The 288,358-nt window shown below is 40.1% G+C and overlaps 3 protein-coding genes, 1 non-coding gene and 1 pseudogene across 8 annotated transcripts; 2 read left to right on the top strand and 3 right to left on the bottom strand.

Moving 5' to 3' along the window:
• Window positions 1–9,907: 9,907 nt before the first annotated feature.
• On the top strand, window positions 9,908–73,398 carry Scrn1 (secernin 1). Its single transcript, XM_048339605.1, has 8 exons — window positions 9,908–10,046; window positions 31,986–32,145; window positions 43,911–44,092; window positions 50,089–50,291; window positions 56,399–56,593; window positions 59,967–60,132; window positions 67,975–68,155; window positions 69,486–73,398. Exons 2-8 carry the CDS (start codon window positions 31,987–31,989, stop codon window positions 69,642–69,644), a joined length of 1,245 nt encoding a protein of 414 aa, XP_048195562.1. The 5' UTR covers window positions 9,908–10,046; window position 31,986; the 3' UTR covers window positions 69,645–73,398.
• LOC125347478 lies at window positions 48,276–48,378 on the bottom strand. The gene has a single exon (XR_007210244.1). It is a non-coding gene; the product is annotated as a small nucleolar RNA U13 (small nucleolar RNA).
• Window positions 73,399–75,684: 2,286 nt separating the features above from the next.
• Window positions 75,685–158,556, bottom strand: Wipf3 (WAS/WASL interacting protein family member 3). Of its 4 annotated transcripts, XM_048339602.1 has the most exons (11): window positions 158,402–158,551; window positions 158,356–158,370; window positions 138,100–138,280; window positions 99,965–100,097; window positions 95,760–95,897; window positions 94,196–94,966; window positions 92,055–92,204; window positions 90,658–90,759; window positions 82,245–82,321; window positions 77,099–78,062; window positions 75,685–76,888 (listed from the first exon to the last, which is right to left on the bottom strand). In XM_048339602.1, exons 3-10 carry the CDS (start codon window positions 138,220–138,222, stop codon window positions 78,039–78,041), a joined length of 1,518 nt encoding a protein of 505 aa, XP_048195559.1. In that variant the 5' UTR covers window positions 138,223–138,280; window positions 158,356–158,370; window positions 158,402–158,551; the 3' UTR covers window positions 75,685–76,888; window positions 77,099–78,038. The 4 variants fall into 4 exon arrangements, with proteins under 4 accessions (XP_048195559.1, XP_048195560.1, XP_048195558.1 ...); XM_048339603.1 differs by having other exon boundaries at window positions 158,356–158,551; XM_048339601.1 differs by having other exon boundaries at window positions 158,281–158,551.
• A 51,144-nt stretch (window positions 158,557–209,700) lies between these two features.
• LOC125345779 lies at window positions 209,701–211,011 on the top strand (annotated as a pseudogene).
• A 48,737-nt stretch (window positions 211,012–259,748) lies between these two features.
• Prr15 (proline rich 15) lies at window positions 259,749–262,309 on the bottom strand. Of its 2 annotated transcripts, none has more exons than XM_048339608.1 (2): window positions 262,221–262,309; window positions 259,749–260,570 (listed from the first exon to the last, which is right to left on the bottom strand). In XM_048339608.1, the coding sequence occupies exon 2, from the start codon at window positions 260,426–260,428 to the stop codon at window positions 260,036–260,038; it is 393 nt and encodes a 130-aa protein (XP_048195565.1). In that variant the 5' UTR covers window positions 260,429–260,570; window positions 262,221–262,309; the 3' UTR covers window positions 259,749–260,035. The 2 variants fall into 2 exon arrangements, with proteins under 2 accessions (XP_048195565.1, XP_048195566.1); XM_048339609.1 differs by having other exon boundaries at window positions 259,749–260,573; window positions 262,221–262,303.
• Window positions 262,310–288,358: the final 26,049 nt, after the last annotated feature.

A 288,358-nucleotide genomic window follows, 5' to 3' on the forward strand; every position in this document is an offset into this window, starting at 1 on the left:
GTTCAAATCCCAGGACTAGCATACACACAAAAATTAATTAAATTTAAAAAATAAAGTAGGGCATAACTATGTTTATCGCAGCACAATTTGTCATTGCTAAAACATGGAACAACCCAAATGTAGATGAGTGAATCAAGAAAATGTGGTACATATACACAATGGAATTCTATGCCTCTATCAGAAAGAATGACACTGCCCTATTCGTAAGGAAATGGATATTGTATATACATGTATTGGATGTAGGGTAGGGAAAGGGAATACCATAATTGAGAAACAAAGGATAAAAAGACAAACCAATACAACAGCAATACCTACAAAACCATATAGTGTGGAGAGGGAATGGGGAGGGGGGAGTCGGGGGAAAATGAGGGAGGAGGTAACAAGTTGGAAAAGAAATGTACTCACTGCCTTACATATGAAACTGTAACGCCTCTTTACTTTGACAGTAAAGAAAAAAAGAAACAGTAAAAGTAAAAAAAAAAAGAAAATGTCAGAGACAGTATTTTAGATTTTCTAGTCATCCCATGAAATTTATTACCTCATAATAAACCATAATAAATGGGTACATAAATGTTAGGAAAAAAGAAATAAAGTAGGGGCTGGGAATGTGGCTTAGCGGTAGAGTGCTTGCCTAGCATGCATGAATCCCTGTCTTCAATTTCTCAGCACCACATAAACAGAAAGAGCCAGAAGTGGCACTGTGGCTCAAGAGGTCGAGTGCTAGCCTTGAGCAAAGAGCTCAAACAGGGACAGCACACAATCCCAAGAGTTCAAGCCCCATGACCAAAAAAAAAAAAAAAAAAAAAAAAAATCCCCCAAACAAACCCAACAATAATCTTTAGTATATCAAAATAAACCACTTAATTCCTTCCATGATTCTCAAGCTCAGTAGGAAAAATAATTGTTAATTTTGCATGGAGAAATCTATGTATGAGGGAATTTTACCTAGAATTGAACCACAGAAATGCGGGCCAAATATGACACAATAAACTCCAAATAGACACAAGTAATTTTAACTGTGTGATCAAGACAAGTTTTCAGAGATGGGAAACATGTAGTAGGGAGAACACTCAATAACTATATTTGGCACAAAACTATGTATACATAATATTTATACAGTACACATAGAGGTTGAATATTTCTTATGTGAAATATTTTGACAAGAGATTCGTTTTTCGTTTTTGGTTTTGAACTGTGATCCTCAGATTTCAGCCTTCTGAGTAGCAAGGATTACAGGTGTGAGCTCTTGCCTGCTGGGAGATTATTTAAGGATAGCACTGTCTGTAGATTCTTTTTTTTTTTTTGTCTGTAGATTCTTGAATAAATCAGTCCTTTGTATTTTTGAACTGCTGATAAAACCTAATTAGGCAGCTGAGATCCAGCAGATTGTGATTTGAACACAGCCTGGGGAAAAAATGTCTATGAAACTCGATCTCCAAAATTACTGTCAGTAAGGAGGGCTGGAGCTCAAATGGTAGAGTAGAACAGATTGGCTCCTATCCTCCTGCTTCTGCCTCCTGACAGCTATATATGTGAATCCACCACCACCACATTCAAGTATGATTTACTTTAATACTCTTTATACATTCATAGAAACTTGAAACCAACAAATAATTCATTATAGATTACTTGCGTTTCATCACTGTAAAGAAGAACCCCCTTTTGCAGAATTTTCAGATTTCCAGCTACCACTAACCATTGTCTCTCAGAATTTTTGACATTTTCTAATTTTTAAAGCTCATTCCTTCAGGGTAAAGGCAGATAGATTATCCAGTAAATTCATTTGACAGTAAAATTATTTCTACTTTAGGTTTTTATTTTATTGTCGATACTATCTGAAATTCAAAGCTTAACCAAACATGAATTCCAAATATAAAGAACAAATCATTGTACATGTTTTCAATGTCAAACTTTCTGTGCATAAAAGTCCAAAAACCAATAATACAGGGAGTAAATGGCAAGAAATGAGAGCTAGAGCTAGGTTTGTAATTAAGTGTACAAAGCCAATAAAAAGAAAGAAAACAAAGAACAACCTGTAATTTAAAGCCTAGTGTGGTGTTCTATGCCTGTAATTCCAGCACTTGGGATGCTGAGGCAGGAGGATCACGAGTTTGGGGCTACATTATGAGACCCTGTCTCAATAAAAAAAAAAAAAATAACAAACAAAACAAAACAAGATTTTCTTTTCTGTTTTTTTTTTTTTTTTTTTTTTTTGGTTAGTAGTAGTGCTTGAACTCAGAACCTGGGTGCTTTCCCTGAATTTTTTTTGCTCAAAGCTAGCAGTCCAGCACTTTGAGTCACAGTTCCACTTGTGGTAGTTAATTGGAGGTAAGAGACTCCCAGACTTTATTGCTCAGGCTGGCTTCAGAGCTCAGCCTTCTGTGATGCTAGGATTACAGGCATGAGCCACCAGTGACTGGCTAACCAGGATTTTGTTTTTTAAAGAAAAACATGTTCATGTGTCTACATCACTCTTAGCTCTAACTTATCTACCATGAAATAAAATAGTGCCTTTTTTGGGGGGAGTGGAATAGATCCCTAAACAAAATACTCCTCTTTTTCCTATAATTATCCCTCCCCCCACAAGTGTGTGTGTGCTATCTATCTATCTATCTATCTATCTATCTATCTATCTATCTGGTAGAATTAGGCTGCAACTTCCAAGTGTGAGCACGCCACCTTTCTTTGGTTATAACAAGTTCAAGTTCTTTTGGAAATGATCTGTACAATTAGCTAAAATCAGAAAATTCATGAGGAACTCCTAAAAGTGAAGTATATATATGTATTTTTAAAGTAGAAACAAAACATATATAAACTATAGCTTATTTAAAATTAATCAGGAGCCATTCACTGAAACAACATGTTTGAATAATGGAATTCTAAAACTATCACCCAATTATAATCAATAGGATTTTAGAACTTTCATTTGCCAAAATGCAATTTATGGTGTCTAAATTATATATGCAAAGGGCTTGACTGGTCATTAAAATTCTTAAAGCTATTTTAAGATAGATTTCAACAACAATATCTTTCTGTTTTCTATACTCAATATGAGCAGTAATTCTGTAAATTGTTTTGAGGGCATTCTAAAGGTCTGTTACCATGGTAACGAGATTCAGAAAAATAACCTTCTAAACATGGTTGTCACAGAAGGAAGACAGGTGGCTGACTAATCTTGACTACTGCTTTTCTTTCTTATCTTTTCACGGCTTTCCTGTCAGCTTCTTGCTTTGATTCTCATAAGATTATTCACAAGGCAATTATGAGTCTTTCTTACCAGTAAGTAAGTGTCTCTGTCATATACCATTGCCTAATTCATTCCCATGAGATTTGGTCAATTACAAGCCTCTCCCCCTACACACATACACAAAAAGAAACACTTGGTGGAAAATACTTCTATATGTAATGTGTGAAAAGCACATTTCAGTTACATGGATATATTTCAAGCTCCTCAAAGTCAATGAGTAGGGTTACTTGGGCAATAACACTGTTTAGGAGAAAAGGCAAAAATCACATCAGTTTCTTTTAATGGTTTGGGTTTTAATATTCTTCAATTACAGCAACCTTTCATCTTATTTACATTTCTCCCATGCTAGATTAGTGTTTTTCTCTATGGATAATTTGTATGTCACCCTGAGAGCAGCAGGCCATAAATACATCTGTATGTATAGTTGGTGCTTAATATTCTCAAGGTGAATTTGACCAACAGGATGGAAAAAATATTTTTAGTTGTAGGTATGCTGAAAATATACCGATTATCTCTTGCCTTTATTCCTTTAACAACAGAAAACAAAAGATTTCTTTTCGTTGTGATTTTTTTTTTTTTAGAGTCTTGCTATGTACAATAGGCCACACTGGAACTCATGACCCACTTGCCTCAGCCTCCAGAGTTCTCATATCTGTCCAGTAATAGCTGTCCAATAACAGCTAGTTATGTATAATTCACATTTTATTTGGTGTTATAAATAGCTTAAATTTGACTTAAAGTATACTGGAGGAAAATACATGTTGGGAGAAAGACAGCCTCTTCAAGTAATGGGTCTAGCAAAATTGGCTATACACATGTATAAAACTGAAGCTAGATCCTTATATGTCACCCTGCCACAGAACCAGTTCTAAATGGATCTGTCACTGTAAGTCCAGATACCATGAAAATATTACAGGAAGAGGTAGGAGAAACACTAGGGCTCGTTGGCACAGGTCAAAACTTCCTAAGATCCAGAATCACAACAAATGAAAGAAAGACTGGACAAATGGGATTGCATCAAACTGAAGAGTTTCTGCATGACAAAGGACATAGCAAGATAAATAGAAAACCCACAGAATGGGAGAAGATTTCTACTAGGTATGTATCAGTAAAGGACCTCATATCTAAAATATACTTAGAGATAAAAAATTAACCCCCACCCAAATAAACCCTCAAAGAAACAACTACCTAATTAATAAATGGGCTAAAGACTTAAAGACTTCAGAAGAAGAAGTAAGAATGGCCAGTAGACATATGAAGAAATGCTCAACATCTCTGGCCATAAAAATGCAAATCAAAACAACATCAAGATTCCACCTCATTCCAGTTGAAATGGCTATTATCAAAAAAGCAAATAATAACAGATGGTGGTGGGGATGTGGCCAAAAGAGAATGCTACTACACTGTTGGTGGGAATGTAAACTTGTTCAACCACTCTGGAAAGCAGTATGGGGGTTTCTGAAAAGACTAAACATAGAGATCTCCTATTATCCAGCAATCCCACTTCTGGGCATTTACCCAAATGACCACAAACAAGGCAACACAAAGCTACCAGCATAACCATCCTCGCTGCAGCATTTGTTTACCATAGCCAAGATATGGAATCAATCTAGATGTCTCCTTCTCTCTCTATATCTCATATATATATATGTATATATATATATATCTCACAATACAGGAATATATAGGGATATATATGTGAATATATATATGAATTCTATACTTACATCAGAAAAAAATGATATTGTACCATTCAGAAGGAAATGAGAAAATGGAAAGACTTGGAAAAAACTGTATTAAGCAAAGTAAGCCAGACCTAAAGAAAAATAGGCTTCATGTTTCCTTCATTTTTTTGTAACTAGAATGTGCTTATAAAACTGTAAGTAAACACCCTGGATGGTAAATGACAAAACATATACTTAGACATGATAAACAGAACTCTAGAAATTCACACAGTGAGACCAAAAGAGGATATTCTTAGGAGAGGATCACAAAGGCTCAATAGCTATATGTATATTGTCATATAAAATGGTGTTTGTCAAATGAACTCCAATAAATGAAAACAAGAGGTTTTTGTTATTTTTTCTTCTTTATTGTTGTTTTTTATTTCTGCACTTTTTGTCTTCTATGTAAGTTTATCTGTTTGGGGGAGAGTAAGGGGGAGCACAGAAATGGTGGGACAAAGGGTAAACAAATGCAGCAATGATACTCACTAAACACTATGTTGACAATGAACCATACAAGTTGTGGGGGTATCACCAGATCAGGAGGGAAAAACTGGGAGAAGAGAGGAAAGGGGTGACACTGATAAAAAAGAAATGTATGTATTACCTGACATATGTAACTGCAATCCCTCTGTACATCACATTTACAATAACAATAAAGAAAAGTATACTGGAGGATATGTGTGGGCAGTATATAAGCACTAGGCAGGAAAATGTATGAGAGTCTTATTTCCAATTAACCAGGAAAAAGCCAGAAATGGAGATGTAGCTCAAGTGGTAAAGTGTCAGCCTTGAGCAAGAAAGACATGTGAGGGCAGGAGGTCTTGAGTTCAAACTGCACCAACCTCTCTCTTCCTCTCTTTCTCTCTTCTTCCCTCCCTTCTTCACTATCTCCTTCCCTTCTTCCCTTTCTCCCATCCTCCCTCTCCCCTTTCTTTCTCACAGGGTCAAACTATAGCTGACCACAGGCATATGGTTATCATATTAGCTCCATAAAAGGCTGAGATTGGGACAATTTCGTTCCAGAAAGCACCAGGTAGAAAATTGGTGAACCTCCATCCACCTCAGTGGAAGAAGCTGGCATGGTGGCCAAATTTGTGGTGATTTATTATGGCAATCATAAAATACTAATATAGATTATATTATATTTGAGGGAATGGTAAAGCAGCACTTTTGAAAGAAATTCATAGCTTTCATGAGCTTATAGTATAAAAGAAAAAAAATCTAAACTCAACCATCTAAGATTTCCTTTTAAGAAGCAAGAGACAGAAGAGTAAATTAAGCCTAAATAAATAAAAACAAGGACAAACCAAAAAAAATCACAGAAATTGAAAATTGATTCTTCAGAAAGATCAGATGAATTAATAAATATCTAGTGATTAACCCTTAAAAGAAAGACCCAAATTGCCCAGAGAAACTTAGCATAGTTGCTGTAACTAATATGGGGATAATAAATAAGTAAATTATTAACCTAATAAATTTGCCAACCTTGTTAAATAGAAAATGTTCTTCAAATGCACAGTTTATTAAAATTGACTCAAGGGGCTGGGAATATGGCCTAGTGGCGAGAGTGCTTGCCTCGTATACATGAGGCCCTGGGTTCAATTCCCCAGCACCACATACACAGAAAATGGCCAGAAGTGGCGCTGTGGCTCAAGTGGTAGAGTGCTAGCCTTGAGCAAAGAGAAGCCAGGGACAGTGCTCAGGCCCTGAGCTCAAGGCCCAGGACTGGCAAAAACAAAAACAAAAACAAAAACAAAAACAAAAAACTGACTCAAGAACAAATACATACTTAACCATGTATCAATTAGACACAGTTTATTCATATTTTAACCTTTTTATGTAAACAAAATTACATCCCAGGTGAATGGAGTTCAAATGAGGAGGAAGAAATTATATGAAGAAACAGTTTTGAAGTTCTTTGAACCCACCAAGAGAGAAGGGCTGGAACCGTAGCTCCAGTAGTAGAGCATATACCTAGCAAGCAAAAGTCCCTGAGTTCAAGTTCCAATACTACCAAACAACAACAACAGCATCAAACCTATCAAAAGTATATATTTTAGCATCTTTGGAAATGTCTTATTTTAAATTAACTAAAAATGTTTCCATTGCCAGGTGCTAGTGGCTCATACCTATAATCCTAGCTACACAGAGGCTGAGATCTAAGGATCATAGTTCCAAGCAGGAAAGTCTGTGAGACTCATTTCTTCAATTAACCATCAAAAATCAGCAAGTGGAGTTGTGGTTAAAGTAGCAGAGCACCAACCTTGAGCAAAAAACTCAGTGTCAGAGCCCAGGCCCTGAGTTCAAGCCACAAGATTGGAGTGCACATATGTTGGCACAAGTTTCCACAGTTACTTTTTCTAGATACAGATCTGATGAGCATCCCCATATGACAGCTTGTAAAAGCTGAAAGAATCACCCTGTCTTCCCCCCACACTTACTTTGCCCTAGAAAAAGAAGTCTTTGCCTATTTTTGTGGATAAAAGCAGAAAAATGGTGTATTTTAATTTTTTAGCTCTTCCATCTTTGAGCATGGTTAGGTGGAATATAAATGAGTATAAGAATTGCAGGTTATTCAAGACAATTTTTCCTTGCAAGCTAGCTTTTGGAAACCTTAGAATTGACCTTCTGCTAAACTTTATATGATTGATGGAAGCTAATGATTAAAGTTTTAATAATTATTTCTTGATGTTCTCTATGTTTTTAGACTGTTCTGTTCCCTTATCTCTATGTGTGTGGCTTGCAATGGAAGCTACATCTGCCTCTCCTATACAAAAGCTGAGACAAAATGTATTTCTGCTTCTTAACAAATATTAATAATTCCATATAGTGAACTTCTTGGTGAGGACTCTGGGTGTGCGGTGTCTCTGTGACTTTGTCTGTGAAGCACGTGGAGTCAAAGCCCTTGTGGTTGTGTGGGGACACACCCACAGGCTTCAAAGATTTCAGGAAAAACAAGTGGGTTGGCAGGTTCTCTAGGCTATGTACTTAGTTCAGAGCTGGCACCAAGAACGCTATGCAAATGTTGTCCTTTACATGAGAAGTCACAGTTCCTTGGCTGGAGTAAATGAACAATAAGGTATCTTTGTGCTCCAAAGAATCTACAAACCATTGCTCTATTCTTCTACACTAATTCCCTCAGCTTTCTCCTACTATCTGTTCACTCATGTGGAAAGCTGCAAGTATAGACACAACATTCAAAAGACCTGGAAAAAAAGTCTCCTTCCTTCCTTAGCAACCAATCTCACAGATCTCCTCCCTGGTAACGTTTACTATTGCAGGTTCTTATGTACGCTTTCAAGATAGTCTAACACATTGTAAATGAAAGTGCAAATATATGTATATTTCTTCCCACCAACTATAATACATACAATATTGTGTACCTAGCTTTTTTTTTAGTCATTCACTTAATATAGGTTAAGTCCTTCCTTTTTTCTTTATCACTGAGGAGAGAGATTGTAATCTCTGTGTAATCCAGCGTGTGTGTGTGTGTGTGTGTGTGTGTGCCAATATTGTACTTGAATTCAAGGCCTGAGTGCTGTCTTAGCTATTTCACTCAAGGCTGGTGCTCTACCACTTGAGTCACATCTCCACTTTTGGATGCTTTTTTGGAGGGTGTTAACTGACGGTAAGCATCTCACAGCCTTTTCTGCTTGTGGTGTCTTCAAACTGCAATACCCAAATGTCAGCCTCCTAGCTAGGAATACAGGTAGAAGCCACCAATGGCTGGTTTTAGGTAAGCTTTTAAAAATAAACTGGATAGCATTCTAGTTTATTGGTATTGATGAAACCTAATTTATTTTATTTTTATTTTTTGATAGTCAAGGGGTCTAGGCACTGTCCCTGAGCTTTTCTACTCAAGCCTAGCACTCTACCACTTTGAGCCACAGCTCCATTTCTGGTTTTCTGGTGGTCGATTGGAGATAAGAGTCTCACGGACTTTCCTGCCCAGGCTGGCTTTGAAGCCCGATCCTTAGATCTCAGTCTCCCAAGTAGCTAGGATTAGAGGCCTGAGCCACCAGCGCCTGTCAATAGCCTTCTTTTGATAACTTGCTTCCAGTATTTGGTAGCACAAATCATATAGCAATGGATGAACCTGTGATGATTTCATACTGTGTCATATACATCTATGGGACAAATTCTAGACAGAGAATCACTGGGTCAGTCTATAAATACACTTACTACTTTGAGAGTTATGAAAGCATGGTTTTTGCTAATCCAACAGGTGGGTTATGTTCCCTTGAATATACTAATTTGTAAGTGAGTATCTTTTCAGGAGTAGTTGCTACTACATTGATTCTCTGAGAACTATCCTTTGACATCTATTAATCTACAAAACGTAGAGTACGTTTGGGTCATAAACGAACTATCAATGACCTTGACACTATCTGTGCTAGTGTACTTGAGCACTGGCGCAACCCTCTCCTGCCCAAAGTTGCTATAAAAATTTATTAACTCCTGCATACAACTTCTGCTTTGTGTGACATTGGGAGAGTTCTTTCAGTTTTTTGGGCCACAGTGACCGAGCAGTCAGCCTAAGGTCTGTCTGACCAACAGGATCCTTTGTAAACTAGGGGCCTATGAATCAATCAATGGCACATAGTTTGCTGGGAAATCTGGCTTAGGCCCAGACAAAGCAACCAGACACTGGCCGGGGTGGGGGTGGGGGTGTGGAGTCTGGCCTCTCTCTCTTTAAAGCCTGATTCTCTCTTTTCAGAGAGTTGCAACAAAGGGGGGAGATCGGGGACAGAGGGAGACCTTCCTCCAGCCACCCGATCCTCCAGCTCCCAGACACCTTCCCTTGGCAGCGCAGCAGTCTCTGCAGCCAGGCTTGGGGAAGAGGTGGGGCGGGGCCCGCTGGGAGGCAGGGGGAGGGGCCTGCCGTCACGTGATCCCGGCCAGCTGTTGGCAGCCCAAGGTGGGGGCGGGGCGGTCAGCGGAGTCTGGGTAGCGGGAAGCGCGCACCGGCGCTCCCGTCACTGCAGCTGCAGCCCCCGATGTCGCCGCACTAACTGGACCGAGGTCACAGCATCAACGCCCCAGGGCCGATCCCGGAGCCTTCAACCCCGCAGGTGAGACGTGCACGGCCATGACAGCGAGCTCGGTGCTTTCCGCTGCAGGTTTCAACATCCACCCTCGAGGTCCTGAGTGCATTGTCGCCTCGCCTCCAGCTGTCCCTCCGCATCCACGGATAGTGCTCCCAGGGGCCAAATCCTCAGGGTTGCAGGCACAGGCCAGCTGGAGGACACGGAGGACGGTGGGGAGGTGGTCTTGATCTGGTGTGACTCAGAAATAAAGACTGCAGGGGTGTAGAATGGTGACATCCCACCCCAGGGCGCAGGCTTCGCAGCCTAGTTGGAACCTCCCCCCGCCCTCCACACCCCCAATCTCATCTCTCCCTTTACCTACCTCCCCATCTCTTCTTAATTCTTATAACTCCAGATTTCTCTTTCTCCCGTGTTTTCTTTTCCTGGCGACCAAGCTGCACTTCCTTAGAGTGTATGCCTATGCATCCTTTACCCCTCCACCGGTGGCTCCCAGGGTGATGATTTGCACGCAGTGGCTGTAGCAGAGTAAAGCATCTGCAGCCAGGGCAGATTTGCTGGGGACAGGGCTGCCTAGCCGGGGGGCTTCGACCTTGACCTGCCTCTGCCCCCCTTATCCCTCTATTCCTTCCCACCACTACCCCCACTCCCACCCAGAATCCACCGGGTCTAAGACAGCCTAACTGGTGCTGAGTCTTCTGTCTGCTTGAGGCCAACATGCCAGCTGTTGCTCCGGTCTGCACACCCAACTTGACACAACTATCCCTACTCTCAAGCCTCACCCGGAGATCTAGGGGCGATAGGCGAGGTCAGATCGGTTATTGTACTTCTGGGGTGGCTGTTCATCCCAGCTTACCATTGCCTTTCGGTTTGCTTCTCTGTGAGGACACTGTTTATCAACACCATGAAAAGCTGGAAAGGATGTTTGAGTCTTAAAGAACAAGTGATACTCTAGGGCTGAAATTGTCCACCACGCCCTTGTTACCTAAGAAAATTTGTCATTACTGTCACCCAAGCTGACCTAGTAGTAAGGTTCTGCTAAATAATATTTTTCCCTGTATAACTGCAGTTTGCCACTACATTGATTATTCTGTGCCTAGCCTTCTGGTGTGTGTGTATTTGTGTGTGTGTGTGTGTGTGTGTGTGTGTGTGTGTGTGTGTGTGTATGTGCCTGCAATAATCCACACCCAGTGGGAAAATCCATCACTTGCAGAGGAAACCTATGCTAATTCAAAATGGCAGAATATAAAATCAGGCCAGATTGAAGCTTGACAGACCACAGCCAACAGCAGCTGCCCCCTGACTTTCTAAGCATCATCTGAAGGGACTGCTCTGTCATGGGTATCTTTAGCCTGGTGCAAGTTGGAGTTGGGGGAAGAGGGGCAAAGGCATCAAGGATTACATGGGAAGTTAAAGGATTTGTAATTTTTTTCTCTCAAACTTACAAAAATCTGGTTTAAAACCTGAATGAAACTCTGATTTTAATTTGATTTTCTTTAAGCTCAATTTAAGTTGACTGTGTGGCTGCTGATGTCTGTTTGGTGCATAGCTTAGATGTTTTGTATCCATAAGGGGCTTTTAAAAGAGAGGAATATATAATGTAAATATCATACAAGAACAGTGCATGTACTAAATATAGACATCCAGGTTTCACTGGAATTGCTGAATTAGCACCATGAGCAAGCAAACACAAGCACCAAGGCATGGCAAAATTTTGAAAGATGACTCATTTTTAGTTTTTTGTTGTTGTTGTCATTTGTTCCATTTTTTTTTAGCAGCTTCCTTTCCATTTTCACTGTTGTGTTGCCAGCCATCTTGTCTTTAGGAAGTAGAAAATGCATGAGCAAGCAGATGCTTTGGGAATAATGGAAAACAGAAAGATGTGCACTAAGTTGTGTGTGGGGGGAGACAGAGAGCTAGAGTCATGCTGAGAAATCTTGTTGTCAATCACATTTTCACAGCAGGGAGGCTAAATCTAGCAGGATGAATGAAATACTAAAGCTTTATTAGCTGGCTATCAACTGGCATCTGGGGTCCAAATCCAGGTCCTGTTGATCCCTTCCTCCTAGTTCTGGTTTCCACATGCCTTTGGAAGCCTAGGGAAAATGTTACTGTTATTTTGAATAATTACTTATTTATTGTCAAAGTGATGTGCAGAGGGGTTACAGTTTCATATGTAAGGCAGTGGGTACATTTCTTGTACAATTTGTTATGTCCTCCCTCATTTTCCCCCTCCCCAGAAAATGTTACTGTTATGATGGCCAACACTTTGAGCAACAGGAAACCAAACTGTAGGACCAATTAAAAATCTTATAGGTGTTTAAGGTCAGAGACAACTCTTTCATTTCTTAATCCAAGCCCATTTTATTTAAGCTGTGTTTACCATATAGTAACATTTTCTTGTGCTGAGATTGCATCTCTTTTTACGAACCAAATCTTTAAGAGTAAACAATATCTTTCAATACAAAAATTCATTCTTTGATTTAAAAACTTACTTGCTTATGTTTGTGAAGTTATGTTTGTGAAGAACCATTAGGATATTTCCTTTAAAAAGATACTGAAGTGGGCCACATATCTTAATTGTTTAAATGACTCTAATTTTAAGAAGAAATAAAGCCCATTTTAAAATAACTGAAATTGTACTCAAGCCAGGGTTTTTCTGTAGCTTGAATCTGAATTTTCTAAGTGATGAATTGGTGACTTCAAATCTACTAAAGCTAAACTAGAAATTGTGCATAGGTTGTTGTGGTTTGGACACAGTGGTCAGCACATGGATAATCTGGAATTCTCTTTCCATAGCCAGAGTTCCACAGCCAGAGAGGAGGGAGAAGGTTGGAGGAGGCAGGGAAACGGGAGACTGACTTGAAACCATTGAGATGGATAGAAGCCAAGTATGGATAGATATTTTGAAGTGAAGACAGATGTTGCTGCCACATGTTCAGTTTTTAATAACTATTCTCATGAGATCATGAGTGTACAGATATACAAAGATATTTAATGACACATTTTTAAAACATTCATAAGGTTGAGAGTATATTTCAGTGGCAGAGCACTTGTCAAGCATGCCCCAGACCCTGGGTTCTATCCCCAGCACTGCAAGGTAGATAGATAGATAGATAATATAAACATGTGAAGCTTGTGTTTGTTGGAGAGTAAAAGATATATAAATAAGTGAAAGGTTATTTTTTTTCTTTGCCAGTCCTGGATCTCGAACTCTGGGTCTGGACACTATCGCTGGACTCCTTTTGCTCAAGGCTAGTGCTCTACCACTTGAACCACCGACCGCTTCTGGCTTTTCCTGTGATATAGTGGAGATGAGAGACTCATGGAGTTGCCTGCTTGGACTGGCTTCCAAGGGCGATTCTCAGATCTCTGCCTCCTGAGTAGCTAGGGTTACAGCAAAATTTTTTTTTCCAATCATGATAAGCAAATAGTGCTATCCAGTTCAGCAGCCAATAGCTTACTATGGTTTATCGAGCACTTGAAATGTGCCTAGTCCAGATCGAGAAAACTGAGAATGTCTTATGAATGAAAAATACAAACCAGATTTCAATACATTTCTTTTATACAAAAGAAGAATTTTAAATGTATTAGTAATTTTTTATTTTGATACTTTCTTAAAGTATTATGTTGGCTATATTTGGGTTAAATAAAAGTCACACTTTATCTTCTTAAAATGTGGCTGCTGCAAAATAAAATTGTGCCTATGACTCATGTCTGCTTCACATTAAATTTATGTTGGACAGTGTTGTTCTAGGAAGTTGTTACCAACAAATGGGCAGATATTAGTGATGCTGTATGTGAAACATATAAGGAGAAGCTTGACAAATAATAAAGGGTGATAGACGGAATGGAGAGGTACTCCAAGGAGTAAATAATTAGAGACACTCTGTAGATGGAGAAGGGGAGTACATAGCAGTCTGGGACAGTCGGGTTTTGAGCCTTTCTTTTCTTTATCTTATGGATCCATGCCTCATATATGTTGGCAAGTGCTCTACCATTGCAACTTTCTGAAGCAGAGTAAGCACACTCTATAAACCAAGACTTGAGGTGAATGGAGTAAGAGTTGGCAAGTGTTAAGGTGAGAGGACTTTAGGATGGTGAAAAGGAATACTAACATGCCTTTGCTGTAGTGCATGCTAATTTCTCTACTCTTAGGTCAGTATTTGCACATCCAAATGAGATGAAGTTATCCCAATTCAGAGTGGGCTTTGAGCTGTAAGCCAGGGATCTTGGATCCTAGCTCTGGTTGCTTCTAATTAGAAGTTTGACCTTGAACAAGTCATTCATTTTGCCTCCTTTAAAAAAAATGGATGAGCAAGAGCTAGTCACCAGTTTCACACAGTGGTTTCCAAGGGATGAGGTATAACATATTAAAAATCCCAAGAAATTACTGAATTTTTTATTGATATGTCAAAACATGGTATAGTGACATATGGTGGAACATTTAAGGATACATCTGCTTACATATGAGAGTGACAGAGACTATACATATGAAGTATGGGCATTTCCATTTAAGGACCCTTGTAGGCCTCCATTTCTCTATCTCACAATTTCCCTACAGCTGGGCAAATTGTCCAGATTGGATAGATTGGTGAAAGATTCCACTTTGAGCCTTCCTACTACCTTTTCTTTTGCATTTCCTGGAGATTGATGGTTATAAGAAGTGAGTTGTAGGCATAACACTCAAGACTTGGCCTATTTTTTTCTTTATTCCAGTGGACTGGATAGTAGGGGAATTTTGAAGGAAAATACATATGAAAGGCTAAAGTAACTTGCACAGTGATGTGAAGTGATAGGCATATCTAAAAGGTAATTTTGGGGGCTGGGGATATGGCCTAGTGGCAAGAGTGCCTGCCTCATATACATGAGGCCCTGGGTTCGATTCCCCAGCACCACATATACAGAAAATGGCCAGAAGTGGCGCTGTGGCTCAAGTGGCAGAGTGCTAGCCTTGAGCAAAAAGAAGCCAGGGACAGTGCTCAGGCCCTGAGTCCAAGCCCCAGGACTGGCCAAAAAAAAAAAAAAAAGGTAATTTTGTTTCTTGTACTTACACTTAAAGTGTGAGTAATATAAATCATGTTTAATTTATTAGCTATGTGTGGTCAGCTTACCCAGTTCCTTTCCATGTACCCTTCTCAAGACAGAAAATTATAAACCTATGATATCTTGGTTAAACTTTTATATTAAAATGTTATGTTATTTTAATTTGTAGTTCCTTTTATGTAGTTTTTGCTGTTTATAGTTGTTCTTCTGAAATTGGATTTTCTGTATTTTGAATATTTTTCCCTTGGCTTGGTCTTTTTCTTGGTAACTTATAAGACCCCTTTATATGGTAAGAAACTACCTTTTTCTTTCTTTTTAAAAATTTTTTTTATTGTCAAACTGATGTACAGAGAGGTTACAGTTTCATACGTTAGTCATTGGATACATTTCTTGTACTGTTTGATCCCTCCTCCCTCACCTTTTTCTTTTTTTGATGGTTGTTGCAAACATATTTCACAGTATGTCATTCAAAGTTTTTCCCCATAGGACGTTTTTAAGTTATTTTTATAATTAAGCCTACAATGTTTTCCTTAATAAGTTGGCTTTATTTATTCCTACTTTAAAATTGTTTATATTATAGCAACTTACTTTGGACAAGAGTGAGTTAGGGGCATGAGCCGGTTTCTTTACTCCTTCCCATCCCAGAGTTGATTATCCCAGTGTCATCTGTTTGACATACCTTTCACTTCAGCTTCAATTTGGTCATCATCATCTACTTTATTTTCTACATTGTATGGTTTATTTCATGACTCAATTTATTTTTTCATCAGATTAAACATTTTAATACTGAAACTTTATACTATAATTTAATGCCACGAAGGGATAATTTTCCTTATTTGTTTTTATTTCAAAAACATTTTGGCTAACAGTATATATCTTTTGCAAACAGATTTCAGATTTCCTTTTTTTCTTTCTTTCTTTTTTTTTTTTTTTTGTCAGTCCTGGGTCTTAAACTCGGGGCCTGAGCACTGTCCCTGGCTTCTTTTTGCTCAAGGCTAGCACTCTGCCTCTTGAACCACAGCGCCACTTTTGTCCTTTTCTATATATGTGGCGCTGAGGAATCGAACCCAGAGCTTCATGTATAGGAGGCAAGCACTCTTGCCACTAGACCATATTCCCAGCCCCTTTTCCTTTTTTTCTTACAATGCTAGAAATGGAAACATGTATTTTACCACAGAACTATACTTCCAGCTCTTAAGATCACTTTGAATATATTTTCCCCCAAAAGCTCTATTTGTAAACTGATTGCTGCCATTTTTATTCCACTGGTTAATTTAGGGAGGACAAATACTTCCATGTAACATTGAATCTTATAGCAAAGAAGGACCATTTCCTTGCCTTTCAAATAACTTCTGTTCCCATAAAATCTTACCAGTTTCCTTCATGGATTTCCTTCCTTGTGGATTTGCACGTTTCTGTATATGTCACAACCCTCAATCCTCTAGTACTTTGTGCCTTATTCTGTGAAGAATGGCAGGCATATCTTCTTCACCATCTTCTGTATCTCTTCTACTCTTAGTTATATACCTAGGCTTCTATAGAGTCTTCTTCTCAACAGCTTGTGTGTGTGTGCACACGCGCACATGCGTGTGTTCATATCAGTGTTGGGGCTTGAACTCAGGACCTGGGTGATGTCCCTTAGCTTTTTGCTCAAGATTGGTGTTCTGCCACTTGAGCCACAGTTCTACTTTCAGCTCTTTGGTAGTTAATTAGAGATAAGAGTCTCACAGACTGTACTGCCTAGGCTGGCTTTGAACCACCCTCACACCGCAGCCTCCTAAGTAACGAGAATTATGTCACTTATCAGCTCTTAAACATGGCTATAAAGTTGTCAGTGAAAGACACAGCTGAGACCCTGTGCTCCCATTCCCTTTGTACTTAGGTGCAGTTTCTGAGGTCCAGGAAGGTAAGAAGTGACATATCACCATAGTGATGTCTACCTGTACTCCCTTCCTTAAAAGCTCCCTCATCCTAGAACTGAGTCATGTCCTGAGTCAGGATGACAGAAAAAAACAGAGCTTCTGAGGAGGGGCTCACATCCCAAATCTCACATGAAGGTGGGATAATTGGATATAGTTCATTGTCTCTTTGTTCTTTTGGATTGAATGTTCAACTTGAAATTCCTTGTGCAGCTCTGTTCCCCTACAGGGTGACCAAAGCATCTTTCTGTCCATTGTTAAGATCCAGTGATTCAATTACTTTTTGACTGAGTACATGAGCAACGTTTCTTCCCAATGATAAAGACCTTTCAAGCATCTTTGAGCTCCATTTTTTCTTGGTTTGAGCATAGTGCTCATAGGATTTTAGAGGTTGACAATACATACGAGATGGACTTGGAAATCCTAACGAAAATTATATGCAGATCAAGAGCTATCCTGAGTGGCCTTGTCTTCTTTCTCAAAATGATACTTCAGTATATATTTTCTCTCACTTAGTAGTAATGCCCTAGTGACCTGTAAGAATTTCTCAAAGTGTCCTTATTAGTTACTAAAAGAATCATATTAAAGCAAAATTAATTTGACCTCACTGGAAAATAATTTCAAATGACATAACCAATTAAGTTGAAATTTAATTTCAGTTTACATATTTGCGTAATCACTTCCAATCCTTTAATTCTTCCAGGTCCTTTTCTATCTACTTATCCTACCTGTCTGTCTATGGATCTATCTGTCTATTTATTTACCCCTCTAGCCACCTATATGCCTATATGTCCTAAGTACTTATATTTATATAAATATGTATACTGTATATTTATATGCAGGCACATATTATTATATTAATATATAATATATTGGTTTTCTTTCAATAATAAAGTGGAATGGAGTTGTTAATGGTAAACACAGCAGAAAGTTCCAACATTAATGGATATTTACAAAGCATTTTATGAGACATGAAGAAATCCTACATTTTACTGCCAGCAAGATTTATACTTTATACTTTCTTCTGTGGGAAATGGACATTTAAGCTATATTTAAAAAAATTGAGTGGGAGTTAAATGGCTAACTACCATTTTAAGGACTGAGAAGGTCTTTTAAAAAATCTGTTACAGAGTAAACAGGTACAGCTCAAATCATATTACTGGAAAAGGATCAGAGTAGACAGTGGACTGCTTTGATGGGAGGAGAAGACAGATGGTGAGAATGAGAAGGTCATAATTCAAAACACCCTGCCAAATTGGTGGACACAATGGCAGCAATGACAGAAATGAGAACAGAAGGAAATGAAAGAACCCAGATATGGCTTGCTTAGTAGCTCTCAGTTATTTCCCACAGAGTATGCTTTTGGTAGCTAGCTACTGGTCTGCCTATTTTAAACACTTTTTTCCTTTATCTCCAGGACTTTTTCTTTGTTTTCTGAATAATTACTTATTCATTGTCAAAGTGATGTACAGAGAGAGAGGTTACAGTTTCATATGTAAGGCAGTGGGTACATTTCTTGTACAATTTGTTACCTCCTCCCTCATCTCCCCGCCCCCCTCCCTTCCCCCTTTCCATCTCCCCCCCACCCCGCCCCGAGTTGTTCAGTTGGTTTACACCAAATGGTTTTGTAAGTATTGCTTTTGGAGTCATTTGTCTTTTTATCCTTTGTCTCTCGATTTTGATATTCATTTTCCCTTCCCTAGTTCTAATACCATTATATACAGTATCCAGGTTATTCAGATGAAATACAGTGATAGTGCAGGGACAACCACAGGAAGGGGATACAAGAGGATCATCGTCTACTGAGGGGCATCTGGGTTGGTTCCATATTTTAGCAATGACAAACTGTGCTGTGATGAATGTTGTTGTGCTTAGTGTGGTCTTGTTTGTAATCTTTTGGGTAGATGCCCAAGAGTGGGGCTGCTGGGTCATAGGGGAGCTCTATGTTTAGCCTTCTGAGGAATCTCCATACTGCTTTCCAGAGTAGCTGAACAAGTTTACATTCCCGCCAAAATGGATTAGGGTTCCCTTTTGGCCATATCCCCTCCAGCATTTGTTGTTAGTTTTCCTGATAATGGACATTCTTACTGGGGTGAGGTGGCTCAGTATTGTTTTGATTTGCATTTCTTTTATGGCCAGTGATATAGAGCACTTGTTCATGTGCCTCTTGGCCATTCTCATTTCCTCTTCAGAGAACAGGACTTTTTTCTTTAAGAACAAGTTCAGGGAACATATTTTTCTTGACTGTATCTTTATTTTGAGTCTTCCACTTGCTATTATCTTGTTTAATCATATAACTGTACATATTTGACAACATGGCTGAGGAGCCTTAGCAGCTGTTGCACCTCCATATTGTAGTTTGGGCCTGACTGGGCCCTGAAGCTTCCTGGAATAACTGCAGAACATGTCAATGTGAAGCCTGAATAAAATTCAGTCTAAAATAATAAAGGTAGCCAGAGAGACTTCATTTGACCAGAAGTCAGTTAAAGTTAGAATGCTCTGGCCATTGTTTGCAAGACCCTTCACTGCCTTGATTGATAATTGTGCTGTGTATTGGAATATATTTCTCATAGATGTGATTAACTACTAACAAAGTTCTGTTACTAGATAAGGGCCAATAGCTTCCCCTCACCTAAGTGACAAAATTCAGACTCTAGGAATTCCAGGAAAGGTGTAAACTCCCCAAGCAACAGATCAGCAGATAAATATTTGAAGTGCCAGGTCCTCCACCAGGCAATTAAGCCCCTGACAAGTAACTGCCTCAATAAGTAACTAATGTATACATAGCAGGAGGGGGCTGAGGCCAAAAGTCCCTTGCAGCACCCCACACTAACAGTCCTGAGGTCGATAACAGGTGAAGGCTGGCACCAGATGTCTTTTGCGAACTTTGACTGTCTTGCTATTGAACGACAATGCTCCAGCTAATCCGGAATAGATAACACACTAAAGGTTAACCAATTAACCGTCTTTTTAACTGGGAATCCCCTAGACTTGCTTACTATAAAAACCCAGTGTAGGGCTGGGTATATGGCCTAGTGGCAAAGAGTGCTTGCCTCCTCTACATGAAGCCCTGGGTTCAATTAATTCCCCAGCACCACATATATAGAAAATGGCCAGAAGTGGCACTGTGGCTCAAGTGGCAGAGTGCTAGCCTTGAGCAAAAAGAAGCCAGGGACAGTGGTCAGGCCCTGAGTCCAAGCCCCAGGACTGGCAAACCCCCCCCCCCCAACCCAACTCCAAACAAAAAACCCCAGTGTAATCTGTGCTCAGTGGAATCGGCTTCTGGGTGGTCTTTTGGGGGGTGTGTGTCTTGAATTTTGGGCATTTCTTGGCCTCATTTTTGAGATGAATAGGTAGAGGGATAGAAGCCAGAATGTGGGTTTATCTGACTTTGTGTGTACATGCCTGCACAGGGGCTTGAGTTCAAGGTCTCATGCTGATTTAGCTTTGAGCCATAACTTCACTTCTGCCTTTTTGCTATTTAATTGAAAGTTAGAGCCCTACATACTTTTTTTTCTCTTTTTTGCCCCAGCTGGCTTCAAACTAAGATCCTCAGATCTCAGCCTCCTAAGTTGCTAGGATTACAGGCATGGGCAAGCAGCTCCTGGCAGCTTTTAAAAATAGCCTTAATATACCTTCTTACAGTGATAATTGTGATGGTACATAACTAACATATCATTAATACAGTGCAATTGGTATTTCTTCTTCCTTCCTCCCTTTCTCCTTTTTTTATTTTTTAGCTCAGATTCTCTAAGCATGAGTTATTAAAGGATTTACCTTGCATATATTTTAAGTGGAGATGTTTTCCAAATGGCATTTTAAAAGAGTTAGAAGAGTTCTAAGTTTTTAAAAATAGTTGAAAAACATAAAACATTGAACAATCCCAAGTCTTCTGAGTTATTATATTCAGATTTCCTATTTCTAGAGTAAAACAAAAACACCTGGGGAAAACCTAGCCTTCTGTAACTGTGGTTACGATGGAGAGGAATCCCACCCCTTTTCATGTTAATCCAGATGGTAGCCTTTACCCATTGTCATCTCAAGGATAGATAATGTGATTATTAATTCTGTTTTGAAGTCAGATAAAATTAAATAGTTTCCTTCGAAAAGAAATAGAGACACAAGAATGGCAGAAAGTTGAGACCCTTGAGAATGGTGGTGGATGTCTCCAGGGGAATTATTGTATTATTCCCTGAAAATTGCTTTGAATACCAACAGGCAGAAAAAATGAATAACACTTTTTTCATTTTGACTCATTTTATTATAAAGTCTTTTTTTCTGAATAATTACTTATTTATTGTCAAAGTGATGTACAGAGGGGTTACAGTTTCATATGTAAGGCAGTGGGTACATTTCTTGTTCAATTTGTTACCTCTTCCCTCATTTCCCTCCTCCCCCCTCCTCCCTCCACCTTTCCCTCTCCCCCTATGAGTTGTTCAGTTGGTTTACACCAAATGGTTTTGCAAGTATTGCTTTTGGAGTTGTTGTCTTTTTATCCTTTGTCTCTCGATTTTGATATTCCCTTTCACTTCCGTAGTTCTAATACAGGATATACAGTATACAGGGTACTCAGATGAGATACAGTGATAGCACGGGGACATTTTTTGAGAGACAAAGAGGTTAAGTAACCTCTACCAGTGCATCCAAATCACTTGTGTTTGTTTAAGATTTCCTTCCTGTGATCTCAGCTTGATCCTACCTCTTAGGAATCTTACATTTAACTAGCCCACCAGACCTTTCTGATGCTTGGTCAAATTTGAATAACACAGTAGGGGAGTGCCTGGTCACAATCAATTTTGCTCCCCAATCGTTTCTCTTCTTGAAGATGAAATGGAGATAGGATTCTCCTTTTTGTACTCAATAAGCATTTAGTGAGATCAGTGTCAGTGCTACATGCTGAGAAATGAAGACTGACATGAGTACTTCCTCTTGTAATATTCACAGGCTCTGAACAGGTCATCAGAGTTCTTTATTTGGCCCAGTGTCAGGTTGTGGAGGGGATTCAGAGGTACAGGCTCTGCTATGTAGAGCCTCTACCCAACTTCCTTCCTCAACTCTGGTCTATACTGTCAGGCAGAAATATGACATTGTTGTCAGCAGAGGCCACATACCTGAATTGTCTTTGAGATCCTCTAGATCTCAAAATGTTAGCTGCTGATGCAGATGTCTAAAAAGCACTATCTAGGGGGCTGGGGATATAGCCTAGTGGCAAGAGTGCCTGCCTCGGATACCCGAGGCCCTAGGTTCGATTCCCCAGCACCACATATACAGAAAACGGCCAGAAGCGGCGCTGTGGCTCAAGTGGCAGAGTGCTAGCCTTGAGCGGGAAGAAGCCAGGGACAGTGCTCAGGCCCTGAGTCCAAGGCCCAGGACTGGCCAAAAAAAAAAAAAAATAAATAATAAAAAAAAATAAAATAAAAAGCACTATCTAGGACAAACCAAACACACCTGCAGTCACACACCACCCTTCTGGGAAATGTGTCAGTTGAAAGCTGGCACACAGGAACCAGGGGTTAACTGTTAGAGACAGATATTGTCCTGAAAATTAGAGAAAGGGATGGTTAAGTAGATCTTTAAAAATATGAGATGACAATAGATAAGAGAAGCAACATTTCAAAATATGAAAGAACATTTAGAGAGTTTAAGGAAAAATACCATATTTCTAAAGGAGCAGTCTTTACCATGTATTCTGGTCTAATTCCCTCCCTCCCTCCCTCCCTCCCTCCCTCCCTCCCTCCCTCCCTCCCTCCCTCCCTCCCTCCCTCCCTCCCTCCCTCCCTCCCTCCCTCCCTTCCTTCCTTCCTTCCTTCTTTCTTTTTCTGCAAGTCCTGGGGCTTGAACTCAGGGCCTGAGCACTGTTCCTGGCTTCTTTTTCCTCAAGGCTAGCACTCTACCACTTGAGACACAGTGCCACTTCTGGCCTTTTCTATATATGTGTTGCTGAGGAATCGAAACCCAGGGCTTCATGTATGTGAGGCAAGCACTGTACCACTAGGCCATATTCCCAGCCCCCTGGTCTCATTTTCATAATCTGATGGTAATTTGGACACTTTGGAAACTTATAAAAGCATCAACTAGATATTACTCTGGCCCTGGGAAGAATGTACCATTGCTCATTGTTCCTTTCTGTGTTTGAAGTAGTGACAACACGAACCCAGGTAGGATGCAAAGCCTGCTGATTTACTAATATATCTTGCACCTGAATGACTCCTTGAAATCCCATGATATGACACTGTAGTCAGATGATAGAATCATTAAAGGATGGGCCTAGACTTCTGGGAAGAGACTAGGTGGAATCTAGCTTCTCCACCCTCTCCTTTTCCTTCTGGCCATTCAGTGAACAGCTTTGCCCACTAGAAGAGATGTTTCACCATGGGTACAAAAGCAATGATGCCAATAAACCATAGATTGGAAGTTACAAAATTGTGAGCCAAAAAAAACCCCACACCCTTTTTCTTTTTATAAGGTGAATATTTCAGTTATTTGTTTAAATGACAGAGAGGTGACTACCATGTTTATTTACTAACCTATGAGGACTTTCTTGCTCAATTAAGACATTGACTCCTAGGAGCTGGAGCTCCCTGGGTGTATGTAGAGTCATAAAGCTTTTTGCTCTGCTATACAGAACTTTCCATAAGACATGTAGGATTTTTCTTTCTTTTAGGCAGAGCTTGATGAGTCTGAGCTAATACATGTGTAATATATATATATATGTATATATATATGACTTGCCTTAGCTGCCACTTACATTCCAATTTTGAATTTCTTTCTAAATGCATCATTATTTCACACTAGTTTGACATTACACTGTAGAAAAAGTAACTCATAAATGAGTATCATTTGAGTTCAAGAGGAATGTTACTAATTTTTAAATGAATAGATCAATGGATAAAATAATTTCTTCTTAGCTCTTCTGGAAAGTGGCACTTCATAGACACTGCATTTAAGCATAATCAGTGAAGCTGGGGGGCGGGGTGGAGGATAGGAAAGACTCACTGGCAATTTGGCCTGCCCTCTTTGTGTAAGGAAAGGCTGTTTGTCACAGTTATTTGCAAGACAGTTAACAAGCCTATAGCTCTTATAGAAAGTCATTTTCTTCTTTTCAGATAACTCAAAGCTTGCTTATTCCTTGCTATAGTGACTGATGAGGGTCACTCTAGCTACATGGAGATAAAGCAGCTAGCAGTTTGGCAGTTGTGCAAAGAAAATCCCTGCCTGGGTTCAAGGCATTCATGCCTTCAATAACTCCTCACCAGACCTGAGGACAAAGCCTTTTTCTCCACACAGCTTCCTCCCTCCTTGTCTAGACATTCTGTAAACCGTTTCCTAGTTACAAGCATACAGAGCTCCAATCCCACAAGCCTGAAGGCCATTCACCAATGAGAGAGCAAGGGATGGGCTAGGTTGCTCCTTTGCAGCAAGTTCCAAGAGAATGTCTTGCTCCCAGAGGAAGTCAGAATCCTGAGGGAAGGTTTTTAGTGGTTAGAGATTGCTTTTAGGGATAAATCACCATAACAATGGTACCAGATCTGAAGCTGCTGGGTAAATGGCTGACTGACTCTTCTAACCCTATATGGATATTTATTTATTTTTTAAAACATTTTAGCTGATAATGAGAGTTTTAGACTTGTATTCCCAGCACTCAGGAGTCTGAGGCAGAAGGATCCTAAGTTGAGGCTAACTTACTTCAAAAATAAAATAAATTGTGGTACTACACATATAGTATAAAACTGATCGTGTCAGACACTCGATATGTGATATGTTTGGTAGTGTGCAGTTCACACTGATGTGCAACCAATCTCCAGAATATTTTCCTCTTACAAAATGGAAATGTTCCCATTCCCTTCTCCTGCTAAACTCTGATAAACATCATTCTAATTTTTTGTTTCTATGTGTTAGATTATGCTAAGTGCCTTATATAGGTGCAAAAATATATAGTAGAAGTTGAGCATCATTTACCAAAAATTTGAATTTTGAGCTCTTACCAGACACCGAAAGTGGACAATTCCACATCAGACATCATAAGATGGGTCGCCATTAAATACACTATAAAATTGCAGTCAGGCTCAGTGTGTGAAATACATGTGACACTGGGATGATTTCTGTTTTTATATTTGAGCCCTTCCCCTCAGTTATCTCCTCATGTGTATATGAATATTCCAAAATCGGAGCATATATTGTTATGCCCAAATCGCGAGAAGACCACCAAGAAGACCACTGAGAGCCAGATGTTCCAAAATGCAAAAGCAAGGCTTTATTCAGGTGAGTTGCAGATTGGGCCTTGTCCTACCCACCGACACAGTGGAGGTTAGGAGGAAGGCCCGGAGCTGAGATTTCACAGAGCTTATAAAGGCAAAAAACCAAAGTTACAGCAATCAGGTGTTCAAGCAAGATTAGGATATGGGTACAAATCTGATTGGCTCAGGGCTCGAGGCATTCGGGGTGGTTAGAGTTAAGCATTCCCAGGCGGTTAGAGTTAAGCAGGGAGTTTCCTGACCAGCTGGGCCCTAATAAGCTTGTCCTGCTAGCTGGGATAATTGGTGGCCTGGGTTACTCAAAGGTTTTTTTTTTTTGTTGTTGTTTTTTTTGGCCAATCCTGGGCCTTGGACTCAGGGCCTGAGCACTGTCCCTGGCTTCTTCCCACTCAAGGCTAGCACTCTGCCACCTGAGCCACAGCGCCCCTTCTGGCCGTTTTCCATATATGTGGTGCTGGGGAATCCGAACTGAGAGCTTCATGTGTAGGAGGCAAGCACTCTTGCCGCTAGGCCATATTCCCAGCCCCTCAAAGTTTAAACAGACAAAAAAACGGGGGCTGCCTGAAAATGGGGTTTACTTTAACTCTTCAATATGAAATGTGAAAAACTTCTGGTTCCAAACATTTTGGATAAGGGATTTTCAACCTGTTTTTGTATAAAGACCCAGGCTGATTTGAACTTAATGATCCTCTTGTCTTAGACTTGTGTCAGAATTATAGACATTTGCTTTCATATCAGGCTAAGACTGAGTTAGCTGAATGTGGCAAAAGTGTCTATTTGGTGAACAGATAACTGACACTTGGAAAACATACACAAGAAAGTATTCATTCTATTTTCAAGGCAATCACCCAAACATTGGGTTTACAACAGTTAAGCTTTGGAGGTTATTGCCGTGTGATGGTTGAAATTATTTTTAAATGTTAGGGGCAGAAATGTGCATCAACAGCCAATGAACTGTGAAGGAATTAATACAGAAAATGAGGCACCTAATATCAGCTCAAGACTACCCATTCAGCCCCACAGGGAGTACATGCAGAAAGTAACACAGGCTGAAACAAAATTTTCTCAAGATATTGTTTGGTAGGCTTGCAGCATACCACTGCTCATTTCACACCGTGAAACGAGCATAATTCTTTTCCTACATTGCTTTAATTGTTTGGATTTGAATCTGCTTGAAAGCCCACATAAATTATGACACATGGAATGTAATAAAACATCATTATTTAACTTAGAATATCGTCTTTAATTCATTAGAAAATATGCTGCTTACAAGAGCTGTTCACTGGTGCCTGAATATACTTTTGATATTCTGTTACGTTCTCTATTTGGTTGTCATTTCACAATTTAGAATGCATATATATTACTGAAAAAAATGATACCAGCTATATTTAGATATTCTAGCTTGCATCTTATCCTACTTTCCCATCTCTTAATATCTCTTTTCCTCCAACAGCATACAATTTAAAAATAATTTTACTTGAGAAGCCTGAGAGCATAAATATATAGTACAGATTACAAATAAATGCACTTTCCCACCAAAGGCCTTTTTGACAATGCTTGTCAGCTTAAGTATTGATGGGAGTTAGGAGTGTTTCATTAAATATAACTGTTCCTTTATTGCTAACCTGGCAAAAATCCTAATTGGCAGTTGCCACAAAATAGCCTTATTCAGTAGGCCTGCCATTTAAGTCTATTGCTTTTATGGCTTTTTCCTTGAGAGAGAGAAATGCTGTATCTTTATACAGTACTATACACAATTGTATGTATAAATTCATGCATCAAATTTATAGTTGCTTATATTAGCAATTGCCCTTAGTCTGTGAAATGCACATTTTTTTTCTAAAAATGCTTGGCTCAAGTGGCAGAGTGTTAGCCTTGAGCAAAAAGAAGCCAGGAACAGTGCTTAGGCCCTGAGTCCAAGCCCCAGGACTGGCCAAAAAAAAAAAAGTGTTTTTACTCCATAGATCACAATGACAGGGCCACAAGATACAGTCTGGACAATACTGGTAAAATTTAGAGACCCCTGGGTTCAGTTTCAGGCTTGAAGCATACTACTTCAGGCCCCACCCACCTGACATCCTCCTTCTTCAACAGCATTTGGATTATGAGATTCACATTAGGAGAAATGGAATTGGCATCCAGGGCATCACCTTTGGCTTTTGCAACAAAGAGCTTACTTAAACTAAGTGAGCTGGTGAGGTTGGCAGTTGCTTTTTAATGTGTTTACTTCAGTCTTCCGGAAGTACCCTGACTCTTCTTTGCTAATTCAATTTTTATGGATGATTGTACCTTTTGTTACTAGAATAAAAGGGGTTTTCTTTGGGAAATAGTATTACTGTCCTGCCCAATAGCTTAATAGCTACACATGGCTTCTTCAACTGTAAATTAATTAAACTTTTGAGTAAAACTGAAAATTCAGTTCTTAACCATAGCAGGTATGCTTCAATAGTTGCTTCATAGACTAGTGGTTGCCAACTGAGAGTGAACACAGGGCATTTCTATCTTGGAGAGGTTTTTTAGACAATGCTAATAATCCTGGACAGTGGAAAAGAGTTCTGCAGAGTCAGCATTGAGGATAGTAGTGTGTAGAGTTGGGACTCAGACAAAACAAATGGACAGTTAGATCAGCTAGTTTTCTTATAGTTGTGATGTACTTTGCTGGCTCATCTAGCTCTTCATTAAAAATTCTTTTTAGTACACACTGAAATTCTGTTCCTTTCTAGGATTCCCTGGTTATTCACAAAAATTCAGAGGTAGGGAAATAACAAAAAAAATCTCCCAGAGTCCTGCTTCCCCTGGATTTCTGTTGCCTGTGTTTTCATCACAGTTAAGCAATGGCCTCAACTTGTTGAATGCCCTGGCTGAAGAATAGATGTTTGTTAAAAAAAACCGAGGTTGGGCTGGAAATGTGGCCTAGTGGTAGAGTGCTTGCCTAGCATGCATGAAGCCTTGGATTCAATTCCTCAGCACCACATAAACAGAAAAAGCTGGAATTGATGCTGTGGCTCAAGAGGTAGAGTGCTAGCCTTTAGGTAAAAGAAGCCAGAGACAGTGCTCAGGCCCCAAGTTTAAGTGCCAGTACTGGCAAAAAACAACAACAACAACAAACCAACCAACCACCACCAACAAACCCTGAGGCTGGGCTCTTTAGTACATGCCCATAATGCTAGCTACTCAGAAGACTGAGATCTGAAGATCATGGTTCAAAGCCAGCCTAGGTAGGAAAGCCTATGAACTCTTATCTCCAGCTAACTACTCTCACCCCCCACCCCAATTAAAAAAAAAAGGAAATTGGAGTTGTAGCTCAAGTGGTACAGCACCTGCCTTGAGCAACAAGCAAAGGGCGCACTCGGGCCCTGAGATTTTGGTGACCAGCACACACACACACACACACACACACACACACACACACACACACACATTCCACACCCCAAAAAATGAATAACCAAAAAAAATTTCTATGGGTTTTGTTTATTTTCCATAGCTCTTTCCTTCCTTCCTTCCTTCCTTCCTTCCTTCCTTCCTTCCTTCCTTCCTTCCTTCCTTCCTTCCTTCCTTCCTTCTTTCCTTCTTTCCTTCTTTCCTCCTTTCCTTCCTTCCTCCCTCTCTCCCTCCCTCCCTCCCTTCTTTCCTTCCTTTCTTTCTTTTTCTTCCTTTCTTTCTGTGTCTTAAATTCTGGGCCAAGGCACTGCTAAACTCCTTTTTGCTCAAGGTTAGCACTCTACCACTTGATCCACAGTATCACTTCCATCTTTTTCTGAGGTTAATTGGAGAAAAGAGTCTCACAGACTTTCCTGCTCAGGCTGGCTTTGAACTGTGATCTTTAGATCTCAGCCTTCTGAGTAGATAGGACTACAGGTGTGAGCCACTGGTACTTAGACACAGATATTTCTTATAAATATAAGACCTGTGTCTGAAGTAACATGCACAGAAAAGGAGTAACATGATCACTTGCAGCCTCATCTCAAAACACTCACCCTTTTACTCTTACAATTATTACACACAGGCTCTTTATTAATTCCTTTAGTACCTACCTCCCAGGGCCTTTGAATATGCCCTATCATTTTAAAGTTAGGCATGTTTAAGTTAGGCCTGTCATCAGTGGCTCAGTTCTGTAATTCTAGCTACTTAGGAGACTGAGATCTGAAGATTTCAGTTCAAAGCCAGCCCAGCCAAGAAAGTCTGTGAGACTACTTCCAACTAACCAGCAAAAAGCCAGAAGTGGAGCTGTGGTTCATGTGGTAAAGCACTAGCTTTGAGCAAAAAAGCTCAAGGACACTGTATCTCATCTGAGTACCCTGGATACTGTATATACTGGTATTAGAACTAGGGAATATCAAAATCGAGAGACAAACGATAAAGACAAACGACTCCAAAAGCAATACTTGCAAAATCATTTGGTGTAAACCAACTGAACAACTCATGGGGGGAGAGGGGAAGGAGGAAGGATGAGGGGGGTGAGGGAGGAGGTAACAAATAGTACAAGAAATGTACCAGTAGCCTTACATATGAAACTGTAACCCCTCTGTACATAACTTTGACAATAAATAAGTAATTATTATTTTTTTAAAAAGCTCAAGGACAGTGCCCCAGCCCTGAGGTCAAGGCCGAGAACCAGCACACACACACATACAAATTTTTAAGCTGTGTTTGAGTTGAATAATTGAAGACAATGATATAAAGTTGGTTTAATAGATAATGTTTATGGTCAGCCTATAATCTGCAGATTGGAGAAGGGGTTGCTATAGTTGGGTTGGTGTGAGTACTGTCCTTAGAGAGCATTTTTTTAAAGAGGTTAAGAGATGTATTTACAAGGAAAAAAAGTACATTATTCTATAGCAAAGTGGATATGTTAGTTCTTGTGCATGTGGAGTAAATGGCAGAGTCCTTTATGGAAGCACTTCTGAAAGGGGCAGTTGTGTATCAGACTTTGAAGAATTTGACTAAAGGGAAAGGACTAAAGGACTTTCCAGCCGAGTGCAGCTGCATAGTGGTGAGAAAAGAAGAGTTGTAGGGAAAGTTAAGTTAGTAAAATATTGGAAACGGAAAAGAGAACTTGTTGAAAATCTACTCTATGTAAGTTATGGTATAGAGCAGGGACTATGTTGGTGGGCAAAGAAGATATGGTCTCTACTTTCATGTTGCTCACTCAGTCTTTTGAAGGAGAAACTATGTATTAGCAGCTGATAATAAAATAATTTCACAAAATTTCAGATTGTGATTTACTCTGAATTGGAAAGGACAGGATCCTATGAGTGTGTATATACTATAGTGATGTAAATTAGAATGACTTTTGGGCTGGTAGATAAAGCTGCAGGAGTTAAAGCCACAAGTAGTTTTGGTGTAGGGAGCAGAAAAAAAAGAATGCTCAGAAAAAATGGTAGGACATATTCAGTTAATAAAAAGCCTGTGTGTGTAATAATTGTAAGAGTAAAAGGGTGAGTGTTTTGAGATGAGGCTAGGAAAGGGACACATATTTGATCAGACTTCATTCTTATTCTAAGTGCTGTGGGCAGCCTCTGATGTATTTTAGGCAAAGATTGCATATTTAGATCGTTCTAAATAGAGGACTGTGGCTGCAATGCGAAGGATATTTTGGTGAGGAATAATATAGGTTTTGCACTAAAACCTTATACTTTATGGTTCAGGCAGAGATAATGAGTTTGGGTACAGGCTTGTGCCAACAGGGATCAAGGAAAGTGAACAATTTCCATAGAGCTTTAGGAGTTCAAATCTATAGGACTTGGTGATGTGTTGAGTGATGGAGAATCAGATGGTAAAGATGGTCCCCAGTCCCACATGTACTAGTAAAATGGATAGCTCTTTTCTAGAGAAGAATCCAGCCCAGGAGCAATTAGAGAGGCTAGTGGAAAGCCAAAAGGTGCATGAGTGTAAGTCAATGCAGAGGAGTAAAAACATTTTTATTAAAAAGGGGCCATAGTATTTTTTAGTTTATCTTTAGACTCAGTAGACCCCTACCTTAAAAATCTGTTACACAGTAGCCATACAGCTTTAGGTCCAGGGGCCTGTGTAAGTGCAGTTCTAAGAAGTGGTCAGCCCATCAGTTCTGTAGTTGATACACATGTGAATTCCACCAAGCACAAGTAAAAAAATACAGTATTCTGTGGGGTTCAAGGATAATTGAATTTGTACAAAACATGTACAGATTCTTTCCTTGTCATAATTCCCTATATAATAGAGTATATGAATGATTTACTTTGTATTAGGTATTATAAATAATCTAGAGATGGATTAGAGTATTCAGGAAGATGTGTGTAAGTTATGTACAGACACTTGCCTCTTTATATAAGAGCATCTGTGGGCTTTGATATCTGCAAGTGGTCCTGGAACCAATCTCTCACAAATACTCAAGGATGGCTGCATACTTATTTTTTCCTGTGACAGATTACTGTGTGTGTGTGTGTGTGTGTGTGTGTGGTGTGTGTGTGTGTGTGTGTGTGTGTGCACATGCATGCATACATTCTGCCTGGAACAACAACCCCCTTTCCGTTCTCCTATGTCAGGACACTTGGCTGCCTTTGCAGTCTGTTAGAAGTCTGAGTTCATTTAATCCCACAAAGTACTAAACAATATCTGGTCTCTGTGACTCTGTAATTCTATCCCATGTCTTCTACTTTCACTTGCCAGCTAGAATGGCTTTGTGAGCTGTGCACAGTTGAGTGTGCACAGAGAAGTGCTCATAATTGGGATATTTCATGTCAGGCCTGCTGTCATTCTCTTTTTAGGATGGCTGGAGCACCTCCAAGTTACTCTTTCGTGGCTTTTCCACCACGTACGAAGGATGGCCTGGTGGTATTTGGGAAGAATTCAGCTCGTCCCAGAGATGAAGTGCAGGAGGTTGTGTATTTCCCAGGTGCTGATCATGAGCCTGAAAGCAAGGTGGAGGTGAGTCAGGCATGCCAATCTGTCCACTAATTCACAGTTCCTCTCTCACCTTGCTTTTCCTCCAGCCACCTAACTTCTTTTTGGAAGCCTGCATCATTTTGAAATTGTCATGGTATTTATGCTCATTCTCATTTCCATTCAGGTGAGCTCAGAACCTTACAAATAAAGAATACATGGAAAATTCTAGTTTTAATATAATCCTTGTTTTATAATTTAGTAAAATATTTTCATAGTTCCAAAGTTAAATGTATAAAACGATAGGCTCATAGAAGTTATTCTTGTTTCCTTTCATCTATTTTACAAAAAGACCATGTTTTTGAAATTCTTCACTTAAAAATTTACATTTATTTTAATAAATTACACACACACACACACACACACACACACACACACACACGTGCTGCTTTTCTCCAAAAATGTATCAGTACTGTATTGAGCTATCTACCTACCTATCTATCTAGTTTTCTCCACATTGTTTTGATTTATATTAAACTTGTATCTTAGAGATTAAGACATACAGTATGTATTGTAGACACTAAGAATACTTCATTGCATTTTATTTCACTCTATAAATGTATCGTTGTTTAACCCTATATGCTGCTGGACATTTACCCCAGACTTTCGCTACCATAAATAATGCTGAAGTGAATAATAGCCTCATACCTGTATCACAGTGTCCATTCAGTTTTATTTGTCATGTTAAAAACTATCCATGAAGCTGGGTGCTGGTGGCTCATGCCTGTAATTCTAGCATCTCAGGAGACTGAGATCTGAGTTTTGCGGTTCAGAGTCAGCCTGGACAGAAAAGACTGTGAGACACTTATCTCCAATAAACCACTCAGAAAAAGCTGGAAGTGGCACTGTGGCTCAAGTAGTAGAGCACTAGCTTTGGGCGCAATGAGGTTCGGCACAGTGCCCAGGCCCTGAGTTCAAGCCCTAGGACTGGCAAAACATAACAAAACAAAACTATCCATGAACTGCTTTTTTTCTTAGCTTTTAATTGTTATGATAAAGATAATGTACAGAGGGGTTATAGTCACATAAGCCAAGTAAAGAGCACATTTCTTTTGGAACCATTTCACCCTTTCCCTCACTCTCTCCCAGTTACTTGTTGAGTGGTTTAAAGACATCACTTTTGTCAGTATTTCTTGATGATGGCTGAGTCACAAAGTAATTAACTAGGTAATTTTGCTTAGTGTTTTCAAATTTCCCCCGATGGGTGTTTCACTATCTTGTGTTCTCACTAGCAGTTTATGACAACACCTGTTTCTCCATATTTCTAGAGTGTGTTGTCAGACTTTCAGATAGCTATCTTATGCTGTTTTTATATTCTACTGTTTTACAAGCTTGTTTTATTGCTTGTATAGCTTGTTTGTGGTTTCTGTGTGTATGGTTATATTACTTGCAAATAGATCCTTTGTTTTTACATCTCTAATTATTTTTGTGTCTGACTATTCTGGCCTGTATCTTGGATAAAGTAGAGGTAGTGAATCTTTGCCTTTGTGTTGAAACTGAATGTGGTTCCCATTAGTGCCTCCACATTAAGTAAGTTGCTGGCTCTGGGACTGAGTTTTATCAAATTAAAAACTCTGCATGAACTATTTTGAATTTTTTTAAAATAACAACTATTCAGCAATAGTTATTAAATTTTGTTGGAGGTTTCTTTTTTCATAGATTAAGCTAATCACTCACCTTTTTCTTCTGCAAATTGAGACATGTTTACATTCATGTAATTTTGTGTTATCTTTTTCTGTTGACTTCTAGTTTTATTCCAGTATAATATGACACAATACATTGAGTTATTTCACTTTTTTTTTCCGAAATGCAAAAGCAAGGCAAGGCTTTATTTGAGCGAGCTACTCACTTTTTAAATATTTTCTAAGACTTGTTTTATGTCCTGGAATGTGTTCTATTTTGGAGAAATTTTCATGGGCTGCTGAGAAGAATGTGTACTGTGCAGCTACTAGAAGAGATTCTCTGTAGATGTCTGTCTGGGAAGTGTGGTCTATGGTGTCATGTAATTCAGAGATTCCTCTGTTGATTTGTGTTTGGATAACATATCTATTGGCAAGAATGGAGTATTGAGGTCTCTCATTATTATTGTGGTTGGTTCTATCAGTGCTGTTAAGTCCAGAAATGTTTGTTTAATAAACCTGCATGTGTTCTCATTTGGTGCATATATATTGACAATTGTAACTTTTTCTTCATAGACCATTCCCTTAATTAATATAAAATGATCTTCACCATCTCTTTTGATTGATTTTTAGTTTCAGGATCCATTTGCTTCGAAAACTTTAAACCTTTGTCTATCCTTTAACACTAAAGCATGTGTTTTTCTTTGTCACGGAGATGTGCTTCTTGTAGGCAACAAATGGTTTGGGTCTTCTTATTCCAAGTTACTATTCTATGTCTTTTGAATGATGTGTTCAAACATTAATATTGTATTTTCTCATTTTCTAGTTAGTTAATGTATCTAATCTATTCTATTTTATTTCTGTTCTGTTTACAGAAATGTAAAGAAGATTATAGAAATGCCTATGACTTCCTTACTTTTTCTTCTAATCTCGTCTTTAATCTCTCCTTCTAATCTCTTCTTGCATTAATTTGGTAGATTTTCTAAAGACTAAGAAACCAATACGGATGCAGTATTAACTAAAATCTTTAGTTTTTTCTCATTCTATGAGGTTTTACACCCATATAGGGAGATGTATCCACAATTACAGTATCATAGAGGAGACTTTTACTACTCTTAAAGTTCTCTCTGTCCCTCGTGTAGTCATTCCTTTCTCTACCTCCTTAGTTGTGATTTTTTAAAAAACTGTGTAATTGGAATTATATGGTAGGCAGCCTTTTCAGATTAATGACACCTCTCACTTAGTAATACGACATTAAATATCTTCCATGTCTTTTCCAAGCTTGCAGTTTATTTATCCATTCACCTGTTGAAGGACATCTTAATTGCACCCAAGCTTTGATAATTATGAATACAACTGATACGAGCATTTGTACCATTTGAGCATATGAGCATTTGTCTCTTTCTCCTCCTTTATTGTTTTTAATGATGGAGTTGTGTTTACAGACTATGATTCCATATCTCAGTGTCCAAGCTCCTATCTTTGGTGCATGCTTCTGAGTCTGCTCTTAAACTACCTTCTACCCTTAACTCCCCACTGTCACATTTATCTCCAAATTGTCTTTACCTTGAGTGTAGGATAGTGGGTTCTTTGCATTTAGGGGCCTATAAGCCACAATTATTATGTTGTAACTTTCATAAAAGTTACCATACAGATTGTTTTAAAACTCAGGAGTGAGTAGATCTCACAAATCCATCTATTCTTCATCCATTTCATGACTTTAGAAACACATGTTTTGAAATCTGAGAAACCGCATACTTGAGTGTTGAAATCCCAGGGACTCATTTCCTGAAAATAACCACATGCTAAAAGTTATCCTGATTACTCCCCCATCCCTCAACCCTCCTAGCTGTTCCACTCTTCCAGGAAGCCTACACTTCTACTTTGTTCACTCACCCTCTTGTTATCCTCTCACTGGTAACATCCATCCATCTTGCCTACCATAGTCAAGTTTACTCTTCTTCTTTTTTTTTTGCCTAGTTTTTAAATTTATTTATTAATTGAACACAATTTTTTTGACAAGGTGTTGTGCAAAAAGGGTACAGTTACATAGTAGGGCAGTGTGTACATTTCTTGTGATATCTTACGCCCTGAAGTTTACTCTTCTTAAGGAGCATAAAAAGTAATTGCTCACTTTCTAAAAGTACAAAGCACAGTTTTGTTCAGCTGTACAATTGGCTGACAAGAACATCTAAATTGTCTATTTTTTTTAGTCTTTCCCATATAAGTGTTTTGGGTTTTTAATGACTTATTTTTGGATTATGGGGTAGGATAGATATGTGTGATATTTCTTAATACCTCTCTGTCCTTTCTGAGGATGCTGTACTGCTGATCATCACAAAGTTCACTCGGAGAACAGTACCTCCATTGGAGATGGGGGCATGAAGGGTTGAGGAAACAGATAAATAACTCCCTGAATTATGCTGTGGTGTGTATGTGTGTGGTTTGTGAGAGCATGCCCATTCATAGCATATGTCTTATATAGTCAAACTTTCTATTAGGAAAACATTGAAGCAATATCAGAATGCTGTTCCAGAATAAACATTTTATATGATGACCAAGAAACTAGTTTTGTAAGTTTAAGGAGATAGACTCTTGATTAGCAGTATTATATTTGATAAATAATACTTTCTGAAAGTCTTTTATTATTTGGTAATATATCTCATCTCCATTTTTCCTCTCCTTGTTTTTTTTGGAAAGTAAATTTTAATTTATGTATTTTTTTCACTACATGAAGTGCTATGCAGACTCAATATTCTCTATGAGGTTATATAGTTTTTGGGCTTTGGGGCAGAGTTGTTTTTTTTTTTTTGTCAGTTGTGGGGCTTGAACTCAGGGCCTGGGCACTGTTCCTGAGCTCTTTTGCTCAAGGCTAGCACTCTAATACTTTGAGCCAAAATGTCACTTCTGGTTTTCTGGTGGTTAATTGGAGATAAGAGTCTCACAGACTTTTTTGCCCCAGCTGTCTTTGAACCACGATCTTCAGTTCTCAGCCTCCTGAGTAACTAGGATTATAGGTGTGAGCTACCAGTGCCTGGTTGGGGCAGACTTTTTTATTTTTTATTTTTTTTTTATTAATTGGACATAAATTTTTTTACAAGGTGTTGTGCAAAGAGGGTGCAGTTACATAGTAGGGCAGTGTGTACATTTCTTATGATATCTTACAACCTGTTTTTCTATCCCTTGTCTAGGTCAGGTTGGCATATATGCAATATACAATGTATCAAGAACATATACAGTATTCACAGACTTGGTCTCTACTGTCTCTCCGTCTCCCTTTGTTAACAGTCATATATCAGGGAGATCATGCCCCTTTGTTTTCTGTGTTCTAGGCTTGTCTCACTCAACATTATTTGTTCGAGTTCCGACCATTTCCCTGCAAATAACAATATTTCACCATTCCTAATCGCTATGTAGTATTCCATTGTGTATAAGTACCATATTTTTTGGATCCATTCGTCTGTGGAGGGGCATCTGGGTTGTTTCCATATTTTAGCTATTGTGAATTGTGCCGCGATAAACATGGTAGTACAAATGCCTTTTTGATATCTTGGATTTTGCTGTTTAGGATAGATGCCTAGGAGTGGTATGGCTGGGTCATAGGGTAGGTCTATATTGAGCTTTTTGAGAAACCTCCATACTGTTCTCCAAAGTGGTTGTACTAATTTGCACTCCCACCAACAATGGAGAAGGGTTCCTCTTTCCCCACAGCCCCTCCAGCATTTGTTGTTTCCTGAGTTCAGAGTATAGGCCATTCTAACTGGGGTGAGGTGGTATCTCAAGGTTGTTTTTATTTGCATTTCCTTTACTAGCAGGGATGTTGAGCATTTCCTCATATGTTTCTTTGCCATTTTTATATCTTCTCTTGTGAAGTCTCTCTTTAGCTCTTTTGCCCATTTCCTAATAGGTTTATTGGGCTTGGAGGGGCTTAGTTTTTTGAGTTCTCTGTAGATGACCGATATCAGGCCTTTGTCTGTTGCTGTGCTGGTAAATATCCTTTCCCATATCGTTGGCTGTCTTTCTATTTTGGTGGCTATGTCCTTAGCTTGGGGCAGACTTTTGGTTGATTGTTTTACTTTTCATTATCAGTGAAAATACTTAGGAGAAGCATAACAGATAGCAGTTAATGATGGCTTACTGGCATAGTTAGAAAAATTGTATGTTAAAGGCTTTGTATGTGCCATGTGGGGTATTGTCACCAGATGTAAGCTACTAGTTCTGGTGGCCAGAGAGTTCTAGTGTCATTGGAGAACGAATTCAAGGATGGACACAGGAGGATACTTAAGAAAAAGCAGGCTTAGTAATGCAAAGCAAAGCAAAAGCAAGGCAAAATATGCCCTCCATATGGGAGAGTGGGAAGTCTCTTGAAGGAGCACTGTATGGGAGATCCTAAACCTCAAGCTTTTATTGGGGTCTGCAGCCGTGGGGTGGTTAGTACTCAAAACTGGAGTACTGTTTCATATTGAGTACAGGAATTCATGGCCTTGGATGGTCATAGCAAGGCTGTTATTTTTCACTAGCTATGATGCATGCATGCCATGAGTCATTTGTGAACATCAGCAGCCAAAATGAAATTTCTTATCATTACCAAGTTCATCATTCTCACCTATGAAGTTTCCCAACATCAGCCTCCTATATCGCGCGTGTGTGTGTGTGTGTGTGTGTGTGTGTGTGTGTGTGTTTAGAAGGATGAAAGTCAATTTTACCTCTGAAAGTTACAATGGAAAAACATAGATCATTCTGTAGAGAGAGCTGAGTGGAACTCCATGGCCCCTGGACAGACTGCACACTGTCCTTCATGTCAGTCCTTTTGTTTCCTTCCCTGCAGCACAGAATGAAAGACTCTGTGAGGTGAGAAGTATTGTCTTGCCTCCGTGATAGTGTGTCTTAACAGGGGCCTTTCTCCTAGCATGTTTCTTTTTCTAATCCACTGCTGAGCTCAGGCTTCCACATTGCATACCTTTATAGATCTCTTGAAGCCTCACGGACAGGCAGTGTTTATCCGAAAGGTGGTTAAGGGCATTCCTTGCCTTCTGACCTCAATACCTTCTGTAATGTTTAGACTTATATCAACCTTAAGGTTCAGATAGCAGGCCCAACACTGCAGTAAAAAGAATTGAACCCAAATAAGCAAAGTACAAAGAAACAAACAAAAATGATGCTTCTTTTTAGGATTACAGATTTTTCTAAATAAAAGCTGTTCCTCTAAAGCATCCCATATTCCCTGCTTCTTTTCCCCACCCCCCACATTTAGCTGACTCATCAGCATACCTCACAATGATTTTTGCTGGTGGTGCCAGGCTTGTGTTCACCATTGGAGTACAGTAGAAAGGCACAATGGTTGTATTTCATTAACTGAAATGCTTATTATGTGAGTGTCTGTTCCCTTTTCACTGGGTGACATCCAGAAATAGTATGTGCTGGAATGAGGGTGGTGTAGGCGCCTGCATGAAGCTGATCTTGCTTTTCATTTTTAACCCGATCCTAGCAGACAGTAAAGGGCTGGCTCCAAAGGCTTTGTTTCTGTTTGGGAAGCCTTTTCAAGGCTTTTCCATCCTCTCATAAATTATAGCAGGTGTGCCCCTCCCATACCTTTAAAACCTCATGATTTATTAGGTAGCCCTGACACTTTAGCTACCACACAAACCATTCTTACATTGTATGTGCATTTGGTACCCAAAAGTCACATTGCTGATGGATTAGTTTTATAAAAAGCAGAGTAGGACTGGCCATGAGGTAGCAAGGCAAATTGCTCATCTCTTTATGTAGTCTATTTAAATAATTTAATAACTGAAGCTGAGGACTGATCCACTTTAGTGAAGAGCCATTACAGGTCTATTTATGTGCAGTGCATTTTCTCTTCTGCTTTTCCTTTTCTGAGAGGATTTTTTTTCATTTCTTTATTTTACAGAGGGGTTACAGTTTCATATGTAAGGCAGTGCATGCATTTCTTATCTAACTTGTTACCTCCTCTCTTGTCTCCCCCTGCCCCGCCTTCTCCTCTCCCCATTCCCCTCCTCCCATTAGTTGTACAGTTGGTTTATACCACATAGTTGTGTAATTATTGCGGTTGCATTGGTTTGTCTTTTTATCCTTTGTTTCTCGATTTTGGTATTCCCTTTCCCTTCCCTAGTTCCAATACACATATATACAATATCAGTTACAGTGATGTCAGGAGTAAAACCACAGGAAAGAAAAACAAAAGAATAAGGGCATAATTTCACATAGTATGTTGAAAATAACAACAACAATGATAAACCACTTGTTTCTTTTTTTTTTTCTTCTTCTTCTTTATTGTCAAAGTAAAGTACAGAGGGGTTACAGTTTCACATGTAAGGCAAGTACATTACTTATCCAACTTGTTACCCTCTCCCTTATTTGTCCCCCAGCTCCCCGCTCCCTGGTCCCCCCCACCATGAGTTGTATGGTTAGTTTACACCAGTTGGTTTTGTAAGTATTGGTTTTTCAATGTTTTGTATTTTATCCCTTGACTCTCATTTTTGGTATTCCCTTTCCTTGTTCCAATACACGTCTATACATTATTCGGGGTACTAAGATCAGCTACAGTAATAGCAGGAGTAAAAACCACAGGAAGGAAATACGAGAGAGCAAAAGTTACAGTTTCACTAGGTACGTTGAAATTATCTACAGCAATGATATATCATTTATTGCCATAACATGGAGTTCATTTCACTTATATCTTATGCATTCATATGGGCATTGCTACGGAGCTATTGTGCTCTTCTGCTATGTCTATCCTAGATATATACTACTTATTCCCTATGAGGGAAACCATAGGAAAACCACTTGTTTCTGTAACTTGGATTTCATTTTGCTTAGCATCATCTTATGTGTTCATATGGACATAGATATTGAGCTATTGTGATCTTCTGCTAGGACTATCCTAGGCGTGTACTAATTATTCCCAATGAGGGAAACCATAGAATCTATGTTTTTTGGAGTCTTGATTACTTCACTTAGTATGATTTTTTCCCCAAATCCTTCCATTTCCTTATGAATGGGGCAGTGTCAGTCTTTCTGATAGAAGCATAGAATTCCATTGTGTATATGTACCACATTTTCTTGATTCACTTATCTACTGAGGGCCATCTGGGTTCATTCCATATTTTAGTGATGACAAATTATGCTGCGATGAACATAGTTGTGCTGGTGGCTTTGGTGTGGTCTTGCTTGTAATCTTTTGGGTAGATGCCCAAAAGTGGGGCTGCTGTGTCGGACAGGAATTAATCCAGAAAGTTTGATTTGGGGCATGTCATTCATTCATTCATGTATTGACACAGTGAAAGATTCCATGAATTTTGGATGTATTTCATGGGTGAAACTTATGCTTTGCTCCTTTGCTTCATTAATAATGTAACAATTACTCAGGTTAGTGAATTTTATTTAGAAAAGTGATCACTTGTAGAGTTGATGTTCTAGATGGCTGGCTTTATAAAATTTAGCAAACTATGTCTGGTATAAGTTTTTCTTTGTGAGGTTTGCTTCTAAGCTGTGACTTTAAATGACTTTTTATATAATCAATTTATAGGAGACTGATGTGACCATCTTTCCCTACCCCACCCCTAATTCTAGAGGTGGCTATGATTAGCCAGACTTAAAACACCATAGAACAGGCCTAAATAGCTATCAAAGAAAAGGCTCTTATTAGGCCCAGGCTCCTATAGTCCTTAAGGAAGAATCCATAAGGGACCTGCATTTCTCTAGGGCTTCTGTGTTTTTGTCTCATTGGCTTTTGGGATTGTGCTTAGGAGAGGTTGATTTGTCCCATCTGGCTACTTGGAGATCCCTTTCTTTCCTCATCATTCTAAATTTGGCCTGAAAAATTTCAGGTTGGCTGCATCTATTTTGAACTCCCAAAAGGACCAACTGGTCTTTTATTTATTTATTTTTATTATTGTCATTCTTTTTGTGGCACTGGAATTTGAATTTAGAGCTTCACGGAAGATAGTCTACTCTACTTGAGCCATGACTCCAGCTTTTTAGACTCTGGCTATTGTGTGTGTGTGTGTGTGTGTGTGTGTGTGTGTACACACGCGCACGCTGGGGCATTGCCTGAGGGACTTGGATACTGTCCCTGATATTTTTTGCTTAAGTGTAGCACTCTACCACTCAAGCCACAGATCTGCTCTTGTTCTCTTGGTAGTTAATTGGAGATAGAGAATCATGAACTTTCCTGCTCAAGGTGACTTCAAACCATGATCCTCAGGTGCCACTGGCATCTGGTATGCTCTGGCTATTTTTGAGAATAGGATTGCCTTTTGCCCAAGTGGGGCTGTACTGTGATCTTTCTCTCTGTACTTCTTGCTATAGATGGTATGACAGGTATACACCATCACATCTAGCTTCTTTTGTTGAAATGTGATGTCAACTTTTTTTTTGCCTAGCCTTTAACTGTGACCTTCCTGATGTCATCCTCCAACAGCTAAAATTATGGGCTCTGTCCCTGAAGTCTTTTGCTCAAAACTAGCACTCTATCACTTTGATACACAGCTCCACATTTGATAAAACCTCTAGTTACTTAGATTCTTTTGAGCCTTTATTATGCTCCTTAAATTTTCATTAGCCATGTGTCCATCCATCCAACCATCAATCATCTATCCATCCAAAAAAGAGGTTTATTGATGCCTACCCTGCACCAGCCTCAGGATATGTCAGTGAACCAAACAACCAAGACATCTCTTTCCCTCATGGAACTTACATTCTAGTTGGGGAGACAGCAACAATACATGTTCAAGAATGTAGTAATTTAGAAAAGAGTAATGACATGTTAATAGGAAGTCATATGGTTGATCAGATGGAGGCACAAAATGTCAAACATATGAAACAGGCAGGCCTCAGTGACAAGTACTGAAGTCATCATGATAATTACAGTATCCTTGTGTGTCCCTCTCCTTCTTTTCCAGACAAAAGGGCAGAGACTGGCCATGCTCTTTGCACCAACAGAATTTGGCATAAAATGTCTTGAGAGTACTCAGTGCTCTATAATTGGTCAAATGGGTTGTTTCAGGCTCATAGGACATCAGAGTTATGAGGCCCCTCAGATACCCTAGTACCCCAGTCCAAATGGGGGCCATGATAAGAAGAGAGGGAAGGAAGAATGAGTACATAAGGAATGATTAACTCTGCCCCAATAGCCTCTTCTTCATTTTAACTAATTTTATTATGTTTGGGTGTCTGTGTGAGAGTTTGTGTGAAGGAAGTGTTCTAAGGTTAAAAATACTTTGGAAAAAATAATTGGCTCTAAGTCAGCTCCCTCATTTTCTAGATAAAGACACAGTGGCCTCAGGAAGATGAGATATACATGTCTAACTACAGTTCTAATAGCAATATGAAATAAAACTCTCTGAGGTTACGGCTCAAGTGGTGAGTGTGTTCCTAGCATACATGAGGACACGAGTTCAAACTCTAGTACTACCATTGAGGAGAGAGAGAGAAAGAGGAATAAGAAGTTTAATTCTCTGGGATGGCTTCTTTACTATTTACCATATCAACTTAATATGATAATCCAGAGGGACAGTCAGGAGACTACTGTGTGTCTATTGTAATGAATAGTTCAGTGTCAGTATTATCATATTATTCCCACTTTTCTACCATTATTGCAAGTGAGTTGGTTGTTTCTATATTCCAGAAAGCACTGAAGATCATTGCAGGCACAGAATACCTCCCAGTTCTAGACAATGCATTCTCCCTTTTTTCTGCTTTTGGTCAGGCTTTTATTTGAAGTTTCATTTGAAACTATAGCTCTTCAAAGATCAGAAAAATAAAAATATGAATGAATGTAGCATGAAGTTTGCAAATAAAATGAAGATCTGTGTGTGTTTGAAATGCTGATAAATCATCTGTGATTATGGTGATGACTAGTTGCAGAATGTTAGGGCAGTGGTTGGCTGAATACCTGGTTTCAGATGATTGCCCTTCGTGGAGGTGCTGTGAATAGTTTGACTTGAACCAAATAGACAGAAATTTATAATGGAAATAATTCCCAAGGCATTTCATTTTTTGGTTATGTTTGTAACTGCTATGATGGCTTACTGTAAATGCCAAAGTGGGAAGTAAGTGGCACATGTTATCGGGCATGATGATGCTTTCTTTCTTCTCTTCATATTTTAGTGCACTTACATTTCAATTGACCAAGTTCTGAGGACCCATGCTATAATGATAAGCAGACCTGCTTGGCTTTGGGGAGCAGAAATGGGAGCCAATGAACATGGAGTATGCATAGCCAATGAAGCCATCAATGCCAGAGAACCTGCTGCTGAGACTGAAGCGTTACTGGGGATGGATCTGGTCAGGTACTGTGTGATGATTCTTTGAAACAACTGCATAGAAGAGGTTGAAACTGGGAACAGGATATATTTCCTTCTAAGCCTCACATTCTGTAATACACTCCTCCTAAAGATGATATGTATTGTGCTTCTTCATAGAAATTTTGAGGTGATAAAGAATAGATTGCAGTGGAACATTCAGCATTAAAAAAAATGAAATCCTGTGATGTGCTACAATATGATGATCTTAAAAGTATACTAAGTAGAAGAAGCCAGATATAAAACTCACCTATTGTATGTTTTATTTATATGAGATACACAGAAGAAGCAAATTGATTAAGGCAGAAAGAGATTGCCTAAGGTTGGGGATGGGGTGAGGGGGAAGGAGAGTAATTCCTAATAGGTATAATGGTTACTGTTTTGGATGTTGAAAATGTCCTAAAATGGTACAACTTTTTGTATAAGTTAAACTCACCCAACGACAGTGTAAATGGTTGAACTTTATTGTATTTGAAACATACTATTTTATGAAAGAAAGGATTTAAGATGAAAAACTCTGAAAGAAAAAAGCACACAGATCACTTATTTCCTCCCCACTCTATATGTCAGTTGTCTTTTCTTCCTTTTATTTTTCTCCCAACTTCCATGTTCCAGAAAGAGCTGGGAGGAGTTAGGAGGGGCAGGGGTCTTTGTCTGTTTGCGCATTCCCATGTAATAAGCCCTGGGTACTTGCACATAAAGGGTGAACAACATCTAAAATTTGAAAGAATGACTACAGGAAATGATAAGATAGAACAAAGAAGTTTTTCTAAGTGGCTTTCTGTCTTTTTTTTCTTTTTTGGTACTGGGGATCAAACCCAGGATTTTGCACTTGCTAGGCAAGCACTTTGCCACTGAGCTACATCCCAGCTCTTCTAAATGGCTTTCTTTTGACTGAAATAATGAGATTAAATGGAATCATGCCATAATTTATTGAAGACTAAGCTGGCATTTGACAGTCTTGGTTTACAGAGTAAAAAGGCCAGGTTGCATTTCTTTTGAGCCATGTTATCTCTAGGTTTTCAACATGAGGTTTAGATGGGAATGACCTCTGAAGAACTTCCCAAGGCTAATCCTATGAGAAGGAAAAAGGGATTTTGCATTTACTTATTTACTCATTATTTCATTATCTTTTAATAGTTGAAAAAAAGAAGCTTTAACACAGTAAATTGGTTTATAAATATAATACAATGAATCAATGTCATCTGTTCCTGACATTGGTTTTTCTAAGGGGAAACTGAGTTTGCACAGGAGCCTCTGTGACTCATTGCTTCTGCCAACCTGATAAGAACACTGGGTAAACCCTTTGTTTTTATGCAGTTCTTACCTTTCCTTATTATTCTTAGTTCTTTATTTTGTTTTTGCCAATCTTGGGGCTTGAACTCAGGGCCTGAGCACTGACCCTGGCTTCTTTTTGCTCAAGGCTAGCACTCTACCACTTGCGCCACAGCACCACTTCTGGCTTTTTCTATATATGTGGTGCTGAGGAATCGAACCGAGGGCTTCATGTATGCGAGGCCAGCACTCTACCACTAGGCCATATTCGCAGCCCCTATTCCTGGTTCTTATAAATGTGGACCAGCTTTCTTAAACTGTAGACAAGAAAGAAAAAGCTGAATATTTACTACTAGGTTTGTCTTGATTCAAATAACAACATGTATAGAATGACAAAAGCTTTGAATTTATTTTTTGACAGCTCTCCCAGTCATTTTTTTTTTTTTTTTTTTTTTTTGGCCAGTCCTGGGCCTTGGACTCTGGGCCTGAGCACTGTCCCTGGCTTCTTTCCGCTCAAGGCTAGCACTCCGCCACTTGAGCCACAGCGCCGCTTCTGGCTGTTTTCTGTATATGTGGTGCTGGGGAATCGAACCTAGGGCCTCGTGTATCCGAGGCAGGCACTCTTGCCACTAGGCTATATCCGCAGCCCTCTCCCAGTCATTTTTAATCCCTATACTTAATAGTCTGAAGCAAAGAATTAGCAATGAAAAACATGATTTTTAAATCTATGACTTATAATCTTGTGTTTTGAGTTGTGATTTTTATTGTATAGGATTTATAGGACTGGCAAAAATCATTATGTTGATTTTAATTTCTAAGGGATGATGATCTAAGTCTTGAGTAATTATTAACAGTCCTTTCGCAAATATATTCTTTGTGCTAGATTCTGTGGTGACATGAAGAAACTCAAAACTCTTAAGAGATTTTATTCTGGATGCAAGGAGAAGACAGAAGATTGAGCAATGCAAACTTGAAGGACATTTTTAGATTTTTACTAGGCGAGAAATGACACATGGAGATATCACAAGTGGTACAGTGTTATAGGGTATGGCCTGCAGCAATACTATTGGATACTCAGAGATTGTCACAGGCATGTTTGAGATTCTTTGAGGAGATGTATTTGACTTGGATTTGCAGGACTGAGGAATGGAGACAAAGAAGATATATTTGACAAATAATTGGTGTTTTGATCATTAGAAAGACCCGGAATAATGACCAAATGTCAGGAGTAGATAACCAGTGACATGAAACTTAACCTCTTCTCTCTTTTGCTTTTGTTTTCATTTTGTTCTCTCTTGCTCTCTTTCTCTTTCTTGCTCAGAACTGGGATTTGAACTCAGTGTCTCACTCTTGCTCAAGAGCACTTGAGTCACATCTCCATCTCCAGTCTTATTTTTTTGCTAGTTATTTTGAAGATTAAGTGGCATGGACTTTTCTTCCTGAGACTGGCAGGTTCTTCATAATGAAATCCCATGTGTGTTCACAGTGAGTGGGGCTTTGCCATTAGTGTCTGGTTTAGGGTTTGGTCTCAGCATTCATTTAAATATGATCAGGCAAACATGTAAGATTTGAAGGGTGCATTTCATGCTAACCAATTCCTCCTGAGCTAGAAAGCCTAAGATATTAACTTCCAGGGAAGCTCTAGGTGAGATCTATGCTTTGGCTTCACAAACCAAGACTTGAATGTCGAGGTTCCAAGGCAGCCGTTCTCAAGACAAGTCTGGTGAACAAGCACCACCTAGGGACATGTTAAAAATGCAAATTCTCAGTTCCCAACCCATCACTACTGAACCTAGGTGTGTTCAGTCTGTTTAACAAGAGCAGGGTTTGCACAATGAAAGTGGAGAGCCACTGCTGGAGAGGAAAGTCTTTATGTGTTTGGCTGAACTTCTCAACTTGGGGCTCAGTATCTCCCTAGATGTCGCTTGAATGCAAAGACTGGAGGCTGTCTCTGAGCTTTTGTGTTCAAGGCTAGCACTCTACCACTTGAGCCAAGCTTCCCTTCTGGCTTTTTGTTGGTTAATTGTAGGTAAGAGTCTCACAGAAGACCAGATAGAAATGCTCATCTGAGCCAACTGAATGTCTCTTGCCAATGGTCTCAGTGTGAGGAATAGGGTAAAATCAGAATTATGTCCATAGATTGGTACTGAAGTCTTGCTGTGCATACAGAGCATCCAAGTCAGGGGCAAGTGCAAGTATTGGAAATCTCAGTGGACTGTAAGCAGGAAAAACATGGCAGGGGGTAGGGAGGGGGATAATAACTCAATAAGAACTGCAAAAGTGATGCCCCAGACTCCAAGGATGGGGCTACTGCAACTGGCTAGATAGATGTTCACTTGGTCTTAGCTTATGTTTATATGGGTCAGTTGGAGCTTTGTGATGGCCCTGGGGGGGAGGGGAGGCAGAAGGATCTACCTAGCATGTGTGTCTGAGGCATAGTGACTAGAGGCCCCCAGGTCTCTAGGAGGAGGAGGGGGAAGGAGGCCCTTCAGAGTACACAGATTCTGGTGATAAAATATTTCACAGTGTGTTTGTTTATTCAGGACCCTCAAGACTAGCATTTGCTTTTGATACTTCTTTTAGAAAAGATGTCTTTGGCAAAGGAAAAGTCTACTTTTATCCTATTTTCTATGTATGTGCATGCTGGTCCTAGGCTTGAACTCAGGGTCTGGGTGCTTGTCCCTGAACTTTTTTGCTCAAGGCTGGACCATTGGAGTCACAGCTTCTCTTCCTGCTTTTATGGTGGCTAATTGGAGTTAAGAGTCTCATGCTCTTTCTTGCCCTGGCTTGCATTGAACCATAATCCCCAGATCTCAGCCTCCTGAGTAGCTCAGATTATAGGTATGAGCCACCAGTGCCTGACAACTTCTTTCAGTTGGTTTGTTCTTTTTTTTCATGTCAGTAGATAATGTGCCAAACTTATGACAAAGTTTAAGGAAGGCCTATCTCAGACAGCAGTGCGAAAACCCAGTCATCAGGCTTATAAACCACAAAGGGATCAGATTACTCTTTTATATCTCTTCCAAGGCCTTAATGTTCAACTTTGTAAATCAAGACTTTGTAACTGAGTCTTCCAAAATGAGTTTAAATTGAGAAACGTCAAATAAATTGGTATATAATGATTTAACTATTAAATAAAAGAAAAAAAGCCTGTTACAAGAATCAGTCCATATTTTATGGTTTCATTATTTTTTTCCCCTCAGGAGGCATGACATTGGGTAAATTTCAGTAGCAATCACTTTTCAAGTTAAAAATTAATCAGGAACAAGTTTATATCATCATCTCTGTAGTTTTATTTTCCCTGCTAAGTTTCTCAATTATATCTGAATGAACAGTTGCATAAATGAACTGAGTACATCTCATGAGCCATCTTTAGTCAGATCAGTCCAAGAGGATAGTCATATGATTCTTACTTTGCCAATCACAGAATAAAGAATGGGAAAAATGACATTACTTCAGGCCATACTGCCAGCAGATACCAGAGCCAGAGGTGTGTATTTCTTTGCCACACATATCATCTCCTGAAATTTACTTTTTGTGCAAGTGGTTCCAGAGTCTAGTGCTATATGTTTTTATGTTCATTATTCCATAAACCCCATCTTTGTAGCAACACAATCACATAGGCATTTATTTTTATCAAAAGCATAAGACTGAAGTTCAAATATATTATGTGATCTATTTAAGGTCCTAGCCACAGCAGCATTCATACCCTCTTTAAGAGCTTTATTAATTGGTTGGGGCAGGTGAGATGCATGTCTCACTTCAGAGAAAATATGTGTTCTTATGAAAACTGAAGCTGTACACCACCATTTAATAGATGTAGGCTGATAGAAGGGAAATTATATTGAAAAAGGCTTGATGGTGTCTTCACTAACAGTCCATTTCTAATGAGATCTAAGGGAGAAGGACATGCACAGAAGACATTGATTGGCACTCAGATACCTTTATTATCAGTTGTCTTATGGTATTTGGGGTTTTATAACAATACTACACTATTGTTTTTAAATGAGATATTTATTGCTCATAGTTCCAGAAGATGGAAAATAAAAAAAATCCAAAATCAAAGTGTGGATCTACTTTCTGATTTATAGGTGGTGCTTTCTTCTGTGTCCACACATGGGAAGGAAAAAAGTTGCATTCTTACAAAGCACTGCTTCCATTTAAGTTTTAATCACTGCCCCCCTTCAAAGACTCCATCTCCCAATGCCACCACATTGTGTACTAGGATTTTCACATATGAATTGTAAGACAACAGAAACAGGTCAAGATACTTCCTGTAGAATGGTAGAGGGCAGAGATTTCCCACTGCTTAGATGGTAGGCAGGAGGCAGCATAGATCACAGGAAAGGGTGCTACAAAGAGCCAGAGTTGATTTGGTCATCTCCACTGAACACACAGTCAACAAACCAAAAGATGGGGCTGGTCTTCTTTTCTAGGGAAAGAGACTATTGGTTCATGATTCTGAGTGGATTTTATCTGGAAGATGAACAAATACAAGGAATATTTTCATGATTTGTAATTGGATGTATGAGAGAAATATTTTGAGTTAAAATATTGTTAACCCATTTGCGCATTGATCTGAATATTTAACATGTTTACTCACATTGGTATGCTTCTTGACTCAGCCTTGTTCCAGCCTTTGGTTGCTATAGTAATGATCGTGCAATGGTCTGAAATGATTGAGCTATACTTCTGGTTTCCTGATTTAGGCTTGGTTTAGAAAGAGGGACAACAGCTAAAGAAGCCTTAGATGTCATTGTCTCTTTGTTGGAAGAACATGGTCAAGGTGGGAATTATTATGAAGATGCAAACTCCTGCCATAGCTTCCAAAGTGCATATCTGCTTGTGGATCGTGATGAAGCCTGGGCACTGGAGACTGTAGGAAAATACTGGGCTGCAGAAAAAATCACAGGTAAGTGGGTATGGGGGAAGAGATTGTTTTTGTAATTAATTAACTTATCATTTATTGTGGTGCTGGGGTTTGATCTCAGGACTTTGCACTTGCTAGGTAAGCACTCTATTGCTTGAGCTGTGACTCCAGTCCTTTTTGCTTTAGTTATTTAATTTTTTTGTCCCCCAAACTTTCTGTGCTTAAGGCTAGTGCTCTAACCACTTGAGTCACAGCACTACTTCCAGCTTTTTCTGAGTAGTTTGTTGGAAGTAAGAGTGAGTCTCATGGATTTTACTGCCTGAGCTGGCTTCGAACCAGGATCTGGCTTTCAACCTCAGATCTTAGCTTCCTGAGTAGCTGGGATTACAGGTGTGAGCTGCTAGGGCCCAGTTTGCTCTAGTTATTTTTGAGATACAATCTTGCTTTTGTTCTGGCCAGCCTGCACTGCAATCCTCCTATTTGTGCTAGGATGACTGGTACATGCTACTATGCTCAGCTATTGATACAACACAGGTTTTAAGAACTTTTGTGCAGGATACCCTAGAACTATGATTCCTTTATCCCAGTGTCCCAAGTAGCTAGGATTACAGGAGGGAGCCGCCAGGTGTGGCTTAAGGGTGAAGAGTTTTGAGGACAGGAAAGACTGAGGGAACACTGGGTATACATATAGGGTCAGATCCAGAGGAACTTCCCCTTGCTGCTATGATAGACTCTTCTTGCTAAGGCACATCTCTCATTTCCACCATCTGTTTCCAGAGGTGAACCCAGAGTCTTCTGAGCCAGAATGTAGGGATGGGGACACTTAGGAATCACATTCCTAACATTTCATATGTTCTCTTTGTTTTCTGAGCTGGACCCAGTTCTAACTTAACAGTAGCTCCATGACTTGAATGCTGCTCTATTAAGTGCCTAATGGAGTGGTGATTCTTCCTTCCTTTATAATAATACGTTGCCAGATCCCTTCAATAGGTAGTTGCAGATCTGTAGCTGCTTGTACGCAGAGATTGGATCTGTATGAGAATCATACAGATTGCCACATGGGGCTAAGTAGGCCATTTCTCTGTGAGGTAATGGTCCTAGAAAAGCAGAGAATTTGATGATATACAAAGAAAGGATTTAAAGCTGTGTGGCCCTTGTAAAATTCTTACTTCTTAGACAATGTTAAGGAAGAAAATGTTCAAATAGGAGTGGTAGTCTTAAAGCATTTTCTCAGCACCTTCATATCCCTGATGGGATGGGATCCAGAATGGATTAAATGATTTCTTTTTTTAATTGTTATTTCAATTTTTTATTGTTATTATAAGGATATAAGTGTTACAGTTACATAAGTAAGGCAAAGAGTACATTTCTATTGGGACAGTGCCACTTGGATTAAAGGATTTCTTAGAGGACTACATCATTCTGAGAGAGAATTATCTAGTGATACACCTCTTACTTCCTTAGGGAGAGATAGAAATTACATGGTACGTGCACTGCCATTTTCCTTTCTTGTGCCCCTAGCAGACACGGCTAGTAGATTATTGCACTACCTCTTGTTGAACCTATTCCTAGTCTGTGTGTTTTTCTCAACTGTGTTTGCTATGGATTCTTATCCAATTAATCAGAAATTATATTAGGGGTAAAAGCTGTCTGCCACTTGCTTTAGGGTGATCAGAACTAATCTGCCCTGAGTGGGGAGCAGATATGTTGTAGTTATTGGGAGTCTTGTTGTTTTCTGCTCACCAAGTCCAGAGATTGTGATTGCCTGGATGCTGGGTGCTTGATACATTGAACCCTATACAGAAGAACCTAGACTGAGGTATTCTGGCTAGCCTTTCTGAAGGCTGTGTCCATCTGAGGAGAAGGTGGCTTCTGCTTATATAAGAGTGCAGAATAGGCTAGGCCATGCCATCAGCACCACAAGGGGTTTTTCCACTCTTGTGTGCCCAGCATATATTCAGCAGGGCCTGTGTCTGTTTGCCCAGACCTTACAGTATTTACAGAACAAAGGTCCCCATTGTGGGCCCCTAAGTCTGTAACCCTTTTTAATTCAAGAACATAAAACTCCCTCATACAAAACCCTCCAAAGATGAAGTCTCTCTGTTGAATGCCTCTATCAAGAGCACTAGTGGGCCAAACTTCATAGCAATCAACTTTTAAGTAGGATCTAGCACTTCAAAAGCTAATCTTTCCTTCCAAACATAGCTTTACAAATCTCTCTACACAAAATGAATGTTGTCTTTTACTAAACACTTAAATTTTTAAAAATCCTATTTCTTTTTTTCCCATTTCCTTATTGTTAAAGTGATGTACAGAAGGGTTACAGTTTCATATGTAAGAAAGTACATTTCTTATCCAACTTAGCTCCTCCCTTGTTTTCCCCCTTCCCATTTCCCTCTCCTCAATGAGTTGTATGGTTGGTTTACACCATATAGTCTTGTAATTAGTGCTGTCGCATTGGTTTGTCTTTTTATCCTTTGTCGCTCGATTTTGGTATTCTCTTTCCCTTCCCTAGTTCCAATACATGTATATACAATATCCAGGGTACTAAAATCAGTTACAGTAATATCAAGTGTAAAACCACGGGAAAGAAAGACAAAAGAATAAGGGCATAATGTCACATAGTATGTTGAAAATAACAACAATGGTAAACCACTTGTTTCTGTAACTTGGAGTTTACTTCGCTTAGCATCATCTTATGTGTTCATATGGGCATAGCTATTGAGCTACTTTAATCTTCTGCTAGGACTATTCTAGACATGTACTAATTATTCCCAATGAGGGAAACCATAGTATACATAGAAATAAAAAAATTAAATTCCTCTAAAAATACTATTTCTTATATGCATCGATTTCCTGTCCTCCGATCTCAGCAGAATGTGACTGATGGCAATAGATTTAGAGCACTGAGTCCTTCAAAGGTTGATTCTTGAAAGCAAATGTCTATTATAAGTCAGTTATCTAGGAAAATAACATCTGTGGAATGTTTACAAGAGCTTTGCCTTTTAAAAATAGCTTAGTATGGATGATGTCTAAATCACTTGTTTAGGTCCAAGCTGCTTGTTTGTATTGTTTAGTTTATAATTTTTCTTTTGTATGCCCTCTGAGGAAAAAAGACCAGTGTCCTTACGTCAGGAAAGCTTATGTTGGAGGTATAAATCAGTGCAGCTAAGCATCCTGGGAGAATTCAGCCAAACTTTGCTCCTGCCTTTAGAGACTGGGTTTCAAGCATCAGTGACTTTATTCCAGCTGGTAGTTCAGGCTCTGTCATTCATTTTTACTTGTTCTCCAATATTCTGGAAGCTTAACCATGCTCCCTAGAAGCAGCAGCTATGAACTGCCTTTTTGAGCTAACAGAGATTACTTAGTGTTTGCACTCTGGGCAGCATCTTGAAGCTTGAAGGCCAAGTTGTCTTCCAGGTTTTTGTATTGTTTGCATGTTTTAGAGAAGATGAAGTGAGCTTGCCAGCAGATGGGAAGGATCTGGCCTAACACTCAGCAAAGCAAAGTAAAGTGTATTTAAAATGAAACAATTTCTGATTCTAGATTTTTTAAATATGTTTTTTTGAGGGGGAGACACAATACTGGGGCTTGAACTCAGGGCCTAGGCATTGTTCCTTAGCTTTTTTTCCCTAAAAGTGGTGCTCTACCACTTAAGTACAAATCCACTTCCAGCTTTTTGCTGGCTAATTAGAGATAAGAGCCTCATGTACTTTCCTGGCTGGCTAGCTTTGAACCTGTTTCTCAGATCTGAGCCTATTGAGTAGCTAGGATTATAGGTATGAGCCGCTGGCGCCTGGCTTACACTTCTATTTTTGTTTGTTTGTTTGTGTTTTGGCCAGCCCTGGGCCTTGGACTCAGGGCCTGAGCACTATCCCTGGCTTCCTTTTGCTCAAGGCTAGCACTCTGCCACTTGAGCCACAGTGCCACTTCTGGCCGTTTTCTGTATATGTGGTGCTGGGGAATTGAACCCAGGGCCTCATGTATATGAGGCAAGCTCTCTTGCCACTAGGCCATATCCCCAGCCTACACTTCTATTTTTATAAGAAAAATAATATTCCTATAGCTTCTTTTCACACACACACACACACGTGTGCATGTGTGCACTTACACTTGGAGTTTGTCATATTTTTGAGTATTCTATATTGTTCTGAAACTATGTACCACTATTAACAATATATTCTAAATGTTGAAAACTGAAAAAAAGTTGAATGAAGAAGTATCTGATGTGTGTGTGTGTGTGTGTGTGTGTGTGTGTGTGTGTGTTGGTCCTGAGGCTTGAACTTGGTATAGGTGCTGGCCCTGAGCTTCTTTTGCCCAAGGCTAGTGCTCTACCACTTCAGCCATAGCTCCACCTCTAGCTTTTTTGGTGGATTAGTGGAGATAAGAGTCTCACAGAATTTCCTCCCCAGGTTGACTTTGAACCTCGATCCTCAGGTCTGACCTGCCTAAGTAGCAAAGATTACAGGTGTGAGCCACTGGTGCCTTGCTTGATTTATATTTTGAAAAGCAACATTTGTATCTTGGTGTGTGAAGTGTCCTTCTAGATGACAGAGAATCCCAGTGAGGAGGAGAAGTTTGGGGAGGCTGTAGAGCTTCTCTGTTGAGGAATTTTGCAGATTCCTAAGTCTTTAGTCAGAATGAAAGGTCTTGTGTATTTCATTGAGATAATCAATTTGAAATCAATAAGCTTTTATTATGTTCTGTCTTCTTTTTATGTTATTTTTTATTGTCAAAGTGAATACAGAGAGGTTGCAGTTTCATATGTAAGGAAATGAGTACATTTCTTATCCAACTTGTTACCTCCTCCTTAATACCCCCCTACCTTCTCCCTCCTCCTTTCCCTCTCCCCCCTCCCATGAGTTGTACAGTTGTTTACACCAAATTGTTTTGTAAGTATTGCTTTTGGAATGGTTTGTCTTTTATCCTGTGTCTCTTGATTTTGGTATTTCCTTTCCCTTCCCTAGTTCTAAAACACATATATGGAGTATCCAGGGTACTAAGATCAGATACAGTGATAGAAGGGATAAAAACCACGAGAAGGGGGCTGGGGATATAGCCTAGTGGCAAGAGTGCCTGCCTCGGATACATGAGGCCCTAGGTTCGATTCCCCAGCACCACATATACAGAAAACGGCCAGAAGCGGTGCTGTGGCTCAAGTGGCAGAGTGCTAGCCTTGAGCGGGAAGAAGCCAGGGACAGTGCTCAGGCCCTGAGTCCAAGGCCCAGGACTGGCCAAAAAACAAACAAACAAACAAACAAAAAACCACGAGAAGGGAATATGAGAAGAAAAAAAAAGAAGAAAAAAGAAAGGATACTGTTTTACATGGCATGTTGAAAATAATTACAACAATGATATACCACTTGTTTCCATAACATGGAGTTTATTTCACTTAGCATCATCTTATGTGTTCATATGGGCATAGCTATTGGGCTATTGTGTTCTTCTGCTAAGACTAACCTAAACATGTACTAATTATTCCCTATGAGGGAAACCATAGAGTCCATGTTTCTTTGGGTCTGGCTCACTTCACTTAGTATGATTTTTTTCCAAGTCCTTCCATTTCCTTACAAGTGGGGCAGTGTCATTCTTTCTAATAGAGGCATAGAATTCCATTGTGAATATGTACCACATTTTCCTGATCCACTTGTCTACTGAGGGGCATCTGGGTTGGTTCCATATTTTAGCAATGACAAATTGTGCTGTGACGAACATTGTTGTGCTGGTGGCTTTAGTGTGGTCTTGCTTGTAATCAGTAAGCCTTTTCTTTTGTAAAATGTGACAATGCCTAGCTAAGACTGGTTAAATATTTTAGGACACCTGTTATAATGAAGACCAAGGATTGTGTTTCTCTTCAAAAATTGAGTTGAGCTTGGCACTGGTGGCTCATGCCTGTAATCCTACCTATTCAGGAGGCTGAGATCTGAGGATTGACATTCAAAGCCAGCCTGGGCAGGAAACTCCTCCAATTAACTACCAAAAAAAAAAAAAAAAAAAGGCAGAAGTAGAGCTGTGGTACCAAAACAAAAAGATGTGAGCCTTTCCTGAAAAGTCAGGGTTTCATGGGAAGTATTCTCCATAAATTTCCACTTCTTGATTATGTCTTCACAAGTGCCTTTTCTGTCAACTGACTTTTATACTTTTTGCAGAGGGAGTGAGGTGTATCTGCAACCAACTTTCCCTCACTACTAAGATGGATGCGGAACACCCAGAACTCAGGGCCTATGCTCAGAGTCAAGGCTGGTGGACGGGAGAGGATGAGTTCAATTTTTCCCAGGTTTTTTCTCCAGCTGATGATCTTCCTGACTGCTGTGCAGGCAAGGATAGCTTAGAAAAACAAGAAGGTGAGTGTCTTCTTTGTGATTTTCCTTTTCATACCCTTTGTCTGGTGATTATTCTAGAGTACTAGTTTGAGTTTAGAAGGTTGAATAGATAGGTGGTATAGAGATTAGAACTTGTATATAAAGATCAACTTGTACCAGTAGTCTGTGATAAGCAGGCAGGCAGACAACCTGCATCTATTTTTATATAATTCTTTCTCCTTTGTGGTGGTTTCTTATTTCTAGTGGTATTATTTCTCCATTGGACACTAATGTCATTGTGTTACTTACAGAAATCCTTCTTATATCTTAGTACATATACAGACTTATTACCTGACTTATTATTATACTTTCCTCTTTCCCAGCCCCATTAGCCTGCTGAGTCTTGAAGGTAGACACAGCTCATATTCAGCTTAGGAATCTCTTTTATAATGCTGGGATAGTACCTTGTGTAATGAACACCTTTATTGATTTGATTTGTTGTATTGAATTATGTTCACAAACTCTCTCTCTGCCACGCAGCTACTGACTTAATCAGAATCCATATTTGGATGGATGTGTTGGCTAGATAGCTTATTATTGTGCCTGAGTGGAAATCTTTCCAAAAACCAACAATGGTCAACATTTCATTTTTACTGGTTGTGTATGTATTTTGTAAGTCAACCCTGTCATTTAAAATCTGTGTCAGCAAATGATGTCCAGCAACAGCTATTCGGGTTGTAAGCAAAATTCTGTTAAGTTTTCATCACCATGGCAAAAATATATGAAACATCAATTTTTAAGGAGGAAAAATTTATTTTGGCATGCGGTTTCAGTCCAGGGAAGTTTAGCTTTCTTGTGTCAAGGAATGTGGGAACATAGTAGATTAGGGAGGAGGAAACAGTTCTCACAGCCACCAAGAGGCAAAGAGAGAGATAGCAAGGGACCAAGGCCCCCAAATTTCCTTCAAAAGCCTATCTCCAATATCCTAACTTCCATTGAGGCCAACTTCCAAAAGGTTCCATCATCTCCCAATAGTACCACACGCTACCAAGCATTTAACACATGGGCCTTTGGGGAACATTAGATATTCAAATCATAGAGCACACTCATTCATTTCTGTGTAGTTTATGACTGCCTTTCTGCTGCTATAGTAGAACTGAGCAGGTGTAACAGAGACCTGGGAATGGGGACATAAGTCTCCATTGTTCTTTGAGTAACACAGAGTATAAGCCTAAAATATCTTCTTCTATCGGACTCTTTAAGAACAAGTTTCCTCCGTGTATACTGGTATTAGAACCAGGAAATTGGAAGGGAATACCCAAATCAAGAGACACAGGGTAAAAAAAGACAAACAACTACAAAAGCAATACTTACAAACTGTTTGGTGAAAATGAACTGAACAACTGAACAACTCATGGGGGGGAGGGGGAAGAGAAAGAGTGAGGGGGGATGGATGAATGAGGGACGAGGTAACAAACAGTACAAAAAATGTATCCAATGCCTAATATATGAAACTGTAACCTCTCTGTAATTCAGTTTGATAATAAAAAATATAAAAAAGTACAAGTTTCCTAACTAATCTAGTGTAATGCTTTGATTCTTTTGCTATAGAACTTAAATAAATAAAAGTGACTAAAATATTAGTATTTGAATGGGGAAATGTCAGTGTTTTAAGTTGAAATATATCTAGTTGATGAAAGTAATTAAATATTCATCATGAAGCATCAACTCTAAATCTGCCTAAATGTAGCTGTTAGTTTATGGAAAAGAGGATGGAACACACATTATGAAACACTGGAAGTTGCCACCTCCAAAATCTAGACTGAGAAACTGTACAGGAAAAACTCCATAAGGTGAAAGAACGAGAAACAAGAAAATATGGGCAGATATTAAAACATTTAAGAGATAACTACAACCTATTGGTGTTAGGTTCTGATTCAAATCACCACAGTAACTTAAGAGACAGTAAGGAAATTTGAATAGTGGATAGTTGAAGAAATCAAAGATACCTAATAGCTCAGATGTGAAATGATTTAAATAGAGATTGATATTCCTTGTGCTAACAAGCCTCCCTGTACGATGATGTGATATCAACTTTGTAGACACTCGTCAAAGAATGATTTTGTTGTTTGTGTGCTTTTGATGGTACTGGGGCTTGAACTTGTGCTTAGCTACACAGATGCTCCGGTACTGTAGTCACTCTACCAGCTTTGACATTGATTATTGTTTATATAGGTTCTTACTTTATACTCCAGCTGAGTTGGACTGAGATCCTAGTATTTGTGTTTCCCTCATTGCTGGGTTGACAGTTTCAAGCCACTGAGCCCAGAGGTTGGTTGAGATGGAAGTCTTGTGAACTTTTTTATTCCTAGGATGGCCTGGAACATTGATCTCCAATCTCTGCCTTCCAAGTAGCTAAGATTACAGTATTAAACTACTGTACTGGCTTGCTGTTTGTTTTTTTTACGATGAATTTTCCCATGTATCTCAGGCTAACTTTGAGCTTGAAGTTCTCCAGGCTCAGCCTCCAGTGGGTGGGGATTGCAGTTAGCAACCCACTAGGCCGAGTGGGGTAAAGAATTACAAGCAAAGGAGAACATAAATAGGACCCATTGTAGTAAAATTATTGTTTATCCATTCAACCGAACTCAGCCAATAGGTCTAAAGGCTCAGAATATACTAGAGGACTCTTGCTTTCTGTGTGTGTATTTTTCACTATAGAGAAGTTATTCTTCAAATGTTGTATTCAGGGAGCAATAGTATATGAGAGAAAGAAAGTACATTCTGTAGATTGCATGTACTTTTTAAAAGGATGTCTATTGAGTCATTGCCTTAGTAGGGGTATAGTTAAGTCCTGTACAGAGACCCCCAAATTAATATGGCTTAAAAAATGGAAGTGATGGGAGGAGGTAACAAGTTTGACAAGAACTGTACTCACTACCTTGCATATGTAACTGTAACTCCTCTGTATATCACCTTGAGAGTAAAAATTAAAAAAAATTAAAAATTAAGAAAAGAAAGTTATTTCATTCTTATATTTTTGTGTGCAGGTATCTAGACAGCTTAGGGTTGGGTTTATTCTGCCTCACTACAAGGCTCTCATTTGTGGTCCACCTGTTGGTGTCATCCAGACAATAAGAAGGGAGAAAAGTGAAGGAAAATAATGTGGATGTGACCAGCAAGTTGTATGTGCCATTTCTGATTGCCTCTCATTGGTCAAAATTTATCATATGGCCAGATGTTGTTACAAGGCGGGGCTGAGAAATATATCTTGTAGTGAGCAGTTACCTTCCCAGTTACAATTGCAGGGGGAGTTATTATTAAAAAGAGAAACAAGGAATGCATTTTGGTAAGCAGCCTGCTATCCTTGGTACATTTTCTCTTCCCATTTCTTCTGCTTCTTTTATTTTCTCAGAAAGCATCACTGTGCAGACGATGATTAACATCTTACGAGACAAAGCCAGTGGAATCTGCATAGATTCTGAAACTTTCCTTACCACCGCCAGTATAGTGTCTGTCCTGCCTCAGAAAAGAAACTCGCCATGCATTCACTATTTCACTGGGACCCCAGATCCTTCCAGGTTTGTTTAAGACAAGGTTATGAAGGTTAAAAAAAAAAAGTACATTTCCCATCTCATTTTTAGCAAGTGTTCAGTTCCTGGCTGGGTTATTCCTTTGGATAGCAAGGTCATATTTTTCAGTCTTAAAATGGGCAGTGTAGCACAAGCAGCTTTGCTTAGGTGAGGTGTTTACCTGTAATTACATAGTGTTGATCATAGTCATGGAATCCAACTATTTAAATTCATCACATGGTTGTTAAATAAATGTAACGAATGGGTCCATAATGTACAATAGTGAGGATATAAAGATGGATAAAACACAGTGAGAAAGAGAGATAAAGAAATGCCCAGGATTTACCAGAATACCAATTCCTATGAGTTATTATTGTATACAACTATCAATCTATCAATCTAGAGGCAGTATGATTCAAGCATACTATGACTTTCTTAAGGTATTGTACTTTAGGGTGTTGCTTTCTTCCTCCATGCTTCAACAAAGAAGTAATATTGCACAGATTAAGACTACAACCTCTAGTCAGACACCAGTGGCTCATGCCTATAATCCTAGCTACTTAGAAGGCTGAGATATGAGGATTGTAGTTCAAAGCCAGCTGGAGCAGGAAAGTTAATGTGACTTATCTCCAATTAAGTACCAAAACGCCGTAAGTGGAGGTGTGGCTCAAGTGGTAGAGTGCTAACTTTGAGTGAAAGCTCAGGGACATGCTCAGGCCCTGAGTTCAAGCCCCAGTACCAGGAAAAAAAAATCTCTAGAGTGAACAGCCAGGATTCTAAATCTTACCTCTGTCATCTAGTAGCTGAATAAGTTACTAGACTTCTGTAGGCTTCAGTTTCTGTAACTGTGCAGTGGGCATAACACTTGGCTCTATGTCTATATGCTTGTTGGGAGGATCAAATGATACAATACAAATACATAGTAGCTTGATCAATTGTTTATGAAAACCAGTGCTGATCTGCCAGGCAGAGGGCATCCCCTATCCCTGGCAACATCCACTACAGGTCTCATCACCAGTAGCTTACAAATGATCATCCAGTGGCTTCTAAATATGTTTGCCATTAGAATCAACTTGGAGGGGATAATTTTGAAAAATACAAATGCATTGACCCAAACATATGTATCAGAATCTGCAAAGTGGACCTTATAATCTTTCAGGTAAGTCTGTCTGATCCTCAGCATGAATAGCTCCAAAAGAATCTCTGTTCTAGCAGATTCTCTGGTAGCTTTTAGACATTCATTCTCTTAGCTGAAAACTGTTAACATTGTTGGGATGTCAGCTGTTAAAGCTTTGAATCTACTGTCAAATAATTTCATTCTTCTAGTAATCAAACTTATTCTCTTAAGGTTTCAAGAATGTAAGACTGATTGTGTCTAGCTAGGGGACTGTCTCTCTCGCTTGCTTTGTCCTTGTCTTTCTCCTCCCCCCTTCCTTCCTTCCTTCCTTCCTTCCTTCCTTCCTTCCTTCCTTCCTTCCTTCCTTCCTTCCTTCCTTCCTCCCTCCCTCCCTCTCTCCCTGCCTCCCTCTGCCTCTCCCTCCCTTCCTTCTTTCCTTCCTTTCTCTTTCATGCCTGGTGCTCTACCAAGTGAGCCACATACCTCCTCTTTCAACTTTTTGTTAATTGGAGATAAGGGTCTCTTGGATTTGTCTGCCTGAGAGGGCTTCAATCCATGATCCTCGGATCTCTGCCTCTTGAGTAGCTGTTACTTTTTATAGGCTGTGACTTTTTCTCTTTTTAGGGCTGTTTACTCTTTCTATTTTTTTTTTAATGCTGGGCCTGGCCTTGAACTCAGGGTCTGAATGCTGTCCTTGCATTTTTTTGTGCTTAGGGCTAGCACTCGGTCACTGGAGCCTCTTTTGGCCTTTTGTGCATAACTAGAGATAAGAATCACTTAGACTTTCTGGCCCTGGCTGGCTTTAAATCATGATCCTCAAATCTCAGCCACTTTGACTAGTTAGGACTATAGGCATGAGCCATGGGCACTCATTTGAAATTTTAAATTGTACATTTTTATTATTCTTAAGTAATTGTACAAAGTATTTACAACAAATCATTTTATAAGTACAATGCATCTTAGCTAAGAATCAATCCATATGCATTGTCCTCTGAGGTTATCAACATATCCTTCCAATAAGACCTGAATACTGAACACATGGTATAAACTATTCTTACATAATCATTCATCTGCTTTTCAGGCAACTGCTTTATACTGAATATTATGTTTGTTGAATATTAGAGGTGAGATGTGTGCAAGAGGTTGTACATAAGGCGATAGAAAGGAAAACTTTACAAAGCAAGGGTCTCCAAGCCCTAGGCATTATGGGAAAAATGGGAATTCTGTAGGAACAAAAAGCCAAAATTAATATTCTGGGCTGAAGAATGGTGTGTGTAAATAATGCTCAGAGGCATGAAGTAGCATGGCACAAGGTTATTACCAGTGTACACCCTCTAATTGATAAGGCTGCCAATTAGCTTCTGATCTTACTTCCTTCCTCCATCTTTCTACCCTCATAGGGTACATCTGGTAACCCTCTACAGTGAGCCTGAGCCACACAGCCATTTTCTTGGTATCATCTCATGATGACACCTTGTTGACTCCAGCTGCTTTTTCTTGGTACCCACCCTCCAGTTCCAAACCCTGGGTTCTATGGCCCTAACTTCCACCCATGTTTTACTCTACCAGATTTGGGGATACTCCTTTCCCTGGTATTCAGGCCTTTCCCTTGATGAACCTAGCTTGTCCCCTAGTGAAGAAGGCTTGGTAGGATTGTATGAGGAGTCTGCCAACCAACGGGGCTTTGAGAGTTCTGTTTTGATGCATCTGGAACAGTCTGCTAAGGGATTTGGACATTGTTGTTTATGAAGCCTTCAAGGAGTGGGGTGGAGTACACCAGATCTCCATTATCCCTGTGGTTGCCAGTACCTGCTCTGTTAGGATAAAGGCTTCATAGTACTAGCTCAATCATCTAAAAGAATTTTGTATCCCAGGCTGACATAAAGGACTTAATTCGATGATATGAATGTGTTAAGAAGTAGGCTTCTGGGCTGGGGATATAGCCTAGTGGCAAGAGTGCCTGCCTCGGATACACGAGGCCCTAGGTTCGATTCCCCAGCACCACATATACAGAAAACGGCCAGAAGCGGCGCTGTGGCTCAAGTGGCAGAGTGCTAGCCTTGAGCGGGAAGAAGCCAGGGACAGTGCTCAGGCCCTGAGTCCAAGGCCCAGGACTGGCCCAAAAAAAAAAAAAAAAGAAGTAGGCTTCTGGTATTTAAAATGGAAAATTTCAAGTAATTTTAAAAGAAAATTATTCATGGCTAAAATAATTGAGAAGACCTTGAAGAAGATTAAGTTTCTTTAGGAAGACATTATTCTTTATCTTCCATGATTAAATAGGCTTCTCTCTCAATGTGACTATAAAGCTGTCACAGGTTATTTTTCTTCCCATTCAACAGTTCAGTGTTTCTCTGTAATTGGGTATGTTCGACATTTTGTATTTTGTCAGCAGGAAGAGTAATTACCTGTTCTTAGGAGTGTTTTTTAGGTAGTGAAATTAAGAAGATCTTAGCTTGTTTCTGCTAGTGCTTAAAAAATTAGGTGTTTTTCCTATTAGGAGAATAGTTTCAGAGAAGTTTCAACCATTTTTAGCTTTGGTTATGATCAAAAAGTAGGACTGATTTACCCCTCCCAGTTGATGTTATGAACAAAGGACTTCACCTTGCCCATGCTCTGTCTCCTTCAGCACGTCACTTCCTGTGCACACACATTGCTTACAGATCTCGAAATGATTTACTCACATATCCAGGTGTTCCCTTTTCTCTCTCGTTTCTCCCTATCTCCTACTACCAGGTACCATGTAAGCTTCAGAACTGGAAGAAGATGCAAAATACAGAGTTTGAATGACTGAGGGCAAAGCAAATTCTATCCCACCAATATTATGTTGAGTCTTGTTGGTTCCTCAGTCCTCAGTATAGCAACACTAGTCATCTCCAGTAAACTGGTTTTCACCTTGGAGAAGCATTTTCTGGGAGTCAGTACTTGTTAAGGCTTTGCTAATGTGAAAAATGACCCTTCAGGGGTTGGCGAAGTGTCGTGGTGGCTTCCCCCGTTCCCTCTTTCTGCCGTGCTGGGTTCCCTTGTCCGAACCCGGTGTGGATCCGAACTTCTCGTCGCTGCCGGTGTGTGTCTTGGTCCGCACCCTGCCTTGTGTCCGTGGGGTCTCCCGCTATATGAATTCTGTGCTCCTGGCAGCCTGTCTGCCGATCGCCGGGTTCCCCTTTCCCAGCCTGACCCTGTTTGGGCCAAGGTCGGCTGGTGGGGGGAGGGTGCCCCGGTGAATCTCCGGCTCCGTGTCGGTTTTCGGTTCTTCTTTTTTGCTCCTTTTTGTTTTCCTGCGTTTCTCCACTGCTTCTGGATGCTGGTTTTGCTGGGTTCTTGATGGGGTGTTGGGTGTTGGAGTTCCCAGCTCGCTATTCAGTTGGTGTGAGTCGGGGTGCCTCCCTATTCTTTCGGCGCCATCTTTCTCCTCCTGCTAATGTGAAAAATGAGTGCATGAGAGAATACCTTAGCGTTTTAGACAGTGTGAAATGTAGGTTTTTAGAAAGTGGTAGAACCAAAGAGAGCTTTGTGTGTTTCTCTGCCAAACTCCATGTACTGTGATGTTACTGGTGATTTCAAATGGGTCACAGGTGGTGTTATATCACAACAATGGGGCAGCATCATAAATATGTTGGCTTTTTTCAGAGTTACAGTTGTCAGACCAGCACAGCATTGAGAGGCCCTTACACATATGAAAATACAAATACTCAAGATACAGGGTAGATCAACCAAAAGGGGGAAATAAAGGATAGAAAGTTCTAGGAAAATGGGGTTATGGTGAGTGGCAATGTGGTAAAGAGAGGCAAGGGACTTTGGTTCTCTCTTCCTTGCCTTTTCTCCTTTCTCCCTTCCCTCCATCTCTCACTGTCCTCCTTCTTACCTTTTCCTCCCTCTAGAATTTTATCTTCCTTTTCTTCTTCCAGTGGACTAGATTTATGAGGTTAAGTTGGACTGTCCAAGAATATACAATCTGGATAATTCCACAGATGACACCTGTTTTCCCTGGAAGATGCCTATTGGGGAAGAGGACTGTTCAACGTTTACAGCCTTTGGGGCCATCTAGGGTAGAGCCTGCATATTTGTAAGTGTAGTGGAGGGCCTGGGAAGTAGGATACCCTTATCTCCAGTTTCATTCCACATTTTTCTAGTACTGTCTCTCTGCACTCTCCACTTTTGGATTTCAAAATCTTCCCAGACATTTATATTGAGCCCTCACCCCTCAGGTTGTTCTATCCTCCAAAAGTGCTGGTTCTCTTTCTTCTCTTTTCACAGAATAGTTGTGCTCCCAACCCTGTGTGACTTTTGACAGGGTGATTAGGTGATTTTTTTGTTATAGTAAATCTTGAACTATCCACAGATGAATCACTTAGAAGGTAATCACAGGTGGGGGTGGATGTGGAGAACTGTCCCCAAAGATCTCCTCTCTAGCTCTAGCTCAGCAGACTCTCTTGGAGAGTGCCATGCTGTCGCTGGTTCTATCCAGTGCAGAGCTCCAGAACTGAGAAGGTACAGATCGAGTAGGCACAAGTCTGCAGGGCTTGCCCTCCCTGGTCCCTGTATTGCCAAAGAGCCTCTGTACCAGCCAAGGAGCCTACAAGGCCATTGCCTGATGACTACAGCAGGTTGTATCCTATCCTTTCACAAATCCTCTAGTGCTGTCTAGTCCCTCAAAACAGGGGATTTGCTATTTGAAATATGGCTGTATAATCAGAGAGCAGAAGGACTTAGAGACAGGTGGTTTGGAGGCATCTCTTTGCTAGACAGTGATGCATCTTTCTTTCTCTACTTCCTTTTCTTCCATGCCTAGTTTCTCTTCCTTTCCCTTTAGAAATCAAAATTGGTTCAGACATTTTGCAGTAGGAGGGAAAAGAAGGGTTTATTTTCCAGAAGCTGTGGGAAGTGAGTGTGTGTTCTCCCTTAGGTCCTGGGGGAAACCTTCCTTTAATGATGGCTAGCAGAAAAAAGGGCCCAACCTGGCACACCTTGCTCTCCTATATGTAAAGTACTTATACCTATCTATACCTATGCATATATGATATACAGTGCCTATACATAAGCTGCAGAGAATAGCAATGTCTCTATGCTCCCATATTTCACCAGTTTGGGGGGCTCACTACCTTTGACATTCAGGCCATATAAGTCCAGGCTTTAATTTAGCATGCTATCTTTCCTTTCTCCAGCCCTCCTTCCCATCATGGAATCAGATAATTAATTGACATGTTACTTCCAAGTACCACTGTCCACAGCAGTGCTCCTCAGATGTGGATGGTACGATTGCCTGGGGTCTTGTTAAACTGCATATCAGGATGGAGCAGAGCCTGATGTCCCCAGGAATGCTGATGCTCAAGTTCAGTGACAAAACTTGGCTTGCTAGGGTGACTGGTTTCTAGTCCTTTTCAGATCATGAAAATATTGTGAAACACTGGCAAGGGTGTTCTGGCTGCCTTAAGTTCCACATACCTCAGAGATGAGAAGGAAGTATCTCAGCTTTCTTTTAACCTTCTTGAAGCTCCTTGGAGTGTGCCAAGTTGTACCCATTGAGAAAAGAAAGAAATGTCTAAATAGAACAAATGGATCATTATACACGGTGTGTGAGGGTTTTCCTCTTTCTTGTCATTATTGCAGGCGCTGCCTGTGATATGGCTGATAACAGGTGACACTTGGATTCAGTGCTGCCTGTGCCTGCCAGGAGTGCCCTTCCTGCACCAGCACTACTTCTTCTGGATACAGAGAGGGAGGATCAGTCTCGTTCCCCAGTGGGCACCCCACTCACTCTATAGGCATAAGTCCTTTTTTGGGGAAAAGGTTGGTCTTGTGGCTTGAACTCAGGCCCTGGGCACTGTCCCTGAGCTTCTTTTGCTCAAGGCTACCACTTGAGCCACAGTGGCACTTCTAGACTTTATTTTATTTTTTGGTAGTTTATTGGAGATAAGAATCTCGTGGACTCTCCTGCCAAGGCTGGAATCCTCAGATATCTCAGCCTTCTGTGTAGCTAGTATTAGAGGAGGCATGAGCCACTGGCACTTGGCTGCATGACTCTTTTACAGTGTGTGTGTGTGTGTGTGTGTGTGTGTGTGTGTGTGTGTGTATGTGTGTTTACCCAAGTACATGTATGCATATAAGACTGCATATACCATTTCCTCTAAGCCATATCCATCCTGCCATCAGAGCTGAATCAACAAGTATGGGACTTCAGTCCCTGCTATGAGCAGCACTACCTTACTACAGCCAGACTCCATATCTCACACTTGTCCCTTTGGGGGCTTCTGGGATTCTTTGCTGCCATGCGACTTAATCTACCTTCCTTGAGTCCATGCACCCTAACACATTTTTTCAATAAGGTAGAACTTCAGAAACAAAACCACAAAAGCCTTCCTTTCCAGAAATGAGGGATGAGAATTTTTTTAAAACCTAGATAGCTATACTTGATGGCAATCCTTTAAAGAGCCTTGTCCCAGAACACTGCATGTCTAATTGCCTTACTTTATGCAACAAAAAGGATCCTTTTGTGCGGTCTTCCCAGAACAGAGAAAATCTATTTTGTTGTCTCCTTGTAAGTAGAACATGTTGCAGTTTGTACATGGATGGTAGCTACCAAAACATGCAGTTGTATCTCTCTTGGCTAGTCTCTTAGCTCCTCACTGCAAACTCCTAAGTTGGCTTAGGAAGTGTGTGCTGAATAAAAGGACAATTGCTTGTGTGTTCCTAGTCTCAAGCTCCATCTGGCTGAAGCAGCTGTCCTTTCTCTCCAGGTCCATTTTCAAGCCTTTCATCTTTGTTGACGATGTGAAACTTGTTCCCAAAGCACAGTCTCCCTGTTTCGGGGATGATGATCCTGCCAAAAAGGAGCCTCGGTTCCAGGAGAAACCAGATCGTCGGCATGAGCTGTATAAGGCCCATGAGTGGGCACGTACCGTCCTCAAAAGTGACCAGGTGAGCCTGGGGCGGCCAGGGAAGAGACTAAGTCAGCAAGAAAGGAGCAGGAGAGCAGCTGGCAAATGCCTTCCTCTCTCACTAGACCAGTCTCTCCCAGAAAGTCAGACTTCAAGACCTTTTCTAGAATGCTGATGTTCTTACTCATTATCCTGAAACCAAATAAAACAAAGACTCCAAAAGACTAAAACTGTCACTCAATGGGTCTTGTGTTGCTATCCTGGGAGAATGAGAATGCACAGGCAGAAAGTGGTGTGTGCTCAGAGATGGACTGATGAGGTTGAAGGACATACACACACACACACACACACACACACACACACACACACACACACACACGCTGGTTTGGGACTTGAGCTCAGAGTCTGGATGCTGTCCCAGAGCTTTTTTTGCTTAAGGCTATGCTCTACCATTTGAGCCATAGTTCTAATTAATGCTAGCCTTTTGGTTATTAATTAGAGATAAAGATATCACAAACTTTTTTGTCTGTGTTGGCCTGGCTGAGGTTGGAGGTTTCGAACTTTAGAAACTTTAGGACTTCATTTGAGTGAAGGCAAGCAGTAGGACGTGGCTGATGGATGGGAGAGCTTCTTCTCAGTTCTGGGCCAAATTGGGCCAATGAAAGCTTTCACTGTTGTGAACTATAAATGAATGAGTCCCGCTTGGATGATGAAGTCTTTCCATCTCAGAAAAAGTGACAGGATAGACATGTATAGTTTATTCTGTGAGCTATTTATTCCTTCAATGCATGCCTTTGGAGAATTCTCACTGTGTCTTAGTCATTGGAAGGCATCAACAAACCCTTTCTTGCTCTCTAGATTATGGTCTAGTGAGGGACACAGCCATGTAGGTCAGTTGTCACCTGAGGGAGCCTGGTGACTATGATAGGGTAATGGCATGGAACTATGGGTGTCCACAGGAAAGGTCTTCCAGCAAGGAGTGAAGATGCACACAAGCTGACGATGCACTGAGACAGGTAAGGGCCTTCCAGAATGCAGAGTCATCTGTGCAGCAATGGGCAGGAGGAATACAGTTCACCGTGGCTGATGAGGAGGGGTCTGTCTGTCAGGAGGTCAAATAAGAAAGAACTCAGTGTTATCAAGGCCTTCCCTGAGTGTACTCAGAGTCTGAATTTTTTTCTTGAAGAACAGTGGGGAGCTGTGTAAGTGTTCTGAGCAGGCCAGTGCAGTCGCCACATCCTAGAATAGTGGCAATTGTGTGGCCAAGTGGCCAGTGTGCAGGAAATCAACTGGCCCTAAGCGCTTTCAGTGTCTTCTACCACAACCTCTGCTCCTTTGCTCCCATGTAAAGCTGCTGTGTCTTTCCTTAGGAGCAGGGCCACGCACTGAGGGAGACCATGCTGGAGTTGGAAAAGCAAGGCCTGGAAGCTATGGAAGAAATCTTGCGCAGCCCTGGTACTCCAGACCCTGCTGAAATGGGGGACCTTTTCTATGACTGTGTTGACACAGAGATTAAGTTCTTTCAGTGAAGTAAGCAGCTCTTCCTTCTTCTTATTTAACACTTTGACTAAATGACCGGCAAAACAAATCTCTCCAGTGTGAGCAAAATAAAAAAGTGATGATGTAGCCTCTTGTTCTGAAGCCAGATCAAGCTGTCCCATGTGTCTCCAAACATCCTCTTTTCTGCCGCATATTTGTTCCCTTCCTTTGCTAAGTAACATGTATCTCCATTCCTTGTCATTCTGTGGCGTGATGAATAATGGATTTGAAGTTGTTCTTTCTTCTTGTATTTCAGTCACAGTAGGTACATTAGCCTCTTTCAAGGGGGCTAAAGTTCATCAAACCTGGAAAGACGGGCCTTGCAGGGCTGAGTCTGAGAGAAAAGCAAGAGCTTCTGAAATTTTAGTCTTTTCCTTGGTACTGGTTTCTTCTAGTACAAAAGGTATTTGTTAGCATAAAAGGCTTTCTGTGTGTGTCAGGGAGAACCCCCTCCCCCCTTTTCTCTTCACTGGAGCACAGGCCTGAATATGGTGCACAGTGCCCACAGGTGTGTCCTGGGGAACAAAGCCTTTGGGAGGGAACAAATGGGGTCCTTCTGCAGTTCCAGCTCCATCCCAGTGCTGAAGCCCTGAAGGACTTGTTTTCACCAGCTGTGCCCATGCCCACCAGACTTCCACATGCACCCGCTTCCACATGCACAAGAGCTCAGCATTGGTATTAGTTGGAAATGGTTCACCTTCGAGGCCTCCAAATCACCATGTTTTACCCCTAAAGGGCAACTGATTTCCCTGTGCAGCACAGAGCTGCTGCCTGGATGCAGCCTTGTTCTGGAATCACTTCCAGATCTATTTTCCATGGTCTCCTCTAGGAATCATGAAATGGCCATGTGGCATGGTTCCACCACCCACAGCTGTCACTTGGCAGCTAATAAGGGAAACAAACAAACAAACAAAAAACGCTTTTAAGTACTTAAAGTAGCTAAAATCTGAATGGTCTCTACTTTTTCAACATTATCACTCACCATCTGACTCAAAATCATTATTGCCATGCTGACTCACCATGAGAGCCTGGAAAAGCAAACAAGGAAGAGCAAGTGTGCTTAGCACTGGAAGAACCAGGGCAAGCAGGCCGACAGATGGATGAAGGAGGATTTCTCAGCAGGATGACAACTCAGCTGCAGGCCTTCTGCTCTTTTCTTGCATTCCACAGATGGGTGTGTAAAGCAGCTAATTTCCTTGGCCATCCCCCTTAATATCCTCCTATAGCACCTGCCCAGCCTGTGCCTGCAGACAGCTGCAAGCAGGCTACTGAAGTGGGCTGGAAGGAGAGTGGGGTGCTTACCTCCATCTACTGAAACTCTGGACCATTTTTAAGCTGGCTAGAGGCAGGCAAAAATGACCAATAGAAATTATGACCACCTGGTGGGAGTCTGCTGTTGGGCCTAATTATGCTTCCTTATCCATGACAGGAAACTGCACATGGAAATCCTTTATTAGTAGTCTCTAAAACAACCCAGGGTTAGTGACCTTCTAATAAAAAAAGGTAGCAGCAGTGACACATGCTGTGCAGGTAGCAACAACCCAGCCTCAGATATGAGCACTGAAGATCAGGGGTTTTACCTGAATAGCTTGGTCTTTTTTCCCCCCCTAACAATCCTCTTTCAAGAGTGATTGTAGGTGCATATAGGTATGAAATTTTTGCTCAGTAGTTTTGTAACCATAAACAGTGAGAAATGAGGACAATACTGCAGCCGTAAGTTCGCGGCCATCCATAGTGATGGCTTATTATTTCGGAGTGCTTTAGGTAGATTTCCCAGGGCTTTCCCTGTTGAATTGAGGGTCTCAGGTACAGCAGCCATGCTGTCTATAATAGCTAAGGTTGGATGACTGAGGTTTAAGGAGCATGTTGTAACCTGTTTCATCCTAATCCCACCTGCTGAGTTATTTAAAACAAATTGATACAGAACACCATTGTGAGATTCTACTGTGTGGTCCCATTTCCACTTGTGTGGGAAACATTTCATACATGACACTGTCCAGATATCTAAGGAGATTCAGAGTTTGATTAGAAGTCTTGTGAGAATAAACTATAGAATTCTTCTTTCATAACTGTAGCAAAGGTCATAGATACAATTCTAACTTCCCAGTTGTATGTCAGGAAACACAATTACTATTTCTGATGCGGGACACTGACCTTAGAAAAGCATGGCAGAGAAAGGTCAATCTCTGAGAGTTACCTTGGCTGACACTGTATATCATAACTACCATGTTTCAGTATGAACACTAGAGGGCAGAGTGGACCTCCATGACAGCCTAGCATGCTTTCTGGGCCTGAATTCTTCCATCAGGAAATGTAAGGGGTTTACATACAGTCAGACCTGACAACAGCAGTGGACAAGTTCTTAGTGCATTGGAATAAGTAGAGAAAGGCAAGAAGAGAGCTAGGGATCTGCTAATGTGGTTGCATGATCGTATGGTGACTTTATCCATCCACTTAAGAGCTGGAACTATGTTGCATTTCAAGTAGATACTTGTAGGAAGCATGTCTTTTGAAATGCTCCCTACAGATTATGCTTTGAAGAAATCTTATTACTTGGATAATTTCTTGACCAAGGATTGCTTGAAGGCAATGTGAGGAAAATAAATGTTCAGGGTGAAATACAAAAATAATGTTTAAAAGTCATTACGTGTGAATAGCTTTCTAGAATACCATTTGTGTGCTTTTTACGATGGGGTAGGGGTGCCTGTGCATGCTTTGTGCAGAAAGAAGCCATGGACATAAGGGACAGAATCCCTTCCCACCCTCCCCGCTAAAACCTGTCTAGTAGATGGGATTGACTATAGAGGAAAACAGCCTTTATGTTCAAGGGCACATATTCTACTTACAATAAATTAGCAAAACAGAAACAGTCATCTTTAGATAGAATAAGAATATAATAAAAATATGGAGATTTTTTAGTGCCCAACCATGTAAGACCCAGTGTTATTATTAGGAGTCGACTTTACAAACTAACAGGGCATGTATGTAATGATTAGATTTTAGCAGTGAAGGTCTTTTACTGCTGGGTGAGTCATTAAGTATAAAAAATAATTGTCAACTAAGCAAATTACTTTGGCTCTAATCGATGTCATCCCAACACTGGTATAGGTGACATGTAATGTGGCTAGCAATATCAAACTACTCACTGAATTCTTGACTGGAGAGCCAGCCATCTTTTGTTGGAAAAGCCTTCACCTGTGCTCTCAGCTTTAGGAGAAGGCACAGGGAGGAGACAGGAAGTAGACCCATTCTGCTGGACATGCTCAAATGGAAGGGAAGGAGTGCAGGTCAACGGTCCCAACATTACCTTATGCTTCCAGTAGGTATGGCATTTCATTCCACACAGTCATAAGTCCCAGCTCCCCTTCTGTGATGTGTGGCAAGTGTGCTTTTCCAATTGACATCGATCATTCTGAAATGTCATATGCAGAATCTTTATGGGAACATATATACATACGTAGATGTATGTATATGCAATCATGTTGTGAGAATTTAAATGTGTTAGCTGAAAAATGTTATTGGCAGGGAATAATATAAAAGAAAGTTGTTCTGTTTCCAGTATGTAGTCTTTAACAATCTTTTGTACAAATATCTACAAACAAGATAGTTTCCCTGTCTAACGCTTGCCCATGGGGTTGTATTGAAATGCATCAAACGTACAATAAAAATACTGAAATTAACATCTCTTGGCTTTTTCTACTGCGTGTCTCATGAATGAAACCAGTCATCAGTCACAACACAGAAGATGTACACAAGAATGTGTCTCGTTAACTGAAATCTAGAGAAAACTCAAACAGTTCAACAGTTTTCTTTATTATTTACCAATTTTTGGATAAACTCACTCTTTAAAACTAAACTAAAAACTATGATAATCAATTCAGACCTATCAGAATATTCACTACAAAACAACAAGACAAAATGAAAAAAAAAACCCACAAAACCATTAAGTGTTAGGATCTGGAGATGGTGGAAACCTGGAACTCCTGTGCATGGTTGGGGAGAATGTAAAGTGGTATGTCCTTTGTTTATAATCCTATGGAGGTTGCGTGAAAAATTACACATGGAACTACATATGATCCAACAATTATATGTCTAGGAATATACACAAATTAGTTGAAAACAAGAGCTGGAAATGTACTGATGCTGTCAGACCTCCTAGGACACAGTCAGAATTTGTGATTTTCTCATTGTTAGGATTTAGATATGAAGTATCCCTTAAAAGGATGATGTGTTGCATACTCTTGGGCAGCTAGTCAGTGAGAGGTGATTGGATCATGAGGGCTCCATTCTGACCAATAGATTCATTGGTTTGATTCATTACTGAATGGTCTATTGGGAGGTAAAGGAGAGTGTGGAGTGCAGAGGCTGATTATAGAAAGAGAATTGCTGAGGTCATGTCTTTGATTGGCTAGATCCTGTCCCTAGTTTCTTTCAGCTTCTGGATGCTTCAGGTAAGCAGCTCTGTTCTACCACACATTCTCTGCCATGTTGTTATGTCTCATCTCAGGCCAAAAGCAATGGCACCATCCAAGTATAGACTGAAACCTCTGAAACTATGAACTATTTTACCATCCGACCATGTCAGTGACTTTGTTGTTTATATCTTATTGTAGTAGATTATCTTGAATCCTCGTTTTTCTCTCCTACTCACACTGCCTTTTTGGTCGTTCAAGACCCAATCTGTACCTCACAAATGTGGGAAAAACCAGTCACCCCTTAGTCATATGTGAAGCAGTTAACTTTAAAGTGAATTTCTAGATAAGATTTATTTTTGGAACATTTATAGACTTTAATTGCTGCTCGGACTTTGCTATTCAGTAACAGAGCTAGTGAATATGGTCAGAGCAGTTCAGCAACATCTAAATGGAACACCTGTTTGTGACTTAGCACAAAACATACAAACTGATTGTTCCTCAGTGTATAGTGTGCCCCTGTTTCTTCCTTCCCCATGATAAGCCAGGGACACATTTTTGTCACCATTTGATAGGTGAGGAAACTGAGGCAAAACCTAAGTACTTTAATTTCCAAATTTATGAGACAAAGAAGAAATTCAGATCCATGTTTGTCTTCCAGGTTCTAGTTCTAAGGCAGCTTAAACAGTGGATGAACTTATCTCCTCTACATTAGGCTCCAGAGTCCACTTAAACATTAAGCTGGGGGGCCCTGAGTTCAAGCCTTCATACTAACATACAAACTAATAACCAGCTCTCTCTCTCTCTTTCTCTCTGTGAGTGTGTGTGTGTATGTGTGTGTGTGTGTGTGTGTGTGTATGATCCAGTTGTTTCCACTTTACACTGGAGGCTTTTTTGGAGGAATTTGCTGCATTATGAAATAGGAACTATGTGCTCTGTAGGTTGAGAGTTGTTCAGTTTCAACACAAATAAGCAGAATTTTTTTTGATTGGTCATGGGGCTTGAACTCTAGGCTTGAGCACTGCCCCTGAGCTCTTCAGCTCAAGGCTAGTGCTCTACCACTTGAGCTATGGCATCACTTCTGGTTTTCTGAGTGGCTATTGGAAATAAGAGTCTCACAGACTTTCCTGCTTGGGATGGCTTTGAACTGTGACCCTCAGATCTCAGCCTCCTGTGTAGGTAGGACTATAGCCGTGAGCCACCAGCACCTGGCTAAATAAGCAGAATTTATAAGCAATATGTTGCCTGTTCTGTAGCAATTAAGCTAATAAGTAGCTATCTACTTGTAAAGATGTAGTTGAAAAAGTTTTCTGTTCTTTTGCTTGGCTTTTCCCAGCATTCTTAAGCTAGTCAGCTCAAAGGAGTAAGGCCCCATTTCTAAAATAGTAGATTATAGCAAGCATTTTCTTTTGCTTTAGCATTCCGAGATGCCCTCCTTATCCTTAATAATGTGTGTTTTACTACTCAATTTTGATCATTACACAGTGTATATACATATACCACAACATCACACCATACCTTGTACCTATGTGCATTTGTTACATAGCAGTTTAAAAATCTAACTTAAGTCAGTACTGGTAACCACAAATGGGTTCTACAAGGAAATGGCCAGAAACACTTCCATTTATTAAAGTTTATTAGGTACAAAGAAATGAATCTACAGAGGGAGACATCAATAAATATAAAATACAGGTGAAACACAGGGAGTCACAGATGATACAAGGGAGGGATGTCAGCATGAGTTCATGGTCAAGGCTTAGGCTGTATACTCTGGAAGGAGCTCAGTGTACCAGCAGGAGCTCAGAGGGTTGTGGGGTCAGTGATGGGTCTGGAGGAGAGATGTGATGTTGGATTCCTGAGATTTCACCCTACTTGCCATATTTTGGTTTCTGCTTATTTCTTCCCTCTGTCCTCAGATAGTTTTGCTTTAATGTCTATCCCAGCAGTGCAGAACATGAACAAGGGAGGCAGTCTACCCCCAAACTGGAATTGCTATTGTGTAGAGTTGTCTTCACTGAGATGATTAAAGTGTGTATACTTATTCTATACCACTGAGAGGAAAGTGGAGTGGGTAGTGTTAGAATAAATTCTGGCCTTTTGGAGGACTTCCAGAAGCAATATAAATCAGGAACACAAAAGGCCTGTAGAAGGCCTTTCCCATTGATTTGGCTGTTACAATTTGGCCTGAGTCACCCCCACAGAGATGGAAACTTGATCCTGGCTGTTTCTCCTATCTGGGTCAAGGAAAAACTACAGCGATGTAGGACACTGCCTTAGTCCTTGTTCAGGACAACAAACAGCCAGGTGTCTGGAGTCACATTGGCTACATGCTTGTTCACCTTTCCTAGATGGCTTAGCTTGGGCCTGCTGGGCGTCAGCTGCGGGTGTGAGTGGGTTGTTCTGAGCTAGTGATTGTTCACTGCTCTCCCTCCCTGATTTCTTTTAATCTGTAGCTATTTTGAGCACAGCCCAGAGATCAGTCTGTTCCCTTCTATTTTCTCTCCTTTCTGTGTCACAGCTTCCCCACCATAATGGTTGGGGAACATTTAGGGTTAGACTGGAAATAGTCCCTTCCCTTGAGGCCCAAAGAAAGGGTGTGGTGAATAGTCCCTGCCTGAGCTGACCTTTCCCCACAGGCAGAGAAGCTTAATTCCCTGCACACTCCAACACATCCTGGGGGCCCAGCACAAGGCTGGGGGTGCTGCCAGGCCACTTTGCTTCTTCGGCTTAGAAAGGAACTCCATTTATCCTGCTATTCTTTAGGTTTCTAAAGAGTCAGATATGAGAGACACTATTTCATGAGATGTTTCCTTCTACACTTTCTTTTTTTTTTTTGGCCAGTCCTGGGCCTTGGACTCAGGGCCTGAGCACTGTCCCTGGCTTCTTCCCGCTCAAGGCTAGCACTCTGCCACTTGAGCCACAGCGCCGCTTCTGGCCGTTTTCTGTATATGTGGTGCTGGGGAATCGAACCTAGGGCCTCGTGTATCTGAGGCAGGCACTCTTGCCACTAGGCTATATCCCCAGCCCTACACTTTCTTTTTCAAGTCATATCCCATGGAAATCCTGCATTTGGGATGAAAAAATGGGGAGGGAGACTTCTGGAAGACAATCAGTAATTTACCACAATCACAGGTCATATATATTTGTTTACCTGAAAGGGAAAACAAATACTGAAATCTCATAAAGCCAAGTTTGCCAGGGTGGGACTGAGAACTTGGAGGGACAGGAGGATAGTGATGGAGACGTGGACACTAGGGGGTGTTGTAAACAGTTAAGAGCATTGGCTACTTGTACAACACTTCAGTTACAAAAAGGGGCCCTGTGGAAGGCATTGGAGGGACCAGGCCCACTCTTGCCTTTACGTTGCAATAATATTTACATTAGGCAGCAAGAAGTCATCCCTGTACTGTGAAATGGGAGTGAGACATGGCATCTCACTCGCTGGAGGCGGCGCGGCACGATTGGGGTGTGGGGGACACATTACTTCCTCTGAGCTGCATCATTTATAAGGCATTATTTGGTCTGATTTTGCAGTTGGTGTGATGAGAATATAAAGTCATGCCAATGAGAGCTTGTTGTGGATACTTATGACTTTGGGAGTACTTGTAACTAAGGATGCTCTAAAAATGGTTCATAATCTAGCAAGGGCCAGCCTGCAAGCGCATTTATAGTCACAGAATGGATACTATGGTGGTGGGGGCGCGGGAGACAAGGCTCAATGCACAAACAAAAAATGTCAAGAAGCTTTTAAAAAATGGAGAGGTGATGGTGATAGCCTATTAAAAATATGACTCAAAAGTTGTCTAAATGGCTAAATCTCATGCAAACCACATATTTACAATAAATAAGTGCTCTGGTCAGAGCCTGTATGTGGATTGAGTACAGCTAGTGATTGTTGGATTCTGACACATTTTCTTGGGGGTGCCCATCCCTGCTGCACGAAATCTGGGGACCTTGGCTTCATCCGTCTTCTCACCGGAGTGTTTTCAGAGATAGCTGTGAAAACATGGGAAGGTGTTAGTGGATAGGGTTGGAACACAGGCTAGGTGTGTGTGTGGGTGGGGAGGTGGCTGCAGCTTTTCCTCTTTCTTGCAAAGTCAGTAAGGTTGGAGACAAGGTCCCCTCATATGCAACCAATGAGCTGATTTTTATCCAGGGGATTGTGGGTAGAAAAAGAGATTAAGTGAGATAGAAAGCTGATGGTTATTTTTTTTTTTTCAAATTATGGGTTTTTCCATGTATGATCACGAGGAACCTTGATTCTACTCACCGTCAACTGTCAGCCCTTAAAACAATTTCAACAAGTGTCATTGGTCTATTTTCATGCATAAATGTAAATTACTTTGACCAATTTTATACTCTCCATTCACCATCCCTTCTAGTAGCCATCTAAGTCCCCAGGGACAGGACTTGTTTTACATTTCTGTCTTTTCCTATGTGTGTGTGTGTGTGTGTGTGTGTGTGTGTGTGTGTGTGTGTGTGTACTAAAGCTTGAACTCAGAACCTGTGTGCTGTCCCTTAGCTTTTTCTCTAAAAGCTGCAAGTTTACTACTTGAGCCACACTTCCACTTCCAGCTATTCTGTTACTTAATTGGAGGTAAGAGTTTCGTGGGGCAGTTGGGTACCAATGGCTCACATCTGTAATTCTGGCTACTCGGGAATCTGATATCTGCGGATCGCTCAAAGTCAACCTAGGAAGGAAAAATGGTAATATTCTTATCGCCAATTAATCACCAAAAAGTTGGAAGTGGAACTGACTCAAATGATAGCTCTATCACTTGCCTTGAGCAGAAAAGTTAGAGACAACACCCACTCTTGAATGTCCATGCTCTGAGTTGAAGCCCTAGGACAGGCACCAAAATCCCAGAACAAAAAAACAACACCATCCCTCCCTTCCGAAGCAGCCCCCAAGCTCCTCTCCCCCACCCCCCAAAAAAAAGAATCACATGGACTTCCCTGCCTGGGCTGTTCTTGAACCATGATCCTCAGATCCCAGCCTCCTGAATAGCTAGGATTTGAGTGTGAGCCACCAACGTTCCAGATGGTTCAGTTTCTCAAAAGTGTATATTGTTGAAAGGGATTTCACTGTAGTATTTGGCATCTTAGTTAATTTTACTGAGTTTATTGAGCTTCTTGGATGTTTGTGTTCATGCTTCTCATAAATTTTTGGAAAATTTGCAGCTACTATTTCGTCATATGTATTTTATCATATGTATTTCTACTTCTTTCCTCTCCTTTTGGAAATTCCATAAGAAATATGAATTTCTTTCTGTTTGTTTTGTTGGTGTTTCTGTCTCTACTGCTACTTCCATCTCATTGGTATTTCATTTTCTTGGCTTTTTTCATAACCTCCCTTAGTTCTTTGAACATCTTTAAGATAGTTGATATAAAGCCTTTGTTAGTTTCCATCTTTTTCAGAGATAATTTTTGTTGATGCTTTTTCCCCTTTGAATGGGTTATACTTTTCCATTTCCTTGTATGATTCATGATTTTTGGTTGAAAACTCTATATTTGAACCAAATAATGCAATAACACTGGAAAATTGGATTCTCCTCTTTTCCAGGGGTTTGCTGGGCCTTTTTGATGATCATTTTTATTTTATTCTTTGATTTTTATGGGTTATCTCTATGCCAGGAATCAGCCTGAGGTGTGAACCTGAGATCTCAGGTGTTTTCTGAGCCTGTGCCTTTCTCTGGGCCTATATAACAATCTAACGTCCCTCATATATGAAGTGACCTTCAAATAATCTCCTCTTTAATGTCTGGCTCTTACAAACAGAAACAGAAAAGAAAAATGAAGGAAAGAAAAAAATTCTCTAGATGTCCCATCAGCCAAGAAGGGAGGGGCTTGTAGCATAGGAGTCGACACAACAATGCCCCTCTGGGTTTTTTGTTTTGTTTTGTTTTTGCCAGTCTTGGGGCTTGAACTCAGAGCCTGAGCACTGTCCCTGGATTCTTTTTGCTCAAGGCTAGCACTCTACCACTTGAGCCACAGCACCACTTCTGGCTTTTTCCATATATGTGGTGCTGAGGAATCAAACCCAGGGCTTCATGTATACGAGGTGGGCACTTTCCCTCTAGGCCATATTCCCATCCCCACCTCTGGGTTTTTAGCTGTGTTTCTTGATTAGAAGTAGCTATCAGATCTCCAATGTTTCCAGTGCATTTTTTCCTGTTGCTTTTTATTTATTCATTTTTTTCATGTCAGTAATGAGTTTGAACTCATGAACTCTCCTGCTCTTGCTTGGCTTTTTCACTCAAGGATGGCACTCTAACAATTGAATCACACCTTTATTTCTGGCTTTTTGCGGGTTAATTGGAGATAAGTGTCTCATGGGCTTTTCTGCCTGTTCTGGCTTCAAACAATGATCCTCAGAGCTCAGCTTCCAGAGTAGCTAGTATTACAAGTGTGAGCCATCAGCCCCAGCTTTGTTTTTTGATATAATTTTATTAATCCCATCTTAGATTCTGTAAGCTCTACACACACTTCTCCAGAACACATGCAGAGTGGCCTGGCAAGGGGCTAAGGATAGAGAAGTAGGAGTTGTTGAAATTAATACAGTGAATTATAATTTCTTTAAGGTTCTGCTGGACAACTCGAGCTTTTAGTAGACTTCAGAAATCCAAGATTGCTCTGTCAAACAGATTTTTCCAGCACACTTATTGTTTAGATAGGGAAACAGGTTCCTGCTACCTTTTCCTCTTTCATCCTCAAAGAATACATTGTTAACAATTTTGCATATCTCTTTCCTCTCTTCCTTCTGTAGAAACACTTTGATTATACTTCCATACCCAGTTCTGAACATACAAATATCTGAGAAAGTTTAGTGCAATCCTTGGCTGGACAGTGTTTATCCACTAGAGAAAGTACTCCTTACCACAGGACTGTCCTAGCTTTCAGGAATCTAACCCATTCCTTCAAAGATCACTTTCTTTGATGTTCCATAGAGCTGTGGAATTGCTCAGAACTCAGTTTCACAACTCTGAAACAGGAGGCAGGCAGGATAGGACTGAAAATTCTTTGTAAACGTAAGGTTTACTCTTTTTTGATTAGGAAGAAATATGTGTTCTTTGTAGAGGTAAGTTCACCTTTCCTGAGTCATTCTGTGGTGCACAGGGGAAAGCAGAGGTTTCTGCTGTTTGTTCCCACTGACTGGTCCTGTTGGAAGATAATCCCTAGGGCTTTATTCTCTTCCTGGCCTCTCTCCCTGACAGCCTCTACTCCTCCATTCTCTCACAAACTGTGGCCCCAGCTATAGTTCCCTCTATGTTACTGGCAAAGGATGGGTGTGAGACACCCCAATTTCCTTTTACTCATCTCGTTTTCTTTTCTTTCAATTTGCACATATTAGTTATACTGAGAGGTTGCATTATGGTATTCTTACAGTGTACCCCATCAAAGTCTCCTTTCCCCTTTCCTTTAACCTCCCCTCCTCATATTAAAACAGTGTTATTATGTTTCAGTGTTCTATTTTCATACATGTACACATGTAGTTCACCTATGCTTATCCTCCATATCCTCCCTTTCCTTTCACACTCTTGTCTTTCTTCTGGGATCCACTCTCAAACAGAACCCGTTTTCCATTTCTGGCTGAGTATGTGTTTTCAAGGAAATCAAGGATATTAAAGACTTCATCACATACAGTGTGAGAAGTCACTTCTGCCCAGTTTAGGAAACATATTTGTTGCCTCAGGTGCAAGGACATTTCTTCAGACTCTTATTCCACAAGCACTTTCCTTCCCAGCTTTGCCAATTGCAAATTAAATCTGGCCAAAATTACTTATAGTATTGATGGAGGAAAGATCAAGAAGGCTACTAAAAGAAACCATGCATTTTACACATGAGAGGACACGGAATTACGTCACTTGAATGTCCCAGGGATTTTTTCTCAGTTTTCTCTGACCATCATAACCAGAGAAGATCTGGGATAATACAGGTGATTATTACAGAATAAGTTTAAGAGGTTCTGTATGTGATGATAATTCCGGGGAAAACCACCTTCTGCTATGGATTTTGAAATTGTGGGTGCTTCATTCTAGCTTGAAACATAGGCACACTAAATGGCTTTCCTGAGGCTAAGGAATCTAAAAAAAAATGTCAAGCTGTTAAGGACAAAGCTCTAAACATTTCTTTGCTTCCTGTAGAGAATTCTAAGCTTTATGTTCAGAGACATGTTACCTGAGAATTTCTGCCTTTGATGTCATCAGAGCTCTGCCCAGCTGCCTCAGCCTGGAGCCAGGGACCAGGTGTGCGGCCTGAGAGAAACAAAACACAATCTCAACATCTATTGGCTCAAGAGCCTGCTGTGTGTACCACTCATTCAGAAGATACCAGCAAAGGAACCCAACAACGTGAGCTCATCCACCTGACACCTTCGGGATGCTGGCCCTAGACCATGCATTTCTACTGGACTTGTATGTCACAGGCAACAGACAGAGAAGAGTCACATCCAGTCTCCCATGAGAACACAGTGAGAGGGCATGAATGCACATTAGAGCGACTGACTGACACATCCCTGATACCTGGTCACACTCATCTGACAGTCACCCATCATGAGCAAAACAAAAGATACCTCTTTGTTGGTAGACTGGGCTTCCCTTCCATTAGGGATCCAACCCACTGTCTAAGATACATTGTGCTTCCCTGTTGCACAAGTTATGTGTGAGTATATCCTCACAGTTAAGAATTCAACAAATACAGAAGATGAAAGTAAACACTCAAAATGCAGCTTCTCTGACAGTCTCTCTCCCTAATCTCAATTTCCTACCCCAGGATCATGACAACTAAAAGTCCAGGATTAATTTCTCCAGAATTTTCTTTTTGACATGGATCTGAAGCAGTGGGATGCTGCAAGACAGCTTGGAAAGGAGTGTGTTCAACAGTATCAAATCCAGAGTAGCCAAGAAACCTTGGAGCAGAGTCCTACCTGCTGCCCAACACCAAGGCAGGAACACATACCCTCCCACTAGCAATATGTTTTCTTTCTATGATTTCTGCACTCTCAGGACGTCTAATGCTTTAGAAAATATTTTATAGTCATTTATATTTAAATAGTTGACGAAGAGGTTTCAACGAAACATGTCAGTTAATGTATGCAATGCATTCTGATCAGTGTTACCCCTCCCACCATTCGCGCATCCCCTCAAGTTATGGAGTTCCATTTTCACAAATGTTCATGGAGTAGTATGTTGGTACCTGTGCACCTTTTCTCTCTCCATTAGATTTTTTTTTAATGACATGACACACTGTGTCATTAATTACTGCAGTATTTGGTGGAGAAATGCCACTATTTGTGGAAATAAGGATGAATTGTTTTACTTTAAATGAAAATACGTAGGAGTGGCATGCCACTTCACGCTCATTAGAATGGCTATGATAAAATTAAACTAAGTTTAAAAATAAACTTGGAAATAACAAGTATTGATTTGGTATGGGGAAATTGTAACCTTTGTGTAAAATATGAGAATTACTATGAAAAACAGTATTGTGGTTCCTCAAACAATTAAAAATAGTATTAACATGAAAAAAAATAGAACTATCACATGACTATCTATATGTATATCTACATATCCAAAAGAATTAAAAGCAGGGTCTGTGCCCTCATCTTCATTTTTCTCAATTGCTAAAATGTAGTAACAACTCAAATGTCCAGAAACAGAATGAGTGGATAAATGAAACATGATACATAAATGAAACATGATACATATAATGAGTATTACTCAGCCTCAAAAAGGAAAAAAAAGTGTGTGTGTGTGCCCATGAGTGCTGGGACTTGAACTCAGGGCCTTTTGCTCTTGCTTGCCTTTTTACTTCTAGACTGTCACTCTACCACTTGAGCCATACATCCACTTCTAGATTTTTGCTGATTTATTGGAGAAAAGAGTCTCATGGGTTTTTCTGCCTTGGGTGGCTTTGAACTGAGATCCTTAGATCTTAGCTTCCTGAGTAGCTAGGATTACAGGCTTGAGCCACCTGTGCTTGGATCAAAAAGGGAAGAAATTCTCATGCATTAACTTTGAGGGTATTAAGTTAAGTGAAATAATCCAGCAACGAAAAGCAAATAGTATAAGAGGTATTTAGAGTGTTCAAAAATTATAGAGACTGAAAATAAAATGGTGTTAGGCCTGGTGGCTCACATCTGTAATCCTAGCTACTCAGTAAGCTAATCAGGAGAATTTCAACTTGAGGCTAGCAGGCAAAAACGTTTTGAGACCCTATCTCAATGGAAAAATGCTGGGGTGTGACGATCATCCCAGCTACTGCAGAAAGCACAAATGGGCAGATGACTGTCCAGGCCAGCCTGGATATATAAAGCAAGACCCTATTTTAAAAATAACCAGAGCAAAAAAGGTGTGGATCAAGTGGTAAAGTTTCTGTCTAACAAATTGAAAGCTTTGAGTTCAAACCTCAGTACCACTAAAAAGGAATACAAAAACAGTAAGAACAATGGTTGCCAAGAAACAGGGGAGAGGACAATATGTTGCTATTATTTAATGGTTACAGCAATTTGAGTTTTGCAAGATGAAAAGCATTCTACCGTTTGTCTGCACAGCAGTGCAATTGTACTTCCTGGCACTGTGCATTAAAGTAATTTATAAGAGTAAATTAAGTTTTTGTGCTTTTTTTTAAAGAAAAAATAGCCATGGAAAACATGTTTGACAGCAGCTACTTTTTTCCTTTGACTATGATAAAGATGGCCAGGCTGGGAATGCAGATTATAATGTCCTGCTTACGTGTCTGTCTCTCCTTCCATCTCTCACCATAATATGACCTGCAAGGCCATGTGAGGTACTCACAAATTATAATCTCTCGTTGGGGGCAAGTATTTGATATCATGATGATTCCACTCTTTCTGCTGTCATGTTCCCAAATACTTGGGACCTATGTATTTTCCCCCAAAGATTTCCTCCCACACGGCTTCTTCTCACTTTCTTTTTATTGTGATAAACATATGCAACATAAAGCTCAGCACTAGTGACATTTACCACATTTACAATGCATCACCATCTAATACTATCCAGGTTCAAAACATTTTCATCATCTTTAAAATAGAATTCCATCCCCATTAGCAGTCAGTCCCCATTCTCTCTGGCAATCACTAACCCCTCTGTTTCTATAGAAGACTCATCTATTTTTATTATTTATTTATTCATTCACTCTTTTATTTATTTATGAGAGAAATGCAAATAAAAACAACATTGAGATTCCATCTTACCCCGGTAAGAATGTCATATATCAAGAAAACTAACAATAACAATTGTTGGAGGGGATGTGGCCAAAAGGGAACCCTACTTCATTGTTGGTGGGAATGTAAACTGGTTCAGCCACTATGGCAAGCAGTATGGAGATTCCTCAGAAGGCTAAATATAGAACTCCCCTATGACCCAGCAGCCCCACTTTTGGGTATCTATCCAAAAGACCACAAACAAATTCACAGTAAAGCCACCAGCATAACAGTGTTCATCGCAGCGCAATTTGTCATAGCTAGAATCTGGAACCAACCCAGATGCCCCTCAGTAGACGAATGGATCAGGAAAATGTGGTAGATATACACAATGGAATTTTATGCCTCTATCAGAAAGAATGACATTGCCCCATTTGTAAGGAAATGGAAGGACTTGGAAAAAATTATACTAAGTGAAGTGAGCCAGACCCAAAGAAACATGGACTCTATGGTCTCCCTTATTGGGAGTAATTAGTACAGGTTTACGCAAGTTACAGCAGAGGATCACAAGAGCCCAATAGCTATACCCTTATGAACACATAAGATGATGCTAAGTGAAATTATGGAAACAATTGTTATATCACAGTTGTAATTACTTTCAACGTACCATGTGTATCTGTAGCATCTATTATAGATGATGTTCTTGTATCACCTTCCTGTGGTTGTACCTACGCTATCTCTGTAACATTATCTGAGTATATTGGAAACCATGTATACTGGTATTAGAACTAGGAAATTGAGAGGGAATACCAAAATTGAGAGACTCAGGGTAAAAAAAGAAAAACAACTACAAAAGCAATACTTGCAAAACTGTTTGGTCTAAGTGAATGGAACACCTCATGGGGGAAAGGGAAAGGGGGTGGGGGGAGGGGGGTATGAGGGACGAGGTAACAAACAGTACAGGTAATGTATCCAATGCCTAATGTATGAAACTGTAACCTCTCTGTACATCAGTTTGATAATGAAAATTTGAAAAAAAAATAGAATTCCATCCCCATTAGCAGTCACTCCCCATTCTCCCTGGCAATCACTAACCCCTCTGTTTCTATAGAAGACTCATCTATTTTTATTGTTTATTTATTCATTCATTCTTTTATTTATTTAAGAGAGGTTGAATTGGGAATCTTTATTAGACTGACTGTGAGTGGACTCATGTCCCAAAGAACTCACAGACGATTCATCTATTTTATAAAAATGAAATCATACAGTATGCCCTTTTATATTGTTGAACCATATCCAATGGTATGATCATAACACTTTTTTAAACTGGTGCTAATACTGGGGCTTGAACTTACTGGGTGCTATCCCTTAGCTTTTTCATTTAAGGCTGGTGCTCTACCACTTGAGCCATACTTCAAAAAAACCACTTCTGGAATTTTGCTGGTTAATTGTTGTTCACTGCCTGGCCTGGCTTCAAATTATGAACTTCAGATCTCAGCCTCCTGAGTAGCCAGAATTACAGATGTGAGCCACCAGAAGCTGGCTTCATAGAACATTTAAAAAATCCATCTATCAGTTGTTTCCATCCTTTGACTATTGTGAATTTTACTGCTATGGATATCTGAACACTAGTTTAAACTTCCTTTCCTGGCTCTGTACCTGATGGATCAAACTGTAGTTGCCATCTACAATTTCCCCCCAAAGCCCATGTGTTGAAGGAGTGATCTCCAGTCTATGGTGGTAATTGGAGGTAGAACCTTTAAGAGATGAGCCTCTTGGGAGGCTTTAGGTTCTTGGATGTAACGTCAAAGGAGAGGGAGAGACTCTTGTCTATTTCCTTCTCTCTTTGGGTCCACCTTGGCTCCACTGTGCACTCTCTTCCATGCTATACTGTATCTTCTTAGGCCCAAAGCAGTGGGATCAATAATCATGGACTTAAACCTCTCAAAGTGTCAGCCAAAATAAGTTGATTACCTTTTAAAGATGATTCAAAGATTTAAGTTGACAAGGCAATGATTCTGAAGGAAGTTTTGGGGTGGAGGAGAAGGAAGAGAAGGAGGAGGAATAATTCCTGAAGCAGCAAATTTCCCTTCTTTCTCTGTCTCTGGTTTGGGTGGCCCTACTACTTGAGACATTTCTCTTTCTAAGCAGATTAACTTGAGCATGTTTGTTATAGTACTGGAAAGCTCACTAAAGCAGCTCATTTGGCTAATCTATGCTTAAATTATGAAGTGACCTAACATTTTTTCTTCTTTATTGTCAAAGTGAAGTACAGAGGGGTTACAGTTTCCTATGTAAGGCAAGTACATTTCTTATCCAACTTGTTACTTCCTCCCTCATTTCCCCCCTTCCCCCTCCCCATTCCCCTGCCCCCCCCCCCATGAGTTGTACAGTTGGTTTACACCAATTTTTTTTTTTTTTTGGCCAGTCCTGGGCCTTGGACTCAGGGTCTGAGCACTGTCCCTGGCTTCTTTTTGCTCAAGGCTAGCACTCTGCCACTTGAGCCACAGCGCCACTTCTGGCCGTTTTCTGTATACATGGTGCTGGGGAATCAAACCCAGGGCTTCATGTATACAAGGCAAGCACTCTTGCCACTAGGCCATATCCCTAGCCCCTTACACCAAATGTTTTGTAAACATTGTTTTTGCAATGGTTTGTCTTTTTATCCTTTGTCTCTCAATTTGGGTATTCCTTTTCCCTTCCCCAGTTCCAATAAACGTATGTACAGTATCCAGGGTACTAAGATCAGATACAGTGATAGCAGGGGTAAAACCACGGGAAGGGAATATGAGAGAGAAAAAGGGTATAGTTTCACATGGCATGTTGAAAATAATTACAATAATGATATACCACTTGTTTCCATAACTTGGAGTTCATTTCGCTTAGCATCATCTTATGTGTTCATATGGGCATAGCTATTGTGATCTTCTGCTATGACTATCCTAGATATGTACTAATTATTCCCTATGAGGGAAACCATAGAGTCCACGTTTCTTTGGGTCTGTCTCACTTCACTTAGTATGATGTTTTCCAAATCCTTCCATTTCCTTATGAATGGGGCAATGCCATTCTTTCTGATAGAGGCATAGAATTCCATTGTGTATATGTACCACATTTTCCTGATCCACTCATCTACTGAGGGACATCTGGGTGGGTTCCATATTTTAGCAATGACAAATTGTGCATGATGAACATAGTTGTGCTGGTAGTGACCTAACATTTTAAAAAATATTTTAAAAACTAAACAAAATAATACCATCAAGAAAAAAAAGACAAAACCTGCAGAGCAGAGACAGTGAATATAGTTGCTGAAAGAGCCAAACATTAGGGTATTTGTGGGGTGTGTGTGTGTGTATGTGTGTGTGTGTGTGTGACTGTAATTTTAATTTTTTTAAACATTGAACAGCAGGAGGTTACTTTTGGTGTAAGCACTGATATGAACAGAGACTAGAGGAACCCAAGATAAATTGTGTCCAATTGTGCCCCGTTCAGCTAGCTGTGTGGGGTGGTGGGGTAGATATTTTCTTTTATTCTCAGTCACTGTGGATGGATTGAGGAAATCTGTTTGGGCTCAATACCTAAGCTCTATCATCCAAAAAGACCACGATCCCTGAAGCATCCCTCTGCTACCCATGCATTCACCAACCTGACACTTATAGAGCCTGAATGGCCTTAGCCAAGTCAGTATCTTATACCCCTGAGGCACATTGGAGACTTAAACTATCATAGGTCTGAGCTGTTGTCAGCCTGGATGCTTCCCAGCCATGTTGGAGCATGACCTCTCTAAGCCTTTGGGTTCCCAACTTCTGCCCCTACAGCCATGTAGGCAGAGACAATCATAGACAATCACACATCACAGTTTATTTCTCACAAGTCTACCTCAGGAGGCACGTGGTGGGGGCTTGGTGAGGGAAGCTGTTTCTCACATACTGCAGCCTCTGGTGCTCATAGGGTACCTGAGGCACCATAGGAAATTCCTATGCATTTTCTGGCCTGATCAAGAATGCAGTGCTCGGCATACACAGTATCTGTCCCTTCCCATGATTGGGTTTTGTTGTCTATTGGAATCGTAAGGGGTACAGGATTTCTAGGGTCCTCTTCCTTTCCATCGATGTCATTTCAGATCAGTGATATTTACACACAGTCCTTTCTATTGTCATGCTGATGCACTTTTGCCTTGAGCAGAGCAGGCACAGCTACTAGACTCCTTGGAAGCTGAGTCTGGCAGAAGGTACTTCACCAGGTCCCTTTGGAAGGACAGGCCCCATTGGGGCCTGCCCTAGACACATGGTTTTCCATTTGAGAACAGAAGTAGATGGGACTGGGAGCGCCACTTTGGTAATGAAGAGGGAACACACCCAAAGCTTACCCCACGTTGCCAGCTTTGCCCCTTCTGCCCTACCTGACCAGCCCAGCACTGCACAGGAAGTGGCTCATGACAAGTACTGCATAGCATCACTGTGTGATAAACCCCCAAACATTCATGTTCCTTTGGCCTTCCTCTATTTTTGCCTCAAGGGGAAGGCTGGCCAGACTCCTCCTTTGTTCTTCAGGATAGATAGGTAAGTCAAGTTAGGGCCTGTCTTGGAGCCTGAACACAGGATTGAAATCAGGAGGAGGCTGGCTCCCTCGGGGCTGTGATTCTCAGTCGTGACTGTTCATTGGAATCACTTGGCAGTTTTCAGAAATACTGACATCTGAGTCCCACCCTGGATATTCCAATTAGATGCATCCTGGCCTTCTGGACATTTGACAGGTTCTAGGCCATTCTAATGTGTAGTCAAGGTTGAGAACCACTAGCCTAAGGACATTTTTCTATTTCATGATTTATGAGAATTGAGGAAGTCTCCTGGGTGAGGGGTGGGGGCTGGGGAATTCTGAGTGGGGGGAAAAGGGGAATCCAGGTTCTCCTATGATTATTCAAAGTACTTATATATCATTTCCTTGTTTGGGGGTATGTTTAGTCCCCCAGTAAAAGACCCATTAAAAAGGAGGAAAGCATAGTACATTTAGTCATCCAATAGCCCTGGAGTTCTACCAAAAAAACCCCAAACAACAACAACAACAACAACAAATCCAACAACAAACCTCCAAACAATTCCTTAGTTAGCAAGACAAATAAATGATCTGGAATTTCCAGAAGTACACACAGCACTGCATCCTCACAGTAGGAGAGTACAATCATATTATCCTTTACGCTAGAGTGGGGGAACAGGCAGCCCTCAGGTCACACGAGGCCCAGAAAATCATGCTTCTTGTTGGCTGTCCTCAGCCCTTTGCTTATATTGATAATTTTGTATGGCCCAGGAATAATGTTATAAATATCCAAAGGGCCCTAGGGAGAAACAAGATTCCCCACCCTTGCTATGCAGTTTGTATGTCTGAAGAGTCAGGAAAAGCCAGGACCCTTGTGAAGGTGGTACTTACTTCTAGTGAGCTTGCTGGGGTAAATCTTCTGGCATGGTTTGTACTCATCTGGAGGGGGAAAGTCTTCCACAGAATGGAACGTGAATTTAGACTCGAAGTCATCTGTACATGTGGGAAATGGCAAAGTGTACTCAGGTTACTGTTGCTACCCAAGTGTGATCGTTTTCAGGAGCACGCAGGTTACACTGACCGAATATACTGTTTTCTGTTTGCTTGCTTGGTATAAAGGTTTTAGTGGCAGTGCTATTTCCCCTAATATATCCATTCACCCTTTTAGTTTTATCAGAATTTATAGTCATTCCCTATAACCCACTCAAACTCACTCCAACCACCATCTTAAGGAGGCTGCTGAAGGGACAGGCAAAGGCCCAGAGTCAGGAGGAGGGGTCCAGCAGCCTGAGGTACATGCTGAGCTCCCTTGGTTAGGAGGGCCTTGTGGGGAGGGAGAGGTGGCAAAAAGAGTTCTCACCTTGGCTGGTGGGGAGGAACACAGCCTGTGTCCAGCGTGGGACTTGGGTTCCCCAAAGTGAAGGGGTCCTGCCATAAGCTCCTAGTGGAGGAGGGGAGAAGCCATGTGGCCATTTCCTGGGCTTACTCCCTGCGTTGTCCTCTAGGCCTGGTGTCTGGCAGCAGCTCAGTAGCTCAGCATACAGAAAGCATGCAGAGGTTCTCTTTCTTTGTATGTGTGTGCGGCTACTGGGTTTGAACTAAGGGCATAGGTGCTATCCCTTACATTTTTTTTTTCCCTAGGGATATATGATGGTCTTCTACCATCTGAGCCACAGCTCCCTTTCCAGCTTTTTGGTGGTTGATTAAAGAGCCTCACAATCTTTTTTACCCAGGCTGGCTTTGAACCATGATCCTCAGATCTCAGCCTCCTAAGTAGCTAGGATTACTAGTGGCTCACCACCGGTGCTCACCTGGCTGCAGAGGTTTTATGGTCATATTTGACCCTACATAGCTTTCCTTCCCACTTCCATGTTTTGTTCTAATTCTTCCCATTTGTTGAGCCTCCCACTCATTCTTTCTTACCCAAGTCACTCTTTTCTTGGACTAATCTCTCCATGGACACACACACACACATAAACACACACATACATACACTCATGACACATGGACACACATATAGACACGCACAGTTTCAACACTGGGCAGGTCCCTTTGTGTTCCCTTCCTCTAATCTGAATCAGAAGGCTAAAGAATAAATCCCCAAACTACTTAGAAGGTATTGAGAGAAACGCTATTTCACAGACCCTGTAAGCTGTTCTGCACTTGGGTACATTGAAAATTATACAGCTTGAAATGACAGTGTGGTGTGCTGCCTACTCCTTAGAGGCCAGGGGAGTTCACTTTCCTCCTTGGCAGGCAGCCCACTAGAAAGTGTTCACCTCACTTACCCATGATGTGCAGACTTCCGTTTCGCAGTTGGCCTGCAGGTTGCTGGCTTGTGGTCCAGGCTGGGGCCTGCTGGCTCTTGCTTGAGAGCTCTGTGGTAGGTGATCTTGCAGGGGGCGCTGGGGGTGGGTTTAGCTTCCCTCCACTGGCCCCTTCCAGACAAGATGATGGGACATTCAGATACAGGGCTGGGAAAGTGGATGCTATAACTCTATGTGTGTGGTTTATTTGTTTAAACTTTTCGATTTAAATAATAAATAAGCGAGCACAACAGCCCCTGTTGGATCTAGTTTGTTTGGGATTGCATTACAGTTCTCCCATTGGGATAAATAACACAGCCTCTCAGTGCCTCAGTTTCCTCATCTGTAGAATGGGAATAGTACTAGCACACTCAACTGGGGTCGTTGAGATGATTAAAGGAATTATGCCAGGTGGAGTGTAGTAAGTGCTCAGTAAACCTTAGCTGTCATGACAAATACCAACACTGATAACTATCACAATCAGATGGTATAATCCTAAAAAAGGAACATACTGAAGAGCTGTAGGAGTGGGAAGGGCAATATATTGGTTAGGGCCCAATGAGAGGCCAGCAGAAGAAGCAACAAGAATATGTTTTTATGCTGGGTTCGATTCCCACTGGCTCTCTATTGCAAACCCATTTTCCCTTCCAGTCAGTAAACCCTTTGCCTCCACCAGGGTCCAACTCAAATCTATCCTCTTTCCTCCACGTTTCCTGGGTTTCTTAGGAAAGATGCTTCCCCTCTCCTCTGTCCATGTTTTTTGTTTTCTGTCAGACTTTCTTTGTAATCCATAAACCATTGTCATGACACTTCAGTACAGCTCTGCCACTGCTGCCCAGCTCCTCAGTGGCTGTGCCAGCATCCTCTGCCACTTGCTATGATGGAACTCCCACTACTGTTAACTGGGAATGATGCTCACAGTTATAGCCTCTTCCTCTCCCTCAAACCTGGGGTTAAGCAGAGCTACCTTCATTTTGTCATGGGCTAAGTCTCACATTCAAGGGCACAAAGAGGCCAGAGAAGCATGTCTCTGGACGAGTGTTCTGTGTCTGGAGCAGGTGGGGGTACCCCTGCTGCAGGGCTGGGTCTCATGGCTTGTGCTTCAAGATCATCTGATCCCCTCCCAGCATCTACCCATTTTCCCTCTCCTGTAGAGTGTCCCCCACCCCCATTCTGGTTTTCCTTTCCTAGGTTACAGAATCCAAGGGCTCTGATTGCCCCTGTGAGCAGACTGAAGGAGCCAAGGTCTGAATAGATGCCTCCTTTCCTTTGGGTGAGCAGCTGGGCTTCTTCATGGGAAGGAGAGGAAAGAAAATATGTTGTGGACCTGTGTTTGTATGCACAGATGAATGGGTGTTTGAGTGTCTGCCTGTGTTCACAAGCATGCCTGCATGTGTGAATATCTGGTGGTAGTCTCCATTGGGAAACAGTGCCAAGGGTGCATGAAGTCACCCCATTGCAGGAACTAGGAAAACAGGTCTTGAGCTGTGTTCCACCATTCATACCCTATCTGCTCTGTATGTGAAGGAACTGCTTTAATTCTTCAGCTCCAAATACATGCAAGTCTGCCAGAGAACTGCCAAAAGGCAGAATATGAGTCTACTGATAGACATAAAAATTCTTCATGGGAGCTAGTCACAGGCAAAGACTAAACCTGAGTCTTAGTCTGAGAAAAGATGCATTCACTAGCCTTGTACTTCAGAGTGGGAAAGTTGATTATAAGAATAAACAACCCTTATCTTGTTCTCACTGTTGCTAGACTCTGTTCTGAGTAACACACACACAAGAACACAATATTCTATGGGGGGGAGGGGTGGTGGCTAGAAACTATTGCTGTCCCCATTTTACAGATGAGAAGCACAGAGTGGCTAAATGGCTGCTCAGGGTCATACAGCTAGTAATGACCATCCCATGGTTCTCTGCATGAACTTGTACATCTCTCCCAGCCCTCTTCACCCCTGGTTTCCATCTCTAAAGAGCTCCAACAATAAAGTCGTATTGAAGAAACAAATGTCACTGTGTTCTTCTAAGATACTGAATATCTCCGGTCTAAAACAAAATCCTAAGGCCTGATACATTCCAAGATGCTGCAAGACTTAGTAGAGCCCCACTAGCTGCTTTACCTGGGCCTCGGCCAAGTCTCTTCTTCTGCAGGAGCATCTGAGACCCGGGAGGGACTGGAGGAGCTGACAGGGCCTGGATGCCAGCCTTCTGAGCCTGGGCCTGGAAAGTGGGTGACTTAGGGGGCAGGGGAGGAGGGGTTTCACAGCTATTATTAGAACCTGGCACAGGGGGTGTGGGCAAAGGTGCCCTGGGGGAGCAGGAAGCGTACAAGGGGAGTGTGGGTGGCAGGGGTGGTGGGGGTGGTGGGGGTGGTGGCGCAGTAGGCTCCTGCATCTCTTGGGCTGGGCTGACAGGTTCCGAATTGAGCCCAGGATATCCGCAAGGTGGAAGAAGAGGGAGAGGAGGAGGGATGGGCGGGAGGGGCAAGGGGGCTAGCTGGGGCTTTGAAGCTTTGTCGCTGAGCACTGAGGCAGGTGGCAGCAGAGGTGGAGTTGGGGGAAGTGGGGGAGGTGGCGGAGGTGTACAGGTAAGAGGGGTTGCAACAACTGGGGGATTCCCTTTGATTACTGGGACAGGTGGGGACACAAGTGAGGCTTTGATGGGGGAGGAAGGAGGTAAAGGTGGAGGTGGGGGTGGAGGAGGAGGAGGTGGTGTGGGAGGCGGTGGGGCTGGCACGCTGGGGCGAGGGGGGCCCATCCTGGCAGTGCCCTGCGCCTCTGAGGCATTGCCTAGCCTGGGAGATGCAGGGGGGTTAGGCTGGCTGCTGATGGCCTTGATGGGAAGCCTGGGAGAAGGTGCCCGGGAGCCAGGGCCTGGCCCTGTCTTGCCACCTGGAAATGAAACACACTCTGGTTTAGTTTTGCAGTTACTCAAGGAGAAGCCTTGGTATGTAGGTGGCACTCGTGACACTTAGGCCTGAAGGCAGCCAGCTCTATGGTAGACAGATTCTTCTGCACTGTCCCCAGGCCCAGGTGAGGTACTCCTTACACAGCAGAACCAGCTGCCCTATCCCCAAGGTTACTCCCAGCATCCAAAGAACTCTTCCAAAAGCTCATGATAAATGTATAAATTGGCTCCATTTAAATGCAATACTTTACAAACACTGGATTCCCACCAGAGCACAAATGGCTGCAGTAGATCACAAAAAATGAGATCGGACAGATCTTCTCATTAAGTGGAATAGTTCATTTCTCCATCTTGGACACAGAGCTGTTCTTGTCATTTGTTTTTGCCAAGAGAATGTCAAAGGAAATAACACTATGTGGGAGATATACATAGCTAAGAGGATTACAGTCTGATCCTGGTGCCCAGAGAAAAACTTGAGACCTTATTTGAAAAATAACTGAAATCAAAAAGGGCTAAAAATGTGGCTCAAGTGGTAGAAGGCCCACATAGCACACATGAGGTTCAGAGTTCAAACATTAGTTCTGCCTACCTCCTTCCCCCAAAGGAAGATTCCTCAAGAACAATGCTATGCTTTGGGAAAGTTCTGGTTTAGTGCTGTGTTGCTGTGGCTATGGTTGAAGTGTGAGTCTCTCATTGTATCTGTGGCTATGCAGCTGCTTCCACAATTATGAGAATTAAAAAAAGACTACAGGGTAGCTGGTTTGAATTTTTCCTTACCTGCTGCATCCCTCTGACCTGTTGGTCGCAGCACAGGAAAACCTCCAGCAAAGAGATCTCCCAGGGCTGGGGGGGTACTTCCTCCTCGGGCATTTGTAGAATTTGTAGAGCCTCCTTCTTTACTGGTTCCTTTTGAACCTTCAGAGAGAAGAAGCAAACAGATGAGATGCATGCACAAAGCTGAGTGAGCCATTCTCCCTCCCGACTATGTGTAACATTGCCATTGGCAGTCTTCAATTGTCCCCCTCCAATGTCACTGTTCCACTCAATGTCTTTCTCATGCGCTTTCTGCCATGGCACCCTGCCTAAGTCTTTCTGCTGCCTTCTCCTTTCCCATCCAAAGGCTGTCCATGTGTGGCCAACCAACCTGAAAAGTGACCAAAGGGACCTGATGACTGCCATTGGGTGAGTGTCAACAGGGGAACGAATGGCTGTTTGCAAATCAGAATACCCAAACATGGTAAATATATAGTCTTATCCAACTGACATTGGGAAGACTAGATGAAGAATTCAATCAGTCATACAGTTCTTATCCACAGAGCATTGATTAAAAGCCACAAGCAGGCTTGTGACTTCGGCTTCAGAATTTTCCTTCCTGTCTTCCAGCTGTCAGGCCCTGAGCCTTTCATGTTTCCCTGAACTTATTCGTGGTGGAACAGAATGGCCAAGAGCCTGGAAGTCACTACCTCAACAATTCCATGTATATGTGGTTACTAACTGAAAAAAGTGAGAAGATATAAAGCTTGAACAAGAATTCTAAGCAAGCCGGGGACCGGTGGCTCTCACCTGTAATACTCAGGGGGCTAACATCTGAGGGTCACAGCTCAAAGACAGCCAGTAGACAAATCCAGGAGACCCTTAGCATCACTTAGCATCAATTAACCAACCAAAAGTCAAATGTAGAGGTGTAGCTCAAGTGGTGGAGCACTAGTCTTGAGCAATAAATCTAAGGGCAGAGGGGAGGAGGAGGAGGAGGAGGAGGAGGAGGGGGAGGGGGAGGTGGGGGGAGGGGGAGGGGGAGGGGGAGGGGGAGGAGGAGGGGAGGGGGAGGGGGAGGGGGAGGGGGAGGAGGAGGAGGAGGAGGGGGAAGAGGCGGGGGAGGAAGAGGAGGAGGAGGCTGGGGAGGGGGAGGAGGAGGGGGAGGAGGGGGAGGAAGTGGGGGAGGGGGAGGAGGAGGAGGAGGAGGAGGAGGAGGAGGAGGAGGAGGAGGAGGAGGAGGAGGAGGAGGAGACCAAAACCTACAAACCTAAACAAAAGCAAACCACAAAACAAGCAAAAATAAACCCAACAAACAAGCAGAATTCCAGGCAAATATTTACAATCTGAGCTAATATTCAGGAAGAAATTAGGAAATAGTGCCCACTGGTGGAAGAAAATGGACAGATCATTCTGAGTATTTTGCTTACCTCTTTTTTGTTTTGTTTTGTTTATTTATTTATTTTTTGAGGCAGGGTGTCACTATGAAGCTAACTTTAATTTACAATCCTCCTACCTCAGCCTCTCAAGTGCTGAGATTACAGATGTGTACAACTATGCCCAGCTTAATCTGAATATGGACGTCCATTATTTACTCATTGGAGTGATTAGGGCAGTGGGATTCCAACAAAATGTATTAACCTGTTAGCTGAGCTAAAGTGATTATACAGTGACTCTAACCAGAACAAACTTATTATAATCCATGTTGAAAGTATTTCTTTAAAAACTACCTATCTTTGTGTATCAACATTTGTAATTACAGATATAAATTAGGTTTTAAGAACTTTGAGACTTACTATCATGTAAAACATTGCAAAATATATGAAAATACTTCAACCCTATACATTACTAACTAGCTGAACATATATTATTTAAACTTACATTCTTTTTTTGTAATTTATTTATTAATTAAACAAATTTTTTTGACAAGGTGTTGTGCAAAAAGGGTACAGTTACATAGTAGGACAGTGTGGTGTACATTTCTTGTGATATCTTACACCATGTTTTTCTTTCCCTTCCCTAGGTGAGGTAGACATATATACAATACACAATGTACCAAGAACATATACAGTAGCCATGTGGCCTACACCCAAGAAAATTCGCCTAGGGCTTTAAATGTAATGTCGACATTAGACAATATGTCGACAGTTAAACTTACATTCTTAACCAAATTTAAAAGAGCAGAGAAGGACTTATTATTCCCCATTTGACAGATGAGAAAACTGAGCCTGAAAGAAGATCCCTAGAGGTGCACATCAGTAGTATACTATATGCTTGTCCTCCTTCCCTCCCTCCCTCCCTCTCTCCTTCTTTACTCTTTCTTCCTCTTTCTCTTTTCCTTCCTTCCATTCTTTCTTTCTGTCTTCCTCTCGTTCTCCCTCCCTCCTCTCTCCTTGCCTCCCTTCCTTTATCTTTTCTTTTCCTTTCTTTCTTTCTTTCTTTCTTTCTTTCTTTCTTTCTTTCTTTCTTTCTTTCTTTCTTTCTGTCTGTCTTTCTTTCTGTTTCTCTTTCTCTCTCTCTCCTTTTTTCTATCATGGTCTGGAAGACAGAAGTCTGTCATGATGATTCTATAATGTATAATTCTGAACAATTTTTTTCCTTGTGAAAATAAAAGAAAACCTTTTCCCTTTCTTTACTTTAAAAACATTTGGTAGTACTGGGAATTGAATTTACAGGCTCAAGCTTGCAAGGGAGGTGGCCCTACCACTTGAGCCACAGAGGGTCTTGTGATTTTGTTCAGGCTAGCCTCTACAGGCATCTATCCTGCTTCCTCTACCTCCCAAGTAGCTAGGATTACAGGCATGAATCATCATAACCGGTATTGTGTGTGTGTGTGTGTGTGTGTGTGTGTGTGTGTGTGTGTGTGTGTGCGCATACGTGTGTGGTAGTCCTGGGGCTTGAACTCAAGGCCTAGGTGCTGTCCCTGAGCTTTTTTGCTCAAGGGTAGTGCTTTACTAGTTGAGCCACAGTTTCATGTCTAGGTTTTTTGGTGGTTAATTCGAAGTAAGAGTCTCAGGGGTTTTCCTGTCCAAGCTGGCTTTGAACCTTGATCTTCAGATCTCAGCCTCCTGAATAGCTAGGATTATAAGAGTGAGCCATCAATCAGCATCCAGCTTCTGCTTGCTTTTTTTTTTTTTTTTTTTTTGGCCAGTCTTGGCTACTGAGCACTGTCCCTGGCTTCCTTTTGCTCAAGGCTAGCACCCTACCATTTGAGCCACAGCACTACTTCCAGTTTTTTTCTGTTTATATGGTTCTGAGGAATTGAACCCAGGGCTTCATGCATGCTAGGCAAGCACTCTACCGTTAAACCACATTTCCAGGGGCTGGGGATGTGGCCAAGTGGCAAGAGAGCTTGCCTCGTATACATGAGGCCCTGGGTTCGATTCCCCAGCACCACATATACAGAAAACGGCCAGAAGTGGCGCTGTGGCTCAAGTGGCAAAGTGCTAGCCTTGAGCAAAAGGAAGCCAGGGACAGTGCTCAGGCCACCTTTCCAGGCCCTTCAACTTGCTTTTGAGAGAGCATTTTGCTAATTTTTCCCTGGGCTGATCTTGAGCCACAATAGTGCATCTCAAATAGCTGAGATTATAGATATTACCACAACACCTAGCCTCTGAGACCTTTATCATCTATCATTAAGTTTGGGACTATGTTGACATGGGTAGCTGATCTTTAAATGTTACCCCATAGGGGATACACAATATGGTAGAGCCATATAAAGAAATTATATGAAAAAGGACTGGAGTACTCAGACATGTTTTTATATAGATGGAGCTTAAAAACATAACACGTGGGAGAAGTCAGTCACAAAAGGCCACATGTGACATGATTCCATCCCTATGAAATATCTAGAAATAGCAACTCTATAGAAACCAAAGTTGATCAGTGATTTGGGGTGTTGGGGCTGGGAGGTGTGGAGTGTGCCTTCTACTGAGTATATGGTTTCTTTATGGAAATGTTCTGGAACCAGATAGAAGGCATGGCTGTAACAACAGTGCAAATATATTAGATGACACTGAATGGGACATTTTAAAATGGCAAAGATGGTGAGCTTTGTTATATTGGTTCTATTGTAATAAAAAGATATTCCACTATAGAGTTGTTATTTATTTGTTTGTATTTGGAAAATCTCTGATTTTCTCATCCACTTGAGGTGTCTGGTCACAATACAGCCAGGTGTGTATTTGGCTGTGTCTTACACACCAGGTCTGATTAAGCTGCTTACTCACTCTCTATTTGAGGGGCACTCCGGTCGTTGATCTGTGTGACTTTTCGCAGGCGAGTTCCTTGCTGGATGTCAGCCAACAGTGCACTCCGACCTTTCAGATCTGTCTTTCTCAGGCTGGAAGTGTCTGTGCTCACCTGTAAGGGAAGAAGAGGGATTTCACTAATGGCATATACCATTTGCAGATAAGCAGGACACCCTATCTGTTGGGAGCTTCTTATACCATAGTTCTTTGTCTTCCATGCCCTGGTCCTAAGCCCAGTCTTATAGGTGCAATTATCCAGGTCTCAGCGAAGACTTTGTTGGGCACTGCCCACACTGTAATTCGAGCTGACAAGTAGCAGACATTTCATGGCTTATCAGAACCAGGGGAAAAAGTATATGGGATGCTGGTAATAAGGGAAAAGGAGGGAATTTCATTGGAAGACACAGGCAAGAGAATTCTCTGCAGTTAAGGTTTATGTGAACTTGGAGATGATTAAGCACTTCACAAAGCAAGAGATATTTGAGTTCCAATTGCATAGGCAATACTATCTGTTTGGGGGCTTCAATTTAAGCACCATAACCTTGGAGTTCTTTTCTGTTCCCAAATATAAGTAAAAGTCTGCTTTATTGCTTCCTCTTAGGATAGCATATTCCTTTCTATATATTTTTCATGGGATATAAGTTTACATTTATGTTTCCATTGTGAAAGTTTCCATTGGAGGTTATGAGCTTAATATTCATCACAATGAAGGATTCCCTAACAGGGAAAAAATCTCTTCTGTTTTGTTCACCAACAAATAGACCACGAACTGGCCTGGGATAGGCTCAAAAATGATTTATTAGACAGATAAATGAGTAAATGAATGAGTGTCAACTAAACATAGGAGGTATAAGACAGCATCTTAGCTCTCCATGTTATAAATGTATGCCAGGGAACCAGGACACACTGTAAAGAGTTAAGCCACCCATAATGCAACACATGACCAAGACTCCACTGTGTCCGATGGAGATGATGATGGAGAGATAAAAAATGGCCATATCAGTCTGAGCAGGTGTTCCAGGAAAGGCGAGATCTTAGATGGTCCCTGATGTGTAATTGGGATTTAAAAATCTTTGCTGCGGCTATTATTTTCTGTTCAGAAAAGTGAAAAGTAGGGTGGCTGGCTAGAAACTCCTTGCTCTGTAGTCTCAGAGACTAGAAATAAAGGCCACCATAGTCTAGGCTAATACATGCTGAGTCCACATTTTCGTGGATTGGCTCTATAGCTCAGGTTACCCTACATCAGCAGGCGGCAGGCCTGATTCTTGTTGCTTGGAAACATGTTTTTTGAAACACTGAGAGAGGCTGATGGTTGGCAATCAATATGACAGCTGTGAGTCAAGAACCCCAGAGTCCATTCATTGGGTATATTTAGATGTAGATAGATAGAAATAAATGTACAGACAGACAGACAGACACATACACAATATAGACAGAATGCATACCTAAGGTATATGCATAGCAGGCCATGTGGAAGGTAAGGCCATGGGTAAGGTAAGGGCTTGAATGGTGCGTTTTTCTGTTTAAAAAAAGCACCTGTAACAACATGAAAGCCCTGCCCTTCACTTTTCCTGGTGGGGATGTGTTATCTTACTATTTATTACTAAAATGTAACCTTCACTCTCTGGCATCTTCTAGCCCAGGTATTTCAGGAGAGCACTGTGAAGAACTTATATTGAAGTAATGATTTTCATTTTAGTAGCTACCAGGCATGTGCCACACTAAGCTTCTGGGATTCTATATGACAGATCTTTAACAAACATGCTGTATATGAGCAAATATTTACAAAACACAGTTCCACTCTGTCCCCAATTCACCATTTCTTCTCTGACTTCAGGCTTTCTTTTCTGTCCCAATTTGTGTTTGATGCCCTTCTTCTAGAGGGCATACCACTGATATGGTGTCTTTCAACCCTCTTGTCTACCAAAAGCAGAGAAGAATCACTTGTTTCACAGTTATAGTAATTATATCTATTTAAACATAATGAGTTTTATATAAAAGGACATCCATTTGCACACTGGAGATCATGTTATACAAAGACAATCATTTGTAGTTTATTTGCAATATTAATCAACAATCCAACCAGAATCTGCTTTTTAAAATAGCTTGCACAACTCTAAGAATTCTTATTACCATGGTTACAAGATACAGAAAGAGTTCTTAAATACTCACTTGGATGTTTTTATTCTATGGAAACCCTGATCACTAAGAACTTCACTAAAAATATAATCAATAGAGAAAAGGCTACCATGGGACACTTACTCCATGGAAAATATATGCTCCAATTTCTTTATTTTAAAAACATACAAATAGTGAGGCACAAAGGTCATATTTGATTCTTGTTAAAAGTGATATGAGTATGAACATCAACTGGGTTTGATGCAAAGCTTTGAGTCACTCAGTTTGTCTAAAGCAAACTTCAAACAAAAATAGCCCAATATCTTAAGAGGGTGTGAAATAATGGAAAAGATATGCACATTATCTCATATCTTTTGAATAAAGGCTGAAAAACTGAAGTGAGGTAATAAGATCAGAAATACCAAAATCAAATGACAATACTAACAGTGCCATAAATTAATACAATGCCTTTCCTTCCATATTTATAAAATATAAAAACATCTGCATATTATTTGTCTTTCTACTAAATGATTCAACCACATTACAATGTTTAGGAGAGGAGATGACAATCAAACCCAGATAGTATGTCCTCTGATATTTGTCACCTTGATCTCATTATGCTATTCCTGTTTGAGTTTCATGCTGGTGTCTATACAAAAAAATCTCTAGTGAGCTAGGCATAAGTGACTCACACCTGTAATCCTAGCTACTTCAGGAGGCTGAAATCTGAGGATCATGGTTCAAAGCTAGCCCAGGAAGGAAAGTCCATGAGACTCTTAACTAAAATTAACCGCCTAGAAACTGGAAGTGGAGGACTGGCTCAAAGTGGTAGGTCCTGAGCAAAAAGGCTCAAGATAGCAAATTGGCCCCTTCTAGCTCCATGACAGACAAGAACAACAACAAAAAGCAAATAAAATTCTAGCTAGTGCATCCTAGTTCTTTATGTCAAAGACTATATATAAACCCAATCGTGTGTGTGTGTGTGTGTGTGTATGTGTGTGTGTGTGTGTGTGTGTGTGTGTGTGTAAGTCCTGGGGCTTGAATTCAGGACCTAAATGCTGTTCCTGAGCTTTATTGCTCAAGGTTAGTGCTCTACTATTTGAGTCTCCACTTCCAGGATTTTGGGTGCTGAACTGGAGATAAGACTCTCCAGGGCTCTCCTACTAAGGCTGGCTTCAGACCACCACCTTCAGATCTCATCTTTCTTAGTAGCTAGGATTATATGCATGAGCTGCAAGCCCCCTTGCTGAAACCCAAATAGTTTTTAAATACAGTTTTAGCTGCACAGCCTTCATGGTGGCTGTTAAATATGAAATGGATGCACAGGCTTCCAAGCATATAAGCCTCCTCATCACCCCAACTTCAACCTACCCCAAGCTCCTTAAACTTGGGGACAGACAGGACTCAGCAGCTAGGGTACATGCAGTTCACTGTTAGGTCTAAATTGCAAGCATATTGAGAATGGCACAACCCCTACCTACTGCTATGATTTATGTAAGAGATCACAGGGAACTTGGGATCCCAAAGAGAGACTGATTGAAATATTTTCAGAACAAAATCTCCAAACTCTCCCATGCGATGTCTGACACAATGTTCCTTGCATGCCAAATGTGACTATGTCAAGCTGTTCAAGAAGGAGGCATACTGTGATCCCACAGTCTTTTATCTCATTTTTAGAAATTCAAACTGTAATTTAAATCCTTGAGCAAAATCAATGGACCTTCTAATATCCTTTGTCTAACTTAAAGTCCCAAATCAAAGCACCATTCCTAAAAGCACTGAGCATGCTTGCCCTTTGCTGTTCCTTGATCTGGAAGTGACGCATATTTTACAGAAAGCTCATCCTTTGAGGTTATCTCATCTCATGGTACAACTTGTAATATAGATGTAAGAGCACTACAATCAGTGCCAGAGGACTTAGCAGCCAATGTAGGCTTCCCTGTTTCACTCCTAACTCCTTCTGCTTTCCCATTACTCTGGCTCCTCTTCTCTATCCCTGTGATGCTGTGGTTACACAGATCACCATCACCTCTGGAGTCCATTACCCTCTCTTTCTTCCTCTTGCCTTTTTCTTCCTCACATAGCAGTCAGAATGATCATTATAAGGGATATTTTATTTATCATGTAACACTCCTCCATAAAACTCTTTTTCAAATGCATTTTATTATTACTGTAAAGGTGATACAGAGGGGTTCCACAGTTATATAAGTCAGATCAAGAGTACGTTTCTTCTTGAACAATGTCACCCCTACCTACACTCTCTCCCAGTTTTTCCTCCCATCCCCATCAACCAGTTGTATAGTTCATTCCACATACTGTTTAGTAAGTATTATTGCTATAATTGTTCACTCTTTGTCCCAGCATTTCTGTGCCCTCCTGTGCTCTTAGAAAGACAGCTAAATGAACAAACAAGACAAAAAGAAAAGAAAACAACAACACAAACCCCTTATTTAACTTCCTGGAGTTCATTTTAATAAATATTATTTTATATGATCAGATGTCAGATGCACATAGCAATCGTCCCTTGTGTTCCTCTCCTAAGAGTATTCTTTGGTCTCATAAAGTGTAAATGCCTAGAGACCCAGTGTTTTTTTTTACCATCCAGACTCAGAGAAACATAAAACTCTTTTCAGTCTTCCTACCGCTCTTAGAATACTAGCTCAAATCCTCTTTGGTTATACAAGGTCCTGTGAGACTAGCCCAGACTGTTCATTCCATACTGGAACTTTCTTGCAGACCTTGGCTGAAGCTCACTTTGTTGCTTGGTTTACATTTGTAAATTTTGGCAATCTTTCAAGGAGTCTCTGGATCTGGAAGGCCAGATGAAGAGCTCTGGCCATGTTCCTAGAGCAATCCACCTGCAGCAGAACACCTGTCACCCAGATGATATCCCTCCACTCACAGCCACCGAGGTTTCAATACAACATTCAAAGTCTTCATTTATATCACCATCTGGGATTGCCCACATTCTGTTTACCCACAAATGCTGGCATTTTCTTATCCAAACAAGTGTTACAATGAAGTCCTACTGAATGCAATTCCTCCTTAAATACTACAGTTCTGGTGACAAATTGCAGTATTTATTTTTAGCAACCACGCAAATTTTAACTCCAATATGAATTCCAAGTTCATTCATTAGGAAATAACCAGAAAAATAGAATAAAAGGTAGGGGAGAAAGAAGAGAAATGGAGAAGTATGGAGAAGGAATGATTTGAACTGTGTGAACAAAGCCAACAGAAAGAGGTTTTAGATCTGGGTGCCAGTGGCTCATGTCTGTAATCCTAACTTCTTAGGAGGCTGAGATCTGAGAATCATGGTGCAAAGCCAGTCTGGGCAGGAAAGTCCATGAGACTCTTATCTCCAATGAACCACCAGAAAACCAGAAGTGACTCTGTGGCTCAAGTGGTAGAGAACTAGCCTTGAGCTGAAGAGCTCAGGGACAGTGCCCAGGTCCATAGTTCAAACCACACGACTGACCAAAATAACAAAAAACAAAAATAAAAACCAGGTTTTAGAGCCAGGATTAGAAGTTCAACTATCCCAGAGCTATATAGGTACATGTTATATAACATGCACCTACATTTAAATGTAAAATGCACCTATATTTAAACACATATAATAAACCTGGCATGGGTGGTTTATGCCTGTAATTCTAGCCACTCAGGAGGCTGAGATCTGAGGATTGCAGTTTGAAGCCAGCCCAGGCAGAAAAGTCCATAAGAGTTTATCTCCAATGAACTACTCAGAAAAAGCTGAAAGTGAGTGGTGGCTCAATTGGTAGAGAGCTGGCCCTGAGTTTAAGTCCCAGAACTGGAGGGGGGAAAAGCATGTGATAGTTATTTTACCTGAGAGAATAAACTTTAAAGTAGTTTGTGGAAATTTCTAGAAAGGAGGAACTTGAAAAGATGGCAAATAAAAATCAATAGAGGTTGGACACCTGTAGCTTAAGCCTGTAGGGGTAGCTACTCAGGAGGCTGAAATCAATTCAAAGCCAGACCAGGCAGACAAACCCAAGAGATTCTTATCTCCAATTAACAGCAAAAAGCTGGAAATGGAGGTGTGGTCCAAGTGTTAGAACCATCTTGAGTATAGAAAAAGCTAAGCAAGAGTATAAGTCCCTGAGTCCCCCCCCCCACACCTCCCCAAATCAGAGAAAAGCTACTTTGTTACTAAAGTATCTCAATAACAGGTACTATTTGAATCCAGGTTCTATAGTAGGAGTTGTTATATGGACTGTGTGCCAGTAGCAAAGTGGGGTAAGATGGTCAGGATCTTGCTCTTAGATTGTGTACATACATGTATATGTTTGTGTGTGTATTAGGTATGCTTATGTGTGTGCATTTTAATCTCGTCACTTATTTTCTAGACTTCAGCCCCTTTGCTGATTTCCTAGTCTCTGTTTGAGAGGGCTTCCTGAGCTCCCTTCACACTGTGCTCCAGTAACCTCTTACTCTCTACCAAAGAAAGGCATACAGCCATGGGGCCTTCCCACAGTGTTATACTTCCTATTTTGTTATAGGCATCTGTTCAACCGCTCTGGGTTTCTCCTTTTAGTTCTTCCCAGCCCACGCTCAGGATCCTGCCTCTTCTGGTCATACCTCATCCTATCCCTGCCACATCTCCCCATTTTTTTTTTTTTGTCTGTTGTAGGGCTTGAACTCAGGGCCTGGGTGCTATCCCTTAGAGATTTTGCTCGAGGTTAGTGCCCTACCATTTTGAGCCACACCTCCACTTCTGGTTTTCTGGTGGTTAACTGGAAATTAATTAATTGGAGTCTCAGAGTCTTTTGTGTCTGGAATAGCTTTGAAGTGCAGTCCTCAGACTTCAGCCTCCTGAGTCACTGGGATTACAGGTATGAGCCTGCAGTGCCTGGCCCAAACTTTTATTTTTATCTCCATCTTAGCAGCCAAAGAAAATAGAGTTTACTAAGTCTAGTCTTTGACTTCCTCAACTAAACCCTACCCTCTATGTCAAAGAACACCAGTGGTAGAGTGGTGTGGGTCTTCACCCTTGTAGTTTTCAGTGCAGAAACTAAGCCTCTTAGCTTTCTATTACCAGGGAATACAGTTTACTTTGTTGTTTAACTGCATGAGTGATTCACTCATTATGTGTTGAAATGAGCTCCATATAGACTGAAGACCCTAATCTTTTATCCTTCTACTCCCAGCATTTGGCTCTTTCCACAACTTGCATAGATAGAAGGAAAACTTGCTAACCTTTAAGGTTATTTCACAGCCTTGATTCTTTCAAGCTATCCTCTCACTTTCTGTCCTGTTGCTATTTGGTCCCTAGAAATGTCCATTCAATTCAGCATCATTCTATTTTTCAATGATGCCAATAATCCCAAGCTTTAAAAATGTCAAATTATGATAAAATTTAAAATCCTACAAGGAACTTGGAAAGAACAATCTTGTCAGAAGAAAAGGAGAGAGAGAGAGAGAGAGAGAGAGAGAGAGAGAGAGAGAGAGAGAGAGAGAACACACGCACGCAAGCTGAAACCTGGGTCTGGAGTCAGGAACACAGACTGATGAATAGCTAATGAATAATACAATTGAGCCATATCTTAAAAACTAATGAAGTTTCTCTTCTTCTTCTTCTTCTTCTTCTTCTTCTTCTTCTTCTTCTTCTTCTTCTTCTTCTTCTTCTTCTTCTTCTTCTTCTTCTTCCTCTTCTTCTTCTTCTTCTTCTTCTTCTTCTTCTTCTTCTTCTTCTTCTTCTTCTTCTTCTTCTTCTTCTTCTTCTTCTTCTCCTCCTCCTCCTCCTCCTCCTTCTCCTTCTCCTCCTCCTCCTCCTCCTTCTCCTTCTTCTTTTATTAATAAATAAATAATATGAAGAAGAAACATGCCTCAAGCCAGGCTGAGAGGACAAATCCATGAAAGTCTAATCTCCAAGTAACAGCAAAAATGCCAGAAGTGGAGTTGTGCTCAGGTGGTAGAATGTCAACTAATATGTGAAAAAGTTGTAAAAGTTGAGCAAAAGCATGAGGCCCCTAGTTTAAGCCAATCCTGCTAGTCAATGGAAATACCACTAATGTTCTCCATTCTAGTTCATTCTTTAGTTTACTCTCAGCATTCTCAAAGTTATTACAGACTTTCACCCCTCATCCAAGCTTGAAACCTCAGGGTTACCCATAGACTTCTTTTTAATTCGAAACCACTATGCTTCCATGAAGACTTGCCCTTTTCTCTCGTTTCTATTGTGCTCACAGAGGTAATTAATTAATCTCCTATGGGAGGGAATTAATGAAGGGTTACAACATGTAAATGGGACAGTGACAACAATAGCAAAATAAGAAGGAATGGGAAAACATTGTGTGCATGTTTCAAGTACTTGGAGATTCAAAACTCATTCTGAGGACCATTGAAGAACATTGTGAGGTATGTTCTGCTTGTGAGCATTCTGTCCAATTTACAGCTGAAGCAAGAGCTGAAGCAGACATTAGGAGGAAGCATGGGGCTGAGAGGTAAGCCCAGGTAATTCTGTTTGTTTCTGCTTTTTTTTTTCCAGTCTTAGGCCTTGGACTAAGGGCCAGAGCACTGTCCCTGGCCACAGTGCTACTTCTGGCTGTTTTCTATATATGTGGTGTTGGGGAATCGAACCCAGGGCTTCATGTATACGAGACAAGCACTCTTGCCACTAGGCCATATTTCCAGCCCCAAGCCCAGGTAATTCTGGTTTTCCTGACCACTGAGATATCTAGCCTTGTCTCTAATGATATCACTCAGGAAACTCAAGGCAGGACTGCAAGTAGGCTGGTGGTGAGGGACAACTTCTCTCTGGCCCGAGACCACAGTGAGTGTTGCTTCACAAAAAGTATAAGAGCTAGAGCAATGAGAAGAGAGGTAGGGAGGGGACATTGGAGAAGGAAAAGGAAACAGTGAAGGGGAGGAGGTTGGGGACATAGCTTTAGAAACAGTTGAAGCAATAGAGCTAAACACAGGGCCTTTGCCGGAGCCAGAATTGACAGCCAAGGGTGAATGATGGACGCTGAGAATAGCCTGATGAGTGCATTAAATGTGAGCCAGCAGCTGCCTTGGCAGGGGAGGACCAGGAACACTTAAAATGGAAACTGCACAGAGTAACCCTATGCTGGGTGGCTGATACTCTCAACTTTAAATTACCTGTACCTGAAACTCCCTTGTCAGGTAACACAGAGCCTCTCGTGTGCCAACCCTGCTAGTCTACTTCTTTTTGAGAGTTGGGTCCTATTCTCCTTTCATGCCTCCTTGCTGGCTACAGGGTATAATGTAAGGTTTCAGTAATTGGCTTTCCTTTGTTAACGTGGAAATAATAGGGATTATAAATCTATTCACATGAAAGAGAAGATCAAGGTAACAAAAACTAAGATGCAATTTGATAGCTAAGAGGACAAAAACCTCAAAATTTCTAACAAGTGCAAGATGTTTCCAAGGTGACATAAGCCACTTGTGGATGACAATATAAGCGGATTTAGACATTTTTGTTGCTCTTGTTTTCCTAGCCAGTGTTTTAGACCATTTGCATCAGAAGTACAATAGAAATCTCCAAGCCTGAGTTCGGAGTGAATGAAACCTCAATGTTGTTTTGCTTTGTATTTGCATGATGGCTATGCATGTAGATTGCTATTTGCTGTTTGTATTTCTTTTGTGAACTGTTCAATTTGTTAATTGTAAAAAAAGTCTCCATGTCTGGACCTGCTTTGGATCCTTGGGAACTTGACTTTCAGCTTTACTCCAAAGGAGCACAGATGAAATCTGCTCTCAAGACTCTGGGGTTGGGTCTTCAGATCATCATTTACCTCTACAAGCACCCTTGGCTCTCATTGGAATTCTGGGACCCTGTCAATGGAGGTCTTTCCTTCCCTACTTGCCAAAGTATCCTTCTTTGGTTTTCAAGTGATCCTCCACACCCTACTTGAACAGACACATCGAGTGTCTCTATAGTCCATGCTTTGACATCCTTTTCCTTCTCTGAGCCATGGCTTCAGCTATTAGATAAGCTGCCAACAGCATCTTCACTGGTCAGATGGTAAGAAGGCAGCCTAATATATTGTAAAGAGTTAATCTCAGGCTTGGTTCTTCATTCTATACTGTTTTCTTCCCCTGAAGTTTCACCTAAGGAAGCATCTGGGTTCAGTTGGCCAGTAGTCAATGTTCTTGGTAGATTAAGAATCACTGCACTCCTGCCATCTTGAATGGGATCTTAGATCTAGTATTGGTACAGTCTTTGCAGGATTCCTTTTTCTTATTTGTAAAATTGAGAAAGAATAATAGCAGCCACAACATAAGTTGTGGTGAAGATTACCTGAGGTAACCTTATAACAAGTTTAAAACAGTGCTTGACACCTACTGATTACCTAATAAATGTTAGCTATTAATATCAGCTCCCTTTAATAGTTTCCGACAGACTCCCACCTTTTCCTGTTTTAAAGCTTGCATTCCCTGGATTAAAGCCATGAATCAAAAAAGAAATCCCCAGAAGACAGCTGTGTAGCAGACCTACAAAACAGCTAGTTAAAAATTTTAAAGAATGGAATAAATTCCAAGTAGAGGAATATATAATAAAAACAAAGAAAACCTAAAACCTCAGGAGAAAGAGAAAAGTGTCTAAGAAAGAAAGACATTGACTTTGAGCAACACAATAGAGTAAGAAAGATGTTGCTATATAATTAAAAGTACCCTGTCTCAAAGATAAAATGAAATTAATTATACAAAATAACTTGGATCCATACAATAATAATCCTGAAGATATTATTTTGTTTCAGGAATTTTCAACTACTTCCTTACAGTTATACAGCACGAGGTACATGTAATTATTCTCTGCTTTCTGAGTGAGTAACTTTGTTTTACCACATGCTTTTGCTGCCACAATGTTCTGCCTTATCTTACTTAGGCCAACAAATGACCAGGCTCCTCTCAGCTCAAGTGACCATCAAGTGACCATCCTTGTCTGCTGTCCCAGGGTTCTCTTGACCCAATATTTAATTTCCATAAAATAGTTATAGTACATGAAAATTACAACCCTAAGAACAAACAGGAGGCATTCCCTTCTTACCTTGAACCCAAGTTTAGTTGCTTAATGATATAGTTGATCCACAAGTAATGACCTTTGTGGAACATGTATAGTGGGTTAGGAGATTCCACTAATTAAGAAGCTAATCTGAATATGCTCTGGGAAGAATAACCCTCCTTTAATTATAGCCTTTAGAGGATCCATGAATATCATGGGGCCCCAGCATGACATCCTCTTCCAGAAACCACACCAAGGTCTTCCGGTTACGGCATGGCTAAACTGCTGGAAAATAATTCAGATGCATTTTCCACAAATGCCATCATTCCCTCCTCTAGTTAAGAATGTACAGTGGTTATCCAGCTACCAGTGGCTCACCTTTATATCCCTAGTTACTTAGTCTGAGTATCATAGTTCAAAGACAGCTTAGGAAGGAAAGTGTATAAGTCTCTTATTTCCAATTAATCACTATAAAAAAAAGTTGGAAGTAGAGCAATGGTACAAGTTGTAGAGCACTAGTCTTAAGCCAAAAGCAAAGGGAGATAGGCCTTGAGTTCATGCCCAGTATAGGCACATGCATGTGCACGCGCACGCGCGCACACACACACACACAGAGTATAGTATGTGTCTTATTCAGATATATCTTCACCATTGTGTACTTCTGTAAACTCTACTGTCATTTATATCATGATCTTCCCTAAACAATCCTACTATCCTATGATTGCAAACATTTATAGCTCACAAGACTTTCCTCATACCTATGCACTATGTGCCTCGCAGCAACACTGAATGGCAAGTTTCAGTTGCTTCATTTTCCACCACAGGGTGCAGTTCATACAAACACACAACTTTCCCCGCGATCTGTGTCTTAGGATATCTGAATCTCTAGTTACTTTAATTGTTTTTACATTAAGTGGAACTCATAAGCCCTTGCTTCTGCCATAGACTTAGAGCCATATCAATAAGAGTTTGATAGGGGGATAGATAGTTGGTAGCTTCAGGGGGTTCAAGAGATTCTAGGTGACAGTTCTTCAGGGGTTTTGGGTCAGGCAGGTAAATAGTCCTTCATAGTCATTCACTGCTCTGTAAGCAACCCCCTACGGAAACTTATTTTTACTCATTCAAGCTATACTTCTCATCATTTAGGTTGCTGAAATCTTCTGAGTTTGGAGACAAGTGATTCTTTAAACCATCAGTGAAATTCATGAAACAGAGAATTCTACATTAATCTAAGAATCAGAATTCAATAATTCCCTTCACATTTTTAGACTTATATGCACATAGCTTATTGTATAATAGCCATACATTTTTTTTGGGGGGGGGGCGGTCCTGGGCCTTGGACTCAGAGCCTGAGCACTGTCCCTGGCTTCTTTTTGCTCAAGGCTAGCACTCTGCCACTTGAGCCATAGTGCCACTTCTGGCAGTTTTCTATATATGTGGTACTGGGGAATCGAACCCAGGGCTTCCTGTATACGAGGCAAGCACTCTTGCCACTAGGCCATATTCCCAGCCAGCCATACATTTTAAGAGTTTAATCCAATAAAGTGAGTATACCTGAGGTTTTTTGACCCTGAGATGTAGAGGACATAGGCCTAGATGCCCTATTGGATGATGCCAGGAAGCCTGAGTTCCCCTAAAGTTTTCTGAAATCAGGAAAACTTATGTCATTTCAGGAAAACTTGTAGGCTCATTTACTTCTGGATTCTATTTTCCAATGACCTGTTTTTGCTTTGTTTTTCATAGTCTCCGAAACATAACTCAGAGCCTCTGTGGTACAGCATATCAAAATCAGAATGAAACACATGTAAAAAAAACCCAGACCCTAAAACATTTTTTTTTTTTTTTGGCCAGTCCTGGGCCTTGAACTCAGGGCCTGAGCACTGTCCCTGGCTTCTTCCCGCTCAAGGCTAGCACTCTGCCACTTGAGCCACAGCGCCGCTTCTGGCCGTTTTCTGTATATGTGGTGCTGGGGAATCGAACCTAGGGCCTCGTGTATCCGAGGCAGGCACTCTTGCCACTAGGCTATATCCCCAGCCCCCCAGACCCTAAAACATTTATATAAAACATTCATGAGTACAGTAGATTTACTGCACTTTCCATGCTAAGCATCATGAACGACCACATATTGAACACTGCAGCTGTTAATGATGACAACACAGGAGGACTTCATTTAGCAGCAACCTAAAACCAGTGTCATCTCTTCTTGTTCACCTTCCATCTTCCCTGTCTTCTCCCTCTTCTTAACATTTCCAGAATGGAGCCAATTCTTCTGAATCAGGTTGAGTTGACTTGAGTTGAGCTGAACTGAATTGAATTGAATGAAGTATACTGTTACCTTCCATCCTGTAGTTTTTTCAAGTTGTTTCTCCAAAAAGTCCCTTTTAAGAGCAATTCTGTTGTGAGATGCAGAGATCAGACATTTCCCATCTTGATGTGTGTCTTGATGTGTGCTGCTTAAGGCAGAGATGATAACTCAGTCCACCCTTCTTTTACTCAGCATCATGTCATACACATATTAAACTCTTAAAAATCACTACTATAAAACTTTTGTTCTTCAATTTTTTTCCAAGTGCTGGAAGAGATTTTATTCTGTTTTTTTAAATTAAATTTTATTGACAAGGTGATGTATGGAGGGGGTACAGTTACAAATTAAGGTAGTGAGTACATTTGGGAGGATTTTATTGTTGTCGTTATGTTTAACGTACTAGGTGAACTTCCTTTGGCATACCCCATGTGGTTACTATATATGATTTTGGTACACTGGATATTGTATATATGCTTGAACCTGAACTAGGGAAGGGAAAGAAAAATGATGGAGGGTGTAATAAATATGACAAGTAATATTGTTCTTCAATTTTCAAATCATAGTTTAAATTAAAAATCAAAGGAAGTATTTTTGCCTTGAGAATGGCAGAAGAGGCTCATGGATCACTTGCAACATATTCTCACTAATGATGCTCCTTGTATATTTTTAGTAAAATAGGGCCTCTGTAAGCCCTTCCTGAAGAAACAGTAGCATCTGTTTTAACTGCATGCTAGAAGTTCTGGAGGAGAGCAGAAGTAAACTGAAGGTCACAGCAGCTGCACTGAATCATGATGAGAAGTAGGCTTCTATTGTTCTTCTCAAGCCTCACAAGGTCTTCATGGCAATTATGACAGGGACAGTATTTTGCTTAAATAGAATATAGCAACCACTTGAGGAAGTGAACTGTAATAGGATAAAGGGCAGCCTATTTTTAGTTCACTCCTCCAACTGTATTTCTGTCTTGCACATCCTAAAATTAGGGCTGCTGACTGAAGCTGTATATAATCAGAGTGGCGTAGGCTGATGTCACCAGCACTTCTGCAACCTCAGATCTAACTGTTTATGAAGTACTTTGTGTGGATGGGTCTCCACTTTCTTGGCTGCTCAGTGAGGCACACTGGACAGCAAATAGAAGAGGGTACAGCCCTGTTGGGGCAGAAGTCATTCAAAGACTAGGAAGCATTTGAAAGTCACAGACTCTTTAAGGGCTAGAATATCAACATAGCTAAGCATCAACTGCTGCTAACATGCCAGCTATTATTCCATTCTGTGGTATATTTAATTTTATCCTGAGCCAAAAATATTTGGAAATATGACCATGGTATATGAATGTAAAACATGAGTACATATACCTTTTCTAGAAGTCACATTTTAAAAATCCTTTTCTGTTCATTAGGAGTAATAACACCATCAAAAGGGTGGTTTTTTAAGATGAGGGGTCTTTAACAAAACACAGAATGTAAATTTTGATGAAAAATCAGTTGTTCACAGTGAGGAGAGTAGGGAGTACCGGGTACTTTTTGTTGTGAATAAAATAGTCTATTAAACAGTAAAAAATAGACACATATATGTACACATATACATTCCAGTGTATACATGAAAACACTTTGGGGAAAATCACAATGTTAAAAATAGTCCATTAAAATGAGAATTTTTAGACCTGGGGTCCAAACCAGGAATTCCATGGGTCAGATCTTGCCATTCACCCCTTTCTGCCAAATAAAGAGACATGGTGAGAGGCAGATAAGGGAGATTTGTTACCTGGTGGGGCAGCCCTGGAAGATAGCACTATAGCCCATATTCATCTATCTTCAGGATATAGAAGTGAGCTTTAGGTTTAAATAGATAATGGGAGTCAAAGGAGAGCAGTATGTATACTAAAATATTTCATTCTGCCTGATTGCCCATTATCTGGATCTTTCTTCTATGGGAGATTTCAGAAACCTTGTCAGAAGTTGTTACCCCTGTTATAGTTGAAGAGACAAGTCACTATTGCCTGGATTTTGCCTGATAAGTGGTCTGTCCTGGGTTTTTGGCTGTTCCCTCTCTTTGGGGGCAGTTGTGCCTTTGCCAAAAGACAATATGGATAAAGAATTTCCTGTCTGAGGGGGCACTTTGCCTTTTGTCACAGATGCTTATTGGTTAATCCTTTTCTTCCTGAAAGCCAAGGTATCCTTACAGTAACAGCAGAAGAGAATGGCTTGGCTCAAAGGACACAAATACAAAGTATAAGCTGGAATACTGAGCTTTTATCCTGCTTTCAATTAATTCATGGGCCCAACTCAGTAGTCAGTGCTATTCTGCGCAAAGTAGTTTAAGCACCTCCTACACAGTCACTGAAATCACCTGGCAGAGGTGGAGGGTGATGGAAGCCTCAGATGGCACGGTTTATCCACAGGAAATGAAAATCTAGAAAATGTGCCTTCTCCTTGGATTGGCAGACACTTCTACAGAGTATTTGATTTATTTCGTTACAAAAAAAAAATAAGCCAGACACCTTAAAAACCAGAAAACCAGAAAAACATCTGCAGAAGCTAAATGCTCCAAAAAAGGCTAAGGAAATAAATTCTAGGAGAAGATTTATTTTTTTAAAAAGCCTTTGGTTCATTTTATAAAGGAATTAGGCAGGGCATAATCAAAATTATGAGAAACCAATTCATTTATATATTACTAGAATAATTGGAAAAATGTCGACAGGATTCTTTTCAAAAGATATAATTTAGTTTAGCTTCTGAAAAGCCATGTTGTGTGGGAACCAAGTTTAGTTTCACTATCACAGGGCTGGTAGAAAAGTGAGGTGAGGGAGAAGTTGAGGTTGCAAAGTTAAGGAGGTGAGACTACCTAGAGTGAGAGCCTCAAGTGCATCCCTGCTCTGCCCTCCAATCTGAGGAAGAAGGCAGCCACTTCAAGCAAATCCCTTAGTGACTAGGGTCTGTTATCCTCAATTTCCCTTCATCCTACACCCTACTTTTTCTCTTTTGTGTGTGTGTGTGTATGTCAGGCCTGGGGCTTAAATTCAAGACCTTGAGCTTTTGTGCTCAAGGTTAGCACTCTACCACTTGAGCCACAGCTCCACTTCCAGCTGTTTGGTAGTTAATTGGAGATAAGAATGTCAGAAACTTTCTTACCTGATCTGGCTTCAAGCCATGCTCCTCAGATCTCAGTCCTCTAAGTAGCTAGGACTACTGGTGTGAGCCACTGGCTCCCAGCCACAAATAATTTTTTTAGCATATGTATGTCCAAATTTGCTCTATGCTTATACTAACATACTTATTTCTTAGTTGAAATTCTTTCACTTTTTTATTAGTTGAAGTTCTAATTTAACAAGAAGTCCTGTGTTTGTAGTTGATAACTCTGGTAACAGAGTCTAGGTGAAGTAAAAGTAGGTGAAGAAAATAAATACAAAAAGAGAAAGGAGTATGATTATTTATATAAAGTAGGTTACCATTGACTTCTCATGGCTTCTGCATTACACATTGTACTTGTGTCTCTGCAGATCTACCCTAAGTCGTCCTGGCCTTATTCATAGTGGGTCTGCCTCTCAGCTCTAGTCATAATTGAGCCCTATCGTTCCAGGAAATGTCATTAGGAAAGAGATTATAAGAAAGAAATCAGCAGATGCTGCATAGTAAGTGAGCAGGGTAATTTGCTTTGTGTTGCTGAAAAATCATTTCATAACGGATACTAAAAACAATGCAATCGTTGCAAGAAATGGACACAACTGGCCCTGTAAGATTCTAGAAATAGCAATTCCTTGTCCATTGATTCTACAGTGCACTAATGTTATTATGTAGTCAGCATCTATGTCATGAGAAGCAAAGCCCTAAACTAGGTCTTGTAGTGAGAAGGCTCTTTGTAATCAGGAATCCTTTTCTTTCCTTCTCTGAATACTACTAGACAAACAAAGACAAAACACAATAAATCAGCACTGAAACTCGGGGCCCAAACTACTTTGGACACACAGTAGCACAGGAGTAAAGATCCAGACACAGATTCTGAATGTGTTTTGAAAAATATAGGGGTTCTAGTGGGCCTTTCCTGAAGTGTGGTGGGAACAGCTATAGGCACACAGAAGACAGAACTGCACTGAGCTCAGGGAATGGAGAGTGATCACGGCACACACCTCCTAATAAGGGTGCAGTGGACTTATTTCTTCAGTCTTCCATAACACAGCACCATATATGGGGTGGCTTAAACAGCAGAAATTCATTTCATAGTCTCAGAGGATCAAAGTACAAGGGCAAGGGCCAGGTTCACTCCTAGTAATGTCTCTCTTGGGCTTTTCCTTCTGGTCCCACATAGTCCTCTCTGAGAGTCTGTCCTAGGCTCCTTTTAAGTTTACCAACCAACCTTAAAGGATGAAGGCATAGCCCTTAATTTACTTTTACTATCTCTGAAACTATCTCTCTTAAAATAGTCACATTTAGAAGTACTGGGAAATAGGACTTTGACAACAAGTGATGTTGAGTTGGGGAGGGCACAGTTTTAACCCATAACACCTCAGGTCTCTGCTGTGGTGATGTTGCTGCTGCTGCTGCTACTGGGTGTACCCAGCATTTGTCAAAAAGGACCAGGTAATTTTGAACAAGTCACCTGGCCCAGATCAGTCTGCTGCAGGGTTGTCTGCTTATATCTATGGACCTAATCTCCTTCTCTGTAAAATAAGCAAGATCCCATAATTTGTCATTGATCCATCATAAAGAATATGTCCAGATCAAGCAGATATTAGAATTAAATTACTTCTTATCACACACCAATAATTAGTGGTACATGTTAATAATATACATTGGAATGTCACACTCTATGTTTCATTGTGGCTTTGTTTAAAGAAATGAGCCACAGCTAAAAATTCTTTTGAGGCTTCAGAATAGTGTGTGATAAATGTAGAGAAAATTTGGGAAGAAATGAATCTCTGGCAATGTTATAAGCAGCAAAAACTGTGCAATTTGAACTCTAGTGTTATCAGAGAGCCCAAGATATGTTGTTAATTTGTCAATTCATCATTTTATCCACTTTTTTTGTATGTATGCTGATACTGAGGCTTGAATTCAGGCCTGGACACTGCTCCTGAGTTTTCTTTCTCAGGGCTAACTCTCTACCACTTGACCCACAGCTCCACGCCCAACTTTCTGGTGGTAATTGGAGATAAGAGTCTCTCAGATTAGCTTTGAAGCTGCTTGCACTCAGCTTCCTGAGTAGCTGGGATTGCAGGAGAGAGCCACTGGGGCAGCTTCCCAGATGGGTATCTTGGATGAATTTCAGTTCCATGGCCTTTGAGTTACTTTCTCTCCTATCTTCTGTATACTGTGGTGAAGTCCCTGAAGATTCTGGTTTGAAGCCAGCCTGGGCAGAAAAGTCCATGATACTTTTATTTCTAATGAACTATCAAAAAGCTAGGAGTGGATCTTTGGCTGAAGTGGTATAGCTCTAGCCTTAACCATAGAACTAAACTGTACCCAGGCCCTGAATTCAAGCTCACTAGTATCAGCACAAACAACAGCTACAATAATTTAAAAAAAAAGTCTAAAGCACTAAAAATCATAAATGTTGGGATGAAATGTGAGTATTTGACTTACAACTTGTCCACATTAACTCTACAGCCAAGAACATGTTAATAAAGGGGAAATGACTATTCATATGTTACTGACCAGAACCAATGGACACTATTTTATGTCAAACATGTTATACATGTTAATTTATCTCACCTTTATATTAACCAAAAAGAGATAGCATTTTCTCTCTCTTTCTCTTTCTCTCTTTGCCAGTCCTGGGGCTTGAACTCAAGGCCTGGGAACTGTTCCTGAGCTTTTGCTCAAGGCTAGCACTCTACCACTAGAACCACAGCAACACTTCCAGCTTTTTCTGTTTATGTGGTGCTAAGGAATCGAACCCAGGGCTTCATGCATGCTAGGAAAGCACTCTACCACTAAGCTACATTCCCAGCCCAAAGAGATAGCATTTTAATAGAGGACAAAATTAGAATGCAGCAAGTTGAAGGAATTTGGCCAATCAAGGCCACAGAATTTTTCAGGAAAAGACATTGGGATCAGAAAATCTGAACGAAGCACTGTGCTAAATGAACCACTGGAAGGAGCCACATCACAAGCACAGTGTGGCCAGCTCACTTTTAGGAGATAACCAGCCAGGAGACAAGCAGGTGTCAGGAGCAGAATGCAAAGGAAAGAACCCAAAGTTATTAGCCAGCTTGGTGTCTCTAAGTCAGTGCTTAACCTTCCCTTAGCCTCAGTTTCTCCCTCTAGGAATCTCCCCTGAGGACAGGCATGACTGGACTGGTGCCATGGGCTATCCCATGAACAGCTATTTTGCTTTGTTTCAAGGCTGGCTTCTGGCCACACCCCTTTGGGCTGTGCCAAGGGGAAGACTGACTACTGAAAATGCCAGAGAGGAAACAAGACTTAGTGTGACAACAGGCTCCACAGAGTCTCCTAGTGTTCCCAGCATGGTGCAGCCCCCAAATGAACTACTTGAACCCAAATGTTTTTCTGAGAGTCTATCCCCATGGGACTCCAAATGAGCTATCTGTCACAGAGGATGTTAAATGATCAGAGATTTATGTCAAGATGTATAATAAAAATGCTAGCAAATCACTATGTTAAGTAAGCATTTAAAGGTACTATTATAATTGCTAAGGAAAAGTTTCCATACCAATAAATAGTTTTGGATGCATCCTCCTTTTTGGGGTGTGTGTGTGTGTGTGTGTGTGTGTGTGTGTGTGTGTGTGTGTGTGTATGTGTGTGTGTATGTGTGTGTGCTGGTTGTGCCTGGGGGCCTGAACTCAGGCCTTGGGTGTTGTCCCTGAACTTTTTTGCTCAAGGCTGGTGCTGTATTACTTGAGACAAAGCTCCACTTCCAGGGTTTTGTTTTGTTTTTGTTTTTGCTTGTTTTGTTTTGTAGTTATTTGGAGATAGTCTCACTGACGTCATTGCCTGGTTGCCTTCATACTTTGATCCTTAGATCTCAGCCTCCTGAATATCTAGGATTACAGGTGTGAGCCACTGCTACCCTACTCAACACCCTCCTCCTTTTTACAAGCTTGTCCTCCAAACTTGAACTTCTACCAGACCACTGGGTTTGTCAGAAACCCTGTGCAAGGCAATATACTGGCAGCAGAAAGAATGAAAGTTTTGGTGAAATGCACTGAATCTCCATCAGATGTTATAGTGTGCTGTGGAATGGAGGTCTAATGTTCTGAGCATCAAAGCAGTGACTTAAGGTACTGGGTGCTGAGTTGGTTCTCGCTGGTCCTGTATCTCCTGGCATCTGAACTTTAAAGCAACAGATGCCAGAATAATGTATCCTAATAGAGTTGCCATGTTACTTTCAGGTAAGAACAGGAAGGACCCTTTGTGATCTGGCTTGAGATGTTAAGTGTTTTCATTTGAAATTGCATTGGTTCTTCATATGAGCCCTAGGGGCTGATGTGATGTGGTCATGTCCCCCCACACCCAGATGGGAGGTAGGGGTTGGGAGAGAGTGAGGGGACAGATGACACTGTATGAAAGGAAATGTACTCATTTTCTGACTCATGTAAATGTAACCACTCTATACATCACCTCTATAATAACAATAAAGTAAATTTATTTTATTTATTTATTTTTTATTGAAAATGTATTTATTTATTTGTTGTCAAAGTAATGTACAGAGGGGTTACAGTTTCATATGTAAGGCCAATAAAGTAAATTTAAAAAAAGAATAGTTTCTGTATTCAATTAATACCTAGCAACAATTACAATAAACTGATAAAAACAAAAAGGAAATGGGCAATGCTGCTCATCACCTCCCAATGAGATGTTTTACTGTGGGGCTCAAGGTTTGGATGCCCAAGGTTTCACATAGGGTATTGGTAGATCCAATTCAAGGAGGATCAGTTCATGGGGCTCAGTTCAATGCAGTGTAGCCAGCATGGCACCTGGACCTGTGTCTGTTCCTGCCCAACTACAGCAGGAAGAAACAGTATTGAACTTCACAAAGTTCACCATGCTTTGAAGGTCCATTGCACAATCATTGCCCTATCTAAGCCAAACAATCCAAGTCTGGCACTGTCACAAATGGCGATGTTATGCCTCAAAGACAAAACTACAGTATTCATTTGGACATAGTGCTTGGGAGAGAGTGGGATTGAATGGCTCTTGTGAAGAGAAGCAGCTATCTATGGTCTTTACTCACATGAGAGTAAAGATTAGATGAGCTAATTGAAGCTACTTGGTAAAGAAAGAAAAAAACAAAACATAAAACAAACAAGCAAAAAACAGGAACAGAAAGTTGGGCTAAAATGACAATCCCAAAAAGACAAAGAGAAACTGATGTGTGAGTTAAACTGATGTGTGAGTTTGCACATGGCTGAGCAGCTAACCAGATGGGAAATGGAGTTAGGAGAGAAATAATTCAGGGGAAAATACAATATATTTTCCTGAATGTTATTAGCTCTGAATTACCAAACATTGTCTTAGAGTTAACTACCTAGAAAAACCATCACTGACATGTCTTTGTGCTAGAGTATGTATGGCTATTTATGAAAATTCCTTACCAGCACAATCAAGACCTCTTTCTCTTTAATGATTGTCTCATGTCCTTCTTTAACAATGATATATTGGGTGCTGTCTCTGAGTTTCCTTTTGCTCACGACTAGCACTTTACCACTTGAGCAACAGCACTACTACTAGCTTTTTCTGCACAGTGTATTGGAGATAAATTTCATGAGTTCCAACTATTAACCTCAGATATCAGCCTCCTGAGTAGTTAGGATTATAGGTGTAAGTCACTGGCATCTGGCTCTCTATATACATTTTTAATTTATACATTCCATATATTTGTATTATATATAATATTTACACTATATATTTTGCCAGCTTATGTATGTCTGCAGGGTTTGTTCTTAGAGTGAACTTTCCCACTCATCAAATGCCAAGAGGCATTCAGTCAGATTGGTGAAGTGAAAATTTTCCACTTTGGTGACTTTGCACTTAAGAAGAGTTGCCTACTGAGAGAATTTTATTTAATAATTATTTCAGTGCCCTCTGTGGTTTGTCTAAGAAGGCAATGCAAGTCATGCTAGATGTCCTTGGTCGGGGGCATAGAAGAGTAAATGCAATAGTTTCATCAAACACTGTTTCTTATCTGGTGTTCACTGAGTCTCGAAGTTTGTTTGAAAAAAAAAGTAGTAGGGGAGATTATGATTGTGAGCTCACAGCTACCTTTCAAAGTCCCTTGTGTCTACTCACCTTAGGAGAAAAACTCAATTCATTCCACTTACCAATCTACTTACTTTAGCTGTAGGGAAGGGATTCTAAAAACAAAACAAAACAACAACCAAACCTTAATATAATCCCTAGAGAGGCAAGAACCAGGTTGTATGGAGGAAGTAGGAGACAAGTCACAGATACCCATAGAATTTCAAGCGATTGTCTTCTTTTGTAAAATTAAAGAGCATATACTGTTAATCATCTTAACCTCCCCCTCTGAATTAAGAAATCAGGCTTTATCACTCCCTATTCCACTGCATTATTTTGAATTAAATAAACTATTTGATATCCATTAAAGTTTTTCAGTTGTGGAAATGTGTCAATATGCAAATAGGAACCACTAATCAGCCTTACCATAGTTATCAACTCATAGCTAACCTGCATTTCCAGCCTAACATACCCCAATGTGTTTTCCCTTACAGTTTTAGGCTTTTGAAAACATACAGGCTCATGCCTGTAATCCTGGATACTCAAGAGATCTGAGTTCAAAGCCAGAGATTGAGGTTGGAAGCAAGACAGGACAGGAGAGTCCGTGAGACTCTTTATCTCCAATTGACCACCAAAAAAGCCAAGTGGTATAATGCTAGCCTTGAGCACAAAAACTCAGGGACAGGGCACAGGAACTGAATTTAAGTCCTAGGACTGGCATGTGTGTGTGCACATGTGCACACACCCCATACCAACACACCATATATATATATATATATATTCCTTTTCCTCCCCTCCACCCCTGCGTGCCAGCTCACACCTATAATCCTAGTTACATAGGAGGCTGAATTTGAGGACTACAATTCAAAACCAACTAGGGCAGTCAAACCTGGGAGACTACTATCTCCAATTAACCACCAAAAAGTCAGAAGTAGAGGTATGGTCCAAGGGTAGAGCAATAGCCTTGAGCATAAAAGCTCAAGGTCAGAGTTAAAGCCCTGAGTTCAAGCCCCAAGACCAACAAAAACAAAAAGCCATATATTTTTAACACTGTCTATGTTCCACAGGTTGTTCAGTGTTTAGCATAAAAAGAAAGAACTCTTAAAAGTATAACAATGTTATTAAATAAACTAAAATTTAATGACAAAATTAACTATTAGAAAGAAAAAGCTGTAATATTTTCATCTCAGCTTTGGAGAGCTGCCACAAATCCCAAAGAACACACACACACACACACACACACACACACACAAACACACACAAACACACACTCTGCTTTAGATATGTGCTCAGAGCCAGGTAACCTAGAATTATTACACATGCATCACTGTTTTCTCTCTCACAAAAAAAATTTGATGATCTCTTCATCAGTCCTTTGGTTTGCTACTGTCAAGGCTGTTCATTAAATGAGAAACCAACAGCCTCTGAGAAAAGAAAGACTTCTCCAAACCATGTTACTATGTTGTTGGCATGGATGCTAAAGGATACCTCAAGGTCATCCTGCCTGCCTTGCTCACACCAATGGAAACAATCCCATAGGCCAGACCATGTGACTTTTATCTATCTTGTTCCAGTTACTTCTGATTACACCTGTGGATTCAGATCTGTTCATCTCTGTAGAAAAAAAGGTGAGAAGGAAAACCACCAACTTGTCAGAATCCACATGCAGGAGCAGGTAGGTATTGAAAGATTTAGAACCCCAGAAAAACCTCAAAGTGGTAACTTCTGTTTCCTTGGGTTGTGGACTAGTTTCAGACTGCTGGCCTGACTCTCCATTAAGGGAAACTCAGCTTCCCATCCTTGATCTTAACTTTTGGTTGTTTGCTGTATTCCTTGCACTGATCACAGGGCCTTTGACTTGAACCCATTAGTCCAAGATTTTCTGGTCTCTGAAATAATAGAAACTACCATTTGTTAAGCAAACAGTTGTAAACAACATCTACTACTGTTATCTTATTCAAGTCTCATTCAACATACTTACCAAATGCCATTATGTGTCAGGCACTGCCTGTTAGGGGATATTCATGAACAAAATAGATAAAATATTGTCCCTTCATGAAGCTTCCATGCTAGGGGCAACCTACACAAGCAAGGGGCCCCATGATTGTCTTCATGAAGAGAGTGGGGATGTAACAGCACATGTGGGATTCAATTTCCAATCTGTCTGACTCTAAAACTGTCTTTGTTTTGAAACACACAAGGCTGCAATATTACACAGTCCCTACTGAGATGAGAACTTAGCACAAGGAGTGCTGAGCAGAGGGTGCTAGAGCATGTTTTTGTGCCTCTGCATTTTAAATATTCTCTGGGGTATAGGTGGAATTCTGCTTTCACCAGCTTGACAACATGTACAAATTCCTCTATTGAGAGGCCATATTATGGTGGAAACTTATAATTACCAAATGGAAATCTATTTATACCAATTATAAAACATGTACGTGGTGTACTTTTCCTGAATTTTAAAATATTATTGTGTAAAGCAAAGGTGCAGGATCTGTTCTCTTAGAAAACAATAACAGTGGAATGTAGAAGATTGTGCCAAAAAATTCTTTATGGCATTTTTTTTCTCCTTTTAGTGGTACTGGGATTTGAACTGAAGGTTATGTACTTGCTCGGCAAATGTTCTACCATGGAGCCACAGTTCCAGCCCATTTTACACTGGTTGAAATAGGATCTCATTTTTTATCTGGGTCCATACCCAGACTCCAATCCACTTATTTTAGCTGGCTAAGAGATGTGCACTATGCCTAGCTTCTTCCACTGAGATGGTGTTTCTTGGACTTTCTTGCCTGGAATCGAATCCTTACCATCTTTAGTCTCCTATGCATGCAATTGAACTTGGTTATGGGGTAAGAAAGGTGGCTCTTGGCAGACACCCTTGTGTTGCAATCGCTCTCTAATGCCAGTGCTGCCTCTTGTTTGCCTAGCTCCAGGTGAAGGAGAAGGGGGTGAGTAAGGCCTCTCTATACTATGGCTTGTACCAAGCCGACTGCATGTAAATCCACCAGTGATAAAGACCCAGGAAACAACTGGCTACAAAAGCTGCTCTTGGGTTGGGAATTTAGCTCAGTGAAAGAGCATTTTCTTGGGAAGGGCAGGGCCCTGAGTTTGGTTCTCAGCTCTGGGGGGAAAAATAAAAAGGAAAAGTTGTTTAAGCCCAGTGCTCATGGCTTATCATAGCTATTAAGGAGGCTGAAATCTTTGGATCACAGTTTGAAGTCAGCCAATGCAGGAAAGTTCATGAGACTCTTATCTCCAATTAATCACAGGAAAAGCTGGAAGTCCTGCTGTAGCCAAGTGACACAGTGCTATCCTTGAGCAAAAGGAGATTCAGGATAGTGCCCAAGACCCAGGCTCAGCACACACACACACACACACACACACTTGCTCACAAAGGTGATGAAGATGGGGTGAAGAAACCCTATCATTCTAGGAGGCTTAGTACTGTGGTGCTTTGGGAAATTAGATGCTAAAAGAAATCTACTGAACTTCTGATTTTCAAGCTCCTTTTCCAGTGTCTACTGCAAGAAATTGATCAGGACTTCAAAACAGATCTGTGCCTCCAGAACACAGCTATTTTTGCAGGGGGCAAATGAGGCCTATCTGGTTGGCTTTTTTGAATATACCAACCTGTGTGCTATCCATGCCAATTGTGTAATGATTATACCAAAAAGATATTATGCTAGTGTTCTGCATATGTGGACAAACATGGTCAAGAATTCACTTAGGTGGCAAGTGTTTCATTCTCAAAAAGTTTTTTTTTCTTCTTTCTGTTATTGGTGGTTCTGAATGTTAGATTTTTTTCCCCCCTGTGGGGTCAAAGGGTACCTTAGTATATGATAATGAGTGGAAAAATAGGGTACAGAAAGCAAGTATTGGCAGTTTTCCATTTTCATTTGTGTGTGAATTTTTAATATAATTGTGGGAATGTAAAGCAGTAATGCAAGTCAAAATGTTTCAGTGAACAAGTTTCAGCAGTTGAACTTTGTAATAATTATGAGTAAATATGTTAACATTTTCTGGGCAAAGCCAGCATTTGGGATTTTTAAAAAACAAGTAAATTTCTTATTGATGGAAAAAAAGAAGAAAGGTGTCTCACAAACACTTCTGTCCATGTTGACCTTGAACTGTGATCTGTCCTCTCATTATCAGCTTCCTAAGCAGCTAAGATTACATGCCTAGCCTTTATGGTCTTTTAAATAACACCCAAGTATTAATTATTGCTGTCCCTAAATTTACTTCTACTATATCTGTATTTACTTTATAAAATATTCCTACAAAATACAGATGTGTTGCTGGTGTTTCAATAAAATACACCTAGAATGTGCTGTGGCTATGCAGGTGGAAAATGAAAAGCAGTGGCTTGTTAACTCACAGCAGGTTTGCCTAGACCTAAGAGTATCCTCAGGAAACTCATCCCCTCTGGAACAAACAGCAGGCCATGAATTGGGCATGGCCTAGGCATGGATCTTCCATGTAAGTCACTCATTAGCTGCTTACTAGATGAACTTTGATCTAAATGCTCATTTCTCAATTCTCACCTGACTCTTAACTATTCAGAAGAGAGCTCCATGGATATGAGAACTTGAAAGATGAAAAGCAACTTCTTCAGAAGACAAGAAGGTTCTTCAAAGACTATAAGTAACCTACTGGTAGGAAAAGCTTTCTGATGGGGGAATACATTGTTCCAAGTTGTGGTCTGGGATAAAGAATCCAGTTCCACATTCAACATTTCCATGCCTGAGTAAGGATCCAGTATGAGTCAGGGGTTCTTTAGATTAATAATGTAAACTCTCTTGAGGCAGAGAACTCAAGAGCTCTGGGCAGTCCAAGCCTAGTAAACTTTTATGATGGTTTAATGAAGGTTAAGGAGATAGTTTGCTGTCACTGAGCTTAAGTGGCCTTTCCTGTCCTCCTTGTCCAGCACTTCTAGCAGCAGGGAGCTTGTTTCTGAGAGTATGCACAGGTAGCTGTAAGCTAAAGACAAGATAAAACTCATTTACTTTGTATTGGTCCACTTCTCTTATTGTTTGTCAGTACCAAATGCTTGGCTTTCTTGCTCAGGGCTTGTAGTTTATCACTTGACTCATGCCTCTCACCAGGCTTTTTGCTGGTTAATTGGAGATTGACTCTTTTGGATCTTTTTGCCTGAGTTGTCTTCAAACTGCAATCCTTCAGGTCTCAGCTTCCTGAATAGGATTACAGCACCTGGCAGGTACCCTTCTTTAATGGTGATTATCTGTTGCTAAATCATGAATTTTATTAAAAAGGTAACTTGCATTTGTTTTTCTATTTGAAGGTAGAAAAATCAAGCAATTGGAGAAATTATGAGACCATAAAGAAAAAGTGAAGAATGGGAAAGAGAAAGAGTGATCTAGGAATAGCTTGGCAATACAGGAAGGAAATCTGGAAACTTTGTCCAAGGGGTAGGGGAGAGTAATCTATCTACTTCCTGGTTTTTAGATTTAAAGAGGTAGAAGCCATCCCTGACAATTGCGTCCTCTATTATCCCTGGACATTCAATGCCTTTTGACTTTATATCACAAGGCAGCTGGACTAGAGGTTCAGAGTGGAGAATTCTGGTGCTATCTGACAGAGTTCAAAACCACAATCACACTAGCTGGGCATGCTGGCTAAGTCACTTCCCTGTCTATGTCTTAGTTACCTCATTCACAAAAGAAGAAGAACAACACCCTTCCTGCAGAGAGTTATTATGAAGAATAGGTCAGTATATGCTAAGCCCTTATACCAGTGCAGCACTCACAGTAAGCACTCCAGAAGTACTACATGAGTAGAGTAAGTACTGATGACTGCCCAGTATACATATTTGGAGACATCAAGGTACAGAGCACTTAGGTGCTACAGTCAGAGAGAATAAGAAGAAATCCATCTGCAACATATACTGGCTATGAGACACTGGGTATGTTCATACAATCTCTGAACTTCAGTTCTCTCATCTGAAATTTTGTTGGATTGTAAATATGAATTTGGGTAATCCATGTTACATATTTGCACAGTTGATCAGGACGTATCTACTATTACTATATATTATTACTGTAATATAATCTAACTTCTGACAGGTGAATGATCATTCTATTTCTTTACTTTGTGTGTGTGTGTGTGTGTGTGTGTGTGTGTGTGTGTGTGTGCGCGAGCGCATGCGTCCTGCTGCAGTCAATTTCTACCCAATCAGAGCGGTGTGTCATGTATCTTGGCATCACCTGAGCTTGGAGAAGATTTCCCCTTTTTTTTTTTTTTTTTTTGGCCAGTCCTAGGCCGTGAACTCAGGGCCTGAGCACTGTCCCTGGCTTCTTTTTTGCTCAAGGCTAGCACTCTGCCACTTGAGCCACAGCGCCACTTCTGGCCATTTTCTCTATATGTGGTGCTGAGGAATCAAACCCAGGGCCTCATGTATACGAGGCAAGCACTCTTGCCACTAGGCCATATTCCCAGCCCTCTCCCCTTTCTTTTTATGACAAGAAAGGTAAAGAAGACAATAGACGATAGAGGAAAAGGGTACATGGCACCAAAAGACCCCAGGCTCCAAGCCACAGCATCCCTACCAATTCCAGCTAAGTACGGATGAAAAACGATCCTGAGAGAACACTGGTAGTTTTTAGTCAGTCTAGTTACTATGGAATTTCATAGATTCCAAGGGCAAAGGGCCAGAAGATTTGGGTGTAAAATTAAAAGAAAAAAAGCTCTAGTAAGGAATCATTGTTCCAGAAATGGGCCACATTCAAGGGTCACCTTCTGCTATGGTGTCCCATGTGCTGTGACAGCCCTCAGCTGGAACCCTCCCACTCCTGGGCTCTGGGGACATTTGATAAAAGTCTTTCATGGGTGCCCATAGGCTTTTCCTGCCAAGACTTGGGCATTATCGGCGCACAATCGCTTCTGCACACCACAGCAAGCCTGCTCTTTTCTGTCTCAGCCACACACCCACCTCACAGCTGTGAAAGAAGAAACACATTTACATACAGCCTTGAATGGTCTTTTGGAAGCATGAGTGGCAGGAGCTGACACACCTCTCCTTCCTGCAGACAGAAAATCTGCTGCAAAAATGATCTGGGGTGTCATTAAAGCACTGTTAATGCTTTGGCATAACCCCACAAACACAGAGAGAAGCACATTTTTAACATGACTTGACCACAAACGTGTTGTGTTTTGAAAATGGCATGCAGAGACCAACTATCAGCCTAAAGAATCCTCATAGGATGGTGTAATGCAATAGCTTTCTCTTGATCCTCACTATCAATCCCAGGCAAATCTCTCCCATCTCTCATGAGCCACACTAATCAAAGCAAGACAATGTCAGGCGAGCCGATGTGAGTGACAGAATTTCAGAATTTTTAAGCTTCTCATTATTCCAAATGCACCGGTAAACATGCAAATTGCTCTTTCCAGAACATAATGTAATATGCAGTTCTATTAAGAATCCTTCCAAGGAGCACTCTCCACCCCTACTTTTTTTTTTTTTTTTTTTAAATAACAGCAAACACAAGACTTCAAGTCTCCTATGGGACTTCCAACCTGTCTCCATATCACCCTTCACAGTTTGGCATGTTTTTCCTCTATCGCAAGCCCTGGTCTTCTATAAGATGATGGGGAAACCTCTCCATGTAAGTCACAACTGACATTTTCCAACACTACTGAGTTGGTTTTGCCTGTGAATCATGCCATTCTTAGGTCAACAGGAGAAAAATTATGCTGCCGAGTTTCCTGAATGTAAACAAAGACTGGCAAATAGCAAAGAAGGAGTAGAAGAGTGGGGGAGTGCAGAGACTTCTCATTGTAATTTCCTTTCAGTATTATTAGAAAATAATAGCCTGGGAGCATAAGGGCAGCAATATATACTCCCATAGTATCTTCCTCCTCAGAGTAGTTTTTATGGTAAAGAAATGATATCCGAACCAGTTTCCAATTGATATTTAAACAATAAGATATATCCAGCCCTTGGGCAGTGCTTCCTCTTGAGGATGTATTTAGCTTACTGGTAATATTTTCAAAAATCATGCCACAAAAACCCATAAAATTACTTTATAGTAAACAAATAAGCTATGGTCCTAAACCCTACTGTTCGGTTCAGCTTGAGCAACCCAGCTCCAAAATTTGCCAGCTGGTGGGTGACTGGTCTATGTGGGATTGTGGCCAGCAAACAAAACTTACAAACCTCAAGCAGCCTGTTCAGCTTATTTTGGATACATTTGAAAACAAAAGTTCAATAAAATTATACAATTCAAAAGCCAAACCCACCTACCTGCACCTTCTCCAGGTAGCTAAGAGATTTGTATTATATAAACAAAGCAACAATAATACTTTAATTATACCCTTATAATCAATTGATGTATCTACATGATGTACCATGTAGGAAAATTTGACATTGTTACTGGATTTTTACAGGGATGAGACTCAACTTAAAGCTGAGTTGGGTGGTTCAAACTTTAATCCTACGTCCTTTGTCTCATCATTTTGTTATTCTCCTTCTCTTCCCCAAATCAGATAAACATATAGACGAGACACAGGGTATCAAAATAAATAACAGTGACAATGGATGATAAACCAAATAAAAAAACAAAAGAAATAACTTCACACAATACACTAAAAAAAAACAACCTTCTTGTTTCCATATCTTGGAGTCATTTCAATTATCATCATCTTATATGGTCATATGTACATAGCTATTGAGCTATTGTGATCATCTGTTAGGACTATCCTAGACATACACTAATTATTCCAAATTAGGGGAACCATGGAGCCTATGTTTCTTTGGGTCTGGCTTAACTTCACTTAATATGATTTTTTCAAGTTTTTCCATTTCCTTACAAATGAGGTGAAGTCATTCTTTCTGATGGAAGCATGAAATTTCATTGTGTGTGTATACATATATATGTATATATATATATACACAATGTGTATGTGTGTATATATTTTTATACACACACACCCCACATTTTCTTGATCCATTCATCTAAGGGGTATCTGGGTTGCTTCTAACTAACAGCAATACTCACAAGATACTAGGTTGGAAATGAACTTTAAAAGTTTGGGGGAGGGGAGTTGGGGAAGAGGGAAAATAGGAGAAAATGAGGGGGTAACACTCTTTGACAAGAAACGTACTCATTACTTATGTAACTGTAATCCCTCTGTATATCAGCTTTACAATTAAATTAAATTTAAAAAATACTTTAATCCTGGATACTTGGGAGGTAGATGTTGGGGGTTAGGATCCAAAGCAAGACTAGGAAGAAAACAATGGAACTCCAGCAAACACTAGCTGGGCACAGTGGTGTGAACCTACAATCCTCAGTGACACAGGAGGATCATGGTCCAGGATGTTACACATAAAAATGAGACACTAACTTGAAATAACTAACGCAAAAATGGGCTGGAGGCAAGGCTTAAGTGGTAGAGTACCTGTCTAGCAAGTGCCAGGCCATAAGGTCAATCCCAGTACCATCAAAATTAAACAACAAAAAAAGGAAAGCAAAGGGAAAAATAAGCTTGAAATATAGGGATCTACATTGTAGAGAAGAAAGGAAAACAGAGGGCTAGGGCTGTTAGACTGAGTCAAAGCTCCCTCCAAGGCTTCAGTAGACTCCCTTGGCCTTTCTTTCTTCTCTATTGCCACACATATTTTTTTTTTTTAAGATAAGGAGGTAATAGTGAAGTGAAAGGTGAACAAAGATTTTCTGCTTGACCAATGTTTAGTCACGTTCCTCAGCCTGGACCTAGACCCCCTGGTGCACTTATGTGATCTAGTTTGGTTGAGTAGGAACCCCCTGAGCTCTCAATGTATTATCACCCCATGTATTTAATTGGGTTCTTTAGCCTCTATATCCCAGGTGCTACCAGATCACACTGGCTTGCTTCCATCAAGATTCCTGTGAGATCAGCATATTTAAAGTCCTTCTGACTCCTGATGTTTCCTCTTCATGAGCATCCATCATTCTCCCTCTCTTCCCCCCTCTACCTTATTGGCTACAGACTCCCATTTGTTCATGATGTACTCAGAGTCAAGCCCAATATCTCACCCCAAGGCAAACTTCCACTGCAGTGGTATCTATCACTATGGTTCTCAATAAACTCTTCTTTATTGTACTTTAACAAAAAACACTGAGTAATTTTTATCCTTAACAGCATAGATGCTTAGCATCCTGAATCCTGGTTATGAAAAACTTTAACTCAATCTCTTCCTCTTCTTCACAGATTCATTCATTCATTTATTGAGTGAACTGAGTGCCAATTTTAAACAAAGCACACAGAGACACAAAGTATAATATGTAGAAGCCAATCAAACAAAAGAAGAATTAAAAACTAGTCACTGCCCTCAAAGAGGATTTTAAAGATATGTATCAAAGCCAGCTGGGTAAAAGAAAGAACCATGAGCTGAGCCCAGGAGAAGCAGCCTTCCTTCTAGCAGCATAAACAGCTCAGCTAAAGTCCTGGAGTGGGTGACTTCAGGAGAGGGGATGGGAGGATGTTGGAGAGGTAGGCAGTGGTCACCCCATGCAAGGAAAAGTCGGCCACTGCAGAGAGGATGGAAAGTCCCTAAGAGGCAAGCACAGGAGTAGCTGACCCATTGTACTAAAGCTCACTGGCTGCTGGTGACAAATGGGAGGCTCAGTAAGGCCAGCCTGCTGTGGACAGGTGTTAGAGAACTTTAACTGGAAAGGATTAGACAATAAATATTTTAGGTATTATAGGTCAAAATCAAAGGTAGCATTCTATATTAATATAATAAAAGGGTAAACAAATTTCCAAAAAATATTTATTGCTAAAATTTTAAACTCAGATGAGTATGGTGAGGATGTACATCTATAATGCCAACACTCATGAGGCTAAAGCAGAGAAGATCAAGAACTTGAGGCCTCTCTAGAATATAGAAATGAGTTTCAGGTCATACTGAGCTACATGATGAGAATCAAAAAAGACAGGCAGGAAGATGGACAAATAGACATTAAAACTCAGTAATTGAGTTCATTTTTTTAAAAGAAAATACAGGCCTATTAGTTTTTTTTTTAAATCACAGAAATTTTTCATGGAAGAATAATATTTCTTGTTTTAAAAAGCCATTTTGAAGATTTATACATATGTAGATATATACATATATCCTCATATGTAGACAGACAGACAGACAGATAGATAGGTCTGGTCCCTGATCTAGATTTGCCTAAGGATCCACCTTGCCAATCTATACTGCAGCAGGTATAGGTCAGTGTTTGCTTATCAACACATTTTTGGATGATTATTTTAATGTGATGCTATGTATTTCTCTCTATATGACAGCAAGTCGCTTGTGATACAAGGTCATTCCAGTAGAAGTGATACTAAGCTTGATCCATTTGAAAGGGACATTTCCCCCTTTGTACAAAAAGGAGGAGGAAATGACTGGAAATTATAGTTCAGTGTTCGAACACGTGCTTAGCATAAATGGCGCAATGGGTTGATCCCTAGCACTGAAAGACAAGGAGGAAAAGGAGAAGGAAGAGAAGCTGCAGCAGCAATCAGTGAACAACATGTGGGTGATTCTTGGGATACTAAGGATATCCCTTTCTCCCAGCAACTTTTCACGTAGTGATTCAGCTTTCATAGATAGTCTGAATTGATTATGAACTGATTGAATCAATTATGAATTTGGATAGGATTTATTTTGCTTTGCTCTCTCTCTGTCTGTCTATCATCCTGCCTGTATTTTTTGATTCTCACCATGTAGCTCAGTATGGCCTGAAACTCATTTCTATATTCTAGAGAGGCCTGCTTTAACCTCATGAGTGTTGGCATTACTGATGTGCATCACCACAGTCATCTTGGATATGGTTTTTTATGGCTGTCTAGGCCATTAAAATGCAATATGTATCAAGTTATTAATCAAATCCTCTATAATTAACATTTTGGCTTTTTCTTTCTTAACTTGGTTGCTTGCAAGTAACATGTTCACTAATATCCTGTTACTATATATTTAACAACTATAATTAAAGAAAAACATGCTTGAAATGAAACTGAGTCATAGATTATATCCATTTTGTTAATGATATAATCTATGTTTCCAAAATAGGGAATTACAACAATTTTTATTTCCAGTAAGAGCTATAAGATCTTTGTTTCTAATGCTCCAGCTAATGTTTAAAAATGTACCTTTGCCACCAGGCATGGTGACACACATCTGTAATGCCAGCTGCTCAGGAGAAAATGATAGGAGGATCACAGATCCTGAGGCCAGCCAACACAAAACAAGTTTGTGAGAACCCATTTCAGCCAACAACTTGGGAACATGATGGTACTCATTGTAATTCTAGTTATTCGGGAGGTATAGGTAGGAAGTCTGTGATCCTAGGTTAGCCACAGGCAAAAATTTGAGACTGAATCCAAATAACCCCCAAAGTGAGGGGAGGGGCATATGGCTCAAGTGGTAGAGCACTTGTTTAGCAAGTGAAAAGCCCTAAGTATAAACCTCAGTACCCTAAAGAAAAAAAGTTTAAAAATTAAATAATATATACAATTGGCAAACTAATAGATATAAAAGAGTTTCTCAGGGCAGTTGACTCTTCCTAGTCTAAAATGCTGGAGTAAAAGAGGTTTCAGATTTTGTTTGTTTCAGATTTTGGAATGTTTAAATAACTGAGCATTCATAATTTGAAAACCTGAAATCCTAAATGCTCCTCTGAAAAATTTCGAGCATTGATACGATGTTCAAGATGTTTTGGATTTTAGAATACTTCAGATTTTGGATTTGGGGATTAAAAATGCTCAAACTACACAGAATCTGTATTTTAACTTACATTTATCTAATGGTAGTGAGATAAAACAAAACAACTTAACAGTCCCTGGTGGCTCACTTCTTTAATCCTAGCTACTTAAGGATGAAACCTGGAGGATCAAGGTTTAAAACCAGCCTAGGCAAAAAATATTTTCAAGACTTCATCTCCAACTAACTAGCAAAAGGCTCGACTAGAGGCATGGTCCAAATAGTAGAATGTAGAATGCCAGCTGTGATCATGAGCAAGAAAGCCTAGAAAAAACATGAAGTTCTGAGGTCAATTCTTTTTTTTTTTTTTTTACCAGTCCTGGGCCTTGGACTCAGGGCCTGAGCACTGTCCCTGGCTTCTTTTTGCTCAAGGATAACTCTACCACTTGAGCCACAGTGCCACTTCTGGCCCTTTTCTATATATGTGGTGCTGGGGAATCGAACCCAGGGCTTCATGTATACGAGACAAGCATGCTTGCCACTAGGCCATATTTCCAGCCCCTGAGATCAGTTCTTGATTACTGGTACTGGTACACATGCACAAGTGCATGCTGCCTCTCTCTCACACATAAACATACACACACAGAGTGAGAAAGATATTTGTATTTCTTCTTCTTTATCATACCTGTGCCCATTTTTCAATTCATTCCTCCTGAATTTATCTGAAAGAGCTTTTTATACATGAAGAACATTAATTCTTTTCTCTCTTTGTGTGTGTGATTGTGTGCTGGTACTGAAGCTTGAACTTGGGGCCTGAATGCTGCCACTGAATGCTGCTTTTTAGATCAAGCCTCCACCACTTGATCCATATCTCCATTCCCTGCTTTCTGGTGGTATTTGGAGATAAGAGTCTCTCAGATTGGCTTCAAAGCTCCGTGGACTAGCTTTTAACCAGGAACTTCAGATCTCAGCCTCCTGAGTAGCTAGGATAACAGGTGTGAGCCACCAGCACCCAGCTTACTTGTTTGATTTATTTATTTATTTATTTATTTATTTATTTATTTATTTATTTATTTATTTATTTATTTATTGTTACTATTATTGCCAGTCCTGAGGCTTGGGACTCAAGGCCTGTGCACTGTCCCTGGCTTCTTTTTGCTCAAGGCTAGCACTCTACCACTTGAGCCACAGCTCTACTTCTGGCTTTTTCTGTGTATGTGGTGCTGAGGAATCAAACCCAGGGTTTCATGTATGCTGGGCAAGCACTCTACCACCAAGCCACATTCCCAGCCCCTTATACACTTTTTATAGTCACAAAAGATGTATCTTCTAACTAACACCAAAGCATGATGAAAACTTTAATTAAAAGCATAGTGTAATAGAATTACTTCTCAAAAATCCCACCTCAGATTTTTTTTTAGTAGAATAAAGAACCTTGCTGTAAGGATCTTTCTAGAAAGTCTTTTTAGTTCCTCTTGGGTTAAAACTTTAAAGTAATTTTTAAAAGTACTGATCAGCAGGGAAAGTACTTACATAGAGGTCTATTGTTATCTGCTAAAAACACTCCTGAAAGACTTAACATTTATTGAGCTCAGATATTTGTGTGTCATTAGCAATGTTTAAAAGAAGTTTATCCCCAAACCTCCCAAAACTTGAATCTTGACACGTTTATCTGGCTATTTATTTATTTATTCTGTACTGTCATACTTGAAATTAGTATTAGTTGCACTTCTTGGTGATAATTAGTTCTTAGTGATAATTCCATGTATGTCCTCTTCACTTACAAACTGTTTATCACTGTGTGATGATGACATGGTCTTGATTTTGTGGGATCAAATTAACCAGTAAAACTTGGATACTTATTCCTATTCCTTCTATTTACACTGCCTCCCATTAGGAAATACATGGCATTATGTAATATATCTGATTAATTTTTACTGTTAATTTGACTGGCTTAAGAAATACCTAGGAGATTAGTAACTATAACTCTAGGTGTCTGTATAATCTAATAGCCCATTAGATTTTGAGGGTTAGTGAAGGAGCAATCCTTGTTGGATCCACAATGTGGTGGTGTTTGAAGAAGCTGTGAAAAGGAGGAGGTAGAGTTTACTTGGAAGAAATAGGACACTGGCAGGGCTGGGGGAGTGTGTGTGTGGAGTATTCTTTGAGGACCAAATCTTGCCCTGGTGCCTTTGTTTTCACTTTTCCCTCCTTCTGGTGGTCATGTGATGAAATTCTCTGGTTTCTTCTCCACCACAACAGAAGAATGCTCTGAACCCACAGAGCAAAGAATATTGTTTTTCTCGGGCATTTGAACAGTAATAAAAAAGCTTGGCTCTAGACTTCTTCCTCATCCTCACCCCTCAACTGAGGGGTGCTACTGGAATCTAGGATATAGATGAAAAGAATGTTGCTCAATATTCCAAAATGCACAGAACAGATTCTGAACACAAAACTTATCAAGTTTGCAAAGGTCACTAGTACTGAAATTCAGCAGCTTTTCCTGGCCCCTCTTAAGCAATGATCAAACGATTAAACAGAAAAAAGGAGGGAGGGGAAACACAAACTGAAACCAATTTTAATCTTGTGTAGCTAGGGAAACTTCAGTTAGATTTACATTTCACATGACACTTAACTTGCTGAATTTAAATGGAAGCCCAGGGTATCATTAACACCTTCCATAGAGACAGCTACCTCAGACCCATCTGCCACAGGAGAGCTGTCCAGTAGCTGCTTTCAAACATTGAAAATCTGAATGCTAAAGTGAACATATTCAAGTGGCTTACGGGCCACAGTAAACCAGACAGAACAAACAGTTCTTACCAGAGGCCCAGATGGTGGTGGAGGGGGAAGAGCTCCCAGAGGTGGAGGAAGGGCCCCAAGAGGTGGGGGAGGGGGAGGAAGAGGAGGTGGTGGAGGTGGTGGTGGCGGTGGTGGCACAGGCATATGTCACAGCGTTAATGTCTCTTGTTTATGAATGGTTCCAACAGAGAGAATTTCTGTTCTGAAAAAGAGAAATGAGAGTTTTATTTATTTAGTTAATAGATTTATTTAATAACTTATTATTTGTGCTAGTATGGGGCTTGAAGTCAGGGCCCAGGCACTGTTGCTTAGCTTTTTTGTTCAAGGCTGGTGCTCTACCATTTGAACCACAGTTCTACTTCTGGCTTTTTGGTGGTTAATTGGAGATATGTGTCTCATGGACTTCCTGCTTGGGCTGGCTTCATACCATGATCTTCAGATCTCTTCCTCCTGAGTACCTAGGATTGCAAGAATGAGCTATCTGGCAAAGGGATAGTTTTGAACTTAAATATCTCATTTATCTTCAGTATTACACATCTTAGGGAAACAAACATACTGTATACAGTTTTATTCCATTGTTAGTTCATTCACAGAGTTCCCACTGAGGCTGGCCTATGCTAAGTGCTAGAGAGTGGCAAAAGTAGTAAAATTCTAAAAATTACTTGGTGGTAAAACGTACAGAACTTAGCTTTCTGCTAGAATAGAAATGGAACATATATGCACCTGTTTTCCCCAATAACTGAGTCTTAACATATTAGCATTAAAATCATTTCATTGCATTCTGAGTAGACAATGTAATTTAATCTTTCTGAATGTCACAGGCTTCACATTATGCATGATGCCAGCCTCAAGCAGGCCTTACAAAGGGCATTAGCCATCTTCTTGCTTCCTTTCTCTCCTGTCAGCTGTTTCTTTGCTGTCTCGTGTCTTAGTTTCTGCACAGCCATCTGGATAGGCTTCTTATCTGGTTTTTGCTACACATGATATTTTGAGGCACGATTCTGTAATACAGTTCTTTTTGAATAACTAATATTGGAAGATGTCTGATTTCCAAATAACTGTATTTCTTCTCTGCAGGCATATTTGTGTATGTGTACTGATGTATGCCATAGACCTCTTTTTAAGACACACTGCAAGGACTAGAAGCCTATACTAATGAAATCACACAATTTGCAAATGTTAGGAAAAGTGACATGATAGCCTAAAGACACCTGAGTACAAGCTGCCAGCCCTGGATTCCAAGGCCAGAACAAGGTCTGTCCATTTTCCCTTCGTATTTAACATGCAGTTGTATTGCACAAGAATAGTCTTATCTCTCCAAAGGCAAAAACCATTTATAAAACATAATGCTTCAACATAGTCTTCTAGAGTTTTTTGGTCCCTTGACCTACATAGTTGTTTCTATGTACCAGGATAATCACATCAATTTCGACAGCATTTCCCTAGGGCCAGTAGCAGGATCCCCACTTTTGTAGGCAAGAAAAGGGTGTTTAGAGCCATATACATACTTTACAACTGGTTAATTTGGGATTCGAACTCAGGCTTAAAGGTTTAAAATCGGATATGGTTATGTGTTATTATGTTACTTAATGTGTCATTGTGGCAAGATATAAAATAATATAAACTTTATTAACTTAATTAATTTCCAAGTATATCATTCAGTGGCATTCAGGGAATTCCAATGCTGTACAGTTTTGACTACTGCCCATCCTTAGAACTCATCCATTATCCTAAACGGAATGTCTATATCCGTAAAACTATCATTTCTTCACCCCTTGGGGACTTCTTTTCTATTTTCTGTATGTATGAGCTTATCTACTAGATAATTCACTTAGGTGGAAATATGAAGATTTTGTTGGCTTGAGTCTGGCTTATTTCACACAGCACACTATTATCTGTTCATTCCTGTTGTGGTAGCATATAACAGACATTCATTCCTGACTATTCCACTCCACATTTTGCTTAATCATTAATCAGCTGATGCATACCTGGATTGCTTCCTCATTTTGGAGGTTGTGAAAATTTCTATGACCATTGGTGTACAAATACCTCTCTAAGACTTTGAATTCAATTCTTTGGGGCATCTATCTATCTATCTACCTACCTACCTTCCTATCTGCATGGAGTGTTGGATCATGTGGCATTAGCCTCATTTTAGCAAGGTTAAGAATTCTCTAAAATTGCATAAAGTTATAAATGGTATAAAATACACATTTAACTGCAGTATTTAGGGGAAAAACGTTTGTGAGAGTTTCCCTAAGAATTCCAAGGAAGAACACGAGCAGGGCAATAAAAATTTTCATAATTTTAAAAAATAAAATATTCCCCTGAAAGAAGAGGCCTGATAATAAGAGTTGTACCTCTTTTCTTGATATTGGAAAAATATCAAAAGACTGAAAAAATAGTCACCATAGTCAGTAAGGTTAAAACATGTTAAAGTCGACATTGATCTCAGAGAGCAGTAAAGTGTAGTACAGGAATCCAAGGTGAGTCCAAGTCATATTATTCACTATCTAATATATGCAGTAACAGAGTCACACACAGCTAGCATATTACAGGCTTAATGTTAAAGCAACTTGAATGGGAGCTGGCAATTTAGTTAAAACAAGCATAACTTTATCAGCTGTATTTGACAATAGATAATCTTGTATTCAGTGGCAAAAACATTTCCATTAAAAAACTTACAGCAGGGATTAAAGAGTTGATGAAATTATTAATAGAACAAGAGAAGAATGGGAGGTCTTATTATGTAAAGATTTCATTTTTTTAATCTAAGAAACACAATGAGACAGACCAGCTTTCTCTGGTGAAAAACAAAATGATTTAAAAGGATAACCTAAAAACACATTTATATTTCAGAGTTTACCCATTTACCTTAGGAAAAAAAATGCCTGAAAGAAATAGCTCTAAGAAGGACTATGGCAGGGCTACTCATGGTATCTTTCAGCACCCTGTACAGTTTCATTTCCCAGCTGCCTTTTCAGGTAGGTGTAACCATGTAGTTGAGCTTTGGCCAACAGGAGAAAGGTAACAGTGATGTCCTTTACTTCTGACTCATAAAAAGATCTTGCACCCAGGACTCCCACTTTGCCATCAGTTGAATGGAAATAAAAGTCTTATGTGTTGATAGCACTACAGAAATGAAAGAGTATGGATTCTTGATCTAAAATTTTCAAAATAGCATGCAAGTAAAAAAAGTCTATTGTGTTAAGCAATGAAGATTTTGAAGTTAATTAGTCATACACATACATACACACAAACACATATATATTTGTTAATTGATTTTTGTGCTGGGCCTCATGTTTTTACTTGGCTTTTTGCTCATGGCTGCCATTCTACCTTTTCAGCTACACCTCCACTTCTAGTTTTTTACTAGTTAATTGGATTTAACAGCTCATTGATTTGTCTACGGATGCTTTCTTTGAAATTCAAACCTCAGATTTTAGCCTCTTGAGTACTAGGGTTACAGGTGTGAGCCACTAGAGTCCAGCATTTAGTATTTTTAAAGAAATTTATTATTATTTATTTATTTTGCCAGTCCTGGGGCTTGAACTCAGGGCCTGAGCACTGTCCCTGCCTTCTCTTTGCTCAAGGCTAGCACTCTACCACTAGAGCCACAGCACCACTTCTGGCTTTTTCTGTTTACATGGTGCTGAGGAATCAAACCCAGGGCTTCACACATGCTAGGCAAGCACTCAGCCAGCTAAGCCACATTCCCAGTCCCCACCTCCCCCCATAGAAATATTTTAACCTATCTTATACAGGAACTTAAATAGGATACTATCAACTCTTTTTAGTCACTACAGTTGCAGTCTATAAAGTCACTTTTGGACACTGAGTCTGATGGTTGATTGTTTATGTCAACTTTACAGGACTGAGGCATTCCCACATATAGACAGAAGAGTATCAATTCCCAGAATGTCTGGAAAATTGTTTCCGAAAGAGGTTAGTATTTGAATCAATACAGAAAATACAAATATCCCTTGGCAATATGGGTGACCATTACCCAATCCTTTGATGACCCTGGAAAGAATAGCAGAACTCTCAGCCATCATCAGTGCAACTCACATCTGAATGGAGCTTGTCTAGTAAACCTATTTCTCCATAGAGCACACATTGCTTTCTTGAGTTCTGGAATGCTATGTAGAAATTCAGCACTGTGCTTGGAGGCCTCTTCAAAGCACAAAAGGACAAAAAATTTGAAATTTGACATTAAAATAAACTACAAAGATACTTTATACAGTACTAGAGAGTCAACAAGAAGGCCAAATATGGCCTTCTTCAGCCACTTCTGGGATTGTGCTTGGGGGATGACTAAAAATACCATCACCATTCTTCACATGTCTATGAATCAGGACCAAGGCATTTCAATACTGACTTCATGTACACACACATACATTTTCACAAACAGGCCAATTTGCAAATACAAGGTTTACAAGTAATACAACTTTTGGAACCCTCAGTAGGTGCAATAGTCAATACATCGATTTATCTCGCCATTTAGATGGCAGGTGTTGCCATTTGTGCATAACAGATAACCAAATTTTATCTTAGTGTATACAGTTTCAATTATTTCTGGACATAGCATTGAAGCTAAGTTTCAAGCTTCAATCTTAACTCACCCTCATTTCTACTACACCACATTTTTACTATAAATTAGTATAATTAAGGTAATCTAACTTCTTGTTTTCTATGTTGTGAAGATTTAACAATAATTTTGGAAGCTACAAAATAAAAGTGTTCCCACAAAAGGAAGGAAGTTCTTTCATTTTTTTCCCCATGCACCCCTGCTCTACAGTCAGCTCATCCTCAGGAATCTAAGAAGGACTCTGTGCCATGAGGCCTTTGCCTTGCTCATGCCTCAGGAAATAACTTTCCAAAATCTGGGAATAAAGGATATTTTTATATGCAGTACTTGATGGTTGTGAAGGCTTTTTCTTGACAGATATAATAATTAAGCAATTATCTACAGAATATTTGTTAAAGTCTGACAGTTAAGAATATAAAGCTCCAGGAAGTCACAAGCTGTACCCACAAGCTCTGTGATGCCTTGTGTTCTCCCAACCCATTAAAAAATGTTATTCTATTCTGAAGTGCATTTAAAATACTTTTGTTTTAAAAAGCCAGAACCTCAAAGGCTTTTATGCTTTCCTCCAACTCATGAAATAGGTAAAAAGAAGCATGGAAATGCACATTAGATATTCAAGCACCATTAGAGAGAGGTGAGGGCAGCAGAGTCAGCCCATGCTTTCCTCGGTGGCCAGCAGGTCTCAGGCAGACCTGGGCTCCCCTTTCACCTGGGCTTCTTCCTAACCTCATGGCTTTCAGCAGGTCAACTAATTTCAATGGGTTCATTTTCTTTTTAAAATAGAGCTCTCGGGCTGGGAATATGGCCTAGTGGCAAGAGTGCTTGCCCCGTATACATGAAGCCCTGGGTTCGATTCCCCAGGACCACATGTACAGAAAATGGCCACAAGCAGTGTTGTGGCTCAAGTGGCAGAGTGCTAGCCTTGAGCAAAAAGAAGCCAGGGACAGTGCTCAGGCCCTAAGTCCAAGGCCCGGGACTGGCAAAAAAATAAAAATAAAAAAAATAAAAATAAAAAAAATAAAATAGAGCTATCATGCTTATTTTTTAGTTTGTTATCATGCTTAAATAAAGAGCCTAGTACGGATCCTGTATAAAAAGAACATAATACTAGTCCTGACACACACACACACACACACACACAAATACACTTATCTGGCCTTCATACCTATCATCACTACTATGAATAACTGCAGTGACCATAAAAAAAAAAGGATCAAAATGAATACCCCCAAGAGAGGAAGAGATTGCCAGGAAAGGCTATTCACATTCAGACCAGCAGAGGAGGTCTGATAAATAAATGTTTTGTAGAAACTACTGTATATTTCAATAGGGATCTAGTTTTGTTAACAGAAGCAGTATATAAGCAGAGACTATCTATAATCTATCTATCTATCTATCTATCTATCTATCTATCTATCTATCTATATCTATTTATCTATCCGTATCTATATATGTCTCTCTCTATATCTATATATCTGTATCTATGACTATAGCTATATCTATCTTTCTTTCGGGGGGGAGAGAGAGAGCAAAAGAGAGAGCAAGAGAGCAAAGATAAGTTTGTGTGGAAGAGAAGAAGAAGAAAAGGTTGGGAACATACAGAAATTAAATGGTCAAATATTCCACACACGGTCTCTTTTCCTAGTTGTGTCTTGATGTCACTATCTTTTAAACACTTTCCCTATGTCTTAGGCATTTGCAACATTATTATGAGACAGCTAGAACCCAGGAGCTCAATTTCCCAGAATGTGGTCCCAACTCAGAGATGAGACATAGGAGTGTAGAGGGAACAGGCCTAAGGCAAACAGCCATGGATCTGAAGCACAGGCCCCATTCTGCTCTGGCTGATGTATATCCCAGGATAATGTACACCTACTCTTTACCAGAATCTCTCCCTCTGCCCAAGAAAAGATCTGCATTCAGATATGTGTGTGTGTGTGTGTGTGTGTGTGTGTGTGTGTGTGCAAAATTCAGTTTTGAAGTATGGGTAGTTCCTTGATATCTGCAGGTGCTTGTCTTCAAATGTCATGCACACCAAGATCTTCAGATGCTCATGCCTACATAACATGGCACATTATATTTGCATATAACCTATGTGCATCATTTTGCGTATTCTAAATCTTCTCTACATTGTCTATAATACCTAATGTAATGTAAGTGCCATGTAAATAGTTGTCATATTGTATCATTTAGGAACTAATGACATGAGGGAAAGTCTGTATACATGTATATTTATATACTTAGTACAGACACAGTTTTGGTTTTCAAATATTTTCAGTCAGTTAAATGAGCAATTTCATAACCCATACATATGGGTAATCTTAAAATCATCTGTAAGTCCCAGTGGGTCTACACAACACATATGTAGATATCACAGAGGCCATAGACTGCTGCAGTGTGACATCTTTACCAGGAACTATTCTGACATGTGGGAAATGGACCTCCAGCTGATGGGGGAATGGACTATATTCTTCCTTACCTTGGATTCCCTTGTTTCTCTGCCTGATGAACCTGTCTGTACCCATACAGAAATGGATGTGCCTTAACCTTGCCTGGCTTATGAACATAAAAAAGTTAACATGCATCTCCACTCCACTTAAGCTTTGTGAGTTATCCTGGAGAGAAACAACTCAAGGTAAGCAATTTTACACACTAACTGCTCTCATTGAAATGTTTATTTTTCTCCCCAAGAAGAGTCTAGAAGATTATATATGCTCACAAAAATGTACCTTTTTAATATATTAAAAAAGATTTACTGCTACTATTTGATAAAAGTACCAATGACTGATTTTAAAAACAGATTTGAATAGCAATCTGAAAATAAGATCGTGTACATTCTTTGTATATCTTTTTCTTTCTCCTTGGCACTACTAGGGTTTGGTCTGAGGGCCTTATACTTGAACCACTACTTGAACCACATCTCTAGCATTTTTATTCCAGTTGTTTTTGGGATGACTCACTTTTCCCTGGAATGACTAGGACTCTCAACTTCCTATTTATGCTTCCCATAGTATCTGGGATGATAAGAGCATGCCACCATGTTTAGCCTTTTCTGTTGAGATGGTAGGGTCTTGCAAATGATTTTTCTGTGGGGCTGGTCTAGAACTGTGATCTTTCTTATTTCAGTTTTCTGCAAATCTAGCATAATAGGTGCTCAGCACTGTGACCATCTATTTGATTTTGTTTTTTTTTGGCTTGGGCAAGCCTTGGCTTGTGATCCTCTTGATCTCCCCCTTCTAAGTAGCTAGGATTGCAGGTATAAGCCATTAGGGTACAGCTATTTTCCATGTCTTGACATTGTCCTTATGAGCTGTTTTGATTTATTGGCTATGAAATTAGAGAAAAGAACAGATATTCTCACCTCTGAACTAATGGAGGTGAGTGAATGCCATGAGGCAATCCATATCTCACATTGTGTCTCAGGAGGGGCCTGTAACATCTAAGGACTAGTTATTCAAGTTGCTTTCTAACAGGTGCTGGCAGGCAGGAGAGCACAATCCAGAGCCTAGGTGCAGCAAACAAAATAAAGACAAAGAGTTCTCAGAATACAATACAGGTGGAGAAATTCCCAAACTGTAGGTGAAATGGTAAAGGCAGGTGAAGTAAGTAAAACTGTAAGTAAAAGGGTAGGTGATGGTGAAGATGATTCCTGAGTGATCACTTCCTGTTGTCATTGACTTCTGGCATAACTAGAGCTGATTCTCTGTCCAGCCCTTCCCTGGCACTTGTGCCTTACCTACCATTGCGTCCTGGTAAGATTGCACTCCCATTGATACATGAAAGTTATTTCCCTTACCCCTTCCTCCATGGCATAAAAATTCTGGAAATACTTAGCCTTTTGAGGGAGATGCTGTGTGTTGGCCTAACAACATAGGAGGAAATAAATACATTATTTTTCTAGACAGCAATTAAAACAAATTAATTCTGATACATCTCTTTACTGAAGGATAGGTACTATTAGGTTTTTTAATATAGTAAACTACTTATGTAATACAACACCCAATGACAGGCAATATTATTAGCTGCATTCTTCAGATGAGGACACTGATGCATGCATAAAGGTTAAGAAAGTTACTGTCAGCCACACAGTGAATTAGAAGATGAACTAGGTTATATGAGTTCACAGCCAGGGATCTAAGCACCATGCTACTTTAAGTCACATACACCTTCTAAGATTTCTGCGACATCCACATACCAGCGAACTTATTTAATATTTACTATAAATCAATTTATGCTTGTAGACAAATAGTTTATTCTGAAAAAAATCCTTTAAATTTCTACAGTAAACAGTCAACTAATACCACTTGCTATATATGGGCAATAATAAGAATAAGCACTAGAATTATTAAGCTAAAATGTTTATCCACATACACTCTAAACTCAAGTATACCAGCAATCTGAACAATCTTTAGTTGAGGATAAACACTTGGGTCCCAATCAATGAAGAATACATCTCAGTTGACTTAATAGGTCTGGAATGTGGCCTGGGATACCCATTTCTAACAATTCCTCTGCCCTTTGAGGAGCTCTGGGGGATAGCAGCTTATAAGAAAGTCACAGTCTACACTGTAGACCCATAAGTAAGGATCTTTGGGAGTATCTTACCAATAAGGGATTTGCATGACTGCTAGTCTGTCCTAGAAAATGTATAGTCACAAGTTGTGTTCTCTTTTTAAAATATTCCATTTTGGGCCAAGCGCCGGTAGCTCACACCTGTAATCCTAGCTACTCAGGAGGCTGAGATCTAGGGATTGCGGTTTGAAGCCAGCCCGGTCAGAAAAGTTCCAGTGCGACTCTTATCTCCAGTTAACCACTCAAAACTGGAAGTGGAGTTGTGGCGCAAAGTGATAAAGCACTTGCTTTGAGCAAAAATGAGCTTAAGGACAAGTGCCCAGGCCCTAAGTTCAAGCCCCATGACTGACAAAAAAATAAAAAATAAAGATCCAGTTTTGGGTAGTTCCATTTACTTTCAGCAGGCTGGAGCCAGTAGCATACAGCAGTAGCAGGGAAACCCTTGTCTTCTGTGTTGGAATGTTTCTGTGGCCAACATTTTAAGAGAGAAATATGCACACTTTGCTCCACAGCTCTGGAAGTTTCAGAGAATCTCCCAGGACAGTGCCAGGCAGTTACACAGTCTGTGCAACCACAGAAAGTTCAGAGGAGCTGCCTTTTCAATACTTTCTTCAGGTCCTGACATGGTTGCAATGTAAGGCCAGCTTCCTGATTATATTATTTTCTCATATATAAATAACAATAAAAGGCAGAGTCAAAATTATAAGTTCATTTTCTGTAGTAAAACTAGACTTCTCTATCCTTGAACTTCAGTAAATGAGCCACGAATGCTCTGTGCCCAGTCTGGTCAATCAGAGGGTCTGGGTAAGATGTGGAAGGAGGGCATGCCTGTGGCCGCAGAGCTTGGATACCTTGCCCTGCCTCTTTCTCCAAAACAGAAGGCACCAGCTCCCTAGGGAGAAGATAAAACAGTCAGACTACATGTAGAATAAGAAACAGTACAGGAGACAGTAGTAGGAGGAAGCCTGGACCCTTCACCCTCCAGAAAGTCAAGAGAATGACAAAGGAAAGCCACTGCTATTGGTACATTCTAGAAAGGAGAGAGAAAAGGGCAGAGTACTTCAGGAGTCTCACACAATGCCCATGTCTATCTGCTGGTTGGGACAGAAGTCTAAGGTTATCTGCATGTGAATACATAAATTGTGTTTCAATAAGAATTATAACAAATTCCTCTCTTCACCTCTGCTTAGCTCATCTCTCCTCTATTCTCTCCTCCCTTCCCTTCCCCTTTCCTTGTCCCTACCTTCCCCTCTTCCTTCCCTGAGCTCCTTCCCTCCTGTTCTCCTTTTCTCCTGTTCTACCTCCCTCCTCGACCGTCTCATTCTGATAAGGTAAAATTTTCTGAGCCAAAGAGAATTCTTGCTTGTCTAGAACCTGCCTGTCTTTTCCTGAAGTAAATCTGCAGACAGTAGGTTCAAAAAATATTTAATTCATTCTCAGTTAAACAATAAAAGAAGGAAATCATATTAAAAAACTGAGATAAGAAGCAGGAAAAAATAGGCAACGAACACTTGTCAGAATAAATACTGCTGTGAAGCAGATGAAAGCTATGACAAGACATATAATTATTAACCCAAAGAAAAGAATAAATCAACCCTTTAAAAAAAGACTCAAAGAAAAGAGATAGGGACTCTGAGAAGATAAAGAAAGGCAACTGGAGATAAAACAGAAAAGTAGCTGAAGTGAAAGAGGAAGTGAATAAATAAAACCACTGAAATCATTGTGAAGTTCTTAGAGCCAGGAGTTGAAAATAGGCTTCATGGTGCTGGCCCCTCACCCAGACTAGTACAGCCATCCACAGTGGCAGAGGTGACCAAATATACCAGGCAAGAATGGAATAAAATAGCTCTTCTCAAACCATTCATAACCCCTAAGGTTTGACAAGTCTGTTATCAGATTGTAAAGCCAAGGAACAGTTTTTTGACACAATTCCTTACTGGGCACAAATCATTTGTGAGTTGGTTCGAGCTGTAACGGATACTTGCCATTCATGAAATGCAATAACACAGGATATTGACCAAGAGGTGAACATATCTGAAATAGCTGGTCACTTAGTTCCTCAGGCTTCAAAACATTGTACGTCAGCTCCTACAGTCAGAAATTCCAGGCCATCACTCTTTGGCATATGTAATTTACATGGGATGAGTTAAAATGACTATCATTTAGAACTCATTCAACACCAGGAAGGCACACTGCAAGCATGGGCTCAGTATTCTTGTTGGCTTTCCTGTGAGAGTATTCAAGTGGATTCCAAATATTGGGGAATATACACTTGGGTGAAATCCAGAACAACAAACTGTGCTAAAGGTGTTTAAATGGGGAGTAGGTAAATTTTAAATTCAGGAAAAATGTTTGCTTATTTGTCATATTTTAACTTAAGTATCTTAAGTATTTCTGAAGCTACTTTATTTTTACCCTGAATTGATACAAAGCAGCACAACTGAAATACAAATACCTCAATCAAAATTTAAAGACAGTTCCAATAAATAACAGCTCTACGGGCAACTGGACATTTCTGTCATTAAATGGAAGTAAAAAGCTCACTTTTGATTCTTTCCCCCTTTTCTCCCATCTGGAAGTAGATAAATATCACCTGCTCTATTAGGGAAGTAAAAATTTACATTATAGTACCATCCTCATTTTGCAGATGAGGAAAGAAAGCCTCAAAGGTAGAAAATAATAGTGAGATCATGGCTGGGAAATGCAAAACTGGGCGAAAGTGAATTGAATCTGATATCCCTGTTCCCAGCCTTTTCACATGTCCCTCCCACCATGCCTTGCCTTTGCCAGGCATGACACAGTCCATGCAATGGAGCAAATACTGTTTTTATTTTTTACTGTCATATAATAATTGTGCATATTAATGGGTGTATGCATGATAATTTGATACATATAAATACTGTGGAATGATCATGTTGACTGAATTTCTATATGTTAGGCACTACGCCAGTCACTAAGTAGATAATAAATTAATGCGTAAATAAATTGATGGATACATATTCCTTGTGTCTCTTGTTCAGCTCATAATAACAGCTGACATGTAATGACCAACAAAAAACCCCAAAACAACAACACAAAAACCAAATTGGCATCATATTATTAATACTAGGAAAAACAGAATTTAGGGGAAGACAAAGAAAAATATCACATAATTTTGAAACCCGGATGAAAAGGTAATTAATTACTTCCAAGAATTATAAACGAAAGCCTAAGAAGGCAAGCTTGAGGCCAGGCTTACTATGTACTGCAGGGCAAAAGCCAGCTGTGCCGAACGGAAGAGAGAGTGTGTGGCCACAGAACTCACAGAGCTAGACTCAGAATTTGGCTATAAGCTTTAATTTTTTCAAGTTTTAGAGCTATGAATGACTATGGTACACATGGAAATATTTAAGTCATATTAATTTATACAACTATGTGTTAATAGTGACTTGAAAAAAAAGGTAAGACATTGCTAGACATTAGTGGTTTCAAAACCTCACCTTGGCTGGGCTGGGGATATAGCCTAGTGGCAAGAGTGCCTGCCTCGGATACACGAGGCCCTAGGTTCGATTCCCCAGCACCACATATACAGAAAATGGCCAGAAGCGGCGCTGTGGCTCAAGTGGCAGAATGCTATCCTTGAGTGGGAAGAAGCCAGGGACAGTGCTCAGGCCCTGAGTCCAAGGCCCAGGACTGGCCAAAAAAAAAAAAACAAAAAAACAAAAAAACAAAAAAAACAAAAAACCTCACCTTGGGGGTTATGTGTGGAAAACAAATTGTAGGGCCCTTGGGCAGATCAATTCAGGGATTCTCATGTGCAAAGATAGGTATTTCCTTTCTTCCCCTTCCTTCTCTTCTTTCATCTCCTTCATTTTTCTTTTGTACCTTCCTGCCAGTCCTGGGGCTTTGGGCACTGTCTATAAGCCTCCCCCACCCCCTTTTCTGGCCTAGAATTCTACCACTTGAATCACAAAGCATTTGTGGTTTTTTTGTGGTTAATTGGAGATAAGAGTCTCAAAGACTTTCCTGCTAGGGCTGGCTTCAAACCATAATCCTCACATCTCAGCCTTCTGAGTATCTAGGATTACAGGTGTGAGCCACAGATGCCTGGCATTTCTTTCAAATAGAGTAACAGCAATGTGATAGATCTGGGTATGAGATCAGACTTGACATTGTGGATGGAAGAGAAATAAGAGCCCCTGATAATCCTAGGACTTTTCCCGACCCCCCCCCCCCCAAACAATTTAATGTTAAATAAAGTAGGAGAAAGTGAGGAGTATGGTGAATGGATAGAGAAAAATGATTTGAAATATCCTGAGTTTCAGATGCTTTTAGCAAATAGAAATTTGCGATCTATCTATCTATCTATCTATCTATCTATCTATCTATCTATCTATCTATCTGGTTTATTTACTTAAAAAATTATTGTGGGCTGGGAATGTGGCTTAGTGGTAGAATGCTCGCATAGCATGCATGAAGCCCTGGGTTTGATTCTTCAGTACCAATAAACAGAACAAGTCAGAAGTGATGCTGTGGTGCAAGAGGTAGAGTGCTAGCCTTGAGCAAAAGAAGCTCAGGGACAGTGCCTAGGCATTGAGTTCAAACCTCAGGACTGGCATATATATATATATATATATATATATATATATATATATCGCAAATAAGAGAGGTTACAGAGGCAAATAGATATTTAGATTTAAAATTTAAGTACAGGGCAACAAACAGTACAAAAATGTATCCAATGCCCAACGTATGATACTGTAACCTCTCTGTACGTCAGTTTGATAATAAAAATTTGAGAAAAAAAAATTTAAGTACAGGGTGGCAATTTACAAATTTTCATGCAGGCAGATGGATACCCACTAGATACTCACTAGAGCTAATTCTGTGAAGATGTGGAAAAGTATACTATTTAAACTTCCTGAAATCACCCATATCTTCCTAAAATCATCTTCTGCCATTTGTAATTAAGTAAGGGCTGATAGTGGCAATCAGTCTGCTGGTGGCTGATACTGCTTGTTGCCTATGCAATAACCATTTCTTCTTCTCATAGTAGAACTGCTTATTTGGAGTGGGTATGCAATTTGCCCAGTTAAAAATTGATTTTTCAGACTCTCCTTTTTTTAGAGCATCACCATGACATCATTCTTGCCAATGAGATGTACATGGAAGTCTGGGGAGGGCATTGCATTCTGAGGGAAACAGCTGGATAGAACAACCTTTACTCTAGCTATTTACACTGTCCTTAGAGACACAGAATTCATAGGTAACCATGAAGAAACCTACAGGCTAAGGATGGAAAAACAGACAGAAGGAGGTGGATCTCTGACAGCATTGTGTGAACTCTTGTACCAGCCCTGGACTGCTTTTCTTGAGAGTCTAGTTCCATATAACAAATGAACTTGTATCTGTTTACGGTAAATTCAGCTGTTTTTGTTTGTTTCAGCAAATTAATACAAGGCTAATTGGTATAAGTTATATCTGAACATGACATCAGATCACATGTGTATATATCATGTATATCATAGCTGGATATAGATACATACCATATTTATATATGTGTGTTTGTATACATGCGAGACACACTAAAACAACATGACTACTGTTATTTTGTTTAAAAGTTATTTAGAAGCTGCGTGCCAGTGGCTTATGCCTATAATCCTAACTGGTCACAAGACTGAGATTTTAGGATCATAGTTTGAAGTCAATCTGGGCAGGAAAGTTTGTGACATGATTATCTCAGATTAACCACAAAAAAAGCTGCAAGTGGAGTTGTGGTTCAAGTAGTAGAGTGCTACCCTTGAACAAAAAAAGCTCAGGGACAACTCCTAGGTTCTGAGTTCAAGGCCCAGGATGGGTGCGCGGGAGCATGCACACACACGCACACACACACACACACACACACACACACACACATACACACACACAATTATTTAGAGCTAAAATATAATTTTGCTAGCACTGTATCTTTTTCCAAATATGATAAAAATTTGAAGCTACAGGAATCGTGGGCTTTCAGTATCAGTGAAATTCATGACTACACAATCTTGGCCAAGGATACCCTTGGATCTTCCTAAATACATAAATTTTTGTTTTACATAAATGCTTCAGCCAGAGCCAGTTTTCTTGAAGGTGGAATTGTCCACCTGTCTCTTACAAGATTTATACTCAGCTTTGGAAGGAACAATCTCTCTGCTCTCCCAAGCTCAATAAACACAGGAAAATATCAAGTCCCTAGACCAACACCATCTTGTCCTCTTAACTATGCTTTAGGATTCTGTCTCTAGAACTACAGTCAATGAAGTTCTAGAACATCTCTAATGTCCTCAATCACAAAACCCACTTGTCTTTAGGGGAGGATGATGTTGAAGACTTGGATCTCTATGACAACAGTGACTGCCTTGAAGACTTGCCAGGAGAAAGTTATCCCTGGTTTCAGGAGCAGGAAAAGTGGTGTAACTGATCTGCTTTTATCTCATTGTTGCTGTGGATCAGGTAACAATTTGAGTTTTTCTTTTTGTTTTGTCTGCTGTGAGCTCTAAAATTTTTTTTTATTTCCACACTTTATTAGTTTCTATGATGAAAGATTAAAACTGAAACCTATCTTCACTTATGAGGTAACATACAGAAATCCCATAGCACTCTAAAAAATTTTAAACCTTATCTCTGGAAAAATACTTCCACCTTATGAAGTATTCTTATTCTCTAAATTACTTTCTACTTTCTACTCTACTTTCTCACTTTCTACTCTATTTGTTCCCTTTAGCCTAGTTCATTATCTATAAATTTTAGGATATTTACTACTTATTGTTCGTAAAAATCCTCAAATTCTTTATGGAATAGAAAATATTTAAAGGAAGTAACTTTAAAAACACCAGATCATCACCATCATCACCATCATCATCATCTTCATCATCATCATCATCATCATCATCATCATCATCATCATCATCAAAACACAGCATATTAGTCAGGTACCTGTGGCTCACACCAATAATCTTAGCTACACAGGAGGCTGAGACTGAGGATCATGATTCAAAGTCAGCCCAGATAGAAAAGTATGTATGATTCTCATCTCCAATTAATTACAAAACAAAACAAAACAAACAAACAAAACCCCCAATTATACTAAAGAAAAATAGCATTTTAGTTTTTTAAGAAGTTTAGGCCTTCGGATTTTACAACCTGAGCTTTATTAACATTCTTCAGCCCAAAGGAGAAACCTACCTTTCATCCATACAACCATACCAGTTTAGTTATCAAGAGAGAAAAATGAGACAGTGGAAGTCAAACAATAGATAACCCCCCAAAACAACTGGCTTTTGGCCTTGGAACACTATTAGAGGTATTAATCCATTCACTCACTAATTCACTCAGCCTTTAGGGAGCACCGATCACATGACAAGCAAGTTGTGGAGGTGGATAGAATATTTGTCTCATAGAGACTTGGGTGAAGATAAATGAGTCAGGTAGATCCAGGGTATACTGGGATTAGAAAAAGAGGACTAATAGGAGACCAGAACAGGGCATGGCATGATCATTCTGAGAGTAGCTTAGCCCTTTAATCAAGTTCTCTTTTATAGTGAAAGTAAAAGGAACCAGCTCCTTTATAGGGCTCCTGTGATGGTTTTGCACTTATAAAACTCTTATCCTGTTCCTGGCATGAATTAGCCATTAGTCCTTGAGGAACAGTGGATGGCAGCTTGGGCACCTTGCCAAGACACCCACATGCACTCTCATGGATGCCTGTTTCCAGAAACTCAAAGATCGGAGGCTGCCTGCTGCCTCTTCCCAGTTAACCTGAAAGCTGATTCTAACTTGGAGGCTATAGTTAGGACTGGCTCTCTTTTAGATGCCACCATCCTGGCTAGATTCAGCATCTCATTGGAATTTATCACCTATATTAGGGTAATTTTTTAAAAAGTGCACTTTGCACATTTTCCTCACAATGTCTAACTCACATTGTGCTCACCTGGTACTTTTGCCACATTAGCTCAATTTCACTTTATCTCCTTGCACTTGACCTCTGCAGTTCAATCCCTATTTCCTTGGCTGCATAACACTGGTGTATGTATGTTTGAGAAGTTAAGGAGGATTCCCTTCAACAGGTCTAAGGAAGAAGCCACCTCAAACAGCAAAAGGGGAGTTTCAAGTGTGCAATTGGCTGAAGTCAGTGAAAAACCACACGTACTGCACCTGCTGAGCATGGCTGGGGAGGAGCATGAGTCTTAGGTTTTGTACCATGGCAAATAAAGAAATAATTAGTCATTGTCTCACTGACTTTAACTCTGATTTAATGGTTCCCTCTTCAACTTTGTTTTGTCACCCTATCAACCAAGTCAGTCAAATATTATAATTCCTTTCTAAATATTCCAGCAGCCAGATGGCAGGAATGCTACTGGGAAAAGACAAAACTCTCCTAAAGATAACTTTGTGATGCATAGTCACACTGGATAGCCCTGGGTTGAGGGGACTCAGTCAGAGACACCCCATGGAGCCCATGCTCATAATTATATATGACCAAAATCTTATCATTCTAAGACCAGCAGCTAACTCTGCAGTTTGGAACTGGTGGTAAAGAAAATATATTTCTCCCTTTGTAAATTCTGAATTTTAGGCATAGGTATAAAACCACTACAAGACACATTGGCACAAATTCTTCAGGATTTCTCCCTAGATGTTATGATACTGTACCTTAATATTCAAGTGTTTCTATACCACAGTTAATATATAAGATATTTGCTAGAGAGCATATTTCCTTCCTTCTGCTAAGTTACTTTTGTAGGTTCTAAAACTTTACCATTAATAATTATATGTTTATTAAAATGATAGAAGGTAGATCAGGTTGTTTATTCTCTATTGTTAATCTCATTTTGGTGTCTCAGATTGCATCTAGGTTCTATTATTCATTATTGGTATGTGTGTTGGAGTGACCGTAAAATCACAACCTGTACTATATAGTTCCTGAACAATAAATCTAAAAAAGAGCGTTGCCAGGCTGGGCCAGCCAGCTGGCTTGCTCTTGTTCCTAAAACTGTATGTTCTTAGACACATACTCTTCCTCCATCCCTTCTGCTCAGGCTAACTTTGTGTAACACAATGTCACAATCACAACTGCATGAAAGCAGAGGCTCTTGGATGCACAAAAAAGGTAGGGGGTGGATGACCCTATGGCACTTATAAGGCAGCCTACAAGTCTCTGACCCCTTGGTTGCTAGGCTGCAAAATTGCTGTTGATGGCACAAGCCTAATATTTGAAGCCTGTATACCCAGGGTTTTTTGAGGGGGAGGGGGACTTCCCTAAGTATGTCATTTAACCTCTGTTATTATTCACATTTTCATCTGTAACAATGGCACTATAATAATACCTCCTTTTAAAGAATTGCTGTGAACCATATAAAGTGATACGTGTGTGACAATCTTCTGTAAAGTGCCCTGCTGTGTATCTGTTTTGCTTCCATGTCCTCTCCTTTCTATCCTAAGTTGGTTTTTGTGGTTTTTAAATGTATCAACAAAATACATTAGCTGGCAAACACCAGCAAACTGTGCATTACCACGGGAAGGAGATTTTTAGCATTAAAGTTTTTGTTCGCTTTTTAAAAAATTGGGGCAAAACTTATGTAAGTGTCCATGTCTCTAGGGCATAAAAAACTTCATAAATTTCCCTGTGTACCCCTGGGCCACCACTACTTAAGCCAAGGTGGGAGAGCAATTCCAGCACTCTCAAAGCCTCCATCAGCTCTTGTCAGGATCAATTCAAGGCCCAAAGGCCTTCCTTCTCCTGACTCATCAACTCTGTCTAGTTTTAAGGAAATGTTGTTCAACAGAAGGTTGGCTTTTGGATTCTTAGTATTAACTGTTGGTGCTGACTGAAAGAAACAAACTTTCAATCCTCCCTCTGAAGTGACAAAGGACACTGGTGAGGGGACTGAGAGGAACTCTCTAAATGACACTGATTGTGCCAAACAAAGGTCCTTTTTTATTTTACAACCAAGGACCAAGTCACACAGAGGCAAAGTCACCGCCCAACTTCCTGCTACAAAGTGACTTTTTTTTTTCTTCCCTAAATGTTGCAGCTCACAAAAGGGTCCAAAGTGTCAGGTGCTTCTAGCGGACAGCGACCTTTCCCCCCCTGGTCTTTCCAGAGAATAGCATACCCTGGGTCTTCACGCCTTAACCCCATCTACTGCCCCCGCCCTGTTTGTGGCAGGTACACCCACACAGTTGGCACACCACCTCAGGAGGCACTGTTCCTGAGAACCAGTGCCTGCCCACGCGAGCCAGACTCCCCCCTGGCATCACAAACATCAGGGTGTCTCCTCCTCCAAATCTGCTTTGCTCTAAGCATCCCGAGGAGGTACCGGGTGGGAGATGGCCACTGTCCCCTCCGTCCTTTCAAAGGTCTTTCAAGGCCCATTGAGGGCAGATGTCAATCGCTGGAGCACAGACTGATTCCTATGATTGAGCTCGGGCACTTAGAGATCAACCTGGGTGAAAAGTCCAAGATAGCTGTGCTCTAGTCCCAGTGCTATCACAAGTTGTGTGACCTTGGGCAAGTCACTGTAGATTTCTACAGCCGACTTTCTCACTCGGGGGTCACTTCTTTCTTTCCAAAGTCACCTGCTCAGGCTCTGAGATTGCCTAGGTCATCCTTACTTCACTGCAGCCCTTCCTGGCTACACACCCCTAGCCCTGCCAGACCCCAGCCTTTTGTTCCGGGGTGACGCGGGTAGGAGAGGAGGGCTTTTCAGAGGAGCAGGCCTTGGCTCCACAAGCTGCTCACGGGAGAGTGGGGTCCCGGGAAGTCACCAGGCAACCGGCGGCGGTCACACGACTGCTTTCCCTCAGCGGTCTCGCTCCGGCCCAGCCGGGACAGCGTGGCAGGGGGCGGATGGCTGACGCGCGCACAGCGCCCAGGCTGGGGAGGGGGAGCAGAGCCTGGCGGGGTCCCCTCGACACCGGCACGCTCCCATCTCCCCTGTCTTCCCGACCCGGGACCACGCCGCCTCGGGACCGGCCGGAGCCGTGACCGCGACCCCCGCCTTTCCCCTCCAGGCACCGACCTGGACTCGCGCACCGAGCCGCAATCAGCTGACGGCCGGGCCTGGACTGGACTGGAGTTCCGGCGGGGGTCGTTCCTGCTGCCACTGCCTCCCGACTGGCTCCCGGCTCCCAGCTCCCGGCTCCCGGCTCCCGGCTCCGTCCTGTAGCAGCCGCGCCCCGCTTTGCCTCTGCAGACGCGCGGCGCTCGCTCCGGGCCGCGGTCCTTGCGCTCTGCCTCCTGTTCGCTCGTGGCCACCACCAGCTCCGGAGCTGCCGGGACGCGGAGGCGGGGCCGCCCCCACCTGCTCGCAGGCTCTGCCCAGAGCCACCGGCGCGGCGCGCAGGGACGCGGCTGGGCGAGCGGGGTCGCTCTGGCACCCGAGGGGCGTGTCCTCGCCGCGCGGCGCCCCTCCCAGGTACAGAGTCCCGCGTCGGAGAGGTGGGGACTGCGGGACCTAGGCCTGATCCCCCGCTATGGGGCCCAGCTCCACCACTGTGGGGACACACTACTAGGATTTTATGGCAATATTTGTCTGAGCTATTCTCCAGGCAAAAGCAACAGGGACAATCTAGAGAACTGGAGAGCTTTTCGCGCTAAGGAGTTCCGTGTTCTAGAAAGAAAAACTACCTACCGATGGCAGCTACAACACAGACGATGTGGGGTGACCAAAATCTAGTGAGGCAAGTAGAGAGGTACTTGGGGTACAGGACAGAGAAGGCTTCTTTTAAGGAGTTGATGTCACTGAGGTGAGCTAAAGAGTAGACACGAATTATCATGTAGGGAAAGAACAGCCACTATTCTGTGCCTGTAATCCTACCTACTCAGGAGGCTGAGGTCTGAGGACAGAGGTTCAAAGCCAGCCTAGGTTGGAAAGTCTGTGAGACTCTTAAGTAACCAGCAAACAAACCTGTGGCCCGCTAGCCTGAAGCAGAAAAGTTCAGGAACGGTGCCCATGGACTCCAAGCTCCAACACACACACACACACACACACACACACACACACACACACACACACACACAGAGAGACAGAGACAGAGAGACAGAGAGAGAGACAGAGAGACAGAGAAACAGAGAGACAGAACACACTTTAAAAACAAATAGGCTTAAGGAGCTGAAGAACTTGGGATGACAGCAAGTCTCTGTCCTGTTTCATATTCTGATACTTGGAGGATGCAAGACTGTGTGTGAATTGTACCAGGTGCAGTGACTGATGGTTAGGAGAACATCTCCTGTCTCCTAGGTTCAGAGCATTCCTGCTAGCTAAAGATACACTCTGGACTCTTGACTCAGTCTTTCAATATGAGTTATCAACTGGGAGCCAGAGCCCTACAAAACCTGTGATGAACTGACTCAGATTCTAAGTCAAAAGGTCTAGAGCTGAGGTAAGGCTGGGCCCAGTGCTTTCAGGAATGCATGTGAACACAGGTGAGCTTCCACCCTCAGTGCCAACAGGAGGATTTCACACAGGGAGGGCAACCTGTCTCCAGGATCAGCTTTGGGGGCGGCTACTATTTTGAGCAGTCCTCAGCTACTTTCTTAATTGCTCTGGTTTATAGCCTGACAGTATGTGTAGGCTTATGTTTACAACAAGGACAAATTCTACAGTCACACTGTTTTTCACTCTTGTGTTTACAAGAACATGGGCTTTTACTTTTGATTTAGGTCAAGAAGTTTAAATAAACAATGATGACCAATGAAAATAGTGCTTCCCTAGATCTTCTGCTCCTCCTTTCCTTTCCTCCTCCTGAGCCATGATATATGATCACAGACATGAAACCCAAAGAACATACTCCAACTAAATATCATAAAACTATTTTTCATCAACGACTACTACTTTAAAGTAAGTCTAAGACCTTACCCAGGGAACCTCTTGCGGGCTTCTAATATTCACTTTCATTAAATAAACAAATTCTTTATTTAATTTCATTCAATAAATAAATTCACTAAGTAACTGTTAGTGCTCTGATTGAGTAATGATGCATCAGGAGAGAAGACATGTCCATGGGCCTGAGAATGCCCATCAAGTCTTCTGCTGTGCCCCCTACATATGAACACTTATTTATCTTAGGAGACAGATAGATGCTGCTGTACCTAAGGAAATTTCTTCCTAAAAAAATACCTGGTCTAAACCCACTAAAAGGCAGAAGCTGGTGGCTCATGCCTGCAATCCTAGCTACAAAGAAGGCTGTGAGATGTGAGGATCATAGTTCAAATCCTGCCCAGGCAGGAAAGACTCTTATCTTCAATTAACCACCAAAACTCCAGAAATAGTGCTGTGGTTCAAGTCAGAAAGAGCTATTCTTAAGCAAAAAAGCTCAGTTCAAGCCCCAGTGTGCGCGCGTGTGTGCGTGTGTGTGCACGCATGCACACACACACACACCAGTCTGGAAAGTGGGGACACTTGGTACTGAAAGTTCACAAGGCTTTACATTCAGGTGCCTATATCTTGTATCCATTTATAGCACCTCATTTTTATGAATATTCATAGGGAATAAATTCATGAGGATTTATTTGCACCAAGCTCCATTAGGATGCATATAATTTCAGAAAGGCATTGGTTCTTCCTAGAGGGTTTAATTTGTTCAGTGGCAGATCTTGTGAGTCATGTGCTAAAGAGCCAAGCCACTCTCTTCTTCCCAATGGACAGAATCCAGGGTCATGAGAGGTCGAAGGTTTTCCTAAGACTTCCATTCATCTCTCATCTCTAACCAGCCTTTCTTTTGGCTAAGAAAGTCATTGACTTGGTTCCTGGCCAATGTGCTGGGGATTGGCTTCTAGAAAATCTTTGTCTGCCTCAGCTTTTCTATATTCCACTTTCTTTATACCTCAAAGGCAAATGAGATGACTAGTGATGCCACAACCAGATTGTGACCATAAGACAACAAATGTGAAGTCTAAAGGCCAGTATGACCAGGAAGGCAGAGAGAAACACTGTATATATTAGGCACATAAACAGAAGCTAGTAGCTGGCTACTGCTGGATTATTTCTTATATGAGAAAAATAACTACAGTTTAAGTCACTGAGACTGGCTTTTCTAAACTTGCAAGCAAATGTTTTCTAATGGGTACAGTGACCTAGTAAAGGACAAAACTCTTCCTCTCATTACTCATCAAATGCCTGCAATAGTGTACCTTTCATGCATTCTACTTGCAGCACCCACTCTTGCAAACGTATATTTGTATCTTCTCTGCAACTTCTGATGCTCTAGGCCAGAAGGCACTATAGAAATCCGAAACGTTTTCTACATACATTTCCTTCATTTTCTCAAATGTTTATAGATCAGCTTTTTCTGGCGATCGTGCACGAGTAGTGCTGACATTGCAAAGATGGATTCACAGCCCTTTCCCTAGGGAACTAACAGTTTAGTTAGTACATGCTTGTAAACAGAACATTGCAATTCTACTTCATAGTAGAGTCTCTTCTAACAAAGAAATAATACAGAAGAAACAGTGGATCCAGTTTTGGGAAGGAGGTGGGAAGAAGTGATATCTGAATACTTCCATGGCTGAACAGGAATTTCTCTATGCCAGAAACTGGGGCAGGGAGGTATTTCCGCGAAGATCAAGTATGAAAGAGCTTGGTGGTGCAGAACCTCAAACTTCCCTTGTCTAAAATAGAATTCATGTGGTGTTTCCGCCAAACCTGACTCACTCTCAGTGTTGTCCATCTCCTCATCTATGCAGATTGTGTATGTCAAACTTTATTCAGTCCACCAGCCTCATCTATCTGCTCCACCACTTGTCACCTCTCTGGAGGAGTCCCACACCAATCTCTTAGCTGGCATATTAGCCCCTTTTCCATCACCATAATGAAATACCTGAGACTGTGTACTTACTAAGAAGAGAAGTTTTAGATTTAGAAGGTGAAAGTCCACACAGCACAGTGCTACCTTTGGCAAAGATCTCCTTTGCTGCATCACCTTAGGGTAGACTAAGAGTAGAGTAAGAGTACATCTCTGTGTATGTGTGTGTTTGAGAGAGGAGAGGGGATGAAGATGGGTCCTTTTTGCTGTTATAACTTCTTTCTTAAGAACTAACTCAGGATTCAAGACACAGAACTGCCTTAATCCCTTCTGAGGGCTCACTCCCTTGACTTAACTAATTCCTATTAGATTCCACCTCTTAAGAGTCTCATCAGTCCAGTGCTGGTGGCTAGAGTCTGTAATCCTAGCTACCCAGGAGGCTAAGAGCTGAGGATCACATTTCAGAGCCAGCCTGGGCAGGAAAGTCTGTGAGACTCTTATCTCCAATTAACTGCCAGAAAACAGGAAGTGGCGCTGTGGCTCAAAGTGGTAGAGTACTCACCTTGAATGAAAAAGTTCAGAGACAGTGCTCAGGCCCTGGGTTCAAGCCCCATGACGGGCAAAAAAATAAAGTAAAATAAAATAACAAGAGTCCCATCACCTGAACAGTGCTACAATGAAGACTGCACTTGTATAAACCATAGCAGCTGGTCCCGCTGCAACTTGCTGCTACTTCTCTCCTAAACTCTTCATACTATGACCAAAAAGATCATTGTGAAGTCCACAGTTAATTGTATTAATTTCCAGTATTGATAGTTCAGGAATTTCACTTTGCTCAGATGAGCCTGTGTGAAAATCTTCCTTGACCCACCCTCCAACACAACTTTCTTGGCCTTCTCCCTCTATTCCTGTAGTCCAACCATGTTGTTTAATGTTCAAAGCCTTGAACCAGTAACATTCTTCCTTGTCACAGGTCTTTGAACGTGTTCTTCCATCCTGTAGAGAATACCTCATGGATGACCTCCTCTTTATATTTTCTGAACTCAGGTAAATTCAGTCATCACTTGCTTAGATCTCAAGTAGGTCAACTTGTCTTATTATAAATTCTCATAACCTCCTGTATTTTTCTTTTTGTAGCATGTACAGTTGTAATGATAACATTATGCATTGAATACTTTGAATAACATCTGTACTTCAGATCAGACCATGCTGTCTATAACCTTGAAACCTGTTTCTTATTGTTCTATCCTTATCTCACTGCACAAGTCTAGTAGGTCAAAAAGAACAGAGTGGCATAAGAGCTTTGAGCTGTACATTTGATAAGCTCTAAAACTTTCAACTTTCAATATCAACTTCAGTAAGTGAACATTTATGTAAGTAAAACATACCCATTTTAAGAGCATAGTTTAATAAATACTTACAAATGTATACAAATGTGTAACTATAAACTTTGTCAGGATAGAAACTGTTGCTATTACCCAATAAAGTTCCTGGTGTCCCTTTGTCATCAGTCCCTACCTCCAGCCCATGGAAACCATAGATCAAATACTGTAATTATTTTTCTCCCTTCTGAAGCTTTGTATTTTAGAATCATACATGAGACTCTGAGACTCTTTCTTGTGTTCTGTGTAGTTTATTTAGTTTTACTGCTGATAAGTATTTTATTGGGTCAATGTGGCAAAATTTATTTGTCCATTCACCTATTGGTGGATATTTAGGTTATTTCCAGTTTTAGAATATTAAACTATAGATATTTTGCATATTTGTGTAATAGCCTTTTTTTTTTTTTTTGGCCAGTCCTGGGCTTGAATTCAGGGCCTGAGCACTGTCCCTGGCTTCTTTTTGCTCAAGGCTAGCACTCTGCCACTTGAGTCACAGCGCCACTTCTGGCCATTTTCTATATACGTGGTGCTGGGGAATTGAACCCAGGGCCTCATGTATACGGGGCAAGCACTCTTGCCACTAGGCCATATCCCCAGCCCCTGTAATAGCCTTTTAAAGATAAACAGTATTATTTCTTTTGGACAAATACTTAGCAGTTTGATTTTAATAGTCATTAGTATTTATTTGTTTGAATTTTTTAAGTGTGTTGTTGTTAATGTATTTTCTTTTTTAGTACTGGGGATCAAGCCCATGATGTTGTACTTGCTAGTCAACTGCTTTTCCACTGAGCTACATGCCAGCCCAGCATTAGTATTTTAAATAAAAGATGTAGCCTTGGAACCACAATGATATGCTAATTTTACATCCATTGCAAGCAAAAAGTGAAAAAAACTAGTATTGATGAGGATGTCAGCAAGTTGAATCCTTTATATCTTGTACAAACAGAAAATGGTTCAGCTGTTATGAAAAATATTTTTGTCCCTTATCTCTAATTAAATATGCACTGTCCATATCACCTAGGAATTCTACTCTTGCTCCTATACTAAAAAAGAATTAAACACAGGAATTCAAACAAAAAACTATGCAGCAATTCCTCCTTTTCAATAGAGGATACATCCTCTTACCTGTGATAATAGGCACCGGAAGAGAGCAGCAATAACAATAAATTAAGTTATTTATAACACTATACTATACTAAAATTATTAGTCTCAATGATCTTGTGCTTTGGGCTATTATTTAACTAGAGTGAGCTATGTGAACACAAGCAATTTAAAACTTATGAATTGTTTTATGTCTAAAACTTGGATGTATTATTTTTTGATTGCCATAGACGATTGGTAACAGAAACTTCAGAAATGAAACAATGGATAAAGAGAAACTATTATATATGAATTTTCATAGCAGCACTATTCATAATAGCCAAATTTCTATCAACTGATGTCATATAACCATATAATCAAATATAACTCAATAATAAAAAGATCAGAGTATTGCTACATTTACTACATTATGATGAACTTTGAAAAAGTACTGAGTTAATTGAGAAAGACTGGTTCCATTTATACAAAATATCCAGACCAGGAAAATGCAGGAAGACAGAAGGCAAGAAGTGGCTGCTGGGGCTGGAGTACTGATTTGTACACTTTAACATGGTTTAAAGAATACATTTTATGTGATGTGCATTTTACCATAATAATAATAATAATAATAATAATAATAATAATAATTTAAAAAACTTTAGAAGGGCTAGATAGTCTGAGGTAGTAGCTGTGACCCTTGGGGAAAAGCTATTCTTAAGGCACCATAGTGAGTGGGAACACTTGTCAGGCAGAAGGTAGGTCTGAGTCTCCTGTGGTGTTGGGGCACAGTGAGGAGGCACAGCTTGCTATCTTAAGAGTTAAGGGTTACAGACTTCATCACTGAACCCAGGCTGAAGCTATGTGGTTTCCTAGGCTGAGAAACTTGACTTCAAAATACAGTATATACAAAGGAGAGCAGGCAGTACTTAAACAGCAACTCTGTGCCAGTGGGAGACCAAGGAGGGGATAATTCACTCCTTGTGGATGCAGCGTGGTTCCATCATGCTGCCTCCAAAACTCTACCATTACAGAGTGCATTGAAACACAGGAAAGATTCAGATCTCCTACCTCACTTCTGGAGTGAGCACAGAGGAAACCTGTGGAGAACACAGGCTTTTCTGAACGAGAGAGAGAGAGAGAGAGAGAGAGAGAGAGAGAGAGAGAGAGAGAGAGAGAGACAGAGACAGAGACAGAGACAGAGAGAGACAGAGGGGGGCAGGCATAGAGGAAGGAGGAACACAAAAAAATCAAGGGGGAGAAAAACCTTGATCCACAGTGCCATGCTAAACAAAGGTGTCACATTGAATGGCAGCAGAAGTTATCAGTGGCTCTAGTATTTGCAAGCTCAGCATGTGAGCTAAGACAAAGCCTCATCTTGGAGGGTGAGATGTGGAAAGGAACTGAGGAAGTACAGAACACACATTACTGTATACTTGTTTTTCCAACACTTTGCCAGAGACAGAAGGAAGCAGCCAGGACCAAGTCCACCAGAAGTGCATGAATCAAAGAATGAACAACTCTGAACATGTTGTTTGCTAAGAAGAAAGAGCAATAGATGAAAAGGTTTCAGGACTTAGGAAAATCAGAGAGCTCTAAATGAAGCAAGGAATTCTCTGAAACACCTTTTTAGAGTTGACCTCTGACAATCCACAAAGGATTCATCAAACAAGATTTTATGAAGTGTTCAAGATATTGGGTTCTTCTAAGTAAACAGCATACAATAGTATGCCAAACCTGATTTTTAAAGCCCAGAGATGGGGATTTAAACTCTCATCAAGTACATATATGATTTTCATTATGTCAATAGCGTGTTTGACCCTCAAAATCTTTCTTCTTTCATCTACAAAAAGGATACAATGGTTTTTGCTGGGTCTTGGAGTCATTACCGGAAGACTAGAGATGGATTCTGTGGAGTTCATGAAATTAAATGTACTTAATTTTTCTATGAAAGACTGCAGAAATGTACAAAACTTTATTTTTACTGTACCATGTTTTTAACTTTTCATTCATTTCAACACCTACTCAAAGATCATTATTATTTAAAATGAGAATCATTACTGTGGACATTTCCCAAGTTACCATCTCCAATAATGCTATTTCAGAGTATTTCCTGTGAGTAGAAGGAACAGCCAATGGAGTGTAGGAACAAAAAGTGATGAATCCTTCCTCACTTCTCTCCAGGTCAGAGACCTCCTAAGATTAGTTTTCTTTTTTCAAATTGTTGTTATTATAATTTATTAATTTTATGTAGTTGTACAAAGGGATTTCAATTCCACATGTCCATTTATGAGTACAATGCATCTTGATCATTATCACCCTTTTCATTATTCTCCCCCATCTCTCCTAGCCCCACTCCTCCCTCAATTATCCTAGTTTCTTTGTAAGATTAGTTTTCTTTGTCTTTTTCTTCAGTGCTTGCATAGTCTGTGTGGCTTATTATCTACAAGAAAACAAATCTCAGCTTCTTTGTTAAAACAGTCATTAACAATATAGACATTACAATTTATAAAGGGCTTATCTCTTGTTATCACAAAGGTCATGAGCATGAACTGAAGATTTGGCCACCATATTTGAGGATAAAAAGGCACTCAGAAGAAAATGGGCTTGCAAAAGCCTGAAGGCTGATGAGAATGGAAATAAATTCTCTATCCTGTCACCATATACAAAACTGTCCTCTTAGTGACCAGTCCAGGAATTATCCCCAGCACGTTCCTTAAAAGAGTGGCTGGGAGCTAGCAATGTGGCTTAGCAGTAGAGTGCTCACCTAGCATGCATGAAGCCCTGTGTTTGATTCCTCAGGGCCACATAAACAGAAAAAGCCAGAAGTGGCGCTGTGGCTCAAGTGGTAGAGTGCTAGCCTTGAGCAAAAAGAAGCCAGGGACAGTGCCCAGGCCCTGAGTTCAAGCCCCCAGACTGGCACAAAAAAAAAAAGAGTGGCTGGATGCATAATCTATGACACCTCAGCTGAGCTGTGCCCACTGTGACCCCAGCCAATTGTAATGGAAGCCATTTTAACAGGAATTCATCTTTCTTCTGCATTGTTTCTCCTTGACTTCTAGTCCCTCACATTCTGCTTCCAGTCACATTCTGCTTCTTGTCACATAATGAAGTTCAGCCCTAGTCAATTACCATCTCCAGCCTGAGCTCACTGGGCTCCATTGCTCTGTTCTTTTCTTTCCTACCCCAGCCATGTTAATTTAGAAGTAAAACTTCATCCTCCTAACTTTATTTGCTTAAAATCTTTCATCATTCTCTTTTGACCTTATATTACAACCCAAATAACTTAGTCTTGTTAATAAAAACTACCAAGACTGGCCCCTTCATTTTTTTCCTTTTGTACCTGTCTCCCAATTTCATACTGTGCTCCAACTATCCCAAAGACTAGGTAGGACCACTTTGTATATTCTTCAGATTTCGCCTTCATCCAATTTATTTCCTCATCTCAAAACATCCTTTTGTTCTTATTTCCTGGAGGATATCTCCTTCTTTATCAATGTCAATGGTCACCTACTCTGAGAAAGCTCCCTGAGCCCTCATGGCAGGCCAGGGCCCCTCTGAATATTCAGTACCTTCCTCCCCATCCTACTTTACCACTTACAGGATGGTACAGCAACTATCTTCTGTACTCTGAAGGGCAGAAATATCATTGTCCTAGTACCACTGGTACTTAGCACATTAGGTTTCACATAATAAGTCACCACTCAATAATCCTTGAAATCTTTGCACATGCCTGTAATCCTAGGTGTCTGACATTGGGAGGCTCATGGTTTGAGGCCAGACAGGACAGAAACCTATTCATGAGACCCCCTCCATTTCTCAACTAAGAGCAATGCCTTGTGGGTCTGTTATCATAACCTAAAACTGGAAGTCTAAAACAGGTGCAAATTGCTAGAGGCTGGAGGGAGAGGGATGGAAAAAGAAAGATGAGACATTGTTCTCATTCAGTAGTAGAGAGACTATACTTAATGTATTGCATATTTCAAAATTGCTAAAGAGAGAATTTTAAATGTTCAGCACAAAAACTGGTAAAAGTTTGAGATAATGACTATGCCAATTGCCCTGATTGGATCACTAAAAATGTATACATGTACCTCATAAATATGTTCAATTATTATTTGTCAGTTAAGAAGAGAACAAAACTAAAAAAATAATAAAAAATAAGGGGAAGTGGGGAAGGGGAGAAATGAGGGAGGAGGTAACAAGTAGAACAAGAAATGTACTCACTGCCTTTCATATGAATCTGTAACCCCTCTGTATCACACTTTTACAATAAAGAAAAAATGTTCAAAAATAAAATAGGTGCAGTGCAGCCCAGGAACATGCTCTAACAGGAAGCTAGATTTTATCTCCAAAAATAACCAGCACATAAAGGTGGGAGTTGTGGCTCAGCTATAAGAATGGCTGTCTAGCCATTCCTGAGCTCAAATCCCAGTACCCACCTGCAACCAAACAACCAACTAAACAAACAAATAAAACCAATTTTGAATTAATAAGTTAACAAAAGCAGAATCTTTCCCACCTTCCTTCATTTGTACAGGAAAAATCGTGGAGCAGAAAGACCACAGATCATTGGTGAAAGGTTAGCTAAATAAACCAGAGGCTTTATTTTTCTGTTTGGTGAGAAAGAACTCCCAGCTATAATCTTATAAGATTAAATCATGCAGTGATTGAATATGAACACTCTGTTTCTCAGCATTCCAGAGTTCAATTTCTACTTTGTAACTTTACTGTTTTATCCTTTCTCTCTCTTTTTTCTCTCTCTCACCCTTTCTTTTGTTCTCTCTCTCCCTCTCTCTGTTCCTTTTCTCTTTCTTTGCTTTCATAGTGGAACAAGTTCTGAAAAGCAGCTGTACACATTCCAAATGTTAAAGCAGTAGACAGAGGGTTAAACAAACATATTCTAGATATGTTCATATAACCTTACACGGATTTGCTGTTTGTAGTTCTTGAATGTTCAAAAAGTTCTGGTGTGTTTTACACATTAAAAAGATTACCAGGATGGAATGCGATCCAGCATTCCTTTTCCCTCTCCCTTTTCTGAATAGTGGGTCCAAAGAGAAATTTTTGTCTTTTTCTTCCCACTTCTGATTCCAGTGCTGTATTTTTCTCTTGCACCTTGCTAAAAGGCAACAAGCTCAAATATAACACTGGCTGTGTGCTTGCTGGATGTATCCAGTCTCAGACTACAGGCTGGTATGCGTTGACTAGAAACAAAGTAGAGCTGAAGGAAGATATTGTGCCATGCAGAAAGAACAGCATGCATATCTAATGGCACTGCCTGCACGGTTTCTATAGGTTAAAAAAAGTGACTGCAGGAAAGGCTTGAAAGGAGATGATCATATATCAACCTACATTACCAATCAGCTGAAAATATCTTTCTTCTGGGTTGTTTAGGCAGAATAATCAAGAAGCTTTTAGTGAATAATAGAGAAGTAATGGCCCTAGAGAAGCTTTTTGAAGAAGAAAATATAAAACACCAGCAGTGAAGTCAAATTATGATAGCAAGACCACAGAATCCTGCAGAGAAAATGCGTAGGAATTTTAGAGTGTGACACTCCCAGTACATTATATACTTCAGATCTGTAGATGTAAACAGGTAGAAAACATATCGGGAGTTCCTTGGGGGCACTAAACAATTCTTCATTGTCTTACAAAGGAAAAGAACTGAAGGAGTAGGAGTAATCAAACTCTTAGAGAAAATGTAATGATAGCCAATATTTATTAAATATTTCCTACCTCTGTGTCAGGCAGTGCTCTTAGCATATTCCTTATGCTTCTTTATTTCATTCTCACAATAGCAATGAGTCTTTTCCTTGGGCTTCTGCTCCTTGCCACCATCCTACTGTCTCTGAGGCCAGGTGTGAGCAAACACCATTGCTGTGGTTTGGATGTGCTTTGTTGTCCAAGTTTCATGCTGGAGGATTGGTCTCCAGTGTAAGGTTATTGAAAGGTAGTGGTATCTTTATTAGGTAAGGCCTGATAGAAAGTGACTGAGGTATCACAGCTATTGTGAAGAGATTAATGCTGGCCTCATATGGGGGAAGGGTGGTATAGGCTCATGGGAACAGATGAATTCTATTACAGCTGCCTACTATGAAAGATCAAGCCTGGCCTCATTCCCATTCTTGCTTCCTCTGTCACCATGTGATCTCTGGTGTGCTATACCATCTACCCTGTTGTAGAGCCACTAAGGGCTCTCACTTCTAAGATATCTGCATCATATTGTTTGGTAATATTTCATGGCAATGGAATAGTGAGTCAAATAAATCTATTTTCTTTATGTATCACCTAACATCAGGCATGCTCTGATAGCTACAGAAAATGGACTAGTACAACCACAGAGTGGCAACTCCATCGACAAACCCTCTTCAACACTCCTTTTCATTCACTATCCCCAAGCAGGGATCACACCTTGTTTTGTTCCAAATAGAAATAAAAGTGTATTCAACTTATGTTTTATTCTGCCAGTCCTGGAGCTTGAACTCAGGGCCTGGACACTGTCCCTGAGTTTCTCTTGCTCAAAGCTAGCACTCTATCACTTGAGCCACAGCACCCCTTCTTGCCTTTTCTGCTTATGTAATTCTGAGGAACTGAACCCAGGGCTTCCTGCATACTAGGCAAGCACTCTACCACTAAGCTATGTTCACAGGTCCTTTATTTCGTTTTTAATGATATATGTTTCATGGGCGACTGCAGAAACAATTCAGAAAACAGAGTAGGTTATAAAGGAGACACTTTACAAATGGTTTTATACAGATAATATTTTAGTAGGTTTCTGTGAGATGTACCACTATCTCTCTCTCTCTCTCTCTCTCTCACATACACACATTCTGCTTTTCTTGATTTGTATTACATTATTAGCAAATTTCCTTGTTATTTCATAGTTTATTGTTGGTAATTGGGGAGACTGAATAACTTGAAGCTATTTGCAGTTTATTCTCCATTTGATGGTTCATTCTGGGCATGGTATTATTTTCTAGGGCACCTTGATTTCAAAATGTAGTGTTTATTCAGAATAGGACAGAAGCCTGGTATCAGCTAGGAAATGGAAAGTATACATTTAAAAATAAAGTAATATTTTGTTAGGGGCAATCACAGAGCAGTGGAGAGGAGAGAGGAAGGGAATAAAGTTCAGTTGGGGCAGAACAGAATCCTCCTGATTCTCTCCTAATTGGGTCAGCATGGAACCCCAGTTTAGCCAGAGGAAAGGAGGAGAATCGCTTGATTTGCTTCTAGTATTGCTCACCTGTGTCATACACACATAAAAGACTTATTAAGGACCTTCAGTTGCTATTTGAAAGGAGAGGAAAGCTTCTTGGGGCTCTTCAATCAACTTCCAGAAAAAGCCAGGGGCAAAGGGACACCTGGGCTCTTGGGCACATGTGAAAGCACATGGTACACACACGTGGTCCTGTCTTTTGTCAGATCAGAAAAATGTTTCTTTGAGTAGCAGGATTTCTTACTGACAAACTTTAAAAAAAATTTATATCTTTATTGAAACAATGATGGGGGGGGTTACAGTTACATAGCTAAGTTAATTATTACATTTATTTATAAACAAAGTTACCTCCATTTTCTCCCTCTTATTCCTCCCTAATCCCCTCCTTCCCACATTGTAAGGTTGATATACAAGCTATTGTTAAGTGAGTACCATTGTCAAATTAGTTCGAGTGGCAAACTTTTATGGTGAGTTTTCAAATAATGCCTATCTTGGGAGAGATGTTATATTAGCTGTCTACTCCTCAGACTCAATTTTGACAGATTCTTTCTTTCCACAATGTGTCTCATTAATGCATTTTGGCTTTTTTCTTTTATCTTTTTTCATCAACAGTTGGCTGATTTTCTAAGGACCTAGGAATGTAGCAGTATGGTGTTTGTAAACCATTTCAAAGGATTTTTTGATCTAAGGCCTTAAAATTCTGTCAGTGGAAATGGGCAGAAATTGTGTGTGTGTGTGTGTGTGTGTGTGTGTGTGTGTTCTTCCCCGAGATTAACAGATGTTTTCTGCAGGTGCTGAAATTAGCATAGGTTAACCTTGTCATGAGAGCTTTGATTGTTAGTGTCTATAATATTGGGTGATAGTGATAGTTGTACTGACTAATAAAAATAAGCTTAATGTAAGGTATTTATTTCATTTAATGTTTTATATTTCTAATTCCTGTTATCTAAACTGAACCAGTTTAGATAATTTTGTAGAGAAAGAATAGCATGGTTATTTGCACTGTTAACAATTGACTTCAAAACAACCAAAGATATGGATCTAAAGGTGTGGCTCAAAAGACAGGGAATCAGCCATGAGCAAAGGAGTTGAATGAAAGCATGAAGCCCTTAGTTCAAGCCTCAGTATCAAAACATATAGGCATGCACACACATGCACAGACACATACACAGAGTGCTAAAATGCGTACAGGAAAATCAGAATTTCCTTGCTGTGGTTTCCCTTCCTCTTCTGCAAAGATAACTACTCTCAACTCTTTTGACTTTTTTATATTTTATCTGTGTCCATATTTTTAAAAATATTCATAAACTTCTATTTCTCAGTCTATTTTAGACATTATCACCTGGTTTTTACAATAGTAGATGAGGGTTGAATATTTGTAATTGCTTCACATTTTAAATTTGCCTACTTTTCTTTGTATCTGTTGCTAAATTTCTTTGCACCCTTCTACATTTTATCAGTGCAAATCTCAGATATACCTTCTATTCTTTTTTCCATTCTTGTTTTGAATATTTTTATTATCTTTAGGTAGTTGTACGAAGGGTTTCCATTTGAAAAAAGTTTCACGAATACAGTGCATTTTGATCTGTGTTACTTGGTTCAATATTCTTACCCACCCCTCCCAACCCACCTTTTCACTCACTTTTTGTTAATGCTTTAATATGTATCATGTTACTATTCTGCCATTTAACAAAGCAGTTTAAAGGTATATACAATGCATCTTGGGCTGTGTCATCCTTTCAATATTTTCACCCCCTCCCTTTGATCCATCCTTTCCTTTATTTTTCTTAATTTTGTGGTTCATACAATGAGTTCTTGACTGCATTCGACCCCTTCTCCCCTTTATTCACCTACTCCTCTCCTGTTGACCTCCCTCCTCCCTTGTGCAAGTACCCATTTTCTCATACTTATTTAAATACCCTTCATTGGAAAAATGGTTCCAGAAAATGCGGTGTATATATACACAATGGAATTCTACTCACCCATTAAAAAGAATGATACTGTGCCATACGTAAGGAAATAGAAAGACTTGGAAAATATTGTACTAAATGAAGTACAACCAGACCCAAAGAAACAAAGGTTGCATAGTTTCCTTCATATGTGTTAGCTAGAATGTGCCTATAAAACTATAAGTAAACACATTGGTGGTGTGAAAGTGGTTACAAATGAAGTAACAGAAGTATAGTATACTATGTGGAGAGCTCAAATAGTAGAATTCTTTAGAAAGACTAAGTCAAAACCCTTCTGTTCTTCTCTCTTGCTCCAAATGGGTTGGTTGCTCTCACAGCCTCCCCCCAGAAGCCTTGCTGCAGTTAGCTCAGCACTTCTGTCCTGGCTCTCCTGTCTCCCTCTTCTTTCTAGCTTGCTTCCCAAGTATATTCTTACAACAGTCGACACTTGCTCACATTTGATTATGAGTTTCTCTGGATATGGAACTCAAGGATCATTCCTCAGGATTTAAACAGTTTTGCTCTGGGTCTTTCAGCTGCTGACTGTGTTGAGACTGCCCTTTGCCTTCTTTATGAACTTTCTTTGGCGGTTCTTTCCCATTTTATTCCAGTAATTTGAAATATTGCAAGCCTGGGCTTTGGAAGGATACTATGATGCTTGCTCTCAGAAAGTCTATAGGTCAGGCCACAATTTCCTTATTGCAATCCCTAGTAATTTCATCTTATCCATTTAATGTTTAGCCTTCATAGATTTCTCACCAATAAAATATTAGAACCTGTAGGATACTACTAATTACCTACCTAAATATATACATCCTCTTCTTCTATAATAGAAAGCCACTTGATGGTTGAGTGTGGTAAAAATCTCACATAAAGAATTTATTTCTCAGACTCCTTTGCAATTCCATGAGACCAAGTAACTAAATTTTGGCAAACATGATATAAATGAAGGTACTAATGTGGGATTTCTTGGAAAACTCTTTGAGGGCCGACTTGGGTAAGGAGTGGTATCCTTTCTCCTTCCTGATTTCTCTGTGTGTGTGTGTGTGTGTGTGCGCGCTCACGTGCACGCCCATCACCTTGTGGCTTGAACTCAGGGCCTCTCACTCTCATTTGGCTTTTTACTCAATGCTGGGGCTCTACTACTTGAGCCATACCTCCAGTTCTGGCTTATACTGAATAATGGGATATAAGAGTTTTGTGTAGTTTTCTGCTCAGGTTAGCTTAGAATCTTTTTTTTTTTTTTGCCAGTCCTGGGCCTTGGACTGAGGGCCTGAGCACCTTCCCTGGCTTCTTCCCGCTCAAGGCTAGCACTCTGCCACCTGAGCCACAGTGCCCCTTTCTGGCCGTTTTCCATATATGTGGTGCTGGGGAATGGAACTGAGAGCTTCATGTGTAGGAGGCAAGCACTCTTGCCACTAGGCCACATTCCCAGCCCTAGCTTAGAATCTTGATCCTTCTATCTCAGTCTTCTGAGTAGCTAAGATTACAAATGTGAGCTCCCAGCACCTGCAAGCTTTATCTTTCTAAATGTTATCATGCAAACATGGCCAGAGCTCCAGCAGCTATCTTAGGCCATTGAAGTTAATTTGAAGATAGAAGCCATATATTGGAAAAATCAGAACAAAAATACAGAACTCTCTCTGGAGCTGCCATACGAACTTTAGCTTACCGACTTCCATGGAAGAGAAATAGCCTCGTAGAACCCTAACCCAGTATTATTTTAGGTTTTCTGTCTTAGGAAGTCAAATCTAAGGTTATTTGATGCAGACTTGATTTTAATATTGTTACCTCTCATTTGCTTTTTGGTGAGTTTTCTTGGAATCTTATGTGAGATTTTCTTTTTGACATTCATTTTTATAATTTTTTGGATTTCTTTCTTGTTCTGTGAGTTCTCTTATTTTCTTGATACAACATCTTCTCTTCTTTGTTTCTTTGATGGGAGAGAGTAGTTTTCTTCGGTTTTCAGCCTTGTTTCTGTGTCTTCTAAGTTTATTTTTGTTGTTAGTTTTTGTCTCTCTTTTTCATGTTAAATGTTTTCTTAAAATACATTCAAATAGTGTGACCTTTTTTTGTCAAGTTTTATTGAAGAGGAACACATGCCAGTTGGCAGCTCTGTGTCTCTGGGTGAGCTCCCCTGAATGACTGGATTGGTTCCTCTTTAAGGGTCAAGAAGGACTCGTCCCATAATGCACAGTCTCCTGAAGGCAGCATTTAAAAGTATTCTCTAAACTTATTGAGATTTTGTGGAAAAGGATCATTAAACCTTCCAGTAAAGGGGCTGGGAACATAGCCTAGTGGCAAGAGTGATTGCCTCATATACACAAAACCCTGGATTCTATTCCCCAGCACCACATATATAGAAAACGGCCAGAAGTGGCACTGTGGCTCAAGTGGCAGAGTGCTAGCCTTGAGCAAAAAGAAGAGACAGTGCTCATGCCCTGAGTTGAAGGCCCTGGACTGGCAAAATAACAAAAAACAAAAACAAAAAACAAAAAACAAAAAAACACCAACAGCCAAACAAAACCCCAAAACTTTCCAGTAAATTTTCCTGACTGGAATCTCAGGGGTTAGGCAGGTGGAGACATCTTATGTGTCTGACTCCTTTTTTCCATTCTTTATGGATCCTACTGTCCCCATGGAACATCTCTGAGTGACTTGCTTCATAAAAGAGCAAGCAAACAAGGAAGAAAGGAAGGAAGGGAGGGAGGGAGAGAGGGAGAAAGGAAGGGAGGAAAGAAGGAAAGAAGGAAGCTGAGTGTAGATGGTTTATGTCTGTAATCCTAGCTACTAAGGAGGCTGAGATCTGAGGACTGTAGTTCAAAGCAAGCCAGGGTAGAAAAGTCTGGGTGACTCTTATTTCCAATTTACCAGCAAAAAGCTAGAAGTGGAACTGTGGCTCAAGTGGTAGAGCACCATCCTTCAGTGAAAAAGCAAAGCAAGAGCTGGAGGGCTTGAGTTCAATCAATAGAATTGGCACACACAGACACAAAAATGAATGAGTAAATTAAACCAAGTTACTATATTTTCTCTTGATTTGTCTCTGGAAGTTAGTGAAAAATAATTTAACATCAAATGCCTCCTGTGTATTTAGCAATGTGCTTTAAAGATTTAAATAAGCCAGAAAACAAGTATACAGGGGCCAAGACCAACAGTCTAAGGCATTTGCGCATTGACACCATCTGCCATTGATACATGCCAGATGGGTGAAAGGCAGGTGCATTCTTTCTCTTTTATGTAATAGTGTCCACAATTTGCTTCTTCTTTTGTGCACTGTGCAAGAAGGATGGAGAGTCTAAAGTTCTAGGTCTTGCATTTCATGTGATTAATGCCACTGACTCTGCATTCGCAACCAGCCTTTCATAATATCTGTTGTTAAAAATAGGTCATGTTATGGTGATGTGAATTGGGGAGAAATTATCATAAGAATAATAAAATCAGTAAAGAAAAGCTAATTGTCCACTGGGTACTTTATATGCACTATCTCACTTAGTCAGGGATAGAATACTATGCAGTATACACTGTGATAATTACTTCCATTTGTCAAGTGAGAAAATAAGGTACAAAAGGGTTAAGTAACTTTGCCCCAAATCACACCAAAAACAGTGAGGATCTGGGATTTAAAAATAGGTCTCTTTAGTGTCCTTCTTAGTACAAAGATGCTATAATGAATTTCATTTGCATTTCTATGTCCTCTGAATAATATTGAATCAGACATTAAAATTTTACTGCACAATTTTACATGATTTTCCTATGTGTAAGCTAATATTTATATTTTTTGAAATGAGAATAAAAATTGTATCTCAATTATATCTCATACTAAAATAGTGCTATATTTGAATAATTACCTAGAAATTAAATTATTCTATTAAATATTTATAACTTGCCCTCTGTGTGCAGAGAGCCCAGTTGGATTCTGGGTAGGAGGACCTTCACAGTATCTCTTCTCTGTTTTTACAAATTTCACCATTTGCAGGCATGTTGTCAGAGTACTTTACCTGTTAAGGAAGGAAACAACCAATCCTGTTATTAGCTTTAACTTGAACTTTTTTCTTTTTAATTTTTAAGTAGTTTCACAGAGGAGATTCAATGCAACATGTCAGTTTATAAATACATTGCATCCTGATCAATGTCACCCTTTTCATAATTTATTTGAACTTTTAATGGAATTTAAGCTGAGGAACTTACCTAGGTAATTACACAGAAGAGACATATGTAGAATTAAAGATCAAAGCCTAAAAAGTAGACTGTTTTAATTTACAGTCCCTCCTTGAAACTTGCTTGGCTTGTCTAGAAAATAGCTATAATAAAGCTTGCTCCCATAATAATGCCTCAATAAAGAAAAATGACAGAATACATGGAAGCATATGTACAATGCAGAACAGAACAATGCAGTCTTTGTCTTAAGGAGGTAATTGAGTTAGTGCAGTGTGAAAATTCTTAGTGGACGAGGAAGCAGCTGCTAATAAGCTGATCTAACAATCCACTTCCCCTTTGGTAAAAGGACAAGTGCCCATTGAGGGATGGAATTACAAAGATTCCATTTTAATAATATATTTATGGCTATTTGGAGGGCACTGGATGTAGATTTACAAATAGTAATTCAAACGTATATAAGTGTAGCTGCTTTGAGACAAATGCACACTGGCTAATTCAGAATTTTTCACTATTTCTCTCTCAGCCACTCTCCAATATAGAGCTTTCCTTGATTGAGGTGATGATGGCAAGTGACATGTGAAGAGCTGTTTGGCTCTTGCGGAGTTCTGAGTTCTTAGGGCAGAGATATGGCCCTATCCTCTAAATGAGATTTCCTTTTCTCTTTCCTCCTAAGGAAATAGGGCAAGAGAGGAGAAAAAGATCTTCAAAGTCATCAAAAATCTTCAGAACTATTCATACACAGCATGCTGGTGATTCCAACACAAATGAAAATTTGAAAAAAATATTGAAAGTGTTCAACAACTGCATGAAGTTGATGAACTGCCCTTGGATAGTAGCAGATTTTATGTAACTCAGAAGATAAGCCTGAGGGAGGAAAAGGTACTAGTCATGCGCAGAGCCACAACATGGAGCATTGTGGTGGAGAAGCCAGATTTTTACTCATTAAAATCATCTGGGAGAGAAACAAGGGAAAAGACACACAGAGAGGATGGAAATCTGGATTGTGTTCCCATAGGGATTTGAAAAAGGAAATGTTCTTTCAAGACTGAGCTTCAAGTGCTAGCCTATTTGCCAATTGCCATCCCTCTTAGGACACACACCACAATGTCTGGGTACAAACTGTGTCCCCATACCCTTTTACAGATCCCTAAAATCATAAGAACTTGCTCACACTCTCCTGGGCAAATAAACAAGGAGATAAAAGCTTGCCCTTCCTCTATCTCTCTGGGTGTCATTATCCTCTAGCTGTTGAAGACCTTAGTTTGGGTTTGTAGCTTTGCCATCCATCTTTATTGTGCTATTCTTGCTGCTTGTCTGCCCCCAGAAGATGGAATCATGATTCATTTTCAGTTTGAATAATGATAGGATTCACTGTGTTCCATCACACGGGTTTTCAGGAGCTTTTAAAGAAATCATTACAGGTTAAATAACTCTGGGCAGGAGCCTAATGCATTCGTTGGCAGCTGCTCTTTCTCCAACCTAGACAGAATCATTTCTCCTTTTCACAAGTGCATTTGAGAATACTTTCCAGATGGTCAGGTAATGTCAACATTTTAAAAGTCCCCAAGAGCTACAATGAAGAAGAATCAATCTTTGCTCTAAAATTGAAAGCTTTTCAGATTTAATAAACTTAGAAAGAAGGTGAAAACCTCATTAGTGCTTGAAAAATATATATCATCATATTTTCTTCTGCTGTGTGTGTGTGTGTGTGTGTGTGTGTGTGTGTGTGTGTGCCTAGATGCTGTCCCTTAGCTTTCTTGGTTAAGGTTGGTGCTCTACTTCACTTGAACTTCATTCAAATGAACCATAGCTCCACTTCTGGCCTTTTGGTAGTAAACTGGAGATAAGAGGCTCATAGACTTTCTGGTCTGGGCTGGCTTCAAACTGTGATTCTTAGATCTCAGCCTCCTGAGAAGCCAGGATTGCAGAGATGAGCCTGCTGTTCTTTTTCTTTTAAGAAGGGGCTGAAGTTGACCAAGGAATCATCCTCAAGGAAATTTAGTGGCCTGGTCTTTGGGAGTACCACACAGGCAAAGAAGGCCCTGTTTTTGCTCTAGATGTGAGGATTTCCATGACAACCTAAAAAAGAGGGCATGACAACTTTGCCCCCTGTGAGCCTCTTATTGGGTGGGCCCAGGATGAGGGGACATGGGTTTTGGAGTTGAAGACTGCCATAGCACCTATTTATGTTACAAGATTGACAAGTATAGTGACATTCAGGAAGACCAAATGTGTATTAATTGTCTTATTATTTAACTCTTCAAGTAACATCTCTGTCTATGTATTTATAATCACCTCAAACATATTATGCCCCAAAGAGAATTTTTATTTTTTAAGTCTCACCCCTTCACAAAGCCCTCCCCAAAAGATCCTTCTTAGTCTTTCTTAGCCTAGCAAATGGGCTACAAAGCGTCTTAGTGACCTGCAAAGTCACACAGTTGCTCATACCATTAAACAAAAATAAACAAATACAAGGGTTAAAAGACTACAGTGCTGGTGGGCACTGAGGGCTTGCACCTGTAATCCTAGCTAGTTAGAAAGGCTTAGATCTGAGGATCAAGGTTCTAAGCCAGCCCTAGCAGGAAAGTACATGAGATCCTTATCTCTAATTAACCACCAGAAAACTGGAAGTGGAGATGTGGCTCAAAGTGGTAGAGCGCTGGCCTTGAGCAATACAACTCAGGAACAGTGCCCAGGCCCAGATTTCAAGCCCCACAACCAACCAAAAAAATAAAAAAATAAAAAAGAAAGAGAGAGGGGAGGGAGGGAGGGAGGGAGGAAGGAAGGAAGGAAGGAAGGAAGGAAGGAAGGAAAAGGCTGTGTTTGTCCTTCCTGGATGCCATCATTTTCTTCCCTTCTTTAATTGCTTAGGAATTTTCTTGGTCTCCTAGTGTGTTTTCCGGTATTGAGGATTGTTCCTGGGGCCTAATGATGCTAGGAAAAGGCTCTACCACTTGAGCTATTCCCCTTTTCTTTAATGATAGTTAGATCTGTCTTCAAATGTTACCCAAGTCTGTCCCTTTCCTTTCACTATTCATCATGCTGTCTGGATTTCTGCCCAATCCCCTAACTATGCTCAGTGCCTCCACCCTTGGCCTTTATACAGTTCATACTTCACATAGCTGCAAAGTACTTTTTTGAAAGTTACATCACTAGAAGACGAAGCTCTTCAATGTCTTTCAAGGTCTTCTCGAAGACTCATAAAACCATACACTGATCCACATCCTGTCTCTCCAACTTCATCTTCTCCCGCCTGACTCTTCCTGACCAATTTACAGCATATGTCAGGGCATTTGCATATATTGTTCCCACTGACTAGAACATGACTCCCAGAGCTCTGTATGTTTGGCTCCTTCATACTAGTCAGAGCTCAATCAGTAATTACCTCTTTGCCTTTGACTGCAAGTAACAGAAGACCTACTAGAGAGGTGTAAAGTGGTAGATGTTGATTTTTCACACATAACCCATTCCAAATTCAGCAGTTTCCTTAAATTCAGAGGTTAACATCATGAAGGTTGATGTTTCTGAAGTTTTCTTGGTTATTCTTTTTTGGTCACATAGCAATTACTATGGCTCTTATATCACATTTGTGTCTCATATAGGAAGAAAAAAGACAAAAGTGAAAGCAAAGTGGCTAAAGGCTGTGATATGTAGGCTTGTTCCTTCTGATGAGGAAAGCAGCCACTTTTCCTGCAGTTCCACTGAGCTGATGTCTCTGTACTTTTCCATGGAAGAACTTCACCACACATCACGTGGCCAGCCACATGAGAACCCTTAGACCCATCTCAGGATAGAGGATGGAATCACTCTGCTGGGAATATGTTCATTGCCAAGGGCAGAGGCACCCCACATCTGTGAGGGTTACATTCTAAGACCTTCAGTGGATTTCTGAAATGGCAGGTTGTTCTAAATAAATTCTATACACAAATACTGAACTATTACAACTGTCAAACGCATAGCCAAGATGGCTACTAAGTGCTTCCTGGACAGAACAAACATCCAGCATGGGTACACTGGATCAAGGCATGATTCATATCCCAGGCCAGATGGAGCAGGATGAGAGCTTGATTTCATCATATTACTCAGAAAGATAGACAACTTAAAACTTATGAATTATTTATTTCTAGAACTTTCTACTTCATATTTTTAGACTGTTGTTGATAGAGCAGAAAGGTTGGTAAGAAAGGCAACCAGGAGCTGGGAATATGGCCTAGTGGCAAGAGTGCTTGACTGGTATACACAAAGCCCTGGGTTCAATTCCCCAGCACCACATATATAGAAAAACGGCCAGAAGTGGCGCTGTGGCTCAAGTGGCCAAGAGCAAAAAGAAGCCAGGGACAGTGCTCAGGCCCTGAGTCCAAGGCCCATGACTGGCATAAATAAATAAATAAATAAATAAAATAAATGTATTCACGGCCTTACATATGAAATTGTAACTCCTCTGTACATCACTTTGACAATAAATAAGTTAATTTTTTTAAAAAGAAAGGCAACCAAAACTATGTAATAAAGAGGATAACTGTATTCTTCGTAGAAAAATTAGAATCCTGTATTCAGAGAAAAGTCAGGGTAGTAGCAAAGGGAAATGAATATTGAGTAGATAATAAGTGGTATCTGCCAAAAGAGGAAAAATCTGTATAATTTTGAGAGAAAATAAAAGAAATGTCTACCTTGTACCATAAATTCCCCACTGATAGATACTAGCCGAGTGAATGGAATAGAAAAAAAAAAGTTACTGCTAAATTTATTTGAAATAGTTTTCCAAATAAATCTGTCCTTTTTTCAACTGATTGGAACATCCAATAGCCCAAACATCAGGTGCTCCACTCAGGAAAATAAGTCACATCGTACACTAAAGCTAAGGAAAGTCAGATTTGCCTCTATTTGAAATATTACTTTCTAAAACTGTATCTCTAACTTCAAGCATAGAGCGTGCTCTCCGGCTGTGAAAGGAGGCTATTATCTAATTTTCACAAATTGTCCTTGGCACATGATACCATGGCTTGGATGAGGAATTCCTGTTACCATGAGCACTGGTAGGTTGTAAAGGTCTCAGGAAAGGGGTGGGAGTGAAGATGGGGAGAAAGAATTGGTATTAGGGGCATTATAGAATGGCCAAATAACTGGTGTGAAGAAGGATAGAGAATACTTTCCTAAGTAAGATGAGAACTATGAAAATTCTTGTTCAAGAAATAGTAATTAGCGTAAAGAATGACATTTCAATCTATAGTAATTCTGAGTGCCTTTGGACAAGGAAACATAAGAATGGATGGCATGTGCATTTTGCAGTAATTGGGAATAAATCCATTTTCATGCTTGTCTCTCTCTTGTTCTTTTTTTCTTTTTACTTTCCATTCAATTTAGCACATATTAATTGTATCAGAGGGATTCACTGTGGTATTTTATACATGCATATATTTTTAATAAGATTATCCCCCTCTATTGCTATTTCTCCACCCAACCTCAAACCCCTCATAATTCACCAGTTTTCAGTGAACTTCTTGTCATCTTATGTATGAAATGTATTTCAATATTATTTACTCTCCATCAGTCTCATACCTCCTCGCTCCATGCTCTCATCCCTCCAACTGATCTTATAATTTCAATCATGTTATATACACACATACATATACATGTACATATATATGTATATGTATATATTTAGGCATAGATTCTACAAATGAGTAAACAATGTGGTATTGGATTTTTGAATTTTCCCTATCTTACTTAACATGATATATACATACATACATATGTTTGTTCATTAACTGTTAGGTACTTTGGTTGATTTCACTGTTTGGCTATTGTAAACAGAGTTGCAATTATCTCTTGTATATACTGATTTATATTTCTTTAATATATCCTCTTATAAGGAAACTAATCTCATTTTTTGAGGGCCCCACTCCCATAATCCAGCTACTTATCAAGGCCTCACTTTATAATAACAGTAACTCCTTTGGGAGGAAAGGGCAAAGCTATCATGGGAGCAGAAACCATTCTCTCATCAGATATTGAATCTGTTGATACCTTGTTCTCAGATTTTCAGCTTCTAGCATGTGACAAATCCATTTTGGTCCTTTGTAAATCAGCAAGTGTGTGGTATTTTATTATAACAGCACAAACAAAATAGCCGTGGAGCTACTCCTCTCTTTTCTCCTAGACATTTATTGTCACATAGTCATCAAAACTTCTTTCTAGTAAAACTCGTCAAATGTTTTTAAATGCTTCGCAATCTTAATTCAAAGATTTATAGTGCCATTTTCAAAGGGAGGATATATGCTATTTCTCTCTTCTTGGCAAACTTCCCCAAGCGCTCCAGGCGAGTTTCCAGACATGCACTAAAGCAGAGGCAGCATCCTTCCTGCATTTCCACCCACAGTCTGAAGTCAGAGCATGTTCACAGAAATACAGAAGCAGAGGGCAATGGAGACAAACAGCCAGCCATTATGCCCCTCAATCCTCCATCTTCCTACTTGAAGTATCTTTAAAAGTCCTTCAGTGTACAAACATAACTGTCCTTAGGCTACAACTTGAAACTTCACTTAATGATTGTAGGAAAATCTCCTTTGTCTTCAGCTTCTTGTGGCTCCAGAAAGCCGTTTAAGCCAATGTGTATTCTTACTGAGGTTGTTGGGGAGTGTGTCTCTACCCCAGGCCACCAAGACTCTATGCATGATATGGATGACTCTCCACTGTCCTCCAGCCAGCAGCCATCAAAAGGGCAAGGAGAGCTAGGCCATTCTTAGGTGGACAGAGAAACACAGCTATCTCTTATTCTAAGAAACAACCATCCCTTGTAGAAGCCCCCTGCTATGTCCCAAAAGAGGGTACTTTGCTCTTCTAATTTTATTGCTTGTCTATATCCTGATTGTTGCCTTCATTGCTTGACTTCATTTAACCTTTGCTGTGAGCTTATGAAGCAAATGTCACTATTTAGAGAGGTTAAGAAGGTGCCCAAATACATACCAATTGATGACAGATTTGGATGTGAATCTAGACTTCTAACTTTATGCCAAATGTTCTTTGCACTAAATAAACTCTTCTACTTCTCATTTCAGAAAAACTCTTGAACATTACTTTTTTATATTACTCTTGAATGAGTAGTTTCAAATGGGAGGTCTTTTTTTTCCATTTTTTTTTTGCTCAAGGCTAGAGCTCTAATACTTGAGCCACAGCTTCACTTCTAGATGTGTGTGTGTGTGTGTGTGTGTGTGTGTGTGTGTGTGTGTGTGTGTATGTGTGGTTAATTGGAGGTAAGAAGAGTCTCATGGACTTTCCTGCCTGGAATTCTCAGATCTCAGCCTCCTAAGTAACAAGGATTACAGATTTGTGTCACCGATACTCTCAAATTTTAAGGTTATCGTGTTTGCTTATATAATTCTTCCCACAGAGACTTTACCTTTTGTCAGGAGGTTCTATTAAAAAAAATTCCAGGGGCTGGGGATATGGCCTAGTGGCACGAGTGCTTGCCCTCTATACATGAGGCCCTGGGTTCGATTCCCCAGTACCACATATACAGAAAATGGCCAGAAGTGGCGCTGTGGCTCAAGTGGCAGAGTGCTAGCCTTGAGCAAGAAGAAGCCAGGGACAGTGCTCAGGCCCTGAGTCCAAGCCCCAGGAATGGCCAAAAAATAAAAAAATAAAAAAAAGAGTAACAAAAAAAATTCCACACAGGGTTGGGTGGTGATGAAAGAAGAAACCGTGGGGGTGACCTTGGGCTGGCAGGCATGGGCAGCCCAGCCGGAGGGGGTGAGAGCTTTCACAGATACCCTTGGCCTCCTGACAGTCCTGTTGGAGCTCTTTGTGAGCTCCTGCAACTTCCCAAGGGCTCGGTTAACATTCCTCACCTTCTTCGATAACATGTTTTTTTTCCTCTTGTGATTACAGGGAAGAATAATGATACTCACAAAAATAATAAAGGCCCCTTGTAAATAAAACATAAAGTACAGAGTGTTCTTCTAAGCTTTTTCCTTTGATTTTCTTCCCACGTGTCTCCCTTCTTTGTGGTACACACATCCCACAGCAGTGAGAAGCCTTTAGGATTATTTAAAATTGTGTGTAGATGTTATTATAATCACAGAATTTCTGAGAAGAAATACATGCTGTGTTTACTTAGTGGAATGCCCAACCAAAGAGATAGTGTATTGTGAAGGTTTTTTTTTGTGTGTGTGAAGGTTCTTAACTGAAGTTGTTATAAACCTGAGGTGGTATGAGATGGGATGAGGTTGGATTTCCTCTTATCTAAGCATGTTCCAAATCCACTTTCCATGTGGATTCCTGACACTCTGCATAAGTACTGATATATATATGTATATATATGCATGTATATGCCATTCTCCTTATATACATAGATATATGAATATATCTCTATATATGTGTATATATGTAAAACTATTTTCCTTATATACATAGGTATGTCAGTATCTTTCTCTCTCTATATTTATATGTGTATAAGCATATTTCTTTCATATGAATATATATTTCTTTTAAAGATAGACATTCCTTTAATATATATATTCCTTCATATATATTCCTTTCATATATATATATATGCTTTGAAAAACCTTTACACTTAAAGAAATATACCTATTTCTATCCCATATATATCTTTCATATATATATATTCTTTCCATATATGTAGTATCTATATATTCTATATACATACTTATATATTATATATACATATGTGCTTTTGATAAACATATATACTTAAAGGAAGTATTTACAGCTCTTTTTGTCATACATTTCCAGCATTACTGGTCTTGTGCTTTGAGGCCATTATTAATTAAAATAAGGATTAATTAAGCACAACACCATGATATTGCATCATCCAACCTGATAACAGAGGACCAATAGGGGAATAGCATGTATGGTATGGATAAACTGGGATAAATAGATGATTCAAGTCCCCAGTGGGATGGCAGAGGTTTTATTGTGCTATTCAGAAGGGTATATAATTTAAAATGTACAAATTATTTATTTCTATCATTTCACGTGTAGAATTTTCAAGCCAGGGTTCATGTGGGTAACTGAAACTACAGAAAGATAACCACAAGCAAGGATGGAGTAGGGAATACTGAAAGATGAACAGGTGAGATTGCAGGAGAGAGCATGAAGTAGCAAGTGGGATTGCAGAGATTTGGCAAATGAGAGGGTTTTCATAGGTATTTCAGGGTAATACAGAAGAGGATCTTCTTGGAGACAGCTTCATAACTAATTGTGTATGAGCTTGGCCAAGACAGAACAAGCCAAGTTAATAGTCTGTTGAGTTTGCTGAGTTTTAGTCCACAGATCAGCAGCATTATCATACCATGAGAGCTTGCTAGAAATGCAGAGTTTCATACCGCATTTAGACTTCCTTAATAAGGATCTCCAGCTGACCCACATGCAAGTAGAGAATCATTGAACCAGGAGACAGGAAGGAGAGAGGTGGATTGTGGGTTACAGTGAAATATTAGTAGAAATAGCTTGAAACAAAAATTTTTGAACAGATATGGTTGACAAGTAAACAAAAATTTTAAGGACAGGGATAATCCGAACAAACTAGAGATTTTATTGATTTATTTCTTGAGAGAACCTTAAACATTTCATGCTTTAAAAGGACAGTGATGAATTTTGCTAAAGTAGATGTAGAAGCTCATCAATTCAACTCCTGGAAGAAATGTCAAATAGCTAACTATCCTGTTGTATTCATAAATATGGGGATGCATTAATGGTCAGAAGCAAGGAGAAAGTAAAAAGGGGTGTTTTCATGTGTTCAAGTAGCCAGAGACCAGGTTGGATATATAGGATGAGATCGGAAAATGCAAGCACCTTACTCCTAGACTGGAGAATGTAAATGCTTTTCCAGATGAATACAGAATCTGGGTTCTTCCCACACATGGTGAAAGCAAAGTTGAAGGAAAAGAAATAATGAAAGTGGTTTGTTAGAAAACTTGGGAATAGCATATTGATTTCAATCCCAGTGCTGGCAACTCTCAGCTATGTGACCACAGGTCAAGTGATATAAACTTGACAGCTTTCAGGATTCAGTGAAAGCAAAAGCTCTTCCATCAAAGGCTGGTTGTAAAGGAAACTGGGTTAGATATGAAGTTATGAAAACATTACTGGACTGGTGAGTTCCCATCACTATTGTCATTCTCTCTCTAGTTGCAGAAAATGGAGGATGAGTAAATGAGAACCAGAGGGAGCCATTTCCAAGTTTCTCAGGGAACAAGTCGGAAAGGGAATCCAGACCAGTCATCCTTGGAACTTGCTTCAGTTTGAAAACAGCTGATTTCATCTTGTGTAAGCAGCTCTCCTGTTTACCAAGGCCACTAATAATAACCAGCCCCTGCATCTGTTCCACATGTCAGTGCCACCTCCTCCAGCTCACAGGGTGCTGTCCCACGCATAGCTCGTCTTCCTTCCCCACCTCCCCAGCTGTGGGCATGATGTCAGGTGGAATGCGCACAGATGGGGAGGGTAGGCAAGAAAGTATATGACCTGACCCTGGTGAGTCAATGGAGTCCTGACACAGTCTGAGACTAAGACAGCAAGCATTTTTATTTGTCAAACCACCATTATCAGCCTTGTCCAGCTGTGTAATCAGAGGAGAGAATCATGGGTCAGCCCTCCCTGGCACAGACATGGCTGTGGAGGATGACTTTGGGTGCTGCTTCCTATTGCTTTCACTCTTAAATTGACAGTGTTTCTGAAGTGATGAGCTCTGGGAGCTGAAGTGGTGACCCTTTTAATTTGAAGATCAAGCAAACAGCTCAAAAATTCACCTTTCTCTCTTATGCTAAGCACAGTATGTTATCAAGTACCAGTTTTTAAATGTGAAGATCTTTTGAAAGTAGAAAAGGTTATACATAATTTATCCTTTATTATGAATTTTCAGAATTGAGTAATTTTCTATTATTAACAACTTGAAGGAAAGAACAATTGCTCTTAGATTGGGGTAAATAGGAAGAATGTGGGATGTATTTTTAAAATGCTTTTCTTCAAATAGCTGTACAAAGGAGTTTCAGCTTCACATGTCAATTTATGTGTACAATGCCTCTTGGTCAGTCATTTATTCTTTCACTCTCACCATCTATCTGCTTCCCAATTCATCCCTTCAAGAGGAAGTTCAGTTTTCACATACGTACATTGGTTATTCTGACTGTATTTGTCCACATTCATCTTTTCATTGGTTTGTCTCTTCTTCCATTTCCTTTCCATCTATCGGTCAAGATAGGATTCAGTTTTTTGGTATACATATTTTTGAAATGCCTGCTGATTGTTCAAAGGGTTTACACCATGGAATTTCACACCAGCATACACAGTCCTTTAGTCAGTTTGATCATGTATTTAACTCTTGCATGTGCTTACAAATATGTATATATTTGGGGTTTAATTTATGGGATGATTTTCTAGGTGGGTTTCTGGAGGAAAACCTGAATGGAGTTAGGAAGGAAAGAGCTTTAGACAGAGAGGAATATTAGAGAATTATCAGACAGAAGGTATAGTTTGTAAAGGAAAATTTTAGCACCATAGAATTTTTGTTGACTTTGGAACTAGGCCAGTGAACAAAGGAACCAACCATCTGAATGTAACTTGAAAACATCACCTGTGATGCTTTGTGCATTTCTGGCCTGCACTGACAATATTATCTTGTGGAATAAACTCAAGCTACTTCATCGAAGACACATAGCCTACCAAGTCGTAGCCTAGCTTCATGCTCATTCTTCCTCATGGTCCTGAAAGAGCTATTCTCACCAGTCAGAATGTTCTACATTTATGAACAGTTCATATTCCTAGCCTGGGCTTGCCCTACCCCTTCCTCTTTACCCAGTATACTGCCCATGCTTTAAGACCAGCAGAAACCATCTTCCGTGAAACTATTTATACAGCCCACAGCAAAACCTCTGCAGTAATCTTGCTTGCTGTTGAAATATGCTTTTTTCTCATTAATTATCATTTATTTAAGAAAATGAGGTGTTGCTCACATAAAAAGTAATATATGTGGGGCTGGGAATGTGGCATACATGAAGCCCTGGGTTTGATTCCTCAGCACCACATATATAGATAAAGCTGGAAGTGGTGCTGTGGCTCAAGTGGTAGAGTGCTAGCCTTGAGCAAAAAGAAGCCAGGGACAGTGCTCAGGCCCTGAGTGCCAGCCCCAGGACTGGCAAAAAAAAAAAATAACGTATGTATTACTAATTATGGAAAACTTGAAAAAGACACAAAATAGAAATTAAATTATACAGAGACGATTCAATTCTGCAATTCTTCCAGGAAAGTTTTTACTTATGAATTTCTTCCTTTGCATTTAGTAAATGTTATGGCTATTTTAAATTGCATGTTCTGATTTTTGTAAAAATGACAGTTACTTTTAATGTTTATGAAAGTGGTCATTTGAAAAAATAGAAAACTAGGAAAATAAATACAGGCTCCCAGATTTCTAATATAGGAATAATTATGTCATCTTTTAAAATATAATTCTTAATAGACTTTTGCTCTTGTAAAATGCATGAGAAATCCATGTTTTTACATTATATTTTTACATTGTTCAAGAATGTATTGTAAAGATCATATTGCATATTGTTATTATAAAACACAATGAACCCAGGAATATTAATAGAGCCTAATGATATAAAGATCTGGTAAGAGGTATATCCATCTGTTCCTGACTGATTTATTAATTTTTTCCAAAATAAAATACTCATCAGACTTAGTTAAAATATACTTTTCAGATGTAGAATATCACTTATTCAAAATTCCCACCTAGCCTATAAAATTCTGCTTTTAACAAAGTAAAATTTTTGTTACATATTAGGAAAAAATACTTTTTTATTAAATAATTTTCTGGCTCAATGCTACAACCAAGTAAAAAATTCTTCATGATTAACAAGTACTAGAAGAACAATGGTAGTTACTGTTTTACACAGTCATCAAACAAATCCAGAGATTTCATGTGATTTGTTGGGTGGAGACTATGGTTCAAGAAACATTTTTCTTAAGCCAGGTAGCAGTAGTTCATGCCTGTATTCCTAGCTACTCTGGAGGCTGAGATCTGAGGATTGCAGTTCAAAGGCAGGAAAGCCTATGAGATTTTTATCTTCAATTCACCAGCGAAAAAGCAAGAAGGGAAGCTGTGGCTCAAGTGGTGGAGTGCCAGCCTTGACAGCAAAAGCTAAAGGACAGCACCTAGGCCCGAATTCAAGCCATAATACCAGAAAAAAAAGGCACACAAAGAGGATGTATCTTCATACATGAGAGGAATGAGAAAGATTAGTCAATTGAAAATAGACTTGGTTCTGAGATTGAACAATGCATATGGGAATAGATAATTTCAAAAAGATTACTGCAGCAGACTACCTCAACTAAAGGGAAGAACTTATTCTACCCAATTTCTGATTTGGGTAGAATCTGTGTTTAGGTTTCTGTAGTCCCCAAAAATGTACAGAAAAAGTATTATACTTTATGAATAGTTGAGTGTCTATTAATTGACTTAAAGTATTTTTTTGCACTCACCAAATGGTGATTCTTTCTTTACTCTTTTGATCTGGGAGTAACCGAAGTAGTAATTTTAGGCAATATATGACTCACCATAGAGTGTGGAAATAAGAAGCCTCATAGTGACAGTTCTGTTTACTGTTTTATCATTGGTATTTTAAATCTGTCATAGTAAAAGTAGAGACAGAAAGAGAATACATCAGAGTTCACCAAGGAAGAGCATTGATTCTTTGATTCCTCCAGGAAATTCAAGAATGTTCAAATTCTTTTCATAAAATAGTATTGTATCTTCATATAACATATACATACTCATTTGTAAGCTTTAATTCATCTCAATCTTGCATATAATATTGAATTTAATGTAAATGCTATGTAAATAGTTGTTTTATTCAGCTGTTTAGAGAATAGGAACAGGACAGTATTTAGTACAGGTATATTTTCTCTGAATTTTTTTTATTCATATTAAGTGGAATCTACAGATGTGGAACTCACAAACAGTGACATGTGTAAAGAGATTTGTCAGACCCAGTGGCTCATGTCCATAATCCTAGCTACTCAAGAGGCCAATATAGGTAGAAAAGCTCAATAGACTCTATCTCTAAAATAACTGACAAAAAGCAGAGTTGGAGGTATGGCTCAAGTGGTAGAAAACCAACCTAGAAAGAGGTCCTGCGTTTAAACACCAGTGACAGCAAAAAACCAAAATAAGCAAGAAAGCATGTTCTCATGTTTTTACTACAGAAAAGTAAATTGGACAGAGATGCAGCGACCCTCCTCTAGATCTTAAGTATGGGGTTTTCTTATTTGTTTTTCTAAACTTTAACTTAGATTCATAAATTAAGTTTAGATTTCATTACATTTCTTTTCTTGTTTTCTAAGTTTTAATTTTAATATTATATTTTTACATAGTTCACAACAATCTTCAGTTCCCTTAATCCTAGAAAATCTTCATAGAATGAATTTCCATAATCATGTACTCTATGATTTAGATCAATTTTGCCCCCAAAGCACTTGTAATATGTGTGCTCTAGCAGGAGAAACCTTCACGACCTTTCCATCATAATCATCATGACACAAATGAACACTGTGCAGGATGATATACTGTCTAGCTAGCTCATTTATACTTTTTCAAATTTTGGAGAGGTAGCTTCATTTCTGTCCTTCAGTCTGAAGCAGCTCTATGTGAAGTCTATTTCAATGCTGGTTGTACCGAGCTGTCAGAAAAATAGATATTTTTTGTGGCCTAAAAATAAATATAATAAATTTCCTTATCCAAAAATGGCAGAGCAGATTTTATACAACTGTTCCACAAATTTACTTTGTGATATTGGTTCTGGAAAGTTTGAGCACTCAGAATAAAACTATGGAAATTTCTGGGGATGAAAACAAGGGCTAGCATAAAAATTACTTCCTTCCCTTCCTTATGTGAAGAGCGATAACATTCATTGTGTATGCTGGCCAAGACGTGCAAATGTACCCAGTGCTTCTGCGGCCAACACAGGACCAAAACAAAACCAGGGCAAGGTCTCCTATCACAAAACAAAACAAAACCCTCAGGAATGCAAAAGACAATTGCTTTGCAAGGTTTTCCTTGGCAATTCTCCAAGCCTATTAAGGAGGACCTCTTTCTATTAGCAGCTAGCCTATCTCTTAGCCATCATAACTTATTAGAGCAGTGTTTTCTAAAGAACATTCCAGGAATTACTATTCCTTAAGGATTGTTTGAACAAAGCTTGCAGGATCAACAAAAAGTTAGAGAAATACTGATGCAAACAAGCTTCATTGGCTATTTGACTTCACCATGTACTGTTCTGTAATGACTCAGAGTGAGGTACAGAATACAGTTCAAGACTCTATTTTCCAGTAGCATAGGAAACAAAGCATCCTAAAAAAACTTCTCTTTCTGAAACATAGACAGATACTGGGAAAAATTCACACTTTTTTTGTGCACTGTTGAGCAAAATTAGGGACATTAAGAGAAGCAGGAAACTCATCCAGGATGACAATGATGATGCTACGCCTGAACTGAGAGCGTTGTCAGCCATGGGAACCAAGCACCTTGGATTTTAGTAACTACTTGAGTGACAGAGGTTGGAAGTAAGACCACTGCTCTCACTTTGGATCTTTAAATGTCTATTTTGATAGGTAGGTGGAAAGGGAGAGTAGACAAAAAAATTCATTCACAGAAAAGAGAGAAAATATGGCAATGTTTCTATCTCAGTGTACGTGGGGAAAGTTTCCTATTGTATCTTATAATCACTGACTACCTTTGTCATGAAAGAAACCACAAAATAAGAAATTAATATTCTTTTTTTTTTTTTTTTTTGGCCAGTCCTGGGCTTGGACTCAGGGCCTGAACACTGTCCCTGGCTTCTTTTTGCTCAAGGCTAGCACTCTGCCACTTGAGCCACAGCACCACTTCTGGCCATTTTCCATATATGTGGTGCTGGGGAATCAAACCCAGGGCTTCATGTATAAGAGGCAAGCACTCTTGCCACTAGGCCATATTCCCAGCCCCAAGAAATTAATATTCTTTCAGAAAGTAATACTCTGAAGCACCAAGAACAAGCAAACAAAAATTCCTTCTGCAGAGACTAATTCTCCACAAAAGCCTGTCAGTAGTCACACATACAAAGCCAATTAGACATAAGCTCAAAATACAAAATTACAAAACACTGAAGGAAACGAGTGCCATAAATTAGCAGAATAAAACAATACCAAAATTTTATCACTAATAATTTAGTTTATTGGAATTATGCATATAAAATTAAAATAGATTCTTAAAGAATGATAGAAATACATGGACAAGCAATATTATGTTTTAAAAAGATGAGCAGATTGAAAAAGAAGAAGAATTTCTAGAATTAAGATATATTATTATTAAAATTAAAGTTGCAATGAGCATCCAGAAAAAAACAACAGACAATTCATTGCAAAATACCCAGACTTGGTAAGCTAAAAGAAAGCTCATAAGAAATATCCAGGTTGCATGTACAGAGAGACAAAGCATGGAGAATTTACAAAGAAATGATAGAATATACAAGTGTTACTATGTTCAATAGGAGTTCCAGAAGGAGAGACTAGACAGAAAGAGAAAGTAATATATGAATATGCAATGGCAGAAAATAGCCTATAAAATTAAAGAAAAGACAAATCAACACATTCAGAATCACAATGAATCATGTGCGTAATTAGCAAAATGAATTTTTATCTAAACTTATTATAATTAAACTACAAAGACAAAATATTTATCTTGTCAGAGATAAAAGATTTTTGTATTGTGGTAAACCATCTAGTTTGCAACATGTCACCAGACTTCTCTACCAAAACACCAAACCTGGAGATGAGGAACACTGAGAGGCTGGGGCATGGGAAGCGTCAGGGTACTGCCTGCTTAATCAAACTATCTTGCCAGGAAGAAGGAGACAGAAGACATGTTAAGATCTTCAAATGAGAACATTTGCCTTTGACAGGATTTTTATTAAAATGGAATTTTTTTTCAATATGACATCTTTCTGAGAACAACTGACTATTTGTTTATTGATTGACTGATTGAGTGTATGAATCCTGGGGTTTGAACTCAGGGTCTGTGGACTGTCCCTGAGCTTTTTTACTCAAGGCTAGTGCTCTATCACTTGAGCCAAAGCTCCACTTTTGGTTTCTTAGGGAACAATTAGAGATGAGATTCTCACAGACTTTCCTCATCAGCCTGGCTTCAAACTGCAATCTTCAGATCTGAACCTCCTGAGTTGCTAGGATTATAGGCATGAGCCACTGGTGCCTGGCAACAATTGACTTTAGAAAGTTAAGCGTGAGCATCAAGCAGGAATAATAAGCAAAGTATTGGCTAAGAGAATAGTAGCATAAAGCATTTATTACGCAGACAATATATGTGTTATGTATTATGTATTATATGTGATATGTATACTACATAACAACATTATATAAGTGATAAAACAATGCAGTACCCAAAATACTGGATAATAACCTGCAACTTGGGATGGATGTAGTTGGAGAGAATGCAGAGTTGCTCAGATTTATTAGAACATAGATCCCTAGTTTGTAACCATCCTCTGGGAATATGTTTCCAGGAAACGTGCTTCATATTTGGCTTGGCATATAAGATTCCAATAGAAACAAGCCTCTCAGCACCCTGGATTCTAGATAGGGCTTCATAGAATTGTTACTTTACCATTTAGGTAGTCTAGTGACACTTGTGTTCATAATGGGTTAGTGTGGTGGTGCCAAATAAATAAGAAGAACTGTGGTTAAATATGATTTCCAGGTTAAAAAAAAAACAAATACAATTAAGCACTATTTATCTGAAATTCAAATGTAACTGGTTGTACTGTGTTTTCATTCAGTAACTATGGCAACACCAGGTGGGTGAAGAAGTTAGGAAAGAATGTGGGATGAGAATAATGGTGGGGGTGGTGGTGGTGGTGGTGACTGTATGTGTGACACCCATGGGGTACTTGTGTCTTAATGTTATGGACCAAAGCAGAATGGGTTAATCACATAATGGCTGACCTTTAACCTTCCTAGGCAAATAGGCCACATTTATTGTGAACTGTTATTAACAATTTTTATGCTGTGCTGTTCGCTCACAGCAGGAAACAAGTGAAATGGGCCAACCAAGTTAGCCAAGAACCAAACAAACTAATGATGCAAATATAGATTCCATTTCCAGAGAACTTTGGTATTACGTGATCCAAGCAAAGAGTTTACTCTGAAATAGACCCAAACTGTACAAATGGAAATAGGCTCTTAATTATTATCTCCTGGAAACTGCCTTCATGAATACCAATCCTGAAACCATGATATACTACAATAGCAAACACTTACAAGTGTTGCTATGTTTTAATATTATAATTCCTATGTATTCTCTGTAGTGACATGTGCTGGATGTTGGTCTCAGTTTAGTGATATTAAGAGATACTGGGGGCTTTGAGAGGTGGGTAGGGCATCATAAAACATAATCAGGTTATCAGGGGAGTTGCTCTCAGAGAAGATTAATGTTTCTACCTCCAAGTGAGTTGTTCTCTGTGTTATAGAAAAGCAAGCCTGACCCCCAAAGTTCTCTGGCATCTTTTCTTGCCACGTCATCTTTTTCTCTTGCACATCATGCAAATTTGGTCTTCTCTTTTTTTTTTTTTTGGCCAGTCCTGGGCCTTGAACTCAGGGCCTGAGCACTGTCCCTGGCTTCCTTTTGCTCAAGGCTAGCACTCTGCCACTTGAGCCACAGTGCCACTTCTGGCCGTTTTCTGTATATGTGGTGCTGGGGAATCGAACCCAGGGCCTCATGTATATGAGGCAAGCTCTCTTGCCACTAGGCCATATCCCCAGCCCCTGGTCTTCTCTTATTAGCTGTGTGACTTGTGCTAAATTACTTAGCTTTTCTTGTCTCTACTATGAAGAGAACAGTAGTGCCCAACAGATCTTACTGTATTGTTGTGGGGATTAACTGAAGTTCTATGTGTATAGCACTCAGCACAGCATCCAGAATGCTCAAAAATGTTAGCCATCAACTTTGTTATAGGCATGCCTATGATGAAGTTAGGCTAGAGGACTATTCCCTCCCTAGAAATTTGCATGTGTTTCTGGTTACTTATGAGTTGAAGACAGTTTCTTTAGGCAGGTGCCACTGAGATGTGCAGGGTCTTAGGAATGCAGACCATGAGAACAAGAACACATTGCTTCCCACGGGGTGTGCTGGCTTCTTCTGGGGTGGCTGCCCAGAGGCACAGCTGCTTCTGATCAGTCAGTGTGGAGCAAACACCAGCTATCCAGGTCCACAGGGCAGGGCAGGAAGCAAAGGCCGGAGGTGACTTTTCCCTCAGTGTAGCTGCCTTCTGGGGAATGGGGCAACCTTTCTCCCTTGGTCTTGCTTTCAAAACTCCAAAGGATATGGATGTAGACCTAGCCCTCTACCTCTCCTGTGATGTTTCACAGAGTGTGAAGGGGATGAGGGAACCAGGTCCACACATGCTGGCCATTGTCCTGGTAGAAGAACAATTGCAGTGCTAACATATTGAAAACATAGTATGTTCCAGGCATTGTACTAGTGTGTTTTCATTCTTTAGTTTCACATAATCACCAACAATATTCTAGGAATTAAAAACTATCATCTCACATGAAGAATCTATGTTCTAGAGCTTCAACCATAGTTATACACCTAGTAAGCCAGAGAGTTGAGATCTCACCTCAGAAAATTTCACTATAAAATGCAGGCTATTAAGCACAGTGCACTCTTTCTTGGCTTACACGCCTGGATCTGTGGTCAGGATTTGAAAAAGGAAAAACAGACTAGAACAATCCTTTTGTACCCATGAAGAAGGCATTGCAGTTTCTCATGGTAGAGGCAGGGAAGCTCTGTCTCTATAGGCCTACTTATTCAAGGGTACTTAACTAGGTAATTTAGCAATTAGTTCTCACATTCATTCAACAATGCTCAGCAGCCATAATAGAAAGGCAGTGTCTATAGCTTGTCATAGAGGGTGGGAAATAGAATGAGTTCACAAGTTTGAATTCTAACTCTACCGCCAGTGTTGAATGCTACTAAGAAAATTGCATAACTTCTTTTGTATCCTCACTGGTAAAAGTAGGTTACTAATAGTAGCATTTTTGGCTTGATGTGAAGACACAAGATAATAAATGCAATATATTTTACAACGGTGAGTGGCTTTCACTAGGTGTTCAAAAATCATAAGTCATGACTATCTTTCTATTCCTTTTCTTTATTTACTTTAAAAACAGTGGTTGTCTAAAGGGGGTTATTAAAGTAGTTGCTTGAAAGGGGTCCAATTCAACATGTCAGTTAATGAGTACAATGAACCTTGATCAGTGTCACACCTTTCACCATTCCCCCTGATCTCCCTCAATCCCACCTATCCTCTCAATTTTCTTGGTTCAGTTTTCACATATATACATTGAATATTATGATTGCATTCACCCTCCCTCCTCTCTCCATTTGTCTACCTCATGATTGTATTAAATTTTTGGCACAGAGTCTATCTGATGAATGAAAGAGAAATTCTGAACCTAAGACTCTATGATTAAAGATAGACAAACAAATGTGGTAAGACCACTCCATCTGTGGTTTTACTACCTGCAATCAGCCACAAAAAAGAAAATATTACTATTTGTCATGACTTTGAGAGAGATGGTGCTAGAGTGAGTGACTATACTCACATAATTGTTACAATTAAACTTGTTCTAATTATTATATACTAATCTTTTACTGTGTCTATTTTATAAATTAAGTTTATTATAGGTGCACATGCATAGGAGAGCCAGTATATGTGGGGTTGAGTACTGTCTGTGGTCTCAGGCATTATCTGGGGTCATGGGCACATCCCTCACGGATTAGGGGAAACTCTATAAATGCAGTATGAGTGGAGACACTGGTGGCAACTGAGTGGGGTCAAAGCCCCTAACAGGTGATGTGGGTAGTAGAGGGAGTCTAGGTTTTCTAGAAGTGTTGAATTATTTCCAGATTCTTACAGGACTGGAAGTTAATCAGGGGAGCTACAGTAATCCAGCCATGGAGTGCGTAGGAGCTGAGAAATCAGCTCACATCTGTAGAGCTGCCAAATTTAGTAATGAAAAGTACAGGATGCCCTGTTAAATGTGAACATTAGATAAACAACAGGATGGCAATTCAGAATTCGTTTGTGGAAAGTGATATTTTTAGTATAAGTGTGGCCCATATATTGGGTAACCATTCAGATTATTTGTTGTTTTATCTGAAAGTGCTGTATTTTTGTGCTGTATTTTATCCACACACACCTAGGAAGACACGGAGGGCTCCAGAGGAGCTGTGGAGATGGATCAGGTGGGTCTGAGAGTGGGGGAGAGCCAGATCTGGAAGGACTTGTGCACTGTGGAAGGATCTGAGCTTGATACTGAAATTAATGACAAGCCATTGAATAGATTTAATCACAAGGATGAGAAACCACAATGACCGCAGTGTCACATGTGTTGTCAGTATGATGAAAGGAGGTTTTAGGACAATACTGCATCTCAAATGATCACAAATACAGTGTCTTAAACAATAAACAGTGACTATCTCACAGTTTATGTGGGGCTGGAATTCAGAAACAATTTAGCTGGGTGCTTGTGGCTCAGGCCTCTTTGTATTGTTTCAATATGGATTATAGAGCAGATACTGATTTCTCAGCTGTGAGCTGATTCTCTCCACTCATAGGCATTCAGTGGCTAGAGTGCTGCAGCTCCTCTGCAAGCCCCTATTTGGGCTGGAGAATTCAGCTTGGAGATGGCTTACTCCCATGGTTGGTATTCATGTGGTAAGATACTTCTAGTGGTTGGAAGAACTCCAGCCCTTGATACCTGACCCTTCAAGGAGTACTTAGGCATTCTTTCACATAGCAGTAAGTTCAGGGAACCTAGGAGATAGTAAACTGGAAGTCACTTGCTAATTTACCTTTGGAAGGCACACACTGCCATTCTCATATCATAGTAATAGAGAGGCTGTGTCTCCAAACACAGGTGAGCCTGGCTCAGTGCCACTGAGCACTATTAAGAGTGTATGTGTGTATATATATATATATATATATATATATATATATATGTATATACACACATATATATGGAATTAGGGATTATTGGACCATCTGTAAGGACACCTACTTGCATAGGTGTGCCTATGATCTTAAAGGAGCAGAAAGGAGGAAGTATAACATAGTATGGGATAGTAGAGAAAGACTTGGAGGAATAAGGAAAGAAGAGAAAACAAGGAAGGATTGTTGGAGAACTTTGCATCCAGTCCACAGAAACATAACCAATGCTATCCTACAAGGAAGTAGATCCACCTTGTGGACATGCTCAAAAACTGTTTCCTTCCAGAAAAGACCATAGGAGAAAATATAGACACAGAGGAAGTGGGAGGGTAACAGCCCAAGTAACAGCTGAGTTCAAGGTAGAAAATGCTCATGGTGGAATTAGCATACTTAAGGAGAAAAAAGGTGATAATTGTTCAAGAGAATATAACCACTAAAAACTCATTTACAGTATGAATGGAAAGGGAGGAGCTACAGAAGCAATCTCCATCAACTACCTCCTTACTGTCATCTGTCCATACAAATTTCTATCTACTTTCTAGTCATTTAGGGTCTTTTTTGGTTGTTTTCCAGAAACCATGAACTTGTCAAGATACACATTTTAGAAGTGTTTTTCTTGGGATGCTGTTTAGATAGAAACCAGCCTGTAAGAGGAGCGCCCTCTGCTGCTACTTGTACAAATAGACTCTTGGTAACACACCTTAAAAGGCTCTTAAGGCTGCATCATCATCATCATCATCATCAATTAAAATATTTAGTATCTTTGCCTCTTCAAATCACTAAGATTCTTTTGTTTCATGTTTCAGTTTTGGTTTTCTTTCAGTGGCAGCTGTAATGTAATACATACATGGGGAAAAGACACTGGAGGATGATACAATATATAATCAGAAGCATGGCTTCGAAGCTCTTGGATAAATGCAGTAAATCCTTTGGTGATGCACACATTAGTATATCAGAGGTATTACTTGATCACTTACCAGAAATAACTCATCATAGTGGACAGGAAGCTGTGTCTCTATGTAATTCCAAACACCTGGCAAAGTATGTTTTCATAATCTAGAATATACTCGTAGGGGATTTTTGTCATTTCACAAAAATATTTATATCAATCTTCCCAAGCAAGATTATACTTCTCTACAATCATATGTAGTGACTACATATTATTCTGTTGTATTTTTTGTCCTCAATTTTAGTTTTCGTGTGTGTGTGTGTGTGTGTGTGTGTGTGTGTGTGTGTGTGTGTGTGTGTAATGGGGCTTTGAATTCAGGGCCTGGGAGCTGTATCATAGTTTTTTCACTCAATATTGTCACTGTACCACTTGAGGCACAGCTTCCCTTCGAGAGCCTATTTCTATCCTAACTCTTCTGAGGTCCTGCTCATGATACCTAATTAGGTATATGGCAGCATGCAGAAATGTACAAAGACAAACAGTCTCAAAAGTATTTTTTGAAAATTACATATAGACATACAAATAAAAATAAATTTGTATAATGCTTAAAATGATTACTATTGTTATGAAACGTTTAAGCAATAAAGAAGTTACTTAAAAGCTAGCTCCAAATATGGGACCCAATTAAACTTTGTTTAAAAAATTTTGATGTGCTGTGTGCTAGTGGCTTCCACCCGTAATCCTAGTTACCCAGGAGGCTAAGATCTGAGGATTAGGATTCAGAGCCAGCCCAAGAAGGAAAGTCTGTAAGATTTTTATCTTGAATTAAGCACCCCAAAAGCCAGAAGTGGAGCTGTGGCTCAATTAGTAGAGCACTAGCCTTGAGCAAAAAAGCTTAGGAACAGTACTCACACCTTAAGTTCAAGCCCCAAGAGTGGCAGACACACAAAAAATTATGACGATTTTGTTGGTTGATAAGTAAGGGAAATACTCTTATTGGTAGATTCCTGTATTACGTACCTTTGAAGTATGCTTTCCTTTTGCTTCAGTCAAAACTTTCAAACAAAACAACTTTCCCAGAAACATTCCTGTTGGCCATTTCAACCTTTTGAGGTGAGCATATCCAAAAAGAGGTCTAACATCTTTCCTTCCAGAATAGGGCATCATAATATCTTTACTTATCTCCTTAGACTTCTCCAGTCTGTGAAAGCTTCTCAGTCTTCCAGTTTTTCAGGACATTGGCACTTATAAAGAGTTGCAAGCCATGAATTGTGTAGAATTTCCCATGAGTTTATCTTACATTTTCTCACAGGTTAGAGGGGTTGTGGCTTTGGGGGAAGATTCTCACAGAGGCTGTGTGTCTTTCCTGTTGTATCCTTCAGGAACATGTGATAGCAACAGGGCTTTGTGCAGATGAACTTTACTCTGGTCATTTGTCATAGTGGTATCTACTGCTGTGAATTATTATTTGTTCCTTTCCATGTCAATCAGACAGCCATTAAGTCTCAACTACATTCAAGAGAAGGCAATTCAGCTGTAACATTAAGCAGGAGGGACAAATAAATAAATATTGTGGATGTGTTAAAACCATCACAATGACTAACATATTTTGAAGAAGAAATCTTTTTGTTATTGTTGTTGGTGATCGGGCTTGAACTCATGACCTGGGTGCTATCTCAGATATTTTTAAATCAAGGCTAACAGTCTACTACTTTGAGCCACAGTTCCACTTCTGGTTTTTAGGTGGTTAATTGGAGATAAGAGTCTCATTGGACTTTTTTGCCTGCTCTGGCTTAGAAGTTTCTTCCTCAGATCTTAGCCTCTTGAGTAGGTAGGATTATAGGCACTGGTTATAGGCAGGAGTCACCAGTGCCAGCTTTTCTTGCCTTTTAATTGGTGGAAAAAGCATCAATATTTAAAAGGCATTGATATTACAATAAACTTTGTTATAATTGCTCTACTTTATTATTATTGTTAATCTCTTACTGTACATAATCTATAAATTGAACTGTCATATATATATATTAAAATAAACAGTGCTCTCCAGAGTTTCATGGATTCCGAGGGACCTTAGAATACATGGCTAACTCTACTCCAAAGATGCTCCAGATTCATGTATTTTCTCTGCTTCGGGGCTTAGAGGTCATCTCTTCTCCAGGTACCTTGCTTCCTTCTTTGGAGGATGGCATGCAAAAGCAAGATCTAGGTATCAGCATTGACTACTACCATGGGGTTGTCACTATTTCTAGGCCCTCTTGAAGGACAAAACTAGTAAATGTATATGCATGTTAACTACTCATAAATACCTATAGGTGTATATTTCTGTTTATATATATATATATTTAAAAATAAACAAATTCACCCTAGAATGTTCAACTCTAGTTCACAGGCTTCATTCTAACCTGCTGGAGGAGCATTTTTAAATGTCTTTGAATGGGATTCAACTTAGGCCAATTAAACCAGATATTCTGAGAGTTAAGACTCCATTTCTTTAAAACTCCTCAGGTGAACTCAATGTTTAACCAGGGTCAATGCAATGTTGCAATGTGTCCTTTTCTTGTTCCTTTGACTAAGGCCAGCCCAATGACCCAGCTTCTTCGTCCTCTGCCACACTCATATAATCATTTTGTTCTAGGATGTGGCATAGCCCTCATCGCCATGTGTCGTATTCTCTCTCTAGATGATGTTTTTCAACAGACAAGGAGCTTTCAGGAGCAGCTGCTAGTGCCATTATCTGCTCCCCTTAGTCATCAGATAAGGAAGAAATTATGAACCACTGTCCTTGGAAAGAAGACCCTCACTGGCAGCCTGTGAATAGATCTCCATCTTCTCAGACATAAAACAGTCAAATCAAGGGTATAACTGTGGCTATGTTAAGACTAAGCCCATTCTTCTCCATTGTCTGCTGAGGTTGGCATGGCCTAGGAAGCTCAGATTACAGAAGTAAAAACTGTGCACATGCCAGAATTGCTGAAGGGTCATAGAGGAGTATAAAGAGCTATTATAGTAAGGAGAAAGAGCTAACATATACTCCTGTAGCTGTTAAACTTACACGATTCTTTAATAATTTCTGGTTAGTTTCAAGCTCTACTCTGAGTGTAATGAACATCATATAATAAACCTCCAGAAATGGTATCAGCGTTAGAGGGAAGGGGGTAGGGAATATAGAGCAGGAGATGAAATTGATCTGAATATACTGATTGTAAACATGTATAGAGAAGTAGTAACAATCCCTCCCCCACATAATTGACATAAGCCATTAAACATTTTAAAACAAAACAAAAAGAAATGGTATCAGCAACATTTTCTTTCACCTCCCCAAGTCAAGAATGGAGGAAACTGTCTGTTATCTGTGGTTCACATCGATAATCCTAGCTCATCAGGAGGCCGAGATCTGAGGATTGTAATCCTCACCAATCTCAGGTAATAAAGGAAAGTCTATGAAACTCTTATCTCCAATTAAAAACCAAAAAGTCAGAAGTGGAGTGTGGCTCTAGTGGTAGATTATTAGCTTTGAGCAAAAAGCTCAAGGACAGTGCCCAGGCCCTGAGTTCAAGCCCTAGGACTTCCCTTACCCTCACACAGAATTGAGGCAGTAGTGGCTAGAAATAAATGACACCTTTTAATAAATGTGTCACATGTTGAAGTTACTTTCAAAAGGACCGGTTATCAAGGTGTTATGGTTTGATTATGAAATGATCTCCAGAGGCTCATGAATGGATCATAAGGCTTCTGACTTCACAAATGGATTAATCCATGGATGGATTTATAACAAGATATCATTATTGGTGGATGATAGAAATGTTAGGAGGTAAAGCCTGGTTGAGGAAATAAGTCCCTGGTATTACTTGTCCCTGTGTCTTGACAGATGTATATTGTTCTCCACTCTTTCTCATCCATCACTTTTTCCTGCTTTCTGTCAGCATGAGACAGCTGTCTGCTACAGCACATGCTCTCTGCTATAATGTTCTTTTTCACCACAGCCTAGAACCAATAAAGCCAGACAACAACCATGGCCTGAGCCCTTTCCAAAGCAACGTAAATAGTTCACTGCTTAAATTGTTTTATCAGGCATCTTCTTATAGTAATAAAAAAAAAGTTACACACAGGGAAACATAACTAAATAGAAAATTAAGATAGCCAACATCTTGCCTTGGAGAATCACCGGTATTACTTACTAGAGTTCTTATGAAACTATACTTGCTGGAGGAAAATCATGAAAGTAGCAGGGAAATAACAAACATAGCTTATTTCTAATAATTAAAGTGGTGCATGGGTGACATTAGAGGCAGTTGGTTATTAATGACATTGAGGCAACACAGTTTGAATCGGTGTTACACTAATCTGGGTTGTCTCACTGGACGATCAAGACCACCAGCACGAGCTAAGAGATTAATATTTTTGTTTGACTCATGAAGTGCTGATATCCAGATGGTGAACACTGTGAAGGCAGTGAGTATTAGGGGTCAGCTCCATCGTCGTCCTACTCATGGTCTCTCTTCCCAGTTCTCAACATGTGTGTTGCCTCTATGGAAAATCATCTGATGCTGTATATAGAGGGAGTATTTGCACACTTAGAGAGCTCATACGAGAAAATCCAACATTTATCCAAGGGAAAGAATGGCCAGCATGTGGGCAGAATGCCAGCAATAGAGACATTTTCTGCTGGAGAGGTTTTCCTTCAGTCATGCCCTGTTTTGGGCTTACCACTATAATCAATTTGATATTCAAAGAGCAAAGTGAAAGAAAATATAAAATGTCTGTGTTGACTTATGAGACATTCATAAATACTTATAGAACAGTGTAGAAACTCTCACATGAATTGTCAGTGGAAATCATCTACTATAAATGCAAAATTTCTCCAACATTTATAATTGTAAGTAAACCCCTGTGGCTGTTCCCTATCTGAAAAATAATCAATATTTGAAGGAACACTTATTAGCAGACCAAGTGAAAGATAGCAAGTGCTTTATCAAGAATCACTTATTTTGTGCATTTTTAATGATAATGATTTTGGAGGGAATTCAGGTTAGGGATTCATCTTGAATTTCCTGACTTAGCTAGTATACTGTGCCTGTTGCAGAGGAAATATTTGCTGAATAAATTCTTAATAACCATGACCTTCAAACTGATTTTAAATGAGGGCTGAGTTTTTATTCCTTCATCATACTTTATGAACCTGAGACTGGGGATGCTTAGCTAGATTTTAGAAGCTACTGGAAAATCAATGATAGTACTAAGAGCTGAATACACAGCTGCTACTGCTGGTGCTTCTGACCCAAGGCTGACTCTTCCACTATAAATTGTGCTTACAGTTTGCAATACTATATCCACACAGTTGTAAACTGTAATCTTAAATTCTTCTTAAATGAGTGAAGTGTCCCATAAAAGGCTCAATTCAGCTCTAACCTCTCCTACTTGCTACCATAGAAACAAAGGGAAAAAAACAACCCATAATGAGCCTTTCTCCAGAACAATAGCCACTACAAATGTCACTTTCAACCACACCTTTCCCCTACCCTCAGGGTCCCCTCTTCTAAAAGTTAGGCTTCTGCACCTGGAATTTGCAACCAGGAAAATTCCTTGCTTACTGTACATTTCATGGGTTTTGGCACACTCATTCAGTCATGAATCTGTCAATATTTTAAAGATTTAGAGCATTTCCATCATTCCCAAATGCTCCCTCAATTGCCTGCAGTCACTTCACCCACCCTGATTCCTAGGCTCTGACAACCACTAATCTGTTTGCTCCTTGTCTAATCTTATCTTTTTGAGACTATAAATATAAATTATATAAATACAAACAGAGGGGCTGGGAATGTGGCCTAGTAGTTGAGTGCATGTTTCCCATACATGAAGCCCTGGGTTCGATTCCTCAGCACCACATATATAGAAAAAGCCAGAAATGATGCTATGGCTCAAGTGGTAGAGTGCTAGCCTTGAGCAAAATAAGCCAGGGACAGTGCTCAGGCTCTGAGTTCAAGCCCCAGCACTGGCAATAAAATAAAAAAAATAAATACAAAATTTTATGTTACAGAGCCCTTGAGTCTGCTTCTTTCACTCACCAGGATGCACCTGAAACTTTCCCATGTTGCTACATAGGTCAAAAATTCATTTTTGGCTGAGCAATAATAATCCATTTAGAAATGTATCACAGGCTGGGGATATAGCCTAGTGGCAAGAGTGCCTGCCTCGGATACACGAGGCCCTAGGTTCGGTTCCCCAGCACCACATATACAGAAAACGGCCAGAAGCGGCGCTGTGGCTCAAGTGGCGGAGTGCTAGCCTTGAGCAAAAAGGAAGCCAGGGACAGTGCTCAGGCCCTGAGTCCAAGGCCCAGGACTGGCAAAAAAAAAAAAAAAAAAAAAAAGAAATGTATCACAGATTAAAAAAATATGTTCACTTATAGAGGCTCATTGGGTTGTTTCCAGTTTTCAGTAATATATAAATGTGGTATAATCATTCACCAGCTACCTCTTCATCTGAACACACATTCCCATTTATCTGAGTACATAGCATTTAGGGTGTGGTAGTCACTATGAAAACACCCTTATCTACATTCTATTGGATGAGTTATTGGGCAAAGGAAAACAGTTTGAAAATAGAGTTAAGGCTGCTAACCAGCTGACCTTATATCAGAGAGATGATCCAGGATTATTTGCAAAGTCCAATCTAATCACACAAATCCTCAAAAGCAGAGAATGTAGCCACATACTGGTACACACACACACACACACACACACACACACACACACACGGATACACCCCCCCCCCCCCCCAAATGCAACCAAATAAAGATAAAAAGCAGAGAACCTTTCCCAGTTGTGGTAGGAGAGATGATGGTGTAAATAGTGCTCAGAGAGATGGAGCATGGTACTGGGAATATGCAGTGTTGCCAATGGGTTTCCTTATATTTTGGGAAGTCATAACCTTGAATTTTAAGGTGTTGGCATGGCTTTACTCCTCTGGAGGCTTCAAAGAGGACCTGCTTTTAGCTCCTCCAGTTTCGTGGGGATATGCACATTCTTTGGCTTGTAGCTTTTAATCCATTTGAAAAGCCCATCACTCCACCCTCTGCTCCCTGTCACCTAGCTCTCCTCACCATAACACTTGCTATCTTCCATTGAGATGATCCTGTGTTCACTCTGAGTCTGCCAGCCTTATCCACGACAGTCTTCTCTCAGGACCTCTAATTTAACCTCATCTGTACAGTCCCTTTGTCCATATAAAATATGGGTTCACAGGTTTGGGGTTCAAGATATAGACATTCTGAAGGCCCCTTCTTATTAGCCCAACACAGTAGCATCAAACAAAACAAAAGAAAAACAAGAAACAAATGAAGAGCCCAAAGAACCCAGCCTATTTTAAGATGAGCTCATACTTGCTCAAAGTCTTCCTGCCTTCAGCCCTGGAAATCCGGCATCCAAGGAAAGCCCATGGGTCTGGACAAGCTATTATAGATTCTTACCCTGTGTGATAGACACAACGAATGTTTGTTAACTTAGAAGTCTTAGAAGATCACTTTGGATAGCTGTTTTTGCTTTCCATAGGCCAATTCTAATGTTACCAAGGACTTTCCCACTGGCAACATCTATTTATTACCCAAGTTTGAGGAATCCTGGAATAAAGAGAAGGGCCTTTGAATTATCTGAGGCAAGAGAGACAGGCAACTTAGCCTATGCAGCTTCCCCTTTGACCTAGGATGGGGGTGGCTTGAGAATGTCTCTTAAAATTACACTATAAAGAAGGCCTAAAAATATGTTTGGGGGTGAAAGAAAGTGAAAGCAGTACACTAAAGGGGCTTATGCTTGTGGGTGGCCTGGAGTTAACTTTTAGTATGATGATGTATAACTCTGGGCCTTTGTTCCCTCATAACTTAAATGGAGTTCACATTATTCATTCTCAACTCAAAGAACTATTGAGAAGAAACAAGGCTTTATATTAAAACCTTTGACATCTGGGCATGGGGATACATGCCTTAGCAAGTGGAGATAGGAGGTTTCAGGCTGAGTTTTTCAACCTCATAGGCAAACACAGAGGAAAGTGCTGGGAGCCAGTGGCTCACACCTGTAATCCTAACTACTCACGAGGCTGAGATCTAAGGACTGCAGTTTGAAGCCAGCCCTGACAGGAAAGTCCATAAGACTCTTACCTCCAATTAACCACCAGAAAACCACAAGTGGAACTGTGGCTCAAAGTGATAGAGTGCTTAGCCTTGAGCAGAAGAGATTAGGGATAGTGTTCAAGCTCTGAGTTCAAGCCCTATGAACTAAAAAAAAAATAAAATAAAGGCTAAAAGCAATTCCCAGGTGCTAGAGAAAGAATAGAATAGGTAACTTTGAGTGTGTATCAACTTTAGCTAACTTTACCTTCTCCCTGCCTTCACAGATGGATGTTGTCACTTGAAATTATTTCTTGAGTGTCTTCTATGTGCTGGTGCTCATTTGGTACTGGAGTAAAACAGTAGATGATACCAAATAAATATACTATAGCACTCACAAGTGTTATTCTAGAACAAAAACATATGATTGGATAATTGCTCAGAATAAAATAGAACATAAAATAGGAAGCAAGAGAATGTTTGGGCAGCATTACTTTAAAGAGAAATGCCCTAAGGGCACAAGAGCTATGAGGATACTTGGGACAGAGGAGTCAGGAGAGGGGACATCAATGTTGTAGCAATGTAGGTTCTTTGTCACTTACCAACCATGGTAAAGAGAACTGAAAGAAGAGCCAGTGAAGCAGAGAACAAGGGAAGGATGAAGGGGAAGAAGTTAGAGGAAAACTAAGTTATAGGTTGGCAGCTGGAGTGACTGTGGGGACTATGGGCAAAAGTGAGCTGAATTCTCAGCTACATAGGAGGCTCCTATAAGAGTGAAGCAGAGGAGCAACATGGTTACTTTCCCTTTAAAAGAATCATCTCGGAGGATTGGTGAAGGAAGCCCTTGCAAGGGGAGAATGAAAGTCCTGCTGAGTGGTCTGCTGCTCCTGCCCTTCCTCATCCTCTGCTGCCTGGAGTCCCTCAAGCTCATCCCCAAGAAGAGAAAGTCAGTCACCGGGGAAATCGTGCTTGTCACCGGAGCTGGGCACGGGATCGGAAGACTGAACCCCTACGAATTCGCCAAACTTAAGGCCAAATTGGTCCTCTGGGATATCAATAAGCATGGCATTGAGAAACCGCTGCCCAATGCAGGAAACTCGGCGCCCAGGCTCATTCCTACGTAGTAGACTGCAGCAACCGGGAGGAGATTTATAGCACGGCAAAGAAGGTGAAGGCAGGCTGGGGATATGGCCTAGTGGCAAGAGTGCTTGCCTCGTATACATGAGGCCCTGGGTTCAGTTCCCCAACACAACATATATAGAAAATGGCCAGAAGTGGCGCTGTGGCTCAAGTGGCAGAGTGCTAGCCTTGAGCGGGAAGAAGCCAGGGACACAGTGCTCAGGCCCTGAGTCCAAGCCCCAGGACTGGCCAAAAAAAAAAAAAAAAAAAGTGAAGGCAGATGTTGGAGATGTTAGTATGTTGGTAAACAATGCTGGTGTAGTCTACACATCGGATTTGTTTGCTACACAAGACCCTCAGATTGAAAAGACTTTTGAAGTCGTTCTTGCACATTTTTGGACTACGAAAGCATTTCTTCCCGTGATGATGACTATGGCCCTATTGTCACTGTGGCATCAGCAGCGGGCCACGCCACCTTTCCCTTCCTTCTGGCTTACTGCTCAAGCAAGTTTGCTGCTGTTGGATTTCATAGAGCCCTGGCTGATGAAGTGGCTGCTTTAGGAAGACCTGGAATCAAAACAACATGTCTCTGTCCTAACTTCATAAACACTGGCTTTATCAAGAACCCAAGTACCAACTTGGGGAGCACCTTGGAACCTGAGGAAGTTGTCAGCAAGCTCATGAAGGGGATCCTGATGGAGCAGAAAATGATTTTTGTTCCATCTTCTATACAGTTTTTAACAGTACTGGAAAAGATCCTTCCTGAGAGATTCCTGCTAATTTTGAAACAAAAGATCAACATTAAGTTTGATGCTGTTATTGGATATAAAGTAAAAAAATAAAAAGTACCTGATTTTCTTGAAAACAAATTTACCATATTTAAGATAATTTCATTTAGTGTTAAGCAGAATTTTAACGGTTTAACTTCTGATTTTCATAATTTGTTTTTCTTATCTTTAATATTGCATTTTGAGATTCTAACAATATTCATTATTTCTGAAAGCAATTTCATGTAGTAAACTAAATACCTTAAGAGTTATTCACATGAAAAATAAACAATTTTATGATAATAATTGCCTAGATTTGTGCCTCAGGTAAAGGTTTGCAAACTGTGTACAATCCATGTTTACTTAGGATGTATGATATTGAATGGCACTTTACCATTATGTAATTTGTAAAAGGCGAAAGATTTATACGATCTGAAGAGAAACCAGAGTATCCATTATGTAATTTGTGTTTCCTTTCATATTCTGTATAAAATCAGAAATGTTAATTTGTGTATATCTAGACAGAAAGCTCTCTAGCTGTATCTAGTGGCATTTCACAATGAATTTCATGAGTTCCACACATTTAATTTTTCACATTGCCACCATATTTCCTGAGAGATACCTCACATTCTAAAGTCAAATGCTCAGCCCAAAGAAACTAGAGGTGGTACATGTGGCAAGTAGAAAGGCATGGTAGGAGAAAAGTAAGAGAGTAGAGTTATACATGGCAACAATAATAAATGAACCCAACTTAACCTTTAAAAAAAAAAAGAATCATCTCTGTCCATCAGGAATACAGGCAGGAGAGAAATTGGAAGCCTTTTATAATGTGGCAGAGGGGCTGGTGGAAAAAAGTTGCTGGATTCAAGTTATTGTTTAGAATTACATAAAGTTTTATAGTAGATTAGACGTAGGGAGAGGTGCCAGGGAAAATATGGAATGCCTGTATTTTGTTTTTCTTTTTCAGACATAGTCTCCCTATGAAGCACAGGCTGGCCTGGAAATTGATGTGCAGCTTAGGCTGCCTCGGACTGCTGAGTGCTGTGGTTACAGGTGTGCTGGCATAAACAACAGAGTCCCTAACTTATGATGGTCTCCCTTAACAAGGTTTTTATTTTACCATGGTATGAAAGCAATACACACCGAATAGAAACACTAATTTGGATTTTCTTTTTTTTTTGTGGTACTAGAGTTTGACTTGCTTTTTAGGCAAGTGCTCTACCACTTGAGCTAGCCCATTTTGCTTTAGTTATTTTCCAGTGTCTCCTATTTTTATCTGGGGCCTGCCTGGGCTGAGCTCCTTATTCTTATTTCTTATGTAGCTGGGATTGTAGATGTGTACTTTCACACCAGCTTGCTTGCTAAAATAGAAATCTCATTAACTTTTTGTTCAGGTTGGCCTCAAAATGCTATCCTCTCGATCTCTTCCTCCAAACTAACTTTAATTACGGGAACAAGTCATACTCTGAGTTTTGAATTTGATCTGTTCCTTGGCAAGCAACATGCAATTCAATACTCTCTGTCTTCTATGCAGAGCAGTGGCAGGCGCTTCAGTTCCTAGCCAACCACACAACCACGAGGGGGAACACCTGATACTCTTAAGTATTCTGTGTTGCTAATTGGTGGATGACATTTATTTTCCACTTGTGATGTTTGCAATTTGCCATGGGTTGATCAGGAAGTAACCCACCATACATCAAGAAACATCTGCAGCACAAATAAAAATTCCAGTGATCTCATTTTTTATATGAAGATATGTCAGAAATAGCTGGCAACTTCCTCAAGGTCAAATGGTAGAGAAAGGGATACTCTGTCTCTTTTGCTATGAAAGGGTCTACAAAACATGGTATGCTTGCTAGGATTTGTTTGTTTTTTACTTTCATTAGCATTTGATACAGGTATGTCAGGTAAGGTGATACAGTTCAACTAAGAAAGAGCATGGTAATTCCCATGATGCTCTGCTGCTGAGTGAAAGAGCTCATCTGAATAGAACATACCCTCCCTTCTTCCCTTTGCTGGCCACCAAATGCAGACCTCCCAACAGGAATTCAACTCCATTGTCACTACTGCACAGACCCACTCAGTTGTCTGGGTCCCGGTGATCAAGGAGTGGTCCACTGAGTTGCCTACCTCATGGGAAAGCTATTGTCTGGCACAAGAAATTTAATTTGCTTGTTTCATTTTTTTCTATCCTGCAAAAGATAAACCTAAAATGAATAGGTACATGTTTCTGAAGTCCCTCCCAACTTAGGAAAGATAGTATTCCCACAGATAAAAAAGAAAAATAGACGTGTAGAAGACAATCTTCTCCTCACTATTCTCTTCTCATTTCCTATGTGGCTTAAGCTGGTATCTGAAATATAAAGTCTTTTTCTTCCAAACTTTAACAAATCACTCTTTCTCTTTCTAACCCATCTCCTTTTCAGTATCTTTTGTTTCCTCTGATTCATGGTCAATTTGGCTTTTGAATGAACTTTCTAAAGATTTGAACAACCTTTTTTTTTTTTTTTTATAAATTGTTGGGGGTGGAGCACAGAAAAAGAAAAGAAGGAAAAAGTTTCTGTTTCTACTCAAATCACTATGGAGTATCATCTGTCCTAAATTTTGACCATGCATATAAAAAGAGAAAAGAGCTCTTATTGCTCAGAGGAACAGCAAAGCCCAGAAGCTTCCCTTTGGTCAGCCTGCTATTGTCTTTCTTCCTTTGCTGCCCTCCCAAGGGCTAGATACCCAACACTCCCACTGAGGTTCTCACAGCATGAACAAAATGGCTGGAAACCCAAATCCTGCTCATGGATCCATTTACTACTGTCTTCCCACGGCCTGGCTTGTTCCTGCTGCAGCCTAGGAGGGCATGGCTAATACAAGTAGAATAAGAGGGCCAGCAGCAAGTGCCAAGCAACCCACTTGCCTCAGGGATGGCAAAATGGCCATGACCAGCCAGGTCATAAACTAGAGACCAGTCTAGCTGTGCAGAATAAATCAAGGACTCCCAGTTCCCAGGCTGTGTTCCTGGGCAGCCAACTTGCCTGGTTCTGCTCATGGATTCATTAGGTGATGGCTTCTTGCTGCTCTCTGCTGCTTTTCTTCCTTCTTCCTTAGCAGTCTCTATCTTTCTACCCTCTTTCATATCTTCATTCTCTTATATATTTTACTTTCTTTTGTCTTCCTTTCTCCTTTACCTTTCTTCTTTGACTCTACTATGCTCTCACCCCATAGCTCTCATCTCTCTTGATTCCCTCTCCCCCTTCTTTTCCTTCATCTTTCTCTTTTCTGCCATGTCCAAATGTGGCAGGATTATCTAAGGGTTGCTCAGAGCTTTCCTGCTTTACTTGCTAAAGCACCAAGTGTCTGGGTAGATGAAGACATTGGAATGAATTCTCAGCACAGGCACTTGGCAGTCATTGCCTGGGTGGTTAGAGAAGGCACATGGCATTTCCTTTATGATTACTCCCATAAAGGAAAACTTTTTGGATGTCAAGAGTTAATTGGAGCCAGGTGCCAGTGGTTCAAACCTGTAATCCTAGCTACTCAGAAGGCCGAGATCTGAGGATCAGTGTTCAAAGCCATGTTGCACAGAAAAATTCCATGAGACTCTTAATTCAATTAACCATCAAAAAGTCAGAAATAGAGTTATGGCTCAAGTGGTAGAAAACCAGTTATGAGCAAAAAAGACTAAGAAAAATAGCTAAGAGTCCAGTCCCTGAGTTCAAGCCTTAGTGCCAGCACATGCATGTGCACATACACACACACACACATACACACTTACACATGCATCAATTAGATTTTTCTTTTGCTTTCTTCCTCTGTCTCTCTCCCCCCTACTTTCTTTACCCCTTCACTTGTGAGTCACATACTCCAGTAAGAAATTGGAGAGCTTTATTTCAAGTGTCAAAGTTACAATGTGAAGTTTAACATTGTGGGATCACTAGTAAATCAGGACTTATTGTCCCAGGGTTGTGGACAAAGAAAACTACCTATTAATCTTTATATTATGTCATTAAAAGTGTTTACTCCATTACAGAAGAAAACTGACCTTTCTCTTTACTCAACGTGAAATTATCAAAAGCAAGAGCTCCATGATGAGGAGTTGCCACAGGAACATCAGGTGAACTCTTTGCTAAGTAGAGCCACAGCCCTGGTTCCAAGATGCCATAGTAGGGCAGATTTCTTTTCCCCACATCATGGAAGAAGGGACAGTAGTAAATATGTTGTGGGGATTGACAAGACTGCTGGGCTGTTGTATGGAACATTTCCATCCAACAGTTCTGCTGCCACCAGAGCTGGTCAGTTTGCCTACTTGATTGGCAGTTACATGAAGGACTGTCTACACAGTCAAAGAGACAAGGCCTTGAGTTGCCCCAAGGATAGTGATGGGAAAGTTTACTCTCAGTTCTGCACATCTTTAGTATAATTAGGCTGGTCTCTGGATGAATGACTCTCTTTATAGCTGAAAGATACAGTACACTCACAGCATGTGCACCTAAGGGGTTTATGAGGGGGCACTGGGATTCACATGACAAACATACTTCTGCTGTTCAGCCTTAATACATTTAAATATCATGAATCAAAAGCAGCTTCTGGGATTGGCTATTTTTATAGTAAATGTTGGCATTAAGTTTAACTACGTTTCCAAATGCACAGTGATAGATGTGGTATATTTTTTATAGTTAATAAAAAGACATTTCTGTGACTAGAAATGTCGATATTCTGCCTCTTGGAACAAGGAAGAAATAGGGAAATACTGTCTGTTATAAACATGAATATAAATTCTGTCAATTTTAACTAAGAAAGTGTCTCAAATGCGTGTACCTGGCCAATTAAATTTATGAAATCTTCTTCTTGATGTCTACTCAAAAATTACCAAACAGCAAATATTGCCCTTACTAAATTCTAGTAGCCAAATCATATAAACAGTTGTAGTTGTCGTTTCCGTGGTGTATGCTGTAGAGAGTTCTCTTGAGAGTCAGAGAGATGAGGTTGTGAATCTCCTGCCTGTGACTTATAATACATGACCATTAAGCAGGACAGTAAGAAGGGGGCCTTGCTCAGCATAGTGACACCTGCTGTGTGGGAAAACATTACAAAATGTGGCCTTGGTCTTGCTGCTGTTGTCCTTACTCTAGAAAGCCACTAGGTGGCAACCATCCAGGGAATCTTCATCTATCTAAAAGAGCCTAGAAGAGCTATGTCTTCAATGCCCACCTGCAAGTTGTGCGTTTTCTTATGTGTATTTCTGTTTTCTGGCTTAATCCTAGTCATTCTGGGACATGTGATTGGAATTACTATTACTCTGTTTCCAAGGAGTGCATTCCATCTAGACTTTAAAGACAAGTAGTACAGGTGGAAGAGAGATGTATAAAGAAGAGAAACAAGGAGAGAGAAAGAGCAGTAAAAAAGAAAAAGTCTCCGAGGAAGAAAGAGAGAGATGGGTAAGGACAGGAAAGTGACTCTTGGAGAGGGGAAGGGGAAAGGAGTCCACATTCCAGTTTTCAAAAGAAAAGAGGCCTTTAATTTTGTTCTGCATGTTGAGAAGCCGAAAGAGAGGCAACTTTTCTCTTGTAAGCCAAGTGGCCTGGATGGCAGGGGCCTTAGAGCAAGTTAATGTGTCTATTGTTCAGCCAATGAATGAAAGAGACAAGTGAAGCCTAAATGTCAGGGCACCCTACTATGTTTCTGAGATATCTTCTTCTTCTTATTGCTGTGGTAGGTTAAGTGAGAACACAGCCATGGAACAGACAGTCCTGAGGATACAGGTGTATATCCATATCTGTCTTGTTTGACAACGTGATCCCTGTGAGGGAGAAGCCATTCATGGGACATGAGAAGTTTTTGAGTTCAAAGCTAATTCTTTGATACAGTGAGCTGTCTTCCACTGGAAAGACACAAAAATATGCATGGAGGAGGGACTCCTGCATTGAGCAAAAGGACTCTCAGATGACCCTCTGGATGTGTGATGTTGCTATTATGTTTCTCAGAAGGCATGTAAACCAGGCCCGGCTATGGTATGCTTCCAGATCTACCTCTTTCTTTCTTTTTATTTTATGTGTGAGATGAACTGGAGGTGGTAGGTTGGTCTAGGGAGGAGAAGAAGCCACCATTTCAGTGACCACATTCCTGCCTCTCCCATTCCAGTTGGCGGATTTTACCTCCCCAGTGCTGAGGATGGGAGATGGTAGAGAAGAAGTTAGTTAGGTATTTACTGCATGGGAAATTGAGAATACAGGTTGTTGTTTTTTAAGCCAATCTTACACAGCTTGCTGTTTGGAGAAGGGGATGCCCTTGTGACTATCAAACTAAATATGTGCAAGTAACTCAAGAATAAGAAACTAAGACTATATTGTCCTAAGATTGGGGAGTGGGAGGAGAAATCCTTCTGTACTATTGAATGAAAACTCAAAATGCTTCTTTCCTTACCCTCACCATTGCACTGAGGTTCATTTTTGTAAGTGATGTGTCAGGATCACTTTTCTGGAATGTTTGTTAAGAAACTGGAGGCAGGCTGTCTGGGTTGAATCGTGGCTTGGAGGCCTTGGATAATTGATTTAATCTCTTTAAATCTTGGTTCTTTCATCTATTAGGTGGAGCCAATTATACATGTGCTTCAGAAAGTACCTGTAAAAAGTAGATGAGATAATGTAGAGGACTTAGTCCAATGCCTGATACAGGGCTATTAGTGTTAGAATGATTATGATAACCAAGGCTTGTGTTTTTATTTTTTCAATATTTTAAAAAGAGCTGCAGTGAACACAGTTGGACATGAGCATGTGAAGCAATCTATGTGTTTCTTGTGTAGATCAATAAACAGAAAAGAAAAATTGTACAGTGTGATTAAAAAAACAACAACAGACTCAGGAAGTATAAAAAGTCCTCAGCCAGAAGCTAATATATGCTGGGAATATGGCCTAGTGGTAAAGTGCTCAGCTCATATACATGAAGCCCTGGGTTCGATTCCTCAGCACCACATAAACAGAAAAAGCCAGAAGTGGTGCAGTGGCTCAAGTGGTAGAGTGCAAGCCTTGAACAAAAGGAAGCCAGGGAGAGTGGTCAGGCCCTGAGTTCAAGCCCCAGGTCTGGCAAAAAAAAAAAAAAAAAAAAAAAAAAAAAACAATCCCCAAACCCAAAAAAACAAAAACAGAAGCTAATATACTCACAAGAAATAAAGTGAAAAAGTACTGTCACCTCATGGCAATAATTTCCAGCAATGCTCAATGAATATAAATTTCCTTTGCAACTATTCATGTTAAGTTTTCTTTCTCTACATGACACACATGTTGTATAGAAACTTTGATTCCATGTGTAGTGGGACCTCCTTTCCTGGCAGAGGATATGTTCCAAGGTTCCCAGTGGACACTAATGGACCCTATACACTTTTCCTTTACATCTATTCTTATGGTAAAGTTTAATTTATAAATTATTTAATGTTAACAATAAGTAAAATAGAACAACAATAATGACAACAGTAATAACAATTTATTGTGATGAAAGTAATATGACTGCAACCTCTGTCTATTGTCTTCCTTGTTTTCTTTCTAAGATAGTTACATGAGCATGAGCTCTAAGTATAACAGCTATTCTGACTATTACAAAGTGACTAATGGAAGGGTAGCATATACACTCTGGATACGTTGGACAAAGAGAGGACTCATAGAAAGTATGAGGTAGAGAGGGGAAAGCAGTATGGATGTTCCGCAAAAGGCAAAACATAGAGCTCCCCTATGACCCAGAAACTCCACTATTGGGCATTTACTCAAAGGATCACAAGCAAGACCACATAAAAGCTACCAGTACAACCATGTTCATCGCAGCATAATTTGTCATAGCTATAATATGAAACCAACCCAGATGCCCCTCAGTAGATGAATGGATCAAGAAATTGTGGTGTATATATACACAATGGAATTCTATGTTTCTATCAGAAATAATGATATTACCTTATTCATAAGAAAATGGGAAACCTTAGGAAAAAATCATACTAAGCGAAGTGAACCAGACCCAAAGAAACATAGACACTATGGTTTCCCTCATTGGTAATAGTTAGTACATGTCTAGGATAGTCCTAGCAGATGATCACAATAGTTATGTACACATAATCACATAAGATGATGCTAAGTGAAATGAACTCAAAGTTATGGAAATAAGTGGTTTTTCATTGTTGCTGTTATTTTCAATGTATGATGTGAAATTATGCCTTTTACTTCTGTTTTTCTTCCCTATAGTTTAGCCCCTATTTGTCACTGTATTTAATTTTGGTACACTAGTATACATTTATCTGAATTAGGGAAAGGAAGGGGAACATCAAAATGGAGAGACAAAGGGTAAAAAGCGAACCAATGCAACAACAATATTTACAAGACAATGTAAACCAACTGAGTAACCTGGGGGGTGGGGTGGATTGGGGAGGAGCGAAGGCCGGGAGGAAAATGAGGTAGGAGGTAATAACAGGTTTGAAAAGAAATGTACATACTTACTGCCTTACATATGAAACTGTAACTCCTTTGAACATTGCCTTGACAATAAAAAAAAAAAGAATGGAAATGTAGAGTAATGAAGGAAGAAATAACACACACCTGGCACATATGGAGAATAACCAGTAGATTTAGGACTCCTGAGTCGGAAAGGATAAAGTAGCCTGATAGGCTAAGTCAAGGATTAAGCCTGCAGCTCTAAGGCATAGCTAAAGAGCTTGGACTTTGTCTATATGATACAGAAAAAAATATTACTGCCTTGTTTGACCTGATAAGTCAGCATTATTATGACAGATCCCTGGCTGCGGACAATGACTTGGGAGAGAGGCAATGTTCGAGGCCACTTCAGTGATATAGGCCAGACATAACCCAGGCCTAACCCAGCTGGGGCTAGTAGAAGGAAAGGCAGGGCAGCAAAGGGTCAAATGCAATGTTGCCAGCACTGTGCACTGGGCAGTTCTACTCAAGAGCCCTACCTTGAGGGGGGAGGAAGTGTCAACCTCGAAGCATCAGATCCCTATTAGCCTTTGTCCCTCAGCAAGAAAAATGGAGTTTTCTCAGTGTCATTTGCTTTGTTTGGCTTGCTGTGTGATTATCAGTTTTCTGTTTCTGCTCTCACCACACCCTCTGACTCACCAAGTGTTCTGGGGCATGTGTTTCTTTTCAGAGTCTTCATCATGGATTTCTTTTTCTTCTGCAAGTATCCTATTTTTAAGTAGTGCCTTCAATTTGTAGTGGTTTATATCAATTTTTTTTTGTGAGGTTGGAATGTAGCCCTGGTAGACTCTTGCTCAAAAATTAAAAGAAAAGAAGAATTACAGAATTATTTATAAATTTGACATGAAGATTTTATGAAAATGTTAATGGTAGCATAAAGTTAAAGGTTACTTTTAGAGTGAATGCTATGGGTTTCAGGGTGAATTCTGCTTAAGGGCCAGAAGACCTGAATTCTAGTCAAAGCTACTCACACATTCTAGCTAACCTGCTCCTTGGCATTGCTGTCCTTGAGTGTTCTCATCCATGAAATGAAATGGCTCAGTTGCAGAACACTCTAAATTACTCCCTCCCACTTCTCTAACTTTCAACATTTGTCCTGGAAGCAGATGTGGGGTGAGTTTTCTAGTGGAGTGAAGTGAGTGACATAAAGGACCTGGCTCTGTGGATGATGCCGGGCACTGAGGATAACAAAGCTTATTTCAGTCACCTAAGTTGGTTCTGGTAGTCTATGGAAAAGTTGAACTTAAACAAGAAATTACTCTTCAAAAGTACCACATCCAACTCCTGTTAGACTGAGAGGTGAAATGGAACTGCATTATATGTTTGTTTTTGTACTTTAAGAAGGCTTCCTGATCAGAACAGCAAAATTTCTTATTTATTTGAATCTTAACTTATTTGAACAGTTGTTCTGTAACTGGAGATAGTAATATTAATCAGATTAATTTCTTTGGAAGATCACACTTAGCCTGGCAACTAGTATGACTTCAATGGGTAAGAAAGTTTATGCTAAAAACTGCTTATTTTATTGGCTAATTTTCTGTAGCCTTTATTTTCTCAACTACAGAACTGGACTAAATATTTATAGCTTCTGGAGCCTGCATACAAACCAACCAAGAATTTAACGGATTCATGTAACTGCAGTGGCATTTGGTGTTTACCTGGACATGTTGTAAAGTTTTATTTAATATTTACACTGCATCTATTTACACGGGCTCCTAGTTTTTCTCATGGACTGTGTTTCTTTCACATTTTTGCATCTTTTATATTATAGGCCCTTTCATTAAAATTTTCTTCTTGCTGGGTTCTGGTAGCTCACGCCTATAATCCTTGCTACTCAGGAGGCTGAGATCTGAGAATCATGGTTGAACCCAAACCTCAGCAAGAAAATCTATGAGACTCTTATCTTTAACCAATCACCAAAAGGGAAGAGGTGGTGGTATGGCTCAAGTGTTAGAGTGTCAACCTTGAGTGAAAAATGAAAAAGTTAAGGGCCAGCACTAAGCCCTGAGTTCAAGATCCATGTACCAGCACACACATTTTTTTTCCCTCTCATTTAATTGTATCTTAGCTCTCTACAAACAGTATAATTTAAAAATTACTTCAGCTGAACTTCTGGATATGGGTTAGAAAGTAATGGACAGTACAGGGATGTCACAGGGAGAGTGACATGAGTGCTGGACAGTTACTCAGTAAGTGCAATAGCTGTGCCACTTGTCCCTACACACCAACCTGGCAGGAGAAAAGGTAACATTTTTCTTTAGTAGAAGGACAGCCTTTTAAGTTTCACTCACTCTTGAGATAATAAAAGTGGAAACTACTAATATTAGATCTGTGACTATGAAATCCAGGCTTCCAAAGCCCTCTGAAATTATTGGACAGGCTTAGAGTAGAGGGGATCAATCACAGTGTACTCCTTTTCCCAAAGCAAAAGAAAAGCTGTTGGTTTTTAAATTCCTGGAAGTCCCTGTTGTAATGTTGCTCCAGTGCCCACTAAAACATAAAATCTGGCCAAAGTAAAGCCTGCTAGTCTCAGTATTGCCTGCATGAGCAGAGCTGTACTACCTTCAAGGCCCATGGAGCTGTGTTATGGGAAACAGCCGACCAGCCAGCCTAAACAAGGCTGGAAAGTATTTTTGTTATACCCTGGATCTTTGTGCCTCAACCTAGAAAACCAGTCTTTACCAACTTTGCTAATGGGAAAATCAAATGTGTCTTTATTGCTGGTATCACTTTATGATATGTTCAACAAGAATCAGGGTAAATCAGATATCCAGAGACCCAGCAAAGCAACACAAAGTAAATATGCACAAGGTGTGAACAATTGAGCAGGAGCTATGAACATCATGGTGTTCAAAGGGTTGTGGAGCAGGTCACAGGTAACATGCACACCTGGTCAAGGTATACCTGGCCTGAGAAGATCCCTTCTCAGCTTGGAGATGGATGAGCCTGAAAACGAGGGAAACTTAAGTAAGTATATTGGCATGTGAGGAAGTGGGGAATAAGTTTCCAACAGGTCTGTGAAACAGCTGGCTTAGAAAATGATATATAATCAACTGGAGAAATTTCCAGAAGGTTTCTTGATGGAGTACTTATGAAAAAGGTATGGAAAGGCATGCTGAGAAGTTAATGGGCCAACATAAAAAAAGAATGGTCAGGGGCTGGGAATATAGCCTAGTGGTAGAGTGCTTGCCTTGCATGCATGAAGCCCTGGGTTTGATTCCTCAGCACCATATATACAGAAAAAGCCAGAAGTGACACTGCGGCTCACATAGTAGAGTGCTAGCCTTGAGCAAAAAGAATCCAGGGCCAGTGCTCAGGCCCTGAGTTCAAGCCCCACGACTAGCAAAAAACAAAAACAAAAACAATGATCAGAAAAAGGATAAAAGGTGGATAAACAATACACAAAACTGCAATTATAATAAAATGATTTAAAGTAAGTGAGGCCCAGAGAAACAAAGAACACACATTTTTCTTTCATATGTGGAAATTAGATCTAATTTATAAATACATAGGTAAACATACACAGAATCATATGCATATCTACACATACTCAAACAATAACTAAAAGATGGTATATTCAGGGGAGGTTTCCAATGGTGTTACTCTTTGGATAACTAACCTACAAGGTTAACAAAGTGAGTATCAGGAAGCTGGAACTTGAGGTGTGGTGAGGGAGGAGGTCAAGGCAAGGGGAGTAGATGAGTGAAGAGAGGAAGGGTGGGAGAAGGCAGCCATACCATTCCAAGGATATATGTGAAAATGAAACTAGGAAAATTGAGGAGATGGGTGGAACTGGAAGAGATGGGTGAGAATGATGACTTTGATCACTGTGCATGGTGCTCATAAAGACATGTTGAAATGAAACCCCTTTGGACAACTACTTAATGTTAATAAAAAAATAAGACAATAGCATACTATTTCTGTATATAAGCCACATTACCTGTTTATCCATGGATGGATAAATGGTTGCTTCTATATTGCACATTCAGCAACTTTAGATATGATTATTATTTGCCTCTTAAAATATTACAAATGATTGTGGTATTTTGGGTTTCATAGACTAGTGACATACCTTTCCCAAATTAAGGAAATGCATTAGGACTCCCAATTTTCATTTTATAAAGTGAATTAGTTAAAATAATAACTTTTTTGAGGTACTAGAGTTTGAACTCAGGCCTTCATGCTTCCTAAACTGGTTCTGTACATCTAATCTACTGCTCCAGCTCTGCTTTTTGCTGGTTATTTTGGAGACAGGGTTTTGATTTCTGTCAAGATGCACACCTGTGCCAATTTTAGTCTTCCTATGGTTGCTGGGATGTCTGATGTGACCACTGCTTTCAGTTTCCCTCTGTTGAGATAGTGTGGTACTGATTCCTGCCCCCTCCCCCCCTATAGAACTGTGATACTTCCAATCTCAGAACCCCTGCATGATTTATGATGACAGGTACATGCCACTGCATCCAGCAATGGATTGAGATTTTGTTATCTATTCATCTAGGGCTAGCCTGAATCACAATGCTCTTTTTCTTGGCCTTTGAAGTAGCTAGAATTTACAGGCATGAGCCACCAGCAATTGAAACAAGCTAATAACCATTTAAGAAAACAATTATCTACTATCTCCACAATTCTAAAACAATGCGTATGATAACCCTAGTGAATTATTAACATCATTTCCCTCTTATATTACAGCTATAGCTTCTTTGCTTAGTCACCCCTCATGGTCTCACTTATTCACCCTTCTAACCCCAATTCCACCCAGTAGCTAAAAGCCATTAAAAAAAAAATTCTCAGCAGGGCACTGGTGGTTCAGCCATTCAGAAGGCTGAGGATCAGGGTTCAAAGTCAACCCAGGCAGGAAAGTCCATGAGACTCTTATCTCCAAATAACAACCAGACAACTGGAAGTGATGCTGTGATTCAAAGTGGTAGAGTGCTAAGCTTTAGTCAGGCCCCGAGTTAAAGACCAATGACTGATCTCCCAGAAAATCATCCAATAATTTCTCTCCCTAAAACATTTCTTCAGATTCCTACAAGATGCGGGATTTAGATGCTTTATTAGTCAATGTAACATGCCAAGCTATTCTGAAAACTTGCTGGCCAAACAGTCTCAAAGGTCTGAGTATAGACAGCCAAATAGCTCTGCATCACACCATAGGTCCCCAGGGAGGCAGTAGTGGTGATATCTTATGTGCATCTTTCTTCTGGTCCGATTGGTAACTTAAGCCATGCTCTGTTCAGAAATTTTCTAAATCTAAAGATATATTTTTGAAACCTGTTAATACAGAGCTCTGTTAGTAGAGAGCAGTCAAAAGAAATGGTTACATGAACCATCACAATACAAAGGCGACAGGAAAATATAATGAATCCTATAAAACGAGAAGCCCTAGGTGGAAATACTTGCTGAACAGTAATTCAAGCAGCTCATTCTTGAAGTTTAACTTGATCTGGACAGGGCTGTAGCTCAGCCATGACAATGTCACTGTGCCCCTTGTGTGGCACCCCTTGAACTTCAGCCCCTAGGCACAAGCTCCCTTTCAGCTTCCTGTGTACTCTCTTTCTCCCCACTCAGGGCCCTGGAGAGGCTGATCTTTGGGGGTCACTCTGACCCATCTCTTTCCAGTGGAATCTCATAGCACTCCTTACTTTTTTTCATAGTATTTGTCATGAGTCACGGGCTGGAGGCATAGCTCAAGTGGTAGACTGCTTACCTAGTGAGTATAAGGCCGAGTTCAATGTCCCACACAAAAAAATTACATAATGATTTCATTCGCTCTTACATAATCTACTAAGTCTAGAAGGGAACTCAGCTTCGAAGAGGATAGCAGGCACTTAAGTGTTGTGTGCATGAATTAATGAACGAATAACTATAAGAGTATAAGTACTGGGCTGGGAATGTGGCTTAGTGGTAGAGTGCTTGCCTAGCATGGATGAAGCCCTGGGTTCAATTTTTGTGTACCATATAAACAGAAAAGGCTGAAAGTGGTACTGTGGCTCAAGAGATAAAGTGCTAGCCTTGAACAAAAAGAAGCCAGGGACAGTGCTCAGGCCCTGAGTCCAAGCCCCAGGATAGGCAAAATAATAATAATAAAATAATAATAATAATAATAATAATAATAAGAAGAAGAAGAAGAAGAAGAACAACAACAACAATAACAGCAGCAGCAGCAACAACAACAACAAGAAGGAGAAAGTGGAGAAGAAATAAAAATAAAAAGAGTGTAAGTGTTCAACATTCTGGAAACAATCATTACATGTCTCAGGAATCTCAAGGATTGCAAATCTGTAAACACTAAATTATACCCATAGGAGTCTGTTTCAAGGTAATAATCAGAAATAGACACATAACCCTGTGCTTGTGGCTCACACCTATAATCCCAGATACTCTGAGATACAGAGGATTATGGTTTGAGGCCAGGTGGGAGCAGAAAGAGTCCTTAGACTCCATTCATCTCCAAAATAATCATCAAAAAGCAGAACTAGAGGCATTGTTCTTGTGGTACAGTGCTAGCCTAGCAAGCACAGGACCCTGAGTTCAAATCCCAGCACCATCACAAAGAAAAACAAAGAAATGAACATAAAAGTTTACACAAAATTGTTTATGAAAAGGGTTTTTAAAAAATATTATCACTTCTTGTGTTTTTATAAGTAATTACGTGCATTATAACACTTTTAGCCAGTGCACTGATATAAAATGTAAAAAGCAAAATTGTCTTATGTTCCCACATTTCAGATAAAGCTATATTGCTTTATTTATTTATTTATATATCTTTATTTATTTATTCAGATAAAGCTATATTACTGGATAGTTTTTTCCACACATGTTTTTTGTGCTTCCCCTCTAGCTTGTGGTGATGGATGGAGTTGCCTTGTTCAATCATTGATTGATATGGAATCTTTCAACGTTTTATGCCGGGCTGGTCTCTAACTACTAGCCCTGATTTCTACATCCCAAGTAGCTAGGATTACATGCTTGAGCTGCCATGACTGGCTCCAAATAGCCCTGATAGTGTTAATAATATAATTTACTTACAAAACTGGGGCTATAGAACCATCTTATTAAATTTATATCAATCTATGATATAAATTGATACAAATCTATTGATATTAATCTATATCAATTCTGATTTGAAATAATCTTACTTTTCCCTCAAGAAAATACTATCCTAACATTATTATCCTAAATATATATTATATCCTAATATTACTACTATTAAATAATATATCCTAAATATATAACCCTATTATAGTAGACCTTGACTTATTTTCTTCACATCCTGTATGATTCTACACTCTCAGTTAAGGAAAGCTGACAGTAAATTTGACTGCACATTCTTGGCCAGTTGGAGTTTGTGCTCTTCGTTGCATTTGGCCTGTGAAAACCCATGTATCTAATTGTTTTTCAGTGTGCATCTTTTTTTTTTTCTTTTTCTATTAGAATTCTGGCACGAAGTTTAACTCTGTACTGGCTAGCAATTAATTGGATTGCAGGTGAAAGTACTTCACATGGCTTACTGAAAGAAACAAGACTGGGATCATGATGAATGTTCAGATCAGTGGGCTATAATGCTCAAGTTGCTTTCATGAAATTGGCAGTAGGAACAGACTCAGAACAGGCTAATTAGTGATTGCAGAAATGCCTTGGCACCATGAAGAATGTTATAAGCAAAGTCCTAGCCTGGAGGAATGGACCTATGATTGTACAAGCTTCAGCTGGATTCATGCCAGTATTTCATAGAATTTAAGGAGCAAGGAAAAGCAGTTGCCAAGGTAGAATATAAGAAATGTGGCTCTGGAAAGGCAGAGTTGTGACAGCTTATACAATTGGCTGATTCAGCAGAGCTCTCATTTTCCAGGACCTTAATCAGTCTCCCACAGTAAATGGAATTTGTGTGTAGAGTACAAAGTATTTGCATTATCTTTTTAATTTTTAACTTTATAACATATCAATATATTCAGGGTAGCTTTCCACATCAGCACATAAATATCCAATCTCATTTTTAAAGAAGATTTCATAATATCCCTTTAATTTAATTTATTTAATATAATGTATCAAATTCCCTATTAATAGACACCTAGATGCTTTCCAGTTTTCTATGTTACAAACAATATGACAATATTCATGTTGTCTCTTAAAGATGTGAAATTGGTTTCCACTTTTATCTAGTTTTTGAAGCTTTATTTCATCACATCGTCAGCAGAAGTGATTTACCCATGTTTTGAAGTTTTTGAAATTTGTAAGTGAAAAAGGTGACTTAAACAGTCCAATTTATAGCTTTTGTTTCTTTTTAATAATTTTCTATTAAAGAAAGAGTTCAGGTTAAAACAAATAGCACCACAATCAACTACAATAAGGTGCTAAAAGAGGTACTTTATTCCCTAGGAACCTCTTTTAAACTTGTTATCTTATATTCAAAGTGACATAAAGATTCTTTCCTTTTGTTTTCACAAAATATAAACTCTGTAACACTATGTATATAGTTCTGTAATTTGAATGTTTGTTCAATATAGTAAACTAGAAGAAATGCAATTTTCTGTAGATGAATGAACCAAATGGTAACCATTAAATAATTGCATTTATATGTTGCAATACATTTTAGAGGGACCATTCACTCTAAAATTCTTTCATAGTAATCTCTCTCTCTATTTATCTTTTTATATTTTCAAGAGTTTTGTACTTTAAATTCCATGGGATTCTGGTTCATGTCATTTGTGCATTTTTAATGGGCATAACACTAAAGACACAGAAATAACTTATACACATAACTTAATAAATTCCATACACTACAATATTATATAGCCATGAATTTATTTTCAAAAGTTGTTGAATGATGGAAATATTTATTATATGGTAATGCATAATGCTGGCTTTTTTTCTTCAAATATACAGAAAAACTCTTGAAAAAGAGAGTACAAAAGTAACAATGTGGCATTGGGAGATGAAATTATAGGTAATTTTTTTAAATTATAGGTAATTTTAAACATTTTTCTCAAGTTTAAATCCTTTCTGAAATCTGTCCAAATCATATTAACCTATGTTACTATCAGACAGAACAAATATGGCTTTGTAGCTATGGCCACAATCTAACTTGTGCATAGTTCTGCTCTTCTGGGCTGTTGTAATTAGGACTAAGAGACATTGTCATGATGGCTCTTGGGTGCATGGGCAGCTAGCTGTCTACAAGATGACCTGATGACATTGACCAATAAAAGCAAAAACAAATGCTCTGTGTGTATGTGTGTGTGTGTCTGTGTGCACACTCGAGCATATGTCTGTGCTTGAACTCAGGCAGTGGTTACTGGCCTTTGGCTTCTGTTTTGCTCAAGGCTGGAACTCTACCACTTGAGCCACAGGTCTACTTCCAATTTTCTGATGTTTAATTGGAGATAAGAATCTCATGGATATTTCTGCCCAGGCTGGCTCTGTACTGGACCTTAGATCTCAGCCTCCTGAGTAGCTAGGATTACATGTGTGAGCCGCTGACACCTGGCTTCTTGGGTTTGGATTTATGTGCTTAAGAAAGACTGATATAACCTTCTACAAACTTTTATTTTTTATTATTTTTTTAGTTTTTGTTTACTTATTTATTTAGAATGTTTTCTATTATCTTTAAGCAGTTGTACAAAGGAGTTGCCATTCATAAAAGCAGTTTATGAATATTGAATTTTGACCATTGTTTCCTCTTTTAACATTCTCACTTACCCCTGTCAACCCATAATTTTCTTCACTTTTCTTAATTTTTAGGTTATGTGTGGAACCCTTTTGCAATTTAACAAAGCAGTTTATGTGTACTATGCATCTTGATCTATGTCATTCCTTCAACATCTTCACCCCCACTTTGACCCACAGCTTTCCTTATACTTCTCAGTTCTGTGGTATATATAATGAATTCTTGCCTGATTCTCCCTCCTTCCCCCTTCACTCTTCTATCCCTTCCCCCTTGGCCCCACCTTCCCATCTTCTAAGTACCAATTTCCTGGTACTTATTTTGTTGGGTTTTGATTTAGTCTTTCTAAAGAATTGTAATATTTGAACTCTCCATAAAATCTGTTATACTTCAATGAATTCATTTGTAGCCCCTTGCTTACTACCCAGTGTGTTTACTTATGGATTTATAGGCACATTCTAGCTACTATAAGTGAAAGTGAAGGAAACCGTGCAACCTTTGTTTCTCTGGGTCTGGCTTACTTTGGTTAATATAATTTTTTCCGAGTTTTTCCGTTTCCTTACAAATGATGCAATATCATTCCTTCTGATGGGTCAGTAGAACTCCATTATGTAATACACAACATTTTCTCAATCCATTCATGCATGAGGGGCATCTAGGCTGGCTGCAGCCAACATGGTTGTGCTGGTAGCTTCAGTTGTGCTCTTGTTTGTGCTCTATTGGACAAATGCCTAGGAGCAGAATTTCTGGCTCACAGGGTAGTCAAAGGAACACAACAGAGGATCCAGAAATGAACCCATAGACCTATAGATACTTAATATTTGATAAGGGTACCAAACACATAGGCTGGAAGAAAGACAGCCTCTCTAACTCTGGCATTGGCTATCCATCCACCTGCAAAAAACTGAAACTAGATTCTTATATATTACCTTGCATCAGCATAAATTCAAAATGAATCAAGGAACTCAATGTAAGGTCAGGCACCATGAAATTATTACAGGAAGAGGTAGGGGAAATGCTAGGGATCCTAGGCATCGGTCAAAACTTTCTAAGTAATGATCCAGAAACAACAAATCAAAGAAAGACTTGACAACTGGCATTGCATCAAACTTAAAATTTTCAGCATGGCAAAAGACATAGCTAATAAGCTAAATAGAAAGCCCACAGAATGGGAGAAGATTTTTACCAGCTACTTATCAGGCAAGGGACTAATATGCAAAATTTAATTAGAGCTCAAAAAATTAAACCTTCAAAAAATAAACCCTCAAAGAAACAACAACCCAATTAGTAAATGGACTAAAGACTGAAAGAGAGATATCTCAAAAGAAGAAGTAAAAATGGCCAATAGTCATATAAAGAAATGCTTATAAGGAAATGCAAATCAAAACAACACTGAGGTTTTACCTCACACTAGTTAGAATGGCCCTCATGAAGAAAACAACAACAACAAATGCTGGCAAGGATGTGGCCAAAAGGAAGCTCTAATACACTGTTGGTGGGAATATAAGCTTGCTTAACCACTCTGGAAAACAGTATGGAAGGTCTTCAAAGGAACTTTTATTTTCATTTTAGACTTTAGTTTGGTGTAACAAGTAGTCTCTTAAAAATTATGTTTTCTTACAATATGGTATTTACTAATCAAATTGGGCCACTTTTAGGATAACCAAAATTTCTCCACATTTTACTGCCTTTAGATCCAAGAATATACCTCAGCCTCAACCTTAGCAGGTTTTCCCAAGAGCTTTCCAGGCCTTCTTGACTTGCTCAGCTATTTGATTCATTAACAGATTCCTTTGGACATTTTGCCATCACTCTACAAGCTGGCTGGAGATCTGTCTTCCCAGTTCTTTCCAGTATTGCCAGAGATTACGGCTCATAATCTCGACTGAAGGTTAGAGGCTCACAGGAGACATTGCAGTGCAAGAAAGGGAAGTGGGCAACAGCGTCTGTGGGTAGCTATGGAAACTCTGTGGCCATAGCTGGCCTTTCCCTATGGTACAAATCAGAAGCTCATCTCCCATCTTCACTTCTCACATTCTCCACTTCCTCACTCCTGATTCCATCTTCTAGAATGACAGGAGAAATTCTAAGGACTCTCAAGACAATAAATGTGTATCACTCTTCAAGGAAGAGAACTTTCTTCATCTCCAGAAATTGAATCACTCTGCCCAGACTAAGCATAAGCAGAAAACATGCACTCACATGCACACACACACACACACACACACACACACACACTTATATGATTGTTTTCCCTTTCCAATTGTTCATACATAATACTCCATTGTTTTCACTGATTATTTTTCCCCCAAATGATGTGGGAATATACAATCTACACGGGCAGGGAATTTGTTGAGTACATTTGAGAGACACCAACATACAGATAAACAACGCTGAAAGTGTTTAGTAGTTAGTAAAACATTTGGGATAACTAACTGGAGGGACTATGGCTGTTCTGGTGCTCTTGGAATTCCCTTCTAGAGCAGATGCTCATTTTCTGGTTGGATCCTGGAGAAGTCCTGGCCTCCTCGGGGCTGGCTCCCTACCAGTTGTTGTAGAAATATTTCATTATTTAAACAGTTAACAGAATTGTAAAAATGCTTGTCTATAATGAGGAAAACCTATATGTAGCCAGAGAATTATCAAAGCCCTGAGTTGGGAAAAACAGGAAAACGCTAAAGAAATCACATCTAAACAACAAGCTCCCCAGAAACAAAGGCCACAATTCTTTTGTAATGACAGCCATACCACAAGTGCTTTGTGATTCAGTCAAGGAAGGGGCCAGCACTTGTGGCCAAGTGGACTGTCACTTGGCCTTTTTAGTAATAGGAAACACAAGTGATAAGAAACTCACTACCATGCAGGGCTGCTGCCCATTTTCTCCCACAAATATGAGAATATGATATCATGCAGTCATGATCTATTTTCTTTGTGTGCATGTACACACACACACACGCGCACACACACACACACACACACACACACACACACACACTGGTACTAGGAATTGAACTCAGTGTCTGGGTGCAGTTGTTTAGCTTTTTGCTCTAGGCTGGTGTTATACCACTTGAGCCAGGTTCTACTCCCAGCTTTTTGATGATTAACTGAAGACAGGAGTCTCACAGACTTTCCTGCCCCAGCTGGCTTGAGATCCTCAGATCTCAGTGTCCTTGAGTATCTAGGATTATAGGTGTCAGCCACCAGCTTTTATAATCTATTTTCTGATAAATATCTATAGCAAATGTCTGGCTGAGTCTTTCTGTGGATAGCATACATATAAGTCAGCATGTCTATTACATGTAATCTGATCTGATTTCTGCTGTTCATCAGGCAATTTTCTCTTCCTATCACAATCTTAATCTCAGTCTTTGATCCTTTTTATGTTTTAGCCATGTAGATGAGGACTTAAGTAATAGAAGGAGTAGTGTGGATGTAAAAGGTAGTGCAAGGGTGCTGGGAATGTGGCTTAGTGGGAGAGTGCTTGCCTAGCTTGCATGAAGCCCTGGGTTTCATTTCTCAGCACCATATAATCAGAAAAAGCCAAAAGTGGTGTTGTGGCTCAAGTGGCAGAGTGCTAGCCTTGAGCAAAAAAGAAGCCAGGGACAATGCTCAGGCCCTGAGTCCAAGCCCCAAGACTGGCAAAAAAAAAAAAAAAAAAGTGCAAAACCCAGAGAGGGGCACAGGAGGAGCAGTACCAGTGCAGTATCTTCCTTCCCTGGGCCTCAAACTAGGATGAGCTGTTTTGTAGAGTCCTCAGCATGGACTTATAACATCAGGACTCTGAGGAGAATGGGACAGTAACTAAAACTCTTGAAACAGCTGATGACTTTGACAGTGATCAGGGTATGAGTGATTTTTTCCCTGCCACAGGCTGGAGCATGTCAATAAAGTTTTAGGATTCACTTTAGATCAATAGAATAAAATCTATCACAACCATTAGAGATGTGGATTTGATTAAATTGCTCTGAATTCCCTTTGAAGTTGTTATATTATCAATGTTTAGTATAAGTCTGATTACTACTACTATTAAGGATAAGAGTAAAATGCAAAATTACTTCTACTTTTCATAACCATGCTATAACATCGATGTTAATGTCTTCATTTTATAGTTGAAGATGACTCACAAATCATCCAGCCCATAAGTGGTTCTAAAGTCTATCTGCTCCACCCTTTCTAATGGATTCATCCTGCGAGTAACACGACAATCCTAGGTCAGCTTCTGACCAGGGCAAAGTTACAGGCTCATGTCATTCTCAACTCCAAGAAAGATAGGACAGGGTTGTGAATTACAGATTTCTTTTTACTTTCAAATGTACTAGCCTTCATATTTTCTCATTTCAAAGTAGAAGGGTGGTCTTTGGTGGGCAAAAAAAAAGGTATAATTCTAAAAATCTGTTGGAGTGAAAGAAACAATAAAATGCCTCATAGCTCTATAGTTGTCCCTAAAAGGCAGGGATCTATAAATAGTCAACTTATTGGATATGAATAAATGCTCTGGTTACATTTTAGAAATCATACTATGACTTCAAATTGTCACCACTGCCAAACTTACTTGATTCCTAGTGATAAATCCACATGAAAAATAGATATGCATTTATACATGGTATAATCCATATATTCAAGCGATTCTCCTTATTTGCAGCTTCCCTAATTTTGAAATTATTTCTTGATTGAAAATCTGTCTACAAACCTAAATCCCCTTTTCATGGCACTTGGGTAGTAGTCCTCAAGCTCAGGTAGAACAATGCAGTGCTCTTTCTTCTTTTGCTCTCATACGAGAAACACATGTCCTCCTTGTTTATTAATGCCTCAATACTCACACTTTTGAGAGTGTTTTTCTTTTTAATGACTTCACTGGTTAAACTAGGCTTTAAGCTAGCACTGAGGTGCTAACTGCAAAAGAAGTTATGATGTGCCTCACCAGGAAAATGCCTATTCAATGGACTTCATTTATGTATGTGTTATGGTTAGTGCTGTAGGCTGTGCTTTCAATGTGCATGAATCAATAATACATGTTAAATAAGTTTCTTTCACATAAGATCAGAGTTAAAATGAGGTTGGGCATTGATTATTTGACAGAGGTGTTGTGAAAAGAAGGGCACAATCACCAAGTCCTCTTATCCTTGGAAGCAATGGCTCCATAGCAACTTGTTGTACTAGTGAATTCCAATTCCTAAGGTGGTAGCATTGTAGAGTATAACTATCATGAGTAACAAGAACCAACTCTATGCTTATATGTGCTGTACATATGTGCATATAGGTATTGCTTGTGCAATAGTATATCTTAATGCTCTGTCTTTGAAAACTTAATTCTATATTATTCACTAGCAAATGATACTTAGGGTGAACAATTACCCTTTAATTAAGGACATTTATCTCAAATATGGCTGAATGGTACTGTAATGACTCTTTTGTTTAGCTAGCTGTATTTTTGTCAGTGATAATGCGGACCATTGTGAGAATGTTACCTGACTACTGTCTGGCAGAATGAGAGTGGGCCGGCTGTCATAGTTTGTGAATGTTCCTACAAAATATTTGCTTGGACTGCATTCCATAAATCTTTACAAGAATTTGTTATCTAGTTAATAAATGGGCTTCTGCACAAACCATTTGGTCCGAATCTCTTTGGCTATATAACTGTAAACAAATTAGCAATATTCTGAAACATCAACACCAACTGACCACGTCTACCCTACCACCGCCCAGCACTGCCTTCTGGCAAACCCAGCCTGAATCCTCCCCAGGACACTCAAACATGAGGGAAGACTGACACTCTCAGAAGTTTATGTATTTTGCTGCAGCAATTACCTGCCAGGAGCTTCCTGGCACCTTCAGATCTCACTGTTTGCCCACATCCATTGTCTTTGTATATCTTAACTCTCGGAAAGAAATCAACCAGAAAGAAGCAGAAAAGCAAATTCACACATATACATATATACATATCTTTAACTTTAATTTTAAAAAGATAAGGTTGTTAGTTTCTTCCTTGGACATCTTCATAGTTAAGTTATCTTATGAAAAGTAGCGTGAATAGTGGAAAGAGTTCTAGACAGGAACAGGATTTGATTTTCATCCATGACACTAATTAGGCATATGAGGAAGGTAAATGATTCAAGTTGGCTTGAATTTTCTTATCTATGAAGACTGAGTTGGGAGGAATATTCCTTAAGAAACTACCTTGTGGGGGGCGCTGGGAAAATGGCCTAGTGGTAAAGTGCTCGCCTTGTATACATGAAGCCCTGGGTTCAATTCCTCAGCACCACATATATAGAAAAGGCTAGAAGTGGCGCTGTGGCTCAAGTGGCAGTGTGCTAGCCTTGGGCAAAAAGAAGCCAGGGACAGTGTTCAGGCCCTTAGTTCAAGCCCCAGGACTGGTACAAAAAAAGAAAAAAAGAAACTACCTGAGCTGAAAATGTTCTATACTGAGCTTCTAGCTAGATTTAGGGTAATCTTGAGATTTTCTAAATTATTTTGATGACAAAAAGGCATGTTTTAAATGCTGAAAAATGCTGATGAGAATATACATATTACAGTGGCTTTGATGAATTGTTTAATGTAGTCCTGTGTGCTGAAGAGTATCCTAGATTTTCTCTCTGCCTGTCATTCTCCTTGGCAATCTGCAAATTTACTCATTTATCAAATATTCTCTTTGGAGATCTTACATTGTATACACGTAGAGAACAACTTGAGTCCCTGTCCTTCAACCAGAGCAAGGTCTCTTGAGAGTTTGGTAATAATTTGGTTTTCAAAGTGGTAGCAATTAGATATTGTAATCCTATCAGATTATTTTAAAAAAATCTGTTAGAAAGTGAAAGGGGAGTATTAAACAAACATTTTTTCCATGTAATTGGTGACCTGTATTAATTGGAATTACATTTTTAAAATTTATTTTACAATTGTAGTCAGAAACCATAACCAGTTCTCTATCTTAAACAGTTAGTTACTCCTGGCTCACTCTTGCTTGTCTCTCCTGGAGGTTAACAGCTACATATTTCTTTTTTCTTCAGTAACCAATTATCATTTAAACATTTAAAAATATTTGTTAAATAATGGAAAGAAACTGTGGCTTCTAAATATTTTATTGTTTCTATAATTCATATGAACTCTTCAACACTTTTTATGAAACAAGATGAGGTAGAAAATATTAGTTTAATTAACATTTTACTATTTCTATGCTCCAATTTGGCTAAAGTCATCATGTATCGGCTTATATTTTGTCCTGACTAGATTAGAATTTTAGAAAAGTGAAGTCTTCCAAGCAAGTAATCTTCAAGATTGCATGCTTCACTACATTTTATAACACCTCCTATGCAAACTAATATTTGGCAAAGAAAATCCCATTTTCCCACTTTTTACACATTTTTACTTATAAAATACTACAATTTGGGGCCTCCTTATCCTTATCTTGGTGTCATCTTTCCTACATATTCTCAGCACCTACAAATGCTATGGCATTCAAAATGTAAGAATATCTGGGGTGAACTTTTCTTGTAACCCAAAGAATTTATGGTAATAAAAATAATCTGTCACTATCTGTACATTCTTAATTTACACCTGATTGAAGTGGGACATTTTGATAAATATTCTGCTTTAGTAAGTAATGTTTCCTAGATCTTAAGACACAGAGGTTATGCTTTTATAAAAATAATTAATTACGTAGGAAATTCAAAGGGAATACCAAATTTGAGAGACACAGGGTAAAAAAAAGAGAAATAACTACAAAAGCAATACTTGCAAAACTGTTTGGTGTAAGTGAACTGAACACCTGGGGGGGGAGGGAAAGGGGGGAGGGAGGGGGGCATGAGGGACAAGGCAACAAATAGTACAAGAAATGTATCCAATGCCCAATGTATGATACTGTAACCTCTCTGTACATCAGTTTGATAATAAAAATTTGGGAAAAAAATAATTAATTACTTAGAATGCCAAGGGTGAGAGAAGATCATACACTGTAATCTTGCTTCATGGAGTCAAAGTAAGATAACTATCATATTAAGAATCAACACAACTTATTTTTATCAAATAAACAAGTTTCCTATAGAAGTAATGCTTTTTATGACTTTTTTTTTACATTTAGTTTTGCTAAGTGGTTGTAAGGCACTGTGGGATTAATTGTGAATCCAGTATTTGTAATTCTTCCTTAGCTTTACTTATAAAAAAGAAACTAGTATTTCTTCTCAATTTTGATCCCCAATAGAAAGGAAGTTTGTCTTAAGTGTATTTTTGAATTAATATAAAGAAAATAAGATTTCATCAAGCAGATTAGCTAATTTTCTTCCACTTCAGAAAGTGAGACTTTAGCCCCAGTGTAAGCCTGTATTACCTGAAGCTCAATCATAACAAACAACTTTTTTTCCAAATTTAGTAGAAAAGGAAAGTCCTGCTTGGTTACAAGGAGACCTTTGTCATTTAATACTGTGTTCAATGTAAAGTAGAGAATTAAGAAAGATAAAGATCTGTTTGATAAGTTGTTTATCAACCAAGAATGTATCTGTTCTTGGGATTGTTAAGGTGTGGTTGAAGTTTAAATGATTTACTCACAGAAAGCTTTTTTCAAATACATAGTGAAATCTTTGACCTTTACTATGTAGAGTCAACAGAGTACAAGAGTCATTTTCCAGTAACTTTTTTTTTCTCCTCAAGAATATCAGAGAATGTAAGGCCAAAAAATGTTACCAGAAAGTAATATTATACATATAATATATGTCGGTAAAAAGTATGTTATGTTTTTCTCATTATTTGTCATTTTATGATTCAACTCTGTTCAGAAATAATAAATTTTGATGAAGAAAGGATGAATATTCAATAGTAAAATCACTACTTACTATCAACTAGATATGATTTTTAACATGAATCATGAATTTACACTATTTAATAATGATAAATAAACTTGCAAACCAGTCATGATATCTTGACACTAGAGGAGTGTCTGGAATTGAATAAAGTGTGATTTAATTCAATTGACACTTAGGGACTTGATAAACTTTGATGCTAATCAAATGTAGGAGAAGAGGGAAATGGAGGGATCCAATGTTTATCAAGTGTATAGTTGAATTCCTGGGGTTTGGCATTGCTATTTATTGGAACTCAAAGTGAGATGTGCAAGTTAGGGAGGAAGAAAATTGGAGTATTAGTTTTGGTAGACTGAATATAGATGATTATCAGAAATTCAGATATATCTTGAACTTATACATAAGGAAACTGAAACTTTATTAAGTTAATAAGTTGTTCAAGGTCATACAGTCAGGATTTAAGATAAAACAATCTGGTTTCAAAATGCCTGCTCTTAACCAGTTCACTGCTTCTCAAATCTTCAGACAGGTTCTTCTTTGAAGATGATCTGTTTTTTTAGTTCCCTCTATGTCAACCTCTCCCTGTCACTCCATATGGGGAAGGATACAAGTGACTTGTCACTGAGCTATTATCCCAGCCCCAATACCTCTTTTTGTACTTCTTATTCTATTGAACATCATCAAGATGTGTTTCTTTTTTCCGTACAAGGGTTCTCTACCACTTAAGCTGTGCTTGCAGCTCTTTTGATTCTGTATAATTTTGAGATAGGGTCTTGTTTATTGCCTGGGACAGTAATTCTCCTATTTATACTTCCTGCTAGGAAGACAGGTTCATGCCACCACCACACCTAACTATTGGTTGAGAAGGGTTCTTGTAGATGTTTTGCCCATGCTGTCCTGAAGCTACACAATCCTCTCAATCTCTGTCTACCAAGTAGGTAGGATTATAAGCATGAGTCACCTGCACTGGACAGGAATGTGGTATCTATTTCAACTAGTCCACTAACAACTTGATCCTGGGAAAAGGTCATGTAAATTTTAGGTCACTGTTTCTAAAAGGAAGGGGTTGGAGTATTTCAGTTATTTGTTGAAGGGGATTTGGCAGTAACAGTGAAAGAAGCTTTAAAAAAGAGTAATAGCAAGTAGTGAATATCCACAGAATAAAAGGCTCGATTCTCACTAAAACATTAGTCACTGGAAAAAAGAAAACATGGTTATTTAAAAAGAAAACACAGGAATATCATCTGGTAAATCCAAAATGTATCGATGATGAAAATCTCCCACAAATTAGAAGGAAACTTTCTTAACTTGTTCAAAGGCATCTACCGAAACTACAGCTAAGTCACATAGAATGTTGAAAAGTACTTTTTCCATAAGATTGGAACAGAGCTTAAAATTGGAGTAAGATTGGCATCACTCTGATGTGACAGCACACTAGAAGTCCTAGCCAGAGCAATAAGGCAAGGAAAAAAAGTAACATATATATGGATTGGAAAAGAAGTAATAAAATTGTTATTATTTCTAGAAACCATCTATGTTTTCTACACTTGAAGTGCTATCTCTGTCTCTTTCTCTCACACTGACATATATGTTCATATATACTATACATAGTACATACTATACATAACTATTAATATAATTAAGTCATAGCTTCATGGTTACTACATTAAAAAATCACACTTTTTATGCCAGTCCTGAAGCTTGCACTCAAAGTCTGGACACTGTCTCTGAGCTTTATTGTTCAAGGCTAATGCTTACCACTTGAACCATAGCTCTACTTCTAGCTTTTTTTGCTGGTTAATTGGAGATGAGAGTCCCATAGACTTACCTTCTTGAAGCTGGCTTTGAACTGTGATCCTCAGATCTTGCTCGGCCTGTTGAGTAGTTAGGATCACAGGTGTGAGCCACTAGCACCTGGCAAAAATCAATCCTATTTATACAAACTGTTAATGATAATTAGAAGCTGAAAATTAAAAAAAATATACTATTTGAAGATTGCCCCAATGTTACTTTATATAAATATATCAGAATATTTCTAGAATCTACATAGTGAACCACTAATGAAGGAAGTCAGAGCGTCAAGTAGAAAAATATATTGTATTATGTACTGAAAAACTAAATGCTAAGGCATTAATTCTCCCCAAATTTATCTATATTTTATAACAACTTTAATAAAATTCCAAACAGAATTCTTTTAGTTATTAACAATATAAATCCAAAGTCTATATGGAAGGTCAAAGGAATGAGAATAGACAAAATAATTTTGAAAAAGAAACAAGAAGGTGGAAAACTTACACTGAATAATTTTAAGGTGTACTATAAAATTATACTGATCAAGACAAAGTATTTCCTGAGAAGGATAAACATATGGATCAGTGAACAGAATAGAGTTCAATGGTAGACCACTCAAACACATCCAATTTATTTTTTGACAATAGTACAAAGAAAATTCAGTTGAGGAGGCAGAGTTTTCAAAAAATGGTGTGACAAAAACATATAAGAAAAGGCATAAAAGGTGAGTATACTTTATGCTATGGTATGTAGATCTAAAGGTAACATATAATTCTACAGAAATGTTAAAAAAGAAAATCTTTCTGATGTTTGGTTGTTGGACTTCTTAGATAAAACATTCAAAGTCCAATATTTTTGTTCCGTGAAAGACATTAAGAAAATGAAGGGAAAGTTACCAACTGGAAGAAAAATCTATGCAAATCATGTATCTAATAAAGCAATTACATACAGAATATATAAAGAACTTTCAAAATTCAAGAAGTAAACAAGTGCCAGAGAAATGGGCAACATATTTGAATGCTTCACCAGAGAAGATACATGGACAAGGAAAGATGTTCCACATCCTGCAGTCATGAGGGAAATGCAAATTAAAATCATAATGACTAAACCTTTACATGTCTTTAAAAATATTCACTTCAAAAACAAAGACTGACAATAAAAAGTACTGATAAAGAGCTCTCATATATTACTGGCAACAACACAAAAAGGAATAGCCACTTTAGAAAAGTTTGTTTCTTTTAAATTTAAACATGTACTTGTCTTAGAAATCCTATAGTAAAATAATCATAATAGTACCAATCAAAATTATAACCCAAATATTCTACATTGGTCAAATAAACATTCATTAAATGAAACATTGCTAGTCAATAATAAAAAGAGATGAAGTAGCTGGGTGTTGATGGCTCATGACTGTAATCCTAACTATGCAGGAGGCTAAGATTTGAGGATCACAGTTCAAAGCCTGGGTAAGAAAGTCTGTGAGACTCTGATCTCCAATACACTACTCAAAAAAAGCCGGAAGAGGCACTGTGGCTTGAGTAGTAGAGTGCTAACTTTGAGCACAATAAGGCTTGGGGGCAGTGCCCAGGCCCTGAGTCAAGCCCAGGACTGGCACAAAATCAGTCAAGGGATGAATTATTGATACTCTCAAAGTCAGTGTATTATGATAATCCATGTCCAATAAAAGACTTAAGGTCAGGGTTGGACACTTGGCTCAGCTGGCAGACTGCTAGGCAATGAGTAAGTCAGGTACCAAGTTTGAGTACTGGTTTTAGATTTAAAATAAAAAGAAAAAGACTGAAGGCCAACAATGTTACAGGTGGTGTGGTTCTGTTTATATGGCATTCTAGAAGAAACACAGGGAAGAAATAACATCAGTGGTGACTAGACACTAGACTGTAAGTGTGAGACTGAAGGATGCTTTGACAGCAAGGATTCGGTGTGGACACATTTTGGGGAGAGTAGGAACTGTCTTGTATTCTGATGAGTGTTTATGTAATTACAGAATTATGCCCCCCCCCAAGGATGTTATCATATGTAAAATTAAACTTAATTTCAAACATGATCAATCACAAAAATAAACTGATTTTTAAACTGCTTAAAATAGCTGGGTGCCTGTGCCTTACACTTGCTACCTATTTAGTAGGCTGAGATCTGAGGATGGAAGTTTAAAGCAAGACTGGGCAGGAAAGTCTTTGAGACACTTACCTCCTATTAGCCAGGAAAAAGACAGAAGTGGAGGTGTGGCTCAAGTAGAAGAGCATCAGACATGAACCAAAAGCTAAGAGATACTACCCAGGCCTTTAGTTCAAACCCCAATATCAGCACACACACACACACACACACACACACACACACAAACATATTACCTTTGTAAAAATGATGAAAATACAGAGATATAAATGAGGAAAAATTAAAAAAAACAAACAACAGTAGGTGGGATTTTGCAAGCAACATTGGGGTCAGTGCATAAGAATGGTGCTAAGTCCTCTGAACCTTATTCATGGAGGTAAGCAGTCCACCACTCGCTGTGGCCTTGAGGGGAACATTGCTTCCAGCGACTACTAGGGGCAGAGCAACTTCCTCCAGTCCCACCAAGAACACAAAGAGAGCAACTCCTCACAACCTCCTCCCTGGCCTTCGGAATTTTTTCGGAGGTCATGCGTTGTAATTCTAGGTCACTTTTTTTGTTTAACTCACTCATGCTGTGGGTGGCAGATGGAGTGGGGTGATGTGACCGCTGAAGCATTCCAAGTGGGTGCTTGGAGTAACAGTAGGCACCCCCCTTCCCCCAGTTCCCTGGCTTTGGAGCTCCTCCAAGGGCAATGGTGTGCATCTCCACCACTCTTTGGGGGGTACTCTTTGAGGTGACTCATGGAATGTGGAGGGTGCTTCCTGGGTTGGCTGATGTCTCTAACCGGCTTACTGGTGTCTGCTGAAGGGAAACCAGAAATGTGACATAGACAGAAAAATTGAAGAGCAAGAGAAAATGAACTTGCTTAGCATGGCAGAATGCCTGAATGGACGGAGAAAGGTTAAGGGAGAGTAAGGGGAGAGTCGGAGGGACAGAGAAGGACAACAGAAAAGGTCAACATATCTGAATAGATGCCAATCCAATCCTTCCTTCCTTGTTTGCTTCCTTCCTTGTTTTCTGCCTTCCTGCCTGCCAGAGTGCTTTCCTTCTACCCTCCCTCCTTCCTGTTTTTACTCCTTTCCTCCTTTTCTCTCTCCCTTCCTTTCTGTCTCCCTCCTTCTTTCCCTCTCTCCCTCTTTCCTTTCCTCCCTACCTTCCTCTCATTCCTTCCTTTCTTCTCCAGCTGTCCTTCCCTTCCCTTCCCCTACTGATCGCAGCTTTCTGGGTAGCCAGGGTTATAGGCATGAGTCACCTGCACCCAGATAAAGGTTTAATAAGACTCTTGAGAAGACCATGGGAAGGCAGAATTTTTATATGTTAGTTATGAAGGGAAAAAAGGTGCAATATCATGGAGAAAATTTGATAACACTTATGAAAATTATAAAAAAAATTGAAGTAGGTATTTGTTCTACCATGACTCATTCTGGGATTTTATATTAGAAATTTACAGAGCACAGGAATTTATGTTTAAATGATGCTATAAACACTGTCTCGAGGGGAAGTCTATTGGAAATAAAGCAATGTGTTATGGAAGTAGTCCATGGACTGGAGTACTGGGAAATCTTCCTGAAGATCCCAAGACTTGAAAGTTTTCCCTTTGATGCCCTTTTCAAACAACCCTCATGTTTCAATCAGTGGTCCCTGCTCTGCACCTTGCTGCCCATCCCCTTAATGTCTGCAGCAGCCTTCAGCATCCAAGGGTGGGGCAAGAAACAGTCTTTTGGGAGAGAGAAGATGGCGCCCATAGGGAGGCACCCCAACTTGCTCCAACTGAATAGTGAGCTGGGAACTCCAGCACCCAACACCCCACCAAGAATCCAGCAAACCCAACAACCAGAAGCAACAGAGAAACATGGGAAACGAAAAAGAACAAAAAAAAGAAGAGCCTATAACCTGCACGGAGCCGGAAAATCTCTGGGGTAACCCCACCACCTGCCGACCCTGGCCTGAACAGGTCCAGGCTAGGAAAGGGGACCCAGCGCCAACAAACTGACTGCCGAAAAGTCATGCCAGGAGTGCAGAGTCTGGACAGCAAGAGCTCCACGGACTCCAGACGAAGTGCAGGCCAACCAGACAGATAGCAGCGCTGAAGGACCGAAGGTGTGGGGATGGAATGTCTGGGATCAGATGTAAGCAGCAGGGGAACCCGAGGTGCAGATGGGGAGAGCCGGGGCCACCACCACCAAACGACTGATCACCACACCCCAGCACCACAGCCCCCAAAAATCCACAGCAGCGCGGGAAACACACTCAACACACTCAACCCAGGACCAGTAAGTTCCCCATTACCTCCCCCCCCCCAAACAGGAGACCAGTTGTAGCAGAGACCCAAATCCTACAAAGAAGCTAGAGCTCCCTCCCTCCCCCTCCCTACCCCGAGGGAATAAAGCAGCTTCATAGCTGGCAGCGCTAAGACCTCTGGGAGGACTCAGGAACTAACAGAGGCGGAGCAGCACCAAGGCATCCCCTCCCCCCCAAAGCCCCAGCAGAGCCGCCTGAACCTGGCCGCCCCGCCCCGCCCCCCCCCCCATCAGGGGCCCGGGGACTGGTAGGCTTTGGAAGCCCCAGGCTCGCTGGTGAGCAACACCAGCACAGCAGGGTCACCTGGGCGCGAACACAAGCCCTCCTCACGGCGGAGGCACAGAGAATCTGCAGGCACCAACCCACGTCCAGACATTTGATCCTGCAGGAGCCCACGGATACCGCTCCCCACAACAAATTCATGAGAGGACACAAGCACCCTCCAACAACTCGGGCAACTCATCCCCAAAGGAAGCACTAGAGTGCACATGCACATGCACACGCCCCCTGGAGGGCCAGCGTGGGCCAGCGTGCTAGCCCCCCAGCAGGAGGACCTCTTGCCCAAACCCCCGCCAGAGCGCACAAGCAGGCACAAGTGAGGATGACCACCTCAGCAACAATTGAGAAGGTCATGCTCACCCATTGAGCAGTAAGGTTCAACAGCCAAACTCAAACCCAGAGGCAGGACACAAGCAAGTCTCCCACTGACGGACCAGCAGGAACCAGCACAAAGCCAACCCAGGGAAACCACCCAGAGATCTCCAGATGTGCAAATCACAAAGAAATATAACAAATTTCATCAAAGGGCAAGCCAACTCGCCAGCTCCAAAAAGCAGTACGACCGAAGAGGAGATGGAGAATAAAAAAACAACTGAGGCTATGATCACAGAAATGATGGAAAGCCTCAGAAACGAAATGAGAAAACAATTCCAGGAGTTTAGAGTGGAGTTGAAGTAGAGTAGAGTTGAAGGACCTCCAGGAAAGAAATGGAAGCAAAAGGGGATACAGTGCAAACCTCCGTTAAAGAAGTCCTTAACATCCTGAGAAGTGAAATGCATGAAAAAATAGATTTAAAATACAACTCTTTAAAGGAAGAAATTTCCACAATCAGAGCTGATCTGTCAACCATAAATAGGTCTCTGACATCCATAAACTCCACACTTGAATCCACAGCACAGAGAATTGACCATATTGAATCCAGAATCTCTCTCTTGGACGATGATGCAGCCGACAAGAACCAGAAAATTACCACACTCCAAGAAACGGTAAAGCTCCAGGGCAGACTAATCCAGGAGCTAGTGGACAAAGACAAGAGATATAATCTGCGCATAATTGGAATAGAAGAAGGAGCCGAATACCAGAGCAGAGGGCTTCAACATATTTTCAATAAAGTGATTGCAGAAAACTTCCCCAATCTCACAAGGGACCTCATCCAGGTAACTGAAGCCTATAGGACACCTGGCAGACCAGACCCTAGAAAATCCTCGCCCAGGCACATAATAATCAAGACTTCAGATCTCAAGAATAAAGAGCATATTCTGAATGCAGCCAAAGTGAAGAAAGAAATTTATTACAATGGGAAGAGGATCCGAATAACAGCAGACCTCTCCACACAAACCTACCACGCGCGAAGAGAATGGAAGAACACCATCCAAGTCCTACAGGCCAACAACTGCCAACCTAGAATAAAATAACCAGCAAAGCTGGAATTCATATTCGAGGGGAAAATCAGATCTTTCCATAGCAAAGAGGATCTAAAGGAGTATGTGAATAAAAAACCAGCCCTACAGTGAATTCTAAGAGGGGAACCCCACCCAACAGAAATCGTACAGGACACACAGACAGAAACAGAAAGAAACTACAATAGCCAGAGCCCAACAGAAAGAGCAGCTCACTAAAGACAAGAAAAAAAAAAAGAGGAAAAACAGCCTAACAGGAAAATGGAAGGAGAAAAAACACTCTTATCCTTGATCTCTTTGAATATAAACAGTATAAACTCTCCGATAAAGAGGAGCAGACAGGCAGAATGGATCCGCAAACAAAAAGTTGCCCTCTGTTGTCTACAAGAGACCCCTCTTACAGCAAGGGATGAAAACAGGCTCTGAATGAAAGGGTGGAGCAAGATCTTCCAAGCAAATGCACCTACCAAAACAGCAGGAGTAGCCATCCTGATCTCAGACAAGCTGGACTTCTCATTAAAATCAACTCAAAAAGACAAAGAAGGTCACTACATTTTAATACAAGGAAAAATCCAGAATCAAGACATCACGGTGATGAATGTATACTCACCGAACAAAAGAGGCCCTACATGTGTCAAGCAAATTCTCACAGAACTACAGAACAAGATAGACCCACACACAATCATAGTGGGTGACTTTAATAAACCACTCTCTCCAAGAGACAGATCCAACACCCAGAGGATTAGCAAGGGAGCTGGGGACCTAAGTAACACCATATCCCAAATGGATCTGACAGATCTATACAGAATCTTCCACCCTACAGAGACCCAATATACCTTCTTCTCAGCAGCCCATGGATCATACTCCAAAATAGACCATGTCATAGCCCACACAAAGAACCTAAGCAAATACAAAAGTATTGACATCATCCCATGTATTATATCTGACCACAGTGGAATAAAGGTAACCCTCAATAACAACTGTTACCACAGAGGCTATACACATTCTTGGAGGCTAAACCCCACACTGTTATCCAACACATGGGCCACAGACCAAATTAAAGATGAAATTAACGAATTCATAAGCCAAAATGACAATGAAAATACATGACAAAGAAACCTATGGGACACAGCTAAGGCAGTACTGAGGGGAAAGATCATCGCCCTCAGCACTCACATTAAAAGAATGGAAACAGAGCAGGTGAATAACCTCACGATGAAACTAAAACAACTGGAGAAACAAGAAATGATTGAATCTAAAACGACTAGGAGGAGAGAGATCACAAAGATTAAAGAAGAGATAAATCTGATTGAAAATAGAAAGACCATTCAACAAATAAATAAGACTAAAAGCTGGTTCTTTGAGAAAATAAATAAAATCGACAGACCCCTCTCAAGACTTACAAAAAAAAGAAGAGAAGAGACTCATATACGTAAAATCAGGGACTCCACTGGAAAAATCACAACAAATACACACAACATTCAAACAATCATAAGGAACTATTTCCAGAACCTCTACTCACTAAAAAACAATAATTTTACAGAAATGGATCAATTTTTAGAGAAGTATAAATTGCCCAAACTTAACCAAGAAGAAATAAATCAACTAAATAAACCAATAACATACAGCGAGATACAGGGGATAATCAAGAACCTCCCAACAAAGAAAAGCCCAGGCTCAGATGGATTCACCAACGAATTCTATAAAACCTTTAGTGAGGAGCTAATACCAATACTCCTCAAACTCTTCTGCAAAATAGAAACAGAGGGAGGGAGAAATCCCAAACTCATTCTATGAAGCTAATATTATACTCATCTCCAAACCAGGCAAAGACCCAACAAAAAAAGAGAATTACAGACCAATATCACTAATGAACACAGACGCAAAGCTCCTTAATAAAATATTCGCTAACAGGATCCAGCAACTGATCAAGAAAATTATACACCATGACCAAGTAGGCTTCATCCCATAGTCACAAGGATGGTTCAACATCCGTAAATCAATCAACGTAATCCACCGCATTAACAGAAATAAAATCAAGAATCACATTGTTATCTCAGTTGATGCCCAAAAAGCCTTTGACAAAATACAACATCCATTCTTATTAAAAGCTCTGGAGAGAACAGGAATAGATGGAACATTCCTCAAAACAATAAAAGCCATATACAACAGACCAACTGCTAACATCGTATTAAATGGGGAGAAACTAAAATCATTCCCCCTAAACTCAGGAACAAGAAAAAGATGCCCACTCTCCCCACTTCCTTTCAAGATAGTGGTGGAATCCCTAGCCATAGCAATAAGACAAGAGGAGGACATCAAAGGGATCCACATCGGCAAGGAAGAAATCAAGCTATCCCTGTTCGCAGATGACATGATCTTATATCTGAAGGACCCAAAAACTCAGTCCCCAAATTCTTTTTTTTTTTTTTTTTGGCCAGTCCTGGGCCTTGGACTCAGGGCCTGAGCACTGTCCCTGGCTTCTTCCCGCTCAAGGCTAGCACTCTGCCATTTGAGCCACAGCGCCGCTTCTGTCCGTTTTCTGCATATGTGGTGCTGGGGAATCGAACCTAGGGCCTCGTGTATCCGATGCAGGCACTCTTGACACTAGGCTATATCCCCAGCCCCAGTCCCCAAATTCTTACACCGAATAAACCATTTTGGCAAAGTAGCAGGATACAAAATCAATCCACAAAAGTCAGCAGCTTTTCTGTACACCAGCAATATACAAGCAGAAAAGGAAATTATGGAAATAATTCTTTTTACAGTAGCCAAAAAAAGAATAAAGTACCTAGGGATCAACCTAACCAAAGATGTGACAGACCTATTTAATGAAAACTACAAAAATCTAATAAGGGAAATCAAAGAAGACACAAGGAGATGGAAAGACCTCCCATGCTCATGGGTAGGCAGAATTAATATAGTGAAAATGGGCATATTGCCCAAGTTGTTATACAAATTCAATGCAATCCCCATCAAAATCCCAGCTACATTCTTCACTGAAATAGAGAAAGCAACCCATAAATTCATATGGAACAGCCAAAGACCTAGAATAGCCAAAGCAATTCTAGGCAAAAAAAGCAGTGTAGGAGGTATCACAATACCAGACTTCAAGCTCTACTATAGAGCCATCATAACAAAAACAGCCTGGTATTGGTATAAAAACAGACCTGAAGACCAATGGATTAGAATTGAAGACCCAGAAATAAAACTTCACTCTTACAGTCAGCTGATATTCGAAAAGGAGCTAAGGACATACAATGGAATAAACAGAGCCTCTTCTACCACTTGTTCTGGGAAAACTGGGCAGCCATATGCAGAAAATTCAAGGTGGACCCTAGCCTATCACTATGTACCAAGATCAACTCAAAATGGATCAAGGACCTCAACATCAGACCTGAATCCTTGAAACTACTGAAGGATAGAGTAGGAAAGATGCTAGAACTTATAAGCACAGGAAGGAACTTCCTGAATAGAGTCCCAGGGGCACAACAGTTAGGGGAGAGACTCAACAAATGGGATTACTACAAAATAAAAAGTTTCTGCACAGCTAAGGACATAGCCTCCAAAATAGAAAGACAGCCAACCATATGGGAAAGGATCTTTACCAGCACAGCAACAGACAAAGGCCTAATATCTGTCATCTACAGAGAACTCAAAAAACTAAGCCCCTCCAAGCCCAGTAAACCAATTAGGAAATGGGCAAAGGAGCTAAAGAGAGACTTCACAAGAGAAGAGATAAAAATGGCAAAGAAACATATGAGGAAATGTTCAACATCCCTGGTAGTAAAGGAAATGCAAATAAAAACAACCCTAAGATACCACCTCACTCCAGTTAGAATGACCTATACTCTGAACTCAGGCAACAACAAATGCTGGAGGGGGTGCAGGGAAAGAGGAACCCTTCTCCATTGTTGGTGGCAGTGCAAATTAGTACAACCACTTTGGCGAATAGTATGGAGGTTTCTCAAAAAGCTCAACATAGACCTACCCTATGACCCAGCTATACCACTCCTAGGCATCTATCCTGAACCAGAGGTCCCAAGATATCAAAAAGACAGTTGCACTTTCATGTTTATCACTGCACAATTCACAATAGCCAAAATATGGAAACAACCCAGATGCCCCTCCACAGATGAATGGATCCAAAAAATATGGTACCCAAACACAATGGAATACTACATAGCGATTAGAAATGGTGAAATATTGGCATTCGCAGGGAAATGGTCAGAACTTGAACAAATAATGTTGAGTGAGACAAGTCTAGAACACAGAAAACAAAGGGGCATGATCTCCTTGATATATGACTGTTAAAGAGGGGGGAGGGGAAGACAGTAGGGACCAGGCCTGCAAAACCAAAAACTTCTTGTCAAATGGCATATCCCACAGGTGTAGGTCAGCGACCCTACATTATGTATCTAAAACCAAACAACTACCTCAACATATAAAGGTCAAAAATAGACCTCTCAGTGGATCACAATAGCTCAAAAGCTATGTATGTACTTTCATATAAGACTATTGTTGACATATTGTCTACTGTCAACATTACATTTAATGCCCTAGGTGAATTTTCTTTGGAGTAGGCCACGTGGCTACTGTATACGTTCTTGTGTATTATATATATGTCTACCTGACCTAGGGAAGGGAAAGAAAAACCATGTGTAAGTTATCACAAGAAATGTACACACTGCCCTACTATGTAATTGTACCCCTTGTGTACAATACCTTGTCAACAATTTTTGTTTAATTAATAAATAAATTATAAAAAAAAAAAAACATGGTATCTTAGGTCAACTAACAATCTCTCTCAAGGCAAGATCATCCCAAAGATGGCTATAATTTAGAAACAGACCTCTTCATTCTCCTAAAGCAGCTGTTCTCCAAGAATGTTCTGGAGCCAGCATGGCACCAGCTCATCCAGAGTACCTCCCTAACCAAACCTCCATCACACTCACAGACTTCATCACACTTGGGATCATATGCTAAGCTTCTGCTCACATATTTGCATTTCTTTATTATGTTTCTACAAGTTCCACGTCTCTCCTGGTTTCTGTATTCCTCAATAGTCATAAAAGTAGGTGCTGTAAGATCCATTCAATGAATTTAATAATGGTCCACTAGCTGGCATATGTGTTTGTGTAATACTACCTACATGGTAATATTTGTTTAAGAATTGATTAAAAACTTACTGTGCTTTGGAAAAGTAATGGTGATTTGCTCTTTAAGCCTAGTTGCGTCTAATAATATCAGACATGCATGAAAAACTGCAGTATTTGTTTTCCTGAAGAGAGGAGCATGTGCTTCCTTTGAAGTACCTATCATTGTATTACCCACATAATCTGCCATATCAAAAAACTGTCATGTTATTAAAGACCGCCATGTCATTAAAAAAAAAAAGAAACAGTCTCTTGGATATTCACTGGTAAGGAGTGATAATACACATACCATCCTTTACCTTGAGGCTGTCCTTGCCAGGTTGACATAAATATAACAGAGCAGTAGAGCCATTCATTCACTGCTACATAGACCCACAAACGTGTACTTGGTGAGACATAGTGGTAGCCTTCCTATACGTGGTATCAAAGAACTAGTTAGAGCTTGGGTCTGTCAGGTAAAAACACTCATGAATTCATACACAGTTGCTCTTTGTGAAGCCTAGTCCATTAGAAATCAATTTAACAGCACATTTGTGTTTCCATACTCCAAGTCCATCTCTCTTGCAGTAGGATTGGAAATTAATGAATAAACAAAGAATATAAAGTCCAAAGATTCAGTTTATTTTTTAACACTTCCAAGATGCAAAACTGAATGACTACTTAATTTACAAGGAGTCCATTTCTCACTAACAACATGGACAGAATACTTGTCAAATTATTTCATTTTTATTGCCTAACAAATCACACTATGACTTAATGACGTAACACAGTAGCAATCCATTTTGTGCATATTTTTTCAGGTACCAATTCAGAGTGAGCTGAAGATGTATTTTTTTCTGAGAGATGGATTTTTATGGTTTTATCTAGGCCATCTTCATCCTTGGTTGATGTTCAGGTTGACCATGGCTAGCTGGTCTCATGCATTTATGCCCCCTTTGCTCTATCTCTTCCAGTTAGCTAGACCAGTATTCGTCTCAGATTGTGGGTATGATCCTGTCAGTCAAGACATTTGATGCCTAGAATTGTTTTTAGGTAATGAATTATATCCTTCTAAAATTCATATGCTGAAGCCTTAACCCAATGGCAGAACTGTATCCAGAGTTAGGTCTTTTAAGGAGAAAATAGAGGTGCAATGAAGTTGTTAGAGTGGCCCCTTAGTACAACAGAATGGATGTCTTTAAAAGGAGGAAGATACTTTGCCAATTTCTCTCAGCACATATGGAGAGGAAAGACCATGTGAGGACATGGAAAAGGCAGCCATCTGCAAGCCAGAAAGAGGTTTCACCTCTTCAGCCATGATGGCACTTTGGTCTTGCACTTCCAGGCTCTAGAACTGTGAAAAAATAAAATTCTATTGTTTGCCACCTGCTCTGTGAGCAGCTTGAGCAAACTTATACATGTGGAGCTGGCCCAATATTCTACCACATTCTTTTGGCCTAACCTGACAAAAAGTTAGGAAATTGATGCTACATCTTGATGGGAGGAGTTCTAAAGTGATGTGTGAAATGGGATTGGAAATAGGAATAATAATCTAGCATTTTAGCCACACAGTTTTTTGATAAATAACATAAAATCATTTCTTTGAAAATGTTCCCTAAATTATTACACCTTACGGAATGTTTACTGTGATCAGCACTCTGTCCTGCTTTTTTTTTTTTTTTTTTTTTTTTGGCCAGTCCTGGGCCTTGGACTCAGGGCCTGAGCACTGTTCCTGGCTTCTTCCCGCTCAAGGCTAGCACTCCGCCACTTGAGCCACAGCGCCGCTTCTGGCCGTTTTCTGTATATGTGGTGCTGGGGAATCGAACCTAGGGCCTCGTGTATCCGAGGCAGGCACTCTTGCCACTAGGCTATATCCCCAGCCCTCTGTCCTGCTTTGAAGCAGTAGTGACTACGTATTTCTTAATTAGCAAACAAGTGGGCTGTGTATATATTTGCTCCACATGTGGCACATTTCTCCAGGGAGTCCATAAAAATCACCACCTAATGAATGAATGAACTACAGTTTTTATAATTCATTATAAAACAGTCATAGTTTGGGTGGTAACACTGAATTCTGTTGTTAGAAAAGCCTGCAAATAAATATTTAAATGAGTAGGCTGTTTTGAGTATAAAATCAGGAAGTATGATGAGGTTGGATAAATAAAAGAGGGAAGGATGCAAATTAAGTTGGCTTTAATAGACTTGTCATCCATGGTCTCCACTTCTCCGAGACCAAAGGAGACCGTGGGCAGTTGATGTGGGGGAGGCAGCTTATCTATGTGGATCAATCTGCAGCTATAGCATTAGCTTGATCCCAAGGAATGAGCTTCGTGAAAGTATGCTTGGGTTCTGTTTGAAATGTGATTAGTAAATCAAAACATTCTGGATGTTTCTTGAATGATCCAAGGCCTGTCACTAAACTATTATTGTTTTCATACTGTACTGAAAGGCACATTTTCTTTCTGAATTTGAGGACATGCTGTGAAATTGAGGTCAGCTAGAAGCAGGTACAAATTTCCCTCCTCGTAGTATATGTATCTAGAGATGTTTCCCACTATATCTTCATACATAAGGCTCAAAGCATTCTGTGATTAGTGCTTTAGTGTCCATTAGCAACAGTAACTAGTTCCAGAGTATAGTTTTTTTTTTAGTAACTTCTGTGGGTAGGGCATCATAGTGACTTCTCTATTAATGAACAAATCATGGCTATGCTTTCTTCAATAGTTCTTAGGGAGGGGTAGAGTATTCCCTTGAGTATTCTGTCTCAAGCCAACCTTCTTCTCATTTACATATTCATATATCCTTTAGTGTTGCTTTTGCTTCTTATAGTTAATGCTATAGGTAACAGTGCTTTATCTTTAAAAACTCCCTGTGTGGTTTATGTCTCCTGGTTGGACTCTAGGTGATTCAAAATTTGTTTAAAGTTTTCTACCTGGAAGATATAGCCAGATTCCCAAGAGAAAAAAAAGTTTATGGCCACATTAAGAGCTATATACTTCTGTGGTACAAACTGAGGCTTTATTTCTTTGTATATTAACTAGGAATTTATTAAAGTACATAAAGAATTTCCTTGAAGGCACATAATATATTCCAACAAAACAATCTGTAAGTTACTGTGACCTCTGTCTACATCACCTTTACAATAAATTTAAATTAAAAACAAAACAAAACAATCTGTAATGTTAGGAAGAAGGAGGCCAATGACAGTTAAATAATGTGTTAGTCAACTTCCTGTTACTGAGGCATAATACCTAAGATAACCAATTTATAAGGGGGAAGGTTTAATTTGGCTTATAAATGTAGAGATTTTGGTCCATGGTCATTTGCCCCTGATGCTTTTGGGCCAGTAATGTGATAGAATCAACATGAGCACCCAATACAAGGAAGTGAGCTCCTCCGTTCGTACATCAACTACTAGCTTTTTGTAGGGCCATAATCTTTTTTTGTTCCGTACAGTCATCTGATGCTGTTGTTTTGGCCAATACTAAAGTAGAATGTTATGGTGGGAGTGCATGGCTGAGGTGCACCTTTACTTTATGGCAACAAAGAAGCAAAGGAGAGAAGCAGAAAGGGGGTGAGTTTCCAGTGTCCTTTTCAGGAATCTACTTCCAATGACCTACCCTTTCCATGAAGCTCCAGCGCTAAAAGGTTCCACCATGTCCTAGTACTGCCACAGGGTGGAAGCCAAGCTTTCAATGGAGCTACCAAGGAGTCTTCAATACACAGACTATAGCACATGCAGAGTAGCTCTCGAGTCTTGATGACTAATTGAGGGTTGGGCAGGCAGTGGTGGGGAACGATTATGCTATATAGTGGTGACAGGATGTCAAGATGCAGCCATACTCTAGGAGTCATCAGTCTATGGAATAGAGGGGGCCATGAGTGGCAGCACCTGTGAAGGGTGTGGTACTATTCCACAAGGTTTCAGACAGAAGATGGAGGTAGAAAGGTAGAAAGGTAGAATGAGGTAGAAAGGTTTGTATACAGGCCCTTGTATAGAGGGGATACATTCTTGATCTAGAGCACCAATGGGAAAGAGAAAAAAGCAAGATTAAGCAAGAAAAGACTGATGGGCTTTGAACTCTTGAGAGCGAGTTGTGAAGACCAAATGAAGTAATAGATTTGAGCATATACCAAGTGTGTGTGCATGCATGTGTGTATGTGTGTGCACATATGTGTGGCACTGGGCCTAAGGCCTCACATATGCCAAGCAAGCGTTGTGCCATGGAACCACTCTGTCAGCTTTAAGGTACACTTTTTCAATGTTTATATACTATAGCAGGAAATCTTTTTGGCAAACTGATTCTTAACAATTTGATTTTTAATGGGGCTCCATACTCCTCTATCCTGGTAGCATCCGCTCATTTGGCATCCCTCCTATCTTCCTATCTATCAATCAGTGCCAGACAGCAGCTGCCTCCTGTTTTAAACTAAACAATAAGCATTATATGAGTTAACTTTTACAAGCAGTTGCTTAAAATAGCAGCATAGTCAAAGAGGGTTTTAAAGCTGTGATATAAACCTTACCCCTCATTTTACAGCAGAATAAACAAATACCCAGTCTTTACCTATGGTTTCTTGAAGAGTAAATGTGAGAGAGGCCCAGATCAGGTATTTAGAGCAGGACCCAAACAGGTATTTGCAGGGACTTTCTGCTGCACTCCTGGTAAGGTTTGAACAAACCATTCATACACATTATTGACCTGCAACTGGAAAGGAATTTAAAATCCAGAATTCACATAACTCATGGGAAAGGTAAAGGGAGGCCCAATGTTTGTCTCTTCTGTTCTGTCCTCAACCAGCAAGTCGATAGACTCTGGGTTAGGGATCTTTGGCTTCTTTAACACAAACTTTTCTAGTTTCAGGGCCAGAAAATTTTATCTCTAAAGCAAACAGTTGTGTCTTACACCTCAGGGATAAAGCCACTCCATTTTCCAGTCATCTTATTGTTATGGTCATGCCAACAACTTTGATATATTATGTGTCTCATTTCATCAGCAGCCCAATTTGGCCAAATCTTTCCTTTGAATACTCCTAAAGATTGCTTCTCTTCTGTCCTCAGTGTCAATTATTTAGTCCTTAAGCTACTGCCTGCAATACTTAACTGTCTTCTGCTAAGAATAGGCACAAGTTTGTAGTTCCTTATATCTTATTTCTTTAGAGATAATAATCTCTTAAGATAAGATGTATATCTTATGTTGCAAATCTGCACGGCTCATATCTAACAAAGTGGTTGTCCAAAGATCCACTTTTGCCTGGAGGCTTGGGAAGGTACTCAGGCCTCCAGGTAGTAGTACCCCTTCTTTCCCATCCCTGGATCTCAAGGAAATGCATGGTTCAGCAGAAAGGTGATAGGGCCAGAGAAGGCAGAGCCTAAATGATAGCAGTGCTACAAGACAGGAAGCTCTTTAGTGACCAAGTTCATTCTAGGTTCTGTGTGTGTGTGTGTGTGTGTGTGTGTGTTTATCTTAGTCTGCAGTTCTTATAGGTTGACATCCATGTCTATAAAATGCCTCTTTTTTCATCAAGGTGAGCTTTAATGTATCCTAGGAAAAGGTTTCCTAAATTTTTATATAGCTATAATAAGGGCCACAGGACCAGACATGGTAGTTCCTGCCATAGAATCCCAGTTTAGAGAGTATAGGTAGATGGGTTATTATTTAAGGCCAGACTGGGTCAAACCTGCTGGGGGGTATGACTCAAGTGGTAGAATGCTATCAATTCTCTCTCTCTCTCTCTCTCTCTCTCTCTCTCACACACACACACACACACACACACCCCTCCAGAAATAAAATAGATGTCGAAGAGTAAGTTTCCCTTATTATACCCATCAAGCTTTTATCATGCTTGTTTCTAGTCTGATAGATACTTCTCAGCTTGAAAAAGTAATATTTTTTGCTTTTTGACATGAAAGGTCCTTATGATCAACTGGATATTAGTTTTCATTTGTACATTCCTTTCTGGTTTCCTTTTTAAAATTCTTTCTGCTCAGGTTTTTGAAAAGCCACATATTGATTTCAACTTACTAAATATTTTTCCATGCACCTGAGGAAAATAATTACTTTTATTTAAGCTTTGTCCAATGTTCTTGCTTATAATTAAGGTTAGATTTGCCTTCAAGAAGCTAAGAATTTTGATGAATTCATGTTTCAAAGCAAAAAGATGTTAATGCTGACCTACAGTATCTGAAGTGTACATTAAAAAAAAATCCAGTCTGTGCTTTTGAAATGCAAGTCTGAGTAGTGGAGTGAACCACAGGACAAACACAATAGAACACTCAGGTGACCTGTAATATGAGTCATCAACCTGGCAAGAAGAGTCACTGAGGCAAAAACTACCTTCTGTCTATAATTATCATGGTTACAAGATTATTTAGCAAACACACCCTTAGTTTTTTTGTTGCTTCTTTCATATCACTTGGAGTACAGTATTAAAATTAGTTTAATGGTTTCCAAATCTGTGAATGAAATTTCACTTGTAAGGAGATTTAAAGAAAACAAAACTTTTGTAATCTAATGTATTCCAGGTTTAATTCAGTAAGTTTCTTTTTGTGTTGTAGTGTGTGTGTACACATGCTGATCCTGGGCCTTGAACTCAGGGCATAGGCACTGTCCTTGAGGATTTTTTGCTCAAGGATAGTACTCGACTACTTGAGCCACATCTCCACTTGTGACTTTTTGGTTGTGGTTAACTGGAGATAAGAGTCTCATAAACTTTCCTGCCTGGAGTTGGCTTTGAACCATGATCCCCAAATCTCAGCTTCCTTAGTCGCTAGGATTACTGGTGTGGGTCACCCGCACACAGTAGGGTTTCCTTTTATTTACCACAAATTATTTTAAGGTTTAAAAAACTTTAAAAATGTTTGATAATTAAATGTAAAGCACAGAAAGACAGGCAAGATACTTTGTCAAATTAGCATATCTTACTCATGATATTATTCCACCAATTTTGCTTGGTTTCTGATTTCACTGAGTTGGGACTAAATCAGTATATTCTTCCCATTGCATAATTCAGGAGTACTTGAAAATGATGTAATTACAAACCTCAAAGGTAGATTGTGAATTGCACTCACTGTCATAACTACTATGAGCATGGTTTTCTTTTCTAACAATGAAGGAAAGTTGTCATTTTAATAAATTCCTCTCCTCAGAATCTGCTGTAGGGTATCTGTAGCAATTGTGTTCTTGAATGAAATCCAAAACTAGACATAAAAGCTGGGAACATGCCAATTCCTTGTGAACTTTGAGGGATTTAAAGAAAAAAAGTTTCTTAAATCTAAAACAATGAAATAGAGATGGGAGTTTCTAAATGTGTACACTTCTCATCTATTAGTTTACTTGAGAGTGGGAGAGAACGTTCTGGACTGTTACTTCCATCTAGTTTTGCTTATTTTCTACAAAGTGAAATTTAAAAACCTCATGAAAGTTTTCCAGAACCATCCTTGACAACCTTTGGTGTATTCACTCCCAAGCCTACATTCCTCTTCCTTATCATGAACTTTCTGTCTCCTCCAACTTCTCAACTGCTTCTTCTTCATCTGAATCTAGGCCCATTTAAAATGTATGTTAATAGTAGAGAATGATAAAAGAACAATCAAAATGCATTGTACTTATAAACTGACATGATGAATTGAAACCCCTTTGTGTAACTGCTTAAATATAAAAAATAAAATTAATGCCTGTCTTTCTTATGCAACAAACCCACTTCAGGATATTCCTCCCACCCCCCCACCCCCGATTCTTCTGGGATTTAAATGCACAACCAAAGTCTTTTATGCTTATAAACAGAACACCACAAAACAACAACAATTAAAAAATTGCCCCGTATTTTCTCTTTTAATGTAAAGGTATTCATAATCTCTAGGCAATTAATTTCCTTCAGAGTAAGTTCTTTGGTATGTGGGTATTTACTAACTCTATTATTCTACTAGTACCCAATCTTGAATCATTAATTTCATTTTAGCCTTCCTCATCAAGTTGCTTTGTGGGATCTCCTTATACTGACATGTTCTACTATTTTAAAAATAGCTAATAGAAAAAAACCCAGCCACTCTATATATTAAATTTGATTAAGTTCTTACTTTTAACTGTATGAACAGATATATGGCTTTTATCACTGTAATTTCCCTGCTTTGGATTTTGACATGTTTATAAGTGAATTGAGTTATAGTGGGAAAAGATCTCAGTGCTTCTTCATGACTACAATAACTCTCTTGTAATTTGCTGAAAGCAAGTGGTGTTCATTTACTCTTTTTCTTCAAGTTCATAATGAAAGCAAACAGGTAGATTTTTGTTAAGAATCTTCTGTTTGATAGATCTTTGGAATGAGATAAATGCAGACTTTAGACTGAAAGGAATAAGCTATTGAAGCAAAAAAGTGGGAAAAATGGCATCACACAAACTGAATGAATTGGATCCATTTGTTCAAACATTTTCAGACAATTGTTAAGTAAGGTCAAACAGTGGCTACTGAAAACAATGTATTCCTAGCTTATTAGATGAATTACTCTATGAAAGTGCACTGAAGTCAAAGAAGAATTTAGAAATAATGACCTGGTATCTCCCTTCCTTGAATTTGGTTAGTAAATTGGAACATCTGGCTAGCTGGTTCCAGTCTGGGCATTTCTGGTTTCTAGAAATGTTCTCTTCCAATGTTGTATGGTAAATGATTAACTCTGTCACCTCGGACTTTGCATGCCTGCTTTTAAGTATGATGGGTTTCAATCTTGGAATGGAAAAAATACAAAGTCACCTTAAGTCTTACAGTGCAACAATTTTAATAGCCCACACTAAACCAGGCAGATTCATTTTGCAATTCCACTTAGGGATGGTTTTTCTCTGCTATTCCTTTATTTAAAGTATAAATCTTGGGTCAGACCCTTACTTGCATTTCTTGGTCATGAAACAGCACTATGATTTGCTCTCCAGAGTACACATTAAGAACTCATCTTCCTCCAGAGTTGAAGTTCAGGTACTTACTGCCTCTGAGAGAAGAACCCATATAGCCCTCTCACTCTCAAAGTGACTGGAGTGAGAGTCAGGTCACAAACTGCCTTTTGGAAGGAAAAAAAAACCCACAAAATCGTGCCAACTTCCTCAGAGAAGGTGTCTTTTCTTGCCACAAATAAATACTTAGTGCACTTCTGAGTCATGAAATATGTAAAACTTAATAGACACTCCAATTTCCAGAAAAATAAATCGGGAGGGGGGGTCCTTGTGTGAAATACTCTGAATGTTGTGGTGTGAGAAAGACTCCAAGTACAGGGGCAGGTAGAACTCTCCAGTTTAGAATAGGTGTGAGGGCTGTGGTGGGAAGAGAGGCCTCCAGTCCCAGAGCTGGCTCAGGCTATTGCTTGTTCTCCTGCTGCTCCACAGGGAAGTCGGCCTCCTCTGGGGACCTGTCTCCCTCTGGGAGCAGAGTGGCACGCACTTTCCTCTTCTCCTTAAAGCGACCAGAACGAGAGATCTTCAAATTGCGGCGGCTGTTGCCTGATTTCTCCCCACATAACTTGTCTGGCTTGAGGGTCTCACCAGTGCCCCCGAGGACATTGGGATGCTGGTTCTCTTGGGAGCTGCTAGTCCAGTCTGGGCTGGGAGAAAGGGGATCTTCGAGCTCAGGGTCGGTCGGCGGCGGTGCTGGAGCCTGCGCCCCCATGGTGCTTTCCTTGGTTTTCTTCTTGGTGTTGGTTAGCGATTTCCACCAGGGGCTGGAGCTGCCGGTGCCTCCGCTGTCTGCCATCGCCCGTAGGCACGGGGATCCCAGGCACCTGGCCTCAGCGCAGTGAGCTAACTTGTGCTGTCCCCACTCTCCCGAAGGGGTTCAGTCCAGCTCTTCTGCTTCTTTTTGGTGGGCTGCAGAGAGGGAGTCAAAACAACGCCTTCTACTGGGCAAAGAAGCAAGACTTAGTTACTGGATTGGTGGAAATCACGTGTGCCTCCCAATCTCATTCTCTCTCCAGTGCTGGGCCTGCCACCTGTTGGGCCTACAGTAAAGCACCCCATGCTCTGAAGCTGGGCAACTAGGACCCAGAAGGCATTGCCTTGCTTCCTGATGAGGGTGCAGGCTAGGCCTCAACTTATGCCTTTCCGACCAGGGAGGTGCTGTGGTCAGCGTGTCATGGGTGCCCAGGGAACCTGGATCCACCTACTTGGCGGGAGGGTGGCTTATCACATTCACTCTATATGGATGGACGCTGGTGGGTGATGGGTAACCCACCCAGGTTAGCATTACTTCTCCCCCTTATTCCCCCCAGGAGGAGGACCTGGGAAGAAGATGCTCAAAAACAAGTGTAATGGTGTACAGGTGAACAGTGTTAGTGCACTGTAAAATGAAAAAATAAAAACAAAAAACCCCCCACAACCCACAGATTTTCCTAAAGTTTCCTCCTCTATATCCCAGTCCAGGTTCTTTCCACATGGGAGTTCAGAGAATTTATACTCCCAGCATGCACGCGGGAGGGGGCAGTTTTGCTTCTTTTAAACTCTGCTTTGATCCGACCCAATTCTGCCTTGTGACTTTCAGAGAAGCAAGGCTAAACTTCCTTTAAACCAGCCACCCTACCCTTCCTTTTACTCTCTAGAAGCCAAGCCAATAGCAGAGATATGGTCAACTGAAGAATGGCCTCCTTCTCTCTTTCCTTAATTCTGTATTAAAACATGCATGGAGTCTGTACCATGCAATCCAATCCAACTGATGATATTTTAGTTGCAAATTAAAGACTTCTTTTCCTTGAGCAAGTCCTATCCTCCTGAGGAGATAAGAGAACAACCAGGAACTCCAAAACAATTTGCATATTCCCTCAACTTTTTAATAGCCCCTCTAAGCAGCCAAAGGCTGCTAATTAGCACTTGGAGCTAACGTGGGAAGCCACACTGTGCCCACTTTCTGTGCAGGACCACCGTGAGATCCTAGGATTTGCTCCGTGGGGTTCCTTCTAGGTTTCCCTTCAGATCTCTCTCTGCCTAGGATCCAGGAGCCACTGGGTTTGTAAGTACAAGGGCGGGAAACTTCGACTGTGTCTGTGGGTCAGAGGTTTTCCTACAGGAACTGCTTGGGAAAGGACGTCCTGGAGCCTATGGGAAGCGGCCGCAGCCTCAGTGAACCCCCAAACAGCAGGCAGTATCTCCTCTCCAGGTTGTCCTGAGGACACTTGAAAACAATAAAGATAATACGCCCCAAAGTTCTTTTGAAAAGGCCACTCACATCCCGAGGCCCAAACGGGCAAACGGAGTGCGCACACATCCTAGGTTCCTTTCTATTTTGCAAATTGGAAAAGCACCTTCAAAGGCATTTATTACCGGCGGCGGAGCGGGGATCTCAAGATCCTGCTTTGTCCTACTCTGCACGGCATCAACTTTCCGTGCACCACACGGCGTGTGCGAATTGTGCAAGGCAAAGATCGCACATCAGCAAAAGACAGCGCGCAATTCTTGAGGGCCAGCGGTTCGCACCAGGAGGCGGGAGAGTGGGAGACGCGAGACAGCACCCTAGAGTGACCTCGAGCCCCGCGGAACCGTCCCAGCTCGCTCACCTGTTCGGCCCCACCGCAGCGGAGAAGCCCAAGGCGCGCGCAGGGAGCAACCCGGTGCCTAGGCGCCGTGTCCCTCGGCGGAGTCTTGGAGGTCCCGTGTCCCGGCGGAGTCTTGGAGGTCCCGTGGCTGGTCCACCTGCCGCTGTCTTCTCAACCAGGTGCCGCAGCCGGTCTTCCGGGGCCCCCTTCAATCAAAGCACGCAGTAGGCAGCCAGGGGTTCGCAGCGCCTCTGCCCAGGCAAGCTTTCCGGGTTCGGAGCCTTACATTCTCTGGCGCGTCCTTCTTCCCCACTAGCGCTGCTCGGAAGCCGCCGAGAAGTGGGCCCTAGGCAGCTCGCTCAGGCGCACCGAACCCTCCACTGCGTCCTTAGGAACAGGAAAAGACATCTGCCTACCTGCTGGTGTTTCGCCAAGTGATTGGGGAAACCAGAGCCAGCCGCGGCTGCCTGGGGAGGAGGGGTGAGCGGTCGGGTGGGGAGGAGGAGGGGAGCAAGCGGGTCGGTGGCGGCCTCCCGGGCCACAGGTGCAGGTAGGCACTTGGCGTTCCCGCCCTCCAGAGGACCAGATTGGATCTGGTCGCGACGTGGCGCCGGCCTTGAGGAATCTGATTGGAGAAAAGCTGTGCTGAGCCGCTGGCTGAACCGACTGCCGGAGTTGCCAACCGGGGGGGAGGGGAGGAAGAGGGGAGGAGGAGGGGGGGGCGGCCCTGAGGAGGAACAAACAGCAGCAGTATCCCCACTTCCTTGAGACCCCAGATTTCTTTTCCTTCTGCGCTCTGGGTTCCCACATCCAAAAGTTTTGTGACTCACAAGAACTGATTCAAAGGTGGGGGAAAGGCTGGGGGCGTTTCCGAAGCCGCTGGCTGTTGGGAGCCGGAGGCAGTTTCAAGTGCTTTCTGTGGATTCTTTTCCTCCCTACCCAACCCGAGGGCACGCGAAGGGTAGAGTTGTTCTGGGTTGCCGGCTGGTGAGAGGAGAGCCAGGGTGGAATCCAGCTTCCAGCCCACGCTGTACCACACCACACCCATCCTGGCTCTTAACATGACTTTAAAAAGTGAATAGCTACCATTTAAAGTCTGGAAATCCACGGAGAGCCACCCCAAGGGAAGAGCAAACGCAGCCCTGAACCACTGAAGGTAACCAGGTGCACTGTGTTTCTGTGCAGAGCTTTTGGCGCTTTACTAGTTTGACAGAGGGTATGGTTGTGGGACTTGTTGCTAACAAACAGAGATGCAACTTGCTGTGTCTTGCAGGATGCGGGGGCAGAGGCAATGTGGGGTTCACTGCCCCAGCAGAAACTAGGCAACCTTTTCAGGTTTGTAGTCTCAAGAGTGTTTCCACCAGTGCTTTCTATGGAGAAACAAAAGGCTTTAAGGACATTAAGCAAAAAGCGCTGACTTAAATAATTTCCAATATAGAATTAAAAGGAGTTTATTTTCTTATTTTGGCCTGTGCTAGGACTTGAACTCAGGGCCTGGACATTATCCCTTATCATTTAGGCTCAAGAATGGCGCTCTACCAGTTGAGCCACAACACTACTTTCAGCTTTTTGGTGGTTAAATGGAGATGAGACTTGTAGACTTTTGTGACTAGGCTGGCTTCAAACCACAATCCTCATAGTCTGAGGAGCTGTTATGACTAGATTTCCAGTCCCCAAAGACTACCAAGGAGCCTATACTGATGCAAACAAGAGTCTTTATTGCAAGCTGGAGTCTGGACTCCCAACCATCACTGACAAAGAGGATCTGGATTGAGAGCCCCGACCCTCAGATAGGCAGGGTTTTTATTGTGATTACAACAGGGGCAGGGTATTTCCAACTTGGCAGATAATTGATTGGATGGCATTTAGCAAGCAAGTCTTGTCCTATTTCTATTTTGGCTTTGATATCGGGAACTGGCCTCAATATCAGGAATTGACAACAGGTGGTCACGTAGCACTGATGCAGGGGGTTAGTGCAGGGGGTACAGCAAGTCACAAATCGGTTAAGCAAGCCATTTACAGAAGCAGAATATTGCGGTCAGGCTGACCTAGTACCAACTTTATTTTAACAATTGCGACCATGTTTTCCCATTACCATAAAGCAAGCTTGAATGGGCTAAAACAATCCAGTACTCAATCATAAGTAAACTAACCCAACAGTTACCATGGCATTTCTACTACTATTATGGTTATTTCTATAGTCTATGACTATGATCATTTTTTACTGTCCATTACCATGGTTGTTACCCAGATATAGAGGTGAACAAGTGCTCCCTACATTTTTAAATGTCAAACTATAAGAAACTAGTCTCACGGGTGGGGTGCAGCCCTCTATCATGGAGTCATCACTAGAGTTTAGAAGCGGTTATAATTTTATTTTTTTTTAATTTAAAGGGTAAGTCATGTATTGAATATTTATTTTTGGTTTTTGTTTACAAAGAAATAACAAATTTACACTTGCATATATCATGTTTGAAAAAAATCAGAATATCTTCCTTTTCTCTTACTTCAAGATTAAAGATGAATGTCACTAGGCTCATCCGTAATTGTTTCCTATGGTTCCTCCGATCTTTACTTGTCAAATAGGATGGAGTATTTAGAAGGAGTCTTCTGACAATGAGTGTTTACTATTCCATTGTAATTCACTTTTCCCTGGTGGCTACTTTCCATTTGGCAGGAGCCTCCCTGACCCATGGTGCTGTTATAATTTTAACACTAAAACTTATATTTAGTTACTCCAGTTTTCAGGTCAGCCCTATCAGAACTAGGATTACACGCATGAACCACTAGTACCCAACAAAGGAGGTAGGTGTGTGTGTGTGTGTGTGTGTGTGTGTGTGCATGTGTGCGTGTGTGTGCCACATATACTGAGGCTTGAACTCACAGGCTTACACTCCTGTTTAGCTTCCTCCCACCTTCCCAAGGCTGGTATTCTATCACTTGAGCCATACCTCTACTCAGCTTTTTTGCTGGTTAATTGGAGATGAGTTCCATAGATGTTTCTACCCTAGCTATCTTAGAACTGTGATCCTCAGATCTCAACCTTCTTGAATAGCTAGTATTACAGGAATGAGTCACCAGTACCTGGCAAAAGTTTTATACCATATTTAAATACATGAAAGAGAAAATATAAATGTTTTGATTAATTTCTTGCTTTATAAATGATGTGCCATGTATTTGAAAGTGATGCACTTGTTTAGTTATTGAGATTAGCTTTTAAATGCAAAGATAAGTCATATCACTAAGACTGAACAAAGATACGCTACTAACTTTGAGGGGAGGATGGGACAATTCATGGAAATGCTATCACTCTATAGATAAAGCAAACGAGTCACCAGCAAAGTCTTTAGAGTGGTCACTATCTTTGTTTGTTTTTCCAATCCCCTGTCTCTGCCTGCCAAGTAGCTAAGGTTACAGGTATCAGTCATCCTGCTTTAATGCTTTATTTATTTATTTATTTATTTTTTGGTGCTAGTGATCAGATCCATGCATGACAGTTTCTTTCCCTGTCACTGAGCCACATCCTCAGCCTGAGATTTCCATTAACTGTGACTGTAGCTATGTGTAAAAGAGTAGGTGGTAAAGGGTAAAAGACCAGGCTGCATGGAGGCCAGTTAAGAACCATTCGAATACTTCTCATGGAATATCTATTGCAATATTTTGATGGCTTGTAGCATAGTAGTGGCAGTGTGTGTGTGAGTGTAGAATTAGATGCATGCAAAAGAGATATTGGAGGTAGAATTGATTAATTCATACAGAAGAGGAGGTTGAGTTTGAGTAGAGTTTTAAAAGATTGTTTCATAATCTTTTGTTTGCAAGTAGGAACAACTATGAGTTAAGATTTTTCCAAAGGGCTGAAAAGAAGACTTCAGGAATAAAGGATGGATCCTTCAGAGAATGTTATGCCCAGATTTGGGGTCCCCCCAAATCACCAAGGAGCTGATTCCTATGCAAACACATGAGAGTCTTTATTGCAAGCTCTAGCTTGGACTCACAACCGTCATTGATGCAGTGGATCTGGATTGAGAGCCCTGACCCTTCAGTTAGCAAGGTGTATAAAGGTAAAAGCGTAGCACAGATGTAGGGGCTTGATGCAGGGGATAGAGTAAGCAACAAATGAGCAAGTGTGGCACAGATGTAGGAGGTTGACACAGAGGATGGAGCAAATAAGCCATTTACAGAATCAGAATTTTGGGGTCAGGTTGACCCAATTTTCAAGAAGGAGTCAGATCTACAACAAGAACATCTTTTATCATACTTTTGATGATTTTTAAAAGCATGATATAGATGAGATATCTGCTGCCACATTGAAACAACAGAGGCATTGGGCACAGGCAAAAGACAACATGCTAAGGATGATAGCATAGCAAGTTGAAAAATATCTTGGTCCTTGATGATGCCAGTGAGCCCCTAAAGAAAACCAAGAATCAACCATTCCAGACTTAGAATCCAGTGAAATAATACATACCCTGTGATTTATTCTCAGACTCAAACATGCTTTCCAGTAATTCAAACATATTTCTACTTTATCACAGACTGCTATAGTTACAGGTGAATGTACTACTAGTACTACTCAAAAAGGAGGAAAGACAGTATTGTTGCTTTTGTTGTAAATCTGAAAATTCCTCGGTGAAAGAGTAAGGGAAATGTGTAGGTTATGGGGAAGTTTTAAGAGTGAGGGAAAGCATCTGAAAGACAAAGTGGTTTGATTTTTAAAAATTTAGAATAGGGGGAATAAGTAGGTGACAGGATGTGTGGCATGCATGAACCAATGACCATGACCTAAGGTGTGTTCAAAACAAGAGGGAAGAGAGAAATGGCCTTGGGGAGAATGCAGTCATAACATTCAATGTACACCCTACAAAACTAAGAAAATTGAGGGGAGGAGTAGTGTTGGGAGGGATGGAGAAAAATGATCAAGATTTTTTGAATGATAACTTCTTTGCACAACTACTTATATATAATAAAATATAATTTTAAAAAGATGGGAATCATCAGATTATCTGAGATACCACAGTAACTGACATTTTTGTTATTATTTTGTGATAAAAGATCTCAATCTGAAGCCCATGTTGGCCTCAAACTTATGATCCTCCTGCTTCATTAATGCTGGGACTACAAGTAATCCAACAATTTTAAATCAAACAGTGAAAACTTATTTTTCTCCATTTTGTTAACCAGACCTATTATAATCTATAACTATTTCATAAACTCCCTGTGCCAAAATACAGGTACAGTGTTAAGTGTGTAGTTTAACACTGTTTTGTGATTGTTAAGTCAACAATCACACTATTGGTTCCATAAGAAGGACATAGCCTGGCCCTAGAGTTCTCTGTTGCTTTGTTGAGCACTGTAAAAATGCACATAAAATTGATTTATATTGGACTTAGTGTACATTTGACAATATTTTTTCTGGGTTATTTTAAATTTATGTTTAAAAATGTGTTGATAATTTCAGTAGGACAATTTAAAACTTTAAAGAAATTCTTGCTTTCTCATGTGACAATGAGACAATCAAGAATTCATTTCTTAGAAGGCAAGTATTAGGAATTAAAAACCAGACTTTAGTGCTTAAGTCTGGCATTGGCTATCCTAGCAAGCCTGGCATTGCAGGGGAGGCTGGGAAATGGATGAATTTAAAAGAACTTAAGTATCCATGTTTGGGATCTGGGCTGAGAACAGACAGGATCATAACAGGAATAGTAAACAATATGGCCAGAGAAAATGAAGAAAAATCACATTTCCCCAGAGCCAGCCAGCCATCCACAGCTGTGCTTTGCATTCATCTGTCTATTCTCTTTGCACCTCTGACCACAGCTCCTCCTTTTGTTCTTCCCTGCCCTTTATTTTTTCCCCTCCCATCTTCTTATCCTTTTATGAGCACTTCTCTCCTTTGAAGGTCAGATGTGCATCTCTTTCTTTTTCTTCATAGTTAAAGAATCTGCACTGTATTCTTTCATGTTTCTTTTCTATGCCTGCACGTCTACATTGTTGGATTTCATTGCTCAGCTTTTACAGTGGGCACTGCAGCCAGGTTGAAATGACAATTCATTTTTAACAAGATCTTATCCTGTACTCCGCAAGATTAGCTAAATGAGTATCTAGAAGTTCAAGATTTCTAGCCACAAAATACTTCAGCATCACACATTTTCCTGAGCACTTGACCCAATCAAGGTGATTTGTCCAGAGTTGTGTCTCTCTGTCAGTCAACCCACACCAGCTGACCCATTCCTTTGTCTTATTCACCCTTTCCACTGGATTATAGGTATGGAAATCATCAGCTTTTCTGTTACCTTCTTCAGTTTCTCATCCCAAAAGACCTTGTGACAGGAATTCTGCCAACCATGTGCAGGAGAGCAGCAGTGTGCATTTGTTAGTGTCTTTGGCTAACAACTCTCCTCAGCACTCCTTCCTTTTTGCTAGAACTTACCTTGTTTGTTTTCTCTGCTTTCAGATGCTGAGTATCACATACTTTCTCTTATTTACTGCAGTCTGGCAGCTGCCCACCTCTTTCACTCACTTGGTTTCCTTAAGGTCCTTGAGTTTAGAAGACATTTATCCATCCTCAATCTTTTGACTTACCTTCAACATCAATACTGTTGGCAACTCTTTTAAACAATCACAATTTTTCTTTATTTCCTTCTGGGTCCTCATTCCTCACTATCTTTGGAAGTTTATGCTCTTCTTTCCTATTGACATGATCACTGTAAGTGGAATTGGGGATGGGGGCTGTTGCTATGAGAATGGTGTCATGATCAATGCCCTTAATACATGATCTCATTCAATGTTCATAGCAACGACCAGTTATTTTTGCAGAGAATGTAAATGATACTTACAGCAAAATGGTTTTGTGTGGTGGAGAAAGGATTCAAAATGAGGCGATCCTGCTCCAGAACTTGAAGTCCAACGTTAAGTCCTCTTCTAATTATCTTTCTTATTCCTATGGCTTCAAGCACCACTTACATAAAGATAAGTCTTGAATTTGTGCCTTCACCCCTGGTATTTCTGAATCACAAGGCTGAATATTTATCAGTTCCTTTATATTTCTGCTTTGTTGTTTTAAAGGCACACTGAGTTAAATGAATAGCAAATGTGATCTCCTAGTTTTTCTGCCAGATTCATTTCCTGCTTATAGTTGAGAATCCTGCCTGTAAAAGCCTGTTACTATGTCTATTCTGTAGAACAACCCAGAAACTGAGGTGTCTTAGTTTGTTTTGGCTGATACAACAAAATACCTAGGCTAGTTGGTGTATAAATAATAGACATTTATTTCTCTTTGTTCTGGAGGCTGGAAAGTCTAAGATCAATGTACTACCAGATTTTCTGTCAAGTGCACTTCCTGGTTCTTGCTGTGTCTTCACAGGGTAGGAGTGTAGAGAAAACTACCTGGGATTTCTTTTATAAGGACATTATTCCCATTTATGAGGACTCAGTCCTCAAGATCTAATCTTCTCCCAAAGGTCACACCTTCAAATATCATTGTGTTGTCATTCAACATAGGACTTTTGAGTGAACACAAGCATGTCCTTCATCCTTAGGTCCTTCCTCTGCTATTGGTATGTTTCAAAGCTTGCCAACTTGACCTCCTAAATGCCTTTTAAATCTGTCATCCTCCATTTCCATTGTTCTTCCCTCATCTAGATTGTTATTATTTCTCAACTGGAACTGCAAAATAGCCCACCCAGAAGCTTCTACCACTCTTACCCTGCTCATCCTGTATCATGTGGTATACTAAGTAATCATTTAATAATAATCTCCCTTCTCACATCCTTCCCCTATTCATGCCCTTTGTACTTGGGATAGAGAACAGACATCACCCACAGGCCCCATGTAATATAATTCTCTATGGCCCACATGAGCTGAATCTTCAGCTCTCCGTAATTTCTCTTTTCCTACTGGATTCTGTCCCCTAGCCACACTGAACTCACTCACCCTCAGTGAAACTTCCTTGAAACATCTCTAATCAAGTCATGTCGTATATCATAGCATAATTGCTCAGTGTAAGACTGTTACATTCTTTTATCCAGTCAGTGGCTTCATTTATCCTATTCTTGTATTTAGATCCTTTTTTTAATCTCCTACTTTATATCAGGAACAGGTCTCTCTGAGTTAGTTCATTTACACTTTTTTTTTCTTTACTAAGAGTCTACTGTTGGTAAATATGGGTTGTTTGATATTTGTTCAAATTCTGGTATGATAACTGCTGCATAAAGAATTTCAGGTTGGCAGTTATTTTTCAACCCATTGAATTCATCTTATTTTACTGTCTTACATTATTTCTGATGAGAAATTTGCTGCTGATCTTTTGACCATAGCTGGATAGCTGGTTCCCCACCACCCCCCGTTCTGCTACTATTAAGACATTGTTCTTTACATTTGCTTTTCTTTAACATAACTGTGACATGTCTAAATATGTATTTCTTTTTTCTTTTCATACTGTTTGGGTTAATTTGTTTCTCTGTTCAGGTTTTTTTTTTTTTTTTTTTTTTTTTTTTTCAGACCTGGGGCTTGAAGTCAGCCTGGGCATGGCCACTGAACTTCTTTTGCTCAAGGCAAGTGCTCTACCACTTGAGCCAGAGCACCATTTCTGGCTTTTTTGAGTAGTCAATTGGAGATAAAGAGTCTCATGGAGGGCCATGAATTGGACCTAGTGGTAGAGTGCTTGCCTAGCATACACGCAGCCCTGGGTTTGATTCACACTCAGAAAAAGATAGAAGTGGCACTGTGGCTCATGTGGTAGAGTGCTAGCCTTGAGCAAGAAAAAAAAAAGTCTCACGGAGTTTCCTGCCTGGGCTGGTTTGAACCACAATCCTTAGATCTCAGCCTCTTGAGGAGCTACAATTACTGATGTGAGCCAAGCCACTGACACCCAGCTTCTGTTCAGTTTTAGAAAAGTCCTACCCATTATTTCTTCAAATATCATTGCTACCTCATTCTTTCTTAGATTTCACTTAAGAGTCTGATGCACCTTCTCAGGCATTCTTTCCCTCTCTATACCCAGGCCTTTTCTGTGCCAAAGTTATAGCTGTGCATGTACACCTTGGGGAGAGATAAGTATTCTGTACTTTTGCTTTGCCCATGCTGCCTCCATTTGAGGCAACCAAGATAGAATTACTAATTTGTGCCCAGTTATTTTCAGTGGATAATTCATCCAAAAAGCTTACTGTATGACTAATAAATGTGAGTGCACTTAGATTATATTGTAAATGGTTTGCTTGGTGTTTGTCCTCTTGACAGGCCTTTCTTGCTTATGTATCATCTGACTTCCTAACTAATGAGTTCCATTTTATTTAATGATCATTTACATGGCACTTTCTGTAAACCAGGTTCCATTTCATAACAGCCTATAGAAACATAATATGACATATTAAATCACTTAATCTTTTTAAAAGCTATCTGAAGTAAACACAATTATTATTATAGATCAAGAAATAGAGGCACTAAGAACTCAAGTTACTTTTAAGTCACAGAGCCAGCATTTGACTCCAGGAAGACTGGTTTCAGAGTCCACGTGTGAAGAGACCTTCCCTGAACACTATGCCATGTCACTTATGACTCTGTAGTGCCTCGCAGAGGGCCCAACAAGAGTCTATCTGCAATATTATTTAATGAGTTACAAAATGCAGCAGTATGAATGTTTTGATTATGACTGTCTCGCAGAAAAAATGCAATAAAAGTAGCAATGAAATACCATTCAGATATGTAATTTCACACGACAATATCTTGATTTAAAAATTATATGAGTGTAGTAGGTAGATCAATGTATTTGTAAATTTCTGATTTTGATGTTAGCACATTGGAAGAATACACTACAATGGAGATGGATTTTTGGGGTAGCATAAAGATAGGGCATAATAATGTAATGGCAGAAGAAAACTACTGAGATTTTAGGGAATGGATAAACACCTTGGCAGACATGAAATCCTGGAAGGCTTCAAAGATATCCCGAATCTTGGAGGACATGAGGATAATTCAACTTTATTATTTCTTAGGAAATCATTGGTGTAAGAAAAAGTCATGTGCTATCATCTAAGACATTATTCTCTAGCTGGTCACCTGATTCCAGGTCAGGGTTGAGCTAGCCTAGCTCCTTTCAAAGGTGACCTGCTCACTACTGTTGGTTAAATGTTGATTTGGTTATGCTCTGCTTGCCAGGTTGTGTTTTTTCTTTTGTGGTTGGTCTATGTATCAGTACCTGGGGTCACAGGTGCACAAGTAGAAGGCAGTTATCTGATGAAAGGGTAACATGATGCAGTTAGTGATCTCTTTGCTTCCTCACTTCGTCAAGGTAAGGAAACTTACTAGTTGGCAGTCTTTAAGGATTAGCTGCTTAAGGAGTTTGTAAGGAATAGCTGTTTTCCTAGATCATTAGATGTTAGGGAAGTCTCAGCAAAAAAAAAGGGGGGGGGGGATATTGCATATACTGTGAATGAAATTTTGTGTGATTTCATTTACAAAGTAAATTTGTGAATCTTGAGTTATTACTACACATTTTTTTTGAAATTGGAATGGCCAGACCCACTTTGAGAGATAATTGCCATTGATTCCACATTCTTTTAGAAAGCTGAACTAAGTTTTTCAAGGTCACAGGACATTGAGCTGTTTTGATTTGGTTTGAATTACTTTTTTCCTGATAGTTTCTTTTGACATGGCTATTTAAATCTACAATTGCCATTTAATTAATCACAAACTTCTTGGTATCAAGAAAGATATTAAATCAGAAGATATAGCCATATGTTAAAAATTCTGTCTTCAAAGTTTCCCATTTAAAATAATACCAAAATCTCATGTTCGTTCTTTCTCTCTCTTTCTCTCTTTTTCTTTCTCTTTCTTTCTTTCTTTCTTTTCTTTCTTTCTTTCTCTCTCTTTTTCTCTCTCTCCTTCCTTCCTTCCTTCCTTCCTTCCTTCCTTCCTTCCTTCCTTCCTTCCTTCCTTCCTTCCTTCCTTCCTTCCTTCCTTCCTTCCTTCCTTCCTTCCTTCCTTCCCTTTATTTGTTGGTCATGGGGCTTGGCATCTGGGCCTGGGCACAGTCCCTGAGCTATTCAGCTCAAAGCTAGCACTCTATCACCTGAGCCACAGTGCCACTTCTGGCTTTTCTGTGGAATTGAACCCAGGGCTTCATGCATGCTAGGCAAACACTCTACTTCTAAGCCATATTCCCCACCCTCACATGCTGTATTTTTTAGGGAGTAAAGTTATGTGCAAACTAATTCGTGGAATTATAATTGCATATATTTCTCACAAAAAAAACTCTTTTTAACATATTAATATTATTGTCAAGGTGGTATACAGAGGGGTTGCAGTTACATAGTAAGGTAGTACATTTCTTGTCAAACTTGTTACCCCCTCCCTCATTTTTCTCCCACTTTCCCTTCTCCAACACCCCTCCCCAAGTTGTGTAGTTAATTTCCAACATAATGTCTTGTGAGTATTGCTGTTGCATTGGTTCAACCCTTTGGCAAAAAACTCTTGATGCTTGTTTTTATTTACTGTCTCTGTGGCTTTGGGTAAATTAGAATCTTTAGGCTCTAATTTTCTTATATGCAAAATGGGGATAGATCTACCCACTTCTCTGGATGATTGCCAATAATAAAGCATTAACTCTGCCATAGAATAGATACTTCATAAATGGTTGTTTCTCTTTGACTAATTTTTTCACTGGTTGTGTGGAAAAACCATGGGAACAAATCACTCAATCAACCAGTTCCAAGGGCTTTGGGAAGTAAGGGAAGAAAGTTTTGAAAAGCATTGTTAGTACTGTTGGTTGGGGCCAATTCCCTACCCCCACATAATGCTAAATTTTATTTGTAGAATATTCAGCTACTTACAGGAACATACTTAATGACTAAATCAAATCAAGCAGAAGCTCTAGGCACATGATGCAAGAAATCTCTTTATCCTTCATCAAAATTGCATTTCCTATAGCTAAGAAGGAAGTGTGTTCAGTTAAGCACTTACATATATGCTACAAGAAAGTAAAGTATAAAATTACAATAAAAAAATCCTTAGAAGTAAAGTCCATACAAGACTGTGGCTGAGCACATAATCCAGAGAATAATAGGTTTAACAGGTGCTGCTCCATTGACTCCTGGAATCTCAGTATATAACCTGCATCACCGAATCACATTTTCCCCCTTCTTCTTTATTGTCAAAGTGAAGTACAAAGGGGTTACAGTTTCATATATAAGGCAAGTACATTTCTTATCGAACTTGTTACCTTCCCCCTCATTTTTCTCTCGCCTTCCCCCTAACCTTACCATGGGTTGTACAGTTGGTTTACACCAATTGATTTTATAAGTATTACTATTGCAATGGTTTGTCTTTTTGTCTTTTGTCTCTCAATTTTGGTATTCCCTTTCCCTTCCCTAGTTCCAATATATGTATACTCAGTATCCTGGGTACTAACATCAATTACAGTGATAGCAGGGGTAAACCACAGGAAGGGAATACGAGAGAGACAAAAAGGTACGGTTTCACATGGCATGTTGAAAATAACTACAACAATGATATACGACTTGTTTCCATAACTTGGAGTTCATTTCACTTAGCATCATCTTATTTGTTCATATAGGCATAGCTATTGAGCTACTGTGATCTCCTGCTATGACTAGCCTAAACATGTACTAATTATTCCCTATGAGGGAAGCCATAGAGTCCATGTTACTTTGGGTCTGGCTCACTTCACTTAGTATGATTTTTTTCCAAGTTCTTTCATTTCCTTGTGAATGGGGCAGTGTCATTCTTTCTGATAGAGGCATAAAATTCCATTGTCATATGTACCACATTTTATTGATCCACTCATCTACTGAGGGGCATCTGGGTTGGTTCCATATTATAGCAATGACAAATTGTGCTGCAATGAACATAGTTGTACTAGGCTTTAGTGTGGTCTTTCTTGTAATCTTTTGGCTAGATGCTCAAAAGTGGGGTTGCTGGATTGTAGGGGAGGTCTATATTTAGCTTTCTGAGGAACATCCATACCATTTTCCCGAGTGGTTGAACAAGTTTACACTCCCACCAACAATGTAGTAGGGTTCCTTTTTGGCCACATCCCCTCCAGCATTTGTTATTATTAGTTTTCCTAATAATGGCCATTCTTACTGGGGTGAGGTAGAATCTTAGTGGTTTTTTTTTTTTTTTTTTTTTTTGGCCAGTCCTGGGCCTTGGACTCAGGGCCTGAGCACTGTCCCTGGCCTCTTCTTGCTCAAGGCTAGCACTCTGCCACTTGAGCCACAGCACCCCCTCTGGCCATTTTCCACATATGTGGTGCTGGGGAATCGAACTGAGAGCTTCATGTGTAGGAGGCAAGCACTCTTGCCACTAGGCCATACTCCCAGCCCACTTAGTGTTGTTTTGATTTGCATTTCTTTTATGGCCAGTGATGTAGAGTACTTCTTCACATGTCTCTTGGCCAGTCCCATTTCCTCTTCACAGAAGTCTCTTTTTAGGTCTTTAGCCCATTTGTTGAGGGGGCCCTTGGAATCACATTTGAATGAGGAAAAGAACAGGTGCATCATGGCTCTGCTGATTCAGACAACACAGTACTGTTTCTTTTTGTAATTTGTTTTTAAGTTTAATAGCTGAATTTTATTGAAGTGTTTATAGTAAATTACAAGGGCTTCATCCAAAGTTATAAATATTATTTTGATGGTGCTGGTCTTTGAGTTCAGGGCCTTGTTCTTGCTCAGCTTTGCTTCCTTAACTGAGACTCTACCACTTAAGCCACTCTGCCAGCTGGACATGTTCATGTTTAATTGGAGATGAAATCTCATGCCCTTTTCTCCTTGGCCTGGCTTGGAACCACTATCCTCTAGATCTCATCTTCTGGAGTAGTTAGTATTACAGGTGTGAGCCAGTAGAGCCTGGATAATAATTGTTATATGATGATGATCATGATGATGATGATGCTACTGGGATTTGAACTAAGCCCCCCTCCCCTTGTTCTCATTCAACTTACTTGCTCAGCTAGCACTCTCCTACTTGAGCCATGCCTCTCTGTAGCTAGGCTTTTGGCTGGTTAATTCGAGACAGACTCTCACAGATATTTTTATCCAGGCTGGCTTTGAGCTGAGTACCTCCAGGTTTTAGTCTCTTGGGAAGCATGAGCCACAGGTATTCTGCTAACAATTGTTTGTTAGTACATCTTAGTTACCATCAATACAATGTAACAGTAAATAAAGAAGACAAAATACCTCCTCATGGCACTTGCATTTGGATTGTACTATGTTTAGATAATAGTTAAATTAAACATTTATTAGGTGATAAATGCCACAATGAATAAAATGTATATGGGGTGGTTGTAGTTTTTAAAGGTGGGACTAGAAAGAAAATGATAAAAATGAGAGTAGAAAATAATGATATGGGGCATAGAAAAGTAATTGACAAAGGAAACTAAAAAACTAATTCTTTGAAAATCAACAAAATTGGAAAACATTTGCATGGACAAAGATAGGGAAAAATTGGAAATTTCTAATATCAGGAATTTAGAGAGATTAACTACAGATTCCGGGGCCTTCATACCTCTAAGAATCACTGTGAAGAACTCCACTTGCATAATTTAAAAACTTAGTGGAATGGACAATTCCTTAAAAAGTGCAAACTTTCATTTCCTTAAAGAAATAAGACTGGAGACTTCCGGGAAGATGGCAGAGGAGCAGCAGAGCCCTAGCTGAGCTCCCTCCGACATCGAAGTTTTCCCATCCCAGAGAAACTTTTACCCCTAGAAAGATAGCAAAAGTAAGTTATAACAGTACAGGGATTCTGGCCAGGAAGGAAAAATTGACTTTGCTGGTCTGAAAACACAGATTTGAGCTCTGGGCGCAACCCTCCACCACGGCAGTGCCGGCACCGGCACAGCGCCCCGCACTCCTCGCAGCTAACGCACTCAATGGAGACCAGGGAGAAATCCTCCAGACAGCGGTGTTCAGACAGATTGCAGGCTGAGCACGGATGGGCTGAAATTGAAGAGAAAGCGTGAGTACCCCCACGAAAGACACTCTCACTTGCGCCCACAGAGCAGCTCCTTCCCCCACTGCCAGAGCAAAGGGTCATCTTTGACACTGGCATAGGGTCAGACCAGACTGGAGCTAAAGCCCGCCTGGGGAAAGTGAGGACAAAGCGGCCATCTTTGAGAAGGGCAAGAGGGACCGACCAGTGAGAGCCAGCTCCACCCAGGAGTATGACCCCTGCCCAGGAGAGGGGGGGGGGGTTGTCCTGGGCCTTGGCTCAGCTGGAGGTGGCCTGCCCGGACCACCGGTTTTCCTCAATTAAAAGAAAAAGCGACAAGCAGCTACCGTACCGGCAGCACAGAACAGCCACACAGGAGAACAAACAGTTCCCAAGACAGAGAATGATCCCGTTTAGAAGCCCAATTCCCAGCCCAAAACGGAGCTGAATTCCATACCCTGCTCTACCCAGGAGGCCGCCCCGCCCAGGAGGGAGGAACCTCCCCCAGGTGAGCAACTCTCATTTGGGTAAACCAAACCAGAGGCACCCCATCCTGCTGAGTTCACAGGCTATTCAAAGCCAGGCATTAAAGGCAGTGGCCCTACAGCAGACAGGAGGAGCCACGGTTCCCAAGACTGTTTACGTCCACCACCTACAGAGGACGCCCAAGTCTCACCTGCAAGCTGTGGGAACCACAGAGCCCCAGGATTTTACTAACAGGGGAAGAGGGTCAGAGCAGATCCACCCCCTGAAAGCTGAAAGCAAGTCAAACCAGCCAAGTGGCAGAATAGACTGCAGACCATCGCAAGGAAACCAGAGACTGTAGAAAGCCCACCCAAACAAGGAAGACTCCTGTTGGGCTCTGGCTATACCTTCAAGGGGCAGTCCCGAGAGACCTGCCTCTTCTCCCGCCCTGGGGCTGTGTGGCTGTTAGCCCTACTCCTACCCCCTTCTGGGTCCAGAACCGGAAGAGGTAGCAAACCAGCCCTGCCTTCCACCTCGGCCACCTGTGTGTGTCAAAATGGCGCCGGGCCAGGCCCAAGGGGGCGGTTCTGTGGGTTGTGATCTCTGCCCATAGAGGAAATTCCGTGACATCACTGTGATGGACAGGCTAATCTGAGCTAGTGACTCTAGGTCCCTCCCTTTCCTGCTGCCATTACTGTTATATAAACCCCTCCTCTGAGTAAAACCAGAAGTTCCAGAAGTTTACCCCCAAACGCCCATGTGACTCCCATGTCATTCTTTAAGTGTGCGAGGGGAGGAGGGGCGTCTCGAGACTACACACCGCCAAGGTTTGCACATTGGGCCGCATTCCAGCTTTCCACCTGGCAGGACGGGGCAGGACATGTGCGAGGGTGAAAGGGGTCCCAACAGACTCCTTTTTATTTATTTCTTTTTTTCTCAAACGTTTTTTAAGCTTTCTTTTTATATATATATATTTTCATTTCTGAAACGTCATTGGTTTGTTATTGTTTTCCATTTTTACCTGTTGGTTCTAGCAAGTTCTTTTTTGTTTGATTTGTTGTTTTTTTTCTGATTTTTTTCTTTTTTCCTTTTTATTTTTTTAAAATAATTTTTCTCTGTTATGTGCATCTGTCTTCCAGTATTTTTTCTTTATTTCTCTCTTTGCATTCTCTTTCTTTAAAAATTACTTTCCTATGAATAACACCTCTACTCTTTACTGTTAACTCTCCATTGTCTATCATTTTAACCTTGTTCTTTCTACTGATTCTACCCTCCTTCACATTTCCACATCACTGAAACTAAACCAAAATCATCACTGCCCCCCATACATTTTACTCTATTCTCTTTACTACCTCTAACTTACCCTCCTGACTTACTTCTAGGACCTCCAGATTCCATTGACTCTTGGTTACTGGATAGAGGGTATCCCTGCTTATTCCATTCATAGAGAAAGCCAGTCCAAAAAGAACTTGATATAAGAACAAGAATTGCTCATAGGGTTGTAACAGTAAATAAGTAACTACTGAATACAGGACTTAGGATTGGTTGTTATATTGAAATTGTATTCTTTTGGAACATCAAATCTAATTTTAGACACAGGTATAAAAGTTATCCATATATAATTGAGAACTTCTAAGATTTACACAACAGTGCTTGGTAAGGGCTGCTTTGGGTCTTAAACGGTGCTCACGGGTGCTTGTAGATTGGCATTCCCAATCCAAATGGGCAGAAGAAACACAAGAAAGATGGCAAACAATGGAGTATTATCTTCCACACAAAACAAGCAGGAAGCAGAGCAGTCAATCAAAGACATAGCAGAGAACCCTTAAAATGCTCTACAAAGTTTACTGATAACATGATAAATGAAAAGTTTGAATCTCTTCAGTCAATTATTCTAGAGCGTGTGGAGGCAAAGCAAAAATTAATGGAGAATGTCATGGCCTCCACAAATAGAAAGATAAATGAACTTCAAGAGTCAAATGATAAGATAACTACCCAGCAAAAAGATTTGAGAGACAGCACTCAAAACCTAATTAATGAAGTTAATGAAGTAAAGAAGTCCATGCAGGACCTAAGAGATAGCAAGGACATGGAAATCATCAGGAAAGACCAGTCAGAAGGAAAAGAGATTCAAATCAAGTAGCTAGCCTACAGTCCTGACTAACTGAAGCAGAGGATTGAATCTCAGGAGCTGAAGATTCCCTAGAATCTATGGAGAAAGATCAAAAAGCTATACAAAACCAATCCAATTGACAAAACAGATTGCTCCAGGAGATTCAAGATACAATCAGAAAGCCCAATGTAAGGATAATAGGTGTTTAGGAAAACCTGGAGAAGGAAGTTAATGGAATAGGCAACCTATTTAACAGAATATTAGCTGAGAACTTCCCAAATATCCAGAAGGATAGGCCTATACAGATACAAGAAGCATTTAGAACCCCAAACCAACGAGACCAGAATAGGACATCCCACCGACACATTGTGATCAAAACAGGATCAATAGAGTCCAAGGAAAGAATCCTTAAAGCTGTTAGGGAGAAGAAAATAATCACATATAAAGGAAAAGCAATCAGAATTACCCCAGACTTCTCAGCAGAAACCATGAAAGCAAGGAGAGCCTAGAATGAGGTATGCCAAACCCTAAATAAAAATAACTACCAACCAAGAATAGTGTACCCAGCTAAACTCTCATTCATAGCCGAAGGTCAAATAAAAGTCTTCCACAGTAAGGAAAAAGTGAAACAATATATCTCCACTAAACCAGCTTTACAAAAAAAATCCTCAAAGATGTACTATACAGGGAAAATAATCAAGATCCCAATGCAGACAAAAAAATGAACCCTAAATAGTAAACCAAAATATCAGAAGACTCAGCCTTTAACAAGATAGGGATAATGAAAGGAACAAATGATCAGCTCTCAATCCTAACTCTCAACATTAATGGACTTAATTCGCCAATCAACTGACATAGGCTCATAAATTGGATAAAAAATCAAGACCCATCTTTCTGCTGCCTCCAAGAGACTCATCTATCCAGCAAAAGTAAACGTCTTCTAAAAGTGAAAGGCTGGAATCAAATCTATCAAGCAAATGGCCCCCATAAGCAGGCCGGAGTTGCAATCCTAGTATCAGACAAAACCGACTTCAAATTAAAAAAGATAAGAACAGAAAAAGAAGTTTACTACATACTAGTAAAGGGATCTCTCCTACAGAAAGATATAACCATCCTAATTATCTACACACCAAGTACAGGAGCACCCAACTTCATCAAAAAACACTACTGACTCTAAAAACATTCATAGACCCAAACACATTGATAGTTGGGGACTTTAGCACTCCACTATCACCTCTGGATAGATCAACATGCCAAAAACTGAACAAAGAAACCACAGAACTAAATAATTGCATAGACCAAGTAGACTGAATCGACATCTACAGAATATTCCACCCTGCAACAACAGAATACACATTCTTCTCTGCAGCACATGGAACATACTCCAAAATAGATCACCTCTTAGGTCACAAAGTACAAATTCAGAAGTGTCAAAACCATTCCTTGCATTCTCTCAGACTACAATGGAATAAAATTAGAGCTCAACTCAAACAGCCACCACAGAAAATCCTACAGTTCATGGAGAATGAACAACACACTGCTGAACCATCAGTGGGTCATTGAAGAAATTAAAACAGAAATTCAAATGTTTATGGAACTCAACCAAGTTGAGGACACAAAGTACCAGCTACTTTGGGACACAGCAAAGGCAGTACTCAGAGGAAAATTTATGTCTCTGAGTGCATACACCAAGAAACTGGAGAAACAGCAACTCAATCATTTAAGGAAGCACCTTAATTTACTTGAAAGAGAACAATAAGCCAAATCCCAAGTCAATAGATGGAAGCAAATAATTAAAATCAAGGGCTGGGGATATGGCCTAGTGGCAAGAGAGCTTGTCTTGTATACATGAGGCCCTGGGTTCGATTCCCCAGCACCACATATACAGAAAACGGCCAGAAGTGGCGCTGTGGCTCAAGTGGCAGAGTGCTAGCCTTGAGCAAAAAGAAGCCAGGGACAGTGCTCAGGCCCTGAGTCCAAGGCCCAGGACTGGCCAAAAAATAAAATAAAATAAAAAATCAAATCAAATCAAATCAAATCAGAATTAAATCAATTAGAGACCAAAAAAAAAAACAAAACACATCGAGGGCTGGGGATATGGCCTAGTGGCAAGAGTGCTTGTCTCGTATACATGAGGCCCTGGGTTCAATTCCCCAGCACCACATATATATAAAATGGCCAGAAGTGGTGCTGTGGCTCAAGTGGCAGAGTGCTAGCCTTGAGCAGGAAGAAGCCAGGGACAGTACTCAGGCCCTGAGTCCAAGCCCCAGGACTGGTCAAAAAAAAAAACAAAAACAAAAACAAAACACACATTGAAAGAATCAACAAAACAAAGTGTTGGTTCTTTGAAAAAATCAACAAGATAGACAGACCCCTAGCAAACCTGACCAAAAAACGAAGGCAGCACACTCAAATAAACATGATAAGAGATGAATCAGGTAACATCACCACAGAAACAACCAAAATTTAGACCATAATAAGGGACTATTTTGCAAACCTTTATGCTAACATATTTGAGAACTTGGAAGAAATGGATGATTTTCTAGAAAAAATTCATATCCCCAAACTCAACCATGAAGATTTTTAAACCTTCTAAACAGACCCATATCCAGTATTGAAATAGAAACGGCAATAAATGATCTCCCATCCAAGTAAAGCCCAGGTCCAGACGGATTCACAGCAGAATTCTACAAGGCCTTCAAAACAGAACTCACACCAATATTTCTCAAACTCTTCAATGAAATTGAAAGAGAATGTTCACTACCAGACACATTCTATGAAGCCAGTATAACCTTCATCCTAAAACCAGGCAGGGACTCATCACGGAAAGAGGACTTATAGACCAATTTCCCTGATGAACATAGACTCAAAAATTCTCAACGTAATTCTGGCCAATCGATTTCAACAGGTCATCAAAAAACATCATACACCACGATCAAACTGGATTTATTCCAGGGATGCAAAGTTGGTTCAATATACACAAGTCAATTAATGCAATTCACCACATCAACTGGAGCAAGATAAAGAACCACATGGTTATATCACTCGATGTGGAGAAAGCGTTTGATAAAATCCAGCACCCATTTATGCTAAAAGCCCTGGAAAAATTGGGATTCCAGGGAACATTCCTGAATATAATCAAGGCAGTTTATGACAAACCAACAGCAAGCATAACTCTAAATGGTGAAAAACTAAAGCCATTTCCTTTAAAATCAGGAACAAGACAGGGATGTCCACTCTTTCCCCTTCTCTTCAACACAGTACTAGAATTCCTAGCCAGAGCAATTAGGCAAGAAGAAAATATAAAGGGGATCCAAATAGGAAAAGATGTAGTTAAACTTTCTATCTTTGCAGATGACATGATCCTATACCTGAAGAACCCAATAGACTCTACCCCCAAGCTACTAGAGCTGATCCAAAACTTTGGCAAAGTTGCAGGATATAAAATAAACCCTCAAAAATCAACGGCCTTTTTCTATGCTAACTACCCAAAGACGGAGGCTGAAATCAGGAAAAACGACTCCTTTTGCAATAGCCTCAAAAAACATAAAGTACCTAGGAATAACCTTAACCAAAGAAGTGAAAGACCTCTATGATGAGAACTTTAAAAACTTGAAAAATGAAATTACGTCAGAACTAAGGAAATGGAAAAACCTCCCATGCTCCTGGATTGGGAGGATTAATATAATCAAAATGGCAATATTGCCAAAGGCTATCTACAAATTCAATGCAATACCCATTAATATCCCAACACCATTCTTTAATGAAATAGAGGAAGCAATCCAGAAATTCATGTGGAACAATAAAAGACCTAGAATAGCAAAAACAATCCTAAGCAGAAAGAATGGTGCTGGGGAATTAAAATTCCCAACTTCAAGCTGTATTATAAAGTTATAGTAATAAAAACAGCTTGGTATTGGCACCAGAACAGGCCTAAAGACCAATGGAACAGAATTGGAGACCCAGAAATGAACCCACAGAACTACGCCTACTTAATCTTTGATAAAGGAGCTAGAACAATAGTCTGGAAGAAAGCCTCTTTAACAAATGGTGCTGGAAAAGCTGGTTCAACACATGCAACAAACTAAAACTAGATCCTTATATATCACCCTGCACCAAAATCAATTCCAAATGGATCAAAGACCTAGAAATCATAACAGACACCATGAAAACGCTAATTGAAGGAGTAGGCGAAACACTTGGACTCCTTGGCACAGGATGGAACTTTCTTAACAAAGACCCAGAAAGGCTACAAATCAAAGAAAGGTTGGACAAATGGGACTGCATCAAACTACAGAGCTTCTGCAGGGCAAAGGACATAGCTCGCAAGATAAACAGAAAGCCCACACATTGGGAGATCTTTACCGGCCATTCAACAGACAAAGGCTTCATATCTAAAATATATGCAGAACTAAAAGAATTACCTTCATCCAAAACAAAATCGCAAAGAACCAATAGCCCCCTCACCAAATGGGCTAGAGACTTAAAAAGAGACTTCTCTGATGAGGAAATGAGAATGGCCAAGAGACATATGAAAAAGTGCTCTACATCACTGGCCATAAAAGAAATGCAAATCAAAACAACATTGAGATTCCATCTCACCCCAGTAAGAATGTCCTATATCAAGAAAACTAACAATAACAACTGTTGGAGGGGATGTGGCCAAAAGGGAACCCTACTTCATTGTTGGTGGGAATGTAAACTGTTTCAGCCACTCTGGCAAGCAGTATGGAGATTCCTCAGAAGGCTAAACATAGAACTCCCCTATGACCCAGCAGCCCCACTTTTGGGTATCTATCCAAAAGACCACAAACATAATCACACTAAAGCCACCAGCACAACAATGTTCATCGCAGCACAATTTGTCATAGCGAGAATCTGGAACCAACCCAGATGCCCCTCAGTAGAAGAATGGATCAGGAAAATGTGGTACATATAGACAATGGAATTTTATGCCTCTATCAGAAAGAATGACATTGTTCCACTTGTAAGGAAATGGAAGGACTTGGAAAACGTTATTCTAAGTGAAGTGAGCCAGACCCAAAGAAACATGGACTCTATGGTCTCCCTTATAGGGAATAATTAGCACAGGTTTAGGCAAGTCACAGCAGAGGATCACAGGAGCCCAATAGCTATACCCTTATGAACACATAAGATGATGCTAAGTGAAATCAACTCTATATTATGGAAACGATTGTTATATCACAGTTGTAACTACTTTCAACATGCCATATGTAACTGTAGCCTCTATTATTGATGATCTTCTTGTATCACCTTCCTGTGGTTGTACATACACTTTCTCTGTATCTTATCTGAGTATATTGGAAACCATGTATACTGGCATTAGAACTAGGAAATTGGAAGCGAAAACCAAAATTGAGAGACACAGGGTAAAAAAAGACAAACAACTACAAAAGCAATACTTGCAAAACTGTTTGGTGTAAATGAACTGAACAACTCAAGTGGGGGGAGAAGGGAGAGGGAGGGGGAGGGGGGAATGAGGAACGAGTTAACAGTACAACAAATGTATCTAATGCCTAGTGTATGAAACTGTAACCTGTCTGTAATTCAGTTTGATAATAAAAAACTATATATATATATATATATATATATATATATATATATATATATATGAAAAGAAATATGACTGGTTGGCACCAGTGTCTCATGCTTCTAATCCTAGCTACTCAGGAGGCTGAGATCTGAGGATCATGATTTGAGGCAGATAAATCTGTGAGACTCTTATCTCCAATTAACCAGCACAAAGCCAGAAGTGGAGTGTGGCTCAAGTGGTAGAGTATAAGCCTTATGCAAAAAAGTCAAGTAAGAGCACATGACTCTGAGTTCAAGGCTCAGTGCCATAAAAGAACCACCCCAAACTCAAAACAAATAAAAGAACGAGACCCCAGAAGGACAACAAGTAAACATAATGGTCAGTTTTAATGGTAATCAGGAAAATGTAAATTAAAACACGAAGTAGCATTTTATCCCTATAGATTAGCAAAATACCTAAGTTTAGCAATGGCAAAATTAACAGGAACAAATTGTAGTTACTTTGAATGATGCCTAATAAAAATAATGATGCACATCTTCTATGACATAACAATTCCTCTTTTAGCTCATGTTCATATCCATAGAAAAGAAGGTAATCACCTAATACCTACCAGCAGCAAAAGGAGAAATTAATCCAACACTTTGATTAGAATGGTTAAAGTAGATACATATGCATCAAGCTAAATTCATTTCATTTCTTTTTTTTTTTTTTGCCAGTCCTGGCGCTTGGACTCAGGGTCTGAGCACTGTCCCTGGCTTCTTTCTGCTCAATGCTAGCACTCTGCGACTTCTGAGCCTTTTCTATATATGTGGTACTGAGGAATCGAACACAGGGCTTCATGTATATGAGGCAAGCGCTTTTGTCACTAGGCCATATTCCTAGTTTCTAGATGCATTTCAAAAACATCATATTGAGAAAGTCAGTTTTAGAATAATATAGGGTCATGTCTATATAACATACAGACATGTCAACAAAACATAGAATATATTGAACATATTTGGCCAGAGTATAAAATGTGCCAAGAAATTAGGGAGAAGAAAGAGAATAGGATCAAGACTCTAAAACCTTTAAGTATGATGCACGTAGAAGATTCGAAGGAGCTGAATGGTGGAGTCACAGACATGTTCCTCAGGGTCACTGGCTGCAATAGATGGCAGGCTTGCTTAAGCCAAAAGGATATGTTACATAAAGTTAGGAAGCACATTGGATCTTGGACATTATTTGGATTTGTTGACAGAATTTGAAGCCAGTGTGGATATCCATACATAAAGTAGGGCAGGAATCAACTTTGGAGGTGCACCCATGCCAATTGTTGATTATAAAGGGAGGCTGCATAGCAGGCTGAGGAGGGGAGCCTGGCTTAGAGGTATGTACAGGGCTCCATGCCTGCTTTCATGCCATCTAGCGTTGGTAAAATTCCACGAGGTTGTTGGATCCAGAAGTCAAGCATTAACTTTCATGTTTCAAAAGGGAGAAAACTGAAGTTCAACATTTTAAAGGTCTTGATGTATGACTGAGTCAGGTCCTGGGGCTCTAAATCTCAGGTTCTATATATATTGATTTTGGTATTCCCTTCCAATTTCCTGGTTCTAATACCGGTATACCCGGTTTTCAATATACTCAGATAAGATACAGAGAAAGTGTAGGTACAACCACAGGAAGGTGATACAGAAATATCATCAATAATAGAGGCTACAGTTACATATGGCACGTTGAAAGTAGTTACAACTGTGATATAACAATCGTTTCCATAACATGAAATTCATTTCACTTATCATTATCTTATGAGTTCATAAGGGTATAGCTATTGGCCTCCTGTGATCCTCTGCTGTGACTTGCCTAAACCTGTGCTAATTATTCCCTATAAGGGAGACCATAGAGTCCATGTTTCTTTGGGTCTGGCCCACTTCACTTAGTATAACGTTTTCCAAGTCCTTCCATTTCCTTACAAGTGGAACAATGTCATTCTTTCTGATAGAGGCATAAAATTCCATTGTGTATATGTACCACATTTTCCTGATCCATTCTTCTACTGAGGGGCATCTGGGTTGGTTCCAGATTCTCGCTATGACAAATTGTGCTGAGATGAACATTGTTGTGCTGGTGGCTTTAGTGTGATTATGTTTGTGGTCTTTTGGATAGATACCCAAAAGTGGGGCTGCTGGGTCATAGGGGAGTTCTATGTTTAGCCTTCTGAGGAATCTCCATACTGCTTGCCAGAGTGGCTGAAACAGTTTACATTCCCACCAACAATGAAGTAGGGTTCCCTTTTGGCCACATCCCCTCCAACAGTTGTTATTGTTAGTTTTTTGATATAGGACATTCTTACTGGGGTGAGATGGAATCTCAATGTTGTTTTGATTTGCATTTCTTTTATGGCCAGTGATGTAGAGCATTTTTTCATATGTCTCTTGGCCATTCTCATTTCCTCATCAGAGAAGTCTCTTTTTAAGTCTCTAGCCCATTTGGTGAGGGGGCTATTGGTTCTTTGCGGTTTTGTTTTGGATGAAGGTAATTTTTTTAGTTCTGCATATATTTTATTTTACTTTATTTTTTGGTTTGTTAAACGGCAGAGCATTTAATGCACAACCTAAAATTAATATAAGTAAGGGAAGGGGTGTTTGGGAAGGGTGAGTGAGAATATTGAAAGGGGTGACATTGATCAAGACACACTGGATTTATGAACTGCTTTGGTGAATAGCGACTCCTTTGTATACTTACTTAAAGATAATAAATATTCAAAAAAGTTAGTCATGGGTTTGGGATTTAGCTCAGTGGAATAGTATTTTCCTGGAAGGTGCAAGGTTCTGAGTTTGGCCCTCAACTGTGCAACAAACAAGCAAAGAAACAAAACCTAAAAAACAAAAAGACCCAATCATCAGCAATGTAAACATATTCTACCAAGTCCAGGCAAGGTTTATGCTTCCAGGACTTTCATCTCTAACATTCATTTTCCTTTGGCGGGAGGTGAAGTTTTCCTGTTTGGGAAAGTGACTGTGTATCTATGAAGGTACAACACATCAAAGGGGACCAGCAGATGGGTGGTGCCACTGGCAGAGGGCTGGGGCTCTGTCCCTAGAA

The sequence above is a fragment of the Perognathus longimembris genome, chromosome 2, assembly GCF_023159225.1.
Source record: "Perognathus longimembris pacificus isolate PPM17 chromosome 2, ASM2315922v1, whole genome shotgun sequence".
Classification (NCBI taxonomy): domain Eukaryota; kingdom Metazoa; phylum Chordata; class Mammalia; order Rodentia; family Heteromyidae; genus Perognathus; species Perognathus longimembris.

Coding starts and splice junctions, on each gene's coding strand:
- Scrn1 (XM_048339605.1), top strand. CDS start 31,987: ATGGCTGGAGCACCTCCAAGTTACTCTTTCGTGGCTTTTCCACCACGT. Junction 32,146..43,910: donor AGCCTGAAAGCAAGGTGGAG/GTGAGTCAGGCA, acceptor TTCATATTTTAG/TGCACTTACATTTCAATTGA. Junction 60,133..67,974: donor GGGACCCCAGATCCTTCCAG/GTTTGTTTAAGA, acceptor CTTTCTCTCCAG/GTCCATTTTCAAGCCTTTCA.
- Prr15 (XM_048339608.1), bottom strand. CDS start 260,428: ATGGCAGACAGCGGAGGCACCGGCAGCTCCAGCCCCTGGTGGAAATCG.
- Wipf3 (XM_048339602.1), bottom strand. CDS start 138,222: ATGCCTGTGCCACCACCGCCACCACCACCTCCACCACCTCCTCTTCCT. Junction 95,898..99,964: donor GAGTGCCCCTCAAATAGAGA/GTGAGTAAGCAG, acceptor TTCTCTCTGAAG/GTTCAAAAGGAACCAGTAAA. Junction 82,322..90,657: donor CCCCAGCAAGCTCACTAGAA/GTAAGTACCACC, acceptor TGTTTCTCTCAG/GCCGCACACCTGGTCCCTGG.